This window comes from Barbus barbus (genome assembly GCF_936440315.1).
Source record: "Barbus barbus genome assembly, chromosome: 10".
In the NCBI taxonomy this organism is placed as follows: Eukaryota; Metazoa; Chordata; class Actinopteri; order Cypriniformes; family Cyprinidae; genus Barbus; species Barbus barbus.
Genome location: NC_136738.1, coordinates 24,584,950 through 24,870,094, shown reverse-complemented (window position 1 = coordinate 24,870,094; position 285,145 = coordinate 24,584,950). Strand labels below are relative to the sequence as shown.

General features: G+C 36.5%; 14 protein-coding genes across 25 annotated transcripts; 4 read left to right on the top strand and 10 right to left on the bottom strand.

Annotated features, from left to right (window-relative positions):
* Positions 1–522: 522 nt before the first annotated feature.
* On the bottom strand, positions 523–5,801 carry LOC306876356 (sterol 26-hydroxylase, mitochondrial-like). The gene is made up of 9 exons (XM_079427454.1): positions 5,547–5,801; positions 5,055–5,245; positions 4,658–4,857; positions 3,397–3,594; positions 3,139–3,302; positions 2,887–3,053; positions 1,330–1,411; positions 1,041–1,241; positions 523–952 (listed from the first exon to the last, which is right to left on the bottom strand). Exons 1-9 carry the CDS (start codon positions 5,784–5,786, stop codon positions 818–820), a joined length of 1,578 nt encoding a protein of 525 aa, XP_079283580.1. The 5' UTR covers positions 5,787–5,801; the 3' UTR covers positions 523–817.
* Positions 5,802–6,460: 659 nt separating this feature from the next.
* Positions 6,461–10,280, bottom strand: LOC306876358 (mitochondrial chaperone BCS1). 3 transcript variants are annotated; one of them, XM_079427457.1, is made up of 8 exons: positions 9,952–10,271; positions 9,417–9,801; positions 9,147–9,286; positions 8,824–9,018; positions 8,591–8,654; positions 7,661–7,833; positions 7,405–7,522; positions 6,463–7,033 (listed from the first exon to the last, which is right to left on the bottom strand). In XM_079427457.1, exons 2-8 carry the CDS (start codon positions 9,734–9,736, stop codon positions 6,784–6,786), a joined length of 1,260 nt encoding a protein of 419 aa, XP_079283583.1. In that variant the 5' UTR covers positions 9,737–9,801; positions 9,952–10,271; the 3' UTR covers positions 6,463–6,783. The 3 variants fall into 3 exon arrangements, with proteins under 3 accessions (XP_079283582.1, XP_079283583.1, XP_079283584.1); XM_079427458.1 differs by having other exon boundaries at positions 6,584–7,033; positions 10,048–10,239; XM_079427456.1 differs by having other exon boundaries at positions 6,461–7,033; positions 9,417–10,280.
* Positions 10,281–10,285: 5 nt separating this feature from the next.
* LOC306876341 (zinc finger protein 142-like) lies at positions 10,286–17,113 on the top strand. 2 transcript variants are annotated; one of them, XM_079427432.1, is made up of 9 exons: positions 10,286–10,348; positions 10,463–10,514; positions 10,948–11,069; positions 11,450–11,584; positions 11,659–12,486; positions 13,092–13,269; positions 13,354–16,234; positions 16,341–16,446; positions 16,527–17,113. In XM_079427432.1, exons 3-9 carry the CDS (start codon positions 10,973–10,975, stop codon positions 16,934–16,936), a joined length of 4,635 nt encoding a protein of 1,544 aa, XP_079283558.1. In that variant the 5' UTR covers positions 10,286–10,348; positions 10,463–10,514; positions 10,948–10,972; the 3' UTR covers positions 16,937–17,113. The 2 variants fall into 2 exon arrangements, with proteins under 2 accessions (XP_079283558.1, XP_079283557.1); XM_079427431.1 differs by having other exon boundaries at positions 10,298–10,514.
* LOC306876346 (1-phosphatidylinositol 4,5-bisphosphate phosphodiesterase delta-4-like) lies at positions 17,086–24,649 on the bottom strand. Its single transcript, XM_079427440.1, has 16 exons — positions 24,388–24,649; positions 23,495–23,536; positions 23,256–23,414; positions 22,528–22,756; positions 22,213–22,342; positions 21,896–22,127; positions 21,194–21,395; positions 20,575–20,719; positions 20,264–20,413; positions 19,615–19,758; positions 19,361–19,514; positions 19,014–19,130; positions 18,669–18,847; positions 18,452–18,584; positions 18,087–18,236; positions 17,086–17,802 (listed from the first exon to the last, which is right to left on the bottom strand). Exons 2-16 carry the CDS (start codon positions 23,514–23,516, stop codon positions 17,714–17,716), a joined length of 2,235 nt encoding a protein of 744 aa, XP_079283566.1. The 5' UTR covers positions 23,517–23,536; positions 24,388–24,649; the 3' UTR covers positions 17,086–17,713.
* A 1,372-nt stretch (positions 24,650–26,021) lies between these two features.
* LOC306876352 (coiled-coil domain-containing protein 93-like) lies at positions 26,022–34,627 on the top strand. Of its 2 annotated transcripts, XM_079427448.1 has the most exons (24): positions 26,022–26,135; positions 26,602–26,715; positions 26,809–26,903; positions 26,985–27,096; positions 27,681–27,779; positions 27,870–27,926; positions 28,159–28,259; positions 29,301–29,330; positions 29,581–29,617; positions 30,190–30,279; positions 30,401–30,451; positions 30,960–31,046; positions 31,176–31,289; positions 31,391–31,453; positions 31,528–31,601; positions 32,248–32,329; positions 32,423–32,497; positions 32,870–32,941; positions 33,033–33,141; positions 33,526–33,608; positions 33,698–33,735; positions 33,860–33,944; positions 34,115–34,228; positions 34,355–34,625. In XM_079427448.1, exons 1-24 carry the CDS (start codon positions 26,052–26,054, stop codon positions 34,409–34,411), a joined length of 1,923 nt encoding a protein of 640 aa, XP_079283574.1. In that variant the 5' UTR covers positions 26,022–26,051; the 3' UTR covers positions 34,412–34,625. The 2 variants fall into 2 exon arrangements, with proteins under 2 accessions (XP_079283574.1, XP_079283575.1); XM_079427449.1 differs by lacking the exon at positions 29,301–29,330 and having other exon boundaries at positions 34,355–34,627.
* Positions 34,565–40,054, bottom strand: LOC306876351 (ATP-dependent RNA helicase DDX18-like). The gene is made up of 14 exons (XM_079427447.1): positions 39,922–40,054; positions 39,454–39,594; positions 39,109–39,300; positions 38,311–38,446; positions 38,098–38,198; positions 37,802–38,001; positions 37,613–37,727; positions 37,387–37,526; positions 37,130–37,291; positions 36,888–37,040; positions 36,684–36,797; positions 36,306–36,362; positions 36,019–36,196; positions 34,565–35,565 (listed from the first exon to the last, which is right to left on the bottom strand). The coding sequence occupies exons 1-14, from the start codon at positions 40,031–40,033 to the stop codon at positions 35,420–35,422; spliced, it is 1,947 nt and encodes a 648-aa protein (XP_079283573.1). The 5' UTR covers positions 40,034–40,054; the 3' UTR covers positions 34,565–35,419.
* Positions 40,055–41,333: 1,279 nt separating this feature from the next.
* Positions 41,334–50,699, bottom strand: LOC306876359 (transcription factor CP2-like protein 1). Of its 4 annotated transcripts, none has more exons than XM_079427461.1 (15): positions 50,486–50,646; positions 47,812–47,885; positions 46,975–47,080; positions 46,779–46,885; positions 46,534–46,686; positions 46,107–46,217; positions 45,776–45,805; positions 45,375–45,472; positions 45,234–45,285; positions 45,033–45,126; positions 44,095–44,185; positions 43,925–44,007; positions 43,692–43,834; positions 42,366–42,417; positions 41,335–41,938 (listed from the first exon to the last, which is right to left on the bottom strand). In XM_079427461.1, exons 2-15 carry the CDS (start codon positions 47,863–47,865, stop codon positions 41,901–41,903), a joined length of 1,212 nt encoding a protein of 403 aa, XP_079283587.1. In that variant the 5' UTR covers positions 47,866–47,885; positions 50,486–50,646; the 3' UTR covers positions 41,335–41,900. The 4 variants fall into 4 exon arrangements, 3 of the variants coding, with proteins under 3 accessions (XP_079283586.1, XP_079283587.1, XP_079283585.1); XM_079427459.1 differs by having other exon boundaries at positions 50,382–50,556; XR_013784816.1 differs by having other exon boundaries at positions 41,856–41,938; positions 43,692–43,751; positions 50,486–50,617.
* An 813-nt stretch (positions 50,700–51,512) lies between these two features.
* LOC306876243 (CLIP-associating protein 1-A-like) lies at positions 51,513–123,434 on the bottom strand. Of its 3 annotated transcripts, XM_079427252.1 has the most exons (40): positions 123,326–123,434; positions 120,941–121,518; positions 100,242–100,320; positions 99,645–99,748; positions 99,190–99,281; positions 98,872–98,947; positions 97,045–97,142; positions 92,987–93,057; positions 85,483–85,626; positions 84,164–84,240; positions 83,973–84,065; positions 83,714–83,859; positions 83,047–83,182; positions 81,851–81,921; positions 81,675–81,734; positions 81,129–81,206; positions 80,819–80,986; positions 79,370–79,416; positions 79,101–79,271; positions 75,371–75,478; positions 73,319–73,474; positions 70,678–70,839; positions 68,630–68,733; positions 68,290–68,313; positions 66,404–66,633; positions 66,100–66,163; positions 64,601–64,764; positions 64,399–64,477; positions 64,159–64,302; positions 62,863–62,958; positions 61,759–61,905; positions 60,786–60,892; positions 59,750–59,897; positions 58,939–59,179; positions 58,180–58,236; positions 56,969–57,141; positions 56,693–56,821; positions 55,182–55,388; positions 54,658–54,774; positions 51,513–53,591 (listed from the first exon to the last, which is right to left on the bottom strand). In XM_079427252.1, exons 2-40 carry the CDS (start codon positions 121,133–121,135, stop codon positions 53,505–53,507), a joined length of 4,650 nt encoding a protein of 1,549 aa, XP_079283378.1. In that variant the 5' UTR covers positions 121,136–121,518; positions 123,326–123,434; the 3' UTR covers positions 51,513–53,504. The 3 variants fall into 3 exon arrangements, with proteins under 3 accessions (XP_079283378.1, XP_079283379.1, XP_079283380.1); XM_079427253.1 differs by lacking the exons at positions 70,678–70,839; positions 92,987–93,057; positions 97,045–97,142; ... (4 more) ...; positions 120,941–121,518; positions 123,326–123,434 and adding an exon at positions 90,419–90,467; XM_079427254.1 differs by lacking the exons at positions 62,863–62,958; positions 70,678–70,839; positions 92,987–93,057; ... (5 more) ...; positions 120,941–121,518; positions 123,326–123,434 and adding an exon at positions 90,419–90,467.
* A 27-nt stretch (positions 123,435–123,461) lies between these two features.
* On the bottom strand, positions 123,462–128,979 carry LOC306876245 (MKI67 FHA domain-interacting nucleolar phosphoprotein-like). 2 transcript variants are annotated; one of them, XM_079427257.1, is made up of 6 exons: positions 128,737–128,979; positions 128,359–128,487; positions 127,669–127,777; positions 127,372–127,583; positions 125,267–125,326; positions 123,462–124,999 (listed from the first exon to the last, which is right to left on the bottom strand). In XM_079427257.1, the coding sequence occupies exons 1-6, from the start codon at positions 128,848–128,850 to the stop codon at positions 124,808–124,810; spliced, it is 816 nt and encodes a 271-aa protein (XP_079283383.1). In that variant the 5' UTR covers positions 128,851–128,979; the 3' UTR covers positions 123,462–124,807. The 2 variants fall into 2 exon arrangements, with proteins under 2 accessions (XP_079283383.1, XP_079283384.1); XM_079427258.1 differs by having other exon boundaries at positions 123,954–124,999; positions 128,359–128,400.
* Positions 128,980–142,685: 13,706 nt separating this feature from the next.
* cacnb4a (calcium channel, voltage-dependent, beta 4a subunit) lies at positions 142,686–173,272 on the bottom strand (the record flags this gene model as incomplete). Of its 2 annotated transcripts, XM_079427203.1 has the most annotated exons (14): positions 142,686–148,522; positions 148,881–149,066; positions 149,815–149,910; positions 150,036–150,187; positions 150,305–150,414; positions 150,505–150,563; positions 151,963–152,043; positions 152,215–152,234; positions 152,624–152,700; positions 154,680–154,807; positions 154,903–155,025; positions 155,180–155,296; positions 171,453–171,536; positions 173,210–173,272. In XM_079427203.1, 14 exons carry the CDS (start codon positions 173,270–173,272, stop codon positions 148,259–148,261), a joined length of 1,560 nt encoding a protein of 519 aa, XP_079283329.1. In that variant the 3' UTR covers positions 142,686–148,258. The 2 variants fall into 2 exon arrangements, with proteins under 2 accessions (XP_079283329.1, XP_079283328.1); XM_079427202.1 differs by lacking the exons at positions 171,453–171,536; positions 173,210–173,272 and adding an exon at positions 165,562–165,881.
* Positions 173,273–174,542: 1,270 nt separating this feature from the next.
* Positions 174,543–186,043, bottom strand: stam2 (signal transducing adaptor molecule (SH3 domain and ITAM motif) 2). The gene is made up of 14 exons (XM_079427195.1): positions 185,693–186,043; positions 184,482–184,566; positions 184,161–184,236; positions 183,079–183,174; positions 182,803–182,949; positions 180,853–180,922; positions 180,477–180,669; positions 180,215–180,309; positions 180,044–180,126; positions 179,834–179,921; positions 179,146–179,200; positions 178,897–179,053; positions 178,628–178,767; positions 174,543–176,157 (listed from the first exon to the last, which is right to left on the bottom strand). Exons 1-14 carry the CDS (start codon positions 185,730–185,732, stop codon positions 175,956–175,958), a joined length of 1,527 nt encoding a protein of 508 aa, XP_079283321.1. The 5' UTR covers positions 185,733–186,043; the 3' UTR covers positions 174,543–175,955.
* Positions 186,044–186,253: 210 nt separating this feature from the next.
* LOC306876195 (very-long-chain (3R)-3-hydroxyacyl-CoA dehydratase 2-like) lies at positions 186,254–193,176 on the top strand. The gene is made up of 7 exons (XM_079427194.1): positions 186,254–186,467; positions 187,761–187,878; positions 188,860–188,878; positions 189,718–189,806; positions 191,084–191,205; positions 191,290–191,468; positions 191,640–193,176. Exons 1-7 carry the CDS (start codon positions 186,343–186,345, stop codon positions 191,720–191,722), a joined length of 735 nt encoding a protein of 244 aa, XP_079283320.1. The 5' UTR covers positions 186,254–186,342; the 3' UTR covers positions 191,723–193,176.
* Positions 193,177–196,221: 3,045 nt separating this feature from the next.
* LOC306876441 (adenylate cyclase type 5-like) lies at positions 196,222–271,057 on the top strand (the record flags this gene model as incomplete). The annotated part of the gene is made up of 21 exons (XM_079427607.1): positions 196,222–197,142; positions 241,839–241,988; positions 242,799–242,920; positions 249,198–249,309; positions 250,837–250,964; positions 253,045–253,203; positions 254,150–254,291; positions 254,648–254,785; positions 257,820–257,842; positions 258,396–258,555; positions 260,902–260,999; positions 261,287–261,374; positions 263,038–263,154; positions 263,500–263,664; positions 264,518–264,693; positions 265,549–265,569; positions 265,835–265,967; positions 266,561–266,824; positions 267,293–267,497; positions 267,728–267,852; positions 268,731–271,057. The coding sequence occupies 21 exons, from the start codon at positions 196,222–196,224 to the stop codon at positions 268,857–268,859; spliced, it is 3,576 nt and encodes a 1,191-aa protein (XP_079283733.1). The 3' UTR covers positions 268,860–271,057.
* Positions 271,058–273,657: 2,600 nt separating this feature from the next.
* LOC306875838 (vesicle-trafficking protein SEC22a-like) lies at positions 273,658–282,054 on the bottom strand. The gene is made up of 7 exons (XM_079426582.1): positions 281,849–282,054; positions 281,228–281,432; positions 278,435–278,598; positions 276,950–277,129; positions 276,647–276,765; positions 276,211–276,276; positions 273,658–275,515 (listed from the first exon to the last, which is right to left on the bottom strand). Exons 2-7 carry the CDS (start codon positions 281,407–281,409, stop codon positions 275,315–275,317), a joined length of 912 nt encoding a protein of 303 aa, XP_079282708.1. The 5' UTR covers positions 281,410–281,432; positions 281,849–282,054; the 3' UTR covers positions 273,658–275,314.
* Positions 282,055–285,145: the final 3,091 nt, after the last annotated feature.

The window sequence follows — 285,145 nt, the reverse complement described above, 5'->3', positions numbered from 1 at the left end:
TGATGCGCCAAATGTTTTCTATGGGTGAAAGATCTGGACTGCAGGCTGGCCATTTAAGTATGGCCAGGGGTGGCCCGAGGGGTGTCCAAACTCGGTCCTGGAGGGTCACTGTCCTGCAGAGTTTAGCTCCAACATGCCTCAACACACCTGCCTGGAAGTTTCTAATATATTTAGTAAGACCTTGATTAACTGATTCAGGTGTGTTTAATTGGGGTTCGAGCTAAACTCTGCAGGACAGTGGCCCTCCAGGAGCAGGATTAGACAACCTTGGGTTAGGGTAAAGGGATAGAATACAGTTTGTACAGTTTAAAAACCATTACATCTATGGAATGTCCACATAAAACATGTAAAACAATGTATGTGTGTGTGAGCATTTGTGAAATGTGATAAATTAGTCATTTAATATGCTTTATATTTCCATTTGTTTAATTTCTATTATATTTATCTGTTATAGTGATCAGTTATATTTACAATTCCCCTTCCAATAATACTGAACAATAACAAAAACAGAGACTCTGGATTAATTAAATTTTTTTATTGATTTTGAAGTTCATTTAATAAATTAATATATCAGCATAATGAAATACAATTCACAACAACAATTTAATGGCAAGAGATATACAAAACTGAGAGGGAAAAATATTTTTTCATAGTGTAATGCAGGGTCCTTTATACTGCATATCCCAAAGCACAATAGAAATATATCCAGACAGAGGTAAAATAGTTGACATTCACATGATTCACACTATCTGATAATTTTCATATACTGTATGTACACAGGGAGCTTATATCTTGCTGAAACGGTGGTATTCCTTAGCTATGGTTCAGAAGATGTCTCCTGTCGCTCCACAAAGTGGAAGTTCATCTGTCTGTCTGGCACAAGCACTCCACGAGTGAGTGCCCTAACCTCACCTACAGTTGGGTCCGGTCGGATTTCAAACAACTTGATTAGCTGGAATGAAAAGATACAATTAAAATACAATAAAAAGCAAAATTTACGATGTAATATAACTATCTGGAACAAGTTTAAAACCCCTTACCCTTGCCAAAGCCAGATGCATCTCAAGTTCAGCAATGCGACGGCCAACACAGCCTCTGACTCCAAAGCCAAATGGGATTGACCCAAATGGGTTGGGTCTCGTTCTGCCATCTCTGAGCCAACGATCAGGTTTGAACTTTCGTGGCTCTGGGAAGACTTTTTCATCATGGCTCATTGCATAGTGGCACATAGTGAATGTTGTCTGTTTTTAAAAAAAACAGCTGATTTAGTGACACCAATTTCTGAACTGGCAACCCTTTTTTCATTCTAACAATGTGGAGACAGTTTACCTTTTTAGGGAAAAAGTGTCCACCAATGACAACATCATTTTCTGCAATAAGACGAGAATTCATGGGCACCACAGGGTACATCCTGCACATGAAATTACAGAGATTATAATACGCAATTATACACTACCAGCCAAAAGTTTAGAATAATTACGATTTTTTTAAATGTTTTTGAAAAAAGTCTATATATATATATATATATATATATATATATATATATACACATACATACACACACAAATATATATTCAAATTCAAATATATTTTAAAATGTATTTTTAAGTTTAATTTTTAGCATTCATTTAACACTCCAGTCTCCATCCATCAGACATCATTCTAAATTGGTGTTTATTTATTATCCGTTAATGTCAACTAATAATAATGGGTCTTATTATCAAAAGTTTTTGCCTCTTAATATTTTTGTGGAAACAATAATATATTTTCTCAAGATTCTTTGCGTCATGAATTTAGCCTCCATGGTTTCTCCCACTCACCACCAGAGGGTTCCCTCACCTGAGTATTGACTTTTTTCCGTCCTGGACTTTTTTCCCATGATCCCTGTACCTGGCTGGAACTGATTGACAACCCCTATCCTGTTTGTATTTCTGCTGCTGCTTTTAATAAAGCCACAAATGGATTCCAACTCTGTTGTCCCTTCGTTACAGAAGACATCACCATCCGCGAATCCAGTGGCGCTTTTTCAGCTGACTAATGAAGTCTCTGCTCAAGCAAGCATATTAGCAGCACAACAACAGCAGCTCAATCAATTAACATCCCTAACAGAGGAGCTAATAAACATGCTACAACATCTTCACCTGCGCCAGTCCCGTCAGCACCACCAGTTAGCTCCGCAGGCAGCTAACCCTGCCCTCTCAAGCACAGTCCCCACCAATCCATGGCTGGCTGCTTTGAATTGGGCTACAGCAGTGTGGAACAATGAATGACCCATATTTCCATAATTGTTGTGAAGTGTTTGAATTCCCAGAAGATTGTCTTCAGAGAATTGTCTCTCCAGCTGTCTGCAACCAGTCAGGTTGCAGACAGCTCGATTGCCTCTTCACGTCAGGAGCTGCTTGAGCTCAATTTTAAATAAAAGTATTTATTCTTTTTTATCTTGCTCACCCCAAATTTTTAAGTGGTAGTGTTTTGCAGCCCCCCCCCCCCCCCCCCACTGCACAACTGTTTTTAATATTAAAAATAATTTTAAAAAAAGTTTCTTGAGCACCAAATCAGAAAATTATTATGATATTTGAAGGATCATGTGACACTGAAGACTGGAGTAATGGCTGCTGGAAATTCAGCTTTGCTATTAAACGAATAAATTACATTTTAAAATATATTCAACTAGAACACTTATTTTTAAATTGGAGTAATATTTCACAACATTATTGTTTTTACTGTATTAAAAAAGTCAAATAAATGCAGCCTTGGTGAGCATTAGACTTCTTTTAAAAGGCTTTTTACTTATTCCAAACATTTCACCAGTAGTGTATAGTATATGGCAAATTTATAGTATGTGTCAAATGTTATTTTGACTTCTTAAACATTTAATATATTAACCTTAATGCTTCCTTGATGACAGCTTTGAGATAAGGCATGCTGTTAACTTCCTGTGCTGTTGGGATTCTGTCACACTTCAAGACTCTGGTTACATCCTGATACAGAGCCTCTTGAGCTTCTGGATCTCTTGAGAGGAGATACAGCGCCCACAACATAGTGTTGGAGGTCTAGAACATGAAGAGAAACATATATAATTTAAAAACTTGTAAATATTTTGTTTAAACAGTCAAAGATACATTAAATGTCTCTTACTGTGTCCACTCCAGCCAACAGCAGCTCAGAAATACTTCCATAAACGTCTTTACTGCTCATCATTACATTGGAAAGCAGGTAGGTGAGATACTCCCCAGCAACCTCCTGATTAGCATCCACACGCTTCTGAATGGCCTCCATCTTCATGTCAATCATTTTTCTGGCTATAATCCATAAGTACAATACATCACCAAATGGCAAACATGCCTGTATCTCTTATAGTCTATCTGAAGAAGATGTGTTAACCAACAAGCTTACCAAATTTGAATATGCCTTCCCAGCCATTAATGTACCACTGCCAAAATGGCAAGTAATTGCGTGTCCAGTTTGGAAGGAACACCACAGGCATGCTGTAGGTGAACATTTGTGCAATAGAATTAATGAAATCTTGTGTCTCGGCAGGAATCTCTTTTTCCAGGCAGCCAATGCGTGTCTCAAACAGAATGGATGAGATCCCTGAATGAGAAAAATATTAGTCAAGAACTTCACAATTTTTGTGGGTGAATGGAAAATGTGTTAAAAATTGGTTGGCACATGTGATAAATTGGCATGCACATTAATTGTAATAATAATATAAAGACAATAATTTGTTTCATAAAATGGATGGATAGTCATGATTTTAGCCATGGTAAAATCTATGATTTTTGTTGTATGGCTGATCACTGTTTTTGATGCATTTTTCAGGGATCATATAGAATGATAAAAAGATGCCACTTAGTGAAGATTGTCAATGAAATAACTTAATAAAACTTTCAATACTCTAAAATATTTTATGTTTAAAAAAACCTCTATAATATATCCATAGTATTTTAATATGTATGCAAATGTTTAGTAAAAACAATAATCCCCACAAGGACAAGCTGTATTATGAATATTTATGGTCAGAAAGATTATGTTGAAACAAATTAATACTTCTATTCAGCAAGGATCCATTAAATTGATCAAAAGTGACACTAAAGACATTTAGGTAACACTTTAGTATAGGGACCAATTCTCACTATTAAGTAGTTGCTTATTAGCAGGCCTATTATAAACATATTGTATTATTTATTAGTACTTATTAAGCATATATTCTGCATGACCATATTCTACATCCCTAATCCTACCCAATACCTAAACTTAACAACTACCAACTAACGATTAATAATCAGCTAATTAGGGGTTTATTGAGGCAAATGTCGTATTTAATGGTTTGTTAATAGTGAGAACTGGACCTTAAAACAAAGTGTGACCGACATTTCTAATGTTACAAAGATTTGTAACATTATATTCCAAATAGATGCCATACCTTTGAACTTTATATTTATAAATGTTGATACAAACAGTGATACATGTTTTTTTATAAGCAATTAATTCATATAGTAGTGTCAGGCTGGCTTCTAATCATCCTCATGGGAACATGGCAACATCTATTTCGGGCATTGTGACAAATCAGTTCCACCCTTGTGAATCTGTAAGCAAGTTGTATGTTCTGTTGTCTGATTTGATATCATTTCAAGTGCTTATGGAAAGGTAATACCTTCAAGGGAAAAGCGATAAAGCTCATTGGTCAAGTTAGAGACCCGATCACCAGTGGGGCTCATCTCCCGCAGATAGTAAATGCGTTTGATGAAGTCTGTGACCACTGAATTGACCACATCTCCATACTGAACAGAGTCCTTTGGATGCAGCATGCGTTTGTTCAACACTTTCCGCAGTTTGTACCATTTTTCTCCTTCTCTGTTGAAGAATGTATGATCTTTTCAGAACGACAACAATAAACAGCACAACTTCATAAGTTTATATAACATCACACAACTACATAAACCAAATGCACTTTGGCCTTATCAAATCTCCAGACATGAATAGACTTACACAATGTGTTACAAAACAAACCTATGTTACAGATACAGAATAATTGTGTCAAATATTTTTACTCTGTGAAAGGGCCATAGCCGATGCCTTTCATGTCACGGTACTCTGTCCACAAAGTCATGTCTCCTCTGGAAGGAAACTTCTCATCTTTTCTAAGGAGTTCCTCCAGTAAGTCCACACTGTTTACTGAGATGGATTGGAAGTTTCCAGCATTCACTTTGTACAAAGGGCCATAAAGCTGTTTTTCATATAACTGTAGAGATGAAAAACAAGTGAAGAACAAAGACAATGTGCTAGTGAAGAAATATCTGGTTGATTTTGAGATAAATTGCATTGTATCTCTAAATAGTATCAGAGCAACAAATAAACATCAGACAGAGATCACAACTAATACACTGAATTACTTAAAAGTGTTCAATTATACAAGAGAGTTGTTTCCTTGCTATGCAATGTCCTTAAAGGTAACAACAGTGACAGTCTGAATACATAAAGAAAGACATAAATCATTTACAGTCACATGATAAACCAACTATAACTGTGGAATCTCTCTGTACCTGCAGCTCATGCATACGATTCCGGTACCGTTTAAAGACCAGTCTGTACATCATTGTAGAGGTATTGATCTCTGGGAGGTCAGCCACAGTCTTGAGCTTGCCGTGGCTGCCCTGGACAGTGACAGAAGCAGCAGCATTACCCACTGCCCCTCTCCTGACGTCTGTGGCCACTGTCACGGGCCTCAGAAAACTGAATGCGACCCTTCTTTCTGCAGAGCTCACTGCAAGACGAACAGCCATTATGGAAGCAGGGAGAAGAGTGAGGCAAAACACCGATACTGTTTCACATGGGAGGGAGAGGGAGGTGGGGCAAAGCCTCTCTAGTTAACCCTTCACTATCTGCTGTAATTTAATACTATGTGTGGATTTGTTTTTAAAGGTGAAACACCATTATCATACACATAATGATACTGTAAGATTATTGCCATCAACTGGAAAATTGTCTCCACTTTGAAAATGTCATAATTTACTCACCCTCATGTCATTCCAAACCTTTTTCTTTCCTCTGTGGAACACAAAAGCTGCTTTTTTTCAATGAAAGTGAATGTTGACCACAGCTATCCCTGTCCTCATACTGTTTTGGAAAACAATAGTGTGAACATTCTGCTAAATTTCTCCTTATGTGTTAAATCAAATAAATAAGGTCAAGCAGGTTTGGAATTACATTAAAGCTGGGGAAACAATGGCAATTTTCATTTTAGGCGAACTATCCCTTTAAATTTCACCTTTCTTCCAATTCCTACAGGGCATAGTGCAAACAAAAGGTTTTGAACCTTTTCAGAATCACACACCTGTGTTTACAATGGCTGTTTTCATTGAAATAAATTTGCTGTTTAGTACATGTTTTTCTTTCAATAACCTAAAAAGGTTAGATAATGTATACAATATTGATGTTATGAACAACAAAAAAATGTAAATGTTATTTCCCACTTTTACTGGATATGATTCAATATACACAAAGCAAATCTCAGGAGAACCATAATATACTGGTCATTTCTGCAAATGAAACATGACTGTAAACAATGAGAAAGACAATTAGTGCATAATAAATAGTGCATCTGTTGTTGCAATAACAGTAACAACAGAAGAATTTTATTTTATTAAGGATTTTATTACACCAGTGTGTAAAAAGCCTTCATCCAGGTACAAATTTCAAAGACTGATTCATTAATTCTGTTTATCACTCGCCTGTCGCTCAGTCTGCATCATACAAAAGTCTGTATTGTCTGTATAGGCTTCACTCCATCTCTGCAATGTTTTTGATGGAGCCAGCCGGGTCTGTCTTGTAGAGCATGAAGTGTCCTTGCACCTGAGCGGCGCTGAGTTCTGTGTGTGCTTTCAGTGCTTGCTCGGCGAACCGCTCAGCCTCAGCTGCAGACTCCTGAGGGTAAAACCTCCGGAACATCTGAGTCAGCTGCCAGTGAGAGCAGTAGCCCACATACTGCTTCAGATCAACACGGCCAGGTCGGATAAGAGCCGGATCAAGTCTTTAGCACACGGAGGAGAAAAAAAGAGAAAGGGGAGAAAAAAAAAAAAATACCATGTTATAATAAGGAAAACACAGGTGTTCATGACTATTGGGTACTTACTAAAATATATAAAATATACATATTTTATGTATTATATATAGATTATATTGATTTTATATGTTAAATATAAAAGATAATACACATTTCGATTCAATTATCTGCTAAAATCTGCTTATCGCCATCTTGAACTTTAAAACAAACGTTTATTACCACTAATCTTCGTTGTGTTAATTGAGGCAAAAGGGCAAGACGATAAGGATTTTACATTTCAACATACATCAAAACAAAAAAGTAATGCACAATGAACAAGCTGCAGTATTGCGCTTTACCTCTCAATGAAATTAGTTGTCATGAACACAATTCGGGCCTCTGAAGATGCCACTCCATCCAGAGCATTCAGAAGTCCACTGAAAGTGAGTCTTCCCATGCCCTGATAGGCCAGTGGATCTGTGAGAACACGTGGCTGTTAATGCCATGGCTAGAGACCAATCTATTATCATATTTATTAATCGCATGTGGTTGTATTTACATCATATTCCAAACAGACAGTGAGAATTCAGAAGCACAACAGTCTGTGACACATACTCTCTGTGGGCAGCATCTCCCGGCTGACGAAGGCTGCATCCACGTCCTCTAGCAGAATGATGCTTTGCTGTGGAGCGACACTCAGCAGGTGGTTGAGGCGATCATCAGACAGGCTGCGGTCACTGAGACTCATCAGACAGATGCTGTAACCCAGCTCGCCTGCTAACGCAGTTCTGAAATACAACCAGAAATGTAATAGTACTTGGCACTCCAAATTGTACATTTAACTGATTGCTTTCTTGAAGTCATTTTATACCATTAAAAAAAAAAAAGGTTCTTTCATGGCAGTATAAAATTAGCAACATATACTATTGCATTTTGTCTAGTAACAGATTATTAGAATCAATAAATACGCACATATATACATAATATTATAGATATATGTAGTACTGTTCATAACTTTGGGGTCTCTAAGATTTGTAATATTTTTAAAGAAGTCTCTTATGCTCACCAAGGCTTCACTTATTTGATCCAAAATAAAAACAGTAATAATAGTAATATGGTGAATTATTATTACAATTTAAAACAACTGTTTCCTATTGTAATTGTAAGTTATCTCTGTGATGGCAAAGCTGATTTTCAGCAGCCATTACTCCAGCCTTCAGTGTCACATGACACGACCCTTTAGAAATCATACTAATGTGATGATTTGGTCCTCAAGAAACATTTATTATTACTATCAATGTTGAAAACAGTTGTGCTGCTTAATTTTAATTTTTGTTTTTGTCAAAAGGATCCTTTGATGAATAGACATTTCAAAAGAATAGCATTTATTTGAAATAGAATATAAGAATATCATTCGATCCTCTGATATTTATATTCACATTGTTGCAACTTGTGACTTTGTCTGCACCAATCTACACTCTGTATACTTTATCAGACACTATTATTCATAGTAAAATCTACTATAAACAAAGCAACTGTGCTTACATGAAGCTGCTCTTTCCACAGCCTGGGGGTCCATACAGCAGATATCCCCTCCTATATGGAATGCCTGATTGCAACATATTTATCAACAACATTGGAACAAAGAAATTAATCTAAACATAAAACAAACAAAAAAAGCAACACTTTTATTTATTATTAAAATATTTCACATTACATTAGAGGTGCACAGGCATTTTTTTCCTAATATATGCAAGTATGAAAAATGCTTTTTTCACCTCTGTCAGTGTACCACGTAGGATTGCCAGTGAACTCCTTTACATCATCCACAATCCTCTCCGCCACACCATTCTCCAGCACTACTGAAGACAGAGGTCGTCTTCGCCTTGGAAACCCAAACGGCCTCCACTCTGCTCCAAGTGCAGTGTACATCACAGTTCGGCCCTCTTCCTGCTTTAAAGCAAGTTCACGAGCTGCTCGGACACAGAATCAATCATTAAGGCTGCGACATATTTTTGAAGAATTCAGCTGATGGGAAATTCACAGCAGGTGCTGACACAACACTGCCGAATGAGGGAAAAATGAATCTAGATGCTCATACCTTCTTGAAGTATGTTGAAGAATATTTGCCGGTCTCTGCCCAGAGCAGTGAAGGTGACGGACTCCCAGGGCGTTCCAGTGTGCAAGTCCACCATCTGCTTTTCTCTGGTCCTCTCCACTCTGATCCACTTCCTGCCATACCTGAAAACACAAAGCCTCAGTCAGAGACATGAATAACTATGTGCTGGATTGATCTCTGAGAGAAAGTCAAATCAGCAGCACATTGAATGTAAACTGCCCAAAGTAACATCACAATGTATTCTGATCGTACCAAATGATGTGGTTGCCTGGACTTGGATGGAAGTCAAACTGTGTATGGACTCGTCCGCTCTCATGCTGCATGTATGAGGTCTCAACACTCAGATGCTGGGTGTGTTTGGCATGTTTAGTGATCCAGCTTAAGAGCCAGTGATAACTTTTGTCTCTGCTTGGGACCTCCAGCGTGATCATGTAATTTCTTCTGAAGAAGATCATGCCGACCTGTGCCCCTTTTCTGGCAACTGCAAGTGCTGTGCCAATACCAACTAGTCCAAATCCTGCCCCAAAGTAAGGGTTGTCCTTTAGGGCTCCAATAAAATCTGACAGGGTCATGATGAAGGTGTTTTCAGGATCTCTTATTCAGTCAGGAAAAGCTTTTTTGTCCCTTCATTTGCAGCCTACATTCACAGCAGAGGAAGTGAAACCATTTTCATTTCAATTTTGATGAGAGCCTTGAGACTGATAAAACATTATAGCAAGCTGTCACTGATCAGGTGTCCTTTTATTTAAATAAATGCAGATTTAAAAACTCTCTATAAGTTACTTACGGCAGAGGAAATATCACACCGCATTTTACAAACAACATTCTTTCTGTTTGCTTAAAAAAAACACAAAATACGCGAATAAGATGCAATAAAGCAGACCCTTTCAACCCAGCGTTGTCTCTCATAGATGATTGAACAAATCGTTATTTTGGGTGAGTCGAATCTTCTCCATGACTCGGTTGAACCAATTCACAAATCAATCCTGCATTAAATTCGCTTTATTTTGAACCAGTTATTTCAGGCGAACTGTTCAAAAGAACCGATTCACTCAAATGAAATCACATGGCGACCTCAGTGTTGTTTCCGTTGTTCAGGAAAATAGTTCCGTGTGTGAGTTGTGTTTCACATTAATAGTTCCGTCGTGACTGTTTACGACGCAGACGCGTTATGACACTTTTAGGTAACTGTTATTCTTATAAATAACTCTCTGTAGATTTTGTGTATTTTAAAATAGATTATTCTCCAATATGTGTACTAAATTATGATGTCAGAATTCAATTTCCTCTTTGAACAGAAGAATTCTAGAAATGACGCCGCTTAGTTGGTTTCCATCCACAAAAGTGAAGGTAATTTCTTATAAAATTTAAGTCATAAATAATGTGTATAAACATAATGCATGCGTTATCACGTTTATTCGTCTCTTGATGAAGAATATATTCGCGTAGCTTGCTTTAATTGAACATATCTGCTGCTTCTTGAGGATGCGTTGTTTGTATGTTTAACAGAGCAAATGAAACACGAACGTCCGCGCAGGAGGTCCAAAATTTGTTTAATAAAAACACATTTTGTCCAACAAAACAAGTTCACATAACATTTAACGCACTGGATTAATTGCTTTATGTTAACAGACAAAACACTGATAAATCAGCTCTTTCAATCTCAAATCTGGTAATCCAGAAGTCAGTAAATCACATTTTGATCTCACTGGTGATGCAGAACAGTGGGAAACGGAGACATTTAATGGTCCTGATGCTGTAATAGAGTTTTACCCCTCTCTAGAGTTGATTTTATCCCTCACTGACTGATGAACGAGTTTGACCCAAGCATGGACCAACAAGAGCCTGGATGTGATGCAGAGCAACTCGAGCATGTGGAAAATAATATAGCAGGTAGACCAGAAGGTAAAGTACAACAATACTTATAAAATCACGTTTTATTAATTATATATTTCAGTAAGGCATAGGCCTTTGGCATGCATGGGTCTCTGGAATATTTGATTTCAATTGGTCAGTTGCTAGATTCACATATCTCATATCTGTGCCTCCTCCTTAAATAATTACAACTCAGATTAATGCTTTATGTTTGTTTATTTGTATATAAATATAATGCACAATCAGTCAGTCTTTACTGCAAAATAAACCAAGACAGGGTGATCTTTGAAAGAGTTTATTTTGTGATGTTGACAATATTATCCCACTTATATATTGCATGAATTTGTCTTGTTTTAGAGCTTTGACAGTTTACAGATAATAAAAAGTGTATTATTTTCTTTTTGTTATAGCTTTGTCTCAGTCGAAGGGGACGGATATGGCTGTGCAACCTAGAAGCAAGAAAAGTGTAACCAAAAAATTGAAAGCATCAACAAAAAAGGGGAAAAAATGTACTACCATTACCCAAGAAAAGCCTTTATCTAAAGGTAAATGTAATAAATGTCAAAATATGTAATATAATTGTAATCCCAGGTCTGACTTATGGCATCTTTCTGTTTAGTTGGACATGTTGCAGAGGGCTCCGAACACATGTTTCGCACCCACATCTGCTCTGAATGCAGACGCTGCTTCAAGACACGCTCCCATTTGATAGAACACATGCGCATTCACTTTCCCGACCCCAGTCTGCAATGTCCAACCTGCAAACACTACTTCACCAGCAAGAGTAAGCTACGCATCCACATGCTGAGAGAGACGGGACAGAAACTGCACCGCTGTCATCTATGCGAGTATGGAGCGGTGGAACGTAACTCTCTGCGACGACACCTTGACGCCGTGCATGGGCATCAAGAAGATGATGCTCTCAATGGAGAGCTGTTCAAGTGCCCAACTTGCCACAAGACTTTCAGTCAGAGTCAGGCATTAAAGAGCCATATGAAGTCCCACAATAAGACACAAAATGGACAGCCTTTGCTTTGCTTCCATAAAGACTGCTCATTTCAGTGTACAGAAAAGAAGCAGCTTCAAAAGCATGTGTTAGATGCTCACCAAGTTGAGGCCGTAGAGTGCCGTCATCACGCCTGTGGCGCCTTCTTCGGGAGCCTAGAAGACATGGAGAAACATTTCCGCACACATCAGGCTTATCACTGCCCCCATTGCGACTTCTCATGCTCCAATAAGAGCCTTTTTCAGCAGCACAAAAGACAAGGACATCCAGGGAATCAAGAACTGAACTGTAGCTTCTGCCCTTTCTCAACTCTCAACCCTGTAGAGTTCGATCAACATGTTGGTCACTTTCATGCCAGTGAGAAAACACACCACTGCTCACAGTGCAGCTTTGTAACAGCTCACAAAAGGGTCCTGAAAAGACACATACTGATGCATACTGGTAAGATATTCAGTTGTTCTACTTAGTTATTATAAGTGTTTATAGGTATTCACTCAAAAATGAACATTTGTCACTATTTTTTCAGTCTTGTTATTTCAGCCCTGTATTATTTCATGAAAAAATTCAAAATTGGATCATGATTGGTTTATAAGTCTCTTAAAATCTTCTCAAAAACAACAAAGTAGTCCATACAACATGTGTGGTATATTCCAAGTATTGTGAAATAATACAATAGCTTTGTGTGAGAAACCAAATAAAATTTAGGTACAGTATCTTCCCCTCTGCTGTAACTCTCAAATTTCATAGAGTTTGCACAAAGCTATAGTTTAGCTGTAGAAAACTTGAAATACTGTATAGGAATAAATCTACTGGGACTACTTTTATGATTACTTTTGTTTTTTGTCCTTAAGTATAAATCACCATCTGTTTTTATTCTTTGGAAAAGAGCAGGTTGGACATCTTTGTTTGCATTTCACAGAGTAAAGAAAATTATATAGGGATTTAAACAAGAGTAAATGATGAAAAAATTTTGGTTTTTGAATTAACTATTCCTTCAGAATTACTCATTGACCATTGATAGGTGGATACAAATTTTGTATTTACAGGTGAAAAGCCCCACAAATGTACACTATGTGACTTCAGATGTCGTGATGAGACATACCTTTCAAAGCACATGCTGACACACTCTAATGACAAACAGCACATGTGCTCCGAATGTGGATATGTTACTAAATGGAAACACTACCTTAGTGTCCACATGCGTAAACATGCAGGAGATCTAAGGTATGCACCTCGACTGAAATTGAAATAAATATGTTAATAAAAAGAAATATTTCCGTTTACTGATCTGCCTCTCTTCTTTCTCAGGTACAAATGTAATCAGTGTCCATATCGTTGCCATCGCATCGACCAGCTGAACAGCCATAAACTCCGTCACCAGGAAAAATCCTTGATCTGTGAGGTGTGTGCATACTCCTGCAAGAGAAAGACTGAACTGCGCAGCCATATGCAGCTCAAGCACTCCACAAATGCAGATCCACAACCTCCTGTTTACCAGTGCAAGTTTTGCCCTTACGCAACAAAGTACCGGCAAGCCCTGCATAGCCACGAGAACTGCAGGCACACTCGGACACGCGTGTTCCGCTGCGCACTCTGCCGCTACACCACATTTAGCAACACCAGCCTCTTCCTGCACAAAAAGAAATCCCATGGATATGTGCCTGGAGATGTGGGATGGCTTGAGAAATATGCAGAGAAAGAAAAAGAGCAAAACTCTGCGGATTTGACGCACAACTTTTTCTCCAAAACCACAGTACCTCAGACTTCAAATTCAGAATATAGGGAAGAAACAGTTAATACAAAGGAGTCTAATAGGACTATAGATGATTCAAAAGACTTGTCTGTAAATGAGAATGAAGCAATAGTAGCCACCATTGGAGGACCTGAGGAAATGACATTAGTACAACAGGCCAGTCTTGATATTGAGTCTGCGAGAGAAGAGGCAAGTAATCCAACTGATGAAGAACAGTGTGGCTCCCCACTTTTTGCTTCCCAAACCAGTCAGAGTAGTACACAAATGGTACTTGCTGAGACAGTAAATATACATGACACAGCATTTGATTTTGAATCTCACACATTGCATACAGTCCACCAGAACTTCCCACAACCATCTGCTGCTGCTGCTGATGATGATGATGATGACAATGAAGCTTACTGTGAAGATCAAAGTGACTCTGAAGACCTGCCACTGGTGACAGAAACTGAAAGGAGCACAGAGGGTCTCCATCAGGAGAAATGTGTAGAGGCCTCGGCTTCTGAGACTCGTTTGCAAGTCATGAGAAAACAGGATAAAGACCAGGCTGAAGCCCTTGTACTAGAGGGCAGGGTGCAGATGCTTGTCGTCCAGACACGGGGCAATATGTATCAGTGTAGCCGCTGCTTCTATGTGACCAAAAAGCAGGCAGCATTAATCCGCCACTGCAAGTCGTCCTGCCAGGTCATGAAGGCAGGACTACGCTGTCAGGACTGTGGCACGCAGTTTAAACAGCAACGTTCTTTGAACACCCACCTCCGGAAGTGCCGGTCATTGCAGAGGCACAGGAAGAAGTTTGATTTTGCTAGCACTGTAGGTACATCAGGGAGTTGTGTAGGTAGTTCAGGGAGTGATGCGTCTATACAGGAACAAAGTGCATCTCTTAAATCAGGATCACTCACAATGCATCCTGAACTTGTTGCTGTCACTGATTCTACAAATTCAAGAGTACAAGGTTCAGCTGAACCTGAAGGCTCACTGTCTCCTATCATAACTGCTGTAGTAAATGAGACTGATTCACTGACAAGCACAACTAAAGGAGGGCAGGCAACTGTCGAGAGTAGAAACAAGCTAGCAGAAGAGGAGTTGGTAAATGATGAGATCTCTGGGTATACTGAAGATGATGGCAGGTATACTTGCAGAAAATGTCCTTTCTCATCTGTTAGGAAAGTCACAATAGATCGCCATTGTGCAACATGCAGCGGAAGCACCCATAAGGTACATCTGGCTGAAACAGGAGAGCAGTTTGAGCAAGAGGATAATCCTAGTGACTCCGACCATGATCAGGAGGACGATGGGGCAAATGACTCAGAAAGAGATTCAGGAGAAGAAGAGAGATCTCAAGACCCTCGATTCTCATGTCCTAACTGTCCTTTTCTTTGCCACCAAAAGAGAGCTCTAACAAGTCATCAGATAAAGGGCTGTTTAAAACCAGGTGAAATACAGTGTCCTCAGTGTTCATTTGTTGCCAAATCGGAAAAATCTCTCAACCATCATATCCTAGGTCACAAGAAAGACAAGAAGGTTACTAGAGGTAAAATATCCGGAAACCTGCAGTGCAATCTTTGCTCCTTCACCTGCAAGCAAGAGCGTTGCCTGATACAGCATGTTGCTGTGAAGCACGAGGGAGTCCGTCCTCACCAATGCCGCTTCTGTTCATTTAGCACAATCCGTCGGTACCGCTTGGAGGCCCATGAATCCATGCACACAGGTGTTGGGAGGCATAGCTGTGAACTCTGTGGCCAAACTTTCGGCACCACGTCCAAACTACGACTGCACCATCAACGCATACATGACAAACAGGCAACACACTTCTGTTCACTTTGTGACTACAGAGCTTATAACCTCAATGACATCAACCGCCACAGCTTGAGTTGCCACACTGGTGATCTTAGTTACCATTGCAGCCAATGCAGTGCACGTTTCAGCTCCGAAGTTGCCCTGAGGCAGCACTCCAACCGAGCACATCCAGATGTGAACAGCTTGTCTTGCACCCAGTGTAACTTCACCTGCAGCTGCCAAGCTGCTCTCAAAGCGCATATGCAGCATGAACATTTGGAAATCAAGACGAAAGATCCTCAAAATGGTACAGAAAAACAAAGCAAGATATCCATCACCCATCAATGCTTGGTTTGTTCCTTCAACACCCATAAAAGACTCCTGCTGGTCCAACACATGTTAGATGAGCATGAAGATGGACCAGCAGAGGAGAAATCTCTGAAGTGTGATGTCTGTGGTTTCTCTTGCACCCACCAAGTGGTGTTTGACCAACATGTGCGGTCGCATGGAGGAACCTGCCTCTTTAAGTGCACTGAATGTGAGTTTTCCACCAGGAACAAACAGAAGATCACTTGGCACATTCGAATCCATACAGGAGAGAAACCTTACCGGTGTGAAAAGTGCAGTTATGCATGTGCTGATCCTTCAAGACTGAAGGTATGAAGAGCTATTATCCAAGATATTGATTGAAGGTTTGGGTATTTGGTTTTTGATGTCCAGTTCTGCTGGTGCTTCCAATTCAATTTATCTCTCTTTATTTTAGTATCATATGAGGATTCACATGGAGGAACGCAAGTATCTCTGCCCAGAATGTGGCTACAAATGCAAATGGGTCAACCAGCTGAAGTATCACATGACAAAACATACAGGTAGCTATGTATGTGCTATATAGTCTTGCGCTAAATGTAAAGTTCCTGCACACCTTGATGTTCATCCTTCTTTCCAACAGGCGCTAAACCGTACGCATGTGAGGACTGTGAGTACCGCACCAACCGTGCCGACGCACTGCGAATCCACCAGGAGACACGCCACAGAGACGTGCGTTCCTTTATATGTGAGAAATGCGGAAAGGCTTTCAAGACACGCTTCCTCCTCAAAACACACCAGAGAAAGCACAGCGAGGAGCGACCATATGTGTGCTCCATATGCCAAAGGGCGTTCCGCTGGCCTGCGGGTCTCCGCCATCATTACCTGTCCCACACCAATCAGCTGCCATTTTATTGCCTCCACTGTACATATCGAGCCAAACAGAAATTTCAGGTAGTGAAACACCTTCAGAGACATCACCAAGACTTGCCTGTCCAAGATGGTGTGGGTAAAGACCAAGAGGTTTCTAGTATGGGTACACAAAAGACCTGAATTAGGGAAGAGGAAGAAAGACAAGAAAATGGGGGGGGCATGTAACTGTGTTTCTGTATGCATTTCAATTGACATTTCTTCATCTGATGTAGTATTACATATAAAGTATTACATATAAACATAACCCTCATTCAAACCACAATGAATAAACATTTTTACAATATATTTATTCCTGTTATTCCTGTTTATTCATTTACATGGCATTTTCTAAAGATAAAAACAATATTTACTTGGGCGAGTACATACATAATGGGAATATAGTCATTTACTTCGAACACTTGCATTTGGGTTATTTATAAAAGGCACTTAACCATGCTCCATTACATTAAGATCATGTACAACCTTAAGGATGCATATTCTGCCATGACTGTATAACCTTCGAACAAACAAAAAAATGCATTAGATTTTTTTTTTTTGGTTAACAGTACACTTAGTATTGCATAGATAAGCAACTAAAAATAAAATTAGCTTTTACAGAAAAGGCTTTTCTGCACTGTACTTGGAGTTCTATTTCGACAACAAGGCACTACTACTAACACCATGCAACTACTATAGAGGTACTCTTAAAAAATAATGCTAGTTGCTATACTTTTTTGTTCTAATGCAAGAATTAGTGATTAATAGTTTTGATTTGTTCAAGTGATTGCCAGCATTTATTCAAGTATTTTTTTAAGCAAAGCACAAGATAAAATGTTTTCTTTACCTTTTCTTTACAGATTTTTCTAATAAATATTTAAATACTGTAAATAAAATGAGTAGCATTGTGAACACCTAGAATTACAGCTCTGCGATTTTGATATGAACATAGATGGAGGATGGATGGATACTCATTCCGTCTTTGGACAACAGATGCACATGACGATATCCTGTAAAAAGAAGCTTTTTGTTATTTACAAGAAAGCCAAATTCATTTTCAGTGATTTTAGAGAATAGACCTAAAAACACTGGGTCTCATTCACTAATAATAATACTAGTAATGTAATATGTTTCAACTGGTTCTAAATTTTTACTTAAATGAAAAAAAATTGAGAAAGTGCAGGCTTATTGATGAATGAGGATTTCTGTGTGGAAACATTCACACACAGGCTGTGTTTGCATGGTTATTGAATAAGACCCAGTTGTTTTTACTTATATATTATAATAGGCCTACCTGGTTGAATACAGGTAAAAGGTATAGTGTATTGCCCTATGAAGTCATTCCTTGATGCTTTATCATAGTCTTCAACTACAAAACGCACCAGTGCCAGCTCAGGGGTGTGGATTGTGAACTGTAAGGATTCATTCCAATGTGGGTTGAACCCTGTCCAGATGAAAAAAGTGGAAAAATCACTGCAAGCATCAGGACATGAATAGGATTCCTATGGTTTGTAAATTAGGGAAACTTGTCATCTTAACAGGTAATGTGTTTCCACATTATTAAAGTTACAAACACATACTGTATTATGCACAATTTCCATATGTCTCTCTTCCAGTAATTTGGCAACACTTCAGTCCATTTAATTTTCATTTCCTCACCATTGTTGTCAATGTATTTGGTCTCCTGTTTGGCTTGATCCAAAGGAACGCCATAAATTTCCACCCTTACCAGGGGGTCTACAATGGACCAGTCTTTTTGCTTTACTTTAGGGAGCTGTTGTCCACTAATAACCTAAAAAGAGATGAAAACAGAAAGAATCAACAAATAAAAATCTCAAAATAAACTTGCGGAGGGAACACAAATATTGTTCAATACCTTAACATAAAAATGTAGAGGGTGGTAATCATCATGTTCCTCAGGATTTTCAGGATCAAAGAGTCTCTCTCTTTTGCGAAGGATCTCAGGTTTTAGGATGTAGCCGCTGCAGCCATTCTGAGTAAACAATCCATCATTAAGATCCATTTCCTTCCCTGCTGTCTGGAAGTTTAATGCCACTATGAATCAGAAATACATTAAAGTAAATACACTGGCCACTTTACAACACATTAACTGTGTCCCTGTTCCTCTTTACATAGAGTAGTTTTATGTCTGCCATGCTCACATTCTTCCTCTTTGTACTACTGACCAAATGGTGTGTAATACGATATCTACCATACTAACCAATCTGGCATCCCATGTTCCACATGTCTACTGGACAGTAATTTGATGAATCCGTCCTCATTCCACTTGGATACACTCTTGTCAGCTGCCTGATGTTATGCAGCACAAATTCTGAACCTGACAGACAAAAAAATCTGAATTCCTAATACAAAAATTTTATTAAATTTTAAATTATTCTTACAAAATTGTATAATTTCTATTTCGATCATTTAAAAATATATATTTTGTATAGAAAGGAAAAAGCAAAAAGCTGCTTAAATCATTTTGTGTTCCACAGAAAAAAATTACAGCATACCGGTTTGGAATAATATGAGGTCCAAACGATCCTTTTTAAAATAATTTCTAACCTGCTTCCTTTGAATATTTATGGGCTTTAGACTCAGAGAACGATGACATCTCATAAGGCTTAGCAGAGGCGCGGGAATGCTCAAAGCTGTGGAAATGTACACTCTTACAGAACATTAGGTCTGAGAGCTCCTTACATAGATTTTGCTTCGATTTCTACAGGGGGCAAAAGCAAACGATCAAAAACAATGTTGAACAAAGGGGCGGAAAGCACAGAGAGGCCTTTTCCTCAGTTTCTCAATATTTCCACTTGTACCTTGCGATTTGTTGGCGGACTCTCCGTTACTGGACTGTCCTTATTCATTTCTGTTGCCTCGTCCTCATCGCTGACTTCACCTGTGGGGTTCTCTGACTCGTTGCCAATCTTCTTCCCTTTTAACAGGATTTTCCTCTTAAGTGCCTAAAAGAAATGACGCAACAAATAGACCTGCTTGGCATTCCTAATAATATATTATTATATAAGATGGAATTTTTAACAATTTACAAATAAAATATATAGACACTTAGGTCTGAAGTGAAAATGTTTCTATTTTACATTTTTGTTAATTTCTAAAAAAAAAAAAAAATTCAATAAAAATGATATTATCTGCATAACAATCAAAGTGAGAAGTTGCAAAATTTGCATTGTACAAACATTCTTTTAATTTCGACATTTAAATGTGAAAATACCAAACTCAATTTGGTCTCGGACTTTTGGATCCCTATTAACAGATATTTAAAAAATCTATATCCTATAATAGGTGATACGAACCTCATGTCTTCATATGTGACCATTAATAGTTAATGAAAGTATCATGACTATAAGACAATATAATATTTTAAGATCCATGGCAGTCATCCATGTTTTTCAAAAAGAAGTCATTAAGAGCAGATAAGTTAAGTGCATAAGGCACTGAATAGCTCACCTCTGGAGATGGCAGTTCGCTGGAGACTCCATCTACTGTATTTGTGAGTAGCATATCACCCAGAATGTCTTTGAAATATCGAGCCATGACTTCCTGTTGCTCTATGCTGCAGTGGTTTTCAATGGACAAAATGAGTGGATACTCAGATGCCTAAAAGTAGGAAAGATGGTAAGATTAATACATATGGAAATAGATTATTATGTATCTGTGCAAATAATTAATATTAATATACATTAATTTCATGCAAACAACAAAGTAAATCATTATGAATAGATATTGATATTAATATAGATTTTTTAAATATAGATCACCTTGAAAGCATAATTTGCAATAGTAGTAATCACGTCTTTGAGGAGAATCTTAGATGTCAGTGTGTGTCCATGATAAACTACCGGCTCCCCATTCGATCCATTCCAGCAGTCCACCTCTACACACCTGCAACCTCGTTTCAGTGCCCTTCAGAGGTTCAACCCAGCACAAATAAACAACCACAGTCACGAACACAAAGAACAAAGCGTAACACATTCAACTAGGCCAGAGATGCCCAAACCTGGACCCCCGGCCAAAGTTGGCCCGGCTGTGATGACCTTTGATTTGGCATGCTGTTCCACACCACAAGAGGAGGGAAAAAAATGAAACATTCAATCTTCATTTCGAATGTATGTTTTTGTTATTTAAATTTGTGTTTCATTATTTTGAAGTTTTACAAAAATAATTTTTATGAAACATAGTTGGACCTAATGCTCTATTTGGGCATCTCAGAGCTAGGCAGTTTTCATTTCTATTATTGAGCAGAAATATTATTATCACATGTATGAGAGATATTACCACATACATGCTCATACAATGCTTTTCCGCAAAAGATATCATTAAAGATCTGTGAAATCAAGTAGAGACATGGTTGTATTACCATGAACAGGCAGAACTCACTGGATGTAGGCCTCAACGCTGCTTGGTCCTTTTAGCTGGTCCTCCATCAGATAAGTGTTGTGTGATGAGGAGATGTAATAGTGGGCGAGAGGTTGGCTCATGTCCTGAAAAAGGTCCTGCCGCTCTGGATTGAAGAGGGATCCCTCAGGAGACGTCAGGTACATTTGGAACCCATCGACTGACATCGTGTGATTCATTCTGGCTGTACCATAAGACAAAATGAAACATCTTATCTGTTCAATTTTTAATCATTACTCATGAGTAAAGGACCACTTCACTGTTGCTCATGCAGCTATCTAGATTAAGTGCTCAACTACTCCATTATTAAAAGAACATCCAAACAGGCAAATAAAATAATTTTTCAATTAAATTTTTAACCCTCAACTCTTATATCTGAAGCAAGGGTCTTCAACAGGGAGTATATGATGCCTAAAGGGTCTACCATTTACTGCTCAGTCTAAAAAAGGTTATTTTTGAAAGAAAATATCATTTAAAAAAATTAATGAATTAAGCTATAAACACTATTAAACTAACTCCAAGCAGAGCAAAAGTTAAGAAGCTAAGGTTCAGCTAAATATTTCATTGAGCCTACCACATTAAAATGTATAAGTAAAATGTATCAGAATTAATTATATAATCATACATATATAACAAAAATGATAACTGAAGAGTGTAGTATAGTTGTTGATGGAGGATCATTACCTGTGTCTGAAGGCTCATAGCGATCGATCAGCTGAAGGGCATGTTCATAACTGCGCTCCCCCTCTAGCTGCTCCTCTCTCAGGAACTCCTCCAGATCACACTGGGATAGACTCTGTCCATCACTGGAATAATCCTGGAATAAATCCAGCACCTCTGTTCTCTCAGTAAGCATTTTATAAAACTTCACAAACTCCTGATCTTCCAGGGTTCCTGACTCAGACTTATCTGCCATCTGTGAGAAAACGTCAACAAATGGCAATGAGGTACAACATGGTGAAAATTTAGGATCCAAAATCACATAAGCCACTCATAATTACCATAAAAAGACAGCATGCATGTTCTTCATTCATGTCCATGTTCATCATTTTCAGTAATTTTTTTGCCTCCTTAAAATTAATTCTGCCATCTTTGTTTAGATCTGCTTTCAAAAACCAGTCTGAGATCCATCTGAGTGGAATGGTTTAAGTTGATAATTTAAGTTGTCCGTCCGTCCATCCTTCTATCCTTCCATGCATCTATCCATTCATCCATCCATCCAACATCCATTTAACTTTTTCTTAATATTTTAACATGTAGTTCTGAAAAGCTACTTCAAAAGCAGCAGAAATGAAGATTTTTTTTAACAAGGATACTGGTCAAGTTTGGTGCTCTCATCCATGTTCTCCATGTTCTCCATGAGGGATCTGATGCCCTGAATCCAGGCCTGAGCTTCCTTTGCTGAATCAGCAACCAGGTCCAGGTTTCCGCTACGGCCACGAAACACCAGAGTGAAACAGCGATCAGTGGGAAACTCATCTGCCACACTGAGGAGCGCCTCGGACTGATGTCCCTCACGAACAGCCTCCACATCACCGATGGAGACTGAAAAAAAATATAAGACAATATAACAAAGACAATATAAGCTTTTGTTTTTGTTTAGAGCACTTCTTCTTACAGTTTTCAAAAAATGTGAACTAGTGCTTGAAAAGGCAAGCTTCGTTATTATTAATTCTTCATGCTTCCTATTGTTCATAGGGAAGTAAACTACTGTCATGGCTGATCTATTTCCCTGACATACCCACTTATAGTACTTACCACACATATACCACTAATATACTCCTTTTGGATTTAATTCAAAATTACCTTGAAATACAGTCAATAATTGATGATACTTTAAGACCTTTATTTTCTATGCAATTGCTAATGGATTGATCACAAATAAGATGTTTTGTTTTGGCAGTCCATACATATTTTCGTAAATAAATCAGTAATTTTTAGCCCATCTTCGATCAGTTATACACACTTTTATAACTAGACCTGAACTACTGTAACATGATTACTGAAGCATTTAAACCAAAACATCAACTCAATAAGAGCTTACAGGAAGAATAAGAGTTTATTGCCCAGCTGGATTTATACGCTATAGTCTTGCAGTCCTCCTGAAGTTTGTAGTGCCGCTGACGCTTCCACATACGAGACTTCACTTTGCGCAGAAACATGCCTGCCTTCATGGCTTCAAGGTTTTGATGACCCTGTTCACCTGCCATAGAACGAGAAATAGCCTTCAGCAATATTCAGAAACACCAAACTTATTTTAAACACACACACAGGATGACTTACAGCATGTTTGAGGTGATTCCATTTTCTATTAGTTCACCTTTTCTGCAGACACAAATGAACATTAATGTATCACCATCTCATCAAAAAATCAAGTCTATCGATGCTAAAGACCTGGTGCTCATGTGTGGTTTGAGGTGGTGATAGTACTTTGGGAAGGGAAGTTTTGGATGATAGTGAATTGGTACTGTAGTATTGTATTATGTTATTGACAACTGGAGGTTGTCTTAGTTGTACATGCTAGAGAAGTCAGATTAGTTTTGTTGTAAGATTAGTAAGATATATTCATATTGAGAATTTCCACAACACTCCTTATGCACTATGATGAAACAAGAGCTCATAATCTTTTGTATCAGTGAAATCACAGACATTCTAAATAAAATCTAGAAATAGGCTGATTGTATAACCATTGTAGCCTATTTTACAATGGGGAGACAACTTTCTAGTTAATTTCCCCAAAGGAAAAACATGTTCATTTTGGCAGAAGTAAAGCGGTGCAGTCAGGCGAGTCATGAGTCATGGCTAAATATGTCTCTGAGATCCACACAATCCTCTGCTGGCATCATCATTATGTTCCGTTATATCCCAAGTGGATAAAGTAGAATCTAATTTTGCTCTTTCCTGCCATTATTTGGTATTAAATAAATGGATATTTTATAGCATTACCAGACTAAATGAGGCCATTAGCCAAAAAATGCATTTACACAATCCTAAAATACTGCAGTAGTTACAGTGCAAATGAAAACCATATTATGCTCTAATGTAAGCCCCTAGTAACAGTAAATGCTGAAGAAGTAATGTTATAAACACACAGCAAATAGAGACTGGAGAGGGCTGCAGACAGCTAAAGCAAATACTGAGGAGTGACACAGAAAAAGAGGATAAAGAGAACTCACCAGATTAAAGGACGTCTGATGAACTGACATCTGGTGGAGCTGAAAGAGCTGCTCGGGGAGGATGGGCTCTGCTGTGTCTTTGGCTGATGCATGCAAATGGCTGGGAAAACAGTGCCGCAGTCCCGGGCTACTTCCACTGTGATGCATAGCCAGCCTCCCTCTTACACTCCTTCCTCTGCCTCAGCCTCATTCCTCCCTAGACACTCCCACTTTTCCTTTTTTATCCTGCCTTATTTAGGTGCAATAGTCTGTTTTTTTGCTCCTGCAAAAAATATAGCAAAAATCATTTTCATAAAAACTAATTCTACATTAAATACAGAAAATTTTGAAACATCTATGTTATAAACAATTCATACATTTTAAACAATTTTACACCATATAAATATAAAAAGTCTACATATAACATTACACAAAACACAATTGTGTACATTGCAATAAATACATGAATTACAGAATTATAAATAGACAGAATTGTGCACAGCCTTCAGGGGCACTCCCTTGAGAGTTTATTTCCAGAATGTCAGTCCATACTTGAATTATAAACAGCATTTAAATATAATTTGAAAAATATAACAGCATTATAACATCATTTAGACAGCCAAGCATACAAAATCGGCAGGATATACAGAATGGGGAAGTCTTTACCAAGCACAACATACATTTACATTTATATTTACATAAAATCATTTGGCAGAAGTGACTTACAAATGAGGATAGATACAAATACAAGCAAAGCATGGAAATGCTGTCAAAACTTATACTAGCTGCAAAACATTCTGGTTTAAAAACACCAAGATCAACGTCTTGACTGTAAACAGCTTTAGAAGCAAAGCTGTTTGCTTTGTTGAGCAATATCGCCACAGCAATTCAAAACCATCAGGACGTATAAGCAGAAATATCATAATGCTGAGTGTACATATTTAAAGTTAGATTCTATTAGCTTTATTTTTGCCCAAATTAAACATAAATGTAGGCTTTAAATCAATAAATCAGCTTCTTGATTTGACTTTTGTTGAAGGTGATTCGTCCATCATATTAGTTTTAATTATATGACTATATTTCTTAAATTTCCACCTGATCTTCAAGAATTATTAAAATGCATGTAAGCAATATTGCACATATGTTCAGGAAACACACCTAAATGCAGATTTTGTGATTAGTTAATATGATAAATTGTAGGTGCTTCACTAAATGTAATCTGCACACATGGGTAATGTTAATCACTGTTTGGGTACTTTATAAATAGTTTAAATTATTTGCAGAATGGATTCAACAGCATGCACAGAAAACATCCTGACTGAACTCTTCAGGCCAAGGAGGTCAATTAAGGTCACTGTCACATCCTCTGTAACAAGAATACAATTCATTGTGGTCCATAGAAGATGGACAATGCCTACATGTTTATATCCTGCACTCAAAATATTTAATGTAATAAATTCATTTCATCACAAGTCTACAGAACAGCCACTTTGTCTTACCACTGTCATTAATCAGTGTCACATCTCTGAGCTCCAGCCATAAAAACAAACACCAGAATTGATAAAAAACCATTGATTATTAAATCAGTTTTTAATATTGCACTCATACTCTTTAATAGCAAGCTGTTTCGACTGTGACACTGTTTGCGTCACGTTATTCATCTCACGTGACACATCGTGATCATCATGGCGGCCACCTCTGTGTTTCAGAGAGTGAGAACGGGCTCGAAAATCAGAGCCCAATATGATCAGGAGGGCAATCTCATCAAGGTAATACTGAAAACAAAACACTTAAACCCTCACATGCGCAGATTTGCGTTTGCAGTCAGCTTTTATTGCTTTTAATGTTATGCATTTAACCAATCACTTTAACGTATCACCTACATAGAAGCGTATACATGTTGTTTTCTTCTTGTAAAGAGACATAAAGTAACTTACACTTATATAAATGACGATAAACGCGTTTGCTAAATCAATACAATTAGCCTAATGTGTCTTACTGGGTGAAGAAGTCCTGCGGTTTACTGTAACTGAAGTTTATCAGTAATATCAATTATTGTGCATTAAGAAAATAAATAACAGGTGTAATAATATGTGAAGTATCTGCAAAGGCAATTTAAAAGCTCATTGTACAATCAATTCTTTAGATATACTGCCTGAGTTGATTTTTATTTAAAAAGTGTTTTAATTGGATGAGACTGTATATATTGACTGGTGTATGTGCTGTGATTGACAGGTGGAGACACGTGAGGATGAGGAGCAGAGTGTCAAGCTTGCTGAGATTTTGGAGTTGTTGCTCGCTGCTGGTTATTTCAGAGCACGCATTAAGGGACTGTCACCCTTTGACAAGGTATGGAGGACTTTACACACCTGTAGCAATCAAATTACAGTGTGTTTTGCACACCATTAGTTTAATTATGAACAGTCTCTGATTGTACTTTAGGTGGTTGGAGGAATGACCTGGTGTATAACTACATGCAACTTTGACATAGACGTTGATCTGCTTTTCCAAGAAAATTCCACCATTGGTCAAAAAATGTGAGTTTGTTGAATAAACATATGAAGAATGAAAACTGAATTCTGGTTAATGTGATTGTCTGTATCTTTTCCATTTCCAAGTGCTCTGACAGAGAAGATTGTGTCAGTTCTGCCCAAAATGAAGTGTCCTCACCGATTAGAGCCTCATCAGATCCAAGGGTTGGATTTCATCCACATCTTCCCTGTTGTACAGGTATGTACACCTTCATATCTTTCGCAGCTAAAAGAGCTGAAGACCTACATTACAAAAAACTTAGCTGAGTGATCAGTATGATTTTTAAAAGAAGTTTATTTTTGCTCTTCAAGGCAGCATTTATTTGATAAAAAAGTGAAAATAGTAATATTGTGAAATGTTATTACAATTTAACATAACTGTTTTCTAATAATATATTTTTTTAAATGTAATTTATTCTTGTGATGGTAAAGCTAAATTTTTAGCAGCTATTACTCAGTGTCACAGAAATCATTTTAATATTCTGATTTGGTGCTCAAAAACATTATTGTTATCAATAAAAGCAACTTTATTATTATCAGTGCTGCTTAATATTTTTTGTGTAAACCATACTACATATTTTTCAGGATTTTTGATGAATAGAATTCTTTTGTTACATTATAAATATCTTTACTATCAGTTTTGATTAATGCATCAGTTTCTTAAAAAAGAAAACACTTACAGACCCCCAAAATTCCAGTATATATATATATTTTTTTTAAATAGTGACTTGCAAGAAAAAAAATGCAAGAATACTTACAATGCATCTTTTGGGGCATCTATAGTGGCTGGTAAAGAAGGCGATTGAAACCCGGGAGGAGATGGGAGATTATGTCAGGTCATATTCCATTTCTCAGTTCCAGAAAACACATGCGTGTCCTGAGGTGAGACAACAGGCCAAGACTGAAATACAATTACAGAGTATTAACACTGTGAACTAATCTTTGAAGTCTCAGTAAATGTGTATGTTTTAGGATGAGGAGTTTGAATTAAGGAAGGAGAGAGCCATCAGTACTGTGATGAATGTGTGTGTAAGTATCCGATAAGCTTTTATACATCAACAACACATAATGAGCTTTGAATTATGATGCTTGGCTGACTGGGTTTAAATACAGCTGTAATCCCCCAAATCCCCCCCCCCCCCCCCCCCCCCCCCAATGACAAACAGCAACAGTACTTGTGTGCCATTAGTTCCTTTTCCTTGTATTTAATAATAGTACATTGTGAGATGTTGAATATGTTGTAAATTGTGTTTGGGTGTAGGAGGTTTATGCTCCTCAGAGGCGTTATAAACGGCAGGTGGATGCTGGGGAGCTGCTGGATGAAGAGTCTCGGGTTCATTCTACCTTGCTGGAGTTCGGCAGGTACTCTATCTCTTCTTTTACAGGACCCGGGAATTTTGTACTCTCCTCATGTCCAACTGGAAGTGAACCAAGGATTGTTACTGTGTTGTGTACTTTAGGCTTTTAAAAGAGAGCAGTTCCTTGAGGAGTTGTTTATACACTAACTTTCAAATGTTTGGAGTCAGGAAGATTTTAACACTTTACAATAATGTTCATTAGTTAACATTAATTAACTACATTAGATAACATGAGCTAAGAACTGAATTTATACAGATTAATAAATAAAGTACTAATGCATTATTAAAATCACAAGTTGTGTTTGTTAACATTAGTTAATGCACTGTGAACTAACATGAACAAACAATGAACAACTGTATTAATTAACATTAACAAAGATTAATAAATAGTGTAATAAATGTATTATTCATGGTTCGTTCATGTTAATTAATACATTAACTAATGAACATTATTGTAAAGTGTTACCGGATTTTTTAAATGTTTCTGAAAGAAGTCTCTTACGGTCACCAAAGATGCAATTATTTGATAAAAAAATACAGTACAAATTGTTCAAATATAATGTAATATATTGGAAAATATGATTTATTACTGTGCTGAAATTCTTTGTCACATTATAAATGTCTTTACTGTCACTATTGATCAATTTAATGCATCCTTGATAAATAAAATTATTAATTTCTTTAATAAAACCTTAGTGACCCCAAACTTTTGAATGGTAGTGTATGACAACATGTAGCAGATACACATTCAAGAGTTTGAAGAAATGGCACTTTGATTAAAAACACTGTACCGAATTTGTAGTGTTTTTGTTTAGTATATAGTACATTTAGTACCAATTGGGGGGACCAGATTTATCCAGATTCTTTCATTCACCCTCTCTTTTGTTTCCTTCATCTTCACTGGTCTGTTTCCTGACACATTGTAACAGTATATCAGGGTCAAACTAAATCTCCATTAAAGGCATCTATTAATTCTGTAGTCCTATCATCTTGTTCATTCGCTTCTCATTTTCTTTCTGTCTGTCTCTTTTATTTCACTCATTAGTCCGTGCCTTCTCATATCACAATACATGCAGTGAGTATGACTGAAGCTTAGATTCTGGGAATGGAATTGGCTTTGCATCAACTGCATTAATGTCTTTATTTTTGCATCTGCCCAAGTGTTGTTTTTCACACATTGCATCTAAATGTTTTGTTCATGTGTAATTTCCTGTCATGTGGTGCGTTGTGCCTGTAGTGTGATGTGTTTTGAAACTGACTCTTGCAATGAGCCGCATGTTGTGTGTATTGTGAACATGAAGCATTTCAAATTCCTTCTTTTCTAGGCGCTATGGATTCAGCAAACAGTCTAAAGCAGGCACTGTGAGTATCAGATGACCAAATCATCACATAAAAAGTCCACTCAGAGAAGGTTACAGTTAAGCAACTGACTCCATGGATGTCCATGGATAAAATGGATCTGAAAAAGTAATGGAATTTTATATAGTGGATATTTGTTCTAGTTCAAGCTTTGCAGTTTGCTAGAATTGGCTAGACGTTGTTCTTTGTGAGTGCAGTCTGTTTAAATATATGTATCTAGTAATCTTAAAAAAGTGGAAAAGTAATGGGAATATGTTGGTAATACATTGATCCAAGAGGTGTGGCAGCTTCTGGTAAATTTAGTCATTAAACTAAATCATAATTCTGCTCTGTACTTCAAAAGTAATCTTGCAAGCAATACGTTTGATTCAAAATGTTGCATCTTTCAGTTCTACAGGCAACTCTGTACAATCAGCAAAAAAACTGTGTTGATTTTTTGTATGCACTGACCCTAGAACCACCACTGTGGTGTCCATCTGGGTATAATAGATCACAGATGGACAGTAGGGCTTGGCACTGACCTTTGTTGCTTTTGATTGGTTGTTAGTTTGATCATGTGTCGATGTTTCTAACAGGCAGTGGAGCAGAAGCAAGTGTTGGCTCAGGGTGTGCCTCCTGGAATGGCCCAGGTGTCTGAAGAAGAGGACCTGCAGGCAGCAGAGGAGGTCAGTTAGGATCATATGAAACTACACTTGGCCTATAAAAACTCTCACTTGTTCTTAATCACCCACTCTTTATCTGACCAAAGTTAATGTTCCATTAACCAATCGGATGGCTTTTTTACAGCTCAGAATCAAAGCCTTGATGACTGGAATGGCTGCCATGGCAACTGAAGAGGTACATTTCTAAACACTTAAAACGCAAAAGAATTTAAAGGGATAGTTCACCTAAAAGTTCAAATTCTTACCCTCGTGTCGTTCCAGACTGTTGTTACTTTTTTTTCTTCAGTGGAACATAAAATAGTATTTTGAGAAATGCCTCAGATATTTTTATCCAAATAATAAAAGTAATTGTTCTTCAGTGTTGTTTGGTTCCCAACGTGTCCAAAAATTTTGTTTCGCAAATTGGTAAAGAATTTGATAGAACGACATCAGGATGAGGAAACAGTCACAAAATTGACATCTGAGTAGACTGTCCCTTTAAAGGAATAATTTCCCAAAAATTTTTTTAAGTAAATGGTCAGAACGACATGCAGTTTCAATAACCATTTTCAACTCTGTGAAAACTTAGTTTAAAGGTTAATTATTTTCTTGTATGTCCACTCCTAATCAAGGCAGCCTTTAAGAAAAAAAATTGAAACCGTTAGCAGTCTCATTATTTTACACTATTTCTGTGTGTGTTTTAGGGGAAGTTGTCAGCCAGCACTGTGGGGCAGATTGTTGGACTACAGTCTGAGGAGATCAAGCAAATTGCCACTGAATATGCCGAGAAGGTGAACAGTGATAAAACTCCACTGAACCTCTTGAAAACAGTCCCTTTATTTTTACACCAAGAACAATGACTAAAATATTCTCATTCTCAAGTGTGTTCCAACCTTCTACATTTATGTGTGATTGGGCAGGCGGAGCGCTCTGTGGAGGATCGGCCGGAAAGATTTGGACCTGCGCAGCAACACAGACGTCAACTGGCATCACTCAACAAACAAATCACTCAAAAAACAAAAGAGCTTGAAGAGGTAATACACGTTCATACCTCACATTACAGCTTTGAGAATACTGATATCACAGTCATTGTTTCTTTTTTTTTGTTTATATCTTCGTTTCTTGATTTATTCAGCTGCAATCCAGACAGCAGGAGGCTAGAACGGCATGTGAGGATGCTAAAATCAAACTAGCCGAGGTGAGACAGTTAGGCACAGACATATACTGACAGATAACTGGTTGACTTGGACCATTAATGTTTGTGTTTTTTAGGCCTCAGCACAGACTGAAAAGCTGGAGAGAGAGCTGAACTCACTGGAGGATGTGGAGTCCCAGACGGATTCTGGGTAAGCAAACAGAACACTTGAAATTATCTAAACTGAAGGCACACCGAAATTTTTGCATGCTAAAAAAATAAATACAACCTCATATTGTGTCAATCATGTTTACACACTGCCTCCGAAACGTCCGTCATAAATTTATATCATTCATACCAAAATTTGTTTCGATTTTCTGCGCTTTCTCATCCATAGCAAGCATTCTGATAGGAAAGGGTGATGAATACGAAAAAACGCATACGAAAATTACGGAGTCAGTGTTCAAGGACCTTTAGGCTGCAAATCGCTTGCTCTCTGAGTAGAATCTTCTGTTGAATAAGCACTTCTGTTGCATATTCGAAGGCAGCCATGTTTTTCAGTTCAACTAAACCAATGCAAAATCTGAGCGAAAATCTTTCGCCCTCAAAAAAAATTCCTGACTGTGTGGATTCCTATTGAAGTTCACTGAAAAACAGTAAATGCGGGTTACATAGTTTAGTCTACTTATAAATGGATTATTTTGTTCTTTTGTATGCTTATTAGAGCTTGGCATCACGCTAACACCAAAATGTATTGAAATCTGATGAGAACAAGTAAAGCCAAACAGCATGATAATTCTTGGGAAGGATCAGTATCCCTGTGTTGCATTGAAGTATTGTTTGTTTTTATCTTTCAGGTTACTGGAGAAGCTTCGTGCTTTGGTGGCCATGAATGAAAACCTCAAACATCAAGAGCAAACGTTCCGCTCACACTGTCGCGTATGTTATCATGACAACCCTGTTGCTGCAATAATTTGGTTTGTCAGTAACGTTTAAGATATGAAAATATCATTAAACGTTATGTGTGTATAGGAGGAAATGACCCGTCTCCAGCAGAATATTGAAGAGTTGAAGCTGGAGTATGGAGAAGAAGGAGATGAGAAGAAGGTGCCTACATAGTCATCCTAACTGAAATGGAACCTCAAAAGTGACTGATTTGGAACGCTCTTCATAGGCAGCAACCCTTTCTGGTGTTAGGCTGCTGCTATGCTAATGGCATAATAGTACATATCATAGACAAATACTGGACAAAAACCCAAAAAGATTAATTAGATATAGCTTTTTCCTTCACTCTGTCACTTTGTCCACCTCTTTCAGTTGTCATATTTCTTGTGCCCAGTGCTGCCTTAGCAATTTGACCAAAATAAGATAGCTTTTGAAACAATCTTCCTAATGGGAATGTGCCAAAATTTTGGAACAGAGCTGATCTGTGTGATTCTTGTTGATTCTAAGACTTGCCCTCTGCATGTGTGTTTGTAGGAGATGAATATGTTGATTGATCAGCAGTATACTGTAGACCGAGAAAAGCTGCAGAAGATCCGTCTGCTTATGGTGGGTCAAGTTGAACTGATGGTTTTACTCAGCAGATTACTAAAGAGATTCTTCATTCTCACTTTACACTTTACTCTACTGCCTCCCACAGGCTCGGAGGAACCGCGAGATTGCCATCCTGCAGAGAAAGATTGATGAGGTTCCCAGCAGAGCCGAGCTGACCCAGTATCAGAAACGCTTCATTGAGCTGTACAGCCAAGGTGCGTGTGTTTAAAGTCGGGATCCATCTTTTAAAGACCATTTTTGACCCCATATTTTTAATTAAAATATAACTTGATCTTCTGGTGAAACAACAGACTTCTCCAGTCTTTCAGTCTGCTTAAACTCTGGCCCTTTTGTACAATTGACCTCAAACTCACAGTCAGATCTGCCTCCATCCAATCAACAATCTATAGTTTCAACTATATTGAACAAAGACCTGCATTACATTATTTTCTTTCTCAATAATCTGATTACTCAGATGTAGGTCACAATACAAAAGATCTCTCACTGCCTCTATAGATTTAAGATGTTGGTTATAAAATAGATCCAACTTAATGCGCTGAAATCAAAGCTGTGTCTTTAATTATTCATTTGTTTTTCAGTTTCTGCAACACACAAAGAGACTAAACAGTTCTTCACGCTCTACAACACACTGGATGACAAGAAGGTTTACCTGGAGAAAGAGGTATCAGCTTTATCCGTGCTATTGGGAATTAATTTAGTAGTGTTTCTAAAAGGTGTGCGGTGAAATTGAGACACTCTTTTCTTTCACAGGTCAATCTGCTGAACTCCATACATGATCATTTCCAGCAGTGAGTTTCAAATAAAACTCCTGGGTCCATGTAGAAATTTCCTAATATTACAGCAAGAGCCTCAGATTTTTGTAATGTCTATCCTGAAGGCAGAGTTGAATGTAAAGTGTATTTGTGTTTTTAGGGCAATGGCTTCGTCAGGAAGTAAAGAACAGTTTCTCAGACAAATGGAGCAAATTGTGGAAGGAATCAAACAGAGTCGCATAAAGGTACAAAACCAGACTACTATATCATATAACAGATTAAATCTTATAATATTATTTCCATTTTGCATATGAATTTGTTTAATTCCATTCTGGGGCTTTGTGGTTTTACCCCATCAGACAGGAACATGAATTCCATTAGTGTGTTTTTCTAATGTGTATTTGTGCACATAAAGATGGAGAAGAAAAGACAGGAGAATAAGATGCGCAGAGATCAGCTGAATGATGAGTACTTGGAGCTGCTGGATAAACAGAGGCTCTACTTTAAAACCGTCAAGGACTTCAAAGAGGTAAATACACAAGTTTATAGTTTTAAATTTATTTCTTCCCTCCTCTTTTACATAGGGTGTATAGACATTAATCTATTGATACTTGATATTCTGGACTGAGGAAACAAACGGTCTTGTCTGTTGCAGGAGTGTCGCAAGAATGAAATGCTGTTATCTAAACTGAGAGCAAAGGGAGCGTCGTAATAGCTGGATTTGCACCCCCCCCCCCAGATTCTTCTAGGCTCACATGTAACTTATGTACTGTTAAAATGGAAATGTTTTGTGCCTTGATGTCGCCTTATTTAAACCCATAATGTATATAACACAAATTCCCTTACTAATCACCTTTGTTTTTGTATCAGGATCATAAAAATCTGCTGCCATAAGACCAAAACACATTAAAGGAGAAATGAACTACCTTCTGATCTGACAGATTTATTTACTATAGTGGTTTCAGACCAGCGAGGAGTCACATATGATACACTGATGGTAAAAGCAACCTGGCAAATTGCCTTGACCTGTAAATAACATTACAACTGAAATGTGCAATTCTTGTGCATGTTTTAAAGATGGCAGCCTTATGGCTCCTAGGACTGTACAATATATAGGATAATATATATATAACATTTTACAAAATACTGAATATAAAATGAATCAACCTCATAACTATTATATTAATGTGCTGCTTTTTATTTGACCAGTATGTTTTCTTAAAAAAATTTTTTTAATAAGGATAAATGCTAATATATACACATTACAGTTAATTGGTTGTTAACTGGTATGTCAATTCCTTTTGCATCGCTCTCACACACAATATATATTTATGTGGCATTTTACAGGTTTTAAAATGTAAAAAAAAAAAAAAAAAGGCATTGAGAATCATATCATGCCATTTGAAAACAAATACAAATGAAAATCAAAAGGCTGATCTATCAAACCCTGGTTGCCACTACGTTTGTAGGTTCAATCTCATGTGGAGAGAGCAGACAGCATGAAGAATCATATACAATATAAGCTTCTATGTTTAATGAGTTGGGCCAGTAACAATAGAAATTCAGCATTATATAACGGCTTCTGAAAACAGTTTTCTGTGCAGGCATGGAATGCAGTCTGATCAGAGCTCTTCTCAAACGATTGAGAACAAATTAACAATTGTGTAGTCTGACAGTTACTCCATATAGAGGTGCATCACAAGGAAGACTGATCTTATTCTCAGCGTGAGAACTGTCTACCATCTCCTTTCCTTTTGTTAACGTGTTTGAAGATCTTGGCCTTGTGGACGTTCTTGGATTTCTGGTAGCCAAAGCCTCCGCCGCCACCTCGCTTCTGCATCTTCACCCCTTTACTGCTGTGAACGTCTGAGAGAGCGAACGGTTAAGGAGCAAACACACGAAGACTCAGAACTTATGAATACTTGGCCTTGTACTGCTAATAGATCTACAGTACCATTCAAATGTTTCCAAAAAATATTAACCAGCACAACTTTTCATCATTGCCCATAAAAAAAACAAAAAGTTTCTTGAGCACCAAATCAGCATATTAGAATGATTTCTGAAGGATCTTGTGACACTGAAGACTGGAGTACTGAAGCTGAAAACTCATCTAAATAAAAAAAGTTCATTCAAAAGTTTATTCAAATTGCAATATTTCACAATTTTACAGTTTTTACTGTATTTTTGGTCAAATAAATGCAGCCGAGCATATTACCGTCCCTGAGGGGTAATGCACATACAACCATTAATTAAACATCAAGAACTCAAACCATTAAGTAACAAGTTCCACATGCATGTAATAAAGTGCAAAAAGGATACTGAGGTCCACAAAAGGCGGCACTTTAAACCCAAAGGACATTGCCACTTTCGGGAGGTCGAGCGTCTCTACATTATAGATTTGTTTGAGGGAATGAGAGTCGTAAGCTCTGACGTAGGATTTGTAGGCCTCCTGAGCTGATTTGTGAAGGTAGTAGTTCTTCTCTATCAGCTTCTCCAACTGCAAAAGACCAAAGCAAATACCGATTTTAAACCGGTTAATTAGGATTCAAAGGGGTTATATTTGAAATAAGAGAATAAGTTCAATTTCACTGAATATGAAGTCTCACCTGAGATTGAATATCAGATATTTTAGCCCAGGAGAACTCAAACTCACTCAGAGGGACCTTTAGAGGAACACAAGAGATAAACAATGAGAATGAATTTCTTCATATTTTAGTATCACTGATATACTATTATACTTTGTTAATATATTTTAATTTTATTTTTATATTTTGTTTTCACTTTATTTTTAGTTAAAGATTGTCATTTTCTTGTGTTTTTGTCATTTTTATACTTTTAATATGTGCGTATAGTATTTATTCATTTTATATATAAGTTTAGTTAACGTGTAAAGTTATACTGAGTATTTAAACTCCTGTCATGATCATACAAAGCCGACACATACTGAAAGCCAATATAAAACCATAACTACAGTGACTTCATACTTTGGCCTGTTTGAGAAATCGTAAAAAGCCGAGCTCCTCTGGTCTTAGGATAAGGAGGGCATGTCCTCTACCATTAATACCACGAGCTGTTCGTCCCACACGGTGGATGTACTCCTAAATATCAACAGAAAAGTCACATAAAAATCCACATACAAGCACATATATCTATCAGCAAGGCTGGACTGGGGGGCGTGACTGCTGTACCTTTGGATCATCGGGTGGGTCATACTGAACAATCCAGTCCACCTCTGGGATATCGAGACCTCTGGCAGCCACGTCCGTACAGAGGAGAATGCCAGAGTCTGCGTTACAGAACTGGAAAAACGTTGTGGTTCTCTTCGTCTGTTTCTGCTTCCCCTGTAAGACCGTGAAAACAAAAGCATTCATCACACTGCTTCAACGGCACTTCCCATCTAGCTTTGTGTGCGTATGGCTCGGTGACTCACGTGAATGGCCATGACGGGCAGATCGATGTAATTGAGCAGCTCATAGTGGTACTTCACTGACATACAAGACGAGAAGAACACCATCAGCTTCTTCTTGCAGTTCTTCTTCAGAAACGTGAAGAGCAGCAGGAAACGTTTTTCCGAAGGACATACGACATATCCCTAAAAAAAACAAGGTCAAACTCAAATATGATTTCACACCCACAACACATGATCAACTGCTACTGATAAAGGAGTGAGACAGGTGAGCAGTTTACCTGTTCTAGTCCTTCCACGGTGGCCGTGTCTTTGTTGTCGTCCACCCCCACATACAGCGGCTCCTTCTTGAGAGAGATTCGCGCAAGATCCTCCACCTTACGTGTTTGTGTTGCAGAAAATAACATGGTCTGTCTTTTTTCTGGAAAGAAAGAGAAATATTTAAGGACGTGCAAGAACCCTGATTAAAGGAAGTGATTTCAGAGTGATCGGGTTAGTTGTTCTTACTAGGCAGTAGTTTGATGATCTGCTTCAGTTCTTCCTCAAAGCCCACCTCTAGAATCCTATCAGCCTCATCAATGATCAGACACTGAAGGTTCTTAAACATGAACCCGGGGGTGTTCTGTGGAAAGAATAAGACGTCAAGTACACGCCACAAACCCGTGTGGCAAAGCTGTTGATTGTAAAAGGCCTTACCTGCAGGTGATCAAGAAGTCTGCCAGGTGTAGCAACCATGATATTGACTCCATTGGCGAGTTTCTGGGCTTCAGCAGATCGGTTGCTGCCGCCCATGATGAGGCCGTATGTGTGCACATGATGAGTCATCAGCTCTTTTAGCACACCATACGTCTGCATGGCCAACTCACGAGTGGGAGACAATATGACCACTCCAGTCCCTGATACACACACCAGAGCCATGTCACACCTCTAAGGTCATAGTTAAATGTATGCTACGACTATAACAGTCAGAGAATGACAATATGTACACTCACCATTTCTGGGCATAAATTTGAGTTTGTAGATAAGCTCAATGGAGGGAATCAGGAAAGCCAGAGTTTTACCGCTTCCCGTTTTAGCTGCCGCCAACACGTCTCTGTTGTACAAGAATGAGCACATATCTCAAACATTTATACAACCAATAAACAAATGTGATGATTACTGTACTGTACTGAAACCCCACAAAGTCTGATGCACCACAAACTCACCTTCCTTCCAGCAGAGGTCGTATGGTCTTGTGCTGGATCTCAGTCATGGTTTCAAAGCCCATTTCCTTCACTCCCTTCAATGTATTTTCACTGACCACTTCAGCCAAAGACACAAATGACTTGTCCTCAAACGCACCTGAGAAAGTAACCAGTGAGGAAATCAAATCATAGTTACCTACTCATGTCTATGAGAAAAAATTAAAGTTTCTATAACAGTTTTTTTTTTTAGAAGAAAAAATGTTCAATGTAATTTTGTAAAATAAAAAAAAATAAAAAAACAACTGATTTGTTTGTTCTTCACCAGCTAATTGAATAAAAACAGCTTCAGTGAAATTAAGATTTAACTTATCTGTCCATTTATTTTAATAGTAATAAAACAACCCTCTATTTTTGTCACTCAATTACATATAAATGGTACTTTTTAAATTATACAAAAAATAAAATGTCTAATAAATTTGTTTATTTTTCAGCGAGAAAAATATTTCAAAAGGTTATTTTGTATTTCAAATAAAGCAAAAAAATACAGGTGTTCTTTATCAGTTAACTTAATAATAGGAGCTTCTGTATAAGTATCGTTTTTTATTAATAATAATAAATCATGCATCTTATATTTTGTCATTCAATAATATGCACAGTAAAAAAAAAAATGGAATTTTTTCCTAAAAATAGCCAAATTGATTGGACATCTCATTATTTTTCCCACTGAAGAGTGGATAACTAGACAAACTAAACCAGGCACACCATATATGACTCATAGCAGACTGTGTTTAACAGTGTCTCAGGTTATATCATGTTTACCTGTGAGACCAGTAGGAAGCTCTGGTCCATCTTCATCACTATCATCCTCTTCTGCTGAATCCTCTGTGTCGTCATTTCCATTCTCAGGCACCTTTCCAGGCTCTTCACATTCCTCCTCCCGTTTCTCATCTTCTCCATCTGATGCTTCTGTTGTCTCTTTAACATCATCCTGCTTTTTGACCTTTTTCACACCTACAGGACCAGATCCATTACTACACAGAATATACATCTCAAATGCTTTAATTAAATTGCATATTTAGCAGCTCTAGATACAAATATTGCCCACTGACAATCCCATAGTGATTAACCTCCAATTATAACATCACAGCAATATTAAATACTCACTAGATGCTGAGTCTCGTGCACCATCCAATTTTCTTTTCTTCTTGGTTTTCTGTGGGGTTTCGTTCATCTCAGTGGAGATGCTTTGCTGTTCTTCACAGACGTTTGGAGCAGAATCAGATTCGTCCAGCACAACTTTTACCTCTGTCAGATCAGAAACACATATAGTGCATTTCATCAACTCCGGTATAAAGAAAAGTGTACGCACACTCAACATGAGGAGTCGGTTAATGTGTAATGTTAAAGTTCTTCAATACAAATAACGTTACTATATAATACATAAACACCATTATAATTATGATTTTATTACACTTATATGTCATGTTGTTAGTTTAAACACAACTGACTACAATATAAAACCAAACTTTACGAATGCACCGAGCAATGTGATTATCACATGCTACATCCGAGATAACGTGTGAATTCATTAAACACCGCGTTCATCTTTACAATTAAAGAAAAAAAAATCACCTTCGCCGTTTTCCTCTTCTTCCTTCTGAGCTCTGAGCAATTTGCGTTGTTTATTTTTATCATTTCTCTTCTGAATTTTCTTGCGGAGAATCTTCATCTGCATGTCCGCCATGGCTGTAGACAAACACGTGTGCGCGCTGCGTGGGGTCCTTCGCTCAGCTGACTGACTCATATTATGCCTGACTAAAAATATTAAAGACTCTTTGGGTTCCGTCGTTGTCAACAGGGACACCGTGTGCGTTTTGACCATTTAATTTCCTATTTGAAAAAAATCACGTGAAAGGACTACTCGTCGTTTTAGGTTTAGTTTAACGAACAGAAAACTAGAATTTGGTTCAATTTCTCATTTTTCGCCAATATTCAATTCGCACATGTGGTTATAAAAGCTTGATTGGTCATCCCACAGTATCTTACTGAAATATTAAACAAGGGGGTTAAGTAAATAATACAAAGACTTGTTGCTTGTGTCCTGTGTGCGAATGGAGCTTAGTAATAGACCAGTAGCAATTAAATAAATATTAAATATTTCTTCCTTGTATGAGAAACATTGGCATACATATATTTCGGTTTGGCTGACTGCAAAATACACTTTGCTTGAATCATTGATGCTCTCTAGTGGTGGAATGGAGAAAATATTTGATCGATTTGGACCTTTATGAAATTTAACATGCTATTAAAAATGACAGAATTCTCCCAATATATGACTCATATATCACTAAAAGTGTTGTAAGGGTTTACTTGCATTGAAACACACTGAAAACTATTATACTACAAATGATTCAAATAACCTCGTTTTATGGTATGCATGTGTTGCTAAGCACATTTGTCTTTTGTCTGTGCCACTACAGGGGTTGGGAACTGCACTGAAATGGCAAAGAACACAGTGGGTTTAGTGCTGAGCATTGAAGTGTGCAGCTTTCCACATCATGGAGTAACAAAATCAGCCTTACTCAACTACACTGACCTCATGACTACACAGGAATTGGAGGAGAATCTGGGTAGAAACCAATTTCTTTTGTCAATAAACTCATAAGCACATTTCACAAGCTGAACCTAGACGACCTACTGATACACATTATCCCAGGGAAAAGACTTGTAGCATCAGTCATGCAAAAAAGAACTATGCTCACATTATATACAAAATACACAAACACACACACAACCTCTGTTAGTGTGGTACTTTGTAACACTCAAATATACACTAAATTTACTACTCAAATGTATATAACACTTATGGCATTTTTCCTGCTAAATATTTTTTAAAGCTTATCAAACTGAAGCGTTCATCAAGACAAGGCTACCAAACAAACAGGTGCTATCAAACAGTTAAAAAAAGCTTTGTGAAATATACATAATCATTAATCAGTTACAAAAATATGAATCTCAAAAGCATTGTGACAAAGCAAAGAAATAAGAGATCCTGAGCAATGACTTTATTTTGATGTCTTCAGTCTGTGATGAACAAAAGAACCAATTCTCTCCAACGTTATTGAGAAATTATTATCTGCTAGCAAGGGGAATATTTAGGGATCTGTAAAATCCATGTTTGTGCACAATAGTGACATTAATATTAACACCATTATAAACAAATATAAGAAATTGTGTGTGTGTGTGTGTGTTTTAAGGCCATCAGCATCATAAATCATGTATTTGGTATTTCATATCTAATAATAAAAAAGAAAAAAAAGTGTGATGATGGTTTGAAAAGAAGAATGCCACAATAACACTGTTATATAATAAAAATAATTACTTTTAAACAGAAATGTATAAACTGAACATGACTTACATAAAATACAAAATAATATTTTAATTAGTTTCAAGAAAACGTTTCACTTTAAAATACAGAACAGTCATCTACAGCATACAAAAATGATCCACATTCATTCAGTTCACATTCCACCAGGTGATATTTAACTAAGAAACAGGCCAGTATTGTGAAAATTTGCTAAAGGCACCAGTAATGCTCCAGTAGTCTCGGGTCACTTCAGTACAACATGGTAGCCATCACTACTTTCACCTGCCATCACAGGGAACAAAACACAGCCAATATTAAACACGCATGTTTCTGAAGTGTACATGCAATGGAGAATCAGAGACATACTTTGACTGTGATATTTGAAGTGATCATTTTTGCTTTATGTTTTAAATAGTAACTTGTTTTTTTACAAAGACATTTCATTCTAAAGGACTCTTTAACAGTTGCCTGTTCAGTGAGTCATGAAGGTCAGAAGTGTGACTCAACTAGATGCTACCTATGATTTCTATGCATTATATAGAATTCCTGCTTATCGAAGTGTTTGCATTTAATGTCAAGTCGGCAAATATTTAGCCTTCAGAACACACTTTTTTTGTGCAATGGCAATTTTCACCACATAACTCCAGCTTGATAAACATGCGGCCCAATCAGTATAGTTAAGATGAAAATAGCATGTCCATGAAGTTACCTTTCATAGTGCTGATTATGAAGCTGGTCTCTTCTGTAAAATTCTGTACCATCTAAAATAAAAAAATTCCAAATACATACAGAGTGACCTGAATGCATTGTAACACAATTTACTGATTTTTTTTTAAGTGTATGCTTGAGCTACTGTATTTCCTGGCACACTAATCTGTTTTAACAATCAGTAACTGGTTTCAGTTATGAATTTAAGGAAAAGAGTGTTGCTAAAGACCAAGCCTATCTTGCTTTTTGTCTATTTTTGGAGTGTGTGGAAAAGAGCAGCGTCAACATTCTATTAAATACCCTTTGTGTTTTACAAAGAACCAGTGTTAGAACATTTTATTTGTGGGTAAACTAATATTGAGTCCTACACATGACGTGGGCCATATGTCATGGCCACAAACTAAGAATTAGTTCCCACAACTTAATTTTCCCTCATTTTAATGAAATGGTAATATGTTGCATTGTTTTAATTAAATCAAACCAAGGTAACAAATTACTGGCCACAATTAATTAATTGAGGGAACATTAATAAGTCATGGGAACAAATTCTTAATTTTTGACTACAATAAAATATTAAATAAAACAAGGCAACGAATTAATAAAATGAGGGAAAGGGTTCTTTACTCGTCACAACAATAAATCAATTTTTGTCTGCATGTCATCTGTGAAGCTTGTAAACTAATCCTAAAAATAAATGTCAAAAAATAAACGTAAACTAAATTTATTCCGGATATACAAATGTAGTGTAGTGTACCTTCGGGGTCAGTCATTTTTTTTATATTTAGCAATCAAGCACTAAATTGGTCAAAAGTGACAGTGAAGTCATTTATGTTTCAATTTCAAATATATATATTTTTAAAACTTTCTATTCGTCAAATAATACAAATAAATAAATTAATTTTTTTCTTTTTTTTTTAAATCACAGTTTCCACAAATATATTAAGCAGCTCAACTGTTTTCAACATTAATATTAATAAAAATGTTTACTGAGCAGCAAATCAGCATATTAGAATGATTTCTGAAAGACCATGTGACACTGAAGACTGGAATAATGATGCTGAAAAATCTGATTTTCCATCTCAGGATTAAATTGCACTTTAAAAATATATAATAAAATAGTAAAAAAAACAGTAATATTGTGGAATAAAAAATTTTCTGTGTCAAATAAATGCAACCTGGTTTAACATTAGAGATTTCTTTCAACAGAACTAAAAACTCTTACCAAACCCAACTTTTGGATAAACTACTCCTTGGATAGGGTTATATAACCAACAGTTCCCAAAAGATCTGTAATCTCTGGAATGCTCTACACTTTCTGCCCTCTTACCTCATCTGAAACCATGACGTGGATCCCCGCCGGCCCCTGTCTGTATACACGACGGATTTGCTGTGAGGGAACATTATATAGATTGGCTATCTTCTCAGCGAGCTCAAGGACAGTTAGGTCCTCTAGGCAGAGAGCATGGTACACTAGACAAAAACAATTATACAATTAAGAATAAATGTAATGCTTGTTTTGCATGTCACAAATATCATAAAGGATGCTGTGATGTCTCCTACCATCATCACCCGCTGCTTTGGTGTGCAGTTGGTTCCTGTTCTGTAGCTGGGATACATAGACAGTGAGACGAGGTTGTATGCACCTGGGGAACATTGGCAGGCAGTGTTGGGTACATGTTTGGACACATGTTAGGATAAATCGCAAGGGTTTGAATAAGTATACAGCTCACCTTCCTTCGATTGCATTGAAAAGACGGATGCCATCAGCAGGACCACAGATCTGAATAAAGTCTTCTCTACTCATTTTCAGCAGATCAGAACCTGAAACATTAACAAAGCAGTTCAAATAGTAGTCTAATAATTAAAATTGTGTAATTTCTAGTAAAAACCTGAACACAATGAATTTGTTTCAAAATGTAGTGTATTGCGTATTATTGTGGATGAAGTGAGAGAAATGTTGATTATTAATAAACTACCATTCAAAAGTCTTACTTTGTAAATGTTTTTCAAATAAAAGTCTCTACTGCTCACCAAAGCTGCACTTAGTACATCAAGATACCGAAAAACTACTGTAACATTATATTTTTGTAACACAATATATATATATATATATAGGTGGTGTTTTAAAATGAAGAGGCCGTACGTGTGTGTGTTTGTATATATGTATATGTATACTATTTTTACCATTTAAAATTACAGTTTTTTTTTGGGTGTTCAAGAAGCATTTCTTATAATTATTTCTTATAATTAATGCTTAAAACAGTTATGCTTCTTAATATTTTACATTTTACTGTTTTTACTGTAACTTTCATTCTGTTTAAGGCATTTTGCTAAACAAAACTATTAATTTCTTTAATTTTTTTTTTTAAATATCTACTGAACCCAAACTTACTAACGGCAGTGTGTCATTTTAATTCATTCAATTCTTTAAATAATAGATAAAAACAGTTAAAAATCATTTACCGAATATTTGTGTGTTCAGTGTGTATTTAATGCTTATCTGAGTATCAAGTTGTTAGTTTAGCAACATGTTAACTCTAAACTATTACATTTAAATTAAACAAAATCGAAAAAACAAGTTTTAGTCGAAATAGTGCCTTCATAGGCAGTTCACTAGAATTTGTAACAGAGCCAGTAGCTGTAATTCTCACTGAATATTTCATCTCACCCGAGAAGCCAGAGAAGAGCCTGCAGAAAGAGGAGAACCTATTATGATGGAGCCACTGCTGCGTGTCCTGCATGGAGGACGATGGCAACAAGTGCTACATGGCAAAAAGAAGAAGAATAGCATCATCCATGTCCTCAAACACAAACCTATAAAGATAAGAGAGTATGGCATTAATGTTTTTAACCTGCCCGCTATACTTACATCAGAGCAGCTGGGCAAAAGTAGATCCCCCTGCTGGTCTGGAGAGCAGTTTCTATAAACGCAATAAAACAGGAAAGCAGTTGCTAGTTATGTTCATGTTTAAGAGTTCATGATGTGATTTCATTCTAAATAAGGACTCACTCCTCTGGGAAGCTGTAGGACGTGTGAGAGCTGTGATAACCAGGAGATGGAGTGTTGCTCGTTCTGCTGACTGATGGGGCTTCAGGCCAAGGGGAGCACTGAAAGAAAAAGAAATAGTTTACCTATGTTTGGTGACTGTTTCGGACCCACCTCTTGACCTTATTCTCAATATGGGTTGCTTTGGTCCAACAAGCCATCATGTGAATTCCAGTCAAATCTTGCTTGTGCGAGAGAGCTTAATATTTCACTATGACCAGTCAAAGTAAAGAGGCACTCACAGGAGACATGGAAAATACAGTGGTTATAAATGTTTGATGTAGACCGCTAGCTTGAAAGATTGCAATCATTAACATATAGACAGATAATTCAACCAAAAGTGAAAACTGTCATCGTTTACTTACTGTTCTGATACTGTATTGTTTTCTGTCTTCCTTGAAATACAAAATTACATATTAGGGAGAATGTCAAAGCTGCTCTTTCAACAATGGTGATTAATGCTGTCAAGCTCCAAAATGGAAAAAACACCATTAAAGTGTCATAAAATTAGTCCATATGACCCGACGTATTGAAACGGAATTGCTAAAAGGTAAATGGAACTGGTTCTAAAATATCATGACCAACTTTGTGAAGCCCTGTTTCTGTTTTATGGAAGGTAACAATACAGCTCTGAAATGATATCAAGATGTCTAATGACACAACCAAGCTCAAATGCCACCAAGACAGATGTCTCACCTCAGTTAGCACAGTCGTTTTATAGGATGGTTGATATTTTTCTCTATCCTGAGGACTCTTTTTCTCAATCTTCTCTCTGTCAGTCTTGAGTTTCCGATCTGCACCTTTTGGCTTAAGGAGAGAGAAAAAACATTAAAGGGATAGTTCGCCCAAAAATGACAGCTCTGTAGTTATTTACTCACCCTCATTTTGTTCTTCTTTTTTCTGTGGAACATAAAAGAAGGTATTTTGAGAAATGTCAGTATTATTTGTTGTCCAAAAATGGAAGTCAATGGGGCCAGTGTCCCAGCATTCTTTAAAATATCTTCTTTTGTGTTCCACAGAAGAAGAAAATGCATGCAGGTCATGACATGAGGTTCACAATATAACATCTCCGCAAAGCATACTGTGTATCACTTATCTTTTAAGAGTCCATAAGATGCTCTACCTTGAAGACTTTGACCTGGCAGCTGGCGGAGCAGATGTGTTCAGTGTATTCTCCATGCTTGCCGGCTGCGAAGTTGTCTATCTGAATGCGGAAGGGGACGCCTTTCTCTCCTCCATGCTTTCTAGGAGTGAACTCAGTGCTAATGCAGTTTACCTGGATATAAGGAAACAGAAAATTTACCACTGGTGTTACTCGCATAAAAAAAACTAGCATATAGGGAGGTCAGGGAGAGAGAAAACATGTACCTGAATGAACACGGAGGCACTTTTGTCAGGATCCCAGAGAAACTCTATGGTGTTGAGCTGCAGTGGATGGGCCCGCGGCTCCATTATGCCCACTGACAACGGGATATCTGACCATAACACATTGAACATAGTAAATCATGACAAAACGCTAAAACATTAGATTAGAAATGTGTTTTATTAGGAAAGCAGGTCCCACCTATATCCAAGATTCTGTCTCCTGGTCGGTTCCACCTCCATCCCTCCAGCTGCTGATGCTCTGTGTACTGCAGCCGTCGGTCATGGAAAACAACACGCACAATGCTCTGAAAACAGCATAGGATAGATTGGTCTCAAAAAAGCACCACACGTTGCCATGATTAAAACCAAGTATTATTTTCTTGCATTGTCTTTAGTATTTCATAAAGCTCACATTTAAGACTTCAATATTTACTTCAATGTTGCCACAAATGTTTACAATTAGGTTACTACAAGCTACAAAATAGAAGTGTATTGACTGCATTACATTTTTAATTTGGTATGTTGCATATTGTTTTTTTGCTTTGGCTATGGCGCATTTGTTACCATGTTGTCATTTAATATTTTTTATATGTATATTTTTAATAATAATGTCTTTGTGTCACATGCCTTAAGACTGTGGATGTAAATTAGCAATATTGCTATAATCCAGCATATTTACATTTTGCATTTTTATACTCATGTTCATTAACAATCATTGTCGCTATTGAACAAATAAACCTTGAATAGGCCTCCTGTTGGACAGCACTTAACTAAAAACTTAAAAAAAATTACCATTACTTTTTGAAAATGATTTGAGAATATTTCAAAGAACATCTTACACTTCACTATAAGAACATCTGACCATCTCTACAAAAGTTCACATCATTATAAATGTATAAATACCACAATGTTTGACATTTCTCAAAACAATTGTTTATTTTAGGTTTAACATAAAAAACTAAAGTAATTAATAAAAACTAAATGCTATGAATGTGGAGGGGAAGATTTAGCAGTACTCTAGTTTGTAAACACCTACCTTTACATATTTACTGCTTATATCTGCATACTCCACTAGTTTCCTGTCAAGCATACGGATTTCGTAGGACAGACCTATAGTGCATTAAAACAAGACAGATTAAAATGAAAAGGCAATTAAAGGCCGTAACCAGGGTTTGAAAATTAGTGAGGTCCGAAGTAAGGTGTTAAGAATTGTGCTATAATAACACCCACAAATGTACTACATATAGCCTAAACTTCAAAATAGACAGACATGTAGATGATTGTGAAATATTTTTTATTCAATATAATGTTTTACATGTTACAAACTATTTACAGGCTATTTGCTATAGTGTTTCTCTGTGTGTGTGTGTGTGCGCGTGTTTGTGTGTGTGTGTGTCTTTCAATTTAGGCTTTTTTTTAAGAAATACATCTAATGTATTTTGCCGGAACCTTTTTGCCATTCTACACTCTCTCTGTTCTGTCTGTTTTGGAGGATAAATATTGTTAAATTAGACCTTCTTTATTGCATCACAATGGGCTATGTAACAATACTGATTACTGTAATAGATTTCCATAATAAACATTGCTATATGGATAAGTAATAATAACTTTGGCTGTGCTCTAATGCAGTGGTTGTCAACTGGTTAGGCCATTGAACCCACATTTTACCATGGACATTAAGCTGCGACCCTTTTTTTTTTGGAAATTGACATACATATATATATACATATATATATATATATATATATATATATATATGCCGTCTGAAAATTTCTTCTAGAATGATAATTTTTATCAAGCTCGTATATTTAAGTTCAGTAATTTCACTTAAATGACAATTAAAATGACCTATTAATTGTCATTTAAGTGAAATTACTGAACTTAAATATACGAGCTTGATAAAAATGACCATTCTAGAAGAAATTTTCAGATGGCACTTAGAGGCTTTTGCATATATATATATATATATACACACACACACACACATACACACTGTATATAAGAAAATGCACATACTGATGAGAATGAGGTATAAGGTGACAGGTAAAGGTAAGGTAGCAATTCCAAAACAGTTTTTGTTAATAAGTTGGTATGTGATGAGACCACAGTCATTTAGAAATACATTACAAAAAAACACAGTGAAAATAAAGTGGCATTTTGAGGGTTAAGGTCTGTTACCATGGTAAATTTGCAGTGTAATTGAAGAGTGCGCGCAACCAGCACAGTATGACTGACAGGACTGGAAAGTTTTTTTTTTTTAGGTGAGGGAATTTTTATTTTATAACAAGTTATAAAAATAACGTTAGAATAATGACACCGACATAAAACTTGACAACATCTCATTTGACCGTAGATACTGAATGAGGAAAAAGCGTTTTTCTCAGGTAGGCCTACTGATAGAAGAGTCAACCGCTTTCACGCACGTCTTTCAAAATAATAGTCTAGCGTCAGAAAAAACAGAATTACGTTTGTTGTTTCTTTGACTGCACACTCCGCGACCCACTCAAAACGTTTTTGCGACCCACCAGTTGAGAAACACTGCTTTAATTAATGTTTTTTGATGACTTAAGGTTAACTAAAGAGCATGAGACGTCTGCTGGCCAGTAACGTTAACGTTATTTGGCATAGTAAGTTAGCCTATTTCATTCTGTAACAAACAGATTTGTATTATGCTATTGTTTTTGATAGTGTTATACATTTCTTTTAGATATTAACGATGATCACTGCGTTTGTCTTACCGATTGTGGTATCTTCCTGTCAGCAATTAAGTTACAGATTGTCTATAAGCTTTTTTTATGAATGTACAATGTTGCCAGATATTGCTACGAAAAACAAGCAATTACAAAAAGAAAGAAAAAGATATCCGAAATAAGTTCAAAGCTTGTGTTTTGTAAATAAGAATATATCACTAACACTAACGTTGAACTTTCCACTTTATAAACGTCCCAAAGTGTCACAATAAATTGGAAAAACGAGTCAAAAACACGTATAATAGGTGGATCTGGCAACAAACGGAGACTGCACCCGCGCTCTCACTCAACGCGCTCTCAAGCGCCGTTCACTGCGCTAGCTTCTCGCAGCAACATGAATTGCAAACACTCATGTGATATGAGGTGGTTTAAACGGCTAAATAATCATTCAGAGAGCTTGAGATTTTATTTTTGAATACAAAAAAAAATGACCGAGGTCCGGACCTCGGTGACCTCATAGCTGGCTACGGCCGTGGGCACTCTTTGTTACATCGGAGAACACTTTACGCGCAATCATGCAAGAATATGATCATATTTCAGAACGTGCTTTGGTATATATCCAAGTGCCACGGTAGCCTATATTTCAATAAATTCCCAAAAAGCAGAAAAGTCAGGAGATGTAGCCTGCCATACCTCACGATGAACAAATGAATCCAGAATGATACATTATTGTAGATAATTGACGTGGCTCTTCAGAAAACAAATGTTACTAGCTGCTTACTTACTAAGCTGTCTAAACGTTTTCTTTATCTATATAACGTTACAGTACTTTCTTAAGTAGACTTTTCAAGTATACTAATATTTTTAAAGATATAGTGAAATATTTGTTAATGATTTAAAATTGTATTTATTTAACTTTTTTAAGTAGTAAAATTTTAAATAACATTTTACAACTTTAAAAAGTTAAATAAATGTATTAATAAAATATCTAGTCTACTAAGCTCGCGTGACTGAACTGACCTTGTATAATTAGTTTGCGCGTGTTGTTGATAGGTTTCAGGATGGCTGTGCCAAAACAGCATACTCTCTCCAGTTCGGTGACGCTCTTATCCAAAAATATGAGTGGTCTAACTCGTGGTCGCCGGTGAGGGGACAGTGAGGGCCGCAAAGGCTTTTCTGAACCCAACGCGTCCGCTGTCTTTTATGGTCGCGTGACGGCCGTCAGGTGACCCGTGAGTGTCCCTCTCTCTGCACCGACGCTCTTCGGGACCACTCGTTTAATAACAAACACAGCTGGTAAAACTGATAATGTGCTTTATTAACTAGATTATGCAATATAATGTTTGAGTGCGCGCAGGTGTTTCTGTAGCCTACTACATTTTTACATCTGTATTGTTGAAAAGCCTTGATGTCAACTAATGGCAATACAAAAAATTGGATATTTAAATGAATCTCAAAAACACGGTCAAGAATGTCCTGGTTGTATTTCACCGAAACTTAAAATAAAAGGCATATACATATAAACAAGTCCAAATCTATTTTGCTTAAATAAAAACCTACTTTTTTAAACCATAGGTCTACTATCAATACACCATGACAGTATTTTTATGTAGTTTTTGATAGTGGTTGATCTTGATCAGATTAAAAAAATCTGTCCGGACAGCATGATTCATTATTGCTTTACAGAGAATTGTACTTTTTTTTTTTTTTTTAGAAAAATGTAATTTAACATCATTTGTTGTCATAAAAAAATAACTTCACAATGCAAAATAAAATAAATTATTTAAAAATAGCTTCAGATTCTTAATGGAAAAAGTAAATTGATGTTTTGACATGTAACCTGGTCATTTCTTTTGCACTGGACTCACTAGGGCTGCGTTTACACTGGCAGAAAAAAATCAGATCTTTTGCCCACATCTGCCACAGATCCGAATTTGATGCACGCGTGTAAACACAAAAATCCGCACGAGATCCGATTTTTTTCGTAGGGTGACTCGAGGGTGCTCATAATGGCATTAAGAGTTTGAAATAATCATCACAATAAATTCATGTTTCTGGTTGTTTTAATTCTAGGCCAAACTTAGGGTGGTGTAAATCTATCACAAGCCTTTGAAAAAAAGAAAAAAAAAGAAAAACAAAACAAAAACAAAAACTGTACATTTGGACAGGACAGGAAATGAAATAACAAATTTATAAATACAAGAGTGTATCTGTGTCCAAAGACAAAAAGTATAATATGCGTAGTGAATTATTTGATGGAATACCATTAGAGGTCAACATTTGAGGAAAACCAAGGGGCCACGTTTAACTTAATACTTGCATCGTTGATCCTCACAGTTGGCTTTGTTCTTTCATTAACAGATTATTTTTACAAATAGCCCCAGTCTAAACCAAAATGTTGGTTCATGGTCTGAGCCGGTTAAAAACCATTAGAAAGAAATGCTGCAACAAACAAGGGTGCGCACACTTAGCATACCAATAAAAGCCACATGCCCCAGTATATAATACTTAAGGAAAGTAGGGTGCTTTCAAATGTCTGTCCTTAATTTCTAATATGGTCTGGTTCACAGTCTGAGACAAAGACATTTTGGTCAACACTGTGAGACCCATTTGAGCTTTGCACTTGTCTACTTCCCCACACAGGCAACATATTAATAACAATAATAATAATACTGTATTTACAGACCGACCAGGTCGCTGACGTGGCACAAACAGCCAAACCTAGGTCAGTCGCGGCAGCACAGGATGGTTATGTCGTCAAAACATGCAGGCTATTTGTTAACGTGCAAAAGAGTGCAACATCATTTTTAGCTTAATTTTCCCATTTATCCAATGGGAAAAATCTCCAGATGAACAAGGAAAAAGAAAGAGTTCAGAGCTTTCAGAGAACTTAACATTACCTCTAGTTCTTGAGCCAGATTAGAGGGTTTTCATTAGTGTCATGGACACGTGCTGCGCAAACTTGCAGCGCCATGCTTTAGTGAAGTATTAAGAATGCCTGTGGACACGTATATCTTAACAGTCTGAGTTTTGAAAACAGTAAAAGGAACGTAAGGCATAGTAGTTTGGAAATTTCCATCACAATCCTCTTGCTCCAAGAACAAAGCGGTAATCACTTTCATTCATTGTTTCTTGTCTGAAGATGCTCCTCGTCATGTTTCTGACTCCATTGAGTGTTTGTCAACTTTTAAATGTCCAAGTGCGTTGTGGCTTGCACGTTTACTCACAAAACCTTTCGCTTTTTTTTTCCAAAGATGAAAAGAAAAGCTCTACATTCAGAAGTTTGTCCTTGGATTCTGTAGTGAGCCCCACATTTTGAACACATAATCCATCCTATAATAAAATCAACACAATTGCTTTACATTAGCCTTTTTAAAGACCTGGAAACAAAGAATTTCCTACACTTTCAGCATTACGGGATGTGGTATTGCGGTCCCATGAAATAAAATGAATATAAGAATGTTTTAATCCTACATTTTTTTGGTTGTCATTGTAGCCAAACCTACAAATTACTAACATTTTTCTCTTTTCTTTACATTTATCACTCGGCCAGCCAAATGATCCTCTAGCATTAACTGAGATTCAAGTGATGTATTAGTTAACCCAACTGTGCCCGTTTAAAATATCCAAATAACTCAATTAAACCTTTAACACCACTTGCAAACACGAATAAGTTATTACTAATAAATGTAGTTAACGAATCATCTCTTCAGAAGCTGAAGACAGCTTGTTTGCTCCAATTAAGGAAGCTATGCCAATCATGGAAGATCTGTTCCCTATCAAAAAGCCGGCATGCATTTTGCTTGATCCGAACCCCTTTACATTCAATGTTCCACAGATGGAAAGATGCATGAGACATTAACTAAGATGCTTTCAGGAGTTGGACAAAAAGAAAAGTCTGATTGCAGTGAGCAACGCATCTCTCTGGGAAAATCCAGCAAGACTGATGAAGCAATAAAAAAAAAAAAAAACGATGTCTGGAGGAGGCACAACTATGTTCCCAAATGCACGTGTAGGGCACTGATTAGAGTACATCCGGCTAGCTGTGCGACGACACGTCTGAAGAACTGCTGCTGTTGCTGTTGGTGGTCTGGGCCCTCTTAATATACAGATTTAACAACTTCATCTGTGGAAATAAAAGCCAGAGGGAGAATTTCAATACAACATGCTCTAATACTCATACAGACCTCTGACTTGTTTCGCAGATAAGAGCATGTATTTACACTTTCTAGTTATGTTATCTTAGAAGGTCAGGGTTAATGTGTACTTTTGCATTGTGTCTAAAAATGTGAACATTTTCTCTTAAGGGCAACGTAGGGGATTTCACAAAATATTATGCAACAAATTGACCATTTCACAGAAACAATACTCAGTACAACACTATCAATATCAGTATTTTGAATGTGATGAGTGGACACTTTATGAAATTTAAGGCAATTAAGCCTTAAAAAAGTAAAATTAAAAAAGGATTCTTCAGTACTGTAATGTGAAATGATTTACTAATGATTTATTTAAATTATTATAGTGTTTACACACTATGATATCTTCGATTGTACTCAGTTTATGTCATTAATTTCATTGTATTACAGTTATGAGAGAAGTAAAATTTTTGCTTAACTCTTGACAAATATATTACAATGCAAGAATTCATATTATATATTTTTTTTCTACTGAAAATTAGATTTTGGGGTGAAATGACCTCAAAGAGTTCAGATGTAATTCACCCTTTAGTTTTTGGTAACACTTTACAATAAGGTCTCATTTGTTAATGCATTAACTAACATGAATTAACAATCAATATTTTTTTACAGTGTTATTAACTTTTGTAAAATGTTAATGTTACTGTTAGTTTTCAGTCCATTAACTAATGTAACAGATACAACTTTCGATTTTAAAAACGTATTAGTAAATTTTGAACTTAACCAAGTATAACTAAGTACTGTGCATGTTGACTAACGTAGTTAACTAATGTTAACAAACGAAACCTAAATGAAACCATTCTATAAAAGTGTTACCATTTTTTTTTGGGCTGTGCTGTGAAGCCCAAGTGCAATGAAAGTAGACCAAATATAAAAACTTTGACCAGCTAAAACCAGAGGAGGGCACAAATAAAAAAAGAGGACAGAGTGATAAGCAGGTTGAACAGAGTGAACTTTTTGGTGGCCTTTGAGTTGGCGTGCATGTGAACTTACCTTGCTACCCGTGAGCTGGGCCAAGTGTGGCTTCAGCTCCTCACCAATCACAGAGTAGATGGCCACCAGACAGAACACACTGGCCTTGCGAACACTACTCTCTGTGTTATCATAGCCCTGCAGACAGATAGATGGTTTCAGCATTAACATCTTCACACACACACACACACACACACACACACACCATCAAGAGTGCAAAAGTACAAAGTGTTGCATGTTGACTATGCTCCCAAAGTTCCCAATGCAGACTATGCTAAAATACTTAATACTGACCCAATTTTGTCCAGTGGGGTTAACAAAAGGGCTATAAAACGTAGTCACTGAAAAGCTCTCATCTCGATTCTCATTCTCCATTCTGGTACATTGAGTTTGGGTATACTGTATATGCAATGTATGCAACTACTTGCCCAGACATTCAAAGATATCTCCGTGAACCTGATATCAAGTTGGAAGTAGTTCCAAAGTGACAGAAGCAAAGAGATGAACTTTTTAATCATAAAATGCAGCCAATGTGCAATACTTACTTGTAGGAGGCCAGGGATGATGTCTGGCAGGAGCTGATGCAGCGACTCCCTGGCAATGCGCTCAACCACTTTGGTCTGCATCTTAATAGCAGCCAGGTTGATGGGATAGTCTGCAGTCTGTACGATGGGACACAGCACTTTGATGCATTGCTCTGGGTGAATGGAGCCAGCTAACGTAGAGGCAGCCTCTTCAGCTGCCCTAACCACCTGCATATATACCATCAAGAAGGCACTTGATTGAGTTTGTGACGTTTAACAACCTGAGATCTAACATCAAATTGGATGGAAAAAATAGCTTCATTGGATTAGGTGGCAGTAATACAGATGGCTATTTTCAGCACAGTCTTCAATCCGCATGTCAAGGGAATACATATGAGTACATTTCAGAAAGGAACTGCCAGTAGGCTTTTTCTTCACATGCCTGCACTTCATTAATTTACTCATCTAGGTGTTGTGTTTGTTGACTTAGGTCACTGCATATTAGATGTAACCAAGGTGCTCAGTGTCTGCAGGTGCAGGTGTTGGATTTAAAAAGGGATTAAAGAGACCAATCAGCTTTACTCCCAATGAGACGGTTACAAAGAAAAAGTCACCTGGCCAGCCTGATTTCTCAGAAACAATGTGGTCACATGCTAGAGGTATTATGGAGTTTAATTTAAAAGAATATATTCCCATACTAAAATATATTCATGCACTATAAAACCAGGTTTAATCTGATTGCATTACTATACATAAAATATCACAAACTGCCACTCAAAAGTCTGGGTTCAGCAAGATTTTTTTTTTTTTTTTTTTAAGAAATTAATTTTATTTAGCAAGGATTAAATTGTTCAAAAGTGATAGTTTTAATTTTATATGTATTTTTATATTTCAAAAGTGATAGTTTTAATAAATGCCGTTCCTTTGAACTTTCTATTCATCAAAGAATGGTGAAAAAAATGTATAACGGGTTCCACAAAACATTAAGCAGCACAACTGTTTTCAAATGATTTCTGAAGGCTTGTGCGATATTGAAGACTAGAGTAATGATTTCTGAAATTTCAGCTTTGCCATCACAGGAATAAATTACATTTTATAATACACTAAAATAGAAAAGGAATTATTTCAAATTGCAATAATATTTCACAATATTACTTTTAGTTGTGTATTGTTGGGGAAATAAATATATACATAAAGACTTTCACAAACATTAAAATACATTATTTTATAATTATAGTATAATAATTTATGGATTTTTTTCTTCCCCTTCAAACAACATCATATTATTATTAAGAAAAGTCTAGCTTTCAATATAATAAAAATATTTGTGAAAACTCCTAAGAATTGAAATGACAGAATACCCGATACATTTTACCCCTGCTATAATGAACAAACAACTCAAAGCAGCAATGAGATACTTTATTCACAAATTTTTGTAGTATGATTTTTCAGTATGATCATCATGATGTTGTACTGCTTAAATATCAACTGGAGGCTAAAACAAATATTAGTTGATAAAGGTGGATTCTAACCTCTTTATGAGAGTCCTTATGAGCTTCTAGTGTTTTCATGATTGTGAGTTCTGCATAGTTCTTGAAGCGTGCTGGCTGGTTCCTCAGAATCTCCTTCAGAACCCGTATAGCCAGCGCTCGGATAGTGTGCTGAATAAACAGACAGAATGCATAATAACTTTCATTATTAACCACTTCAAATACACACACACAAAAGCAACTGGATATATAAAAAAATATTAGGTTTAAATAGAATGTGTCAATTAAGGATGCAAGTTATATGATGCTCTGACTCACATCCTTGTCCCCGAGTGTCTCCAATAGCAGCAATAGGATTGTTTTGAAGTGTTCGTCCCACACAGCCAGACTGTCCTCACGAGCAATCTTCAACAGCTCGATCAAAGCCCCCTTCCTCTCCTCCACTCGCTCATTGTGATTAGACAGCTCTTTCAGTAGGTCTGCCACCAGATCTGTACGATTCAAAATGATTCAAGTCAGAGCTGAAGATGAGCTGTTGAAAACAAGCTATTGTTCTACTTTGATTCTACTGGAGCACTTTTTTTTTGCTCATCTGTTTTAAATATATGGTATTGTATATTACTGAATCTTATGAAACCTGTCAAGAACATGTATGGGTCATATTTCACCTCAAAAGATGAAAAAATTATAGTATGCTTAAACTATAATAAATAATAAAATGAAAAAAAATATATATATATTAAATATAAATAATAAGATACATCATATATTAAATATAAATAAAATAACTTTAAACTATTAAATTAAGTATCTATACATTATGGCAGTACTTCAAATTCAGTATTATTTAGGACCCTGTAGGTGCATATTTTAATTAGCCTTTAATTTATACTGATTTAAATTTAAAAACAGTTATTGTAATACACTAAAAAATACTACATTACAAGAATGACAATTACCAATAAAAAAAAAAAAAAAAAAAAAAAACCTTGGTCCTAAAAATAGGATTTATGTTCTTTATACAAAATATAATTTATTTTTCTCAATTTGATTTTGGGGTGAACATGTTTTTATAAGATTTCACCCTTCTATATCATTGTTAGCCAGCAATGTGCAAAGTAAAAGTGTTTAGATGTTAGTTTTAGTTAGTAGTAAGAACGGTTTAAGTGTTCACTTAGCTTAATCACTCAGGTTAATCATATTTGCTTCCAAGTTATAACAATGTGTTACAACAATGTGTTTGCAAACAGTGAAGCTCTGTTAGTTGTACACCAAAACACATGTGAATCAACACTATCGTTCTATTTAATTAGAACATGCAGTCATCTATATGACCGTATTGCCTTATATTAGTGAAGGTGGCCTGTAGCAGTTATCACAATGACCCTGTTAGCAAAGCAATAGTGTCATATAAGATAGGTTGACATCACATCGAGACACTGAGATAGATGACACTGAAAGAGAGGAGGAGGAAGGGGAAGAAAATGAAGAAAAGTGCAACAGTCTTGTTCAACTGTGCAGGTCTTTACCAGCAGTAAAGCCCTTGGGCAGTACCATCTTGTTCTCACCACAGTCTTGCCGACGGCCTGTAGAAGGGGAGGGACAGCAGGGGAAGTGATGACACACAAACTCCACTATCCTACGTGCTATACCTGCAACGCTGGCACTTACGATTACAGGGGGTTAATCACTTATTTATGTTTTGTTATGGTCTCTGGTCATCATGTTGCTCAGACTGCTGAAAAACGTTAGAGTTGAGTTGAAAAGTGTCATTTCTGTGTCTGCGCACTTTTTCAGCGATCTTAGTCAAGAAAAAACATCTGTTTCTATGTAATTTTTCAAGAAGATATTTTTTTCTCCTTAAAATATATACATTGAGAGTACAGGGATGATTAAAGAAAGACTCGATTATGCTTACAGAAACATAAGCTCAAGAAACAAACTAAAAACCTGGGGTCTATTGTCTGACATCTGTATTGAGGATCATAAGATACAGTACTCTATTTGAGGCCTAGTCGTCATAAGATGCTGAAACATGTAATAAATAAATTTAATCACATTTTCATTCATTTCATTTTCATTTAATCACATTTTTTTTTATATGCAACCATATGCCTGGATAATTTTTAGTGTTTATACTCAGATCATGAAGATTTGGAATTTCTTGCTATTTTTGTCTTTCTTCAACTTAAAATGATTCTTTAAACAATCACAGACAATGGGAGCAGTATGGAGTACAGATGATTGTGAAAGTGAAGGTATGAGCTTTGAGTGGCGTATTGACTCACAGTCTCGGATCTGCTCCACGTCATCATCAAAAACAGCCTCCTTCAGGGCGCTTTTGTCATAGGCCGAGATCGTGTCTCCATAGCCATAGGGTGCGAACTCTCTTGACCGCGGCACAGCAAATGACCGTGGGGACGGTGTGTTAAGTAAAGACGTCTTATTATCCAAAGCAGTTCGACCCCCTTCCATTACGTCCAATCCCAGTCTTGCATCAGACCCCGGAGATGCCCCTTCTTTCCCAGCCTAAAACAGGAAGAGAGAAAGAGTGTTAAATATGTGACAATTAGAGCTGCACAATTTGTCCAAAAAAATCAAATGTGGGTCAGCAAATCAGCAAAAGTGAGTGAAAAAGAATCTAAAAGAACCTAAATTACATGAGGCTCTGACCAAAACCTAAGAGTTATTTTTGGAAATCTAAATAAATAACTAAATAATAATAACAATAATGTATTTTTTTTCTTTTTTTTAAGTATTAAGTATTTTATTACATTTGTGGGTTTTTGCTATTATTATTACTGTTATTATCTTTATTATTATTAATTATTAATAACAATTTTATTTGTTTTTTTAAAGACCCTGTTTCATGTCCCCTATTTGTGTTTTTTGTCATTATTAATATAATTTATTTATTTTATTTAATAATAGAAAAAAAAAAAAGTGTATTTACTATTATTATTATTATTATTAACAATAATGTACTTCTTATTTTATTTAATAATAGCAAAAAACAAAACAAAACAAAAAAAACAAATTGGGGTTATGAAATTCCCCATCTGCACACTTGTTCCTGTTTCCCAAAATTAAAGCACTCACAGCATCATCCTTTTTTCCATCGCGTCTGATTGGCTCATTCAGGTCCTCTTGGCTGCGGTAACTGAAGCTTTGGATGGCTTCTGTGACACCGCGCAGCGAGCTAAAGATCTCATCAGAATTCATGTTCTCTGTGTCATACTCCAGCATACTGAAAACAGAAATAGAGGGAAAAGAGGGAAAAACATTGACGTTGGATGGACTGCAAACAACTCACTTAAACAAGAAAGCTAAAGTATACAAAATATCTAAAAAAAATTTAGTGGACAACTCCAACATGCACCTACAGGTGAATAAATGGATGCTGCAAACATAGTGAGTCAGTTCATTCCTGTGCAAAATCTATTTTACATACATTCCTCCACATTATATTGTTAATATTTGTGCATACAAGCGCCTGTTTGGCTGGGAGTGGGTAGGAATCTAAGCACCCATCCCGCCCCTCCTCATCGTGTTAGGCTAGCTGGTGAGTTACCTTGGTGAGAGTGCGCAGCGGAAGGCCCTGAGGGAGGGGCCAGCAGGAATAGAGGAGTGAGACGGAGGAGTAGGAGGAGGAGGAGAGGGAGAAGGGTGCTTTAAGTGCCCATCGACACTCCAACCCCATAACCGACTGTGCCCACAGAACGGCCAGAGAGGGAGAGAACAGGGCAGAAGAGGAAGAGAGATAAAAAAAAGAGTGGTCCAGTCCGAGTGTTGTGGTTAGCAGCATGAGCTAATAAGTTTAAAAGGACCAGAAACCCCTAAATCGTCATCTAGATTGTTCTGCAGACCTCTTCAAAATAATTTTAGACCCTTCATAAGAGGGAATGACTAAGTGATATGGCTCCCACCCCAGAAATGCAGAAATTAATTTTTAAGGGTTTCAGGTTATAAAGGGAAATTTTGAAGAAAACAACACAGCAAGTCCCAGTCAGACATTTAGTACATGTTAGAGTCATAAAACAGGACGACAGGCTCTTGGAACTGCTGTAGAAGGTCTTCGTGCCCAGAGTGAGATCATGCATTAGTGTGGTCAGCATATGGGAAGAGGATGTGTTACCTGGGTGACAGACCCCCATGGGAACAATTTGTGGGTGAGGTGAGAGGACTGGTCCTGCTGGTGGGGTGCCGGGGTGGTGTGCGGCCCATTGTATTGCTTGGTGAACTCTGTGAAGGAGATAAAGATAAAATTGTAAGCTTAGGGTAAACAACAGATCAGCTACAAAACAATATTACTGGCAGATATTTACCACTGTCTTTAAAGATAAACTAAAAATACTCAATTTGCTCGAACAGACTGACATGTCAATTTCTGTCTCAGAGAATAGTGTGAATTACTTGATTTACTTTAATGAAGATTTTCAAAACTGTTTGGCAAGATAATGTTTATTTCACATCAACTATAAAATCTGAAAATGGCATCATAAATTCAGCTTCTTTAGCTGAATTCATCTAAAAAAAAATCCAATTAATATGTTAATATGGGATTGGGAAAGGTCCGTGAGCCGGGACTCAAAGTTGAACTGTTGTTGCTCTGCCCACGAGGCTATCGGCACCAGTATATTGTTTTTACAACAAAATATAACTGACAAATGTATAGCATTCAAAAGTATTTTGTGCAAGAAATTAGTATTTTCATTCAGTAAAGATGCTTTATAGTGACAAATATTCAGATATATAGTACATACATTCACTTAAAATTACAATGCTGTTCTTTTAAAAACTTTTATTCGCTGCACCAGTTTCCACAAAAATATTAAGCAGCATTTCAACATTTCTGAAGGATCATGTGACATTGAAGACTAGCTTTGCCATCACAGGAATAAATTATTTTAAAATATATTCAATTTGGAAAACGGTTCTCTGAAAACGCAATAATATTTCACAATATTACTGTTATTACAGTATTTGTTGATCAACTAAGTGCAGCCTTGGTGAACAACAGAACAGAACATAATACACAAAAAATCTTTTGAGTAGATATTCAATCTTTTAATATAAAATCTAATAAGAGATGAAACGGGAGATCTTACCACACTGCTGGTGTTGCTTGAGTTCTTCAGATGGTTATGCAGGAGCTTGGTGGCTCCATCCTGGAATGTTTTAGGCAGAGCTCCAAGCAGCATGGTGAACTCAGGAGTGTTCAGCTCAAAGAGTGAGATCAGCACCACCTGGGCGGCCTGCACAACACAGCATGTACCTCATGAGACACAGTACAACCACTAACACTGCAATGAACCGGAGCGCACTTATACATGCCGAGAAATGCCGGCGGTGATAACTCAGATCAGAAAGAGAGACTGTATAAGGAACTGTGACTGCAGTGCAGAAGACAACTGGACCTGTTATGGCACCAACACATTAGAATTTATACTGACATTTATGAGAGCAGGTCCAGCTTGATTTCACAAACAAATTTCTATTTGTCAAAAGCTCTATCAGAGCTTTCTCTAGTGTGTAGGTGCCTTCAACTTCGGGGATGGGAATCAAAAGAGACAATTCTGGTTCCAATTTTTCTCCTTCTCATTTCGTAGCGATTACATTAAAAATGATTTAGTCAGGAAGAAAGAAAACAGCAATTCTTATTGCGTTTACAGCATATTGTCAGGTGTAATAATTTCAGATTTCAACAACTTGAATAAACCATCATTTAAAATTGTATAAAATTGCATTATATAATTCTTGGTTAATTCTGCTTGGATAAATGAACAAAAAGACGTCAAACAAAATATCACTTTTGTCGTAATGACAACAGTAGTTTAACACAGGCGAGATTCCCAACCCTGGTTAATGTGGCTCATATTTCACTCAGTTTACAATTCTGTTTAATGTTAAACACATGCAAGAAAATTAATTCACTCTGTTATTCTGTGAAAAGAAACTAAAATATCTTAAGCAGTGGAGAATTGCAGCAATTAAGATATGAAAGGAAACTTTAAAACACACTCAATTATTAATTTAGCATTTAAAAAAGATTGCTGCTCTCTTTAGACTTCTGGAGAATTGCATGTTAAGAGATTGTATTCAGCAGTCACTTCACAAGGCAACGAGACAGATTAGAGTGAGGCGAGGGCACACGGTTAGGTGCATCGGTGGTTACGTGCTGGTTGTTGGTTAGGCCGTTGGATTGGCACTACCTGCTTGCACCTCTCTTCCAGGTGACCCTCTCCAGGAAGTAGAGCTGTAGTGCTGGGCCTGCCTGACAACTCCTCAAATGCCCAGCTATGAAGAGTCTGGGCCATCGTGTCAGGGCAAGTGGGTAACAGACAATAAAAGAGAAACTGATGACCAGTGGTTGTCTATAGACAGCAACTGATATTGGGAAGAAATGTCCTGCATCTGTTCATTGTGATTAACTGATGTTCAACCTACATTTTAAAACTAACAACCCAGTAACTGAGATAAAAAAAAAGCTACACTACATATACAAAAACAAAGCCTGTCCGAGGATGATTCATAAAGGGATGGTTTTCTGTCATCATTTACTCACCCTCATGTCCAAACCTGCATTATCTCTTTCTTAAATCAAACACAAAAGGATACTTTTTAAAATCAAATATGGCACAAGCCAAAAGACATGTGAGAACCAATGATATTTAATGTTATTGAAGTCGAACCCAACGCATCAGGTTTTACAAGCGATAACTTAACTATAAAGCCTAATGTATCATATTTGATACACAAGTTCTCTCTAAATTATCAACATGTTCAAAACCAGTTGTACAGAATCTGCTACATGTCGTTTGTCATTGGTAGTTCATCATTTTTTTAACAGGAAGGCCTTTAATTTTAAAAACATCCCTCTTCAGGCTGTTTGTCATTTTTATGTGAAATCTTAACTGAATTGTAGTTAACATGATCAAGTAAACATATAAAGTATAGCAATACATTATATTGTTAGTAATATTTCATGATGAAACACCTACTGAACTAAAGCAACTTGCTTTTTTCCTCTTCAAGCATAAACACATTTTTTCCTATATCATATCACTTGAGCCATTAAAAAGCCTGATGCATCAAATACAATACAACAACAAAAAACATATATGCAAATATAATGCACATATTATTATTATTATTAAGATTTGACTAAAGGTTCAATAAGCTGCTCAATTAAAAAAAATCTGGCTATTACTGCATTTCTTATGTTAGGCTTTGCAGGGTTAAATTTAGGTTTGTTTCTTACATAAAGCATTGTATGGCTTCTGAAAACTTGCTAAGATATTTGAAATGTAAAAAATCAAAGCTATTTGGAATGACGTGAGAATGCCCAATAGTAAATGATGACAGAATTCACACAGAGAAATCTGTCAAAATCAAACTAGAAAAAACTTTTTAAATAAACAAACAACTCAAATGTCATCTTATATTTTGAGCACCATTACAGCACTGATTTGTGCACTGCCTGTAAGCACAACTCCAAAGAAACTCACTTTTCTAACATCAGAGCTCTTGGGTTCTGTGGTCCAGGTGATAATACGAGACACAGCTAATCTTGTCTCACTTGAGTTCACAAAGTCTGCAGGGTCCATCTGCCGTGCCAGGGACTCAATGTATTTCAGGATGGCCACCTTCACCTGCATTATGACACCAAGATAATAAGAATTAACATACTCGGTACAATGAATTTGCAGCTGGGGTTTCAAAGGCAATCATGGTAGGCAACATCTTACCTTCAGATTGGGGGTTTGAGTCTGATCAACAATGAATCTCATTAGGATGTTAAACTGCTGGTCAAAGGGGAAAGACTCCCTAAGAGAAAGGGGAAAAAAAAAGAGAAACAAGACATCAACCTGGTGGCACAAAAAGCTCTAAGCTTTGTGCCACCAGGTTGGAACAAAAAGAACAAAGCTAGGACTATCACTTAAGACCAACCTTGTGATGTCCAGAGCCTTTTGGACCTTAGCTTGGACTGAGCCCAAGAGGTCAGCTCCCATTTTCTTCAACAGCTGAGTGAGCAGTACAAAAAGCCAGTCCTGGAGATCCTCTCTGTGCACGGTGATGAAATCCACTAGAGTCTCTAAGAACATGCTAAACACCTGGAAACAGAACATCATACATCATGCCAATGCTGTGCTGCAGATCTTTTTATAAATGTACCAATGGCTTTATATGCCTGTCTCACAAAAAAAATAAAAAAATAAAAATAATACTGATGCCACAATGGATGTTTGGCAAGGTTTTAAGTGTGTTGCTGGATAACAGGTGCTAATACGCTGCTAATAGGTTCTAATACATTGCTGTAATGACAAACTACTGTCTTCAAAACGTTTATGTAGAGATAAGTAATAACAGTAACACTTTAGAATAGGGAACACTTATTAACTATTAACTACGACTTTTCCCTCAATAAACTCCTAATTTGCTGCTTATTAATAGTACGTAAGGTAGTTGTTAAGTTTAGCTATTGGGTAGGATTAGGGATGTAGAATAAGGCATTAATATGTGCTTAATTACTACTAATAAATGGCTAATATTCTATTAATATGCATGCTAATTAGCAACTAGTTAAGAGACCCTAAAATAAAGCGTTACCGTAATAACTAACTAAATCAATTCTAAATAAAATTAAAATAATTAGATTTCACGATTCTGAATGTTTTAATACTTTCAAACAAATCCATTGTTGACAGGCAAATAAAATAAGAAATATCTGGATTTGTAGTTATTTTCGAGTTTGTTTTGTCTTATTTTAAATTGATGTAAAGTCATCTTGACGCATCCTTGAAAATTTGAGGAGGCCCCTAGTGGTCCCCGGACCCCTGATTGAGAACCACTCTTCTAATTCAAGGAGTTCTTTGTTCATTGTACATCTAATGAGGTGTCTTTTTTTTGCCAGTTTCTTCTGGCCACAAATCTGATCACTTATAATAATATAATAAAATGATAGCACATGTCTCCTTAACAGACAGCATGGTTTAATACACTGTTGCTGGTTTTAATGTGATGTATATTAAGAATAAACCCATTTATGTAAGAATAGAACACAATTAATCCATTTATATAACAAAATGGTTCAGGTATTTGTAATATCCACTTACTCTCTATGGTTAAAATCCACATCAAGGCAGACCATGCAAACAACAGGAAAAAACACATTCCATTAGTGCAATCTCATTCCATTTTCGAGTTCAACACAAACACACTGTTTGCCAGACAAACATGCTGAATTTAACAGAATCCATAGTGATGAAAGCTACTTATTTAGTTTATTATAATATGATTAATTTAGGATAATTTCACATGATGCAACGCATTTTAAAGTAATCCTTCAATCTTCTATTTGGAACGCTACCATTAATCCAGCCATCGTAAATAGATTAAGTGTGATCAAAGCAGCAATGTGGAAAGGATGCATTCCTCACACAGGTTACCTTGCTGTGAGGATCAGCAAACATCCTGGTGAAGATCTCACATAGCCTCTTGAGCTCCACACGGCTGAAACACACACAAATATGATTAAAGGACTGTTCGCAATAAGAATAAGACCGTAAAAAGCAATTGCAAGCCAACTGGGACTTTGCATATGCATCATTTTAGAACAGCCAATGAAAAAATACACTAAATGAGCATCAAAAGAAAACTTGCCAGATACTGACTGACTACTTTCCACTTGCTGACTTGGAAAAAAATAACCAAACAACCAAAAACCATTTGTGCCGCTCTGAAGGCCCCCACCTGAGAATGCGCTGGCTCTTCAGCAGGTTCTGCAAACCCAGCAGGCCCTCCTTCCTCTCGGACCAGTTGGAACTGGCGCAGTGGTTTAGCACCTCAGCGACGTCCTCTGTCTGACGCAGGTAGTGAGGAATGCCTCCGTTACGGGAACTATAGGAACGCTCTGAGCAGGCGCTGGACGCGTCACTGTTGGCATCATCATCAGACTCGTACCTCCTTCTCAAAGGCTTGCGCTGAGGAGAGCATGGAGCAGATTAGCAGGTTCACGGGAAGTTGAACAGAAGACCAACAAAGGGAGTTCATTCAACAATTTACCGTGCATTACTCAAACATATAGCAAGTACGCTGTTGATATGGAAAAGCCATGCAGCATTAAAAAAATAACAAGGGTTTAGGTTCGTTTAACACTAACTTTGGGAACTTTCGGCCAAGTACACACTGCAAAGTTTTAAGAGTGAGAACCACGTATAAAGGTGGGAATGAATCCTCTAAAATATTGATTTCTGTGTGTACAGAATAATGCAAGGGTCACTCCTAACTTGTGATGATCTTAACAATAGTTTGGCTCATTGAAGCCAACATGAAAGCAACAGTTTAACCTGATCACTACGGTTTAAAAGTTTGGGATCAGTAAGACTTAAAAAAAAAGAGAAAATAAATTAATACTTTTATTCACTATAATGCATTAAATTGATCAAACAATACTGAAAAGACATTTGTAATGTTACAAAAAAAATGCTGTTCTTTTGAACTCTATTCATCAAAGAATACTTAAAAAAGGATCATGATTTCCATAAAAATATGAAAGAGCTCAACAGTTTTCAACTGTGGTAATAAGAATAAATGTCTCATGAGCAGCAAATCAGCATATTAGAATGATTTCTGAAGAATCATGGATAAAATAAAAACTATTATTTTTATTTGAAATAATATTTCACACCACTAATCTTCTATTAATGTATTAATGATCAAATAAATGCAGCCTTGGTGAACATAAGAGACATATGTTCAAAATCTTACTAACCCCAACTATTGACAAAACAATCTATCGATGAGAGATGTATTAAAGCACCTTTTTAGTAAACTACCATTGACTACGGCAGAGAGGGATATAAGAGAGTTACAATTTGTTAATGCATCAAAATATTAACAACTAGTTGTCATTTTAATTTCGAACACACTTTAATGATTTGGTTGCACTTGCTGGATTTTTCGGCAGTGAACCTGGTTGTAAAATTCAGTTATCATTCCCATAAATAATTGAACTCTGTAAATGGAATTAAGCAACTTTAGCTTCCAGTGTATGTGACCTTTGAGCTCTTCAGCTGCCACAGCACTGGAGCGTGAAGGAACAATTCAGATATTTGCTGCGGCAGTCATGAATAATTCAAATCGGACACAGACAATTTCCAGCAGTTGGCAATGCATTAACAAACACTTGAGTCCCTGTCATTAGTACAGTGTGCGCAGATGACGTCAGTGAAGAGCATGGTACGCAGGGTAATTACATCTACTTATGCAGCAAAGGGAATGTGTCATGCTGATGCATAACATCTGCCCTTCTTACAACTTAATCCTGCTGTGTTGTCACATGTGAATTAATGATGATATACATTTTCCAAAGCAATAACACTGGATGACATAAACATAATAAAATGAAGAGATTAATGTCAAATTGATAGCAAAATTAATTAAATGCATCTTGTGGTGCTTGTGCAAGAAATGATGGGACTGTGGAGAGGAGATGGTCATTGACCAAATTAATGAAAGAAGCGCAAATGTTTGTGGTGCACAAAATGCTCAATGTTTTCTTGACAGTCCACAATGGAAGTCATTCTGATTAGTGAATAAAAATGGAAATACAAGCAGTATATAAACAGAGGCACTACCTTATTCCTGGAGTCTCCTAACAGCTGAAGACAACCAAGAAAGGAAGAGCAAAGAGACGCAGAGATTTCAAAGGGAGCAGAGTTGTTGCAGAAAAGACATAATCTGAAAATTGCACCCTCATAATACAGCTAGGCAGTTGACATCCAAGGATAAAAAGGGTTTTTCCCACACAATGAACACTTCCATTTCCTAAAATATTTTTCTGTGGGTGTTTTTAGGGCCACATGTGACAAATAGTTGAGCCATAGAGAAGAATCACTATCCTAGATCAGATAATAAGAATGAGGAATATTTCAGTTCATCCTATTCATGTCTGTGAGAGGAGACCAGACTTCTTACCAAAGCATCAGCCACAGCAGCCTCCACTTCTGTGCCAGTGTTCAGCACCCTCATAGCATTGACAGATGCAGAAATGCGAGCCTGATGGATCAGGCCAAAGCGATCTGTAGGGTTTGAACACAGAATGAGACAGTGAGAATGGAAAACGATGAATTACTAAATACTTACCTTCTACGATATAACTTCAAAGTCATGTCATAAACATTTTTTCAACTAATTAGGCAAGAGAGACAAAAAAAATAATAATTGAGGTTGACATGTAGAGATTGAGAGAATCAAGACAGTCTAATACAACCCAACACATAACATGAGACAAGTTCAGAAAGGACAGAAAAAGAATTATGGTTGCTTAAAAACTCAAAGAAGGTGAAAGTGTGTAATTTCAGAATTTTAAACACCCATCCGCCATTAGTTTACCAATCCGATAGGCCTCTCCCAAACTGATGCTATTAGTTGAGCCAATGTCATAATATTTGCCCAGTTCAGCAGACTGAAATTTTGTTTAGTGGCACTAGTGGCCCAGAAATGACACATTTCACCTTTAAAGCTACAATGATCAAAAGTAAGAAGATAATTTAATAAATAAGTAAATAAATGAACCATACTGCTTTAATAAAGAAGTTTCTTGGAAAATCAAGTGCCAAATATATGTGAATTATGGGTCCCACAAAACAATGATTAAATTCAAACATTCCAAAAAATTAAATGCTCACAGCACAAAAAGCCAAATAAAATAATCTTTACCAGCAACAACAGCAAACCAAAGGTTTTTTTTTTTTTTTTAAATAACTGGATATGGCAAGAATACAAAACTTCATATGATGCAGATAAACGCAAATGCAAATAAATCAACCTCAAATAGGATGGATGCTGATGTTTATGGTGAGAAAAGAGAGCAAAGACACTGGAAATATAATTTCACAAACGAACATAATTCGCATCTACATCTAACAATGACATGAAATGTGAAGGTTGTATCTTGATCTGGCAAAAAGATAAAATATGAAGGCATGCTTGTTATTGGCCCTGTCTGGGGGGGCCAGGGGAGGGTTCATGCTGGTCACCTGACTGACCCACGGGTTCGGCCGTGGACAACGCGCTGGTGGAGCGAGAATGACGTCGGGAGGCTGCAAGGGGACAGGAAGAGGGGTGACACCCCAGGGACGGTTAGTGCTACACTAAAACACAGATCACCATCCGTGGCAGCAACACGAAACATCCAATATGCGAAACATAACTAGTCACTACACGAGTGTGAAACAGACCGTAGACTTATCCATCTCCCAAAGACCACATTCACATATGCTGGTAGCAGATTAGCAATGAATACACAATGCAATGTGCATTACAATCAGTGTTATTTTAGCATTATTAGTATATATTAATATTAAAATGAGCATTTATTTTATATTTTAAATTTTTCATTTGAATTTTTGTTTGTTTTAGTTTTATTTTATATTTCTATTTTAGCTTTAATTTATTTTATTTCCATTTTTGTTTTAGTAATTTCAGTAATTCATCTTAAACTTATTTTATTTCAGTTAGTTGTGAAGGCAACATTTCTGATTCAATGTTTTTTAATATTTACTTTTATCGATTTTATTTTACATTCCACATTCATTTCAATTAACACTAAGTACTTTTAATATTTTAAGATGACAATAACAACAACACTGATTGCAATACTTTGCTGTGATTGTTCCTCCCTGAAAATTATTTAATCAGTTAAGATCAGACCAGCTGTTTTTATTCACAATTTAATACAAAATGCCATATAAATCCATTTTTACGATCAAACCATCCAAACCTTTACTAGATGTATTTACAACCTCAAAGACACAGCGGCACAGATTATTAAAGCACCTCAAGAACATATTAGCACATGCATAGAGGCAAGCAAACAACAGTTCATATGCCACATACTAGGAATAATGACCATAAATTGAGGCCAAACAGAATCAGAGGGAGAAGGTTTGTGATAGCGATTTGGAAAGTATTGGCTGTTTTTGTTGTTTTGACTCCATCAGCCACTTTTGTGCTTTACTCACCAAGAGGAGTGAAGCCCCGAGCGGGGCTTGTGTCGCGGCTGCTCTCGCGACTGGTGTCACGGCTGCACCCCTGACTCATGCTGGGGCGGGGGATGCGACTGCTCCGGGCTAGCGTGCGATAGGAAGAAGTGGCAGGAAGAAGAGCTTTACCACACAGCCTGGCTGTTAGAACACAGGTTAGGGCATTAGTGAGGCCGTAGAGTCAGAGAAAGAGGGGGGAGGGTGGGGTTGGGTTGGCCATTCCTGGGGTCCTTCTGCTTTAGAAAGGTTAACCATTTTAGACTGACAACATTTAAGGAGTTTCTGAACATGCAGTGTTAAAGGTGCACCAAGTAATTTAGCATATCTCTAGATTTATATGTTTTCTCAAACACGACCAAACAACCAAAGCCTTACACTTTATACTGACACTTGTAAACAATATTAAAATGATTACATGTGACACTGAAGAAATGGCTGCTATATATATATATATATATATATATATATATATATATATATATATATATATATATATATATATATATATATATATATATATATATATATATATATATATATATATATATATATATATATATATATATATATATATATATATATATATATATATATATATATATATATATATATATATATATATATATATTCACCTTTGCTAATACAGGAATAAATTACATTTTGAAATATATTAAAATAGAAAAGAGATATATTAAATTGTAATATTTTACAATATTACTGCATTTTTTTATCAATTTTTTTGCAGCCTTGGTGAGCATAAGAGACTTTCAAAAACATTTTAAAAAATCTTACCAACCCTTAACTTTTGAATGATAATGTATTATAAGTAAAAATAAGTTTTCTTGCTGCTATAAATTTAAATTTGAAAGTTGGTATATAAATTGTAGCAGTCCATAATGAATCATGTCATGTACAAGACAAATGATTATCAATTCATGAATCAAACTCTCATGAATCAACACTGACCATTTCTGACACAGGTTTCCATGCATCACTTTTGAAAAATTATATACCTGCATACAGTTTCTGACAGGTGATGGGTGTGCTGGGACACCTTCATTCCGATTGGTAGCTGTTGTATCGCATCACTGGTCTTTCGCATAAAGTTACATTTTATGTTGTCATGTGATTAAATATATTGATAACCGTCACCGCCACTCATGTCGCCACAAATCATTGAAAACAAATGAATTCTGGCCACTTTGTCACTGCTAATCGTTGTCAGTGTGAACGCCACTTCAAGAATCTTTTTTTAGGCCATGAAAAAGTCTGGAATCTTCATCTCAACATGTATAAATAAAATATTAAAAAAGTGAAACACTATTTAGGTGTAAAAAAATTGCTTGGTGCCTCTTTAAATAAAAACATACACACAAAAGACTGCATTAAGCATTAAAGGTGCAAAAGGTGATTGTCTTCAGAAACATTTTGTGTTATGCTGGTTGAAAGTCTCTTCACATCCCGATAGCAATCATTAAGTTAAGTGGTCTAAATGTATTTATATATTCTGTGGAAGGCGTAGGACCAAGAAATGTTCGTCCAATCAAAACGCTGATTGGCTTTCCTACATGCCTGTCAACATATGTATTTGTATACTTCTGTGCACCCGGTTCGCGCAGACAGAATACGTCATCAACGTGATCACGTGCGCCGTGCAGACAGAGCAAGAATGGCAGGCAAACATCAACAACCTGCCCTTCTTTCCTGGTATTGTAGTACTTTTACTAACTGTACTATATAGTATTCTCACCAGTGAATGACACATGATGTATTATAGTAATGGTCGTTTGATCTGGTCATGTTCGTGTGTTCAGGGGGCGTGGCGTTGGACGTGATTTGTAGGGAGGGAGGGACGTTCACTTTCAGTGCTATCAAGCTAAAGTTAACATTTTCCAAGATCTCCTACTGCACCTTTAATAAACTTGTGGGCATTACAAAAATTAAATATCCTCAGTTTTGTAAAAACAAATGGTTTTGTGCTTCTTGTTTTACAGATAACTTGCTGTCAATTTAATAATTGTTAAATAATTGTCTGAAGATTTATTGGTCAGATCTTTAAAAGGACATACACAAACATTTCTCAGAAAAGTCTGACAAACACAATGACCTCAAAACAAACCCATAAAAGCTGATGAAGAATGAAAGCCGTTAGTCAGCCGTGTCATCATTCAACAACAGGTAAATAAATCACATACAAAAGACAGCAATGAGTAACCAGTGAGCCTGTTTTGGAATAAACACTTGCATCAACCATTTAAATGAATGCTGAGCTTCTTTCACACACTGAAAATACATTCTGTCTATCTGCACTGGTCCAATTTAATGGGATTTGCAGCGAACAATGATTCAGCAAATGAAATTTAAGAAAGTTTTCTTTCTTTGGCAAATAAGCTCTGAGAATTCCTGCCATCCATGCTTACCACGAGGTCCTACCATTTCCATCAAAATGTAGCAAACAATCTCTATGTTGTAATGCATATTCTTAAGGAATTCCTCAAGGAACTGGTTTAGGTCCACTTGAGTTTTGTAATTAAGTTGTTTTATGTATGCCGATGAAGTGTCTACTGTATGTGGACATCCGTTTTGTTAAACAGGAGATGTAAAAATGTGTTGCCCCTACCTATGCCCAATCTGCTGGGGCTGGTTTCACGGCTGCATCCCTGGCTTCTTGGGATCCTTGAGTACTTGTCTGAGGGAGTTGTTGGGGCAGTGGCTCTAGGAACTCTGCCATATGCGTGTCCCAAGAGCTTCCCTGGAGAACTGGATCGGCTGCCGGCTGCAAAGGGAAATAATATCAGGACTACTATAAGGAACATGGTGACTGATTATTTAGCAATTGCCATTGGGTCCCCTCTGCTTAGTATAAAATTTACATTAAAAATAAATAAAATAAGGCAAATTTATTTTGTTTGTTTACATTATTTGATGATTTAATGTTACCATGATTGCAAGAAAATGTATACTATCATTCAAATGTATGGGTTACGTATATTTTTTTTGGGGGTGAACATTTATTCAGCAATGATGGGTTAAACTGATCAAAAGTAAGAATAAAACATATATAACGTTACACATTGTTTTCTCATAAAAATTCTGAATTATGTTAAATAGTATTTGCCCAACAATGGTTTGAAAACTAAATCTGAGCATTTATTTTAATGCTGTCTATAAGCCTTCCTTTATTCACATGGCTCGGCTGACAAGAAAAATCTCAGATTTAGGTGAACAAAATCTTCACAAAGAAAAATGAGATGTGTATCCAAATATATGAAGACGAGACCTCAGCTCTGATGAAATACATACAAACAAAGAGACAGACAAACAGAGTGAGCTTGGATCCAAGGTCTATTCGAGCTGCAGGGAAAACAGTAATCTCTACAGGCATGGTGACGTGACATAATACAAGCTACAGACACATTTGCAAACACATACAGACAGACATCAAAGCAAAAACAAATACCCAACTATCATAATGTCTGACCTCTATTTGAACAGAAATAAAAAGATTAAGCTAAAGCAGGACATGCAACATTATGGTAGACGTGTAATTCATGCAGGGTTCATATTGAGGGTATTAACGCAGCTTTATTCTGATGAACGGGGGGCTTACCACTAGTGGGGTTAGCTGATCTGGATCCTTGTGTATGGGAGCGAGGCAACGGACAGGTGAAAAGTAGCCAGTTACAAAAGACACTTGATGTGACGCATGGTTACCCAGCATGCATCAGGCAAGATGTTGTTTATTCGTGCTCTAGAAACTTCAGTCTACACAGTTAATGCCAAATAGTGGCTTTAACTGTAATTGTGGAATAAACTCCACATTCAGCAGGATGCCAAACTGGGATGTGAAAACATTAAATACAAAACTGACAGAGACAAAAAGGAAGATGATAGTGGTGGCTGACCAATAGTTATTTATCTGTATCTGTAACAGTAAGGTTGAAGCTTCAATCTGTTTACGCTAGGAAGGTGAGTTTCATGAAAACATGTCTAGGTACTATTTCAACCCCCACAAAACAAACAAACAAAAAAAAAAGAATAAGAATTGGCGGCCTGTATTTAGGAACATGATGATTATTGTGTTCCCTGTCAAAAAATAAAAAAATATTCTCACTGATGATAATAATAATAATAATAAAAGACGAAAAAAAATTATAATAAACAAATTATATTTTATATATACATTTTTTTTTTCTTCTTTTATTATTATTATCATCAGTGAGAATATTTTTTTATTTTTTGACAGGGAACACAATAATCATCATGTTCCTAAATACAGGCCGCCAATTCTTATTTTGATTTGGCTAGAGATTATTTTATTGTGTCAAAAGAAAGAAATTGAAATTGTGGAGTGATATGAAACATGAAATTAGCATAGCTGTAGTGATATGAAACACGAAATTAACATAGCTGTATATAGCAACTTAAATATACAGTTTTTGTGGCAATTATAAAGAAATATATGTGCCAGCTGAATGTAGTGACAGCATAATGACTAATCAGAATAAAGAGAGCCATGTAATGGTGTTTGTTAATTTCACTAACAAACATTAACATTGCAACATATACACAATATAACACTAAAGCTTTTAGTAGTAAAGCCATGGTAGATCATAAATAATATCATGCTATGGTTCTTTAAAAAAAAAAATCCATCCACACAGACACTTACGTTGGGACTGAGAGACCACTTTAGCTCTGCTTCGACCACGGCTGTCTGTAACAGTGCTGTTGGCGCTGACCGCACTCCCTGAGCTCTGCCTTCTCGTCCGCACACGACCTGTAGGGATAAAAAACAGAGCATGAGAAGAGGTGTTAAAATGCCTGAGAGGAAGGAAGAGATGTAGAGTGACTGACACAAAGAGAGACAGACTGAAAGGTTTAAACAACAAGGGATACTGAGGACAAACAAAGATTTCCCTGATGAAAACAATCAAAATATACTGACTAAAAAGAATTACATGACATGCTCTACTGAGAAGACCGATGACTGGTGGAACACAGAATATTATTAGCTTCTGAGCAAACCTATCTATCAAAAATTTCAAAAGTTTGGGGTCAATAAAATTTCATTTTTGGAAAGAATTTAATACTATTTTTCCTCAAGGAAGCATTAAATTGACCAAAAGTGACAGAAAAGATATCTATAACATTGCAAAAGATTCAAATAAATGCTGCTTTTGAAAACTGTTCATCAGACTCATAAAAATGCATCATGGTTTCCACAAATATATTAAGCAGCACAACGGTTATCAAAACTGATAAAAAATAAGATGTTTCTAGAACACCAAATTAATATATTAGATTTATTTCTGAGGGATCATGTGACACTGAAGACTAAAGTAATGGCTGCAATAAAAACGGATATTTTAAAATGCAGTAATATTTCACAATCTTACTTTGTACTGTATTTTTGATCAACCAACCTCAAACTTCTGAACAGTAGCGTATCTACTGTGTTCTTGTAAACCAAAAAAAATGAGTTGATTTTTCACACAAATTTCCTGTATGAAATTTCATATGCTCTATGCTAACCTCAGAAGAACTCAAACTAAACCAAACACACCTGTATACATGGTTCCCACACTTTTGACCAATTAATTTCAACAACCAAATGGCACAACAGATAATATGAAGTACAAGGGACCATTTTCATCTCAAATTACCCCCGTCTGTTATTTATCGTCAAGAAGGGGGGGGGGTACAGTGCCCTCCATAAGTATTGGAACAGTAAAGACAAAATTGCTCTGTTGGCTGTGAAATAAGCCAACAGAAGACATTTGAAAATATGATTAAAAAATGAATATATGAGACAAAACTACAGAATGTCACATTTTATTATTAACTGTTTCAACACATACGTGTTTTACCAAATAAAAAGAACAGCACTTTTAGAGTTCATCCCACTCATTGATGTGAGCATAAGTATTGGGACAGTTGAACATAAGGCAGATGTAAAAGATTAAAAGCTATTATTTAGTTGCAGATCCCTTGCGTACAATCACAGCAGTGAGTCTGTGACCCATAGACATCACCAGACTCTTGGTCTCATCCTTTGAAATACTTTTCCCAGCCTTTAATGCAGCCAATTCCAATTACTGTTTGTTTTGGGGAGTTTCTGCCTTTACTCTCCTCTTCAGCTGGTGAAATTCATGTTCAATCAGATTTAAATCTGGAGATTGACTTGGGCAATCTAAGACTTTCCATTTCTTTGCCCTTATAAATTCCTTGACTGAACTGGCAGGGTGTTTTGGGTCATTGTCCTGATGCAATATGAAGCACTTCTCAATGAATCTGGTGACATTTTCTTGAATATTGGTAGGCAAGATGGATTTGTGCCCTTCTAAATTCATTCTGCTACTGTCATCATACATTAAGTCATCAGTAAAGTTGAGAGGGCCTGTTCCAGAGGCAGCCATGCATGCCCATGCCATGATACCACCTCCACCATGCTTTACAGATAAGGCTGTATGCTTAGGATAATTTGCAGTTCCCTTTTTTTCTCCACATTTTTGCTTTCCCATCACTTAGATAAAGGTTCATCTTTGTCTCACCGGTCCATAAACATAGCTCCAAAACTCTTCTGGCTCACCTTTGTGCTTTTTTGCAAACTCTAATCTTGCCTTTCTATTTTTGGTGCTGGTTAGAGGTTTACATCTTGCTGTGTAGCATCTGTAATTCTGTGTCAAAGTCTCCTGAGGACAGTAGATTGTCAGAGCATCAGCCCAGCTTGAAAAGTGATTTTACAGACACGTCTTTTAGGGTTCATCTTCACAGCTTTTATGATTTGTCTGTCATCAACTACTGTTGTTTTCTCAAACTCTTGATTTCTCCATGCCCTTTGTTTTTGCTATAGCTCTAATTGACTTCCTGTTTTCTTTTAGCATCCAAATTGCTTGCTTTTCTCTCAGAGTCAGCTCCTTCATCTTCATCCTGGTTTGTGTGTGTCATCATCGAATGCAAGATTCAGAATACAGAAGTAATGGATATAACTGATACAACACATTCCCTGCTTTTAATATCTGAAGAATTAATGCAACAGGACACAGCTGATCACTTAGAAAGACCTGTGAGGCAACTGTTCCAATACTTATGCTCACATCAGATAGAGGGATGAAACTCTAAAACTTCTTAGCTGGAAAAACATCTGTGTTGAATAACTCAATAAAATGTGACATTCTGTAGTTTTGTCTCATATTAATCTTTTAATCATATTTGTATATGTCTTGACTCCAAAGTCAACAGAGCAGTTTTGTCTTTACTGTTCCAATACTGTATATCATGCAAACAGGTCATGCAAACCACTAGCATAGTCAGATCACCAGGTGTACAGTTGTTTATTGACAAATGGGACAAAAACACTGCTCAAATCCCTCCGACAGCACAGAGAGTGGACATTCACACTCACACACAAACATATACACATACTTCTTACCATCTATTTTACCAGGTGCACCGTCTTTGGGGCAAAAACACAAAAACAAAAGCAGGGGAGTGCAGGGTGGAGGAGAGGAGAGGCATAAGAGGCAGAGGTTAGAGTCAGTTAAGCCCATGGAAGCGTGGAAGACAGGGATCTGCTCAGAAATGGACCTTGCATGGAAGCACAAGGGAGCTAGTGAGTGTGACTGCAGGTAAGGAAATAAAATCTCTTTGATCATTTTTAAGGAATCATGGGATTAGAAAACTGTACAGAGAAAAGATTTAACAGACAAAAGTAACAAGCAAGTTAGTGGTCAAACATTAAGTGGTGAGTTCTGGGACGAATACTGAACATTTCTCACGAAGACCGTTGCATTATTAAGCTTCAACCTTCCCTTGTGCACTGAGAAAGTAATAAGCCACAAAAGTACAAAAGTAAAAAAAAATTACACTTTAGTGCAAAAGGTTTGGTTTGTTGCTTTCATAAAATGCCAGAAAGCAATATGATGAAGGAAAATGTAGCTAAAAAAAAAATAATATAAAAAAAAGAAAAGAAAATGTAAGCAATACTTAGCCAAGAAATTATGTTGAATAAATAATTGTATTATCATTAATAATACTACTATTCCAGGAAGTAATTTCTAAGTTACTTCAAACACATAGTCTTACCCAATCAGAATTTGTCAATAGAATTTGTCAACAAGTCAGAGCAATCATTTTATAAAAATATTATTCTCATCCTTAAAATAACTAAACTAAACTTTCTTTAAAAAAAAAAACCCTCAATGGATAATAAATCTGTGGCATACACTCGTCGTTTGTTCCTCATCACAGAGCAGCTTAATAGCATCTATGCTGTCCATCAGTTTTATTAATGGGCTGCTGCAGCCATAAAAGCCACTGATTTTTATGGCTATTTTATTAAAATTCCTAATTAAGGATGAAAGAGGAGAAAAGATGGATCGAGTGTGATGGGGTCTCACCCAGGGAGGCGTAGGAGCCTGGAGGCAGAGCTGCAGCGGAGCTGAAGGGAGACTGGGAGGTTGCGGTGGACATGCGAGATTTGGCACTGGAGGCGGCGTTCACGTCTACATCACTGCGGGAACGCTGGAGGGCACCAGGGGTTGAGGACACCCGTGAGCTGATCACTTTACCTGAGGAAATGTTACACAGGCAAGAGTTACTGAGATTGCAATATGGCATGTTTGTATATATGTGCTAAGCAGCTGCAAAAAAGTGTTACTTTACTTACTTCTTGTAACAGGTCCTCCAATGACACCTTTCACTGTCAGCGGGCGACTGCAGGAAATGCAGATAAAAAGATTTTAGCAACAGCAGTATGATTAGAATAAAATTAAATTAATCAGTAATTTCAAAAATATATATTTGAATATCTTTCAGCCTTTTGACAAGTTTCAATATATTTTACCAATATTTGTGTCAAATAGATTTTCACCTAAAACAGTAAAAATCTAGGTAAAAAAAAAAGTTATTTTTGAAATCTAAACGCAGCCATACTCACTTATTGCAAGACAAAGAGGGAAAGTGAATCTACTATGTTCTTTTAGGAATTTAATAGCAAAAAAATTAAATAAAAAATAACATTAAAAACTATACTCAGAATATTCAAACTTGTTAATTTACTATAGCAAGCAAGTGTGAATATTGATTGAATCTACAAATCATAAATAATCAAATTACAACATTCATTTGCTTGTAACTCCTTCTTGTCATGCTTTTTCTTTCCATTATTGTGATTATGACACAGCAGTGTTTGCTCTTTTTTGATGGCAGATTGTGATCATTAGAGCTGTCGCTCATCACACTGGTGCTAATGCAAGATGAACTCACTGCCTCTGAACAACAAGGAGACAGTGTAACAGATAATGCAGTCTAATATTGAAGATGAGATCACTGCTTTATATCCAGAGGAGACTCAACATGCTAGAAAACACAGTTATCAATCTGTGCACGTGGTCCGTCAGCCAACTGGCAAATATTTCGCAGATTCCAACAGGGACAGCCATTACTCACAGTTTTTGTTAGCATGGGATAGCAGACACCACAGAGACAACATTAATGTATAAAACAACTTAATTAAATGGTTATATACAACTATTCAAATGTTTGGGTTTGGCAAAATATTTTTGAAAGAAGTCTCTTCTGCTGACCAAGGCTGCAATTATTTAATCTAAAAATTTAAAATGTAATATCCGTTTTCTATTTTAATATATTTTAGCATCATTACTCCAGTCTTAAGTGTCACATGGTCCTTCAGAAATCTTTTTAATAGTGTTTTTATTTTGGTGCTCAAGAAACATTTATTATTATCAATGTTGAAATTAGTTGTGCTACTTAATATTTATTTTTGGGCAAAATGTGATAACTTTTTTTCAGGATTCATTGATGAGCAGAAGGTTCAAAAGAACAGTTTTTATTTAAAATAGAAATACTTAGTAACATTATAAATGTCTTAACTGTCACTTTTAATCATTTTAATGCATCACTGATAAATACAAAAAAATGTATTTCTTAAAAAAAAAAAAATCTTAACCCAAACATTTGAACGGCAGTGTACAGTATATGCAGCTATTTGTGAAAATGTAGTCAAAACAGCAATGCAGATACAATGTTTGCTATTGTATTAAATATTCTGTACCAATTCATGTATGGTGGTAAGTGAAATGTGTGCATGTCTTACTTGAGGCTCTCCTGTGAGCTTGATGAGGAGCGGTCAGACTGTGGTAGAGACACTATACTGTCAGAACTCTTCAGGTGAGACTGGAGGGCCTTCTGATAGGTAGACTCCAATGCCTGAAACAGGTGCTCTGCCTCTCGACTGTAATGGCCATGGAATCCCCAGTAACACCTATAAACCAAACAGACATTTTAATGATCAAGACTGATATAAACGTTAAATGCATTATCAAATCAAGCAATGTACTGCTCACTCTCAAAGTACTGCTTACGCTACATCTAACCAAACAACACAAAAAGGCAAACAGACTTACTTTCTGGCCACAGATCTGGCCTCTGAGTCAGCGTCATGGATCCCCTTCTTGATGGTCTCAGTGAGAACTGCCACATGTCTGGGGTAGTAGGGAAACATGATGAATACTGTTTCTTACAGTCTGCAGAACCAACAGTGAATTCACTTTGTCTCCTTTGAAACTTTCTGGACCAGACGCCAGACCTTTTTCTCAGTTCTCCAAAGGCGGCACAGTGGGAAAGAGAGGATAAGGGGAGTCCAGACCTCCTTTTAAAAGAGCTCTTGGCTATATTGCCATGGAAACGGCTGGGACGCATGGTTGCCACACATCCCTGGCTCATCAATTCAACCCGCGAAAAGAATCATCAGTTGCCCGTTCAGCCGAGCTTTGATAAGTAACACATGTTTTCACCAGTTAAATGTCACAAAAACAGGAAAGGGAGGGTGTGACAGTTTTGTCCGCAGAAGGAATAAACACAAACACAGACTCATACACATACTAAATTCTATGAGCAAAAAGCACTTCACAAAAACTCACTCAATACAACATCAATCATTTTCCACTCACCTCTCCAGAGTGTGTGTCTGCCATTCTTGCAATAACAGGTCTAAAAACTCATAACACCGTCTGATGGGGTGAAAGTGAACAAGCATTTGTATAAGAAGACAATGGCTTTCTAGTTTATGCTCTGCAAAAAAAAAAAATAGATTTGCAAACAGTTCTCTCAAGAAGTGCTAATTTACCTTCGAACAGCCACAGATTTAGAAGTGCAGTTGCTGGTGATGATCGGGATAAGGCGTGGAAAGTGTGTTTGCTGAGAAAGACAAAAGTGTAATTACAAACCTTGGTGCAAGAATATTAAACTAATAAATAAAATGTATAATAGAATATACACATGTCCAAAAGTTTGGGGTTGGTAAGACTGTTGTGAAGTCTCTTATGCTCACCAAGGTTGCATATATTTGATCAAAAATACAGTAAAAACAGCATTATTATTAAGTATTATTACAATTTTAACTGTTTTCTATTTGAATATATTTTAAAATGTTATTTATTTTTGTGATGGCAAAGCTGACTTTTCTGCAGTCATTACTCCAGTCTAACATGATCATTCAGAAATCATTCTAATATCCTGATTTGGTGTTTAAGTAACACCTCTTCATATTATTATTATCAATGTTGACAACAGCTGTGCTGAATTTTTGTGTAAACCAAGATACTTTTTTTCCAGAATTTTTTTGATGAGTACAATTTTCAAAAGAGCAGCATTTATTTAAAATGGGAAAATCTTTTGGTTATACTCTGTATGTGACATATAATTGTGTATGTGACAAATAAAAACTCTTGAATCTTTTGTAACATTATAAATGTCTTTACTGACACATTTGATCAAATGTGTCCTTTGCCCCCCAAATTTAAAATCACAAAAATGCTATGTTGAAGCCTTTGAAAGGGTCATTAAATACATAGTGAGGTACATGTGCTGCAATCCTAGTGAGCTGCCAACCTAGCCAGCATTTAAGGCTTTATATCTCTAATGTAGAGTCTGCTCCAAAAGGGTCCTAATTTTTGGTCAAATACTAAGGCAGCTTTCAATGGACTATTAATGATTTTTGTTGTTTTCTTAACAATGTGCTAATATCAAAACTGAGTTACTTCATATAAGGAGCATTATGTGTGAAGTTACTGCCTATGTAGAGCATCCCAATTCAGTCATTTATGAGGTTCCAAATAAGGTAGGTGCTACCTTAGAAGGTAACTGCCTGTGTAGACAGCAAACAGCGAGGCACTTTTTGGAACAGAGTTATTGTGTCATTCTTTTTATTTATTTATACATTTATTCATTTATTTATTATAGTGGCTACTTAAAGCACTAAATACATGAGAAAATGAGAGAGAAAAGTAAAATGTATCGAATTGTCTTTTCATTAGAACTCACTCGCAAGATTAGGCGGATGACTGCCACTCCAGATGTGGCCATAACTTTGGCGCTGTTGGGCACCAAGTTGAGCAGTGTAGGCATAATGCTTTCAGCCCCATGATCAAATTTATTCCCCAGCATTGAAGATAGATGCCTGAGAGACAGCAAAACACATCAATCAACAAAACATGAATACATGTATACGTTAACTTCGGGTCTAGATGGAAATTAATCAAATTTGTTTGACATTAAGGCATGGGACTTGTTTAAATATCCATCAAGTGGCTGCACTTTAGCAGAAGAGCTGTCCTGCACGCTCCAGTCAGCTCGGTTCCACTTCATTAGAAACACATTAAGACCCAGAACAATTAAAGACCCACACTGAGCCATGCTCAATCACAGAGACCCGCACAACAGCTTCATTTACTCCTTTAAACAGCACTTTCTAAAGCTGTATCCCGATGATATTTGAGATAAAACTTGAAGCGGAATATGATGAAATACCTGAACGACTGGATTTGTGATAAATTGGCCTGCTGTTGAAGTGTGAATCAATGAATATCTAAATGTGGCATCCTACTAGCTGACTGTAAACAACTCAATTTTGGTTGTTGATGTCAGACTTGAACACTACATTAAATGAATATCCTAGAAGAAAAAGTGGTAGGAAAGAATGGCTTCATACCCTAACGTGATACAGGCTTCTCGAACCACTTGAGACCGAAGATCTTTAGCCGACATCTTGAAGGCACCTTCTAAAAGCCGTAGATGTTGAAGGAACCCCTCGTGTTCGGTTGCACCAGCCAGAAGCAGCGACCGTACTTTCTTCAGCTAAATACATGATATAAGAGTTTCTTTAGTGCCTTGCTGAAGACACATTCTTCAAGTTGGGGTGTGCATAATGTCGACAAAAGTAGCAGTGAAACAGATCAGGAATAACTTACAGCAGTGACACGGTGTTCCCAATCTTGCTTATCATCTGACAGAACTTCACGGATCTTATTTAAGGAGTCCTCCAAATCCTTACTGGAATATATCTGAAAACGAACAGCATATTTATTTCTTGCACTGTGTATTTAAATGCAAGGAGTCCAAGAAAAATAGCATGATCTTTTTATTTTTCACGATGCATTACCTGAACTGCAGGTACATCTTCAAAAGCCTTGATAAAATCCTCTTCATCCACAGCTCCTGCACTGACACCATCCTTTCCTGAGGAACCACAATCACAAAATTTCAAAAAAGATTTAGTAGTCAGTGCCAATACTCGTGAAACTGTACAATTCTCGATTCTGATACTAAATAATTAGTTTTTAACAAATCTATTGAAAAATGTAACAGATCATTTAAATAATCTTATATTAATATTAGCGCTGATTAAATCGCAACCAAAATAAAAGTGTGTTTACACATGTGTGTATACTGTGTATATTTATTATGTATATATAAATACACACATGTGCATGTATATATTTAAGAAAAATGTGTTATGGTTATATATTAAATATATAATATAAAATATAAGAATATGAATATATAAATGTTCAAATGTAATATTTTAAAAAATATATACTGTGTGTGTGTATTTATATATACATAAATATACACAGTATTATACATATATTATCTAAAACTTTTATTTTGGATGCGATTAATCACGATTAATCTTTTGACAGCACTAATTAATATTAGTACTTATTATTATAAATATTAACTAAGTAAATCAAACAATGGCATGTATTCTTTTAGTATTTCTCAGTTAAATATTGATTGAAGCTTTTAATGTAATTGTGTATAAATAAGAGGCTGGATTTATTTGATCAAAATACATAGCAAAATATTAGTACAATTTAAAATAACTATTTCATATGTTTTAAAATGTATTTTATTCCTGTGATGGCAGTCATCACATGACCATTCAGAAATCATTCTAATATGCTGATTTCATACTCAAGAAACAGTTTAATGAATAAAAACGTGAAAATAACAGATTTATTTCAAACGTATTTATTTAAAAGTTAAAATAAATATTTTGTAACCTAAATGTCATTGTCATTTTGATAAATTTAATGCATCCTTGCTGAAATATACATATATATATATATATATATGTGTGTGTGTGTGTGTGGATGGGTGTGTCTGCTATTTAAATCCATCACAAAAACCACAAGAAAATTAGTTTAAATCATCAAAGACTGTTATATAATGTAGAAATATGCAATATGCCTCTTACTCAGCCAACAGAATCCTTATTTATCCCCACTAATTTCTCAATGTTTTTTTAAGATACAAGCTTTTCAATAGATAATCTCTCTGTGAACAATTACATTTCTCCTTGTTCAACATGTTTATGTGCAGTGTTTATGAATGTCTACAGTGTTTACTGTGATGAGTAATCTTACTTTAGTTTTTCAATGGTATCCTGGGGTTGAGCTGTAGCAGCTGTGGTCTTACCTGGAGCCCTGGATCCAGAGGCAGAACTGGGTCGTCTCATTGAGCCCATGCTGCCCCCTCTCCTGCTGTTGGAGAAGCCCTTAGAAGAGGAAGAGGAGGAGGACCTGCCCCCATCTACAGAGTCCTCGTCATCAAAGTTCTTATCTGTAGGGGACACAAGCAACATTGATCAGTGGTTCAAATATTTTCTCTCTACTCTCAGTCTTGTAGGTTGTCTGAATAACTAGTTTGACTTAAGAAATCACTGTCTCCCCAATCGGATGTTTCGTAGGCCATGTTGAGAGATGGTGACACAAATGTATCAGATGGTAACACAATTGTCAAGCTGATTTATCTTATCTGGAAGAGCAAACAAGGAACACCGCAGGAAACACTCTCTTCCCGTGAACACGAGAAAAGGCTCACATGTACTTTTCCCAATATCTACCTGGGTTTCCAACACCAATTACCACTAATTTGTCACAAAGACGATCATAACATCATGCCAACCTGCATGTTTTGATTATAACACTGTCTAATGAAGAACTTCATACTACAACTCCAAACCAAAGACCTTCTTTTGGCGTTCAAACATGGCAGCAACCGTTCCGGAGTGATGTCTAAAGCAAGTTACAGTTCAGAATACGTCTATGAGGAAATTCATAGATTAATGTGAGGGATTCTGGAAGTAAGGTGAAATCAAAAATGAGCGGACGTTCACACATTCCAGCAGTTTGAGAGGAAGGGGGTGGCACACCAATCTTTCTGAACAGGAAGGAGCAACAGGATGAATCTATTCTGCTGCCTCATTCTTACAGAGCACCAGTGCTGTCCATACAATTTTGTCTGATGATTAAATGTTATGCAGATTATTGTCAATAACAATCCAATGTCAAGTTTACACACATTTTTTAAAATAATATTTTTGGCCATTTCATGCATTTATTGGATATGACAGTATAGAGATCAGACAGGAAAGCACGGGGCGGAGAGAGGGGAAAGGGATCGGCAAAGGACCTCGAGTCGGGAGTAGAACTGCGACTAGTCTACGCTATATGTTGACACCTATGAGGCCATCAACTCTGACAGCTTATACACATGATTAAAAAGTCATTTATTCACAATGAACTTGGAAACATCAATAAATTGCTTGATATAATCCTAGACATTTTTGTACACAAATGAAAAAGTACTCTAAATGATATAAATATATGCAGCACATATAATTATGTAATTCTAATGCTAATTTGAAAGAAAAATAAAATGTATATGTCATGACATTTCAAGTGTTCACTTACTTGACTGGTAATATGTGATTGGAGTTCATGTGCACAACGATTAAATCAAATAATCATGATGAGGCGATTACGTAATAATCCTGACAAGTCTACAGAGCACACCACAAACAAACTAGTCAAAGCAAATCAAGGCAGTCAGAGCTAGAGAAAAAAATATTTCAATTGATATTTTTGTTCCAAGTACACTAGTCTCCAGACTTTAATAAACACACACAAGACGACAAAATACGCAAAACATCACACACAGTACTACAAATGTACTGCACTGTGGCTCTCTATGGAGAGACAAACAGTTTAAAATAAAAATTGTGTTTAAAAAGCAAAGACGTAAAAAGCAAAAAAAAATCCTCTTTTATATGCCTTCCCCGGCAATCCAAAATATGTTGATTATTTAAAAATACGTTTCAAATTCAACCTTTTGGTTGATGGCTAAGTGTGCAACAGATGTGTCAAATCAATGCACATGCATACAAAAACTAAATAAATGAGTTGGAGGTCATTTCTCAGCATTTAGCTGAGATATGTCATTCAGAGGGAGCCAATGTAGGCGGAGGAATGCATACGCAGTCCGTTCTAGTTAAACCAGCTGAGAGGTATGCTGAGTGCTGAAAAATACAGCCCAATATCATTGGTGGGTGGTAGGGACAACAGAACATTTGTATGCGTCTAAAACATCAGTAGACAGCGGCAATATGCCCACAAAAGACATCTTTCATAAGACAGTATGTGGGCAGGCAGCTATTGACAGTCAAAAAACGGCACAAAGGCATCATTCACGATCCTCTGATATTAAACTATCAGTTTTAGCTGGCGCTCAAGCAGCGAGTTCAATGTTTCATATCACTTAATGATAACAATTTTCTTTGATTTGAGAGCCTATAGAAGCAGGCCGCCACTGGCTCAACAACATGCTCTGTAACTCACTTAATTGGCCTAGAAAATCAAATGGTTCATCATGAAACTGCTGCGCAAATCAATCTAACAACAAGCTCTTACTCAATTTAATAGGAACGTCTCCCTTGAAGCAGAAATGGTTAATCTGAACTGGACATTTTTTCTGTTTTATACTGCCTGAAGATTATGAAAGGCACTTGAAGATCAAAGTGGCAACCTGTCAAATTAAATAATAGGAAAGACCTAGTCATACCTTACCAGCACTGGTACACACACATACACACACACACACACACACACTCTTGCTGCATAAAATTGAAATTCACCTTTTTCCTTACACAAAGATTCTATTGATCTTACTGTGAAAGATTAATCCAAGGTGTTGTATTTTCAATAAAAAAAAAAATTGAGCTTGTAATGTTTAATCAAAATGTCTTAATCTGAATTTCCAGTGAAGCATCAGACTTCTCTCTGGTGACATATGCAAACATTTAGTTCGCTTAGCGTTCTACTAAACCTCTAGGATAAATTAAAGTGATAGTTCACCCAAAAATGAAAATTCTGTAATTAATTAATTACTCACCTTCATGTCATTCCAAACCTGTAAAACCTTTGTTCATCGTCGGAACACAAATTAAGATATTTTTGATGAAATCTGAGAGCTCTCTGACTCTCCATATACAGCAATGCAACTACCACGTTCAAGGCCTAGAAAGGTAGTAAGGACATTGTTAAAATAGTCCATGTGACATCAGTGGTTCTACCTTAATATTGTGAAACTACAAGAATACATTTTGTGTGCAAAGAAAATAACGACTTTATTTAATAATTTCTTCTCTTCCGTGTCAGTCTTCGACACGTGTTCGAGAGTACCACGACATGGTTTAGAGCGACATGAGGGTGAGTAAAGGGATATCTCACCCAAAATGAAACTTCTGTCAAAATTAAAGTGTCATACAGGATTATAACAACTTCAGGGTGAACAAACAACAGAAATAAAATTGTGGTGGACTATATCTAGCCATAGTCACCATCTGTACAATTGTACAGCCTCTTGTTAATCAGCCTCTTTCAATAACAATTCTTCACAGAGCTAAAACTGACCACAAAATATGGATTTATACAGAAGGGCTGTGTGGAGATGGTGATATTTATTTACTCCTGCTGCTCTCAGAAGTGAGTAATGGAACGGGCCATTAATCTCCTCGCCACTGAAGTTTTGAGTTTGAGAGATGTGTCATTTCAACCGGGGAGGGGATATAATCTTTTCTGCATGACCTGCCAACTTTGAACAATGTGCTTCCCCGGCTCCTAAATCAGATTTTTCACATGCGACTGAAGGCGAACTATGTTTTAATCCAGAAACCATGTTTACCAAAGGAACCGTTTTGTTTACCAAAGGAACAAGGGATGCTTACAGACCTGTGAAAACACCTGTCAAAAATCAGTGCTCACCTTCACGGCCACAGTACCTGCCACTGTGCCAAGTGACAACTTTCTTTAGCTGCTGATTGGACTGAGACGATGACACAGCACAACATGTCAGAGAGACTTTGAACATGTCAGCACAAAAAAAGCTTAGAACCCAAGTGACGTTTACATAACAGTGCTGCAGGACATGAACTCACACACACAAACGCCCCGATCCATTAATCTCACTCTCAAACTGTGCTGCCGGATACAATATTAAGTGTGCACTGTTTATAAAAAAGATGAACTGGTAGTGTAAAATTTCCATCCCTTGATCACCTCTAACTTTCGGAACACCTGCTGCAGTGTGTCCTGAGATAAACACAGGGTGTCCTAGACCGCACTTCTACACTAATGCACGTGACTCAAAACCTGTATTATGTTGACAGTATGTGCATAGTGTGCAAAGGTGACAACAAACGTTCAGAGCAGGGTACTTTGCTGAAGGTGAATGAAGGATTATGCTCTGAACAGAACACAAGTCCTAGTTCTGTTGCATCACTAAGGATTCAGAATGGAAAGGAAACATGCCTTCATTTGGTATTAAAGCAAGCCAAGGAAGTGTTATTGGTGAATTAATTTTATTTAAAGTAAACATGAAATCAGTTATAGATTCCTGTTCTTATTCCAAAGACAAAAATAAAAATTTCTTCAATGTAATTACTTCATCTACAATGGCTTTATTTTTGGCTAGCATCACAAAGGCAAGGAAAAATATTGTTAACCACCATTAAATTGTTATTTGAGCATTGTTTTAGGCTAATGTTGTACGAAAAAAAATGTGATGCTCATGCTGTGAGACGATTGGATCAATATGCTAATGTTAAAAAGTACAAAATAGCATAAAGTCACACCTAAAATGCTTTAGATGAGCAAAATAAGCAAATTCACACCCATAATGCAGTTATATTTACTGAATGCATTGCAACAACATGACAAATTTTAACAGACTGAAGAAACAAATGTGCAATTCAGGTGTTCAATACATGTTACAAATCTAGTTTATACACATTTATACACAGATTAGAGGTTTTATTTTTCCAAAACGACAACATCTATAAACGCATACACTGCCTTTCCATGTCAAAATGCTTTGAAAACCAGCTAAAGAGACAGGCGAAGCAAAAACACGAATTTTAAAATCTCAGAAGCATTATCATCTGCAAACACAAAAACACACAAAAAAAAAGTTGTCCCCTTGGCATAACAGCAGCTGGAGGTTTAAGGCTGTTAGTGCCCAGCACTGCTTTTATTCGTCCCTGACATTAAAGCCGCCATTCCATTCCAATCCTTACCTTCTCCGGTTGTCATAGAGCAAGTGTCTCTTCAATTCACACAAAGACTGCAAATACAACAAAGCTCCAGCTTTTTTACAGTCTCTCTCTCGGGTCTCCGCCTCTCCCTCCCTTTCCCTTCCTGCTGCTGTGGTCTTATGACTTCACCAAAGACAAGAGCCACCCAACTCTTTTAAATAAAGGACGTAGACAGCATTTCCCCTGTAAAAACTGAATGTGATGTACAAACAGTTGATCTGGGGCCATTTGCTTGTCATTTACTTTGCTGTTCTTTAATCTTTATGCAAACATCTTCCTTATACCAACTAAAGTCTTGACAGGAAAGAGACTCCGGATACTGTGGCCCTCACACAAAAGATTTACACAAAATATTAGCAGTGCAAATGAAAGACATTTCCTATTATATAATGCTATTAATATTTGTGCAGAGACAGCACTTATTAAAAAAAGGAGCTGGGCTGCAAGTGCTGCATCTACACGAAAGAGTCATTTATATATAATGAATAATTATTTCTCTATAATTGTGACCCTGGATCACAAAACCAGTCTTAAGTCGCTGGGGTATATTTGGAGCAATAGCCAAAAATACATTGTATGGGTCAAAATTATCGATTTTTCTTTTATGCCAAAAATCATTAGGATATTAAGTAAAGATCATGTTCCATGAAGATATTTTGTAAATTTCTTACCATAAATATATCAAAACTTCATTTCTGATTAGTAATATGCATTGCTAAGAACTTAATTTGGACAACTTTAAGGCGATTTTCTCAATATTTTTCAAATTCCAGATTTTCAAATAGTTGTATCTTGGCCAAATATTGTCCTACCCTAACAAACCATAAATCAATGGAAAGCTTATTTATTCAGCTTTCGGAGCTCTAGTCTGAGGTAGGAAAAAGGAAAAAGAACCTCCAAAATACCTTAAAAAAAATCTTCCGGTAATTGAAGTGAAGTGACATACTGCCAAGTATAGTGACCCATACTCGGAATTTGTGCTCTGCATTTAACCCATCCAACGTGCACACACACAGCAGTGAACACACACACACCGTGAACATACACCCGGAGCAGTGGGCAGCCATTTATGCTGCGGCGCCCGGGGAGCAGTTGGGGGTTCGGTGCCTTGCTCAAGGGCACCTCAGTCGTGGTATTGAGGGTGAAGAGAGCGCTGGACATTCACTCCCCCCACCTACAATCCCTGCCGGCCCGAGACTCGAACCCGCAACCTTTGGATTACGAGTCCGACTCTCTAACCATTAGGCCACAACTTCCCAGATAGTAACCAATAATCAGATAGTAACCAACATTACTTGGAAATCTCTGATTAAGGCTTCTCATTACAGTGCATCTAAATCAGTGTCTGCCAAAAGCACACTCAGACCATTGGTTATAATTTGTAAAACTCTCACAGTTCCAATACGGCAACAAGATTCATGACAAATTACTTTATATGGCGCAACCAAAGATCACATCAAAGCTTTTCAATTTCAAAATCAGCATGACATTATTCTATTAAATAAATCAAAATTCAGAAAAAGAAGACAAAGTAAGTCCCTTTGAATCTAAAGTCAGAGAAACATACAAAGTGAAGGCACTGCAGCATAAAACGAAGAGTATCATTCTCTCTCTCGCACTCTCGCTCTATTTTCCTCTCTTTCATGTGTAATTCTAGAGCTGACCTTCACCTTAAAAATGATGATAGATTCATGTTTTCTCTCAATACATTAATTCTGCCTGATTTCACGGACGGTTCAAACAGATTTACAAAGAAAACTAAAAGTCGAAGAGGCGATCGCCCAAATAAACAGACATTTCATTTTCGGTGAAATGACAAAAAATCCTTATGCCACAGATGCTGCTTTCAACAAACCACTGAAATGTAAAATGAGTCCAAATCCTGCAATATAATGTGCACAGGGCCGCAGGGGAGAACAGGAGGAGGAGGTGGAGGAGAGGGGGACTCAGACCTCGCTAATTCTGTATTTCAAACAAACATGTTTCATAGCCTCTATTACTTATAGATCTGCAACTGTTGTGATTCAACTAAAGGCTTCATCTGACAAAAAAAATTAAAATCCCTGCCCTAACACATCATAAAATTCAAATAGAAAACAGTTTCAAAACCTAGAGAGCTGCCTACGAAGACAACATATATTTATATTTATATAATTACAGACATGCTTCTGACACGAAATGTAGTTAGATATCTTAGTTTGGACTAAAGTAGCATCACATGTATCCTTCACAGAAAAGGCAATCCCATAATGCACCGTGATAAGCTCAGTGAATAAAATCCATCCAAGATGGTGGATGAAGCAATAGAAATGTTAATTATAAATATAATTCATCAATCCCCAAAAGTATAGATTAAAATAGCAGTTCAATCTAATTTAAAACTCCACAACATGGTGTCTATGTAGACTGTTACAAATGGGTCACTTATGAGGTTAGGATAATGTAGGCAGTAAGTTTTGGAACACAGCCAGGGTAAACATCCAAGCTATGATGTTTAAAAGCCTGTTTGGACACATGAATTATTGGAATTTCTAAATATATAAATCCTACCTGAACCTGAGGAGTGGATCATGTTCCCAGATCTTTGGACTTCATCAAATCTGCTGAAAATTACATTCAACCTGTATAAAAAAAATAAAATAAAAAAAATTTAAAGTTAAAGATTGCTCAGTTACAGAAAAAAATAACTAGACCTTTAGAACAGTAACTCCTGGAAATGTGACTCGGTGCACACAAAACAATCCTCAGACACAGGTGTTGCAAATCTAACAAAAAATGCTCTCACCAAGCAGGGTCAATGTCTGTGGAATGGAAATACCTTTCATTCGGTCACTCCCTTTGTCCTGAGATACCACCTGACTACACTGACTGCACTACTATTTAACAAACGCTTAGACTATTAGCTATGGACATAATGACATGATGACCTAACTCATAAACTATGGACACAACATGTCGGTTACATGTTCGGTCTAAATGTGCGGTTCAAGGCCAGAAAAAGCTGCAATGAGGACTAGACTTTTTGCCGTTAGCCATAAGTCTGGCTGAGCAAGACTAGTTGTGATGTAACGGTTGATGTGTCAAATTTCAGCATGGATGGTTTTGTGATCCTGTCAGTGTAAGGCAAGCTTTGCACCAACTATATTTGACCCCAAAGCAAACCTGAAAGTCCAGAAGTAAGTGTAATATATGTGCGCAGAGGTTAGCCAATCATAACAGAGGTCATTTAAAGGTCTTAAAGGTATAGACACGAAATTATATATAATATCCTATTATGCTCTTTTACAAAGTCTTGATTTTGTTTTGGGGGTGTACTAGAACATGCTCTCATGCTTGGTGGTTCGAAAAACGCATTACTTTTCACATAATTTACATTGCAATACCTTTCTCCTGAGCCTGGCACAAACGGCTCGATTAATTCCGGGTTTGATGAAGACCCGCCTTCCGAAAAACGAAATGTGGTTAGCTGTCCCAGTGCGTTGTGATTGGTGAAAAGCTTAGACGTGTTTCAGTACTGCCCCGCCCCTTGCCAAAGCAGAAAGTTTGTCAATATTGCCATATCAGTTTGAGCCATATTCAGACCCTGAGAATATTGTGAGAGGATTGTGCAGAACCTTTGCACGCACGGATATTGCAAGACATAGAGTGGTAACGTTATTGTTTTTTTTTTTGGCTAAATCACGTTTTAGATAGGATACCAACAACCACTTAAAAATAACTACATTTACTATGTACAGATAAGTGCAATGGTAATATGTATTATGTTTATTGTTCTTTAGTTCTAACATTATAACATGAATTGCAGTGAAACTGTTATACAGCTGAATTTATGCAAATTCATTCTCTGCCAGCGGGAGCTGGAGCTGGAGCCCCCCCCCCCAGAAACGCTGCGCACAAAGCAGAGCTCCTCTCACAAACGCTGCTTTATCAGACATTACATGCAAGATGAAACGAAAATGACATCCAAAATTTTCTGAAGACAGTCGGGTTCCTTCAGAAATACAGTGATATAAAAACACTGGGTTTTGATTTTGAAACGTGCAGTGCTCATGTTTATTCAACGAAGTCAAAGTCAGATGGGGTATCTATACATATCTATGGTTCTAACCACGAGCTCGTCCCACCCCTCCCAACCATTCGAATTTCTGTGGGTGGGATTTATTTGAATGATATTCTAATGGGCCGCTTTGTGATATCACAAACACCAGAAAACAACGCTGTAGTTCAAACGAGCCGTTCGTTGTAGTTCTTGAAAAGGGATTTTTTTAAAGACAAAATATCTCCCTTTGGAGTGGACTTTGAGATTTGTAACTTTGTACATCTTTTTATGCCCAAACATACACACTGACTAAAATTCAAAAAGTGAAAAAACATAATAGGACCCCTTTAAAGGTCAAAGAGATAGTTACGTACAACAATACTATAATTCAATGAAAGTAACATTGTAAGTGGATCAAAAGAAAAAAAAGAATGATTTTAATTATAGTATGGCCTGTTTAATGAAGCAACAATTTGGGAAACATTTAAGCATCCTCAAATGACAGCAAACCATGTGAAACTGAACCACGAAGCACCGCTCTCTAAAACTCCTCCCACTGCGTATTCACAAAGCTGCGGATGTTTTCATCCTGTAAAACCCTCTGAGAATCCTTCATCCTTTACATCCCTCTCAGAAGATTGTCTGTGCGAGTCAGATGCAGATCCCCCGAGCCCTGCTCATTAAAGCAGATTCATCGTCATGTTCTCAGCTCCCTGTGAGGGGATTCGGCCATGCTGAATTTGGACGGGCTGCCACATTTCTCTGCCTTGCAATGTGGCAAAGAATCATTTTAGGTTATAAATAGGGCTGAGTGATAAAATGAATACTCAAAACATGCATTTATGATATTGATTAAAAAGCAACATTGTGAATAGTGTGATGATGTAAACGTTCAAAGCTCTAACTGCCAAAGTCATTAAATTCTAACTAGGACAAGTAAGTAAAAGCCTTGTAATATTAATGTTTAAGAGGATTTTGTTTCCAACAATCTTGCTGTTAGGATTTTTAAATAAGGGCATCCCTGCTGACAACCACTGACAAATGCAAACATTTAATCCTACAAGTCCATCATTTCTGCTTTACAAAGTGTCCCACAACAGAATTCTGAATTGCAAATGAGATGGGATGCCTTTTCTGCAGTTAAAAAAAAAAAAAAAGAAATGCTGCTTGCTAAACCCTTATGCACTACAGTGTTCAAAAAGAGATTTCTTCCTCTATTCACTTCATCAATGCAGACTGACTGCGTGCCTCTAAATTAAGCTGAGAAGATTTGAATTTTGCAGATACATCCATGGCAGTCTGTGAAAAACAACAGCGCTGAAAAACTGTCAGGCTGTCAATGCGCTTAAGACTCAAAATAGATTTTGAACATTTGGAAAATTAAAACTTTGTTGTGCACGCTTTATTTATGCTAAATGTGGGCTTTAGTGAGAAAGCAACAAGAGTTTGATTCTTTCATAGATCCCTCCAAGGGCCATTTTAATTGTGTGATTATAATTTTTAGTAACAGGATTTGGTCTAGTCCCAAAGAATTTGGGCACAGATGTGCATCCAGCCAACTGAGAAGGCAGCACGGAAATGTTATTAATCTAATAAATCAAATATAATGAGTGCAGCTCTCGGAAATGGAAATGAATTAGCATTAGCTTAAAATATTTTTGTATGACCCAAATGATTGTATTAATAAGATCTGGTGAATTTACTCAAAAATACCAGAGTTGCAGTACATATGCTTGAGCCTCGATGCTCACAAACGAGTTGCCGGTTTGACGTTGTGTCCGAAGTCACAGTAAACTGTTTTCCCCAGGCATGTTCCAATTGAGCCTGCCCTCAAAAGTCTTAAAACTATTACCACTGAGAAGATCAGAGAAACAGATGCCTGCATGGTCCCTGGAGACATGCACAGATTTTAAGTGGGAGGGGCATCTAACAGATGTTACAACCAAATTCAGACCACAAGCAAATGCTGGCATGCCTTCCTCCACTCCATGCACTTCAGTCAACTCTTGCTGTGCAGTACCATGGCTGGATGCTTTCTTTTGCAGGCTCAAAGAGCAAAACATCTGAGAGTGGCACTATGAATGCCATACTTTTCTAAATGCTAAATCACGAATTCAGTACATAATTCTGTAAGCATATAATGTTAGCCACTAAAAGTATATTAGTCTCAAGTTACAGGGCAGAGCCTGATTCTGGGTCTGGAGGGAAATCAAGACCTAATGACCTGTATGAATAGCCACTTTAGCCCTTTAAGTGAAAACGAATCATTACAGCACTAATAGAGACTGAATCATGAATGTTTTCACTCTGTTTAGAAACACTTACTAGTGGGGGAAAATATCTGTCTAAATGTATCAATGCCTGATAAAAGCAAATGAACAGATGCAGTGTATATCTAGAGGGGAAAAAAAACCTTCAAAACAAAAACACGAGTCCAAAATTAGACAGAAATCCATCTAAATTAGAAAAGACCCTGGGAGTGACCTGAAGACTAACTACTATTGTAGAAGTAATGCTGATGCATTGTCTGTGAACTGGCAGAGAGTTAATAAAAAAAGGAAGAGCTTACCTTGATTGCGGCAGTCCTTTTTTGCTAAGGTCAATCCTAACCTTTTCTCCAACATGTCTGTATATTTCCACAAGGCAGTTCATGGCCGCATCCCGAACCTGGACAGATAATTGGACTAGGGCTGGGTATCGTTCAAAAATGTTCGATACCGATACCGATACCTTGAGTTCGATACCGGTTCCTGAACGATACTTTTTTCGATACCAGTTTTATGAAATCAGTTTTAATATTATCTCAAAAAAATATTTTTTAACGTTGATATTTATACAGACTCAAAGCCTCATCTCCTGAGCCACTGCACAAAGGAAAAAAATATATCCAACACAATAAATAAATAATTTTAATAAAGTTCAAATTGTTTTCAGTTTACACATCTGTTAGGCTACGTTTACATTAGTGCGTGTTCATTTTAAAACACATCATCATTTCTAGGTTGTTAAAGACTTCAAGAAATTTAAAATCTTCATCCACTTTCATAAGTGGGTGTTTTATTTTCTTTCACCATATATTTTATTGTTATTAAATTCTAGTGTAGTATGTCTAATTATTTGAATGCATAAGAACTACTTAGTTTATTTAAATTTATTCTTAAAATAGCCTTATGAAATGTTTTCTTTTTCCTCAGAAATTCTGTGTTCTGTATCTGGTTTTCAAATGAAGGCATAAAACATTAATTTCATTTCTTTAAATTATTGAAAATCAAAGTTTATTTATTTTGGCAAACAAAGGGGGTTTACTATTAAAATGAAAAAATGGAATAACTGTTGTGTGATCATTACTAAAAAAATAATAATAATAAAGTTTTAATAATTTTAATAGTAGCCTAGTAGTAGCAGTATGTACTGTCCGCTGAACAATATTAATATATTTCTCCCGCAGTGTCTTCCAAGTGAAACCGAACTTTTATTTTGACGGGTTGCCTGGAATACCTTTACAGTTCTGTGTGGATGATATGACGGAAGTTTTACTCGAATCAAACTGTAAAATGCTCATTAATTGACTCTCAGAGCAGTTCTGGAGCTGTTGTTCATGCGTTTATGTCCTCCTCATTTAGTTAGGCGGCAGACGCTGAAATCACCGCGAGCGTCACGCGAGCTTCAGTCTGTGTGTAGTAAACAAACTGCGCGATATAGAGAGCGGACTGCTCCGTGCGCTTTTCGAAACGCTCTCGCGGATATCAAACACTGATCTATCAGCGCCGCGCCGCTTCTAGTCAAACACACCTAGTGCTGCAGGATTATTGGCTCACTGACGGTGATGAGATTAACCCCTTAGGTATCGAAATTTGGTACCGAGCGACTAGACGTTTTTCGATACTCGGTTGTATCGAAGCAATTCGGTCGGTACTTAAAAAGTATCGAACTCGATACCCAGCCCTAAATTGGACAACTTCATATTTTCACTAAATTCACTCATTTTAAACAAGCCTCTAAACTGTGCACTCGTAAAAGTAGAAGCTTATATATTATGATATATAAGCTTATATTTAATATATATTATCAGTGATAAGAACAATACGTAAATGTTTTAGGAGGAGTCTTAAATGTAAAGCAATTACATTGCTATTTTAATGTTTATTTTGCTATACGAAATGCTTTCCACTGCATCGGTTAACAATATTCATTCATATTGTAAAATCTATATTCACTTAATAAAAACAAATGTACATTTGTTATATTTCCACCAACTCCACATCCAAAGCCACCACCAGAGGTCACTATAGCTTTGTGTAATATTGCTGCCTTCATCCATTGTTCTGTAAAAAAACCATGTCATGCAAATCAGAGTTTAATCTTGAATGTCTTAGATCACGACAAATGCACATACCTGACTTGTGGGGTCTCCGAGTAGATTACATATATGTGGTACAATTTTGCTCAGGGTTAAGCCTTGGGCACCGTATCTGAAACACAGAAGTGATCGCGACAGGGAGGGCAGCATTAGTGCATCATGCGGGCTTGTGGTATCTTTGCCAAGTTCAGCTTTAATGGGTCTTCCTAGAAGAATGTGCTGCTTTATTCTTATTTTACTAACTTAATATATCTATTCAGCAGAAAAATTCAACTATAAGTGGGAATTTTAAACATAAAAGTTAATGTTGAATGAAAGCTACAATATCCAGACTGAGAGGACAATGGGGCTTACGTGTTCAGAGTTGAGATGAGACAGAGACACACTCCCTCTCTGGTCCGGTTGTTTTTGTGTTTGAACCCCCCCAACATTCGGTCCCATATGTACTGTGAAGACAATCCAAATGTAATACTTTCAATCTAATACAATTAAATGGCAGCTAATCTCATTATGAGACCTCCCATCAGCCTTTTGATGGAGTGTAGAGTTCAATTCATTAACTATGAAATCCCGTTTAAAATGCCACAAAGGCGTCTCGCAAGGGTACTACTGAATGGAGCAGGTAGTTCAGATCTTACATTATAAATATTGTTTAGGCTGTCATGTTAATTTAACACAAAGACAAAATACAGAGATGCATGTTTGCCAGTATAATGCACCGTGTACACACAACAGGACAGCAGTGTTAGCTTTAGAATGAACTGAACATCCTGGAATTAATATTTAGGCTAAATAAAGACAAGTACTACCTGAGGAGAAGCTGCCTGCTCCATGATCTTCAGCAGCAGGGTTTGATCTTGGTCTCTGACTTGATCTTTGGCATCGCCTAACCGATCTATCAAGCTGGGTAAAACTGGAGATGGAGAGAACAAAGATTAGATACTAAGAATGTGCAAAGTTCTTTTCAGTCAACTAGTTGGAAACTTCAAATAATGAGACCTTCAGTTTACGTAATAACAGGTATATTTCTCACAGCAGACAATCTGAAGAGTGACAGTGATTGCCTTGAAATTCATTGATGAATGCAGTGAATTTGTAAAAGCAGTGTTTGATGACTGCAGCAGCGACGCATTTAAAGCGGATGAATTTTAAGAAGCAACTTCTCAGAGGGTTTCAGTGTATGCTGACAGTTTCAGCACTTAAACTACAACACTCTGTCTGCAAACTCAAACTTTGTGCAGGAAGCTGTCTCTTCATTTAAGCACCGCTGCTTAAAGTAATAATAAAAAACAAATCTTTAGATAAACTATAATAAAAATTAAATTGTCATACAACAATTCTTATTTTTTGAGGAAATAAAATCTGACAGAGGAATTTTTACACATTTAAGATATTAATATTCCTACCTGTACCAACTTGGGGCCGAAATCGGTCCTGTAATCTCGTCACGAAGGCAGATAGAAGGTCCATTCCCAACAAAGCCAACTAAACATGAAAAAAAGCATAAAATTAAACAGAGACAAAAACTATATGTGCATTTTTATTCATACAATATACAACAATCTTTAATTAGCTTTAAAAATCTTTAAGCAACATTATAATGTTATTGTCAATTCAAAGCATCACAAAGAACAAAGGAAATAAAAAGGTACAATTAATGAAATGGCTGCCCATCCCCCCCAAACCGAATGAGTAGAGCAGAGGATTATGGGTAACAAATAAGACATCTGAGTCTTAATGAGCAATACAATGGACTATGGATAACAGACAAATTTCAGATGAATCCAAAATAGCATATTACAAATATGAATACTAGTATTAGAAATACAGCACATTCGCATACTACCTTAAGATTAGTATGATAAACTTAGACTGAATGAGTAGTGCAAAGGATTATGGGTAACCATCTAGAAATCCCAGTCTGACTGGTGCAAAGGATTATGGGTAAATCCCTAACATCTCATTTATTTTCTCCTTTCTCAGCCTTTTTTGACATTACAGCCACAGTGTTGCTTTCCAGTAAAGTTCATTAGACATATTTTAAACATATTTCACGCCAATGGTCTACAATTTGGTCTCTCTTTTATTCCAACCATCACAGAGAAGATTGGCACAAAACAAACACACTGCAAAAGCTCCACACAAGTACTTAACTTTCTTTGTCATGGGGTTGAGGACTGTTCAATGAGCGTTTAATGAGAGCAGGCCTGCTAACACCATATCAACACAAATGCATCACCTGACTTCTTGAAAGTCAGATAATGGTGCAATTTTTGGAAACCTTAAGTAAATTAAATGATAATGTAAATGTGAAAAACTATAATTCATTATCCATTCACCACACTCACTTATTTTATTTTTATTGTATCATTTCTAATTTGCACATACTTGACCTGTACATACATAGTTGTCTATATTATATATTGTGTTTTGGATATTTGAATATTATTCTTTTAGTATATGTGTCCTGTCCTGTTGCACTGTGGACCTTCTGTCACTACAACAAATTCCTTGTATGTGTAAACATACTTGGCCAATAAAGCTTCTGATTCTGATTCTAAATCTTCACAAACAAACTGATTTTCAATGAAGACTGGGACTACCCGTTTGCTCCACCAGTGGAAAAAGGGGAGTGTCTGGGAAACCAATTTGAACAGTCATTAATTTAGCAATTTCCTTTAGTGTGTAATTTCACGTTTAAAGTTTATCTCCTGTCATTCGTTTAGTACTGCCTTCATGATTTATTTTACGTATGTATTTAAGCAGCTGGGTTTGACTCTAATATATCTACTATAACACATATCTACTATAAGTCTTGATCCTTTGTTCTCACCTATACAGAAAATGACTGTAATTATGCTGGTGACACCCAGGACTGAGACACAGATAAACCACATCAGCTGAGAAGAGTATTAAATGCCTTAGAGGTGGTGTAAAAAAGGCAAGTCGTATCATGAGGCACTGGGTAGCACACAGCTGATTTCTTTGTTGTCCTCCTCCTTAACGCACACATCCTCAAATTGATCAAAAGTGACTGTAAAAGCACTTTTAAAATGACAAAATTTTGAACTTTCAAATTTGAATTATTTAAAAATGTTCTTAATATTTTACAGTATTATAGCAGCAACTGTTTTCAGCTTTTTATAATAATAATAATAATAATAATAATAATAATAATAAAAACAATTCTTGAGAAAATCATATCTATGGAAGCCCGTTTCTACCACTGAAAAAAATTGCGAGTTATAAAGTCAGAATTGCGTGATATAAACTTGCAATTGCAAGTTAAAGTCCAGTTTTGAGGAGGGGGGGGGGCGGCTGATATGTACTCAGAATTGCGAGTTTATCTCTCATAATTCTGACTTTATAACTTGCAAATGCAACTCGCAAATGAAGATCTGACCACACCCACTATTTACCCAAGGACCTCCCACTCCTCCACAAAACTGTAAGCCCGCTTCCTCCCAATGTGCAATCCAAACCATCTTGGGCTGCCAAATTTAAACATAACCTATCCCGCTATTTATATCTTTCCTATCCACCACAATAAAAGAAAGGAGCCAAGTGCTATTGTTCTCCTTGCTGAGCTTTTGTTTCATCTCTCTGTGCTTTCTTTTGCTTCATTCCTTCCTCTGTTTTCTCGTTAGCGGCTGATAGGAAATACACAGGAGTGTGATCGATCATTTCAGCTTCTGCTCCAGGCACAAATCAATACCACAAGAAACAATTACATAAGTCTACGCAGACTCCGTCACACCTGGCCAGGCAAACGGTGAATAGCAGGAGAGAGGAGGCATACATCTGTCAGAACACACTAACAAGAAGAGATAACGAGATATGTTTCACGGATATGTGCTCATTCCCCTGATCTCTTCATCTTCAATTCATACTACTTTGCTAATCAGTCCAACAGCGCCTGTACATCCCTCCCATCCCGCTAAGACAGGGTGTTCAACCTTTTTTGGTGCACGCCCCATTTTAAAAGGGTCATGTCATGAGGAATCAGATTTTCCTTGATAGTTCTTTGCAGTAATAATAATAAAATTTTCCAAAATGGAGATTCTCATTCAGAGGGTCAAACACAGGTTGAAAAATGGTCAAGTATTATTAAACTGACTGTTTCTTCTTTTTACGTATGTGTGTTTGTGTCACTCCCTTCCTCGTTAAATAATTAAGCTATAACACAGGATGTTCCAGATGACAAATTACATTTTAATTTTACCAGTCAATTTTTATTACTATTGACTTTTCTTTTTAGCATTTTGCACCCTGAAAGCCCATTATGAAAGCAAAAACTCATTCTGCATGAATGTCTAACTTGGATCAATATTTGTTTCCTATGAAAACAAAGGTTCTGAATCATCAAGTTCACCTTTGCATATTTGTTATAGCCTACATTTCTTGCAATATTTTAAGCCCAAGACAAACTGCATTTTTTTTTTATCTACCACTGTTCAAATGTTTGGTGCCGGATTAATTTTTTTTTTTTGTTTGTTTTTGTTTTTCAAAGTAGCATTTTAAGGCTGCATTTATTTGATCAAATATACAGTAACAACAGTAATATTGTGAAATATTGCAACTTAAGATAATTGAGAACAAAAAAAAGAACACAGAAACCAAAACTATAAAAATGCTAGAAATAAGGGGGAAAATATCTATAAATAAGATACAACTCTATGAAAACCTCTGCTCTATGATTTCTTTGGTGGTGTGTTACCAGGATCATTCCAGATTGATGTAACTGGTAAAATAAGCTCGTCCTAGATCCTCACAGGAACAGCGTCCTCATTAGGCCTGTCCAAATGGGAAGACTTTATCCAGGCCAGTGAGACCGCAGGACTAAATGATCTGCAGGGCACAGGGTGAACACTGTCTGTTGAGGTAATCAATGTTCAAACTGAAATACTACTGAAGACAATGGTGAAAGACTGTGTGTAAAAATAAAATAAATAATGCAGTATTAGTCTAACAAAAGTCTTACCAGTCAGGATGCATTGCTAAAGCTATCAGGTCTCTTATTTGCATAAAACTGAACTCTTGTTAACTTTGCTTCATTGCCAACAACCACTATTGATCATTATGTCAAATGAAACAGGAATCTAGTTTTGCTTCTAGGTTTGCTCGTTGGTGCCAGCTTTGTGAGCATTCTCTTTGACTTTCCATGAGTCAAAGAACAACAGCTGGGATGAAGTCAACAGGCCCAGACACGGATGCAAGAAATCAACATATGTCCGCTCTCCATGTGCTGGGCCATTATTATTATTATTATCATACCTGCCACCTGCCCACCACCAAGATTAAGTAATGGCTATGCACTCTACATTAGCCTTTTATTTGGGAGGATTTTGAGTTCAAAGGCCTTTATTAGATAAGCTGGTCTCAGGTCAGTGCTTGAGGGAGATTCGAGGCCAGCTGTAATATAAGACTAATGTTGCACCACAGCAGTTCACAAGTACTAGAGTGACTCCCTGAGTCACCGGTAAAAAGGGCCCGAGGGACGTCAGGAGCAGCTAAGTGGAGTCTAAACAGTGAAAACACCTACGATACTGCAGGATAAATAGAAATTCACACCACACCAGCACAGCAAAAGAAGCACGTATAGTGAACAACACGTGTATCACAAGACGCTTTCCCTGCTTTAACTTCTTTTGAGAAACACCTGAAATGAGAAGTCTTCTCATCCTACGCAATATAAATGCCTCCCACTATACTTTTGACTGGCTCGTCCATTACTGTACAGTCATGTTTTCTGAAATGATTGCATGTTTCGCTGCTCATAAGAGCCCTTATGATCATTGTGAAACTCCAAAAAGGACCCAAAAACAATAAAATAAGCAAATAAGCATTAAAAATAAGCATGTTAATCTAGAAAAATGTGCGCTATTGAAGTGTCTATGTGGATTGTGGAAGCTGAACAGTAGCGCACTCACTGCATGACAAATGGAGGCGCGGGTGCGCTCACTTGCTCTTAAAATACTCCCTCATTTTTGGTCATACAGATAAAAGTAATACATCTTTTGAGTCTGTAAAGAACATTTATTTGCATGGACAAAACGCTGTGCTTTTGTAAAATAATTAAAGCAAACTGGATGCGCTTTCTGCTGTCCCGGTCTCTGTGAACTTGAGCGCGAAACTCCAAAACTCTGTGTATGCTTGCCTTACAGACATAAAAAAATATCTATAAAGAGCAAAACGTCTACTTTCAAATAAACCACTTCAAATGGAAAACAAATATTCTACAAATATCCGTATGAAACATGCATACAGGCACATCCACTACTGTGGAGATGACAAGTCCGTGTCGCCGATCTCTTAAACCGAAAACAAAGCTATGAAAAACTATGCTTGTGCATGCGCAAAGAACGAATTGAGTTCTGTTTCGTTTCTTGTTGTGGTTTTAAATAGACATTATAGTATAGACATTATGTAGCACACCCCTTTTCAGCACTGCGCTGATTGTCTTCTCTCTTCTGGTTTATATTTCCACAGCATGAAGGTAAGGTCTTACAGATTATGAATGAACCAATCATTTTAAAATCTCCCCAGTTTACTGACATTTATGTTCATGATAATGTTAGTTAACTCTGCAATAAGTAAACCCCCTTCACCAGCAACTTACTCTTTGATAGCAATATCACAGAATATTTCAAAAAAAGTTGGGGAATTCCTGGGCTCCATGCGAGTTGTAGCATCTAGCATCTCTAATAGATGGTATTGGCTAGGTAAAGGAGTGCAATTATTCATAATACAAAGGTGGACTAAAACACATCAGGGGAGCTGTTAAGATCTTCAGAGAGCTCATGAGACCGATTACTGCAGGCATGAGCGCTATCAAAACAACATGCACAAGCCACGAGGAAATAAATCTAGCCTACATCAAAACAAAAATCACTGCAACTAATGGGACTTTTTTGACTATTTGAAACCAGGACTGAAAAGTTATACAAGAAATACACAACCAACAATAATATCAAGCTAATTAAAATTTCTAATTAAGAGTGAGGCATTGTTCAAAGTACCAAAAAAAACATTACTATCCTTTCTGTGACCTGTGTGACCACTATTAACCGCATCCATATTTAAACATGCATTAATTTGAGAGAGCTTATCAGCGCTGCCCTGATCCCGACCCCATCACCTTCCTTTTTATGTAAGAAGGAGAACACAAAGAACACCATCCACACACACTTCTCACAGAGATCACTGTGGTCCACTGGGCTGCAGAACTGTCTACAGGCTATTTAAAACATTCAGCCAGCTCTCATATATGCACTGAACACACTATCTTCTGTGAAACGAAAAGACAAAAACAATCTCATTACTTGTTAGTACAATAAATGTTGCTGTTACTCTAAAGCTCTTCAAATTAACCAGCCCTGCAGCACACTAAACAGCTTGTGGATCTTGATAATGGCATCACTAAGAAATTGCCCTGATAAAACAGCATATTTTCAGAGAAAACAAAAACAACTTCTGAAGAAACACCCAGAGGTAAAGAAGAAACTTCATTTTCTGAACATTAACCCTTTACAAAAAAGTAATATGGCAGTACCATGGGACAGTAACTGTATCAGATGATATACTAATAGCTTGGTACTAAATACTTATATTCATTTTACATAGGGATGTAACGATATTATCAATACCGTGATATCACGATAGCAAAACTGTCTCGATATTATCCTGGTCATATGACGATATGAAACAATATTTCTTCTGGGCAAAAAGTGTAGTTTTTTAAATATATTTAAACTTCTTATTCACATAAAAGGTCTTGAAAGTTGTGTTTTGGGCCATTATGTTTTGGCAAACTAAAACCGCAGGCACATTATGGCTTAATCCCTTTATCAAGTCTATTTGCGCTGCGTGTTTCAAAGTGAAGAGCACAAATTGTTGAGGCGATCAGCTCGTTGTCCGGTGTTTTCCGTGCCTCAGAACAGCTCCGTTCACAGTGAATGAATGAAGTGAACTTGTTTATTGCACATGCTGTGAGTTTAGCGCACATTTGGGAATGCAACAGCCACCACCAGGGTTTATTTTCGTGGCTAGATTTGTAGTGAGACACGTTTTTGTAATCCCGTTTTCATTGAAGCTGGAGTTTTCCTTCAAAATAAAAGCTCTACTGCCGTTTCCGTCAAAATAAAAGCTTAAAAGTGCAGTATGAACCGCTGACATCTAGCGGTTTAAATGCAGTCCAAATTCAAAATATCTCTTTTATGTGTAGAAATTAGGAAAGAAGTATTGTAATTTCCCTACTGTAGTGCAAAGCAAAAATAATACCTATGAAATATTCATTTTCATTTATTGTACAATGCACTTGTTTTACAATATATGGCCATTACTGTCATTGTTGTTATTATTATTCAATTCTAATTTGTTTGGCTTCTAAAACACCAGTGTGAATGTAATTTAGACTGAGACAGTATATCACAAATAAAAAGAGGGTTGAGTCTTTTTATAGGGACTTCATAGCGCGATATTATCATATTGTTACATCCCTAGTATTTACACATTACTCCAAAGTATTTCTAAAAAAATACCATGGTAAAACCTGGTTTGTTAATTTATGGACAGGCATTCAGTAATAATCACAAATCAAAAAAATGCATTATAAATGTTGTGTCAAATTCATTTTTGTTGCATTCAAAATTATTGATTTTGTGTGGGGTTTTTTCATTAACTTTGAAAAAATAGTGCAGAATGTTATGCATTCTGTACTGCAGAATATCAGCATAACATTAAAATAATTATCAGTTTATTGGTATTGGGTAGAACTGCAATATCAGCACAGCCATATGAATCACTCAATATTGTTGTGCAAGTAGACTGACAAAAAGCCACTGAAAATCAAGCAGCATCAACTGGGTCCGACTATGACAACCCGAGCATTTCCTTTTTCCTCACAATAACATGGCACACAAGCCTACACTTAGAGGTCAGAGGAAAGATTCCAACTACTTAGAATATACACTCAAGAATGTCCTCAGGGCGAAGCGGGGGCTGTCTTGACACAGCGAGAAAGGAATGTGGACAATCCTTGCCAACAAAACAGAAACCTGACGCAGGCAGAACAACTTCAGCTGATATCCAGCAAAGAACATTTCCTCTTATCAAACACACACATGCCGCTTTCACGACAGCAGGTGCTGACCAGCACAGGAAATCTGAAGTCAGCTGAGTGTGCATGAGTGTAGTGTGTGTGTGTGTGTGTGTCAAAGGCAACTTTCTCTAATCCATCAAGTTGCTGGGGTGTCCAAAGCAAGTGTGTGGTCCGTACAAATATTGGTAAAAAAGGCACGGCATGATGTAAGCATGGCTCCATTTTTAATTGCCTCTCTAAATAACACAACTTTGAATACTTCAGCAGTGAGAGCGATGGTGGGTCAGCAAAAGACTGTAACATCGTAGACAAGTCACATAAGTAAATGACAAAACATCGTAGACGTAGCATATAATGACAAATACATAAACATCTGTCTAAACACTCTCACAATTGCAAGAAAGGAGTGACACTAGACTAACAACATAAAGGCCAAACTAAAAGCTAGCCTATATTCTGAGCACTGTATTATCTTATAATGCAGGGTGTGTGTGCGCATTATATATGCACAATATATAATGGGGGGGGGGGGGGGGGGGGGAATTTTCCTATTCATGTTTAGTTTTTCCTTTTTTTGAAAAGAAATTGATGTATTAAATTGTTCAAAATGATAGTAACGACTTTTATACTATGCTAAAAAAATGTTAAATAAATTTCTATTTTCCATTCATCAAAGAATCCTGAGAAATATGTATTAAGCTTTACTCAAAAATATTATGCAGCAGAGTTGTTTTCAACAGTGTTAATTAGGACTGGCTCTATATGACTTTTTCAGAACCGATACCGAAAAAGTATCTGCCGATACCGATACCAGCACAGTTTTTTTTAAATCAGTGTAGAATTTCTAAACCTCAGTGTGTGTTGACCTGCTCATCACTCTTTTGTGTTTTACACACAATCTACTAAATATGGACAACAACAAAACAACAGAAAAACAACAAATTAATGAATATGTAATTATAATCTATGACAAAAATACTTTGATAAACGAGGTTAGTGGATAATTCAGTAGCAAAGGTTACTCTTTCATTGCGCAATCATATTATAAGTTGCGATTTTCTAGGCTGATATGGCTAGGAACTATACTCTCGTTCTGGCGTAATAAATCAAGGAAATTTGCTGCCGTAGCATGAGTTCAGCAGGCGCAGTGATATTATGCAGCGCCTGAAAGTAGTCCCCAGCTATATCATAACTAGTTTTTGAGCACCAAATCAACACATCGCAATGATTTCTGAAGGATCATGTGACACTGAAGACTGGAGTAATGGCTGCTAAAAATTCAGCTTTGCTGCCACAGGAATAATTTTTAAAGTGTCTTTTAAATTGTAATAATATTTTCAAATGACTGTTTTTACTGTATTTCTGATTCAATAAATGCAGCCTGGTGAGCATAAGAAACATAAAACATTAAAGGATCTTGTAATTTCCTGCCACTAAAAAGACGCTGTTTGTGCATTTCAATTAAGGGCAGATCCATGGCCTGGATCACTGTATGCTGTCCAAGTCAACCATGGAAAACACAATCAGGTTCTATCAGGACAAACACACTAATGCACAAGCTGTACTCTAAAACAAAGACCCTAATGGACAGTAGCAGACAGCTTAACAAACAGGTGACCTTGGCATAAACCAAGATCCTGTAGCTACCAAAGAAAAGAATTACTAATAACAATAAGACAGAGCTGAGGAGACTGTGGTTGTCACTATGTGGCAGTGGAAGTGTTTTGGTCATTTGTGCTGTTGAAGTACAGCTGAATTAACAGCTCTTGACACTCCCTCCTCTCACATCCACATCAGCACCTCTGCCACATCCATTCCATCTCACTGCTCGAGGAAGACTGACAAAGAGATGTCTGCACCAACAACAAAGACGTGCATTAAGCTCAGCGATCAGATCAGCCGAACGGAGGGCTGAACTCTATATGGGCGTGAAGTTCAGCTCTATTTCTTTCATAAGACTGGATGAGCTGATAACACACTGGTTGTCCTGCTGTGATGGGGGTTGTTTGAGATACACCATACTGTGATCCAAACTACCTCTATCTCTAGCACTGACAAAGTGCGGTTTCAAATAAATTAAAAAAGCAACTAAAGTAAGATCTAAAAATGTAAAACTTATTTTAAACTTTATCAACAACAGTAGTGATACCAATACAAGTAAAATAAAAATATTACATGAATAAAATTAGTTTATTAATAATTTTGAGCATAATTTAACTAATTATCATTTTCATATATTGACTTTGAATTAAAAAAAAAAAAATAACACACTTGGTAGTCAATGGGCACAAAACTGTTTGTCTTCCAACATTCTTCAAAATAGCTTCTGTTTCTCACAGAAGAAACAAAGACATATACAGGTTTGGAACAGCATTAGTAAATGATGACAGAGCTGTCATTTCCGGTGGACTATTCTTTTCAACACAAACAGTCTATTGTTTGTCAGTAGTGTGCACAAACTGAAACATTTACAGAATTTGAGAGGCTGGTGTTCTTGGCACAGACTTCAAATTTTTGTATAATACCTACTATGAAATATAGTTTCTTTGGTCTGATCAAGCACAAGTAAACTGAATGAAATGCTAACTACACAAACAAATGGATGCTTTAATGGTCTATTTGCCAAGTAGGCCTTGATGGTTCCACATCATTTTCTGACTCTGAAAGCAAACCATTGAAGGTCTACTACAAGTAGGTTTAGTGTGGCTGTTCAGCACCAACACACTTCATTAGATGCCTCTTCATAAAGGGAAGCATTGATAGAGCACAATGGCAGAAAGAAGACAGAGAGAGTAGAGCAGAGCGATACAGAATAAGAGATACAAAGAAAAAGGCCAGAATTAGGAAGAAATCCAGCTCAAACAAGCCAGTAGAATTTCAAAAGGCCAAACAATGTTTTTAAACATAATTTGCTATATCAAGGATAACACTTGATATGACTAAACACGGAGATCAATATAAAGCCCAGGATCAATGCTTGAGATCCTTATAGCCCTGATTCTGCAATTAAATACATGCACACAATAATAAAGGAATTATCTTGTGTGTGTGTATATGTATGTTTATACAAATAAGGAGTCATAATAGAGGATATGACTCTAACCCTATGCTAATATAACAACATGAAAAACGTGAGGATTTCCACAATTATGCACAATGAACTCAGATTAAAACTAGGTGATTATACATCTGTGGGAGGAAAATGATTTTGAATCCCATTCACTCATCGTGAGCAACGATGATCATGTCTTAACATGATCTGAAGCTCATACATATCTTTTCTAAGTCTCCAACACAAAAACAAACAATGGCACATGATAAGCTATTATTATGTCATACAAGCACATAGGTCTATTCAGAGGACAGAAACCACTCATTTAGTAAGACTGACAAAAGCACAAGGCCAAAGAGATGGGTTACATAAAAAGACAGTGCTCTTTCCCCCACTATTTAGTTACAATACAGCCGTACAAAAAACCACAGGCTGCTATGTTCATGCTCAAGCAGCGGAACAGCACATCTTATGCAGTGGCATTGGAAAAAATCAAGCAGAGGAAAAATGGGCAAATTCAGCGCCTTTGTGAGATGTTACGTATGCAATAATAATAATTAAAAAAATAATAAAAATAAAATCCAACTATAAATAATTTAGGCAATTTTTAAACAACAAAAGGGTGAATTCAGAACATCTTTGCAGGATGTTGTTCATTTGTCTATGTAAAGTATGCAATAAAAACAAAAAAAAAGACACATTTTTTAAATACATGCAATCTTCAATAAACAAAAATGGGTTAGTTCACAGCACCTTTGTGAAGCATGCAGCAAAAATCAGAAAAAATGCAATAAAATATAAATAAAAAAAAAATAGATATATTAAAGTGCCCCTATTATGCTATTTTTAAGGTTGTTAATATTGTTTTAGGAGTCTCCTAAAACAAGTTTACATGCATCCAAGGTCAAAAAAGGCATAGGGCATTTTAAAATATATGCAACTGGAACAAACCAGAAAAATTCCTGCATACGGTCATAGGTTGCAAATGTTATTCAATATCAATGTTTAAATGGTTAATGTCTGAAGAAGGCCTTTGAATGAAATGTTTAATAAAAACAATGCAAAATACAGTTTCATGGATGTTAAGAAATATTTATAGTCAGAAAATTGGATTAACTGATAAGACCTGATCCAGTTTAATCAATTCAAAACTACTGACAATTATGGAACTTCAAGAAGTTATGGAAGTTAATTGTGGGCCTTAACTGCAACGCATGTGGTAGAAGATAAAAGGCAACCCAGATGTGTACGAAACTCTCTGATGATTTTAGCAATAAATATTTGAGAGGTTAAAAGCTGAGGAGAGAGGAGAAGGGAGGGCAACAGCTGGGCAGAGAGACAGAGGTGGAACGTTGCCAACTAAATCAGAGTCTCGTCTTCCGGAAGCTTTAGTAGCTTAAGAGAGACAGACCACAGCAGCCGCTCTCTGCATGTAATCATTCTCCCACTGTACTCTGGTATCCCATCACCCCCTGCGTCAACAACATCATGGCGCTCTCCTGCCGCCAGCCTGGCTCCGTGTACATCACACGCCGTTCAGCGACAGGCAAGTGGGCCGCACATGCTAAATAATCTCACTGCAGTGAGGGAGGGGGAAAATCAGCCGCAGCTGAGGACTGAAGAGTCGGCAGTGCTGTGGTGTTCATAAACGGAGGATGGAGTGATAGAGTAAGGTGAGGAGACAGAGAGACAGAGACTAAAGGAGCTTGAATAATGCAAACTGACAGGACAGAAAAGCATGAAAAAAAGAGAAGAAATACAGAACAGACGAAAGAGACAGTGAAGAGATGATTAGTTGTTGGATATACTGCTATTTAATTAAACTGAATGTATAAAAGGATTGCTGATCTTCACTTCTAACTATCCATTAAAATCTAACATTATATTTATATTATATACAGTGTTCAAGCAATGTTCTTTTTTTTATTTAGAGCAAGGGTGCTGTTAGTCAATATAAAGTAAATAATACCAATTTAATACAGGTTTAGTTCACACAAAAATGACATGAAGATGAGTAAATTATGATAGAATTCACCAAAGCTGCATTTATTTGATCAAAAACACATTAATTTAAAATAACTGTTTTCTATTTTAATATATTTTAAAATGCAATTAATTCCAGTGATAGCAAAGCTGAAATTTTAGCATCATTACTGCAGTCTTCAGTGTCACACGATCCATCAAAAATCATAATATGCTGATTTGGTGTTCAAAAAACGTTTTATTATTATCAATGTTAAAATAGCTGTGGAAATAAATTTTTGTAACAATGTTAGAGTCTTTACTGTCATTTTTAATCAATTTAATGCATCCTTGCTGACCAAAAGTATTAATTTCTTAAAATCTTACTGACTGTAGCGGATCTTACACAATTCATTATTAGAGATTATAGATTTTTGGCTTTTTTTTTTTTATTAATCGGCATCGGCTGATTGTGCTGCAAATTTGGCCGATTAATATACAGACGCGTCTGCAAGAAACACGTGATGCTGCCTCGTGCGGCAAGCAGATTGCCATTCCACTGGCACAACGGATAACCCTGTGATGTCCCCTCCGCCTGCTAACTTTTTAAAGAGAGAACTACCTGGTAGAGCTGTGCGATTAATCGAAATCGAATCGCTATCACGATTTGAGACGTTGCGATTTGCTAAATCGCAAAGCCTGCGATGTGGACGCCTGCAATTTATTTTTATTAAATAAATTCAATGCACACAGACTGAAGTAGTTTAAGTCTTTGGTTCTTTTAATTGTGATGATTTAGGCTCACATTTAACAAAAACCCACCAATTCACTCAACAAAATCTCAACAAATTAGAATACTTCATAAAAAAACATTTTTAGTGAATTGTTGGCCTTCTGGGAAGTATGTTCATTTACTGTATATGTACTCAATACTTGGTAGGGGCTCCTTTTGATTAATTACTGCCTCAATTCGGCGTGGCATGGAGGTGATCAGTTTGTGGCACTGCTCAGGTGGTATGGAAGCTCAGGTTGCTTTGATAGCAGCCTTCAGGTCATCTGCATTGTTGGGTCTGGTGTCTCTCATATTCCTCTTGGCAATACCCCATAGATTCTCTATGGGGTTCAGGTCAGGCAATGAATCTAAAATATATTATAAGAAATGTTTATTATAATGTTTGTAAACATTTCACGTCGGCATTAGGCCTATTTCTAAATGAAATAAAATGCGACTTATACGTGACTTTTCTCTCTCTCTCTCTCTAAAAAACGCAATTTTTTTTATACGCACAGCATATTTGAACCATGCAGCAAACCTTTTTAAATATTCTGATAAATTACTGAAAAAAAATGAACATCCCTGAGATGAAGGGGGGGGGGAAGAGAATATCGGCCAAACATATCGGCCAAAACAATTGGCATCATATATCGGCCATCGGCTGCCCTGATTTCTAAATATCAGCATCAGCATCGGGCAGACAAAAACCCATATCGGTCGATCTCTATTCATTATCAATGCTGATAATTCCAAAATGGTCAAATATCATTAGCCTTGCACATATCAATCAAATAATATTCAGGAGCCACAAAAATGTTACTAAAAATGTCAACCGTTCAAGCAGAAATGTGAGAAATATCGAATTAAAATAATCCCATAGAAAATAATTTTAACACCATTCGATTCTCTATTTTTCCTGTATTCATTCTTGCACAAGCTGAATAGCATGATGACATAACGTGCAGGGTCCACATGTACCACCTCCCAAATATAGGATGACCTCACCAACTCAACATTCCAGCACGCACTAAACAAACATTACAAGAGGTTGTGCGACCTACTAAACTTTGAGTCTTGCTCAAATGACGACAACAACATTCTCCACTAAAGTGGTTGAAAACAAGACATGATGCTGATAAATGTTTAACTAACATGGACATATTAACACATGGCAATGCTAGTTAAATGGTTTCCTGTCGGTTTATTATGTTTCTCTTATTTCTGTATATTATTAGAGAGAGTTACAAGAAAGCCAGTTACAGGAAAACTTCACAAAAAGTGTCAAAACATCACGTCGCTTTCAAAAGCATTCGTTTTTTTCCAGTTTTGCTAAAGGCACAGTTACTTACAACCCATTTCAATTCTATAATGTGACCTGTCACAATGAAAGAGATACTGAATGAGTAAGAATTCAGGGTGGGACTTTTTAATCTGCTGGGAATTGATTTAATCGGGAAAAGTGGTTTCTATAGTTTTCCTGTGCAATAATGTGCACAGATGAATCGTTCACAATAAGTGAGGCTGCATTTCCCAGAAGTATCATAAGCCTTGCTCATAGAAACCATATATGCCAATGTTCTCTAGTGATCAACTAAAGCTCACAATGCTTCTGGGAAATGTAGGCATGTGTATGAAGTAAATGTGGTAAATGTCCTAGGGATTTTAAGGTCTAGGCTAATTTTCTACCACAAAACAGCCTAATAAGTAACGGTCTACAAAGCATCTGAAAGTGAATTTAATCAGGCTGGCAATAGCCAACCATTATGCCAAAAAGCTTGTACCCAATGCCATATGGCTTTTGTTTAAAAAATATGGAAAACAGTAAAAAGACAGAGAAATCGAAAATGTTTTTGTTCAACTTCGAAAGCAAAACATAACGCTTAACAATAAAGGGAGGTGCCATACACAACAGTTGCTTTCTATGAAAGTCACATCTACCCCCCACTATTACGAAGTCAAGGGTGGTACAAAGGACACAATGCTTACATCAGCTCATGAACAAACAAAAAAGAAAAAAAAAATTAGGAACACCTTCTGATCAATAATCAAAAATTCTGATCAAAAATTAGCCTTCCTAACACGAGGTGATATTTGACTCAAAGTGATTTACAGGGGCATTTTCTTTTTACCTTTGTAATGGCATTTTTCTAATTTTATTAAAAGTATGTCATTATGTCAAATTCAAAAATTTATATTTATAAGCTTTATGGAATTTTCTGATTTATATTAAGAAGTAAAATAAGACAAATAAGTTAGCTTTCATATAAAATTAGTATTAATAAAACATTTATTTGTACTACAGATGTAGTCTCGCGTAGCCAGACTACAAGGCCCGCCCATGAGACCGTTTGACTGACATGTCAAACAACCAATCATAGTTCGTTTCGTTTAGCGTCACGTTTTAGTCGCCTCAATAACAAACCGGTGTGTGAAACTCTTGGATGTATTTTTAAAGATTATATGCCACGAACATTAAATAATTCACATACTTTTGAAAATCCAGCGTTTAGTTGACCCTGATAAGCGTTCGTCGTCACATTTGTAAACACGACAGCGTTTGGCACCACGGCATCATTGTTTCCCGGCGGACCGAATATAATCGCGACACTCACGTCTCTCAGAAATCCGGTTTAATTGAACCAGTCAGATGACGACTTCGACATTCCTGAAGTGTTTCCAGAAAAGTGTGCCATATGCAGCAGACGTTTAGCCAACGTTCCGTGGGCGTGACGTCTGAGGCTGAGACTACGACAGATGTGGCACAGAAGAACACAAAAGTGGTTTGTAGGTACGTTTAATGAGGCTCAGGGGTGGCATGAGTGCAATTAAATTCATAAATTCATGTTGAGATTAATGTTTTAAATATAAAATGTTGCATATAGAAATATTAAATTTAAATAACTGAAATTCTACTTTAAAAATGAAACTAACAACGCCAGCAGGAGGCGGCATATCAATGATTTTATCACTGAATCATTTATTCAATCGATTCGTTCGAACGGCTGATTCATTCAGGAATGAAGCAAGTAACTGTGTTTATGAATGGGTAGTCATGAATCACTGACTCACTAGATTCGTTTAAACACACAGGTCATTCATGAATGAAACACCGCTGTTTTCGCTTTTAGAAATGCGCAGCGGCTGAGCTGTGACTTTATTTTGAACTATTTTCCTGGATAAAATGGCACAAAATCAGGCAGTAGTGTTATATTCAGGCAACATAAGTCACTTAATATGAACTTCTTGTTTATTGAACTGTTGTATTAAATCAATATCGCATTTGCACACTCCCTTAATAATCTTGAAAAGCTGTCACTCTAGTTTATCGCGATCTGTGGGCTCAATTCAAGTCCTGCTTTGTGTTCTCTGCTAATAACCCGACTGTGAATTATGCGAGTGGCGTCACTGTGATGTTACTGAGAAGATGCAGCCGTGGCGGGGATGATTTTTGGTGTGGCGACCCGCCACGGCTGAATGAATGTAGCCGAAACACTGGAGGTAAATGCAGATGCAGAAAATACAGAACTGTAATTCAAATTTAAGCAGAATTAAAATGGAAAGAAATTCAAAGAAATGTATATAATAGTTGTAAGTGTAGTTTACCACAACAAATATAAATTTTCAGTATGATTTACCCATAAACATGTTATCATATACACAATATATGGCATACGTCCAGGCACAACTGTTATTCATTTTCACTTATTTTTTATAAACGTTGCCAATAATTCTAGCATTGCTTTATATCTCACTAGTCAGCATAGAAAAACCAACCATCAGAATTAATGAAATATGGAGCCTTTTGATACACAAATTTGCTATTAGTACACTTGTAGCTCAATATCTCCCATAATGAACATTACATTTTTATTTCTATAAAGTAATCTGAAAGCATTTTTGTGTTATGGCAAAATCAAAATCTCTTTTGATAATTGCACAGGTATAAAATAATATATTCCACATATTTGGGAATAAATATGTGTAAGTCGTCAACATTAATGATTAAACTTGTTCTGGACTAGTTAAAATAAAGAAGTTAAATTCAAATTGCTAAATCCCTCTTTGAATTGCAATACAATAAATAATTTTTCCTGTCATTCCAATTCAAATTCCAAAGTATCGTCCAGTGGGGTGTGGCCAATTCAATACAAATTCATCATGAACTGAGAGAGAATTTTTTAAATTCTGAATTTTGCCCAACCCTGGTCCCCTGGTTAAGAGTGCCATTCATTACACCTCAGTAAATAATTGACTCACTAATTTTAAAAACGGGCAGGATGCTTGGGTTAAGATGAATAGTCAATTGATTTATAGGCAACACCTAGAGGCTTAGTGCTACATGTACTTGCCAAAACAAATTCATCTAGATCCTGCATGAAAGAGGATTGACAGCATTTTGTCCTTCACTGGCTAAACAGGTCCTTTGGATTGAAAGTCTAGACAGCATTAATGATCACAGACAGCACTGTGGAGCAAACATGTCAGTACATGATTTACTCTTTGATGGGGCACAAATGCCTTTATTAATCAGCTTTAAGCTCTACAACACCACCATTAGAATAGAGATAACCGCAAATGCTTTTAATTCAGGTTAACCTATCACTTATCAGAAATGTGAAGGAATAACCACAACCAACAGGACAAAAGTTTTATCTTGTGTACAAACCAAAAAGTGGTGAACTAAAAAGAATACGCAATTTCTGGAAGAGTCAGATAATCAATTCTGTTTTACTACAACCAACACCATGGTGAAGCCTGGGCTGTCAAAGCTTGTAGAGTAACCGAGTCAGCATTACTTCAAAGACTAAACTGTTTTCTGATACGGACACACATCACACGTGAAGAGACAACCTCACCCAATCCCTGCCCGAATACTTTCCACATTACTCCCAACATCAATTGCTGTCTACTGTCAAGGCTGGTGCTTGTGAATAAAATGCGGCGTGAGCGAATTCATTTGTTCTCAGGCAGTTGCAAGCAAGTACTTACTGACATCCAGCAAAACCTGACGTTAAAAAACACTTTCCTGAAATAACCCTCCTAGCATTACTAACAAAACTATTAGGGTTGGGCAATATATATCAAACAATCATAATATATTCACAATGATTTTGCTGCTAACATTAAATGAAGAAACGTTGTGAATTTTGCAATGATTTATTTTCATGTGCTTTTTATTTGGCCATTAACTTGCTATAACACAATTTGTGCAATCCTTCCTTGTCTCATGACTTGAAAGAATAAGACAAATGTTTAATAATCATCTCTGAAATAAACCTAACTGCATTATTAATCAGTTCAAACTAGGTCTGCAAAACGATTAATCGCAATTAATCCCATTCAAAATAAAAGTTTGTTTACATACTATATGTGTGTATATTGTGCATATTTATTATGTATATATAAATACACACACATGTATATATTAAAAAAAACTTGTAAGCGCATATATATATATATATATATATATATATAATAATATAAATATTTTATAATTTTATATAAATATAAATCTGTTTTATATTAATAACATATTTTTTCTTAATATATACACATGTATGTGTGTATTTATATATACATAATAAATATACACAGTACACGCACATATAGTATGTAAACAAACTTTTATTTTGAATGGGATTAATTGCGATTACTCGTTTTGCAGCCCTAGTTCAAAATGTGATTTGAATCATTTCAATCTACTTTGTTATAGTGTCTGTTTGGTTGAAATGAAAGAGTGGGGAAAAATAATTAAGAAAATACAGATAAATATTAAACTACATCAGTAGATAAATATCGAATTACATCAAAAGGCTGATAAACAGAGACATTTCAGATTTCACCCAGTCTTAATGGCAGTAATAAAATATTATCCATTCATGGAATCACACAGCAACTGGCTGAAACATGAGACTTTATGAAAGAATCATCCTGCAGATGGGTTCAAATGAGGTCATTCATGAAAAATGTGATCCTCGTTCAATCTAAGATTCAAATCATGTGACTGCAAAACCTTGTGCTGACTTGCAACCTTCAGCATTAGGCTTCTTCTAACAAGAATAATTCACACTACATTCATGATGTTACAGCATTAAAATGTACACAAAACACAGCAGAGCTAAGCTTCATGACGCTAACCGCTTGACATAACTGCTACTCTATGTTTACAAGATGCTTGAGGAAGTGACATCTTCAGACAGGGTCTGAACACTGTCAAAATAATATACCACAATCAAAAAAACCAACGCAGAAAAAAAAAAAAAAAAAAAAAAAAAACAGTCAGGCGGCTCTGACTCAGCACTGCAAAGCTATTAGGTCAAGGAGAAATATTTGAAATACAAATCTCACATGGATGATTCTTAAGAGGATTTTTGGCATGATTCCCACTAAACACTTTATCTCCATTAATTGCCAGTGTTAGCGTTTGATTCTAGGACATGAAACCAGTAATTGAGTATAAGCCATCTTATTTCTCCCTACAGCCTTCTTAAATGTCTACTGTAGACGGCTTTCAATATAAGACGCCTATTGCATAAATAATCATGTATAAAAATAATAATAAGATTATGGTTAGTCATGTAATTTAATCTTTGCCTGAATTCTTCGAGCACAAGACCAGAACAAAAATGAATATCAACAATCAGCCTATCATCTACACCTTTAAAGGCCCAGTTCACCAAATAAATAAGTTTTTTCTGACCTTCACTTCAATTCAAAAGGACGTCCTTTCTTCCATGAGGAACTATGAAAACCTTTTTGCATTAGATGTAACTACACAGAAAACAACTGCATAGACATTTAACTAAACTATCATTTTGTGTTCAACAGAAGTAAGTCATACAGGTTTGGAACAACATAAGGGTGAATAAATGATGACCAAATTTCCATTTATGGGTGAATGAATGCTTTAATCATCATCTAAAGACGTGGACACAAAGTGAAGTCTCTCATTGTGTCTGATCTTGAAATATGTCAACATGAAGGGCTGTAAATGTTCCAGTGACCTCAAAAGCCAGCTCTGTTTCGCTCAGGGGATCAATTTAGGCCCTCAATTCTATGCCAGACAACTGCCTGAAGGTGAATTCCAAAAGAAAAGCCCTTGCTTTATAACCCATAATACCAAATCCAATTGAAACACCACCCTGCACACTATACAGCCATCAAACTTGCAGAAAATTACGTTTAAGCATCTAGATGTTATAAAATAGTCTCTTACCTTGAAGTTGCTGGAGTTGACCCAAGAGGTGGCGATACCGTCCACCATTTTATCCAGCGCAGTCTGGTCACTCTCCAGGTCGTGACACTTGTCAGCATCTGTGATGTAGTTGATGAGCTCTGGACCCATCTGCAACCTGCGGGCCACATCTTTCTGTAGAACTTGGGTCAGACAGTACTCCATATTGGGCTCCATGGCCTATGATGTCCTGCCACCACCCGTGTGGCAGTGGAGAGGAAAAACTAAATAAAAAAATAGGCCTTTAGCGTGTACAATCCAGGCAAAGTAAGAGCACACGCCTATTAATATCCTGTGTTGATGAACACTATGAGTGCCACAGGCTGACAAGAAGCTGAGCAGTACGGATGTCAACTCAGGAATGCCAACGATGCACCATATGTGACTAGACAACAGCTGATGAGGACTGCTAATTCTCCTTTTTGTCCCTTTAAGAAGCAGCCAAACCACTAGCAGTGGCAGAAGAGCTCTTGGTTGTGGTGGAGCAGCAGGAGTTGTGGTAACTAGAGCAGGAGAGAGAGGGTCCGGAGGAGCATTGCTTCATAATTCAGAGGTCCTCCCTGCTCAGGATGAGAAAAGAGAGCTGTTAGCCGTGTACCACCTCTGGATATCAAATGCCAGTGTGGCTGGACCTGCATTTTTGTCAGCTCAGATCAGCATCCACTTACGAGAAAAGCAGAAAAGCCCTTTGATGGTGACATAACTCAAAGTCCGGCTTGCATTCCCTTAACTATTTATTTGCTGACCACACATCAGCTGCACGGCTTTGTGGGATACAGCAAGAGAGGAATTCCACTCATATTAAAGTCAAGGGGTAGTTCACCCTAAAATGAAATTAACTCGTCTTTGTCATTTTAAACCCATTTAATGTTAAACAAAAAGGAAAAAAACACCATAAAAGCACCACAACAGCACTCTATACAACTACTAAAGGTCCTGACTGTTTTACACAGGAGTAATGCCATCACTATGATACTTGCCTCCCAACTACATTGAGACAAAAATCTGCTAAGGCATCATGGGAATAATCTAGCTGCAATCACAGTTGGTCACTGCAAAGTGCATTACTCTGATAAGCAGATTACTTGATGACTACAATTTTTCTGAAAGACTTCATGAAATGAGCAAAAGATACATTCTCCATTGATCAAAGCAGAACATTGAAAATGATGAATGTACTGGTTACTGAAGTACATTATGCGTGCGTGTGTGTGTGTGTGTGTGTGTACAGTGGAGTACAAGATGAAAGTCTGAGACTTAAAATACCAGTTTCAAGATCCCCAAATAAATGTAAAATAAATACAATAATGCTAATAATAAATACACTTAAAAGGAAGAACATTTTCAAAGTAAAATAAATAAGAAATATTTAAGATAAAATGTCAAATAAAATGGATCATTAGGTTTTACACAAACTAACTCATGCAGAACCAGTTCATCTAAACAAATATAAACAAATCTCACTTTTAAATTAAACTTTTTCCATGCAAATTTTTATGCAGATAATATTATCAAATTTAGAAAAATGCAAACTAGAAGAAAGATTTACTGGTGATCTCAGACATTTGGTCCTCACTGTGTTTGTGTTTTTCTGTCTTCAAGGTTTTGTTTTTGCTTAGTTTACACATTACAAGTCTGTGCTTGTACTTCATGTATCTAAGCTACACAATGCTGAGAGGAGACCTTGACTAATCTCCTTATTCTCCATAGATCAGAATCACAGGAGTTCATCATTTATGAACCGTGATGTCACCTTAATGTAAAACACACACATTACATGCTAATTCAATGATGTCAAGCATGATTTACCTGTTCCTCCCACAAACCACAAATCACAGGCCTCCGATTACAGATGAATTCATCTCTTTAGTGTTTAAGCATTAACACGTCAGTCGATTTTAAAACTAGATAACTAGTAAAGAAAGTAACCCTGCTGTACACAAGCTAAAACGATAATGCAATAACCTAAATACTAACCAGTGGAAATATGGGTCGAAATAGTGGAAATATGGGTCGAAATCTGATTTCAAGTGAATGACAGGTCCGACATGTGCATCATTATAAACATATTTACATTGACGCTCACGTAGTATCTGTCATTCACCAGGTTTTAAAATACCTTATCGTCTTTTATATATGTTAACAATTCAAATATCAAGCCCCTTATGATTAAATAAATTTCAGTATTTAATTATCAACTGTTTTCAGATCATATCTGGATGAATTTGTTTCTTTTTCATTGATCATCTAGCCGGTTATGCTAGCTCTCACTAGCCGACCGAATAAAGTGTAAAAACTCCGGCGATACACACCAAACCGGTACATGTAAACGACAAGCTTGGTTGAAATAAAAGGTTATATACTCACTCAGCCGAATCTAGCGGTGGTTTCTGTGTGAAATGACACGGGTTGGGTTATTAAAGGTAAACGAGGTTCGTCTCTCTAGTGCTGCTCCTGTAGACACAATGATGGAGCTGGAATGCGCATGCGCTAAACACCTCTGCTCTATTACTGATTTAATGTAAAATCCGCTATTTTGATACAAACGTTGCACCATTACAAACATGTTTCACTTTATGTCATTATGACTGCTAGCCATAACGGCTAGCTTGTACCGCTTTATGTATGTACAGTATGCGAGTCATTTCTCCATCTATAAGCACCTTTACCTTTGTAATTACCAATATTTGCTCTTATATATTGCAGGTTTTTCCACACAGTAGCCAACAGATATTTAGTTTACACCCGCATAATAGAAATCCTCTGGTTTCCTTCTGTCTCGCTGCCACATGGTCATTTTTCCTTGTGTAGCTAAAACAATGAACCTTTATGGCATGCTATTTTAACATTGCTTCCTAAAAACATCTATTATTCTATTTTAATTGCCTGCAAGTAATCTAACAACCAACAGCATCTCTTTTTCCCAACTAGCTAACAGACACTAGTTACTAGAAAATTTTAAATTGTACCTGGTAAACATTTTTTTTTTCATCTTCTTTCAACTATAATTTTAACTATGCAGAAATCAATCATTACAAATAACAAAGCAATCGAAACTAATGATATATATCATTTTCAATTTGCCATTACTAATAGAACAGCTGGGATAGTGACTAGTAGCAAAATAATACAAAATATTTCAGACCAAAGAAATGCAAATCACCGTTTAAACGACTGAGAATATAAGTAATGAAACTGAATAATATATTATTATATTGGTTCATTTATAGCAATTGAAATATGTGCTCATAACACAAACAGATATTAAATATTAAGGAACAAATGTTAAAGTGGCTTGCCATATCATTAAACTCACGGCGAGGGAAAACGACTCCTGGCTCCATCTAGTGGTCATTCTGATATAAGCATTTCCATTGATCTTCATTTTTTCCATAATACCCCTCAACTTACATGTAAGCATCTTTATAGTGACAATTTACACAAAAAAATGTTTACCCAAAATAGCTTTAAAAAGCAATAAAGAAATGTATTTGATCCCTTTTGTGGGTTAAGCACATGTTTTACCAATATGTCTGAATATATAGTACTGGACAGAATAGATAACACCAAAATAATGTGTCAGAAATACATCCTCCCTACCATTTAATTTTTAAATGAAGAATATATATTGTGTATTACACAGTCCTCTAAGGTTGCTAAAGGTAATCGTCACATCTGCATAAAACACACCTCAAAACAGATGCCTGATAATCAGGATAATGTTTGTGATCCTCTTCTCCAGCCACAGGGGAGGACTGATCTAATCACATACAAATGGCTCAAACAGTGAGTCCAGTGTCCCATCTAAAACAGGGACTGAAGTCTTTTATTCGTCATTAAATTCTCCTTTTAAGTCGTATGCTCCTCTTTAACCTCCTCCTCTTCATCTTCATCAAGCTCTTCCTCGCTATCTTCCACATCCTCGCTGTTTTCTGGAACGGATTTGGCTTTGATGACTATTTCGTCATCAACATCATCGTCTTCAACTCTGATCGACTTCCTCCTCTCCAAAACTGATGGGGTGCACACTGGAGTGACATCCTAAATGCAAATAAATTGTCTATTAGACACTAGTAGCATAATACTACATATCCTAGTCATTTTCTACAGTAATTGTTGGCACATGGGTTTCATTGTGAGTCACAGTGACTGACAATAAGCTTAAAATGTACCAGTTTTTGTCGGCACAGTTATCTTACTTCAGTCAATGGGTACAACTGAGGTAATTTTCAGTCTGTGCCAAGCATATGCCCACAAAATCAGTGGAAAAAATGTATTAAAAAAATGAATTGAAATACTTAATCTTACCTCACTGCATACTGAATCATCGGCTTTGGATTGGGCTTTCTTAGCAGGAATCCGAGCTGCCTGAAAAAAGGGAAGAAAAGACAACATGGTAAAACTGAAATACAACAAGCATCATCTTAAAGGAATAGTTCACCTAAAAATAAACATTTGCTGAATTTATTCACACCACCCAAGATACGAGTTTGTTTGCCCTTTGGAACGGATTCAGAGAAATTTAGCATTACAGCCCGTGTTCACCAATGGAACAAGGATTGTTTCACTGGAGGAAGTGTTATTAGAGACTCATATTTTTACCAGAAGTGAGTGATGGTCAAAATATCAGATAAAACTAGTGATAAAACTAGCCCGGTAACCCATATGCAGAACCGATATTTACTTACTGTTATAAAGTCTATAAATGACTGAGTGAAGTAAGAACATACTTCACTTGGGGTTTTCCTCTTTTCAGTCTTAAGTGTTGAAAATTTGCAGTCTTTCATGTTAAATTTAATCTTCATATCACAACAATAAAAACATTTATAAAAAGCATCAGCAGCAACAGCACTAATATTAACAAAAAGCTAAATAAATGTAGAATGTCTTCTGTTTTCAGATGGAGAAAATAAAGGACAGGAGTCATGACTTCATTTTAAACTACAGTTTTAGTAGGTTTATAAGCCGTTTAATAGGCCTATAGAGTCAAGAATAATTCACTGGATAATGTTAATTCACTGAATAATATTCTCTGGAATATTGGAACAAACTTTTTTTTAATAAATATATCGTTTCTATTGCATTTCTCAACTGGAATGTTATATCAGAATTATTAATGTTTTTGTCCTTCTAGATTATGAACTGCCTGCTGACAGCGCGGTTTATCTATGCATTTACAAAGAACTATACTCAAACTGCGATCGCTCGCGGAGATAAATAATTTCCATTGAGTTGTATTTATTTAGATGTTTATTAGTGAAATAATGGTTATAGAGTAAATGTTGCTACAATTTAAGGTGTTTTAAACAAGTGATTCTTATTAAAAGTTACATGCGGAGGCCGTGCTGGAGTATTTCCTGAGCATCAACCCGCTGAGCAAACAGCAATATGAAGCAGCTTCACGAGACCAATGATGAGCAAATATACAAGAGAGAGAGAATTTAATTCAGCGCTTTTAATTCCAACATGCGCTCATTCATGGCTGTATTTTTGAACTCATGCAAAGTTACGTCCTTATTGGGAGAGGACTGGACGGTTTTAAGTGTGTCGAGCTCGTCCGTCCGCACTCATCTGCGGCGAGTATACTTTGAAAGCTGTGCAGACTCGGCTTTGCACGAGATGGGACGGAACGCGGAAAATGAAACGTACCCGGGCCGTTAGCCTATGTGACTCCGACTTCATGAGACTAATGATGAGCATAGACAACAGAGAGAGAATTCAATTAAGTGCTTTTATTTACAACATGTGCTCATTCAGGGCTGCATATTATTTAATTCAGGCAAAGTTATTTCTTTATTGGGACAGGACATGAAGGATTATTTTATATGACTCCATGAGTTGCTCTCTATTTCTTAGAGCCAAGCTGCATAAACTACATAACAGGCATCTACGTAATGCATATAATTTGTGCATTAATGGCTGTTATGTTAAATAAAGTTTACTAACTACAGCAAATCAAGTACCCGCAGGCCGTGGTTGTTGTCTCTCATGGTGATCATGCGCACAATTCTCAAAACACCCACAAGATGGCAGCATTTATCAGTGAATCCGATATTACAAAACCGATATCCGATTATGGTAAAATGCTTCAATATCAGAAAAAATATCAGTAAATTGATATAATCGAAGGTGATTCGTCTGCGATTACGACCGCGATATTGCCTATCTTGTCGGTGAACTACGGCTCTGTGTAGTAATTCCGGCTCCATTTGAAAGCAGGTGATGGTGATTTACTGATGAGATGCTCATGATAATCGAATTCGATTTAATTGCACAGCCCTAATTCTACATTTCTCCAAATCATTTCCGATGAAGCCTTGGATAGCCTAAAGGTTAGTACATTTTCAGCAAAAGTTCATATTTGGCTCAACTACTCCTTTAAATGTTTTGATTAAAAAAAACACAGTACTTACAAATCCTGGGAAATCATAGTCAATGCCCTTTGCCGCCAGTCTCTTGCGTAGCTTAGACTCGTTGCTTAAAAGCTTTGAACCAAGTTTCTTCAGACCTTCTTCCGCATGCTTTTTGTTATAACGATTAACTGCAGGCTGCGTCGGCTTCTTGAAGAGCAACCTGGAACCTGCAAATATCTTTTCATGGACCTTCTCAGGTGGCATCACATGACCTATACAGGACAAAACACAGTAATGTTTAGACAACATATTACGTAAGAAAATATACATGCAAAATCCTTTACGCTCTCAACTCACACTTTATGAGCCGTTCTCCGATAAGGTAGTTGTTCATGGTCTCAGCCACAATCTTAGCCACCTCATCACACTCAAACTCAACAAATCCATAGCCTTTGCTCTTTCCAGTCTGTGAAAGATGAGTTTAATAATACTTGCATTAAAATCTTTAAAGCAAGGTATTATCCACTAGTATGACGCTTGTGCGTTTGCAGTGTTGGCACATTGGTTTTATTGCACAACAAAATAGTTGGAAATAAGCAAAACGTACCTTATTGCTGTCTGCACAATTATCTTATCCAAGGCAACAAATGCCAAAGATAATTTTCAGATTGTGCCATTATGTTAAACAGATCAATTAACGTTATATGTACATACAAGCAAACATCCCAAATTCTAAAGTCATTTCTATTTTAAAATATTTGGAAGCCATCCCAATGGGATCAAACATGTTTTCTTTAAGAATCCTCTAAAAATCAAATAGGGCCTTATTGAGTTAACCGAATCCAAGAGGATCTTATGCGTTTCTTTATGGAATTCCTATTAGAACTCTCAAATTAGCTTCAAACAACTATAGAAATTCCATCAGAATTCCTTTAGGATTTGTATTCAGCCACTTCATTAATACTTTTAATATATAATTTATGAATCGATTGTATTATAGATACAGTGCTCTAACCCAACTGATTGTATACTACAAGAAAGTCATACCTTTTTACTCCTGGAAACTCTTATTCGTGTGATTTTGCCAAACTGTTGAAAGTAAGATTTTAACTGAGGTTCAAACAATCCTCGAGGCAGATGACCAACATAAAGCACTCCCGGAGAAAGCGACTGAAACTGAGGGAATAATTAATATTATATTCAGTTCAAAATAATAAAATACGCAAGTCAACTAAGTTAACGTTAAACAGAAATACGTAGTACAAAATTGAAAAACGTGCAGGCTTTGTAGAACAAATAGGTTTCTTCAATTCAAATAACCTCATATTGGCTATTAAAGATAACTAAATTTAACTTAAATCATTTTTCAACGCGAAGATAAATGATGGTTGGGCTAAACTCGAGCCACATGGTCAGCCGCCATACCGTTTTAGGACGATTCTTTACTCGCTGAACCTTCTTCTGAAACTCTGCTTCCTCCTTTGGATTCAGAGCCAGTAGATTCTTCACCGGCTTCTCTGATGATTTGCCTTCTGTCATGATTAAATATAAGATTGATATAATAAATATATCTATACGTTTCGGACCTGGTGTCGTGCTATCTCTCCTAAAACCACGTTGTGCTTCGTTCAGGAAGCTGCTAAGGTTCAAGAAGACAATTCATAATAAAAGTCCAATACAAAATAAACGTTTTACCTTTTTTAAAAAATAAAATAAAATCTTTTTTTTCTTTGCTCTATTGTTCTTATGATATATGTTGATAACATATGTTGCTATTTTACAGTTATGGGTTAATTAATATTTTTCATCTACTTAAATTAAAATATTAATACTAATAAAACTTTATTGTTTCGTTAAGTTTTGCCTGACTGGCAGTGGGGTTTTATTTTTATTTTATTTTATTTATTTATTTAGTCATTTAGCAGACGCTTTTATCCAAAGCGACTTACAAATGAGGACATAAGAAGCAATCAAAACCAACAAAAGAGCGACCACGTGCAAGTGCTATTACAAGTCTTAGTTAGCCTAACGCAGTACAGATAAATATTATTATTATTAATTTTTATTTATTTATTTATTTTTTAATAAAAAGACATAGATAAAATAAAATTAGAATAGAGAGTGCTAGTGTTAGAGGGTCAAGTAAAGATGGAACAGATGAGTTTTTAGCCGTTTCTTGAAGATGGGTAAGGATTCGGCTACACGGGTTGAATTGGGCAGGTCATTCCACCAGATGGGAACAGTTAATGAAAAAGTCAGTGAAAGTGTTTTTGTGTGTCTTTGGGATGGTACAATAATGCGTCGTTCACTTGAAGAACGCAAGCTTCTAGAGGGCATATAAATCTGAATTAATGAATTTAGGTAAAGGGGTGCAGAGCCAGTGGTGGTTCTGTAGGCAAACATTAATGCCTTGAATTTAATGCGAGCAGTTTTTGGTAGCCAGTGCAAATTGATGAACAGAGGCGTGACGTGCGTTCTTTTCGGCTCATTAAAGATTAATCTTGCAGCGGCATTTTGGATTAATTGTAGAGGTTTAATAGAATTAGCTGGAAGACCTGCCAAGAGAGCACTGCAATAGTCAAGTCTGGACAGAACAAGAGCCTGAACAAGGAGTTGTGTTGCATGTTCTGAGAGAAAAGGCCTGATCTTCTTAATTGTATAATGCAAATCTGCAGGACCGGGCAGTTTTAGCAATGTGGTCTGAGACATTTAGCTTATCATCAATCACAACTCCAAGGTTTCTGGCTGTTTTTGAAGGAGTTATGGTAACTTAGATGAGCCTAACAGGAAGGTGAGATTGTGATGAAGCGATGGGTTAGCTGAAAATACAAGCAGTTCTGTCTTAGCTACCACACAAATGGTTTATATCTTTCATACTGACTCATTGTGCATGGGTGAATTTGTAGTCACAGATTGTGAGTCAGAAACAAATAAACAATCATACTTCAGTTAGACAGCTTGGTGCTGACAGTCAGTCAGTCTTCAAGTGCCAAGCAGTGTCCTAAAGGAAACATATGGCATGTTCAGCATTAATCACTCATTAAAGTTCATTAATTGCATGACTTGTGGAAGTTTCCATGTACCTCAGTTATGAAGATGAGAAATGTGATGATAAAGTATATCTGCAACATTAACGTTAATGATTAATATGTGTGTGTGTTTGAATCACAGACCTTTTCCGAGGTGCAGCTGAGGCTGGACCTCATGACATCTTAAAACTCTATAATACTAAAGGCAATATCATTAATATTTCCCCACAACTGGCCCCAAATAGTCCGCACTCCTGCTATAAACTGGAAGTGGTCCCTGCATACTGTAACAGTGAGCTGTTAGGTATTCTCCACCTTAGAACTAGAGAGTTTGAACTACTGTATTCATAAACTTATGAATGAACATAATGTGATAGATGCCACACATAACCTATGTTAAACTCTATCCAGATTCCGATCTGGCGGTTGCTCTGGGATTTGACCTCTCTTCTATGGAAAAAAGGTAAGGTTGGGACATATTTGAAATTAGTTGTTTTAAATCTGCATTTTAGAATGATTTCTGAAGGATCATGTGACACTGAAGACTGCAGTAATGGTGCTAAAATTTTAGCTTTGCCATCACATGAATATATGACATTTTAAAATATGTTAAAATAGAAAGTAGTCCTTTTACATCTGAATGATATTTTGCAATTTTACTGCTTTTACTGCATTTTTGTTCAAATAAATGCAGCCTTGGTGAGCAAATAACTTCTTAAAAAAAAAAATCTTAATCATTCCAAACTTTTGGTTGGCGGTGTTTATAGGTAATATTTATTTTGTGTGTTCTGTATTTATTTTTTTTCTCTTTTATTTAGTTATTTATTTATTTATTTTTAAATTAAGGACCTTACTATCTCTAGACCTGCGCAAGACCCGCGAAGAATGTGAGCATGTCAGGGAAAAGTTCCTCCAAATGAGGTGACATTCCCAAAATTAATTTTATTCTAAAATTGCATCTGATTTATTTTCTCTAGTTCTCTTGAGGTTTCTGAAGAGGTGAGACAGTATCTTAAAACACCAACCTTTGATAACTGGTAAGTTTTTAACAAAACAAAGCATGCTAACAGAAATGCACATACATTTTTGTTTCCTTATGTTCACCATACAGACTAGTTTTGGCAATTCCATATAATTATTTAACCCGGACATGACTCGTTTTTGTAAATAACTGGAAAAAGAGGAGTCTTCACAGTAGCTGCAGCCACATCAAAGTCCTGCACCTGTCATACATGAATAGGAAATTGTTAGTGAAGCAAAGCACAACACTTCTAAATTAAGCATAAAGAACATGGTGGCGATCAGGCCTTTCATCTGCCCGAAGGGCTTCATATTAATTTCAATGGTCCTGCTTGAGGTTTATAAATCAAAAGCACTTCTTGTGAGCAAAGGGCTGGAGCTCCATGTTCATTAATGCAATAGTCTTCCAAGTGGACTTGTTGAAAGCAGGTTTCAGCTTCAGATTAATACAACAAGATATGATTCCGTCTAAGGGGTTAACAGGAAAATAAAGACTTTGTGCTGTTTTAGGCAGTGGGAGGATGCTGAGATCATGGTGCTGCTCCAAGCGATGTACACAGATCTGGACTTCATCTCCACCTTCAACATTGAGCTGGATGTGCTGCAGCAGTTTCTTTATGAAGTGTACCGACGCTCCATCTGCTTGATTAATAAATGTCATGCCCCAGACATCATTTCACTCACATCACTGTTGCCAAAAAGTTTATTGTAATTTTACTGGAATCAGTTGTCTGTTTTCCTTAATTGTCCCATCTCTATCCACAGGGTCATTGTTGTAGTTTACCAAAGCCATAAAAAGAGAAAATTGTAGTGAATGTGTTCATGTTTTTGAAGGTCAGTGAAGGTTGGAGGTCAGTCATCTGTCCATCCAACCTTAGTCGCTGGGGTATATTTGTAGCAATAGCCAAAAATAAATTGTATGGGTCAAAATGATCCATTTTATGCCAAAAATCATTAGGATATTAAGTAAAGACCATGTTCCATGAAAATATTTAGTGAATTTCCCACCATAAATATATCAAAACTTAATTTTTGATCAGTAATATGCATTGCTAAGAACTTAATTTAGACAACTTTAAAGACGATTTTCTCAGTATTTAGATTTTTTTACACCCTCATATTCCAGATTTTCAAATAGTTGTATCTCGGCCAAATATCAAGTATTGTCCTACAAACCATACATCAATGGAAAGCTTATTTATTCAGCTTTCAGATGATGTAGAAATCTCAATCTCGAAAAATTTACGCTTATGTTTTATGGTCCAGGGTCACTGTAAAAAAGCCCATGTTCAGTTTATGTTCATTTATTATAAGGGCTGTGCCGCTATTATGTTGGTCATTGATTTGAATGTGGAGGCGTGGCTTACCTCAGCGCGCGCGCGAGAGCGGATCGTTTTTTCGGTTTGGATCCTGAGGGAAGTTCAAGTCCTGCAATCTTCCCTGAAAGGCAGTAATATAAGACCAATTAAAATCTCTTTCTGCAGCGCCTTCACTTTGTGAACTGCAGGAAAGAATCTTTGTGGTCTTCATTGGCAACGGATGGTATTAAACTTCGTGCTGAAGTTTCCTTGGTGACGATTCTTGAATGTGCGTCATTGAAGATTGTGAGTTACATTTGAGTATTCATTATATTATTATTGTCACGTATTCACTGTTCAGCTTGATGTATGGCTGCTACATTATAATTTATGTTATGCGAGAGTGTGGTTACCTGATTGTGTGTATGTTAATAATGGCATACGTAATCAACCATTATAGAGTTGTAACATCTCAGCGGGTCTGCCGTGTTAATGGCATATCTATACAATTTTCTGTTACTGATTACCTTATTTGTTTATTGTAGAACCACATTTGAGAGTCATACATCGAGTGATACACATCCTAGGTCTACTTGCATTTATTGTCACAGAGGATTCATCATTCATCTGAGGGTCTGAGACGACAGCTTCACATCACTGATAGGTTGCATTTCGAAGAGACTAACACGGACTCTTGTAATAATTATTTTCACTGACGAATCACAGACCAGCTGTATCCTTGAAATTCAACTCTGTTGAAATAATTCATTGTGTATTTGTTTATTATTTTGCGTAGGCCTACGCTCTTCATATGTACATTTTATTTACATTTGTGTGATCCTTTGACTGTACATATGTACACATTGTATTTGATTTGTTATTCAACCTTATTAAAGTAAAATAGTACAACATAGTAAGTCTACCTGCTCTTCATTACTCTCGTAGTCATTGGACATCAAGATGTGGTAATCGACCCTCTGAAACGGTTGGCATCGTATTAGTAATTAGTGCAATACAGTTCCCTTTCTACATTTAATGGTCCTTCGAGCCGGATGCTTTAACCGTCTCAGCGATGATGTCCAGACTCAGAGAGGGAATGATAGAGGATGAGGTGGTAAGGCCACGCAGAATTACTCGTCAGCCGTTGTATCTTCAGGACTATGAGGTTAGTTATCCTCAGAGGCAACTCACATTTGCAGATGAGCAGGTCAATACGGTAATGAATGCCGATATTCTCTCATGTATTCGTGAAATGAGAGAGGAGAGTAAGCAGCTGCGGCAAGATGTGAAACGTATTTCAGATATAATCGCTAGTTCTCCTGTGTCAGCTCCACTACAGGTTTCATCACCCTCACGGCAATCACCTAGTGCGGGAAATGAGGTATCTTCTACACCAATGGATACAAGTATGTTGGCCTCACATCAGGATGATCGAAATCCAGGTCAATCTGAGTATGTGCCGTTGGCGCCTCCTAGGGATGATTCTTTGCATGCACGTCGTGATGGTTATCAAGATCTTATTGAAGATCTTACTAATCGTCTAAAAAGAGTAGGTGGACTGAGTGGTAGCCAATTACATTCAGGTCAGTCAACACCTCAGTATACTGAACCTCCTCATTGGGTGAATGACTCACCGCCACACGTTCCTGGCCGAACTGCTAAAGTTCGTGGGTTGCAGCAGAGTCAGTTGAATCCTCCTTATTGGCAGTATGATGATGACATGTTGTTGCAGTCCCATCCGTCATCTTACCCCCCTCGTGTTTTTGGTCGTGCTCCTGCAGATGCACATACTTGTCATTCGCATTCAGAGTATCGGCCCATTAGAAATCTTCATGATACATACTATGGGGACCAAGTGCACACCTTGCAAGGAACTGCCTTAGCTGACCGTTCTAGTCCTCCATTTCAACGTGATCTTAAAACTGAGAACTATCCTGGCAACGAACGGCTATATCCGTTTGATCGTTCATATCCAGTTTCGGATCAAGATCTTAACCGTTCTTTGCACACGCTGCCAGTGCAATATCGTGGGCCTACACCAACAATCCCAAATTTCATTCATGATGACCCACGAGAGTTCGCCAGACTTAAGCTCGCTTTAGGCAACGTACTGCCTGACGACGCTTCTGAATCTTTTAAGTTTCAAATATTAATGGATCATTTGAAATTGGAAGATGCTTTACTTGTTGCAGATTCTTACAGTCACAGTCGTTTTCCCTTTAGTGACACTATGCGAGCTCTTACCGACATGTATGGGCAACCGCATCAGCTGGCATTGCAGCGGATCACCAGTTTGATGGATGGACCCACAATTAAGAGTGGAGATGTAAAGGCATTCAAGGGATTCGCTCTTCGTGTGCGGGCATTAGTGGGAATGTTGAATCAGTTGGGTAGCCCAGGTTGGACTGAGTTGAAGTGCGGTTCTCATGTATCTCGCCTCTTAGCTAAGTTACCTTATGACCTAAGAGCCAACTTTAAGAGATTTGTTAACCCTCTTCAGACTCCGATTCCTACTTTGCTTGACTTGGCAGATTGGCTTGAATATGAGGTTCGCGTGCAGGTGGAGGGAACCCAGTACAGCTCATACCCTGATTATGAGAAACATGCCCCCCGCAAAGACAAGAAGTATGGTTTCCCACCTCGAAAACTGACTACCGTTCTGCATGGAGGCGAGCATAAGGGAGAGTCAGTAGAGAACTCAAAGACAGTGTCAGTGTCCTCAGATAGGATGCAGGAGAAGCCCAAAAGATATTGTCCGTTCTGCGATACCATCCAGCATTACATGAATCAGTGTTCAAATTTTAAGCTTTTGAACAAGGAGCAGGTTGAGGATTGGATCAAAATGAGCCGTAGATGCTGGAGATGCGGCCGAAGTCATCAGACCTCAAAGTGTACATTGAAAGCAAAGTGCAAGAAATGCGATAGAAAACATCTTGAAGTTCTTCATGATGTTAATGCCAGCACAGATTCAAGTGGGAAAGGCAACATCAAAGAGTCAGAGGGCATAGGTCCCGTGAGTTCCACTTCTCAGACCTTGTATCTTGACCGTTCTACAAGCGGAAAGCAGGTGTTACTTAAATTGAGTCGAGTTGTGATTCAGAATGGAGACAAGTCGCTAGAGACCTACGCTGTACTGGACGACGGTTCAGAGCGAACGATTCTGCTGCATGAGGCCGCTCAGCGTTTGGGCCTTCAAGGTACAGTTGAAGATCTAGCTCTTCGTACTGTGAGGCATGAGGTTCACACCATACGGGGAAGTTCGGTGTCCTTTTCTATAGCTCCAGCTTCGCAACCTGACAGATCATTTCAAATTCATGGAGCCTTTACAGCCAAGGACCTAGGTCTTGTCCAGCATACTTATCCCATCACTGACCTGCAGCAAAAGTATCGCTATCTTAGAGACCTTCCCTTGGACGATATCAATCAAGCTCAACCATTAGTGCTTATCGGTTCAGACTACCCACATTTGATCACGCCGGTGGAGCCAGTGATATTGGGGCCCAAAGGTGGACCAGCAGCTGTGCATACGAGACTTGGGTGGACATTGCAAGGTCCATCAAGGTTTCTTCGCCCTTGTCTTCAGCCACAGGAATGTCTCTTTGTTTCTTGTGTGACACCAGATTCTGACCTCTTTAACCAGGTTGAAAAGCTGTGGAAACTGGACGTTTTGCCTTATCGATCAGATAAGGTGGTCACACGCTCGCGTCAAGATTCAGAAGCCATCCGCATTCTGGAAGAAAAGACCATCAGAGTTAGTGTGGATGGAGTCAATCGATACGCTACCCCATTACTCTGGAAAGAGTCACTTCCCCCGTTGAATGCACCAAAGGAAGCTGTCCTGGCTCTCCTATGTAGCACGGAGAGACGGTTATCCAGAGAACCACAAAGGGCCGCCACTTATAATGCTGAAATTCAGAAGTTGCTGCAGGCAGGCTACGTCTCCCCACTATCATCCAAGGAGTGTGAATTGAGTCCTCATTCGTGGTACATACCACACCATATGGTCCATCATAATGGTAAGGACCGTATTGTATTCAATTGCTCCTTTGAGTTCCAAGGCCAGTCTCTGAATGAGTAACTCTTACCTGGGCCTACTCTCGGGGCAAGCTTGTTGGGAGTTCTCCTCCGCTTCAGGGAGCACCCTGTAGCTGTTTGTAGCGATGTGCGAGGCATGTTTCATCAAGTCCGTCTCCTTGATGAGGACAAGCCTTTCCTCCGATTTCTGTGGCGTAATGGCAATACTGCTGAGCCTCCAACAATCTATCAGTGGGAAGTTTTGCCCTTTGGAACCACCTGTAGCCCCTGTTGTGCTACATTTGCCCTTCAGTTGCAAGTAGGGAATTACCTTGAACCAACAGATGAGGTGCGTCAAACTGTTGAACACAGTTTTTATGTAGACAACTGTCTAAAAAGTGTACCAAACGAAGAACAGGCCGAGAAACTAGTACACAGATTACAGCACCAACTAATGGAGGGTGGATTTGAGTTGCGACAATGGGCCAGTAATGTTCCTACAGTCATTAACCACTTCCCGTCTGAGCTAAAATCAAAGAGCAGTGAGATCTGGATTAACCAAGAGACAGCCAATCCTCAAGAGCGTACCCTCGGACTGATATGGCACTGCAAATCTGATACTTTGTGCTACAAACCATACCAGAAAGAGGAAGGTGAAACCACTATGCGTAAGATTTACCGCACACTCGCAAAGCAATACGATCCCCTTGGGTATCTGATTCCTTTCACTACAAGGGCTAAGATCATTGTGCAATTGCTCTGGGGCAAAAAACGAGGCTGGGATGACCCTTGCCTTCCTGCTGAGTTACTGACTGCTTGGCAACAATGGGAGAATGAGCTCCCTCAGCTATCAGAGATCTCTCAACCCAGATGTTACAGCTCCAGCATACAGAATGCAGTCAAGAGCCGCAGTATTCATGTATTCTGCGATGCTTCTGAGAAAGCTTATGGCTCTGTTGCGTACTTAAGTACCGAGGACGATCAGAACAATATCGAGGTAGCCTTTTTGGCCGCAAGATCCAGAGTCGCGCCAAAGAAGCAGCTCTCCATCGCACGCTTAGAACTTTGTGCTGCAATGACAGGAGCACAGTTGGGTGCTGTATTGAAGAAAGAGCTGACCTTAGACATCCACAACGTTATGTATTGGTCCGATTCTACCACAGTCCTCACGTGGCTGCAATCTGATTCTTGCAGGTACAAAGTATTTGTTGGAGTCAGAGTCTGTGAAATACAAGAGTTGTCTGATCCAAAATCCTGGCGCTACGTTGATTCGTCAACTAATCCCGCTGATGACATCACACGAGGTTTGGCATTGACTCAACTGGCTCAAGACACTCGCTGGAGGAAGGGTCCAGCCTTCTTGATGCAATCCAGCTGCAATTGGCCAAAGGCACCTGAAGGTCAAACCCTCGATGATAGTCAGGAGCTTAAGAGACCTGTATTCAGTGGATTGATTAGCGAGACTGCAACACCTGCCCTTCCAGACTACCATCAATTCAATAGCTATCAAGAGCTATTAGAAGCCACAGTGCAGTCCCTGCATGGGGCGGCTGGTAGTAGAGAACCACCCGATGCAGATGAATTCCATGATGCAGAATTGACTCTTCTGAAGCATTGTCAAATGCAAGACTTCCCTGAAGAATTTGCCTTGCTCAAGGAAGGAAAGGCACTCCCAACCAGCAGTCGGCTGATAGGACTTGCACCTGAGTATGACAAAGATTCCAACCTGATCAGAGTTGGTGGCAGACTTAGAAGATGTGACAGCTTGGCCAAAGATGTTCTACATCCTGTGGTTTTATCTCCGACTCATCCAGTGGTGAAACTCCTCATTAAGCACTATGACACTCAACTACTTCACCCTGGTCCTGGTCGGGTGTTCGGCGAACTACGACGGAAGTTCTGGATTTTACGAGGGAGAGAGGCAGTTAAGAAACATCAGCGTTACTGCCCTGAGTGCCAAAAGTGGAGGGCTCAACCAGAAATTCCAAGGATGGCAGACATTCCACCTTCCAGCCTTAGGTTATTCAAACCTCCCTTTTATTCCACTGGGGTTGATTGTTTTGGTCCCTTTACAATAAAGGTGGGTCGTCGTACAGAAAAAAGATGGGGTATTCTCTATAAATGTCTCACCACTCGAGCGGTTCACCTTGATCTACTTACTCATATGGACACTGATTCATTCTTGTTGTCCCTCAGACGCTTTATTTCACGTAGGGGAAAGCCCTATGAGCTTTTATCTGACCAGGGAACCAATTTCAAAGGTGGGAGTCGTGAATTGGAAGAAGCTTTCAGTCAGATACAACCCACTATCAGAGAACAACTAGCCAAAGAACAGATCAGGTTTCGCTTTAATCCCCCCAGTGCTCCTCACTTTGGGGGCTCCTGGGAAAGAGAAGTGAGGTCTGTGAAAACAGCCCTACGGACCACCCTGGGTGCTCAGATTGTCACTGAAGAGGTTTTGAGGACAGTATTAGTAGAGGTTGAAGGCATCTTAAATTCAAGACCTTTGGGGTATGTCTCCAGTGATGTGGCTGATCCAGATCCTGTGACTCCGAATTCATTGCTGATGGGGCGGCCTGACTCCTCATTACCTCAGGTGGTCTATCCTGAGTCTGATCTGCTCAGCCGGAAGAGATGGAGACACAGCCAGATTCTCAGTGATCACTTCTGGAAGCATTTCGTGCATGACTTTCTGCCTACCCTACAGTCACGTCAGAAATGGAATCGAGAGAGAGAGAACCTTACAGTTGGAACTGTAGTCCTTATAGCTGACGAGCAGTCACCGAGAGCGCTCTGGGTGACTGCTCGTCAGCTATAAGGACTACAGTTCCAACTGTAAGGTTCTCTCTCTCTCGATTCCATTTCTGACGTGACTGTAGGGTAGGCAGAAAGTCATGCACGAAATGCTTCCAGAAGTGATCACTGAGAATCTGGCTGTGTCTCCATCTCTTCCGGCTGAGCAGATCAGACTCAGGATAGACCACCTGAGGTAATGAGGAGTCAGGCCGCCCCATCAGCAATGAATTCGGAGTCACAGGATCTGGATCAGCCACATCACTGGAGACATACCCCAAAGGTCTTGAATTTAAGATGCCTTCAACCTCTACTAATACTGTCCTCAAAACCTCTTCAGTGACAATCTGAGCACCCAGGGTGGTCCGTAGGGCTGTTTTCACAGACCTCACTTCTCTTTCCCAGGAGCCCCCAAAGTGAGGAGCACTGGGGGGATTAAAGCGAAACCTGATCTGTTCTTTGGCTAGTTGTTCTCTGATAGTGGGTTGTATCTGACTGAAAGCTTCTTCCAATTCACGACTCCCACCTTTGAAATTGGTTCCCTGGTCAGATAAAAGCTCATAGGGCTTTCCCCTACGTGAAATAAAGCGTCTGAGGGACAACAAGAATGAATCAGTGTCCATATGAGTAAGTAGATCAAGGTGAACCGCTCGAGTGGTGAGACATTTATAGAGAATACCCCATCTTTTTTCTGTACGACGACCCACCTTTATTGTAAAGGGACCAAAACAATCAACCCCAGTGGAATAAAAGGGAGGTTTGAATAACCTAAGGCTGGAAGGTGGAATGTCTGCCATCCTTGGAATTTCTGGTTGAGCCCTCCACTTTTGGCACTCAGGGCAGTAACGCTGATGTTTCTTAACTGCCTCTCTCCCTCGTAAAATCCAGAACTTCCGTCGTAGTTCGCCGAACACCCGACCAGGACCAGGGTGAAGTAGTTGAGAGTCATACATCGAGTGATACACATCCTAGGTCTACTTGCATTTATTGTCACAGAGGATTCATCATTCATCTGAGGGTCTGAGACGACAGCTTCACATCACTGATAGGTTGCATTTCGAAGAGACTAACACGGACTCTTGTAATAATTATTTTCACTGACGAATCACAGACCAGCTGTATCCTTGAAATTCAACTCTGTTGAAATAATTCATTGTGTATTTGTTTATTATTTTGCGTAGGCCTACGCTCTTCATATGTACATTTTATTTACATTTGTGTGATCCTTTGACTGTACATATGTACACATTGTATTTGATTTGTTATTCAACCTTATTAAAGTAAAATAGTACAACATAGTAAGTCTACCTGCTCTTCATTACTCTCGTAGTCATTGGACATCAAGATGTGGTAATCGACCCTCTGAAACGGTTGGCATCGTATTAGTAATTAGTGCAATACAGTTCCCTTTCTACAGTCACATATATATATATATATATACATAGTGTATATCAATTTTAGGGTTTAATCGACTGGCCCAACAGGAAAGGTCCTGGCCACTAATATCTGGCTCCATCTATTTGTCAGATGTATGGACTAATATGGCTAACAGATCTCAGAAGCAAGATCGACAGTATTGATCTCCTCATCATGCTAACCTCAGCTGTCTGTCACGGTCTAGATCACACCGGCTACAACAATGCATACCAGGTGAGATAGCTGTCTCAAGATCTGCTGCTTTTCAGTACACTGTATAAACCGATGGAAGTATCTCCTGTTTCAGATTAATGCACGCACTGAGCTCGCCTTGAGGTACAATGACATCTCCCCACTGGAAAATCACCACTGCGCTGTAGCTTTTGAAATCCTGGAAAAGTAAAAAAAATTGGTTCTAGATAAGTCACAATGGTAGGCCTAAACTTTATATTTTGAATGTTTAAGCTTAGACTTCGAAAATCTCCTTGACGTACCATGATATAGAATGTTCAGAATTTATGTGACTTTCATTTTTTAATGTAAAAATGCATTATATATGTAACTTACAATAATTTGCATGCTGAATTGTAATTGTTTTTTTCTTTCTTTAAAATATTTAACCATTAATAGTCATCTTCAAACTGCACATTGGAATAGTTATACTAGCATATTACTCATACCACTTGTGTACTTTGCTCTGCAGTATGTATGTATAGTATGACTATGCACATTTTCTATATGCATGAAAAACCAACTTTAATTATTTTTCAGAGTGAAAGCAACATTTTCCGAAGCTTGCCGACAGAGCAATACAAAAGAATAAGAGAGGGCATAATTAAGTATATTATTTACTCTTCTATAATCTCCAAAATCAAATCTATATCAAACCAAACACTAGGTGAAATCTTATCTATTCTTGCTATTGATATGACCAGACACACTGAGATCCTCAACAAGTTCAAAGCCATTCTCCCTGTGTTCGACTTCAGCAACAAAGATCACAGAGATGTTGTAAGAATGATATTCATATAGGTCTTTCAGTGATCAAACCCAGAAGACAAATCTATATTAGCAACATTAAACGTTCAGCTTTTAGGGCTGGTCTTGGTGACAATCCACTTAAAGGCACATCCTGTCTTCTTTAACAGTTGATGATGATCATGATTAAAGTAAGTGACATCTCCAATGAAGCGAGACCCATGGATGTGGCTGGACTGTCTGCTGCAGGAGTTCTTTAATCAGGTAAATATTGCAAAATTTTTATAATAAAAAAAAATATCTCCCAGTGTCATGATGGGAGCAGTACCGTACAATTTTCATTTTAAACAACAGTATTTTGTGTTTTTATGTTATCTAATGTAAAACGAAGAGTTTTGACATCTTTATCTAGAGTGACATGGAGAAGTTGGAGGGTCTTCCTGTCACTCCATTCATGGATCGAGACAAAGTGACCAAACCGTCTTCTCAGACTGGATTCATCCGCTTTGTTCTCTTTCCTCTCTTAATGTAAATGCATTTTATGCTACTTTTACCATCTAAATATACTGTGTATATATATTCAAAAGAGGGTTAAATAGTTTCACTAAATATATACAGTGGAGGCCACAAAGTAATAATACTTGTATTTAGTCTTTTTCTAATTTTTTATAACAACTTTCATTACAGATTCAGCATAAGCTGAATGAAAAATTCAGTTGAAAAATTTAACATGAATATCAGAATATGTGATATGTCTCGTGTTTGCTTTAATGACAGGGTGTGGAATAAACCTACTTAATGAAAGTAATAAAATCACAGTGTCTGCTGAAATTTTTATTGAATTGTTTTAAAATAAAAATTCATCATTTTTTATCATGAATGTAGTGAACATGCACAGTTAGTCCAGCAGAGGGCGGTACTAGAAGCTACAATTTCATAGGCATGAGAGAGGAGGCTATAAAGGCAACTGTACCATTAAATTATGAAAGTGATTGTCACTGCTATGTACATCATAGAAATTGTTATAAATATTGACTGAAGTAGGCCTGACGTCACTGATTCTACTGTGCATCTGAAAATATGCTGTTAAAGAGTTGAGGGCCAAAAACAGAAATCATCACAGCACTCTTTTTACATTCAAATTTATTTAACAAAAGAAAACTTACTTCATTTTACACATCTATTTCCCAAAAACCATATAGTGTCTCTTTAATCTGACGATGCAAATTGAATATTATGCATGCAGTTTTGTATTTCTCTCAAATACCGTCCTGCACAAGTAATACCCACAATTCCATTTGAACTCCATTTGAAGCCATTAAGTTACAGAGGCAGGTAAAGCATTAGCATGCAGCACTGTACACATTTGCATAGTAAATGGCTATCGCTTATTTTGGATTAATTTCTCATCGTCCTTTACCAACATATGCCATTGCATGAAACAGAACTTTGACTGAGGAAAAAAAAATCTATTATTCTCAGGAAGGAAGGGAAAAATTGTTTTATCGGGGCAGTGGATATAGGAAGTACATCATTTTTTTTTGTACAAAATTAATTAATTCTGATCAGTTGTTGACAATTTACCACACAAAGAATGACATTTAATACTAAATATAGGATGGAAATTCTTAACACACTTTTTAATAAATTAAATCCACAGAGCTCTCAAAAACCTTGTTTGCAAAAGTTGGAAAAAAAAAAAAGTACATGTACCTTATTATAAAGTTAAGGCATAAAGTTACTGGAAGGGAATGTATTGACTGAAACTGAAATTATTAATAATAATAATAACAGCAATGGTGGTCCTGAGTGTTGGCTACAATACTGACACCAAAAGTGACCGAAGGACCTTAAGGTTATGGAACATACACCAAAATATGTAATTATTTACAAATCAAGTTATCTACATATAGGGGGGAAATCAATATTTATATGAACTATCAGATAATCTGAGGATGTCTACAAATAGAAGGAGGTTTCATAAAGAGACTAAATAATGTCTAGATTAACTAAGTGTTATTTTAGGCATATGATCTAATAGTCAATAGAAATAATGATATAATATGGATAAAAGCGTCTGCTAAATGCATAAATGTAAATATGAATACTATTTCAGAACAATACTGTCGACTGGTTCCAAATTAGCTCTTTATACATGTACACTCACCTAAAGGATTATTAGGAACACCTGTTCAATTTCTCATTAATGCAATTATCTAATCAACCAATCACATGGCAGTTGCTTCAATGCATTTAGGGGTGTGGTCCTGGTCAAGACAATCTCCTGAACTCCAAACTGAATGTCAGAATGGGAAAGAAAGGTGATTTAAGCAATTTTGAGTGTGGCATGGTTGTTGGTGCCAGACGGGCCGGTCTGAGTATTTCACAATCTGCTCAGTTACTGGGATTTTCACGCACAACCATTTCTAGGGTTTACAAAGAATGGTGTGAAAAGGGAAAAAACATCCAGTATGCGGCAGTCCTGTGGGCGAAAATGCCTTGTTGATACTAGAGGTCAGAGGAGAATGGGCCGACTGATTCAAGCTGATAGAAGAGCAACTTTGACTTAAATAACCACTCGTTACAACCGAGGTATGCTGCAAAGCATTTGTGAAGCCACAACACGCACAACCTTGAGGCGGATGGGCTACAACAGCAGAAGACCCCACCGGGTACCACTCATCTCCACTACAAATAGGAAAAAGAGGCTACAATTTGCACGATCTCACCAAAATTGGACCGTTGAAGACTGGAAAAATGTTGCCTGGTCTGATGAGTCTCGATTTCTGTTGAGACATTCAGATGGTAGAGTCAGAATTTGGCGTAAACAGAATGAGAACATGGATCCATCATGCCTTGTTACTACTGTGCAGGCTGGTTGTGGTGGTGTAATGGTGTGGGGGATTTTTTTTGGCACACTTTAGGCCCCTTAGTGCCAATTGGGCATCATTTAAATGCCACGGCCTACCTGAGCATTGTTTCTGACCATGTCCATCCCTTTATGACCACCATGTACCCATCCTCTGATGGCTACTTCCAGCAGGATAGTGCACCATGTCACAAAGTTTGAATCATTTCAAATTGGTTTCTTGAACATGACAATGAGTTCACTGTACTAAAATGGCCCCCACAGTCACCAGATCTCAACCCAATAGAGCATCTTTGGGATGTGGTGGCACTGGAGCTTCGTGCCCTGGATGTGCATCCCACAAATCTCCATCAACTGCAAGATGCTATCCTATCAATATGGGCCAACATTTCTAAAGAATGCTTTCAGCACCTTGTTGAATCAATGCCACGTAGAATTAAGGCAGTTCTGAAGGCGAAAGGGGGTCAAACACAGTATTAGTATGGTGTTCCTAATAATCCTTTAGGTGAGTGTATAATGTAAACCCTCACATTCTATATGATTCAGAGAATGTTACTGGTATAAACAAGACAAGTGAATATTATGTTCAAAGTAGTTTACAGTTTATGAAATATTGCACACAGACAATAGAGTGGACAGGAGAAGTGGGGGTGGCAGTGATCAGAGAATAAGGACACTTTACCCAAACTACATTAACTTCTACTGGCCCCTCAACTGCAGCAAGAAACGTTTACTGAATGCTTTCTAATGCTACGTACCGTATATACTGAAAATAGCCTACGGACAGACAGAGTTTCTTTCCTACTGGTTCTGTACGCGGAAAATCCAAAAGTTTATTACTATCAAAGCTACCTCTTCAGAACTGCTCACAGGTAGAACTTACAGCAGAATGGAGACTGGATAAATCAAATCATTTCCACACCAAACGTATAGTATTAACACTCAGATGTGATTAAACCTCAATTATACGACGCCACTGAAGGATATGGACCAAATGCTTTTTGCAACACAGTAACTATAAAACTGAATCAACACTGCTTTTGTTCTCTCTCTCTGAGCATTACGAACACACAACAGTGATCTCTGAGAGGAAACACTGTACAACACAACACAATTAAGATAATCGAATCAGGTTGCGGAATTGTCTTGATTTGTAGTATTAAGAAATGAGTCGAGAAAAATAGAAACGTCAAGATCCAGACAAGATTTAAATAACTGTGCTAACATCAATTCAAGCATTGTCTGGACTGTTCATCAAACATCATTTAGCATTTTTCAGTGAATAAATGACAGTGGAGTTGGAGAAATATCTAATACAATAGACAAAATCTGATGGTTTTTGTCATAATCATGTAAGCCAGCAACACAACCAAGTAGTTTTGCACATGCAAAGGCAGGAATGACACCTGATTTGTTCATCTGAGCACTTCAGTGTGTGTGAACAGCTTTTGCAAACAGGCCTGATGAAAATATTTTTTTTTACAGATAAAGCAGCTTTTATGTTGTATCTTAGTCTAAAGTCTCATTTTAATTGCAATACTTAGTGTACCTGCTACGGCAACCAGTAACTATGCTATAGTTATAGTTCAAGACTAGTAGTAGTCATAATAATCAACGACTTGTTTTATAAAGCTTACTAGAACAGAGGAACTTTATGGTGATCCACAGACCTGACTAGGGTAGGTTTACACGACAACAGTGTACTAAAAACAGAAAAGTTTTGCGTTTTTGAAGTTGTGTGTACACTGTACAGACAACAACGTTGTCAAAACGATCCCCGTTCACACAGATTCGGTAAAACAACTAAAAATGCTGTATTATGCATGCCAGGCCAGTAATTGGCAATGTCACTTTGTAAAGAAACAATATACGCAAACACGTAATACACTTGCGCATCATAATTATTACAAATTCACGTTTTTATAGTTTACACAGAGGCGATAATGATATCGTTTTTTTTTTTTAAACTTGCACTTTGATTTAAAAAGTTTGCATTTTCAGGCCCCCAAAAGGCCGTTTTCGTGTAAATGAAGGGCCAAAATATTTAAAATGTCCATTTTTAGTTGAAAATTGTGTCGTGTAAACACTCCCTCAGTGACAGAATGCATTTCCACTGAGCTGCCATATATTTCAATGACACAGGCTACTGTGCCGTTTCAATCAGAGTGTCTTATGAGCTCAACAAAACCCCTGGGAATCTCATAAAACATGCTCAGGTCACATTTCACCAAAATACAAAAAGAATAAATAAATAAAATACATATAGCATAAAGAAAATATAGTTGAATGTTTAATTTGTATTATAATATTATGTTAATGATAATTAAGCACAATATTTACCCTTTAAATTCTTATTAATTTCCATAATATGTATAGGGTTTTTTAACCCATTATTCTGAATAACACTATTTAATGCAATTATTGAAATTTAACAAATACTATCATGATGCATAATTCTTTACAATGTAAACAAACAAACCAAAAATCTAATTTTGCAGTAATTAAAATAGAGGAGGGGATGCTTAATTTTCATGAAAATAATGTCACAATTTGAGTCTTAATGGTCCTAGAACAGGCTTCATTGTATTGATATTGTCTATATTTATTTTTATATTTATATGATTTTTTTCTTCAGATTTTTGGGTGAAATATAATCTGTAAATCTTATGGTTTCATGAGATTCATTCATTTACCATTACTACCAAGTAATGGAGTAATGTAAAATGATCAAATCTACCTGATACTGGTACTCTGGCGCAATTTTTTGCAACAACATTGTAGGCCTGGGAAAAGCGCTGAGTGAACTATAGGCATTATGGTGTACGTAAAAAACGATAATACGTTGCTATCTTTTGTATTTTGCTCAGAAAAAAAGTGTTTGTTGACACTGTCTGCAGAGATCATTATGAAAATAGACTGTGGGAAAAGAAACCTCTTAGATTTTGGCACCTATGAAGCATTCCTGCTTCGTACCTGAGGCTGTTTGGGCAAAATAAGAGACCATCTAACATAAATACTAAGACAGGAAGAAACAGAACGGTGAACACATGACACTTCCATTGGCTACTGAAATCGTGCAAAAAGGCTCTATGCTGATTGGGTCTTGGCACTGTTGAGAATTTCTGCATGGCGGCACTAGTTCAGGGTGAAAATTAGCATGCTACCACAAAATGTCCTGCAAATATAGACAGTGCAGGGCTTTGGTTAGCAATTAAACGCAGGGCTTAGGCCTCTACTAGGAGAAACTGGATGGACCGGATGGTACTATAGTTGTCACTCCTCCAGAAGAGCAACTTATCTGAACCATTGCAGATAAAATCAGCACCTCCAACTGCCTAACAAGAGATGAGCAAGGGCTGCAAACAACTGCCTTACATAGACGGACCGGGTGCTCGGATTTAGCTTTTAGTTAAGATGGCCCATATATGGGGACCTGTGTTGGAGTGAACGCAATGCACTGCATTTTCAGAAAGGGTTTACGCAATTACATGAGATTTATGTCATAGCTCTGGCTGTAGTGGTTTGGATGTTCAGAGTCTGTGCCGCGAGTCGTTACTGTAGCCCCCGGGGGAGCCCCGGTTGCGGTGAGGTTTGTACGCGTCTTGATAGGGATCATGGTAGTCCTCCTCTACCAGAGGGTAATGGTCTCGACTTTGCTGGGAGCTGGAGGACAGGCGGTTATGACTCTTCTTTTGCCGCTCGTTGTTGTGGTAGTTCTCATCGGACGTCATCAAGCTGCGCCGGTCCATTGGAGAGTTGTCGCTGATGTGATTGCTGTTTTTATTTCTTTGGCTCTGTTGAAAGTTAATGGATATTAGCAGCGGAACAAATATATTACAATTCAAAATAAATACAAAATAACCCTTTCAGAGGACCGTATTAAGCAATTACTTTCAACACAGCAAGTTAATTCTTAATTCCCACAAACATAAACATAATATTTCAATATACTTTATTTTTACCATTCTGAGCATTTTTTGTTTCTGAAATTTCATGCAAATCTCCAGAAATCTCCAGTTCATTCCTATGGTACATTCTATAAAGCTTTCAAGGCAACATTAACCAAGGGGGGGGAGCTTATCAAGGACTTTCGACACATTCTAATCAGCATATGTCGGAATATTTAAAACGGAGTCCCATGTCTCCACTCACCTGTAGTCCAGAGATGGCTGTGGGGTACGGTGAGAGAGCAGTGGAGCCCAGGTTGCGGCCCAGCAGAGGGTTCAGAGGAGTGCTGAGGGAAGTGTGAGTTGCACGCCAATAGGCCTCCAGATACTCGGACAGATGTTCACATGCATCCTCGAGCTGGTTCTCATCCAAAATTATGTCAAACATTTCCTGGAACAGGGCAGGAACAGCAATGTAGTCAGTGTTTTATATGTCACATCTTTTATTTTCAATGTATTCCATTCAACCACCTCCCTCTATTTTGACGCATAAAGCCAACTTTTCACAACCCAATCCAATCTCAATAAATACAAATCTAATTTTGTCTTACTGAATATCCTGTGTTACTGTGATACACTACTGTTCAAATGTCTGGAGTCTTTTTGTTTGTTTTTGAATCAATACATTTATTCAGCAAGGACGCATTAAATTGATCATAAGCGACAAAAAAGACCTTTATAATGTTACAAAAGATTTCAATTTCAAATAAATACTTTCTATTCATCAAAGAATCCTGACAAAATGACATTTTCAAAAAAAGTACTAAGCAACACAAATGTTTTCAACTTCTATAATAAGAAAAGTTTCATTATCAGCAAATCAGCACATTAGAATGATTTCTGTAATATCATGTGACACTGAAGACTGAAGTATTGACTGCTAAAAATTCAGCTTTGCCATCACACAAATAAATTACATTTTAGAAAACAGTTTTTAAATTGTAATAATATTTCAGAATATTACTGTTTTACAGTATTTTTAATCAAATAAATGCAGCCTTGGTGAACATAAGAGACTTCTTTCAAAAACATCTTACTGACCCCAAACTGTTGAGCGGTAGTGCATGTCACAAATTTGAAAGTAAAATGGACTTTATAAGAGAAGAATCGGATTATGTTATGTCATTCTGGATACTCACTGGAGGACACTGAGCTAGTTTGTCTGCTGCCACCAGCTGTACATTTAAATGCTTGCTTTGAGACTTCCCCCGTGATTTGATCAGCCGTTGCAATACCTGTAAGCACACAAATGCAATATCTATTGTAGTCATAAGTTACATAACATAATTCAACTAACAGATATTGTTAATACTTGTTAAATTTCTTTAAAGTCTTTAAGTAAGAAATGCAACCATTTTACCTTGGGAGAAGACACTTTGACATGGACAATAATGGGAGCTAAAGAAGTCTTGATGAGCTGGGCTGGATGGTTGATCGTGTCGGCATCCAGCACAACCAGCTGTAGGGATCTGGCCAATTCAAAAATTCGCTCGATCTCACTCTGAACCTCCGCTGCCAGAAAGAGAAAACATTCAGCACAATGTCAACATGCTGACTTAGAAGCAGTAAACATGTCTAACATTAATGAATTAACTTGCATTCAGTTAGAAATGCTCTATGCTGACATACCCAGGTTGGATCTGGTGTTGGATCTCTCAATAATGGCTCTCTTACTAGGGTTATTCAGCACAGATCTCTTGGCCAAAGAGATGTCTGCGGTTACTCTTGTGATTGATATCCTGAAATTAGGAAATAAATGTACTGAAATCATGAACACATGGACAGGAAAGGTATTCAAAATCAAAAACACATTAAAAGCAGTCCCTCACCTGCCTTCAAACCTGTGTTTCAGGAAGTCAAAGAGCGCTTTCTGCATCATATCTGTCACCTGTGTTCAAACCCATGAGGACAGGAGAGCAAACACAATTATAAGCAAAAAGAGATTTTTATTTGAAAGATTCATTGGAAAAACTGAGGAAAATATCTAATTTACTTCAACAGCGTCTAGCCAGGAAATGCCAAAAAGTCTGTCTTAGAGTCACCCGAAAATTTGCTGAAAATGTTCTCATTCCATATCACCCAAGATGCAGATGAGTTTGTTTCCTCATCAGAACAGATTTGGAAAAAAAATTGCATTACATCACTTGCTTATCAATGGATCCTCTGCAGTGAATGGGTGCCGTCAGAATGAGAGTCCAAAGAGCTGATAAAAGCATCACAATAACATCACAAGTAATCCACACGATTCCAGTCCAGTCTTGTGAACCGAAAACCTGCATTCAAGAAGGCGCACAAAATATGAGTCCATAATGCTTCCTCCTGTTGTCCTCTCCTGACTCAGACAAGGCTACTTTTCACAGGAGAAAGCAATTCATTCAGATTGTCACTTTATGAGACATTAATGGATGGACTGGAGTTGTGTGGTTTACTTGTGGATTATTGTGATGCTTTTAGCAGCTGTTTTTACTCTAATTCTGAGGGCACCCATTCACTGCAGAGGATCCACTGGTAAACAAGTGATGTAATGCTGAATTTCTCTTAAGTCCGATGATGAAACAAACTCACTTGGGTGAATTATTCTTTTAGATAATGTTTGTAAAGGAGCAGATGACATATATTCTTAAATAATGAGCTTAAATGATCAAACACAGCTGTTAATCTTTCACAGATCAATCACGATATATGCTCCAAGAAATATAGTCTAATATTCATATGATGCATACTAACACACTTGTCACACTGATTTCAGGGATGGTGGTTATGTTTTATTCCCCTGTTTCTAATTTCAAATCATGCTCCATTTTTGAGACTGGCATGTTGTACCCCGAAGGTTGTTGCCTTGGCAACTCTGCTTGGAGATGATGACTGCTATTCAGTGACAAACCGACATCCCCTCTCGCTCGCTGCTTAAGAAGTGATGCCCTGGTTACCATGTCTAAATATATACACACACACACACATGTTGGTTTTTGTGGTTTATGGGGACTCTCCATAGGCGTAATGGTTTTTATACTGAACAAACTGTGTGTGCTATTGCCCTACACCAACCCTACACCTAAACTTAGCCCTCACAGGAGACTTTGTGCATTTTTAGATTTTCAAAAAAAACACCATTTAGTATGTTTTTTAAGCCTTTTGAATTACGGGGACATAGGCAGTGTCCTCATAAACCACCTTCATATTGTAATACCTCTGTCATACCCATGTCATTATACAAATTTGTGTCCTCATAAACCACATAAACATGCACACACACACACACACAGTAGGGATTGGGGGAGGCCTACCTCATATCCCTTAAGTGATGGGCCAACTAAGACCACCGGCCTCATGGAAGGGACCACATCGTATGGAGGAATGTGCTCGGCCTGCAAAATATCAGCAATTTGATGTGAAACAATATGCCGTTTATTTGCACTACAATAACCCCATGCTGACTACTGCATGAACACTGCAATAGCTTGAAACAGATGTTTGTTACAACAGTATAGTATTTTATAGAATTAATAGGATTGACAAATGAAATAAAGCTCACTCACCACTTTCTGTTTCTGTTTACCTGTGATGATTGAAAAGAGGAATTTTAAAAAGTAGATTAAAAGAAAATCTGATGAATCTATTCTCTACTTAAAATTCAAAATAAAATAAAATAAAATAAATTGTATTTAACATTTTCAATGCCTAGCATTCTTCCTGTATGGTTTTAGTTACACTAAATTTCACTGGGCAACACAGCCTCTCTACAGGTTGTGTTTCTCAGCCATATTTATTTTGTGTCAAGGGGCATTAACAAGATATGAAGCGTCAATTTAAAAAAGCATTTAAAAAAACAGACATGTTTTCCCCTGGTAGCTATTGGAAAACATCAATTTATTCTGTAATTTCTGGACATTTTATAAAACCAGCCTGTAAATCTGAAGTGAACTGGAACCCTTCACTAAAGCTGACCTGCAGAAGCAGGGTTGGGCTTGAAGGTGCCTGACACCATTTCACCCAGACTGGAAGAAGAGTTCCCACTGGACTTCCTATAGGGGCAGAATACAAAATAGGGAATGGAGGTAATTAAGGACTGATAATTAAATAGTTAACAAAAGGGCTCACCCCATTGCATGTCTAATTGGAATCCAGTTATATTCTAAGAAATAAATAATTAGTACTTCTTATTTTTAAATTAACTTTGCATGAAATATTGTGGCAGTCAGATCAAGTTTGGCATTTTTAAAGGGGTCATAGGATGCGAAATGCACTTTTACATGTTGTTTGAACATAGAAGTGTGTTGGCAGTGTGTGTACACAACCACCCTATAATGATAAAAATCCACCCAGTGTTTTTTTTATCTACTAAAATCATTACCCCTTTCTCAAATCAAGCCGTTCTCAGCTTCTTGTCTGTGTGACGTCACACAGACCCAGGCCCTCTCACGATAGTTGATTGATAGTAGCGTTTCAGCACAGACTGGACTGGTGTCTTACGTTAGACCCGCCCTGAGTGAGCTGTCATCAGTCCGCCATTGTTTCGACGCCGGAGCAGATGTAGACAAGAACGACTCCTAAGCGATTGAAGTGTTTTATTGTTGGATGTAATAATGAACATAGCAGTCGTCATTTACTCCCAACATCTGAGCTGCTGAAGACGCAGTGGATTACGTTTGTTTCTGAAGAGAATGCTCCCCCGATCTACCTAACTGTGTCTATGTTCGCGCGAATCATTCGTGATCCAGCTTCACCAACAGAAGAAGTGAGTATACGTTTTTTTTTAATGAATCTTTGCAAATCACCTTTCCTTATAACGCGCTAGTTAGTAAGTTTCACGATGAATGCTGCTAAAGTTTACCGCCTCTCAGAGACCGGCTCGGAAAAGAGGGACAGGGTGAGCAGAACTCATTTACATTTACAACGGCTTGCTCTGAAAAGAGCTGTTTTTGACAGGGTAAAAAGGGTGCTGTTTTACACTACCATTGAGAAATTTGAACCAAAGTATGTTATAGACTTTTCATTAAGACCTTAAAGAATCATATCAACTTGTGGAAAATGGGCATCCCATGACCCCTTTAATGTAATTTTGTGTAAGCTAGAATGTAATTTTGTTAGAAGCTAGAATATGCTATAAAGTCAAATTTTATTCTTTATATTGTGTTTAAGGTAACCCCAGTAAAAAGTAATATATTTAGAGTATATTTATTTCATACTAAGTATCGTTCAAATATACAATATTTACTGATTATCACTTGAGACTTGTATCACTTGAAACTTTATTTGGAGTACTATTTGTGCACAATGCACATTTCTTAATATTAAGACTAAAATGTGTTTTAATGTCACTTTTAATGAGGATTGTATGATCTTTGAATAATATTGGTCTTTAAATGCAAGATATTTAAAGTGTACCTGATGCAATAGTTCCACTTTAGCACAATCAAATATACTTCAGAATATCTTTAGTTGGACTTCAGCACTACTTCCGCACAATTGAAGTGCATTGCATACAACATTTGTTGTTCCAATTTAGCAGACTTAATCAGTTTAGTATACTAAAAGTACAGTTGCAAGGTATTTTTATTACATATGTAAATATGTAAATGTACTTAGCATGAAATAAATGTATTTCAAATACATTTTAGTATATTTCTTTTTCACTTCTTTCAATAAACACCTACAACTATGACCGATCATGCTCAGTATATGAAAGGACACTGCGCCAAAATGAGTTGTCCCATGAATAATCACCCGTCCTGTGTTCTAAATAGAACAATGCTGCAATGAACAACGAGGTACAAAGGCATTTATAATCATCCTGAAATTTGGCTTTTGAAATTTGCACAGTGGAAACCTACTCAGTATATTCTTCTTTGATGATAATGCTACTAATTTTTTAAATAATTTACCACAAATGGCTTGTCAGCAAGACAGATTTGCATCTTTGTGTATTTAGCCTTCAAAACTGTTTAAGGTTCAGCATAACACTCATTACTCATACATATATTATCCTGTAAGTCAGTCTTACCCATGGAAGCGGCCCCTTTTTTGGTCCTGCTGTAAGCGAATGCTCTCTAGCTTTAAGGGACTGGGGATGAAACCGATATCACAACCTTCCTTCACCAGTCGCCCAATCCACCAGTCATTGTTGTACTTCTGTGGAAATACACAGAGGACAAAGGAATTTGTTTAAAGTCCATTATAAATGGATTAAGCTAGACAGGCTCTCATTAAATAAATGCCCTCTTCACCTCCTTGATGTGAAGGAAGTCTTTAGCATCAAAGGAAATGGCAGTGCCAGCGACAGGAACGTCTTCATCCAGGGCACCACAGTAGCTGACGTTTGTCCTCACGGCAAAGGCCACAGCTTTGGCCTGAGACAGATTTAAATCACATATTGATGAATAGTATATCAGTGTGCTTGAGCAACCTGATAATAGAAATTAATAGAACTAGTTTCTACAATTTGCTATTTTAAAATAAAGAAAATGGCACAGGTACAGGTAGCTCTGGTTAAGACAGTCTGACCTTTGCCCTCTCCAGCTGAACGGTGGCCTGCTGTTCTTTCTCCTGCCGGCCACCCTGCTCCTCATCCAGAGAGACATCTGAGTCGGATGGTCTGCTAGTGTAGGAATCGGCGGAACCCTGCACACACATTGTGAATACCTATCAATTTATTGCCATTTACACAAAGGCACTTTATGTAAAACAACCTCAAGAATCCTAAAATGTATCTAGATGATTTAGAGTGGATGTGTGCTACACCAAACAAAGGATATGTGGGAGGAATAGCCTTTACTTTGCTCTTGCTTGTCCATAATGACACACATTTGTATTACACACATAGTAATTATTGTTTTATCTGAATGGGTTTAGACTGCATTAAAAGGTTTTGTTTTAAATAACTATTCATTACAGTGCATCAAGCAGAAGATGCTAGTTTGAATAATCTTTCATGTTAAAGGGTTGGAATTTTTTTTATTATGTAAACCTTAAGAGCATAGAAAACCTTAAAATAGAAGCAGCAGTAATAGTGAAATTACACTTTATCAAGGAGAATGTGGTAAGCATGAATGGGTTTATGGGCTTGGGACTTTAAATGAAGGGTACATTAAAAGGATATTTAGTTATGTATCACTGCTATATTTCTTCCATCACTGAATAAAAACAGACAATTTCAGATTCTTAAATTTATTGCTATAATTATTATCCACTACTCTTCAAAAGTTTGGGGCAGTTTTTTTTTTTTATTAATACTTTTATTCAGAAAGGGCATACTCAATTGATCAAAAGTGACAGCAGAAGAGATTTAGAATGTCACAAGAGATTTAGATCCTAAATAAATGTTATTCTTTTGAACTTTCCATTCATCTTAGTATGCTGAAATGTTCACAGTTTCCGCAAAATTATACAGCAACACAACTCAATAATAAGAAATGTTGCTTGAACAGCAAATCTGCATATTAGAATGATTTCTGAATGATCATGTGACATTCAGCTTTGCCACTACAGGTAAGAATTACATAAAAAATATATTAAAATAGAAATTATGATTTTCAATTGTTGTATTATTTCAGTATTACTGTTTTTACTCTATTTTTATTCAAACAACGCTATATATAAAACAATAAATGACAGGTAAAATACAAGAAATTCCACCATAACATAAATGTTAAGGCATCGAAGAAGCACACATCCCAGCTTGCATTCTGAGGAACCTGAAATTATGAATACAGAGTTAAATTCCTTTTAGTCACTTCATGCGTAACACTTCATGTAAGAGTGCAGTAAACAGGTCTAATGCTGACTTCACTGTGTTTGCAAAGCTGAGAAATGGATGTGCAGATGTTGATGCACAGGCTGATGGAAGCATTGAAGGAAAGAGGACCAGATCAGTTAGAAAATGACTGAAGCCGACAGCCTCAGAGTCAGATGGATGTCTTGTTCAAATGTATTACAGATAATGAAAAGGAGAGAGGATCAAAAGTCCCATAGGAAAGAAACCCCAAAGAGATCTTTTTAAAATATCTATTTCTTCACATAGACAGCGATGAGATTAATTGGAGAGCATTTTGAGACCTTAAGCATATGCTTCTCAGATGTTTCTCATTTATTGAGAGCAAGAGATGCAATGAATGCAAGATCAACATGTGCTTTGATCTACTAATCAAAAGATTGTGCTCAAAGCTAATAGACGCCTTGAAGGTTCATTAACCCTGTAGTTGTGTCCCATAAGAACATACCAACTAATATTATAATCCACTAATATTCTCTTTATCAGTGCAATATCCACTGATAGAAGCACTGTCATGTTAGAATAGAAAAGGGTCCTGTCCAAACTGCTGCAATAAAATTAGAAGCACACAATTCCGTTGAATATCATTATATACTTAAAAATTAAGACTTGTACTCATGGAAATTACTAAAGCAGTCAAGCCTGTTCATTAGAAGGAGGTGACCCAATACTTTTGGCAATATTGTGTATCTCAAAAAATTATTTGGATACGTTTCTCAGCAATAATAGGCACTTACAAATTCACTGAGGTAAGGACAACTTCATCTCAGATCCCTCAAAAATAAGTGATTAACTGTCTTCACCCTTAAAATCTTTCTGTGATCTAGCTTCACATTTGCTTAAAACATATAAATAAGTTAAGATATCTGATTTTACTCAGAAACCTTTTAAAAAAATTTAAGTTTGGTGCATTACGGTTTATTGCATCCTTTGTACAATCCATGTATCATGTACACATGGTATTTCATGTTTCAGTCAAATATTTTAACTAATTTACTTAAAACCCTTATAAATTACTATAATAATGAAGGTAGTATAATTTAATGTGCCATATTATATTACAATATATTACAAAAAAATGTCTTCCAGCTGTCAGGAAAAATATCATCAATGTATCCCGTTACGCAGTTTGACGGATGATGCCCATGTGTGTTTTTTCTGTGCTGGGTTTGGCCAAAGCAGTCTGATCTTGTTATCATCACATAAGCTGTAAAACACACACTATTTCTCAACCACCTATCTGCAGAGAGATTTTACTGCATTAAATCTAATCGAAAGCAAAAAAAAAGAAGATGGACAAACAGAAAACTGTACAAGTATCTGACAGGCACAGAGCTTTATAGTACAGTCAAGAGCAACTATGACAGAATCAGAAACAATGACACAGAGTCAACAAGGCACAATAAAAGAGGAAAATGATGGTCACTATAGGGATTTAGTTGCTTTGACATGATGAAAAACCACAATCTTTAATACTCTGTTAAAATTACATTTCATTAATATATGTCAAATAAATCATGCATTTGCACCTTTGAAAAGTTGGGGGTCAGTAGGATTTTTTTTTTTTTTTATTTAAAATAAATAAATGCATTTATTTGATTACAAATACTGTAAAATCACATTATACAATTTAAATATGTGACCCTGGACCACAAAACCAGTCATAAGTGTCAGTTTTTTTAAATTGAGATTTATACATCACCTGAAAGCTGAATTAATAAGCTTTCCATTGATGTATGGTGGGATATTAGGATGGGATAATATTTGGCCGAGATACAACTATTTGAAAATCTGAGGGTGCAAAAAAATCTAAATACAGAGAAAATCGCCTTTAAAGTTGTCCAAATAAAGTCCTTAGCAATGCATATTACTAATCAAAAATTATGTTATGATATATTTACGTTAGGAAATTTACAAAATATCTTCATGGAACATGATTTTTTGCATAAAAGAAAAATCAATCATTTTAACCCATGTAATGTATTTTTGGCTATTGCTACAAATGTACCTTAGCGACTTAAGACTTAAGGTTATGTGGTCCAGGGTCACATATTACAAATTAAAATATTTTTTTCTATTTTAATATATTTTAAAAATTGAATGCAAAGCTGAATTTTTAGCATTCTTCAGTGTCACATTATCCATTAAAAATCATTCTTATAGACTGATTTGGTACTTAATATTGAAAACAGTTGCGCTACTTAATATTTAAATAATAAACAGTGATAGATTTTTTTTTTTCAGAATCCTTTGATAAATGGAAAGTTCAAAATGAAAAACATTTATTTGAAATATATATCATGTATATTTAAGGATGCTGCAGCTAAATTAGTCTCTCACAAAAGGATTTCTTTTTACAAAAAAGAGAAAGAAAATTCTTACATCCACCATATGAAGGTGTTTATTTTTTAGAATGGTCTGCCCCCTCTTCCTTATACCATCTCTGATCTTGTCCCGTCTGGCTGTAGACAGGTTGAACAGACTGCAATTCCAAACCTCTGAACAGATTCCAATTCTATTTTGTGCTGCTAGCACAATAAATATGCACTTAAGCACACAAAACTCAGAACTTTAAGAAGTGTGTGTTAAAGATGCTTGATGATTCTTTAAAAAGCAATCTGGTATATTGGCACAAATTGAAAGAACCTTGAACAAGGGACCCAAACAAAGATAAAGGGCTGAAGAAAGAACAAAGACTAGAGATACAGCAGTTTGATGAATCTCAGATGCCAGCACACACGCATCCCAGTAGAGATGCCTCATCAAAGAGAATCTGATTCTATTCCTGGTATCTCCTCAAAGGTACACTGAAACATTCATTATGTCTAACTGTATGATATCATCACTTCCGCAAGTTCATGATTACTCACTTTTGCCAAGACAGATGTCTAGCACTGTGGGAGATGAAGGAAGTAGATGAAAGGTGCACACAATGTGTCATTCTTTTGTCTAAAGTAACTTGGCAACTCAAGATGAAGCAACTACTGTGAATGGAGGCTGGCAACCCTGCTAAAAAGACCCACTTTGACCAGCTCAGAATTGGTTCTGGTCTACCCGGTGGACCATCAGTATCTCTAGATCTCCATCTCTGTTCACTTAATGACTAGACACGACAAGATACTTCAGTTTTTTAAGCTCACTACCCTAGCCAGCACAATGCCCACACTACTGGTCATCACACTAGATCATGGACCTCCATGGCCAGGATAGTCATGTGACCAGTGTTACAGAAGGCGATGTGCACTGAGGCGAGTCAAGAGACAGGAGCTGCATCTGCTCTTGATGACATCAAAGCCCCTGTGATTCATCCTCGCCGCAACTCTTTCCATCTTCTCATTCCAGCACGCATTAGGACCACTGAACCATCAAACTATTCGCTTTAATACTGCAACACAAACAGTTTGAATCTTTAAACTGAGCTTATGCACAATGACTTTTACGAGTCAATAAACACTGATATATTAAGGCCCATCATTACATTTGTATATTATCAAGTTCAGCTGGTGGTTCACGGGTCACAAGGTCTGATCTAAATAAAAACAATGCTAATTGCAAATATGATGCAACTTATAAACATGCAGTTGATATAGCAAAAAGGCTTTTAAAAAGAAAATCATGTCACTATTTACTCTCCCTCATGTCGTTCTAAACCTGTATGGCTTTGCTTCTTTTGTGGAACAATGCTGGTATCAAATGGTTTTGGGCGTTTACAGAATCTGCAGTCAGGCAATCACTTCACTGTAGAAAACATTACACCCCATGGCCAGCTGGTTTGCTTCTTCTATGCTGCCGACTCAGCGATAGCGATGGTTGGATGGAGAGAGATGGCAGGGTGCAGGACGAGAACATTTCCCCAGCAGATGATAGCACAGTTCCTCTTTCTCAGGCTGCCAGCACACTTCAACCTGAGGTCAAATATTTAATTTTCAAGCAATGGTTTAAATGGTTTAATTGTTAAACAGTTATCATCTTTTTACATACAGTCATGTATAAATAACTAATTTTGAAAATATAAAATATTTCAATACTTTTTTATAAAACTAATTAAATTTTGAAATCAATCAAAATGAACATTGGCCATTCAATGTTTGGCATGACACATTGATTAGAGGGTCATAAATACATTTAAATACAGAAGGCATGATTCATCTGCTGCACTGTCCAAGTCAATCCCATAAGACAGCTTCTCAGAAACGACTTGGACTAGGTAAATTTTACGAATTGCAAGCTACTGAGGTATTCAAATTAAAATAGTTCATTTAAAAGTTACATTTTAGTTAAAACATTTTTGTACTTGTCTGATTTTTTAGGAAGTTCAACTAACAGAAGTCAAAGTTATGCAAAGTTATTCTGTGCCTCGGCTATCACAACCTACTTAGCAGCAAGACCCAGTATAAATGACCCAGTTGATGTTTATTTATTACCACACACTAAAATCTATTAACCAGTGCTTCCAACTTCAGTATGAGCCATGATTAGTATGTAAAAACAGCCCACAAATAAAAAGAAAAAAAAGTGATTATTTAAATTAAAAAATTTAATTAAAAAAATCTAAATATTAATATTTTCCCAATTAGATTTTTTTTTTCTTCCCCTGAGAATATCTGACCACCATTTTTCCCCACTATTTTTACATCTTGGTTTTAATAGATTGTCTCTTCGGACTGTGGAGAGTTTTGAGCTCTGCAAGTTCTGCAAATGTTTACTTAGTAATCTCTTATTATAACAAAACACAAAAATAAAATTTTTCATGTTATGACTCCTTGCTGTATATGCATACACACACACACACACACGCACACACACACACACAATACAAATATTCTTATACATGTTCAGCATCTATTAAAATAGATTTTAGTTACTGTGTTTAAGAATCCTTTTTAAGGATTTCCTTAAGAATTTCCTTTTTTCAGGACAATTTAAGTTAATGTCTGGGGACAGCTTTGTCCCTAAATGACAGTATAGACAAGTAAACCCACACACAATGGCTGAACCACATGCAGCTTTCATGTACTCTGCCTCAGTGCGTACTCCATTATCTAACCATGTCAAGTGTGTGGGCTTGGGTTTGTCAAGCCACACGTTCTGCTTATCTTCAGAGATTGTACGCCGTGAACATTTTTCTGTGATGCCAGTGAGTCTGAGAGCATTTGGGGCACTCAAAGTCCACTACGCTGGTAGATCCTTGCCCTGTATTTCTTTGAAAACAAAAGCAGTTAAATCGGTCAGTGAAAAAGCATCCTCCAGTGAGCAGATATACAGATGAATCATGAGGGCTGAGGACCAATGCAGGCAAGAGCAGTGGGTAATTACAGATAAATCTCTCCACTACACAGCATGAGATCACTACCATTTAGGGCCACATCTGATTAAAGCAAATACTTAACCATAAAAAGAGATGATGATGAAAGCTTTGTGTCACATAGTAAGCCATGAAAGGTACAGTACTTCTAATATCTGACTAAACTGATCTTTAAATCAGCTGCAACCCAAAATTGGAATTGCGTCCTTGAACTGTTCCCTTGCTCAGTCTGAATTGTGAACTGGTTGCGAACCTCAAAGCAGCACTTGAAGAAGCAGACATTACTAGTTGTAGATTTATAGAGCCAGATTTTAAGATTGGTTAGATATTGAGAGAGTTATTACAGTTTACCCAAAAAATTAAAACTCACTTATTATTTACTCATGTCATTGCAATATATGCAATTCCTTCTTCTATGTAACACAAAAGAAGATCAGGAAAAAAAATCTGAATAAAAGTCATACAGGTTTGGAACAACATGAGGGTTAGCAAATTAATTTTCATTTTGGGGTGAACTATTGCTTTAACTGCTCTAATTCTGTCCAATTTAGTTAACAATTCAATGAAAATAATTAGTTTAAAAGAACAGTCGCTATCATCCATTTTTATCAAAACATTTACCTTAAAACTATACTGAAAACACACTTCCGCTTTAAATGCAGTATGAGATAATGTTTGAACCGGTAGTTTGAAACTTAAGCAGTTGCTTTTATTAGAAAGCAATTCCAAATATAACAGTGCAGATATAGTTCGCACAATTAGACTAACAATATGGAACACCATCAGTGTCATAAATATAAAAAAACAGGATACACGAAACAATTACACGCAACGAATAGTACCTGCTTGAACCCTCCATTACCTTTAATATTCAAAAGCTGTAAGGGAAGAGGAGAAAAGAGAGGCAGACACAATTAGACCACAAGGCTATATTAAGATCATCAGAGGCCACCAGATCTGAGCTACTTTGTCATTATTTCATTCTTACGACATAATTTCCATGATATTTCTGCACCATATAATTCCAGAGAAAATACTTGCTGCAGGGTATTAAATTGTCCTCCACATAAATTAAACAGCCTCTCAGCATTTCACAGTAGAGAACAGATGCTTTGCTAGACAGACAGACAGACAGACAGATAATCTTGTCTGAAGAATCTGGATTTCTAAACAATTTATTGCTTATGGAAAGCAGACAAAATTCAATGTACCCTCCTGATTGAATCCCCCCACTGGTACATGGTGTGAACTCCTGCTGCCTAATTGACAGAGCTAAACTGGGTAATTCACCGCTGGCAAGATGGGCATTTAATAAAAACGAACTTGCGAACTTGTCCTTTAACTACGTTAGAGTGCTTTATCAGTTAGGTGAACGGAGATAAATTATGATGATTTCCTTCCAAGAGCCACTGATCAATGAAAGCCTAACAAAATGCATTTGGTATTTAGAATGGAATGTTATGTTAACATATATGATGGTATGTGACAAATTCAGATTTTCTGATCAATTGTTTTGTGAGGCTGTTAGACAGTCAGTGACACACCTACAGTAAATAGTAAATGCACAACATATTCATCACAAAAAAATCATATTTTAAGTGTAACAAAGTATTTAAAATAAAAAATTGAACTTTTCTGTTGCATTCAATTATGACAAATGTCATAACGATGAACAATCAATGTCACTTCGAGTGTATACACTTAATGTCAGTGTCATTATTCTATCGTTATTTCTTTAAGTTGTTACGAAATAAAAAGTCTCTGACCTCAGAAAAACAAACTATCCTGTCCTACCAGATGTTATATCGTGTTCTGCACAGCGCTGCTTCAAGTCGAACACACCTATTAACAGTTCATGTTAGTATTGTATATTCACCATGGCAACTGTTGTTTGCATAACCCAAAAATACTGTTATTTTCACTTTGTGTTATTTTGTATATGTTTATATGAATGTGGTGGCTCAAACCAACTTAACTGTATTAACAAAAACTAGTTTGGGACTGCTATTTAATAGCCTTACGTTTATAGTCTGTTTATTCAGTATTAATCATATTCTTAGCTTAATTTTTGTGAAATAAATTTGCTTTGTTTTTGTTTTTTAAAAATATATATATATAATATGGGAAATGGGTCAAGGCTTATATATTTTATTTAACACAGTCCAGTATTTAAAAGAATGCTATTAAAGAAAGCTTTCACGGACTCTTCATTTTATTTTATTTTATTAATGGAACTAGTTTGATGGGCACTTTATTTCAAAAAGTATTTTTCTATTGGACTTTTTGTGGCTGTTTATGTTTACTGAAAACTGAAATAAAACAGGAAAAAGTACCGCTAAGATGTGTTTTTTTTTTTTTTTGTATTGTGACAGTCTGTATATTAAGTGTATCATTCAACTTTTTCCCATGGTCTAGAGTTAAAAACAAAAAATAAAAAAAATCGCAACAGCAATATCAAATCGCAATACTTGTAGAATCAAAATTCTTAAAAAAATTAAAAAATAAAATAATAATTCGCAATACATATCATATGGGCACCCAAGTATCGTGATTGTATCACATCGGGAGGTAAGTGTATCGTCCCATCCCTATTGAATACACACAATTGATTTATTGATAAGGTTTATGGAAAAAAAAACTTCCTTTTCTCAAACCATCTTAGTTCTAACTAATAACACCAACATTCATTGAAAATAAAAGGCCTTCTTTCAGAACAACGCACAAGTCTGAGCTGCCAACTTCCTATTATGAAAAGTGCAAATGTGGAAGAGAGATGTTCACGCGAAAATTCGTTTTTCCTGTTCATGTTCTTCCAAAAACTCTGTTCTTCTGTGAAACATAAAATATATTTTGAAAATTGTCTCAGTGGAAGTCAGTAGCCTCCAATGTCATTTGATTCCCAGCAATCTTTAAAATATTATCTCTTGTGTTCCGCAAAAGAAAGAAATTCATATGGGTTCGGAACAATACAAGTGTGCGTAAATGAAAACAGTCTTTTCAATTATGGGTGGATCTTCTGAGGAACATAAAATATATTTTGAGATTTGTCTCAGGGAAAGTGTTGTTTGGTTCTCAGCATTCTTTAAAATATTGTTTGTGTTAAGCAAAGCCATATGGCCAAAAATTGATAACATCATATCAATTAAATTTCCAGCTCTGACTTTTGCCAATGGTAACACTGAGTGGAATGTGGATAGTTTGTGATTAAAGTTAAAAAATAAGGCTGCAAAGTGTTGAAACTTGTGTCTGGCTGACTTAGGAGACTGGCTTTGTTTTGGCTGTAACCAGTACAGACATCAATGCTGAACATTATTGCTACTTTCATGGGATTTGTTTATATCTGATCAAATGAGGCTGATTAAATGATCCATCCATTACAAGCAGAAACAAAGTGGCACTTTAAGCAAGCATTCCTTCTCAGAGTAGCTGAGGCCACACTGAAAATCTAACAAAAACAACAATGCATGCAAGCTAAGAGGAACTAAACCAGTAAGCAGTGTGGCATTATTAGCGACAGCTCAATGATACGGAATAACAGGCTACCACAACGACTGATGCTCTCCCCCGACTGCTTCTTCCACGATGCATCTGAGAGGCAGAGCGAGGTTTGGAGAAAGAGTGGAGGTGACAGCGAAACAAAACCTATACACATGCACACACACATACAGATCCTCTCCCCTCCCCCAAAACACTCACTGGGACCAGTAGCACCATCCACAAGCTGAATTCCTCCAGCCATCCTCAGAGCATCTGTGTGAGCATAGAGTCATAGAAAACACTGTGAAGATGCACACATAGACCCTTACTCACCACCTCCGAGTCTTCAAATCCATGCAGGTACAAATTGTCGTACATGGAGGTCTGATATTCCCAAGGGATCACCTTAACGATCAAATGCAAATGTGGGATAAGGAAGCTCCAGCGAGAGTACGTCTAACAGGGCTCTCTTACAATCCCCTTGCCCACAATAAGACCACAGAAGGAGGAACGTCAAGCAGATGGCAATCGCCCCTTTCGCTCCTGAAGCCAGCGTATTGTATTAATGAGGATGAAGTGTGATCGATCACATCATAGAGAAGTGGGGCTCTCCCCAGAGACGGCAGAGACCTGGCATTTTATCAAGCTTCCACAAACAGAGCAGGAAAACAGAGCCTTCCTCAATCAGAAGCTGATGACAAAGCAGCGAGGCTGTCTTCTGATTGGCTGAGAGGAGCTCCAGTAAGAAAGGACAAGTGCTCTCTTCTGTTGAATGTTAAAGGAGGAGGAGAAGGGGTCTGCAGGGTGCTGACAGCATTCCACTCCTTGACCAATTTTTCCTCTCCGTTTCTATTTTTGACCATCTTGGATCTCACCCCATCTCTTTCTTTCATCCATGTTCACATATAGACTCCACTATTCATTTCACAATTCATGCATTACTTCACATACACTGTAAAAATTTGGTGTTTGCAAAATTAAACTGGCAACAGCTTGCATGGCTTTTAAAAAATGCCTTAATTTAATTCATTTACTTGAGTGAATAAATTTTTTTTTAAGAAAAGGAAAAAAATATTAATTATATTGTAAATAAATTATTATTATTATTATTACTCACTATTATAGTAAAATAAAAAAAACCTCAAACACCTTGAATAAAGTCTTAAGTCGCTTTAGATTAAGGTGTCTGCTCAATAAATGTAAATTTATATTATTATTATGCGTTTCATCTGTGTGAAAGTGCTTGCTGTCTTAAACTACTGACAACATTTGAGACAAAACCATACCTTAAAATGCCAAACGTAAACCTCCACAATTGAAACAAATGAAACATCAACTAACTGATCATTTTGAGTTGAAGAACAAATGCATCCTGACAACACAACACAATACTAAATATGATTCCCAACTCAAAGGTGCGAACAACTGCAACCACATTAATTATTCATGTTCTAGAGCAAATGATAAATGGAGCTAAACCACAAACCATTTTCTAATGTAGGGCTATGGCCTATTTGAGTTAAAAAGCTAAATTAGGAAGCATGACTGCTGTTCCTGAACTTTAAAATTGAAAAACTACAATAAAGTGAATTTTTACAAAGCAGTAACATTTTTCAGCATTATTAACAAGTAAAAAGATCTAAACAATTTACCAGTATTATGCAATGCAAATACATGCCACAATGGCATAACACAAAAAAGCAAACAACAAAAACCCATCCATATAAATGTCCCAGGTTCCTAAATATCTGTAACCACCAGTTTACATTTACATTTATTCATTTAGCTGACGCTTTTATCCAAAGCGACTTACAATTGCTATATATGTCAGAGGTCGCACGCCTCTGGAGCAACTAGGGGTTAAGTGTCTTGCTCAGGGACACATTGGTGTCTCACAGTGGATTCGAACCTGGGTCTCTCACACCAAAGGCATGTGTCTTATCCACTGCGCCATCACCACCCAGTTTATGGCAGATATGAATGATGAAACATAAAATGAGAGCTTGACATGACCATATTGAACCAGACTGTTCTTTAGTGGGTGTATCAATACCTCTGCTTTGTGTAATTACATTCTCATGAATGTGGAGAAGCAACATCAACCCCATCTTGGGGTCACTGATAAGAGCATATAAATTGCAGCTATAACAAATGTACAGCTCTTTTTTGTTTTACCCCAAACCTGAACCTGTGCTTCTTTTAAATATTACTGTTCAAAATTAAATCATCATTGCTCCAATAAAATACATGATGCCCCTGGACAAACACAATTAGCCCAATACGAGACATATTTCCATAGAGATTTATGTATCATTAAACATGCAATTTTTTAAGGTTGCGTTGCATTTCTAATTCTGTTATTGGTTCATATTTCCCTTGATATCCCTCCAGCTACTGAAATAATAAGAAAACCATGACCAATCAGGTCTTGTCAAGTAATTACATGGAAATGAACTGACGGTGTTGCTGTTAATTAACCACGGCTCTCTCTCGAGTATAACTCTGGCACACATCGCCCCCTGTAGTCTGCTTTTCTACTGGAACAAATTATATGACTAAAACACACTCGCCTCTTTAATCTACTCTTAATCAAATAAACTCATGAAGAGTCCAGACATCAAAAGAGAACAAGAGCAATTAATACATTTCTCTGTTTCAACTGGATCCACCGAGAAGCATATGATGAGATAATAATGCAGAATGTAATCTATTATTAAAAATAAATATATATGTTGAGATCCACCAATAAAAGAATCTTACTATTATAGATTATGTTTCGTAAAATGTACATGCATACTGAAATTATTTAACAATGCATACTTAGTTAAATGAAATAGCCTATCCTTCAGATCACTACTGATATTTTCACATTTAATTTAACAAGCATCTTTTAGTTACTGTGGATCAGTTATCAGAATGAAAGAGCAGATAAAACAAAACAAATTTCTGTTACTAAATAAAGTGCATCTTAATATCCTACCCCTGTAATAATTTTTGTTTCCTTTTAATGCTTAACTGTCATTTGAATAGCTGTAATAATTCTGTGATTGTTTATTATGCGCCTTGTTTCCTGATTCCACTATTTAATTTAGTCAGGAAAATCTCTAAAATCTGATATGTCGACATCTGATCATCAAATCAACAATCATGCTAATCTTGGCACAGCAGGGAAGCAAAGAAATAAATGAATTACTAAAGAGTTTAGGCATGTGACCTATACCAGCAAGATTAATAATTTATACAAGCTCCCAATGATCAGGAATTTTAAATGCGTCATTATGGATAACTATAAAAACAGTAACTTCCAACAGCTTGGGTTAATAAATCATTTTAAGTCTCTCTACATCAAAATAGGATTGTTTCAGCCATAAATTCAAGGCAAGTTCAAGTAAGTTTTTATATACATGACTATCTGCAGTCTTGTCTTTAACCTTGATCTCAGCAGGTTTTTACCACCCCTGGATTTTCTCGCCTCATTTGAGCAGATCTCGAAGACACAGACAGGTTTAGAAGCAAGATGTTTCCTCTCAGCAGCACCCTATATGCTCTATAATAATATTTCATATACATCTGGAGATGCATAGATTCATTTTCCAGAGGACATGGGAGCATGCATTAACCTCAAACCTTAAAAATGCAAACTGTACAGAAAGTTTACCATCTAAATCTGAGGTTCTCATAAATGATTGGGAGGCCTAGAGTGAGGAAGAATTTAACCTAAACCTATGATCATATCTAAAAATATATACATATGCAAACTTTATAATGTAGGGTGTCCTCAATGAAGGGTCTTGGCTGTGAAACCACTTCTATGGCCAGAAATAGAGTGTCCTGGAAGTCAGTCAAAAAGCTGAATTCCCAAGGTTCTTTGGGGACCTAGATTCTAGAATAATTAGCAAATAGACTGCAGCATGAGCTGCGTGAAGGTGACGGAACATACCAATAAGTTAAAGCTATTTTCTCATTACAGCACTAATGAAACTGCAACTATAATAGTTCATTAAATAAAAATTTGTAAAAATATAAGAAATTCTAAAAACGATTCCGTAAAATAGATACATTTTAAGACATGTAAATTCACTGCAAAATTGTTAAAACAAACAATTGTAACAAAGCAATACAAATATTTTATGGTTATATATTGTTAAAATGATAGAATGCATATAAATTTTCACTTAATTAAAGTAATCCGTCTGGAAAGAGGCATTAGCTGTGCGAATCATATTTATTTCAATTACCTTAATAATATAACAAATCTAAAATATCAAATAGTCAGTGCTTGGAACATCACTGTTTTTACAGTGAAATTTAGAAAAGAATTACAGCAAATGATGTTTGGTTACGGTATAGGAACGCAGGCTTATTCCTGTCCACATTATGATTTAATACACAAAGCATTGCCTTACAGCTGCACAAATACTGCAGGGAATACTGCACAGTCCTCAAACACATGAACAAGGGTAGATTCAGGGACAGCTAGAAAATGCCACATTGCAGGCATCAAGGTCATTGGTTTCCCCTGGGATACTTTCTTCTTCTCTGCAAACTCATATATCTAGATGCATCTGACAACAGGGATTACATCATATTTCCATATTAGGAAAATGGACTCTATGATTTCATATTGCATGTGCTGAAAGAATATTTACAGGCTTGATTTCAACTCCAAAATCTCTTTTTTTTTTTTTAGATGTTATGAAGATCCAAGCCAGCTCTATTCAGCTAAATGTCGAACAAGTTCAGTTGGAAAGGTAGCCATGAGCAATTCATATTCATCTGATGACAGCAAGGACTCGTCTGTTGCTTGGAAACCAAATAACCTGTTCAAAAAGCTACACAAGAGTATAATTCTTTGAAAAATCACACAGAATATATATATATATATATATATATATATATATATATATATACACACACACACACACACACACACACATATATATATATATATATATATATAGAGAGAGAGAGAGAGCTAGAGAGAGAGAGAGAGAGAGAGAGAATGTTTGCTTTTGAGATGTATTTGTGATATTTTGAATGCAGTGCTTCATTTTGCAAGAAATGTGATGCATTTTGCATTTTGTGTGTGCAATTCTTGGATTTGCGTGTAAAGTTTTTTAAAAAAGAGGCAAAGTTTTGAAAATGTTTAAGCAGTTGAAAAAAAACTCTCAAAATTCTGACTTTTTTCCTTGCAGTTATGAGTTTATATCGCACAATTCTGACTTTTTTTCTCACAATTCTGACTTTTTTTTCTGAAAAAAGAACTGATGTTAACTCACAATTCTCAGAAGACCGAATTATGAGATATAAACTTGCATTTGTGAGAAAACAGTCAGAATTGTGAGATAAACAGTTAGAATTCTGATTTCATATCTTGTGATTCAGATTTTATTTCTCAGAATTGCGAGTTTGTTTCTTGCACTTTTGTGCTTATAGAGAAAAAGAGTCAGAACTGCGAAAAACAAAGTCCACATTGTGAGATAAAAAGTCAGAATTACCTTTTTTAAATTTTATTTTTATTCAGTTGCAGAAACAGGGTTCCATAGCATAGGAGCATATTAGTTGAAGTCAACTAATGCGATTGAACATATGACACGTTTTGAACATATGAATTATTATGCAAAAATTCTAATGAGTCATTTACACTGAGTAACAACCCCTCCAAGTGGGAGCATGTTGTCATCATTGGCAGATTTGAAAGAAATATGTGTATTATGGATAAATGCGAACCCGTTGGCTTCTATAAAAAGTATTGCGTAACCCAGTTTTACACATTAGGCACATGGAAAAGAACTGATGTTAACTCACAATTCTCAGAAGACCGAATTATGAGATATAAACTTGCATTTGTGAGAAAACAGTCAGAATTGTGAGATAAACAGTTAGAATTCTGATTTCATATCTTGTGATTCAGATTTTATTTCTCAGAATTGCGAGTTTGTTTCTTGCACTTTTGTGCTTATAGAGAAAAAGAGTCAGAACTGCGAAAAACAAAGTCCACATATTAAAGTGCATACTCAATTATCCACTGAGAATATTAGTCACTGTTCAAAACTCTTCAAAATGTTCTACGCAGAGGTAGCTACCCTTAAAACGAAGTCTCGAACAAAAGAGTTCAATTCATTGCAAAACAAAAGCAAGTGTGAGAGTGCTTCAGAGAGTCATATCACAAAGCATTTAAATGGAGACATTATATTTCCATAATCTACATCATCCCCTCTCACCTGGCGGAGGATGAAGCTGGTCGATGTCGTACTGCCGTCGGATCTCTTAAGTCGACTGCGCCGTGAGTAGGTTCCTCTGTTCACCTGCGGCAAAAGAACAAGCCATTAATCTATTCCTTTTCTACCGGCAGAACAGGGACACATTCATACAAACACATACACCCACTTATCCCTCCACAACACTGTCAGAGGGGTCTCAATGGGGTCTGTTAGCTGTTACTGTCAGAATCAAATGAACTGGCAAAGCATTTCAACGATTAATCACTTGCATTAATCATCGCTGTTTTATATGTCAGTATGAAACCTACAGCTAAACACAGCAGACATAAGGCTCTTTGACCTATCCTGGGTGTTACGTGACTAAAAGCTTGACGGATAAGGAGGGTCTATTGATATAGATGTCAAAGCACATCACCACAAGGAAGCTGAACTCTGCAGAGCCACATAGACATCAATGCAATGTGTTGAACAGGCGAAACTGCCCTTCAGTATGGGTGGCCGCAATGCAGTCCTACATCGAACCACTTCTGAGCAGATCATGCGGTTAAAATATATAGCGGTTTGAGCTGAACGGATGTTTCCAGTAGTTTGTTGTGCAAGAAACATAAATGTTATGGCCATCTGCTGCATAGGAAGCACTGATGCTTAAAAACTGGGTCAGGCCATGCGTCCTTTACAGGGAAATCAATGAGAACATTAATTATTTAGCAGCATAATTAAAGACCAATAGATCAAACTGGCATGCATTAATCTTTAGCACATTCGGGATTTGGTTTTAATGATCCTTTAAATTGTATAATCAGCCCGTGTAGAGTAAAATAAGAGTTCACCCCAAAATGAAATTTTTCTCGACATTTACCCACCAATATGACTTTCTTGCTTCGGTAGAATACAAAAGAAGGTGACAGAATGACAGACTCAGTCACCATTTACTTACACTGTATGGTACAAAATGCAATGAAAGTAAATGGTGACTGAGGCTGTCAGTCCCCAACATAAAAAAAAAAAAAGTAATTTGAGTTTGGAACATCATGAAGGCGAGCAAATGATGGCCATTTTTTATTTTCAGATGTACTGACCTTTTAAGCTATTATTCCACATAATACATAAGTTTAAAACACAAAACATAGGAATTTTACTGTGACACTACCATGGTTTCTTGACTATTTATCATGTTTTTTTTTGGGGACATGTATCATGTCGTTCCTTCATGAACATCCAATTACAATTGCATTTGTACCAACAATAAATGTAACAACATCAAGCTGTCCATCAGAAGTTAATGGAAATATATAAGGACATTCAGAGGTTTCTATTACAAGTGGAAAAACACAAATATAACATAACAACAATGCAAGTGTTTGATGCAGATATGCTATATATATGTATGCATATATATATATATATATATTTATAATTACACTCACACATACACCTGCACAACTTGTATAAAGTACATCTATGCAGTGTACAGAATTCAAAGATAATGTTTGCAATGCAGTGTTACAGATCATCTCTGCTTCAACATATGATACGTTTTAAGCATATGAATTATGAATATTCAAATATTCAAATTAGTAATTTCCTGTGAGTAAAAATCCTTTAAGTGGGGTCATGTTGTCATTGTTGGCAGATTGGAAAGAAATATGTGTATCACGGATCAATTTAAAGACGTTGGATCCTATAAAGACAAACAGAACTATGTGTGTTTGGTGCACCAGTCACCATCGCATTGTCACCTTCTCCCGCGTCCCTACCTGAAAAATCGGCTTCTGGACCCCGTCGCCTATCCCGTGTCGGGTGTAGATGTGCCGGGACATTTCTGCGAGTTCATCGGTCCATGGAGGTGGCTGCCTCTCGGTCCCGGTCCAGTGGCTCGGCGGAGGAGGATACTGAACTGTTTGCTCCAGTTTCGCTGCGGTGTCCGCGGTCCGAAGAGAGGCTTGTGCGCGCTGAGCTCTCGGTGACTGATGCGGTGTGCAGCTGTAGTGAAGCTCGGTCACCACTAGAGCAGCAGCACGAGCTACTGTAGTGTATCTAGCTGCTCGACAGAGGTCATCAGATATTATGCAGATATTAATCAGTGTCGTTGGCAAGATTCCCAAATGTCAGTCTTTTTATCTGCTGAACTATAATTCCCTGGTGGACAATCAATTTGCAGCCACTTACATTTTCATATCAAACTGTTTTGTGTTAAAAAAAAAAACTATGCTGCTTTCCGAATCTCAGTCATTATTATTATTATTTTGTTTTAATATGATTAAACGTGTTTGGTATTTATCACTCACTTTTGTGCCACTCCCTTTTATTCACCAATAAAATAATAATAATTAATAAAGTTTTTATTTTTGTAAGTGAACAAGCCCCTATTCTTTAAATAAGACACTCTATGAGGTGCTAGGGAGAAAATATTGCTAGCAATTGCCAGCTATGTCATTTAAAACAAATTTCTCAAATTAGTTGACTCTAGCCATGAAACATGTTGATAACTATAAGAGCAAAAGGTGAAGGTGATATAAACACACACACACAATGATTATAAATTCTGTCTACTATTGTTGGCTGTTATCTATCATTTGCAAAAGGCTGTGGGAAGATAATACAGCCAAATTCATACTTTAGTACTTATTCTCATGTTCTGGTAGTAAATACTTAAAAGATTATACTGTAAAGATAAATGAATGCTAATGTAATGCGTGACCCATTTTAATAATGACAATAATAATGTATCTCAGTGGCCTCCCAGGTATAGATTCATCAGAACATCAGATGAAAAATGAGAATTACTGTAGGGCATGTCTTTTTTAATGGTGCATGCTGTATCTACAAAGAGCTGATAAGGAAATAGTAAATTGCAGGGGGATTTATATCATACACAGCTGTAGCTGCTTTTCCTACAGACTCTATGAGGATTCACCCATGAGGTTGATAATTAGTAGCATATCAGCTGTGCAAGAAGATTTGAACAAAACATAACCAGATATGATGCACATATTATGCAAAATAAAACTGAATAATTAACATTCAGCATCTCCAAATCAGTTTGGGAGGACGCTGGTAAAGTATATCCACAACAGAAAAGCAGATTTTGAAACACAGGTAGTTTTTATTTTCTGAAGACTATAAGAGTTCACTGTGTTACAAAAGGAATCTGAAAAATGAGCAGGCAGGATACAAAGAAATCTTGATGTTACAAAACATTGAGTCCATGAGTACAATACAGACTTCGCTCTAAATCTCTTAAAACATACAGGTTTACAAATATACAGCAGCTTTTGAAAAGGTTTTTTGAATTGGTTTCTATGTTTATTCCGTCTCGTGAAAGAACAAGGCATCTGGTGGTAAATAAATGTTTATAAAGTTAAGGTGCAATACAGACAAAGCAGATATTTAACATCTAATGTACAATATTTTTTCGAGCAGTTTATGAAAAAAAGAAGAAGACAATTTTCATTTATATTTTACTACATTAATCCCATTTTAATGAGAATGAAAGCTGTCTATATGTTAAAGGAATTATACATTTCCCCATTTCAGTTCAGAAGAAATGGGTGGGTATATCAGAAAAGCACATTTCTTCACGTACATAAGAAGCAAAAAACAACAATTAATTCATCATTTCCAGCTGAAGAGTCATAGATCAGAAGAAAATTACACTGTATGCAGTTTTACATGCCTTAAATTAAGTCAAACAACAGCAAACACCCACAATGCAAACACAAGCAGTACTTGCATATTATAAATATCATTATACAGTGAAACATGGATTGACCATAAAGGGATTGCATTTGTGACCACTGTCAGTTCTAAAGCACAGTTTGCAAAGGAATTTATGAATATTACATGTAGCCTGTAGTAAACCGTGGCCCTACTAAATCGGTCCCATAATTTTGGAATCACTAACAGCAGAATGAAGCTAAAACTGTCATTTTGATCGTAAGAGTTTATAGAAGTGCTCGGAGTATTGGCACATAAATTCATTCCAGATTTGGTGATCTATGTATAATCTTCTTCATACAATCATCCTCTCTTACAATGCATAAAAAAACCCACATTTGCTGTGAAAGGCAAGAAATTAAAGTCTAGGATCAGTTAATCCAGAAATAAATGAAAATGGCAACAATTAATCATAAGAATTGTGGAACAAATGAGGAAAAGTATGCATGTATGTGCATTTTACCATTTTATCTTATATTCTCAATCAGCAAAAAGAAGAATATGCTGGTGATTATCAAAGATGACAAAAAAATATGTTTATGGTTAGTGTGACTCATTCCATCAACTCTGAACACCTGCCATAAACTGCTTCATGGGTTAGTAAGTGGGGGAGAAAATGACGTGCTTGCTTCCTTTCAAGTGGATTACATCTTTGTCCTGTGAAGATAAATGTCAGCGAATCTTTGCATACCCCCTGTCATCAATAGAGACGTGAGAGAAAAATACTCTCGACCTCAAATCACCATTTGGAATTTGCATTGAATATTAATGGCTGTGGAGTTAGCCTTACAGAAGGGGTTGCTGGTAGAAGGCTGCTTGTTGCTGTTGAGGTGCAGGATGGGCCGGAGCTGACATCGGATAGGAGGTTGGAGGCAGACCATGATTAGCGTTCTGATAGGCAGACATGTCCATAGCCATGCTCATCTGTGGTGGGTAAGGGGCGGGGGCTCCAGGAGCTTGGTTTACATATGCTGCATTCATGGGGCCACTGCAGGAAATAAGAAATTTGCAGAAATTTAAGGCGAGTTTTCCCAACACCACTATCATGCTGATACATTTTAAACAAAGATATCTAAAAAATGTTGACAAGTACACTGCCCGGGATCATGTGCTGATTCCAAAAATAGTATCTGTTTTGCTCTAGCTCATTGCATTTTCTGAGAAAATCTGATGTGCATTTTGTCTCATTTTTGCTTTTACAACCATTTGTAAGGTGAGGAAGTCTTGTATTATACCTTAAATCACCAGAAAAACTGCCACTAAGACATAATCTTCCTTTGAGCCAGGTTTAAACTATTTGTACAATTCTCATCTGAAGACATTATTTTATGCCTATTCCTGATTTCAAGGTTAGAACAAGCAAACATGACCCCTATGTTCACACGATTCCAGTACATCAATTGACATCTCATGAAGCAAAACGCTTTGTGTTTGTCCATCAAGACATATTTAACTTCAAACAATTAGTCCTCTATTCATAATATTGCTTTCTCCAGAGAAAACGTCATCTTGTCTGAATCAGGAGAGAAAACAAGCACCGTGTACAAGTGATGACAGTCTAAAACAGTTCTAAACAAATATATATGTGGATTTCGATGTGAGAAGACAGTGGATAGACTGTCATTTTTTCAGATTACAGACTCAAATTTTGACCAAAAGTGACGGTTTATAGTTTAAACACCTTAATGATTGATTTGTTTATTATAAAACGCAGCTTTTCACATCACAAGATGTTAATTGATGGACCGGATTACTTGGGAATTATTCTGGTGCTTTTAACATCCACTTGAACTGTCATTCTGACGGCACCCATTCAACTGCAGAAAATCCATTTGTAAGTAAAGTAATGCTACATTTCTTCAAATCTGTTGTGATGAAGAATCAAACACATCTACATCTTGGATGGCCTGAGGGTGAGACAGCTGTCAGCAAACGTTTGTTTTTGGGTGAACTATTACTTTAAACAAAGATAGTAAACTAGTGAAGATGGAGAATGGGAGCTTCTGTGCGTTTCCGCTCAGGTGCTGGTTTTCTCATCGTTGTCAAAATAGGAGTCCCACTACTGAAAACTGCATTTATAGAAATAAAAGACAAGGTCAAAGTTGCTTCAAAATTAGAGGTAGACTAGTCTCAGCCTCAGATGTCACACCCATGGAACGTTGGCTTTTTAAGACCTTTGTTAAGACCTGCACAAATAAAATGAATACCATATAAGTGGGGTAGGACAATGTCTATACTACTTTTATTAGAAATTAATATTTTCCAATAATTTTTATGGGCATTTTTACCTTTAAGCCATTTTTTTCTTAAAAGTGTGCATCATCGTTTGAGTCAAATTCTGGCATTTGGGCTATTACCAAGAAAATTAAATCAGTATCAACAAAATGTATCTTTGCAATGCATCTGAAGTGGCATTTAAATGTATTTACACACACTTTAATGCAGCTCAGAGGGACATAGATTGCTAACCCGCAGTTTCAAATGCATAAATAATGTTTTGATATTTGAAACCTAAAACATTGAAAACTGATGTTTGAAATTATTTTAAAAAATGAAGATAGTTTAAATGTGAAATTAAAACCGCCAGCAGGTAGCAGCGAGCCAATGCTAGTAAGTGAGTCATTGTGATTGAACTGAATCATTTAGAAGGTTGATTCATTCAGGAACGAATCACCGTCATGTTGCTCAGAGATGCAAAACAGTGCTGTGGCTGTGTTTGGAATTATTTTTGTTGGAGAAATAGAGCAAAAGCAGGAAATATGGGGTCTAAAACAAGTCTCTTAATATTAACTTGTTTATTGAACTGTTGCATAAAATCAAAATCCCATTTGTAATCATGCTGACTTTTGGAGAAAAGAATGGCACTCTTCGTGTGATATTAACTATATGAAATGATATACCGTAAATATAGGCTATACATTTTCTGCCCCCATATCTTAAATTATGTGATCTTTCTAAATGTATTTTAATAGATTGAATCGTGTAGTGAAACTCGTACGCGCACACATTCAGCCATATCGCAATTCTGGACTTACCCAAATTTAAGACCTCTTGATCATAATTAAGACTTTCTTGTACAATTTAAGAGTTTTTAAGACCCAGCGGAAACCCTGTTAACGTTCTGCCTAGAAACAAGGATGCCGTGGCGCCAAACTCCCTAACGAAAGAAGAAAGCCGTCGTGTTTACAACTGTGACGACAAATTTTTGCTTATCAGGATCTATTTACAGAAATATTTAAAGTTCGCGGCATAGAATCTTTAGATACGTCCGAGAGTTTTACATATCGGTCTGTTATTGTGGCGCCCCGAAACGTGACGCTGAACGAAACAAACTGATTGGTTGTTTGACAAGTCGATCAAACGGCCGTCGATCAATCGGCCTTGGCCAATAAATCCTGCCATAGATTCCAGAACTTCAGCCGTTAGTCTGAAGGTCTGGCTACACGAGACTAGATTACCTGATGTAAGGAGGTTGTGCTGGCTGGCTGGTGGGCACTGAATTAACTTGAGGAAGGGAGCAAAGAGGGCCAGCTTGGTCCGTAAGACTATATCCCTGTGGAACACCAGAGGACATGTAGGCTCCAGATGGCTGATAACCCTGAAATAGACAAGAAATAAGAAATTAAGAAATCAGAATAACGACATAGACTTAAATTTTTTTTGTTTGTGTCACAAAATATAATAGACTGAATTGGCACTAATACATTATTTAAATGGCAAAGCAAACCTGCATAGCGAGATGAGTAGGGGCTCCTGGGTAAGTGCCTTGGAGATTCTGCATTTTGGCGTATGCATTGTAAAGAGGAGCCTCATTCATTAGCTGGTTATAGAGTTCCAGAGCCTCCAGCACTTTCACATTCAGCTCGGACAACTCTGAGTGCTTCCTGCAGGGATGAGAGAGAGAAGTTTTCCCTCATAAGCAAAAGACTGAAAAAACAGCCAGCCTATTCTGGGGTAAGTTTTGATTTCAACAAACCTGTCGATTTCCTGTAGTTTCTCATCAATCATTGGGTTCATCTTTTCACAAGCATCTAGAAGAACAGAACAAAAGATTAACACTCTGGAATTGGGTCGAATATCATTTACTCAGTGGAACTCTCAGGTTCAATGATCTTGTGTACAATGTAACATTTGACAGTAGAATTGTGTAACTGTGATAAAATACCATGATAATGCATTATTAACATCGCAAATCTTTTAAAAAATATTTTCATAAAAAAAAAAAAAAAAAAAATTACATTTACGTCACCTAGGAAGTAAAAACTAGTTCATGCTGCTGTGTAGGGGTTTCTAACACAACAGAGGAAGTGACAAGAAATTTGACATTTTTCTCTTTTCTGACCAATGTAATCAATCTCTCAATATTTTTTCTTCTTTTGGGAATTCATAGAAATGCTATTGTGTTTTTTTTTCTTTTGCTTTTGAAGCAAATGGGAATGCAAAACTATATTTGACCACTGTAGAAGTTTATCCAACTATCATAAATTCTGTTTCTAAGAAGCCTCGAAAAATAAAAACGGTCCATAAGAACATCATATTCTGGTGAGCCATGTAATGATGTGACCTAAAATTAATTACAATGTCATATTTCGTTTGTATGCCTCATCCCTACACATAAAAGTAATCAACGTTAAACAAGAGCTCAAGAAGGGTCTTCCTGGTACCTTCTAATGTGATCAGCTCTGGGCCGTCAGGTGAGGCATCTGCAGGGTCTGTGTTCTGGAGCAGGTAGAGAGTTTTGTCCATTTTCTCCTGTAGGTAACAGAGTCAACGATTAACACAAGACAAGAAAATCTCACTAAGAGCCTGTTGACCATATCAATTACACTTCTCCAGATAAGTGGAGACGTGGCCGAAGATCATTCGGTACTCACCTCATCTATATACACAGGCTCAGGCTCAGCTTTGACTTCAACGATGGGCTCCTCTGGTTCTACTGTCTTCTCTACATACATGACTACAGGAAAGAGAATCCAGGAGATATGCATGTGTAATTAAAAAATGCATTATGCCTGTACAAAAAACAAGGTTATAAAGTGTATTACCAGGGTCTGGTTCGGCATTCAGGTTGGTGGTGACAAAGTTTGATGGGAAGAGGCCTACTCCTCGATGATTCTCTCCTTTCCACCAGTTTGGATCACTGTTGGATAACAGAGACATTACTTTTCAATGGACAAAAGGTTATGGGAAATTCACTTTTAAATTAAATTATTTATTTTTCTCTCTTTTTTTGAGACACACAAAACTTATAAAACACAATATTTATTCAAAATTGATTCAAATAACATCCTTGAACGATCAGTTTACCTGTCATCAAGGATGATCACAAGCTCTCCAGCCTTAAAAGTGAGCTCATTGTCTTCAGCTGCTTCAAAATCATAGAGGGCACGCACTTTACGGGACTCTTTCCCTCCGTTGGTGTTGTAGGGTGGATCAGCTATCATGGTAAGGGGTCGTGTCTCAGTTTGCGGTTTCTGTTCCTGTAGAGACAGCTCAATGGCTGCATCGAGGAAAATACATACACTCATTATCTAGCTACAGAGGACTATAGTTTGACTCCACTGTTATGATGCCAAAGATTTTTTTTTATGCTTTGGCAAGGCCAAAAATCATTAGACAGACAAGACTAAATAAAGCATAACTATAAAAATGATATGAAAGTAGCATTAAGAGCCTTCCTCACCTTTGGCCAGATCATCATCATCAGGTGCTCTGCTGGTGGCAGGAGTGCTGTTGGGCTTTGTGCTGGAGCTCTGCAAGTAGAGATCACATTATAACTGATTTGTAAAAACAACATGATATATATTCTTATCTATTATATGTACATACACACTATCGTTCACAAGTTTGGAATAGGTGCAGTTTAAAAAAAAAAAGGTTGCTCACCAACGCTGCATTTGTTTTAATCAAAAATACAGTAAAAACAACAGTATTGTGAAATATTTGTACAATTTAAAAGAACTGTTTCTATTTGAATATATTTTGATTTTTTTTATTGTGTTGGTCCCACTTTTGCTGCCAAAACATCCTTGACATCCTTTTGTAACATTATAAATGTCTTTGTCATCCCTTTAGATCAATTTAAAGCATCCTTGCTAAATAAAAAAAAAATGTTTCTATAACTATAATTTCTTAGCTTTGATTACAGGAATAAATTTTGCACAACATCTGTTGTATGAACAGAACTATAATGCCATCTATAGGTGTACTAGAGCAAAAAAAAACTGATACTAACCACACCATTTACATAAGTAGGTTTTTGAGATAACATTTATGTGATGACCTTTGAATGACACAAAGTCTTGTGAGTGAACTAGTTCATGTAGTTGGTACTCATTAACAGTTATGGAAATGTTTACATGCACTTGTCCTTGTCAAACAAAATGGTCTAACAATAAATGAAGGAAAAGGATAATAAAGATGAATTGACATCTCGTGGACCATGAGGGCAGTGTGGCAAATGTGACAGGAAACTCCATTCTGTTTGCTTGATTCTCTTGTCTCAAGTTTACACACATGCTGCAGCATTCCAGACGCACCTAAATAGCTAAAGTGTTAGCAGACATGTCATGTGAGAAACAGTGGTCATGTTTAGTCACATGATTCATTTACGATCCATCTCTCATACAGAGGAGGGTAACTATTGGTATACTTTTAATGTATCTTTAAAAACAACATGACCTTTTGCAAAGATTGACCAAACAAACCAGTAAAAACAAAGAAATATCATCCCAATAATAAAGTAAAAATAAAAAGCATGTGATTGCTTACACACTATCATTCAAAGGTTCAAGAGTTCAATCGATCGAGAGAGTTTTATGTTATTAACAGTAATATTGTTAAATATTACTACAGTTTAAAAGAACTGTTTCTATTTGACTATATTTGAAAATTGATTTTTTTTTTCCAGAGATGGCAAAGCTGATTAGCTGGAGCATTATTCCAGTTTTTAGTCTCACATGATCCTACAGAAATCGTTCTAATATGCTGATTTCTTGATATGTACTCATTGATATGTGAATCTTTTTTTTTTTTTCAGGATTCTTTGATGAATAGAAAGTTCAAAAGAACAGCATTTATTTCAAATAGAAATCTTTTGTGATTTTATAAATGCCATTTTTAATTAATGTCCTTGCTGAATAAAAGTATTACTGTATAAAAAAAAAATTAAAAATAGAATCTTACTCACCCCAAACTTGAATGGTAGTGAATGCTATACAGTTATTATATATTAATTCATAAATGAAACCAACTACAACTTACATAGACTTACAAATATATTTTCCTCCATTTTAAAATGCAAACATTTGACAATATCAGTCCCAGAAACTTTGAAAGCACATTGCAATGACCTACACTGCAGACACAGCATGACAACAAGGTGACACAGATACATCTGTCACAGATTTCTGTGACCTACCAGTACAGGAAATACAAAGAATAACTAATGAACTACGCAAAATTAGGATGGAAAAAACGCTATGAAAGTAAACCCAGCCAAATTCTAGGGTCATACATCTAGGCCAAAAATCAGCAGCTTCTGTCTGTTTCATCAGCGTTTGTGTTAATTGGCCAGCTGAAATCACACAGTGAGTTCCAACAGCATCAAGTTGTTCGCTGATAGTAGGAATACCTGGGTGTTTGCGGTGGGAAAGGACACTCCGTCTTCTTTGAGGGACTTGATGGTGGCACTGATGAGACTCAGTTGTGGGTCTTTCTGGAAACCTTCGGCCCACTCCACCATCAGGGCCTTGAGTTTCTCAGCAACCTTTGGGTGAACCTGAGGAGAAGAGAATGAGGATGGTAGACATTATCAACAGACAAGCAAGTTCATTATACTTTGAAACAAGGATTTGTCTTTTTGTATGTAATTACACTTTAATTTTTGCGGTGAGCTAAAGTTCCTTACCTTGCTCAACACACCACGAACTTCACTGGCAAACTCCCGTGAGCAGATTTCTAGGTGAAAGATTTTTCCACTGTTTGAAACACAGGCACCCAGCAACTAAACAGAGAAAATACAGCAATATTTGAGCAACCATTATTTGCATAAAAACATTTTAATCAATTAATTTCTTGTTATTTGAACATACCATGTATTTATGATTCAGACTAATTTGCCAATTTGTGAACAGTTAAATTCAAAATTATATTCACTAAAGATATTTCCATGACTTTTCCAAGCCTGGAAAATGTCATTAAAAAATTGACTGATACTTCTAGGATTTCTATGACCATAAAAACAATTTTCTATGCAAGCAGTGATTGCACACCTGTTACATTTCTATAAATGTTTGTGCTTCAAATGCGCATAAATTAAATGTGATATCATAATTAAGATTAATAATAATAATAATAATTCTGACAACTATATAACAGTTTATTCTTAAAATATGTGTAAATAAAATGTAAACACAAACTAAAGATTTATAATACGATATTAATAATTATTATTGTTATAGTTATTGCACACTTCTATAACAGTTAATACTTTTAATTTGTGTAAACTAAATGTGACATCATGACAAATACTAATACTAATAGATTTTATTTTTACTAACATTATCATCATTATTTTAAAAATTACAAATATTATTATCATATTCAGCAACTCAAAAGATAAAAATAAAGAGCACAGCAACAAACTTTATTCCTTTGTAATACCGAAGTAATACATTTTTGTAAAGATGCAGCAAGATGAGAAAGAATTAGAAGATATCTAAAAATAGATTGAGACATCTTTGCAGGCTGAGTCAGAGTGGGAGCCCACAGAGATGCCTGTCACCTCCAGATGCTACAGCGCTCTGGAGTTTTTAAAGCTTATACAGCTTTAGTTTCTTCTGTAGTAGTTTAGTGTGCAGTGACTATATGCTAGCCATACATAGGTTAACTGTCATCAAGAACAGAAACGCTGTGACAACTCGTATCGTTTACTAAACTGTGGGTGCAACTCTGTTTGGCTATGATGGGAACTGAAGATGAAGAGCTCACCGTTAATGCTTGCATGCCTACATGAGGGACCTTGTGGTTCACACGCTTCATGATTGACCTGAGACAATCCTTTGCACTACGACAGAAAAAAAAGAGAAAACAACAAAGAGGGGCACGACAATATTTATATTAGGGAAAGACACACCTTTTTTACATAAAAAAAAATTCAATAATAAAATAAAATACACATTGAACAAAAAGTTATCTATACAAGAAAAATAATACATACAAGCAACATTAATGTTATTAATAGTTACTAAATTAACCATTAAAAACATATAGTTATTTAAATCTTGTTTGTATCCTGCTATTTCAGCTCACCCATTGGGAGTTGTCCCGACCCGGTCACAGATATCCATAATGAGGCCCCAGTCCTCTGATGTGCTAGTTTCACTAGTTGCTTTCTCTGAATATACAAATGAATAAGCATTCAAACAAACAAATCCAAAAGAAACTCTCAAAGCAATTTCCCCTTATTACAGAGCCATATCATAACTTAACATTTTAAATTAAGTCAAAGTTTACACCAGCATGCTCAAAACCTTCATATATGAAGTATAATAACAATACTATTAAAAGTAATAATATTAATAATAATAAAACAAGTGTGAATATTATCAATTTACATCCTAGCTATTGAAGAACAAGTTTTTAATACACATTAAGCAAGAGGCTTATATTCATATTCATCCCGTTAAACAGACAAAGTAGCCTGTTTTGCCTGTTATTTTGCATATCCAGCTTGTCTCAACAGGCACAACAACCATTTCTATGATAATACACGACTGTACATTATTTTACTCCTCCTTCAAGAAACAACTGGGTGCATTTGAATGACTAATGACGACAGGGAAATTTGCATTGCGACATCCAGCAAAGTACAGCTTTAAATAAAATGAACAAGTGCTTCAAACCCCTCCAAAGAGGAACATACAGTTCATACACATTAATCTCTCAAAGGACAAAACTATGAAAAGAAAAACACTGTACATCCTATTGTGTGTTACAAATTATCTCCTATTACTCTTTCAGTTTTTCATGTCTACTGGAAATGGGTTAAAAATGTATTTTTTAAAGCAGAACGGTTTGATTACATAATATTTTATTAGGAAGGTACTATACTACATCCTGTTAGATGTATGCTTTATATGTAAATACCAAGGGATTGCCTATATAGGAAATATTTTTAAGTTAAAAAACGTTATTTATTGTGATAATACACATTTCAGCATTTTACATTTTTCAGCAAGAAAAACTTTGTAATTAATCCCCAAACAACTCAAACTTTTTGACAGTATTTAACCTAAATATCGAAAATGTTCTTCTGAAAAGTTACAGAAATTCAGAACAATATTGTAAGGACGGTGTCAATTCTGCTAACTAATTACGTTTGACAGCTTTAATAGTTAAATCCCGATATTTAAGGGATCAGATAAATAGAGGAAATAAACAAAACAAAACGCAAAGATCTTCTTGAGGATATGATCGGCCCTGTTAACTGACTTCGACAAAAACAACACTGTCAAACTCACCCACATCCTGATCGAACGGGTTTTGACCAAACAAAGGCATTTTGCGACCTTTTCCTATCTGTTAAAGATTCAATTCGAGCGTATTATCTACGTATATCGAAGATTTATCGTTCTCTCATCCATTAAAATGCGTCCACTTCCACCAGTTGCTCTTCCGTAAACTTAGTACGCTAGCGCAATGCCTGTCAGACACCGCATACGTGTCACAACATTTAAATAATTCTAGATTTAAAGTTATATTTAGTATTTCTATTAAGACTACAAAAATAACTAATGGAAATATACGTTTTTATAAATCTATATTTCCGACAGGCATGTATGCAGAGTCCTTTTAAAGCCCGGTGTGCGTTCTGAGCTGAGCAGGAGACCCGCGCTGCCATCTAGCGACTGGAATAGATGTCTCTGAAATTCCTGTAACCACACGAATATTATAATTTAATAATATTATATTTATTACTAATAATACATATTTTTTTGTTATTGTTAAACATGAATAAGCGACACAGCAACACACAAAACATCATTTACACCCTGTCCTCGCCAGGGGGCGCTCCATTAAGCACCTTCTATACATGTCAGCAAGGCCACACGCCTTTATTCACACACCGGGACCATTTGGATGATCCAGTCTTTCTAATGATAGATCAGTCATGTCGGCACCTGCTATGGGGACCAGCAAATCAGCGCACAGTGATTCCAGCAGCAAGAAGAAAAGGGGACCCGGAACGCTGGCCACCGCGTATTTGGTCATTTACAACGTGGTTATGACAGCGGGGTATGATAAAAAAAAATCAAATTCGCTTCCGACAGTAAAAATGACAGATTCGCGGTTACCTCCCCTTTAAATTTAAATTGCATGATTTAGCACAATATGACAATAAATGGACATTATTCTGAATATTCTGGTAATGCATTGCAACGTAAATCCTATTAACGCCTATTTAGCACGCCATAGGGCTGCTTGTTGACGGTCATTGGTTGCATGCGTGAATGCATTGTCCTTATCTTTCAGCGGCGGGTCTCTTTGTGCAGTTACATGACATTAATGGACGTACAAGTGAATTTATTGTATTCGTTAGTTTAAATGTAGCAATATACAGTAGCTGATGAGGTTAAACAGTGAATAGAAGTGCACTTTACCCCCACTGTAACCCCGAAACTGTTGCACAATTATGTCTGTTTCGGAAGCGAATCGATTCAGTTGAACCTATTCATTTCTTAATCACTCTAGGTTTTGAGATGGGATGTAGGAACAATAAACACAACATTTGGAAACAATAGATTAGTTTAGTGATAAATAGCTATATTTGAGTACAATATAATATTCAAGTAAAATTTGTTTGTTTTTTTTGCTTTCTGTTTCTCTTCTAAAAACACTTTGTTTTCAAATCACTCGAATGTAAGCGAAGAATCGGTTTTCGAACTTTTCGAACCAACTGATTCGTTCAAATGAATTGAACTCCTTCCTCAATGCGGTTGCAGCAGCAGTAACCAAACCTGGTTTGCTACATTTTCGCAACGTCTGTTGGCCAGAATGCAATCAGGAATAGCTTGATGATGCAATTTAGTTAGAGACCATTTCATGATATGTCACAGAGACCTTAAACGTTGTCCAGTAATGTACTTATGTGCATTGTTTTGAATTTAAAATCACAAGACAGTCCTGTTTGCCATGCTTAACTGATTTTATAATACTTGAGCTGTTTATGTTTCTGGTGATATTTAGATAAAGATGATTGTGCTTCTGCTAGCAACATGGCTTTGATGCTCCTCTATGTCCTTCATGTTACACCAAGACTTGCACATATATGGCTATGACAGATAAAGGAAGTTAAAATATAAAAACGCATCTTTTTGAGAAATTGGAGTGTGTATTCACGCGCTCTTGTGTATATTTTTCATCAGTACATGTGTATGACAACAAATGTGCTGTATGTATTTGAATGAGACTGTTACATTGCTGTTAACTGCTGTGCTGTAAGAGATTTGCATGCATTGTGGAAATGCCCTCTCTCTCAAAGCAAGGACGAGTAGCACTACAGATTTACTCTGAATCTTTTTTATCTAGATGGCTGGTCATTGCTGTTGGTCTGGTTCGAGCATACCTTGCCAGGGGAAGTTACCATGGTCTTTATTACTCGATAGAGAAGCCCCTAAAATTCTTTCAGACTGGTGCCCTCCTTGAGGTGAGTGTTATGGGAGCTATATTCATTTAAATTAATTCATAATTCTGAACTAGGCCTAAGCTCTATATATTTTTCTGCAAAAAATGTAGTAAGTACACAGTACACAATTAATATACAGAAATAGAGTCAGCTTTATTCGCCAAGTGTGCGCAAACGTAAGGATTTTTTTTTTTTAAGGAGCTCTTGGTATATACATACATGCATAAATACATATATGAAATGAGAACAGAAAGAACATTTAAATAAATAAGACTAAAGAAAAAAACAAACAAACAGTTATTAATAATAATAATAATGTTATATGAATCCGGAACATAAGATTTACTTGCAGATTTTTTAAAATTGCTATAGATTATTTAATCTAATGTATAAATAAAAATAATTATAATAATATTGTGAATTCGTCTAAGTCACTTTGGATAAGTCCTCTGCTAAATGCATAAGTATACATATATGTTTGTACACACACTACTGTTCAAAAGTATGGGGGTAATTTCTTCTTTTTTTTAAGAAATTAATAATTTCCAGCGAGGAGACTTTAAATAGAGTTACAGTAAAACAATTACATACTACGACAATGAATACTGGAGTAATGGCTGCTGAAAATCCAGCCTTGCCATCAGATTGTTAAAATAGATTACATTTTAGATGGATTAAAATAGAAAACAGCTACTTTAAATTGTAAAATTTATCTCAAATATTACAGTTTTTACTGTTGTTTTTTTAAACATTAAAAATATTTTTTTAAAATCTTATTGACCCCAGGCTTTTGAATGGTAGTGTACTTAAAAAAACAAAAAACAAAAAAAAAGAATATATGTATTATATTTTTTTTTCTTCTTTTTTTGGGACATTTCCTTTACCTGATTTATATGTTATTTTGTCACCCTACAAAGTTTAATTTGATTATTTTTATGCTAAAATTATCATTCCTTGAGGCTGAGTGCACCTTATAATATTTGTTCTTTGCTCTCTTCACAGATATTGCATTGTGCCGTGGGTAAGTGCACCCTGCTGCTAATAACAGTCTCTTATTAATTTCTACTATAAATATGCACTAGGTGAAGTATATAGACCAGATTGGCTATACAAGGAAAGCTTTTTTTAACCCAGCAGTGCCGTTGTCAGCGAGGGTGCTGCTTTCTCTGCCAATCTGACAGTCATAATGTGATAAAGACTCTCACTGCACCCGTGGAGCATAGAGTTCACAGTCCACACCTCATTATCTGGGACTTAAAGCTTAATGTGACCTTTCCCAGTGCAAACAACCAGCCCTGTAGCAATCTCTGTTATATCATAACCATCCTTACTCTCCTAAAGTATTTTATTCGAATGATTTAAATTCTGTTTTACGTCTCTCTCATAATGTTTAGTGTAATGGATTAAGATTATTTGGTAAAACTTTACAATAAGGTTCATTAGTTAACATTAGTTAACAACATTAGTAAACATGAATTAAGAGTGAACAATACTTCTACAGCATTTATTAATCTTAGTTAATGCTAATTTCAGCATTTACTGATGCATTATTCATTATTAAAATCACAAGTTGTGTTTGTTAACAGTTAGTTAATGCACTGTGATCTAACATGAATAAACAATAAACAACTGCATTTTCGTTAACTAACATTAACAAAGATTAATAAATCGTGTAATAAATGCATTGTTTGTTCATGTTAGTTAATGCATTAACTAATGTTAACAAATGACACCTTATTGTGAAGTGACCGATTACTTTTTATACTTACTTTATCTTATCCATAGTTTACTCTGATTAAACACACATTGCAAAAATGCAAACGATTAATCTCTTTACTCAATATTTAAAATTTTGTGAAGGAATTGTTCCCTCCTCTGTGGTCCTGACTGGGTTCCAAGTGATGTCACGAGTATTCCTTACCTGGGCAGTGACGCACAGCGTTAGAGAAGTAAGTTTATGTTTAAAGGGATAGTTTACGCAAAAATGAAAATTCTGTCATCATTCCCTCACCCTCAAATTGTTCCAAAACTTTATGAGTTTCTTTCTTCTGTTGAACACAAAAGAAGATGTTGGTAACCATTGGCTTCCATAGTATGGAAAAAAATATTATAGAAGTTAATAGCTACCAGCAACTATTTGGTGCAACATTAGGGCGAGAAATTGATGATAAAATTCTATGCTTTTAACTCTGCATTATTTTAGAATTATTTATAGAGTATTATCATTTTTTTTATAATATTTTAAATTTGCTGTAATTTTTTAAAAATTTTATTTTAAAATATTGAATTATTTACATTGCGTTGTCTTTTTTTTTTTTTTTTTTTTATTATTTCAAAGTTTCTAATTATCTTTATTTTTAGGTTTTATTCATTTTAATACTTCAACTTAAAATCATTTTATTTCACTTAGTTTTCATGTACTTTTTTTTAAGTGGAAAACACTTTGTAAAACTAATATTTATATTTTATTTTATTTCAGCTTTATTTAAATTAGCGGATCCAATTTTTAATAGTTTTAATTCGGTTTTAGTTTACAATAACACTGATACTTGTTCCTTAATACCTACAGTATTAATGGTGTATTATGATTATTTTTAAAAAATGATTATGTTAGGTATTCGCATGGTTAAAAAAACTGGATATGAAAATCCTAATCAATATCTCATTACTTTCAAGCAATCTACATAATGAGCAACATTTCTATGTTTGTCTCACTGGTCTACTGCCATCTAGTGGATTTCAATAGCTGGTTTAATATTTCAATGCTCATCAAAAATCCTGCATTAATAGAATTTAAGTGTAGAGAAAACAATGTGTTTATTTTAAGTTCTTTGAAACTAAGAATCAAGATCTGATTGTCCATCCCAGAGAAAGACGTCTGAGCTGAAGTGTGTATTTCTGTAAGTTATTCCTACGAGAATCCTGCTTGAACCAAAACTGGGGAGTAATACTAATATTTAACATGTCCATGTGAGCCTGTGAATGTTGCTGAAATAACCTCCTTTCAAGCTTGTATGTGTGTAGAATCAAAGTTGGAGCCTTTGAATGCTTTTTGAAGTGCTTCCGTTTCCGATGTTCTCAGTAGTCCAACTTTGTGTGTCGAGTGGCTTCAGTGAATTGCGATGGGACAGTAGCAGACATAACTGCATGGTTCTCGACTAAATTTTCCTGCTTGCTGAGCAGTTCTGTCTCTTCCCTGTGTGCCTTACAGTTCCTCTCGTTTTAGGTCCAAAGTGAAGACAGCGTTCTCCTCTTTGTGGTGGCCTGGACAGTCACGGAGATCATCCGTTACTCTTTCTACACCTTCAGCCTGCTCAACCATCTGCCTTACCTCATCAAATGGGCAAGGTGAAGGATCTCAGAGTTTATAGCCTGGCCTTTTTTGGTAGATAACTACATATTTTACATATTTTGTTCTTTAAATATATACAGGTACACGTTTTTTTTCATGCTGTACCCCATGGGAGTAGCAGGGGAACTTTTGACCATCTATGCTGCGTTGCCATACGTGCAGAAAACAGGGCTCTACTCCATCACCTTGCCTAACAAGTACAACTTCTCCTTCGACTACCACGCCTTCCTCATCCTCGTCATGGTCTCCTACATCCCCTGTACGTTTTAATCAAAGAGATTTATGCATCATGTTTTGATATCTTCCATCTGTAAATAATCTGATTCCTCGGTTGATCTTGTGTATCTTTGAAATCTCTAGAAGCTCATTCTTGGCTTGTGAATGAACTGCTCTGTTCTTGTTAATGACCATCTTTGTCTGTGTTTCTCAGTATTCCCTCAGCTCTACTTCCACATGATGCGCCAGAGGAAGAAAGTTCTGGGTCACGTGGAGGAGTACAGCAAAGTGGAATAACTCGCTCCGCAGTTGCCACACACAGCAGACTGATCGTACCGAAAACGGAAACAAGCGGATAACCTTTAAAAGCCACGCTACAGATTTTTTTTTTTTTAAAGAAGACAAGGCGTTCTTGTCTATTAAATAGGCCAGATATGAATGATTATTAAGATACAAGTTTGGTCAAGAACTGTTGCAGTTGGTGATTTTAGGGATCCTGTAACTATACTAATGGCTTTTCCTCAGTTTAGAGGGAGAGGAATGACGTTTCCATACTAATACATCAGCTTCTGTATAAAAACATTTTTTATTTTTTATTCTAAATGTAGAATTACTGACCAAATATTGTAGCAAATATCACTCAGACAAAGGGCAGAAATACAGTTAGCTGCATCTGGTGGCTTTAACCAGAAAATATATCTCATAATTTTCCTGTGTGTTGTGTTTTGTACACTGCATTTCCGACATTTGAATCGAATTGACTTAAATCTTTTTTCTCACTCAACGCATTCCTTTTCCTTATATTTGAGTATGATTCATAACTCAAACCATACTTGACTTTCACACTACTTTCTTGTCTACTGATTCCCATCATGATTACTGTTAGTATTTTCTTTTTGTTTTGTGCTGTGTTTCTTAAAGGATCTGTGTTAATCGGTTGTTTTAATCAGTATTGGATATGTATTGTTGGTTTGTGGCCGTTTGCAGAAAAAAGAGGTGTATCACCCAATGAAATTGGCTGAGTTGCTGGGTCAGACCTCATAGTCAATACTACTAATGTACTAAATGCGCATTTCTGTCGTAGAAGGAGATTGCAGATGACATTTTTGGAGGTTTTACGGCTGGCGATGTGGAAGTGTTTGGCTGAGAGAGACTCGCACGCCGAGCAGAAGAGAGCACAGGCCTTGGCTGACGGGGGCCAATTGGATTTGAGTGCCTCCAGTCATGCTTTTCCAATGAGTCAAATCTAATAATGTGGAGGGAAAGCTGGGAGTCAAGACTAACTTAAATGCTTCATTGCCCGTCTGCCTAATTGTGAACAGTCAACTTCAGCCGTCCCAATGCAAATGAATGTCTCTTGTATTGAAGTGTGAGTTACACTATTGCACACTTTGCAAACAAAGTGGTAAGCCTGTTCTCATTATCAAGCCTATTCATGAAAAGATTAACATGGGATGAATGGAGTGCAACTTTGAATAACACTGCATGTACAAGTGGTGCGGCTAAACCTTGGTTAGTAGAAGCATGACCCTTAACTCAAATAAAAATGCCAACATTGTCAAGCTTTTGATATTCAAGTTCTGCATGGGACCAGCAAACTTTGTATGAATAGTAATATGATGATATATATATTTACAATAAACCATAACATGGGAAGCAAAGCCCATTTGTTTTTATTCTGTAAGCTGAAGTGCTTTATCTTCCTCTCGTTCTAGTATTTAACTGCAGTGTAATTAAAAGCTTTGTGTCTTATGTCAGTTATGTTTTATAGGCTTTTATAGTATCTTATTAAAGGGGACTACAGCATATTCATCCGATCTTCACATGAGGGCAGTAGAGATCTATCTTTGACTCCAGCATAAGGTCTGATATATTTTAACTGCACATGTTCAATGTTTGCTTCCTTGGGTTTGAATTTAGCCATTTAAAAACCATGCATCACCCTTTCATGCTAAAGCCACTCAAATATGTCTCATGCCAAAATACATGCTTATTTCACTAAAGTAAGCTTTTCTTTTTGAATAATTACAATAATTTGCTTGACTTAGAATAAGAATTAAGAAATATATCTGGTGTTTAAAGGGTTATTAATTATGAGCCAATTTTTGCTTTCACATTTTGAATTTCATCCTAAGCCACACTCATTTTTGAGTTTTTAAATTGGTATTTAGAAAGTTTGTAAAGCTGAATGGAAACAATTAGGCTATATAATAAAACAGCTTCATTTTACACTCCTTTTTAAAAAGTTTTTGATTTTCGATTATATTTGAGTTTTCTTAAAGCATGAAGAAGCAGTCTGTGGTGTTCACAATTAAAGCGGGACAAAATAGCTTTAAAGCAAATTTCCTTAGGGGTTGTATCTCAGCATCTCATCTGTTTAAAGGACGGGAGTCATGAGACCAATGAAAAAACAAAAGCGAGGAAGCATGACTCTGTTGACTGCAAACAACAAGATCTTTTGTCTTCTCAGTCTGACACAAAAAAAGTTGAATTCTCCTCACACAGCTATTGCCAGCTGAAAGAATCCTGCATTCTGAAATGGAAAAAGTGTCAACACACTGGGATGATTAACAACTGACCCCACATCAGGACGAAAACGATGTAATGTCTGTTGAATGATGAAAAAGTGATTGATTTCATTTTTAAAAAGTAAAAAAGAACAGTATATACATGAGAAAAATAAACATTCCCATGCACATTATTAATATTTACATAAAATATCCAGTAAAAGGTTTAATATTCAGAATAGCTGCAAAAAGTGGTTTAACAAAAAAAAATATCTCCCATATTTATTTAACCCCCACCCCCACTTTATTAGCATAACAAACAAACAAAAACAATTTTCCCCACTCTGCCTTGCGTCCAGCTGTGCTGATAGTCCCGCCTACTTATCCAAATCACGGTGCACTGACACACAGGTTGACCAATAGAAAAACGTATTGGCAACTTGTGCAACGTTCTATCCAATAGAATCACAGATAAGGCGGGGCCTAAAGATCATACTTGGTTGAATGGCAATACAAAGACAAGAAGCACCAAAACGTAGGATAACGCTTAATCAATTCTGTGTGTGTCGGTCTTGAGAATCCGCAGGGAAAGGACGCGCAGCTCGTCCGGCAGAGTCAATACGCAGCTCCTCCGCGCGAGTAGAGCGGATTCAACGCTCCTGTGGCGTGACAATTCATCTTCTCATCTCACGCCAGCGCTGGTGATGTTGCTGCTACTGCACCAGGAGCATTGGCGATACCTATCTGCACAGCACGGATGAAGACTCCTTCACCAAAGGACACTTGTGAGGTCATCTTGGGGTGACCATGCAAGGAAAGCTCAGGTTTTCTCAGCAATTGTGATCATATAATCATCTAGTGGGCTGCGACCTCTTATTCACAGGTGTACATCTTGTGTGGATCAATGCGTACGCACCATGGAGTCGTGCTCTGCACTTCTAGCTCAGACCAAACCACACTTTTGCGGACATTATTTGCTCCTGTCATGAAAACGTGATGGACGTAGGGTCCGTTCTCATTAATCTGGACTAAATAACGCAGTTTTAAGGAGTGTGCGAATTATACAGTGACTTTAATGGTGGGCAGACTAACTCTATAATGAAGTGATAGCTTACTTTATTTCTATCGAAACTAACCGCAATGGAAAGCTGGCTAGCGGCTTACTGTTGTTATGGTTACGCGACTTTTATTTGTTAGCTTCTGTTTATCGACAGACTCTTACTTGTATAACTTTTAACAGAGCTGAAACGTTTCAAACCTATATACAGGTCTACTTGCGTACTGTATACTTGTGTGGTTTTTATACTTTCACAAGCTTTGTTTTTATTTACGCCGATGCTTCAAGGCGGTCGAATCCCCTAAATGCCCCCCTAGTAATTTGCACCCAGAGGTGCATTAGTATCTATGAATTAAAATGGGGGCGCACAATTACTCCCTCTGCTATTTACCTCCTCTAATGCTCTAGCCACCTGAGGATGTGTCCCAAACGACTAGTATATTTAATTATTTAAAGTCCTCTGTGTTTATAATGATGTAAAAACGAGCGGATTGACTTGCAAAATGTGTTTCTCTCTCTCTGAGAGTTTGATTACAATAACCGTGCTCACTTTACATTGGTCCTAATTAATAAAGGCAATATGCAAAATGCTGCTGCTTTTATAAATTACAAAATGGACCACTTCTACTAGTTCAGTTTTCAATGAGATGCACGTGGATATCTCAAACACATAGTTTTTAAATCGCCAGTTAACTGCATCGTTGTGTTTTAAATTGGCAAAATGACTATAATATAGCCCCCCCCCCCCCCCCCCCCCCCAAGTAATGACTGAAACACCCCCTCTTTAGTGTAAAAACTATTTATTTTGGATCATGTACACATGACTGACAAGTTTAACATTTATATTTATACAGTGTGCGATTAATTTAAATCCGTCACCACCAATCGGTTTCGGCTCCAATTTTGGTGTCTTTTGCACAAAAACAAAACGCTAACGGCTTTATTATATATTTGTGGCGTTGCACCTATAGTAACTTGATAAATAATAACAGTAGTTATGTATCGTTCAATACAAACAGCTGTTATGCAGCTGTTGCTATGGTTTCCTCCTCAAGCAAAGAGTGTAGGCTGTGCATTTAGCGCACTCTGAGTAACTTGCGCGGCTACTGAAACGTTATTTGACAACAAAACAAACTCGTAAGACCTCCAACTTTTTTCTTTGAGTTAATTAGGGAGTCAAACCCCCATAAATCGCACCCTTAAGTCATTTATTGCATGTAGTAAGCGAGATCATGTCCAGATCTAACAGCGTGAGCCCACCCGGCGCTGGCGCGCCTGGACTGAGGGGAGGGACGGAGCACAGATCCGCTTGGGGCGAGTCTGAGTCCGTGGCGAACGGATGTCCATACTCGGCCAGATCCTCCTGCAAAAAGCTCATACGGTCCAACAGTCGGTGGAGAGAGGACGATGACTTCGAGCGACAACCGGGCCGAGCCACGACCACCGTCAGCCGGGTTAGTTTCAGATCCAAGTCTGCCTGGCAAGAACACGGGGAGGAGAGCCGCAACAATAACAGATCTTCCCCGAGGTACCGAGATGGAGAAGTGAGACCCAAGTCCGTGGAGCTGGGTTTGGAGGACAGGACAACCAAGTCCAAACCAGAGGAGGAGCTCATGCCTGAAGTGAACTTTTCCATGAGCGCGTGCTGCAACGGCGTGATGCAGATTTTCAAATCCAAGAAGTTCCAGTCGGAGAAGTTGGAGAGGCTTTACCAGCGCTACTTCTTCCGACTCAACCAGAGCAGCTTGACGATGCTCATGGCCGTCTTGGTGCTGGTGTGCGCGGTGATGCTGGGGTTCCACTGCAGAGGAGTGTATTGGCTCGCTTACGCGCTGGTTTTCTCCACGGCAATCTTGCTCATCCTCACGCTGATTGTCGTGTGCAACAGGAACGGCTTCCATCAGGATCACATGTGGATAGTTTGCTATGTGCTCATTTTGGTGGTGCTGACTGTACAGGTGATCGGTGTGCTGTTCGTGAAGCCGCGCAGCGCTTCTGAAGGCATCTGGTGGACCGTGTTTTTCATCTATGTCATTTACACACTTCTGCCGGTGAGGATGAGAGCAGCGGTCATCACTGGAATAATACTGTCTGCCATACATGTGCTGGTCTCATGGAAGTTAAACGAATTGGACAACTTTTTGTGGAAACAGGTTAGTGCAGTGCATATTTATATGCTTTCATTGTTTGAATCTATCTATCTATCTATCTATCTATCTATCTATCTATCTATCTATCTATCTATCTATCTATCTATCTATCTATCTATCTATCTATCTATCTATCTATCTATCTATCTATCTATCTATCTATCTATCTGGTCATTTGATTGGCACGTAACTCTATTTGGTTATGTGCACACTTCCAGGAGATGAAGTTTTTTTTGCAACAGTTGTGTAAACAAGAAGTTAATAATGAGAAAATGTTTAGTAGCTACACTAAAAAAACTTTAATTTTTTAGTTATCTTTTTGCTTTGACTCAGTTAAGTTTTATTTACTTAATCTTCTAAGTACTTTCAACTTAAAAAAGTTTAGTTGACATAATAAAATAGTTGACCCTACTACTTATTTCAAGTAACCTGGAATTGAAAAGTTAAGTTGAAATGCATTACATTATACGTTATCTGTACTACAATTTAAGTTCATTGAACTTAATGTGGCATATTTTCTAAACTTGCAATAGCACATTTAACCAAATAAATAACACATTTTGATCCATATAAATTACTTTATTGTCCCTTGCAAATGAACAAATGTTAAGGACAAACTCTTAAAACATGTTAAAAATCACAGAGATTCCAGAAATCTGTCTAAATGACATTTCAGTTACCTAGTGTTTAAAACTATTAACACATTGAAAGTGGATTACCATTAAAAAAGTCATGCCACTGATGCATGAAAACTGTAAAAACATGCAGAAACAACTTTTTAACTGTAAAATACACAACAGCTTGCACATTTCTTATTCAAAATGCACAACAATTTATTATTGTAAATACAAACTAAGAAACAAATTATATAGAAATTTTAGAAAGAATTACAGAAAAATAATTTCTCAAATAAATAAAATTAAAAAAAACAAAAACATCATAAATTACATAGCAATTGCATAATGTTTAAAGGTGAACATTTACTTGAAACAAATGCACAGAAAGTAATTTTTTGCCAGTATATTATTTTTTTGAGTCTCAAAGTGACGTAGCCACTGACTTAAAGGGATATTTTACCCAAAAATGAAAATTGTGTTATTAATTACTCATCCTCATGTCGTTCCAAACCCGTAAGACCTTCATTCATCTTCGGAACACAAATTAAGGTATTTTTGTTGAAATCTGAGCTTTCTGATCCTCCATAGAAAGCAATGCAACTGAAATGTTCCCAGGCCCAGAAACATAGTAAGGCCATTTGACCGACATGTCAAACAACCAATCACAGTTTGTTTCATTCAGCACGTTTCAGGGCGTGGAAATGTTGCCACAATAACAGACTGGAGTTTAAAACTCGCAGATGTATTTTTAAAGATTCTATGCCCCGAACTTTAAATATTTCACATACTTTGAAAATCCAGCGTTTAGTTGATCCTGATAAGCGCTCGTCTTCACAGTTGTTTCCAGGTGGAACGTTAAAAAATGCGACACACACGTCTCGGAAATCCTGTATAATCTAACCGATCCGATGACGACTTCGAAACTCCTGAAGTGTTTCAACTTTTGTGAGCCATATGCTTCAGCCAGCAGTCCGTAGGTGTGAAGTCTTGAGGCTGAGACTAGATGAATTCCTTTTCAGAACCTGTGTGCTTTAATAAAAACAAAGGGAAGCGTTAAAATGTGCCTTACAGTCTTAAAGGGTTCTACTCCCCAAAATGAAAATTTTGTCATTAATCACTTACCCCCATGTCGTTCCAAACCCGTAAAAGCTTTGTTCGTCTTCGGAACACGAAGATATTTCTTAAGAAAAAAAAGTATTCTCGTCGCTTCATAAGTGAGATTGAACCACTGATGGCAGATGGACTATTTTGACGATGCTTTTCATACTTCTCTGGGCCTTGACAGGGTCTATTACTTGGCAGTCAGTGGGACAGTCACAAGCCTCCCGGTTTTCATACAAAATATCTTAAATTGTGTTCTGAAGATGAACGAAGCTTTTACGGGTTTGGAACGACATGGGGGTAAGTGATTAATGACAAAATTTTAATTTTGGGGTGGAGTAACCCTTTAAAGCTTACAGACTCCAATATGTGCACTTATAAAGTAAATACATTTACTTACAACTTTGTCCAAGCTCTACAATGTGAAAGTCATTTTCATTTTGTCTGCATAGTTCTTTGATGAATACAACTGCATAAGGACTTGCTGCGATCCATCCACAAGATTGTTGAATTGTGCGCTGATCTTCAGTCATTCCAGAATATCATAAACATGAAAAACACAGAAACATGTTTAACAACACTGTAAAATAAAAAACAAATACATAAAATTGTCAGAGAAAGTCAAATGTCGTGACAAGTTTTATGCTTCAATTACCTTATTGCAGAACTGTTTATACAAGTTTAGCTATTATTACTGTTATTCAAAAGCCTAGTTTTGAACGTACACTACCAGTCAAAGATTTTTGAACAGTCAAAATTTGTTTTCTAAAGAATTATCTTCTGCTCACCAAGCCTGCGTTAATTTGATCCAAAATACAGCAAAAGCAGTAATGTTTTTACTGAAAAATATTTTTATTATTTAAAAGAACTGCTTTGAATATATTTTTAAATGTAATTTATTCCTGTCATTTCAAAGCTGAATTTTTAGCATCATTACTCCAGTCTTCAGTGTCACATTATCTTTCAGAAATCATTCTAATATTTAATATTCTGATTTGCTACTCAAAAAAAAAAGGTTGAAAACCGCCGAGTACAATTTTCTTCAGGTTTCTTTGATGAATAGAAAGTTTAGAAGAACCTCATTTATCTGAAATAGACATCTTTTGTGACATTTTAAATGTTTTTTCATAATTTTTGATCAATTTAAAATAAACTTGCTGAATAAAAGTAGCCTATTAATTTCTATAATTTATTTCCCTATATATATATATATATATATCTCTAACGCAGCACTGGGCTCAAATAATACATATCAAACTATATTTTTATATTTTTTATCGTTCAGCTCAGTACCACATGGGAGAATATGTATTATAATATTTATGTGGAAAATACAGAGGAACTGCCTATATTTTGAGGATTCATAGTACCGCAAAAATAAAACTGGCATACATATAACTAGCAAATACGGCGCTTTTAACCACACTTGTGCTTTAGACAACATACGTAATTGTACACATATTAGACCAATAAATACAAATATTTACTTACCAAATTTGTTGATCGAGAAAGTTTCCTGACTTTGTGGAGAAGCTCATCAAGATGGCTGACGAACGTCTTCTGTCTGCAGCAGTCTTCACGAGATCTCGCGATAAGTGACGTTGAGAACGTGACATCGTTATTGAATTGATTCAACACATTTTTTTTAAGTTGCGGGGGCAAATACTCTAGTTCAGTCAAACTAGTTTGACAGTGAAAACGTAATGTTAAGTTGAATGAACAAATTCAGAAGCTGCAAGTTGTCAACTTAAAAAAATCATTCAAACAACTAAAATGCGAGATCATTTTTTACAGTGTAGCCTACATTTTCCTCTGCCAACTAAAATTCCAAAGGAAGCCAGAGCATCAAACTTTATAATCGACGCTGGGACCCACAGTCTGGACGTGTGAGTGGATCGGAGCGACAGCTGGACATTTACAAGTGCTCTGTAATCACTCCGCTCCAACTCCACTCCGTGTTTTCCATTTACCTTTCCCGGCTTAGCTACTAGCGCGTAGTAGAGGATAATTTGTGCAATGACCAAAAAGTTAACATTGTTTTGAAAAGTGTTTTAATTATAAACTTGTGCATTGGCACAAGTGCTATTGGTCACATGAAGTTTACTGCCGGCTACTGAGTTGCTGTAATTTTTGTTAGTTCTGAGAAGTGAGAATTTCAGCAGATCTTTAGAAGAACTGTCAATCCGTTGTTACCTGAGCCTCCAACCTTTCAGCAGAAGTTTAAGAGTGTTTATGCATGAAAAGAAGACTTTGTGTGTCTTTATCAGTCAGTTCTATAGGTCTTAGATGTTCTTACAGTTATGAAAGCGACAAAAGTTGATGATGATTCACCCTTTTTTCTCAGCAAAGCCTTGAATTTAGTTGAACAAACACTTTTAAAGTATTTTATTAAATGGCTGTGTATCGATTTATCACACTTTTGTTTATAGTGAAAATGCTTCCGTTTTTGTTCCTTTTTGGGTGACTTGGTACCTTTTATTGCTGCTTTACAGCTTTAAATGTGTGCAAATAAGGTGCAATCTTGAGTCTGGATTATTTTTAACGATTACTGTTATAAATATTAAATATTTCTGAAATAAGTATTAAGACTACATCATTTTTATTACAAAAAAACCATCTCTAAAAACCTTTTTTTTTTTTTTTTTTACATTTTAATCAGTCATTAAATATATACACTGTATATTTCTTATATACTTATCTACTTGTCAGTAGATTTCATAACCTTAAAAACAGATCTCAGTTGAATTTCACAATCTTTTGACTCCAAGTAATATAACATTTTATAGTAGGCTAAATGCGTTTTAAAATCCTTCATCTTCAGACATAATTATGTTTTCATTAAAAACACAGACTCTTTGAATGGTGTGTGTGGGAACGGCCTGTTGTGTTTGTTGCTCTTTCCACACAATGCTGTTGTCTTTAGCATATCAGATCTCTCTCTGTTTACATGGGACCTAGCAGGACTCTCCAATAGTTCACTGTTGTTTTATAAAGATCATGGGATGAAGGATGTATTAGGAGTGCTCTCATAGATGACTAGCTTTCATCAGGCTGTGATGATTGGTGCTGCTTTTTATGAAAGGGTTTTGGGCTAGAGCAATGACCTAAGGTGAAATCAGGTCGCTGTTAGTGTTTCGATGAGATTTAAAGAACCGTTCTGGGTTCAATACCAGGTTAGCTATCTTATTTTCTACATTTTTAAACATAAAACATAAAGATCCACTTCCATATCCAGTTCCAATTCTTGAGGTTCTAGATCTGACTTGTTTTGCCACAAATTAAGTCCTAATGAGTACAGCTAATCATTTGTAACTTTCTGTTGCAATTTCATTAGCAGTAATGATGTTTTGCAATTATTTCTTAGGTACCATAAATACCACAGGTTGTCTTGCATACCATTCTTTCATTACAGCAAGACCAGGCTACAAGAAAAACAGCGTGCACTTAAGGATAAGAACAAACCAAAGGTGCTTTTCAGGATTGTCTTACAGATCATAGACGGTTCACAATCTCTAGCTCCATTTCCCCTGTGTGCTTCATTAAAGCCGGAGGTGGGACCCAGTTAGAGGAGCCTAGCATAGACGGGGGGGAAAACAGAGGAGGACAGAGTCCTGCCTGGCACATCTCCAGCTCTAACATGGTTTGTGGCTGATTTAATTGAATTGCCCCACTCTGTAACATGCAGACCCACTGGAATTCAAAACAGATGTCCTTCTTGAAAGATCTGCTATTAATTTGCCTTTTGAGAGTGAACCCCTATGGAAGCATTAACCTTTCCCCAGGCCAGGCTGACTACGTGCTCTGCAGAGCGGCACGCTGAAGAAAGCACCACCTCTTGGGACTAATGTGCAGCTCACACACAGATGATCTTTTGATGCTCTGTCAACTTTTGCTCAACTTGTGCAGACATTTACGTTGTCTGAGTAATCAGTTTACATTTTATCACGTTTCAGTTGTAGACTAAGACCAGTGAAATTTAGCAGAAGAAACTAATGTGCTACTGAACATGTCTTTTCAGGGTCACACTTACTAATAAATAATAATAATAGTGATGATAATATTAACAATATATTATAGTAGTAGTAGTAATATTATTATTATTAATAATTAATTAATAATAATAATAATAATAATAATATTATTATTATTATTAATATAATATTAATATAATTTGTTTATTATTATTATTTGTATGATAAATTAACTATAGCAATAACAAAAATAATAATTATTACAATAATAATAATTATATTACAACAGGAATAATAATTATTTTTAGAATAACAATAATAATATTAATAATTAGGGCTGGGACGATACTCTAATCTGCTGATTCAATACTACCCCGATACTTGTGTGCCGATTCAATATAGGGATAATTGAGTATTGCGATTATATAACTATTGCGATTTGATATTACAATTTATTGTGATTTTTGTTTGCTTATTAAAGACTAGACAATGGAAAATACTTGATAATATCCTTAAAAGAGACTCTATATGATGAGTCATATTAACAAAAGCAATGCATCACATCTTTCTAAACTTTATTTCAGGAGCATGCACATACACAGTGTATATTTAAAGTACCTTCACTGTAAAACAAAAACCTGTAGTATTTATAAAATAATTTTGGCAGCTGTGGTTGCCAGATTAATTTAGTAAAAAACACAGAAAAACTGTACATTTACAGAACAAAACTACAATTTACAGTATAAAACTGTAATTTACAAACAAGGGAATTTGAATGTAAACCACTAAATTCAACAAAATCTGTTTTGTGTTAAAACTATATTTTTGTATTGCTATTAAAATCTGTTTTGTACGTTTAACATACTGACAACCACCATGATAATGCAGGTGGTAAAAGAGAAAGCCACATGAAGAATCAAAACTCATCACAAGTAGCTTTGCAGAAGTATATACTAATATATAGAAGGTGCACGGAGTCATTCATGCGAACACAAAACACCATCATGGTAAGACACACGATACTTAAATAATGCAATAAACTTTCATTAAACAACAGAAGATGTAACATAAAGCCCAAATTTACATAACTGATAAGAAAAACTATTCAAAACATGATTATTTAAACAAAATTCATTCAAATGTGGAGCGTCACGCATGGAATTCTGGGAATAACAGCTTACAGTTTTTGACTATAAATGATACATTGATTTGTTATTTATTACTTCTAAAAACTGTACAATTAACAGCATTTTACTGTAAAATTACGTTTTTACAAAATTTTAGTTAAAATTGCACTTATTTTTTACAGTGTTGGCTTGACCCATGAAACTTTCAAGTATCAAAACTCTGAACTTGCACATGAATATAATAGTCAAATGTTCAACAAAATGAGTGGAAAAAAAACTTTCTGAAATAAAAAATAAAGTGTTATGTTACTTTGCATTTGGTCATGTTTTCCCGGCAGTCTGTTAAATCCAAAGTGTTTCCACACTTGAGATTCAAAACGTGAAGGTGCAGAAAAAATTCTGGAAGAGGTTTGATCCTCCTCTTCCTCTGTCATGGTTTTGCTTTCTCGCGCCGTATTGAAATGTATATGAAGTCATCTAATGCAGTGGCACTGCGCACACAGAATATCAAAGCACCGCGAGAGCTACAGAGAGCAGATGCCTCCGCATGCCCTATAATAATAATTTTAAATCCAAACATTTGTGTATATTTTATTCATTTCTCAAGTTATCCTATTATGAGGTTTTGTATTGAAACATGTCAGTGTGTTAATAGAAAATCTAAATAATAATAATAATAATAAAACTAAACATTAATAATTTTTTTGTTTGTGTGTGCTGAAGAAGGGCCTGTTTGGGTTGACGTGTTGATGTTTTAAATATGTAACCCCTCTAATAAAGGCTTTTTTGAAATATGTGAGTACTTGGACGTGGAAATCTATCTATTTAACAAGGAAACATTCATAGGCCTATAGATTTATATATCTGTGTGTATTGTGAGGTAGTAGGCAATTGGCCTTATTGTAGATTTTGTTTGGTTACTTGAAGACTTTACAAGTTTCAAATGGGCACCCATATGTGTAATCCCTGGGAAGGTTGAAGGTTTTTTCCCCCATAAAACAGCTGTAGGAGTGAGTTTGTGTTACCTTTTAAAATCCGACTCTGACATGTCTCTTATGAGTGCAGACCCTCAATTGTGCTGCTTGTATCTTAGCAACCAAGGCCTGTTCTCACAAACACCATCCAGAAGCACTCAGGGCTTCCCTGTGAGAGGACCCCTGTTTTTCATGCTTTAACCACCTCCAGTGAATGTGCGAGCTTACCATTAGAGGTTCAATTTGAGATAATTAAGGCACAACTGCCCCTGCTGCTGGGAGTCTTTACTCTCTCTTTTCTTCAATCCCCCCTTGCATTGTTTTTCCTGTTGTCAAGGTAGACCTGAGGGTAATCAAGCTCTGATGTGTGTGGGTGTCTTCCCGCACCTCTCTTAAACAATTGCTGCGGTCCACGGCTTGTATTAGTTGTCTTGTTAGGAACCACATCTTGAGGTACTTCATTTCACTGTTCAACTATAAGCTGTGATGGTTTATTTATCATGTTGTGTAACCATTTTTTTTTTCTATTGCATTAAAGGAGTAGTTCACCCAAAAAGGAAAATTTGCTGAAAATGTACTCTCCCTCAGGCCATCCAAGAAGTAAATTAGAAGTACAGTAGAGTTTGTTTCATCTTTGAAACAGATTTGGAACAAATTTAGCATCACTTGATCCTCTGTAGTGAATGGGTGCCGTCAGATTGAGAGTTCAAACAGCTAATAAAAGCATCACAATAATCCACAAGTAATCAACATGACTCCAGTTCCTCAGTTAACATCTTGTGAACACAGGGACCATATTACAAAGACATATTGCACAAAACGTCCCTGCCAAAGCCACAGGTTCTGCTCCACGAACGCTGCACCAAATTACCACTCATAAAACACTGTGTTTGTAATAAACAAATCCCTGTTTTTAACTTCAAACTGTTGCTTCTGTCTAAAATACGTCTATCCATAATATTGCTTTATTTCCAGTGAATGTCTGAATTAGGATATAAATATGCACAGATTAAGCACCGTTTACAAGCGGAAACATTTGTAAACAAATATGTTGGTGGATCTTGATTTGAGAAGACAACCGGGGAGGATCTTTAATTTTTTTAGTAAAAAAACAAAAATTTTTAACACTTACTGGGGAAGCGTTATTGTGGGTGATGGACTTGTATTTTGGACAGAAGTGATGGTTTAAAGTCAAAATGCCATAATGATTATAATATTTATTTTTTTTACAAATATGCAGCTTTTTATTTTTTCTTAAGACATTAATTGATTAATTGGGTCATGCAGATTTCTTGTTATTTTTAATTTTTTTCAAGAAACAAACTGTAGAATATATGGCAGTAAAGACACTTACATTCTTGGCACCAAATTAGCATATTACAATGACACGTGACACTGTATGAACAATAGTGTATTGTATATTATGCCATTAGTAGACTGACTGGTTGGAGCATTTAAAAACAACAACAACTTTTAAACAATTTTTGCAATTGCATTTCGTACTTTTAGTACTTATGAAATTATACCCTAAATAAGAGCAGAAAGCATGTTCGATTTCTACTGTTCTCATGAAGCTTTCAGATGATCCCATGTTGTTGGATTTTATTGGCATTTCATGTATACATCAGATGGTTAAAAGGCAGGAGTGTGTCTTGGAGTAAACCATCTCTGTTGACCCACTTAGTTGAGTGATTTTATGATCGTCTTCAAAATATTTTCCATGTTTTCTTTTGAATTTCACTCGATTATGATGACACCTCTACGTGCACATTTTCCGTTCCCAAAACTCTTCCATCGTTTAATTACATGAAGTTAACACAGGATTTGGGTCACTTTATTGGCACACAGTGGAACTTTTCATTGTTAATGAATATAGCAACAACTATCATCTTCTGTATTGCTCTCACACAAGATAAATACAAGATGTTTTGCACATGGAGCCGATTATTTCTGTAGAGACTCTGGAATGCATCCTGATTCAAACCAAACTCAGCATGTTATTTTTTATTTCAGAACCACCCTCTGTTTCTCCTTCATTTGTCACCCATCTCTTTCTACTTTGCCTTCACAAATGGGCCTTGCTGCCGCCTACAAACTGTGTGTTTGTTTTTCCCACATAGTGTCAAATCATGTACACGCTAATTTTATAATTGTACATGGCAGGCTGGAAAATGGAATAGTCAACATGTATTTCATATAATTTTAGTGTCAACCTGCTGTGTGAGTGGCCCACTAAAGCTAGCATGCAATTCTAAAGCCATTCCCACGAATATAGTGTCCCTCTTAAATGCTTTCTTTTCAAACGTTTTTAAAAAGCACACAAGGGTACAGCGAGAAATTTCTAGCTTTTCAATATCCTAATTTTTAACAGCTGCATATAAACGTGCATTATGCAGAATGACAGCAAGTAATTACCAGATGTTTTCAGTTCTCAAAATGACACACAACTGTGACTTTAATTTTTGTTTTATTATTATTTTACAAAAATAAACAGATGTATCATATTAAAGTATTTTCAAAACTGTGTATGAATATCTTTACATTAAATGGAAAAATATCAAAGCTAGTATATTACAAAAATATGTATTTTTTAAATGTTTAAAATTCAAACGTATTACTTTCTTCGTGAAAATAATTGACAAACCTAATTTTAGGGAAACTGACTTCAAACATGTCTTTTTGATATATTTTCGCAATCACTTTTGACTAAATGATCTAAAGGTGAAGTCAAAAAAGGCATAGCAAATGCCATGTATGTGTATTTCTCTAATTGTAAAAATACTGGGCTTCTAAGTTGGTAATTGTTAAGTAGGGATAAGAAGTACTATTCCATATTTGGATCTTCAAAATCTTTCTTGTTGACAAAAGATGATGAACTTGAACAGTTTAGTATATTGTTATAGTAAGTCATTTAGTGTGATCAGAAGCAGATGCCCTTTTCTCTCTAAAAATAAATCATAGGTCTCAAAGCCAGTTCCAATGTTTGCATCATTGCTCATTTCTACCGACAGGTTCCTGAACAGTCTTCAACAGTTGTCCAAGCCCTTTCCATAGGGCTGTCACTGTTAAAAGGATACTGGAGGGAAGCCAACTGGCCGTTTTCATGTTCATTTTTGCATTGAAATCAGGAATAAACCATTTCTCACAATGTTTTACACAGAGGGTGTGGGGAACATTCAAACTTTTTGTAGTCAAAATATATCCCATGAGTTATTAGTAAAATTGTTATAGAAAGAATTTAGCTCTTTTGCACAGCTCAAAGAGCTCCGACAGGCAAAGATCCAGGAAATGACACGGAGTCAAAAGGAACATATGGAACATACTTCACTAATGCAGAACAAAAGAGAAGTGCGATTCAAGTTATTCCAGATCATTAGGCTTTACAAGAGAAATTTAGGCTACATTTACTTGCAAAATGTTTTAGGAGTATGAACTGTACTGACATTTTCATTCCTCAAAGATCAGAAGCAACAGTTCATGTTCTCTCTCTCTCTCCACTTTCCAGGAAGAGAAACTCAATATGCTTCTATAAGTGGCAGGCAAATGATCTATTCTGCCTACATTCAAATCCTTTTGATATCAAATCAACTGTTATTTGCTTATCATTGTCGCTGTGTCCTTTTCTGTGTGAGGCGATTTTATGTTGTCTGGAAAGATCAAATCAAATTTGTATTTGCTCTCTTCTTTCAGGGTTAGAAATGTAAATAAATATTCAGTGGACCAGATCTAATACATTTTCAGGTAAACTATGGGTGGGAAAACCTCATGGCTGCCTTATTCAGTCTTAGGAGATGCTATAAAATGGGCCTTTGCACAAAAATAATAAGCTCGCCCACATAACAGATGCCATTGTTTTATAAATAACCAGGTTTTAGTGACTAAGGAACAGATTTCAAGTTTTATGTCACAAACATTTCAGGGATTTGCTTCTCACTCTAGCAGTTGCTTGCTGTTGGAGTGAGATGTGACGCATTTCTTGACATACTTTTACTAGAAAACGAGTAATATTATTTTAATAATGGCTATAGAAGTATCATTTTAGTGTAGTGTTTTACTCTGAATGTGTTTGGTTTTTGTACCCTGTGCACTTTCTACTGTATACAGTATATACTGTATATACAAGTATCGGCAATGTTTTATGGACAGGTCACTTACGTTTAATTACGATTCATCAAGAGGGGTTCTGTTGGGTCACCATAGTACTATGGTGGTTGTCGTGAATTTTAAAGTAAAAAGCAGATTTTGGTAATTCAAGTAGCTTGGTACATGTATGTTAACATTATTGAAAAATGTGGTTATAACTTCTAAACTGTACATGCGCCAATATGCATCCCATTATACTGGGATTGTCACAGAATTTATTTTTTTTACAATGAATTTGTACTGGCACAGCTGTCAGATTTTCACAGTAAATGTAAGAACTCTTTTGCAGTGCAGATAAAGTATGCAATCCCGAGTCAAAAATGTGGTTGTGGACATATAATTTTTCATGTTGTTAAAACTAATTTAATTAAATTTAAAAACATTTTAAGTAAATACCTTGCTAATGATTTTATAACATTGTTTTTCATACTTTTACATGTGGACATGGTTTGCAATGTTGTTGAATGACCCACTCCCTCAGTAGGAGAGAAGAAAGGCCAAATTCTTTCTCATCTCAAACTGCTGTGATGAAAATTTCATGTGAGCTTCTGCCACCCTTTGCCTTGATTGTATGTTTTCTCCCTCCTCTTTTTATCATCCAACTGGATTAATATTTATAGAAAATAGAAGAGATTGTGCAATGAAGGCTCTTAAAAAACTGATTTGCATGCCATGAATTCCATCGCTCTGCTAAAAAGGAAATTTAGTTGGATGCACCTCGCAACACCTGCTTGTTGCAGATGAACATTTATTATTTTTAAGGTTGACAATTATATTTTGTTGTGTTGCTGGCAAAGTCAATTCATTGTAATACCACAAGGGTGGGTAACCACATGACTAGTCATGGGTACTAGTCAACTGTTCAGTCATATAAGAAAACCTTTTATAATTGGCCTTGTTTATAAAGGTCCAGAGTCTGCACTAATAGAAGCTTATGGATGCTTTTTAGACATGTCTACAGCATCACTGATTTTGAACCTTGATGTGCCATTGTAATCTTGAAAATGTTACATTGTATAAGGTCCTTGCCCACCTTGCTGAAATCAACCCACGCAGCAGCAAGAAGATGTGAAGTAAATAGAAATATATATATATATATATATAAAAAAAAAAAAAGTCTCTATATTTTCTCTATATTGTTTTATACTTTATTTTTATAAATTATAATTATATATATTAGAAATTGAATTATAAAAACAATTAGACAAAAATACCCAAGGTTTCCAATACTCAAAGATTTTTTTCCCCCTCTGAAAACAGCTTATTGCCGTCGCTTTTTAAAATATATATAAAACTGTCATCCGGCTATAGCATAAAGATTAATAGCACACCAATATGTTCATGTCTGCGGCAATGTTGGCCCAGCAGAGGGTTGTTAGTGATTCAGCTCTCCTCACAACATAGTGAAAGGCTGCTTAGCCGCTAATCAGACAGAGTTTTAAAAAAATTAAAATAATTTTATTTCTTACTTTCTAACTAACTTTTTAAAAAGTCACTTGTCATTTAAAAAATCTCACCAGAGCCAAAGCACATTAAAATAAACTGGCATGGTTACCAGAAAACTGATCTCAAAATGGGCAAATATTGATGAATTTATTGACTTGGCTGTTACTAATAATAATATCAGATCTGGTTCTTGTTTAGCTGGATACTGGTTTGATGAGAAGAGGTGTGAATGTGAGCTGTGGGGTGGTTGTGATAATTACAGTGATGTACAGGGCCGTGTCAGTGAGCCAAAAGGCAGCTGGTCTTGTGTCGACCTATTAACTGGACAATGTCATCAGCAACATGGGGGGTTCATTCTTCATTTCTCTTGCTCCCAAAATGGGCTTGAGAAAGTATGTGTGGGCTGGAGACTTTGTGTGTAAGATTGGAAATTTTTATAATGTTAAAGATTTGCAGTAATACAACATTTCTTGTAGATTTGTAAAGATTAATCTCATTTATGAGATTTGTAAAAACTTGTCACTTTTCTTTGCTTTCTTCTTCTTTTTTTAAACAAAGTCAAAGCCTCACATGTGAATCTCCATGTTTTCAGAGACTGAAATTTGCTCTCCCATAGTTTTTAGACTCCCACACTCAGTTTTGGTGTCTCTAGAGAACCTGAAACCATTTTTAACAAATCACGTGTCTAGATGGTTGTAAAAATATTCTGTAATCTCAGCCCAGTAAATCCCAATGGGGAAGTTTAGGCCAAAACACTGTTGGTCAGTTCCCTTTTTTCCCACTCTTATACACTACCAGTCAAAATTTTGGACACACCTACAGTATTTATTTATTTATTTGAACCATTTTTAAAGAATAGGAAAGTCATCAACATTTTAAGGGTGAGCACAGCAATAAGAAGTTAGCAAATTAATTGAAGTGAATTTTCTTAATTTATTTATGCCACAAAGCTTACACTTAAAAAATTTAAAGTAAGCAGTATGTTTCCTTGGTAGTATGAGCATTTGGAAAATCAGTAAATGTAAATTGGGACTTTGGTGCTTCATGACGAAAAACATGTACAGTGTATCTGATTGATCTACTTGGTGCATTTTAGTGTTATAGCAAATAAAGCTAAGTTTAAGAGCTTGATAACTAGTCTGTTAGTAGATCAATTTAATTGTGCCATATTCATATCTTTCTTAATTAAAAACATGGCCAAAAATAAGTTTTCTTTTTTTCAGGCTTCTTTTCTGATGGTATTTCTTAGTTTAATTAGAATTTATTATCTCTAAAGTGTTTTGTGATTCTTGTGTTTGTGATGAGTACTGTGGCTTATAGTCTTGTCTTCCATACAAGATCTTCTCTTGTAGTACCTCTACAAACTGATCAGCAAACTTTAATCGATTTTGACTGAAGTATTTGAAATGAGAATCCACATGTCTCTGTTATCAATGCGTACAACTTTGTTGGGTTTAGTTCTACTCTCTTAATATCGGATGGATAAAATAAGAGCCCCATTTGGAGCAGATGGATCAGCCCTATAGGTCCTCAAGTGTGCTATAGGCCTCCGGGGACACAGACGTTCAATGTGACTGTGGCAGGCAGGCATGATGAAATTCTCCAGCTCTTAGTCGACATACTGAGAGAGACATGGAATAACTCATAACTATAATTTCATGGCAAGCCCCAGCTGACAGCCCCAGGACCCCCATCATGACAGCATTTAGTCCTGGAGCGCTTGAGGAATGCAGCAAAGATGATTTAAAGGGATAGTTCACCCAAAAATGAGCATTTTGTCATCATTCTCACCCTCTTGTCATGTCAAACCTGTATCTGAAGACTATTTTCATGTTTTTTGTACAATTTCTAAGGGGCACTGAAGTTTACGAGCTTCAAAAAGGAAACAAATGTACTAGTCCATAGGAATTTTGCACTATATTAGTTAACCAGATTTCATGAACAGAAATCATTAATCTTTTTGAACCAATTAATTTTTTCCCCCAAGACTTTCAAGAAAGTCATACAGATTTGGAATGACATGAGGGTTAGTAAATTATAATAGAAATGTCAAGGGTGAACTATCCTTTCAAGTTGTTATGCCTATTTGAGATGAGCTGTTTCTAATCAAGATAAGCTGATAAAGGCTCATTTTCCTCCTATTGCTTCTGTAATACTTTACATGGATGTGATAAAGCTTACTCATTATGTTACCAAATATAGCCTAGACATATGCAGTGTTGTGGATTTCTGCTATCACACTGTACTATAAATGACTAGGCCTGCAAAAAATCTGCATGCAGAAATCCACAGAAAGCTGTGTATGTCCACACAATTCTTTTTTTGTATTTGTTTGCTAAATATTTTGCTTGTTTGATAACATTTGCAGTTTAACATGTGCATGCCATATTTAAACCATTCCACAGAATTATGAAGATTTTAACACCATTATTAACAAAAATGTGAGAAAAAGTGTGCAGAATTTGTGTAATGCTATGATTCACACATACACTACTGTAGCACTCAGCATGCCTCAAATGGGTTTCTTACCAGTCCATTTAAAGTCATGGAAAAAAAAAAAACTACCTCGGATACATTAAAACAAAGTGGAAAATTGATGACCTCATCATGTCACTCCTCTGGGATGTGTTTAAAGAGTGTTAGCCTGTGACGTATGTTCTCCTCTTGCACCTATTTGCCTCTGCTTGTAGCTTTTTTTTTTCCAGTTTGCCTTAAGTGATTAGGCTGGACAAAACAGAGGTTCACGGGTCTCTCATATGTATCAGTAACAGCTGTTATTTGGATCCAAGCACTGAGCTTTGTGAATTCCATGAATACAACAGCGAGCATTTGTGGCACATGGAAAGACCAGAGCAGCTCAATCCAGGGAAACAATATCCTAGCTGTGGCTTCACTCTGTGAGCCCATATGCTTGTTAATATAACACAATATTTGTGCTAAGCACAGGGTGGCCAGCAAATCCAGGTGACTGAAACAAGGCCACGGGTGCTCAGACCTGATATACAAATATATTATGGTCTAAATTAAATCTCACATGGGAACATAGATTGGTTTAGTTTGTGCCAAGGAACAGTTACTGTGCCAGGAAACGGTGTTGAATTCATTATGGTTAGACACATAGCATGGCAAAAATGCTTCAAGTACTTTCAAAGCATTTACTGATCAATCTTGCATATTTCAAAATAGCAATTACCAAATTGTGCAGCCCTGCAAAAAAGCACATCAGAACTGGAGCTTTATTGCATTCTAAATCGCAATCAAATTTTTATTAAAAGAATGTAATTCGATTTTTTTCTCAAATAATGCAGCCCTATGTTAGCAGTCTTAATGTGTCGAGTTAAAGGTGCATGTTGTTCCAATTAAAAAAGAAAAAAGCTATCTTTTGAACACCCCAAATCCTTTCCTCCAATTAACTTTTTGTTAAATTTTAAAATTTAAATCCAGTCAATTCCTGTCTGCATTTTCTTCCTGATTTACTCTTTATTATTTTATTTTAAGTACAAGGGGTTGCAAATTGTAATGCTTCATCATTTTACAACAAGAAAGTTTTTTTTTTTTTTTTGTTAGATATGACTGACAGTCATAAAACTTGAGCAATTAATAGGTTGGAGAGCAACACTGACACAGCATTCTGCCACTTATGAGAAGGTTGAAATAGTGGATGGAATAGTGAAATTAATTATGGGTGACAATTTTAAGCTGATGAATAGACATAATTTTAGTGCCATTATGGTAATTATTGAGTAATTATTGAAAAAGGAATTATGTTACTTCACTTCCCTCTCCTTGCATTTTAAGGCCCTTGTGCAGAATAATGAGTGAGAGAGAGAGATTTTCACATCAGTTCAGTTTTACTCAATGAAGAATAGTAGCATTTGGAACCTAGTTGTGTCTCAATAAATCCACTGCACCTGATTTATCTTCCGACATTAGAGTAGATCTGACATCGTTTAACACCAAAGCTGAGTCACACACAGGAAACTTCATGTTCTCCTTGTCTAAATGCCATACCATTTCAGGAAATGTTCTTGTTTTAATGCTTCACTCTTCCGGATTTTCTGTCTAGTTTGTTTTCATCCATTTAAGCAACAGGAAAGAATTAAATTGCTTATTCACATCAGATGGGCTGAACTGCAAATGTGATTTAATCGCTCACTCATATGAGGGTTAAATTTCTTTACAAAGAAATCATCTCATTTGATTGTTTTCTCTCTTTTTATTTGGAATCAATTGATTCAACATTTGATTTCTTGATCTTTTTCCCTCTTCCACTTTTATTTTTATTTCATTTTTTTCGCATTCCACCATGTTTCTTGGCTGTTCTGAGATGTAACATTTGAACTTAGAAGGCTTTTGTGCTGTATTCCAAAATGAAGAGCATATGTGTGTGTACATCAGCCTCAGAGGATGAACCTGAGTGTATTCAAGAAGCGATTGCCAAGGCAACTAAATGACACTTTGGCGGCCTTGGTAGCAAGAGCATCTGCAAATAGTCAAGACTCTAGTGGGAGGGAAAACTGGAATTTTAGGCCTTTTAGGTGGGAGTTACGTCAAAACTATCAAGCTGACGTGTTCATTTAGTACAATTATTAAAAACAGAAAGCAAAAATGAAAGCAACTTATCATGTTTTATGACCTCTAAATACCTTACACTCTAAAGGATGCTCAAAACTTAAATTTTCAATTAAATTTAAAATTTATATTGAGATATGCAATTAATTCAGCATATTCCATTACTTTGCCAAAAATTTTAATTGACTGACAGTGAAATGAGTTTTATGGATAGGCAGGTATAGGGCTGGGTGATATGGCCTAAAAAAAATCCCAGGTTTTTCACACAAAATCCGATTTACGATTTAAATTGTTTTTTTCCCCCTACTTAAAATCAATCTGCAGATGACAAAGAAATTGTTCAAAACAAGTTCTAACTTTACGGAGTATCTATTTACACTAAGTGCAAATAGCCCGTCTTGTTGGCAAAGGCTATTTACACTAACTCTGCCCACCAACGTGTGATTGAGTTAGTCAACAATAAAAAAATTTTTTAATTTTGTTTTGATTTTCCCTTCTGGGATTTGATCTGGATTTCCCGCCTTGGGGTTAAAGTGCAATCAGAAACAACAAGCCAAAAAGACAGTGAAAATGTAACATAAAATAACGTAACATAACATAAAATGTAACGTAGGCCTAACATAAGACATCAAATTATGTGACGCCCTTTGGCCTGACTCGTGAATCAGTATTCAGAAAGACATGGAAAACAAATAACGATTGGTAACGGTTGCCTGTTACATTACCAGTGTTTCCCATAGACTTGGACTTTATTTGTGGCTGCATATATGCAAATTAATTCTCTGCCAGCAGGAGGCGCTTTTAGAGCAGGAGAAATAGCGCTTTCACAAATTAGCGCTCTGCTCACAAACGCTGCTTTATCAGACATTATGCAAGATGAAATGAAAATGACATCCAAAATTGTTTGTTTCCTGCAGAAATACAGTGATATAAAGACACCCGCACCGTGTTTCGATTATGAAACGTGCAGCGCTTGCTTAATCAACGAAGTCAAAGCTTTTTGAAAAAAAATCTATTTGTGGCGGTCAGTTTTGATATTGTGGCAGGCCGCCACAAATAAATCAATGTATGGGAAACACTGCATTATAGAACATACATTTCACTTAGCCTACCACATAGAGTAAGGAGAGGTGACTGAGGACGATGACGAATTATTTGCAGATCCTGAGCACCATGACAAACATCTAATCTTGTAAAATGTGTGGTAAGTAGGCTACTGCCGCTCCATAGTAAAAACAGAGTACATGAGATCGACAATCTTGAAAGTGAAACTAAAAAGCAATCGTGCATTCACAAGCAGTTTCAATGCCATGCATAATAGCAGCGCCCTGATGCCTGCAATTTTATATACAGTATGATTACCTAATGATATAACTGTGAGAGAAAGTATTGATATTTATCTCCCATCTCGTATTTATTGGAGTTCTGTAGTACACATCTTTTCTTTTTTTTTTGAAAAACCGATTTTCATTCAAACAAGTCGACGTAAACTACACATTCGAGTTAATCGATAAAATCGATTTATCACCCAGCCCTAGTAGGTATAGGATAGGTATTTTGCTTAAGGCTACATTATCAAAAAAGATTTTGCTATTTTATATTCATGCACTTGAGTTTGTGTTGCTCTTCGTTTCTCATTACAGATTTTTCTTTTGGCAAGAGATATCCTTAAATATGCAATATACTGTGGTTATCATTAGGCTGTGTTAAAAGCATCCCACTCTGATGTTTTGCCAGCAGTGAACTCCTAAAGATACACAAAGAGTCGAATGAAATCATACTTTAGTGAAGAGAGAAATCCTCAACCCTGCCATTTATGGAGCTCATGTAGCAATTGGATTTGGGTGTAAACTTTAGAGCAGGGTTATTCTAATTCCAAGAGATCCAGCCTGGATGTCCAAACTATTATAACTTGTAGTAATGTAATATTTTTAATAAATATAATTCTATATTTATTAAGTGACTGTTTGTACATCTCTGAGCAATAACAGATTCAGAATAGCATAATCGATTCCGTGAATGATTCACTTCTTAATTACTCACATAATCTGTCTTTGAGTCATTGAATCGTTCATTCAACCAATCAATTCAAAGACAGTCACTTGTTCCCACCTACTAGGTGCAGATCTGTTGGCAAACCCTAAGAAGGTATGATCATTTAGTCATCTCAATTAAATGGATTGAGTCACCTGACTTGCTAGAATGAAACTCCCTTCCTTCTCCATTAAATAGGAGCACTTGTACTCGTTCAGTTAGGCATTACGTCCAGCCGACTGTACAGTTGCCTGGTTACATGTGAACTGGTAGAAAGGATGGTGCCAGGACTTGAACATATGAAGGAAACATCGGCTCAGTGGGTCCAATCTGGCAGTCAGCCCCCTCCTGCCCTCTGCTCCCCCTGTTCGCCTGGCCCTCCGGGCTGCTCTTTCCATTGTCTCAAAGCCAACAATTTGCATTTTTGAGAAATCTTGTAAATAGGAAGGCAGTGCGAGAGCTTTAGGGTTGCATTTAATATTTATTTGTGTTATGTTAGGACAACATTAGATACTTTAAGGCAAAAGTAAACAAATCGTGTTCAAGATGCTGGCCAATGCAATGTGGAAAATGTGTTTTAAGTGTGTTGTGGTAAATGTCCAGCCTAGTTAATAGTTAGTAAGTTTGAATATTTATAGGTGTGAAATTAGCAGTGGTATTCTGTCAGAAACTGATCTGTGCTAAAGTTTCAGTTGTAAAGTGTTTCAATATTAAATTGTTTCTCTTATCTAAGTTTAAAATCCAAACACTGTGGCTTTATGGTGCTTTTAAAGGATTGCTCACTTTGATTAGTCTGATATCTTTTAAATCAACCAGCTAGATAATGTTTGATTATTTTTTTTATTTTTGGTGTCAAATACCTTATATTTAATTGTTTCTTTATTTCTTCTTTTTGACGCAGTTCTGACTTCATGGTCATTTTTTAATGATCATTTTATCCAAATTGAGCATTTATTACCTGTGAATACTATTATTGGATGCTATTTGAGACCCACCAAATGGTTTTATCTAGAGATGCACTGATTGCAATTTTCTTGGCCATTTAGTGTGACCTGCCAATACCGATCTTTGCCGATTCCGATTGTCTAAGTACTATAATTGACAGCATATACAAACAAAAATCAATGCCAAAAATTTACATAATAAAATAAATTATTAATTAACAATTCCTCCAGTATGGACTAAGTTACAGATGTTCTCATTTAAACAACTCTCAAAATAAAGTGCTCTGTGACTGAAAAGAGGAAGAAATATAACATTTACTGAACATTAACTGAAAATGAGTTGCTGTACTAATACAGATGTCAATTCCTACTATGTTGATAAATGGTCTTTTTTTTTCAATAACCTTATTAATATGTCATCTTTCACATCAAATTCTTACATCGTTTCACTTAATTCAGAATAATAAGACACTAGAGTTGTTACCCTTCAAATTAAACCAGTATCGACAAACTCCATCTTTCCACTGCCGAGGACATCTGCATCTGAAGTGGCATTAGATGTATTTACACATCTGATTCATGAGGTTCTATATACACCGCAAAATTTAAAATGCATAAATAATTTTATAAGATTAATATTTTAAATATTTTTGAACATACAAATAAGAAATGTTGCGAAAAATGCAACGAAACCACATGACTGAATGGGCTACTGAATCATTGACTCACTCGATTCGTTCAAAAACGTGGATTCGTTCAGTAACAAAACACTGCTGTGTGTTGCTATTTTCGTCAGAGAAATTGAGCAAAAACAGTCAATATTCTGTCTAAAATGTAAGTCGCTTAATTTTAACCTCTTTTTTATTGAACTACTATTGTATAAACTTCCATGCCGATAACATATTTACATGTGCATATAAGCATAAGTGTGACATAAAAATGGACCGGCTGGGAATCGGCAGATTGACCGATCATGTGGAGAATCGGCTAATTCCGATCTCCGAGCGGTGCATCTCTAGTTTTATTTCATATATAACCAAAAATTTGAATATCTGTTAAAATACCAGTCAAAGCGATTCCATCTCTAGACACTATAGCCTGCTAAGTTTTGCATCTGGATTTTACACTTCTGGCTTCACTGAGATCCATTTTTCTGAGTGTTGACATTGCATCTAAAATAAATTAATATGTGATTATAAAATTACGGACTTAAGTTCTGAGATATTTTGATCTTTTTTTAATGTTTGCCAAACAGTTTGTACTCTTAAAAGCGTTGAGTCTAAACTCCAAAGTTAAGGAATGTCATTAGTGTGTCAACAGCATGGTTTGTAGACTGACTGTGTACTCTGTAAGACCCTATGTGAGGTTGAAATTCTCATGCCCGGGCATTGCGCTGTGTCTGGTTAGCTGTGCTCCACATTAGCAGCTTTGCCTGAGCTCAGTAATGGGGGCTCAGTGGACCTTGAACAATACTGCCCACTGTCCAAACTGCAACTGTAATCCATATGCACTCAAAAGGTGAAACGTGAATTAAGCCGAAGACATTATGCATTTAATGAGACTAAAAATAGAGGATGTATTTCCAACATCAACTGCAGCGGCTGCTATGAACACAGCAATTCAAACACATGTCCTTCAGTTGTGTGATTGTTCACTGGATTTATTGCTGTAGTGGGAAAATGTAGTATATTATTTGAAATATAACTAATTGGCATGACAGAATTTGACATTCTGTAGTTTTGTCTTTTAATCATATTTGTACATACACATACACATATACATACACATACATATATACAGTGCCCTCCAAAAGTATTGGAACAGTAAAGGCAAAATTGCTCTGTTGGTTGTGGAGTCAGGACATTAACAATTATGATTCAAAGATGAATATGAGACAAAACTACAGAATGTCACATTTTATTATTGGGTGATTCAACACATAGACGTTTTACTAACTAAGAAGTTCAGCACTTTTAGAGTTTCATCTGATGTGAGCATAAGTATTGGAACAGTTGCCTCACAGGTCTTTCTAAGTGATCAGCTGTGTCCTGTTGCATTAATTCTTCAGATATTAAAAGCAGGGAATGTCAAGTCAAGTCAAGTCAAGTTGAGCTTTATTGTCATTCCGCTACATGTGGGGACATACAGTGGAATGAAATGTCGTGCCTCGCAAGACCACGGTCCTACATAAATACAGGCATACAACAACGAAGTAAAAAAACACTATAAACCTATACACAACTAACCTACTGACAGATTTTAACTATAAGTATACTATATATAAATATTTACCCTATACAAACTAAAAAAATAAAAGATAAAAAATACAAACTATACGAATGCGTCACATAAATATTTACCCTATACAAACTAAAAAAATAAAAGATAAAAAATACAAACTATACGAATGCTTCACATAAATACTGTACATGTGCAAAGAGAAACATTTTGAGTCAAGCAGCTGGTTGGGGAACAGTGCAGGATGATTTGTAGTGCATGAGCATGTAAACATACATATATTGCTGAGTCTTTTGTGGGATTGTGTACACGCAGCATTGTGTGTAAAGTGTCTAGTGCACATAGAGGAGAGTGTGTTACTACAGGTTGTTTGTACAGGCCCACTCACCTGTGTGTAGCACACTTCGAATTGCACAAAAAAGTTCCATACAGTTTTTTCTTTGGTGTGGTAAGGTTTGGGGTGGGGGGTGGTCCATGTCTCAGGAGGTAGGGGTTTGCATGGGGTTTCAGAGGGGGGCGGGGTAGTTTGAGTTCAGGGCTCTCACAGCCTGGGGGAAAAAGCTGTTGAGCAGTCTGGCGGAGCGGGCTCTGATGCTCTGGTACCGTCTTCCTGATGGTAGGAGCTGGAAGAGACTGTGGGAGGGATGGGTGGAGTCCTTCACGATGCTGTTGGTTTTGCTGGAGCATCGTGTAAGGAAAATGTCCAGGATGGAGGGGAGAGGGGCACAGATGATCTTTGCTGCTGTGTTCACTGTCCGCTGGAGGGTCTTGCAGTCAGCAGCACTGCAGTTCCCATACCAGACAGTGATGCAGCTGGTCAGCACACTCTCAATGGTGCCCCTGTAGAATGTGGTGAGGATGGGTGGAGGGAGACTTGCACTTTTCAGCCGGCGGAGAAAGTGTAGGCGCTGTTGTGCCTTTTTGGAGAGTGACATGGTGTTGGTGGTCCAGGTGAGATCCTCTGTGATGTGCACCCCCAAGAATTTAGTGCTGCTGACTCTCTCCACAGTCGAGCTGCCGATGGTCAGTGGGGGGTGGTCAATGGAGTTTCTCCTGAAGTCCATCACAACCTCCTTTGTCTTCCCCACATTGAGGGACAGATTGTTAGTGCCACACCATTAAGCCAGCTGTGCCACTTCCTCTCTGTAGTGCGTTTCATCATTGTTGCTGATGAGACCTACCACTGTTGTGTCATCAGCAAACTTGATGATGGGGTTGGAGCTGAACTTGGCAATGCAGTCGTGGGTCAGCAGTGTGAAGAGCAGCGGGCTGAGCACACAGCCTTGTGGGGCACCTGTGCTCAGTGTGGTAGTACTCGAGGTGTTGTGGCCGACACGGACTGACTGAGGTCTTCCGGTTAGAAAGTCCAGGATCCAATTACAAAGGGAATTGTTAAGGCCCAGCATGTTTAGTTTATTTATGAGCTGTTGTGGGATTATTGTATTGAATGCCGAGCTGAAGTCAATGAACAGCATTCTAACATAGGAGTCTTTATTTTCTAGGTGGGTAAGAGCCAGGTGGAGGGTGGAGGAAATTGCATCGTCCGTAGAGCGGTTTGGACGGTATGCAAACTGGAGCGGGTCGAGTGTGTTGGGTAGGCTGGTTTTGATGTTGTGCATGACTAACCTCTCAAAGCACTTCATCATGTTTGGAGTCAGTGCTATGGGACGGTAGTAATTTAGACAGGACACAGGTGATTTCTTTGGTACCGGAATGATTGTTGTGGATTTGAGACATGTGGGGATGACTGCCTGGCTGAGCGAGGTGTTGAAGATATCTGTTAGGACATCTGTCAGCTGTGCAGCACAGCCCATCGATAAAGCAGCACTCTTTATTAATCCTTGATAGGGTCTTCCTTACGTCGGCTGGAGACAGACAGAGTGCCCGGTCGTTGGGAGGTGTGGGCAGTTTTTGTGCAGGTGTGTCATTCTGCATTTCAAACCGTGAATAAAAGTGGTTGAGTGCATCGGGGAGGGATGTGTCATCATCACAGGCCTGTGGCGTATCAGTTATATCCATTACTTCTGCATTCAGACGAGGGAGCTGACTTTGAGAGAAAAGCAAGCAATTTGGATGGTAAAAGAAAAGAGGAAGTCAGCTAGAGCTCTAGCAAAAACAAAGGGCATGGAGAAATCAAGAGTTTGGAAACCACCAGCGACACCAACAACGACCTTATCGGCTGAGAAAACAACAGTAGTTGATGACAGACAAATCATAAAAGCTGTGAAAATGAATCCTAAAAGACTGGGGTGATGCTCTGACAATCTACTGTCCTCAGGAGACTTTGACACAGAATTACAGATGCTACACAGCAAGATGCAAACCTCTGACCAGCACCAAAAATAGAAAGGCAAGATTAGAGTTTGCAAAAAAGCACAAAGGTGAGCCAGAAGAGTTTTGGAGCTGTGTTTATGAACCGATGAGACAAAGATGAACCTTTATCTAAGTGATGGGAAAGCAAAAATGTGGAGAAAAAAGGGAACTGCAATGATCCTAAGCATACAGCCTCATCTGTAAAGCATGGTGGAGGTGGTGTCATGGCATGGGCATGCATGGCTGCCTCTGGAACAGGCCCTCTCAACTTTACTGATGACAGTAGCAGAATGAATTTGGAAGGGTACAAAACCATCTTGCCTACCAATATTCAAGAAAATGTACTTGGGAAGTGCTTCATATTGCATCAGGACAATGAACCAAAACACCCTGCCAGTTCAGTCAAAGAATTTATAAGGGCAAAGAAATGGAAAGTCTTAGATTGCCCAAGTCAATCTTCAGATTTAAATCCGATTGCACATGAATTTCACCAGCGGAAGAGGAGAGTAAAAGGCAGAAACTCCCCATAACAAACAACAATTGGAATTGGCTGCATTAAAGGCTGGGAAAATATTTCAGAGGATGAGACCAAGAGTCTGGTGATGTCTATGGGTCACAGACTCACTGCTGTGATTGTACGCAAGGGATCTGCAACTAAATAATAGCTTTTAATCTTTTACATCTGCCTTATGTTCAACTGTTCCAATACTTATGCTCACATTAATGAGTGGGATGAACTCTAAAAGTGCTGTTCTTTTTATTTGGTAAAACATGTATGTGTTGAAACAGCTAATAAGAAAATGTGACATTCTGTAGTTTTGTCTCATATTCATCTTATAATCATATTAGCAAATGTCTTGACTCCACAGCCAACAGAGCAATTTTGTCTTTACTGTTCCAATATTTATGGAGAGGACTGTGTATGTATATATATATATATATTATTATGTAATTTTACGTAAGAATTGAGAGACCATAAATAAAATGTCTTTATCTGTTTTTCATGAAGCTGATAATGGTAAAAATGTCATGCCCTTTGATTTCCAGCATTAATTCTTACTATTTTTCGCATAAGAAGTTTGATTGATTTCCATTTGGCTATTTTTGGCACTATTCATATTGGTGTTAAAGAACTTGATTGAAGTGTGTCCTCTTAGACCAGGCTTTTTGAGACACTGACTGCAGACGTCATGAGTTGTTCACCAATATTTCAGCGTGTGAGAACAATACAAGGATTCGAAGTAGAAACCGCTGTTGAATGACAGACCTTGTTTGACATTTGACATATTGGTCCTGATTGGTTGAAACTCTGTATTCATTGTAAGATTGGCAGACAGCCTTGTCGATGTCTGCTAGAGAATGGCAGTATTAGAATTCATTACTTCTCATTCACAGATTTTTCTCTTTGACATTCCCACACTCCAGAATTGATGCCATATGCACTTGCGGCCAAGGGAAAAAAAATCCATCTGCTGTGTTTTAGATTTGGAGAACGCATTTAATTAACACCAACTTGCTTTTTTTCACATAAGCAACCTTTTCTCTGGTCCTCTATTTTGTTACAGCGTCTTTCTAAGAACCCCAAACAATGATGATTGCAGAGAGCATGTAGGTGGAGTGGGATTGAGTCTCCAGTGCAGTTGAAGAGAGAGAGAGATACACAGTTTAATTTTGTCCATTCCTCCTTTCCCTGGGCGATATCTTTTCAAAATAGAAGACATGAACATTCAAATTTTCCCATAAGCCTCCCTGACACAAGGTCTAAGATGTCTGTAGTTGGTTATCTCCAATGTTAGGATTCATGTAACAGTAATGAATTTAGTTTTTTGAAGGATGCAAAGTGACTTCAAAGACTTCTAGATTGTTACAAAAAAAAATCTATTTAGAATAAATGCTGTTCTTTTGGCCTTTCTATTAATCAAAGAACCCTTAAAATAGAAGAATGTTTTCCACAAAAATATCAAGCATCAACTTGATCAACATTGATAATAATAAAAAAATATATTAAAAATAGTTAAATAATATTTTAATATAAAAAAAGAACAGCAAATCAGCATATTAGAATGATTTCTGTAGGATCATGTGACACTGAAGACTGGAGTAATGATGCTGAAAATTCAGCTTTGCCATCACAGGGAAATGATAATATGAAAAAAAGGGTGCAGTTTTTCATGTATTTCTAATAAAATAAATGAGCATAAGAGACTTTCAAAAATATTAAAACTCTTACAGATTTTGTAATCAAAATTTCTCTTCATTTCTAATCAGCCGTCTTGGATGGTTGTATTTATTGTAAATTTTATGTTCTATTTAATGGCTTCCTGAATTAAATCTTTGTTGTATTTATTTATTTAAATATTGTGCTTATTAAAAATATATGAATTGACCATTAGATACTTAAAAATGATCTATATAGTTCCCTTATGGTTCCCAGTGCCACAGTTCTTGTCAGTCTTATTCCCAGTTCTATCTTAACAACAGCACTGAGGGCTCAATAGAACACAATTTACACACTGGATCATGTTTTGATGAACACGGTCTCATTTTGACTGTTCTGCACATTACCGGTCCTTTGATCTCCAGGAAACAGACAAAAGTTCTGCCTGCTGTGGCTAACTTCTGTCAGAATCCTGAGAGGCCAAGCACATCAGCTTGACCCGTCACACTGGGAAGGTCATTAGTGTGCTTTAGTGTGGACATCATCAAAGTCCTGATGGTTTTTGTGATTGGCTGCTGGTGTTCAACACATTCCCAAGCAGTCAAGATGCATATGCATAGTAATTTTAACTCTTATTTTAGAATGAATATCTGCATTTGTAAAACAAAACCATTAGAGATCATGGTTTTATTTGGGAATTTCCAGTCCTTTCATTCTGACTCACTTCATATGTAGGAGGGGATGTATTTGGCAAAAACCATCTTGGCCAAATTAAGTTTTAAGGACGTGTTGGCTGTTAAATTTTGGCATAATTTACTCACCCTCTGTCAGTCCTGTGTCTTGTTTCCCCCTCCTCTCGTGTCTCTGTTTGACCTTCCCCGTTTCCCTGTAATTATCAGTTCATTCGTTCCAGGTGTTTGTGTTAATTATCTAGTTTAGTCTGCCCTTTATAAGCCCTGTGGTTCCCTGCTTTTGTGTCGGTCCTTGAATTGTCTTCCTGTCAGTTATGTGTGATCTTCTGGACATTAAAGACCTGTGTGTGAATTCCTCGTCTCCTGGCTTCCGTGTTTCTCGTGAACCATGACACCCTCATGTTGTCAAAAACCTGTATGACTTACTTTCTTCTGCAGAACATTAAAAGAAGATATATTTGTGTTTTTTGTCCACACAATGGAAAACAATGGTCCCTGTTTTGTATTTTTCAAAATATCTTCTTTTGTGTTCCACAGAAGAAAGTCAGTCATACAGTTTAGAGCAATAAGAGTTTGGTGTAAATGACAATGTTTATTTTTTGGTGAACCAACCTTTTAAAAATGTACTTTTTACCCTGTCTATTGTAGCCATTGCTAATGCTATGTTTGACCTAAAATAATATTTAGTGTGTTTTTATTCAACACTGTTTCTTTTGTTAATAAATGTATCTTTTATACACGTCATTATGTATATATTTTGTGCCACACTTTGTAGCTCTCTTAAGAAATGCCTCTGGCATAACATGAAGCACCACCGTGTGCTTGAAGCCCTTGTGTTATTTTCACAGTGTGTCTGTTGTTTCAGAATTCATTTCATAATTTTTCTCTGTGGCACAAAGTCACAGTGAAGTGCAAATGTGCTGTCAGAAGTCCATTAACTCAAGGACTTTGGACTACTATAGGTACAAGGTCTTTCAAAAGCAGGTTTATGAAAATCCTCTTGTATATAATTGATATTTTTAAGGTTGATCTATGGCATATTTACTTGGCTCATCATGCAGTCTCACAAAAGATTTTGTAAAAATAACTAGGAATCTTTCATTTGCTTTAGAGAAGAACAGCAAATTGGCCAAACAAGGAAGACTATATTTTCTGCTTTTTCTGCAATATCTGCTCATGTATATTTATATTTTTATATTATCTATTTGTTTGTGTATTTATTATTTATTAATTTTTATTGAAAATAGAGTTCATGCTGTTTTTTTTTTTTTTTTTTTTTACAAATATTGTCTCAAACATATATATAAAAAAACAATCTCTTTCATACTTGGGTCTAGGCTCAGAGAGAGTATGATTTTTCTGTGCTTTTTTTCAAATATTCCAAAATAATTAATACATAAACACACAAGGGGATTTAGAACTTTAGTGGTGTTTTTTTTTTTTTTTTTGGAAAAGTGATCTCGTTCTGGAAGTGATTCTAATGATATTGTTTCTCTGTGCCTTTATCGTTATAGTGGTGTGGACTCTGCTATTCTTTAATACTGAGAATGATTTTTAGAACTATATCTTTATCGTAATCTTTCGTTATTGTGCTTGGTGTGAATGGGCCTTAAGAGCACAAAGTCTTAAATTCATGAAGTCGTGGCATTAAATGTTGCATGGATTGCAAAATATCAGTAGAAATATCTAAACATCTTTTAATCAAGATTTAAATAACATTTACTTGCAAATGTAAAATGATATATTGAAAAAATAGAACAGAATTAAGTGAGTTGATGCTTAAAACAGGAAGATCTGTCATAGGGTAAAAGACTTGTTTTCACTTTGAATGAAGTTGATTTTTCTAAACCCATTGGCAGATATTTGTTCTTGTTTTAATCATGAACTCACTTCGTTTTGATCAGTTTCACAGAAAACGAGACTCTTTTTTTTAATCTTATGTATTTTGCTTCTCAAGTAAGTGTATCTTGCTTTAAGAATCTTAAGATATTTGCACTGGAGATGATACAACAATAAACGATACAGGAAGTGTGATCAGAAGGTACAGAAAAAACATTATTTCCATATTCTTGTGGTTGAAAGAAGTATTCAAGCCCCAAGCTATTTTTTCTTTATTTTATTCCACATTTTTTTCTACTTGGTCTTGAAAAGTCCTAAATCTCTATAAAACCTGCAGAACGCCTGCATCAGACAGTGGTCTAATAGGTTTAACTGCTTTAAAGTGAACCTCCGTTTGCAAGCGTTCAGATGCCACTGAAGAAAACCGAATGGAAAAACAAGTTTCATGTGACCGGCCTGAAGACATGTCACTCGGTTAAAATACACAGAGTCGTTGTTGTCGTTGTTGGTCGCAGCCCTTCTATCACTCTCACTGTCTTTACACACCTACTTGTTTTCTCTGCTATGTTCTCCGGCAAAGTCTATCTGATGCCTTTGAAAGTCTGTTCTCTGCATTCGCTTTCATGTGTTATTCTGCAGACCTTCTTTGCAGTCAGCTGCAAACAATAAGACCAATCTAGAAGCATGACCTACTTAAATGTTTCATGCTAACAGGCTACTGTTGTTTCCATGATTGATCTCACAGCATTCCTATAATGTTGTAAATACTTTGCCCTTGCAGGCAGAGCATACTGGAGGACCATCTTGCATCCCTTTGGATGTGCATCTGTGGTCTATGTTGCCATTTGGCTGGCTGTTAGAAAGCATGAGTCCAACTCCAAGGTTCTGTTCCGAAACCTAGTGTGCAGCCTACGCAGGCAGTATTTTAAGGTATTATAGACTTACTCCAGACACAAAGCCTATTCTAAACAGTACGCAGCATAATGATGCTATTTATGTAATGCATAATTATGTTAAAACAGACATTATTTCTTTTTATATATATATACTACCATTCAAAAGTTTGGGGTCAGTAAGATTTTCTTTTTATGTTTTTGAATGAATTCTGTTATGTTCACAAAGGCTGCATTTAAGTTAAAAATAAAAGTTTTCTTTTAAAATATATTTTAAAATGCTTTCATTACTCCAGTCTTCAGTGTCACATGGGTCTACAGAGAAATCATTCCAATATTCTGATTTGGTGTTCAAGAAACATTTCTTCTTCTTATCAATGTTGAAAACACTTGTGCTGCTTAATAATTTTGTGGAAATTTGTGGTCTGTAGTTTGTGTGCAAATTCAAAAAATGCTGCCAGAAGAAGCCTTACATCAACTTTGGTTGTAAATTGGCTCTTGTATGTCCGTGAACGATTGCGTCATGCTATGGGACGGGAGCGGGATCATTTTCAGCAGTTTAAAACCTTGTTTTACACTCTTCTTCGCATAAAGACATCGTATGGCTTCAGAAGGCTTGAAATGCAATAATGCTTTTTTACTGCTTGTTTATGGTCAGTTTTTGCAATAAATACCAGAGACTGCTTGTTACGTGTTTTCTATTGTTCAGCAGTGGGTAGGTTTAGGGTAGGGGTGGGGTTAGGTGCTCCAATGAAAGTATAAATTTATATAAAATTATTTCAATTTTTTACAAATGCATGCAAACCATTAAATTAAGACAAACAATTGAAAACAACGGAGGACCTGCACGTCGAAAAATTACGCTAAAGGGGTGCCTTGAGCATCAAAAAGCTACACCAAGTGGTCCTGACCAAGCATCAATATGTGATGAGTTGGGAGTGAGAACGTTGGAAAATGAGCTGATGAACAAGCTGGTAGCATTACTCACCTCCAGCCCAATCTGTAACATGTAAAGTCCATGTTCATGAAGTCTTCACAACTTCATCCAAACATTTTTTTTCTATTTCCACAACTTTTCTGTAAAAATATTTAGAGATACAAACACTATAGTTGCAGGGGCACTATAGGAGCAGTAGTGGTCTAATTGTTAGAGAGACGGACTTGTAACCTGAAGGTTGCGGGTTCGAGTTTCAGGTCCGGCAGGTATTGTAGGTGGGGGGAGTGAATGTCCAGCGCTCTCTCCACCCTCAATACCATGACTGAGGTGAGACCCTTGAGCAAGGCATCGAACCCCCAACTACTCCCCGGGCACCGCAGCATTGGCTGCCCACTGCTCCAGGTGTGTGTGAAAGGCTCACAGTGTGTGTGTTTGTTCACTTCTCACTGCTGTGTGTGCACACTTGGATGCAGAGCACAAATTCCAGTATGGGACACCATACTTGGCTACACGTCACATCCTTTCCTTTATTATTTACAGTTACAAACACTATTATCGCTATTTCTTCTTGCTTGTCATCCTCCAGTTGTTTACTCTAAAGTCATGTTTGACCGCGGGATATTTTGTGAGATTTCCTGTGTTCACAGTCGGGACTCTAGTTGTTTGTGAATGGAATCGATTAGTGTGTGGTGTGCTGTCTTGGTCACGTCACAGCACTTCACACGCTATAGGAACAAAACTGTTAAATCTATATGATTTTTTTTATTGTTATGTGTGGTCTCTCACCTTTTGAAAATCTGATTTTAAAAATATTTTAGCGAGGGCCAACCTTTATCTGTCACTTCATTTTAGTTCATGGATGTCTCTGCTAATAAACTGATGGCCTGAATCGGGTGTCTTAAATAATGGAAATGTATAAATTGTGCAGTGCTATTGATCTACATGACCAGGACTGAAAAAGATCTCGACAGAGAAATCAGAAATTTCAGTATGAACCCATGAATTTTATAGATCTGTTCTCAGTGATTTCATTTATCTAAATGGATTTAAGAAGAAACATGTGAGACAGAGTTGATACTTTATTGCAACGTGGCAAAACATTGTCTCTTGAGCTATGAAAGAGCAACCTATGAACGATTGTTTTCCTCTGGGTATCATCTTTCACTGCTCGCTATATGTACCACTAAACTCTTAAGCTGCTAACAACACTTGGAGTGAAAAAGGAGCTCTAAAACGAGGAAAATAATACAGCAAAATTTCATAGCAGTTCCTCACTTGTTTTGTTGGGCTGATGGTATAATGCACCTGACAACAGTCAGATCTGTGTGTTCTTTGCCTGAGGAGTCATTAGTGTGAAAACACTGTTATATTTTGAGGACATTGCTTGATTGGTTTGTGACATTTAGAACCCGTAAATGGCTTTTTACTTAGACGAACCTCAAATGACCTGCACTGGGAAGGCTGTTGGAAGCATCATGTGTTGTAGCCACAAAAAAGCTATTCAACCCATTTTTAAGGTGGTTTAAAAATGCCTCACGAATGCATGTAACCAGGCACTTGTTAAATAACTTCATAGACTGTGATTATAAAAATCCACCCTTAGCATAATGAGCAGTACAGTTATTTGAATAAGGCTAATCATTATGAGGGCGATGACATTTTCTGAAGTTTAATAGTGTGATCGTGGTTGCCGTCTCCTAGCAACAATTAGTTCAAGTTGACACAGAGAATTGACCTATCGGTAAGCCCCTCCCCTCGAACGCAGGCTAGCCAATGGCAGTCGAGTATCAGTTGCACGGGGAGTGGACATCTCGGACTCGGACATCTTTAGGTTTTAGCACCATAGAGAAACATTAGAAGATCCGAAGCTTGCATCGGTTTTATGGGGTTTATGCTTCAAAAATGGAAAAATTATGTGCCTGGGGTACTTGTAATACTGATTCCAGGTATCCTGTGAGGATGGGCAATATAATTTATTTTATTACATTTCCTGAATCCAAACAAAACAGAGCAAAATGTCTCTAAGTATTCAACCCCAATACAAATGAAGACAAAAACGTTCATTTTCTGGTTGTCATACACTCACTAAGTTACAATTTTCATCTTCTCAAACATAACGTTCGTGTTATATTGTGCTTTAGCAAGGTATCTCTGGCTAAAACTAGCTAATGTTAAAGTTAGTGAGTCCATGCCTAATGTACAAACCTAAATAACGGACTGTTCTCGTGTCTTGTACAGTGTAGGTCAAAAACACATAAACGAAGGACTACATTTCAGTGCCTCTCAAACTCAAACTGGTTAAATGTACATTAATTTAATCATACCCTGCGGTACATGAACAGTGTTGATCCTGCATGTCATCCTTGATTGTGATGACCGACCGTAATATGAGACTTCTCCTGCTTGCATTGTGATCTATAAACCCTTGCTTCGAGTTACCCACCGTATTTATTCTTCAATATTTTATAAATCCCTCCGTGGAATATTTAATTCCCATTTGGTGGCCTTCTGTGTGCAAAAACATGGTGGGACAAGGTTTTCACACTGCAGCCGTCATTGTAAAACAGTGAGCAACTCCGTTTATTTGTCCGAGGGAGCAACAGTAACTAAGGGGGGTTATCGATAGGTCAATTGTATTCCCTAGTGCAAGACCATTATCATTGGGGTAATCCTGGATTTTCCAACTGAAAACAGAAGAAAAAATCATTGGCAAATGACAGGAAAGGTACTAAAGGCCGGACTGATGGGTCTTAAAGGAATAGTTCACATAAAAAATGAAAATTTGTTGAAAATGTACTCACCCTCAGGGCATCTAAGATATAGATGAGTTCAGAACAGACGTAGCATTGCGTCACTCAACAGTGAATGGGTGCCGTCATAATGAGAGTTCATACCACACACCATTTCAGTCCATCAATTAATATCAAGTGAAGTTAAGAGCTGCGTGTTTGTAATAAATCCATCATCAAGATGTTTTGAGCTTTATACTGGCTAATATACAAGTCCTCTATCCATAATAAAGTTGTCTAGGCTGAATCAGGAGAAAAATGTGCATGAATAAAACACCCTTTACAAGCGAAAACAGTCCAAAACAGTTTTAAACAAATATGTCAACCATTGGTATTAGTCAGAATTTTAATATTGGTTCATCCCTTTGCTACATTTGTAGTGCTTTTTGTGGTGCACTTTATTTTGCTTCAATATCTTGACCACTATTCACTGCCATGATAAGGACTTTTAAAAAAAAAATATATCATCTTATTTATGCTCAGTTGCAAAAAGTAGGCCAGCTAATAGAATCTGGCCAGTTACCTATGAGCAGCTATGCTTAAAACTCCTTTGACCCATGCATAAAATTACATTTCTGAATGGTGACCCATAGCTAAGTTTTGCTTTTGTTATGACTGTGTAGCATCAATTAATAATCCCTGTTGACGTATGGAGTACAGTATCAGGAAACAATGACTTCATCCACTAGAGAGAAGCATCCTTTCCATTGTCATCACCTTTGCTTCTCTGTTAAGATGAGGTTCCCTAGAGCTGCTATGCTCTGTTTTGCAAGATATGTGTCCTTGGAAAGCCTCTGGTTTCTTTCTCCCAGTGGATGTATGACTTCCCTGTTGAAGTTTTCTGTATGCAAGATTCATAAGAATTTAATAAGCAACTACTGTATGCTTGATCAAGGTTATATTTTAGAAGTGGTCTTAAGCGGATTGGCTGCCTTCAGATGTAGTATCTCTTACAAATTGCTTACTTGGTGTTTATATTCTCTGTATTTTAAATTTGTAATCATTTGAACGGTATTGTAATCTGACTTGATAGATGCATTTTTATGAACTTTATACAATTCCAATGTGCCACTTAATTTTACATCTATTCACTATAGCATTGATTGGGTGATAGACCTTCTTTAATATATTAAAGTTTGTCTGAATGATGTGGAGGGAAATTGGATTTAAGAGCCTTATTAGTGACATCAAAGGACTGCCAAAGCCTAGAGCCACTTGTTGCTGGTGTTTGCTGTGGCTATATCTGGAGTATGTGTATGCTTTATTTGTTTTGATGTGGAGGATGAAAAATTGAAAATGCTTTCTATTCTTTTTTTTTTTTTTTTTTTTTTTTCTACCAGCAGTCCTAGTGGTTCTCTTCAAAGGTGTGACTCAGAATGTGACATTTAGGACCCTTTCAAAATCAGGCCTGTCGTGGATCACACCAGTGTTACTGTGAGAGCACTCTGAAGGTCTCTGTGCTGAAGTGTGCTTCAAAAAGACATCACAAAAGACATGGGCGATTCTCAAGTGTATTATCATCTTTATCAATGTTTTATCGAAACCTTTTACGTGATCAGTATAAAGCCCTGTGGGCAGATAATTGTATTTTAGAGCTGACTCTGGGGAGTTCTGCTAGCTACTGTCATGACCTTCCTATCGCGAGGGGTCACATGAGCTTCCTGCCATGGAGAAAGAGAACACAAGACTGAGTTCAAAAGACATTTCCTGGAAGAGAGAGAAATGGTGATATAAAGGGTGACAAAGATTCTTTGTTCTTTTCAATGACAAAGGTTTATTCTTCTTAGTAGAGTCACAGATTTATTTATTTTTTTATACATTCCTCACAATGACTTTGAAACTGAAAAAGATAATCATTATTTAAATTTTCTAGCAAAACGTCAGTTTGTGCTTTATGTTAAGGATCATATTTATCTGAAAAAGCACATTAAATGTAGTAAGTGCAACTAATAAAACTAGACTATATAGTAATGTGCAGAAAACATCAAGTGTTTATTTTACTACAAAATAAATAGTGAATCATTTATTTGGTCAGTGATTCATCAACTTACACTACTGTTCAAAGTTTTGGGTTGTTATTATTATTTTTTTTATGTGTAAAATATGCTCACCAAGACTGAATTTATTTTATTAAAAATGCAGTAAAACCAGTAATATTCGGAAATATATATTTTTTAAGTAACTGTTTTCTATTGTAATATTTTTTTTTAAATGTAATTCATTCCTTTGATGGCAAAGCTGCATTTTTATCAGCCGTTAAAACAGTATTCAGTGTCAGAAGATCATTGTCAATATTGAAAACTGTTTTTGCTGCCTAATTATTATTATTAATATTATTATTATTTTTTTTTTTGGAAATGGTGAAACGTTTTTTTGTCAGAATTTTTTAATGAATAGAAAAGTGTCAAAAGAACAGCGTTTATTTAGGGTGCAAATATTTTCCAATATAGTAAATAGTTTTAATGTCACTTTTGTTCAATTTTTAATGCATCCTTCCTGATTAAAATGATAAAAAATTAAATCTTACCAAACCCAAACTTTTGATCGGTAGTAGTCTGAAAAGCTGAGCTAGCAGCACTACTATTTTTAATCCCCAACACTTCTGATAAAATAATTTACCTATGCATTGCCTTAAATGGCTGAAATCTATTAGTCAGATGAGATGTAGCCTTTCTTTTGAACCCATACAGATAGCAGAACTATCAGAAAGCAGAGGGGAAAATGGGGAGAGGGGAAAATGGGGGACTCATGTTCGGACAAATATTGACGTTTGGCACATTTTGCTTGGTGGGATTTTTATGGTGTCACCAGCAATCATTAATCTCTCTGAAATAATGTTTTGCTGTGCCTGTTCCCTAGTTACAGTTCATGCCGTCTGAGGCAGTACGCTTCTGTGAACACAGTCAGACAGCTCAGCCAGCCATGCCTCTCCACGGCCCTGTGGAACAGGAATGACAGCTCTGCTTTGGCTCCCACATGATTGACGACTATATTGCATAGAAAATGAGTTGTTGACTGTGTTTTATTGTTCAGGTTGCACTCTTTATAAACACACTGCGCCCGTTGTCTGTTATTAAATCCATATTCATCAAAGATGCATAAGGACCTTCTCCTGGCACAGCAGTATGTTGATTATAATATTAGACTTTAGAAAACATGTTGTATTTGAGGCCAGAATTCTCATATTTCTTTGTAAGGCTAGAAACATAGGTTGACAGTGAACAAGTATGCAAACATAGAGGCAAATCCTTGGTCAACCATTGCATGTTTGCATTCTATAGAGTTACTGTGGCGGTAACAAATGCTGATACTCAGGGAATGGAAAAGTTAGCTAGAAATGTTTGCGCCACTGAACTGGATGTGTTTTTTTATAAATTTAATGGACAAAATAACAAAAAATTTGAATATTCAAATATTTAATATTTTAACTCTTTTGCTGCAACAAAAATACAGGACATCATTTTATGCGATTTATGCAGTATGCAAGTGCTCCAACCAGCCATCTCTTGTTCATTATCACTTGTTGTATTTTTCTTCTTTAATAGCAGAGAGTTTGTCTAGCTCAGAGCTGTCAGAGCTATCCATTAGGTGTGTTGGACCTCAAGGTTCAGCTTGAACCTCATACTTCACCATTACTGTTCACCTTGCTTGCATAATGCATACCAGTATCATCCATTACACAGACTGTGTTCTTATGAGGGTGCATTTCTCCTGAGGATCAATGTGCATGAGATGCTGTGAGTAAATAGGGATGCTATTTTGATGAGTAATTCAAATACTTGACATGTATTTTTTGCTTATGCTACAGATCCATACTGAACTTGCATTTCAGCTATCTTTTGTTTTGGCATGTGCTTTTATGTGTTCTTGTTTTTAGCTTTATGTATGACAGATGATCCCCCGCCGTAATGTAAAGCGCTTCGAGTACCCAGAAATGCACTATATAAATGTAACAAATTCTAACAGCTGGCATGCAGGTGGATTGCTAACAAGTAAATAAGGTTTATGGAAAAATTATGTATTATTGTGTAAAATAAAGCTGTTTAGGTTACAATATTTTTTTATATTAGGCTATTTATATATTTATTTATATTATTACATTTACATTTATTCATTTAGCTGACGCTTTGCGACTTACAATTGCTATATATGTCAGAGGTCGCACGCCTCTGGAGCAACTAGGGGTTAAGTGTCTTGCTCAGGGACACATTGGTGTCTCACAGTGGATTCGAACCCGGGTCTCTCACACCAAAGGCATGTGTCTTATCCACTGCACCATCACCACCCCTTGAATATTATAATGTATTTTGTAATTTGTTATTCATTGAAAATGTTATTCATTCACGTTTATTGATGTACCAGTATAATAGCATATACCAGTGCTTCTCAAAGTCCGGACTCCGGTCCGGATCCGGATCCGGATCCGGACCCGGAGGGAATTCAATCCGGACCCGCTTCTATTTCATATTTCAAGAACACTAATTATATTTCCTACTTTGATAAACGCACGTTAAACTTGTAAATCATTTGTTTATTTATTCTTATTTTTTTATGTCTTTTGGAGAAGGTCCGAAATTGCAGGCGAGATATTGAAACGTTTCCTTCATGACGTTGTCATCATGACATCCAGTGAGCGTATGACGTTTGACGTAATCGGGCGACATTTCACCGCTAATATTTTTATTTTTTTGTTTTGTTTTGCTATCACTTATATTATGGCAATTTGTCTTATAGCAGTGCCCAGTGTATACATTTATTTGTGGCGGCTTGTCACAATATCAAAACTGACCGCTACAAATAGATTTTCCAAAAGGCTTATACTTCGTTGAATAAACTGCGCGTTTCAAAAATAAAATGCTGCGCGGGTGTTTTCTTCAGAAAAGCTTTGATGTCAATTTTCATTTGGTCTTTCCTGTAATGGCTGATAAAGTAGCGCTTATTTGATTACAGTCGTTACCGGGGAAACAGCTATATATCACGCTCCAACAGCGCCTCCTGCTGGCAGAGAATCAACTTGCATTTGCTAGTCTGCGGGAAACACTGGTGTTTGTCAGCAAACATAAACAAAAAAGCATGCTTCAGAACTGTTTTGAGAAGGTGCTTAAGTTTTGAGCCATGTATTATTACTATGAATTAGGCTACTACTACTACTATTACTATCTTGTGCCCTGCAATAACCATTTACGCAAACTCTCTTTTGATATAAAGGGAAAAAAAGAGAAAATCGGCCCAAAAAATCAGCATCATATATCGGCCATAGGCTGCCCTGATTTCTAAATATCGGCATTGGCCAGAGAAAAAACATTATAGGTCGACTTCTACTGCTGACACTTAAATTAATTGTTTTGCCACTTTTGCACTTGTTATTAAAGTATTTTGAATGCAAAGGGAACCTTTTTTTTTTTTTTTAATTAGTGTTTATTTGTTATATGTTATGTATGTTTATTAAAAACACGTTTTGTAATAACCAATTGTTCCGGACCTTTGACACTGATGAAAATTCAGATTTGGACCTTTGAATGTAGACTTTGAGAACCCCTGGCATATACTTACCTTTTTGTTTTACTTAAAACATAGCAAAACAAGCAAAATGTGATTGCCTTTGATTTTTACTATGAAGTGCAGAGATAGACTATGTGATAAAACTATACGACTATATGACTTAAACCTGTTCTTTTATAGATTGTATTTTTTTAGAATGTCAAGGCAACAATTTTTTTTTCTCTTTTTATGCACACTCTAAAAACTCAAAAGTTGGGAGAAGTCAAAACTATATAGCAGCTAGCTTCAAGACGTTGAGTTTAATCAAATTATAGAAAAATTAGTTGAATTAACTTTCAGGTTCATAATTTTCAGTAATCGTAATTTATACTTGTACATCAAGTTCAATAAACTATCATTTTGCTATCAATTTAAAATGAGTAATAATATTGCACTTTATTATTATAAAACACTGGTTAAATCTTATTTTGGCAGACCTTTTGACCTTCAGACAGTTTGTTGGATTTCTTACAGTTCATCTTCCACTAACTGGGAATGGGATGTTCTTTTTTTTTTTATTATTTTAACCAGTCCACAGAGGTCTGTTAAAACTGAGTTCCTACGCATTTGCCAGGTTAGTGACATAAACTCATTGAAAGAAACTCTGACTGTGGTTGATCACTTTACTTAAAGCTCGAGACACACTGCACGATTCAGAAATCACCACGGTTGCTTCACGATGCCAGTCTTTCGTCTGGGACAGCCGAAATCGTGCAGTGTGTCTCGGCTTAACAGTCAGGTGGTTTTCTCTTCTCTGAGCAGGTGTGGACTTTAAGCCAAAAGTCCAAATTGAGACCAAGTAAAACATAAGAAAAAAAAAACGGATATCATATCATCACCCAAGTATTTTGAGCCTTTGCTTATCTTGTTTACACTGCTCTGCAGGACCACCATTTCAGAATTCTGGCTGTAAGACAGCAGCCAGCTGTTCCAATTCGTAGGGTTTGCATCTGGCATCTATGGGTTTGCTGCACTGGCTGGTCTTGACAGTGAGTGAGTGATTGGCTTCCCTGAGGACCCAGGCCTGACCCATCCTCTCCTCTCCGACTCATTTTGAATTTCTCCATCAAATGCAGAATATAGCTACATATGTCAAGGTGGCGGGTTGAATTAGCAGTCATCGTGAAAAACACATGAGATGAAGCATGATGATTTGAGTAGCGTGATGCATATATTAATCTCTTAAAAACAAACGAGTGCATACAATTTTTTTCCGCCCACTGCTCTGATAGCAGTCGGATCCCCCGCATTCCTCCGGCCGAGAAGAAGCACTATTATGTATCCCCTCCTACTCGGTGACAGAGGTATTCCACCAACTTCCTAATAAGGGTATTTTGGAATGTAAAAGGGGAGTGTATTAATAGAGAGGATTATTGCTTAGGAATATTTGCATTGTAGCGCTTGTGTGTGTTTCCATGGCACTGATTGAGTTAATGCATAACTGGCCCAAAGCTCATGTGCTCGATGCAGCAGACACCCAACACTGCAGCTGCTGCTCCCAGATAATGTTGTAGCCTGATATTACATATTCAATCAGCAGAACTTAAGTGAGTTGAAATGAAATGACTTTCAGGGCCAGTCTCAGCTCTTCGTGATAGACTCCTGAATGCTGCAATCGCTGAGGGATTGCTTGAAGAAATGGAGGTCTAGATGTGTTTGTTTGGATGTGTGACACAACCAACATGTCCTTTCTCACTCTTTGCTTTTGGTCTCTATTCACTCCTGTCTTTTTCATAAGTTCTCTTGTGATTCCTGCATTTCATTTCTGCATTATTAGCCATAAATAGACAGATTTAAAATCATGCCACTTAACTCACCACAATGTTGTTCCAATTCTGTATGATGTTGTAGTTCCGAACCTGAATTCTGAAATTTAATGAGGTTCTTTTCAGTGCATACAGTGTATATCCTGAAATAAATTATTTTTATTTTATTTTATTTTATTTTTGTTAGGTATGTAATTATGCATGTTGATTTTAATTTAAGTTTTTTAGTTATTGCTATAACACAAAAAAAATAAACAAATCTCCTTTCTGCATATTCTAGTTTAATAAAGTAAAAGATGGCGTGATGGCTATATTTAAACATGAGCCCCAGTGGAGGGGAAAATTCTTCAGTAGTGACTTAAATTTGGTCTGATTTCACAAAAAGTGATTTTATTGAGTTTTTAAATGAACGTTTTTTTCTATGTGATGCTTCCTTTAATGTGGTGCCAAGTCCAGGTGGTTCGTTTTTTCCGCATGCAGACTGTAATCATTATTGATTGCCCTTCTCCACTCTTGAGTAACCAAAGATTTTTTTTTCCATTTTCTGTGACGTTAGGCACAAAAGCACATTTGATGAAAGTTGACTGTATTCGTTTCTCTTTAGATGTCACTAGTGTTTTCATAAAGACAGAAAAGCAGACGCGTATTAAAGCTTGCTGCTGGATTTGATCCTTCGTGTTTTTTGGTTTGTTTTTTAGCTGTACACCGTTTAAAAAAAAACGCTCTTTCTTTTTTTTTCTTAAATTTGGCTATGATTGGTCCTTCCTAATCACTAAATAAAGCAAACTTTCTTACTAACCATTTAAGCAAAGACACAGCATGAAGATCAAAAATAGAGTTTGTAATTTAGAGCACCGGTTATAGACAAAATAAAGGAAAATAAAATATGTTAGCACAATCCATATTAGGGTGAGGTGTCTGGTGCGGCTGTGTTTTGGACCCTGAGGTCATGGCAGAGATATGTCCACTGAAGTTCAATCCAGCTCAAGCAAAGATCTTATGGGAATGCGTCTCGCTGCCCCTGATACCAATGTTTAGGAGTCAAGACGCCCTGTTCCTGACCCCTCTTGTGGAAGAGAGGAAGGAGGGCCTTTTTAACCCAGATAAATTGAACTGCATTGACACTGAACAGCTTCAGGCTGGTTGGCTAGTCTTTATCATACATACTATTTTAAGTTTGCAGACTTCCTGGATCTGCTTTCTCTTATTGGAACCGCAAACTCATCTTGGACATGACATTGTGAAAATCAAAGGCGTGTTTGTGTCTGTGTGTCTATGTGTTCCCAATTAATTCAATGGTTGCAAAGATACAACCAGATATTCAGGATTGGGGCAACTAAATGTAATAATAAAAAAAAAAAACATAAAAATTGGGCCCCCTCAATGTCTATTGTGGTTCTGGGGTCTGCTTTTGTACTTAAAGGAACAGTACACCCCAAAAATGAAAATGTACTCACCCTCGGACCATCCAAGGTGTAGGAGTTTTTTCTTCATCTGGACAGATTTGGAGAAATTTAGCATTACATCACTTGTTCACCAATGGATCCTCTGTAGTGAATGGGTGAATGAGTCCAAACAGCTGATAAAAACATCACAATATGTGGATACATGACTCCAGTCCATCAGTGTCTTGTGGACTGAAAACTTGTTTGTTTCTAACAGTTTTTGACTGTTTTCACTTGTTAAATTGTGGTTGATCTGTATGTATTTCTCTCCTGATTCAGACAAGATGAATTTTTCACTGGAGAAAGCAATATTCTGGATAGAGGACTTGGATTTGTTTCTTACAGACATGCAGCTTCTCACTTCACAAGACATTAATTGGTTACTTGTGGAGTATTGTAACAGTTTTTTTTCAGCTATTTGGACTGACGGCACCCATTCACTTGCAGACGATCCAAATCTTTTCCAATAAATAAACAAACTCATCTACATCTGGAATGGCCTGAGAGTGATACAATTTTAGCAAATTGTCATTTTTGGGCACACTCCTTTAACCCCAATGATTCACTCACTTGTTTAAAACAATTGCATGATGGGTGTTTCACTAAATAAGAGTTAAAATTATATAAAACATCAGCTTACATTCTGAAATGTATCATAAAAATAGTTTGGCAGAAATTTATTAGAGTTTGAAACTCCCAGAATGCCAGGGTTGCACAACAGACTCCTTTGAGTAAATCATAGATGAACCATTACAAAAGATTGTCAGCGTAATCTAATGAAACTTTATTGGAGTGCCCTGAGATTGAACATACTGAAAATAACATAAATCATGAATTTTACAACAAGTGCAAATCACATGTAGAGAGAGAGTTCACCCATAAATTAAAATTGGTTTACTCATCCTTATGTTACTTTAAACCTGTATGACTGCTGTGAAACACAAAAGAAGACATTTTGAGAGAGATCTTTCTTTTTTTTTTTTTTGTCCATACAATGAAAGGTTATTAGGGTCCAGTGTTATCTAGATTTAGTAGATTTTGGAATTTTATGTGAACTGTTGTTTTAAGGGAGCAACACGTTTATCATCAATATCAATGTTTGGGTCTCTAAAGGTGAAGTTTCATATTCTTTAATGGTGTGTTGTTCTTTCTTTTACAGCTTGTGTCCAATGTCCTGATTTTCTCCTGCACTAATATAGTTGGTGTGTGCACACACTACCCAGCAGAAGGCTCACAGAGACAAGCCTTCCAGGAGACCAGAGAATGTATTCAAGCCCGTCTGCACTCTCAGAGAGAAAACCAGCAACAGGTGAGAGTCCACCAGATATCATAAGAGCACATTTTAAATTCTAGTGTCATTCTATGAGATTCAATGTCCAGTATGAAGATTCTCCAGGCACAGATATCGTTTAAAATTCACGAGTCAGTCAGATTATTATTGGTCAAATAAATGCAGCCTTGAGCATAATTAACATCTTTGAAAAACATTTCAAAAATCTTACATTTGTAAGTACCATAATCAGGTTCTCAAAGTACCATGATTAATACTATGCTATTTATTTTAGCACCTGGTAGAACCATATAAAAACTGAAGTATATTAGCATGCAACATTCTGTGCAAATGTTTTTCTTTCATTCAGACTCAAATAGGCTCAGATTGCTTGGAATAGAGCTAAATGAATGAAAAGTCCTTCAGCTGGAGTCCATTCACATGTCCATTGATTTTCAGGATAGATTTGAAGCTGTGAGAAAACTAGTGCACAGAGACACGCAGTGCCGATTAATTTGTAAGATTAGAACCACATCCTAAAACAGTACCGAGATTCATAGTGGCACCAAAGGAAATGTCAGTTTCTGCAAACACAGAAGCCCACTGAGGCCATTCATCATTTATTTTCTGCAGAAATATATATATTTTTTCATATCAAGTGTTTTGAAAATAACAATATGACCTCAGTCGTTAAAATAACTATTATCCTGTCACAGTCAGTGTAGTATTTGTAATATATAGAATAATCTTTTAGAATGAATGTAATTTCCTTCCGTTTTCTCTATTCCTGAGAGCTCTTGTCTTTGTTTCTACCTGTCTTTTCCTTACTATGACTGTCATCATTTGCAGGAACGCCTCCTCCTCTCTGTGCTTCCTCGACATGTCGCCATGGAGATGAAAGCCGACATAAATGCCAAACAAGAAGATATGATGTTCCACAAGATCTATATTCAAAAGCATGACAATGTGAGGTAAGAGTGACTCCTCAAATAGCCTGAAAGACGGTAGTAAGTGTTTGCATCTCAAAGCACTTTTAAAGTCTTTTCAGCCCTCAGTATTTAAATTAGTTTTACATATAATTATATTAGTACTTAGTTAGGTTCCGAGATCAGTACTTTTCGAGTAAGCTGCCCGTATACACAGTTACCCTGTTGATAACTGAAAATGAAACCTCACAGGCAAATACAAAATCAACATCCATTAGCGTGTTGCTAAACTAACAACATGATACTGTTACATTATTAGATGTAACATTTTTGTATTGCATGAAATATTAGCAGGCTATATTTACATTTGTCAGCATTTCTCTCTAGCCATCTACCATCTCAGATGTTATTTATATATATATATATATATATTTTATATTCATATCGTATTACTTATTTTTGTAATGTTTTATAATATATTATAATTTAAAAAAAAAATTATAATTTAATTTTTTGTATTATTTTTGGGTATGCTTTCTCCGTAAATTATATATACAAGTATATACTGCCTCAGACTTAAGTGATTTCCTGATAACTGCTTACTAGGTTTTGGAACAGAGCTCATAAGTGTTTTATAAATCTGATAAGCGTTAGATATTGCACCCTCTTGTGGTTTAAGAGAAGAAAACACTGGCTCATCTCTTTCTCCAACTGATCATCCATGTGTCAAGGCAGCTCTTCTGAGCATCTACAGACACTTTACCACTAACTACGTGCCGATTTTCACACCACCAGACTAGTTGGACACTCACAATGACAAGAGGCCCTATTAAGTATTGCCTGTTGTTTTACCTCATGTCGGTTTTTAAACACAGCTGTAATCTTATGAAGACTTGAGTTTAAAAGCATGTGGGTCTCAGGTTGATGACATAAGACAAATCGGGAATCCATGTGATGAATTATGATTCTCCACGGTTATAAATTCTAAATCCCCCCCCAAAAAAACTAATAATTAGAAGCATCATCTTATATATTCAGGTAAATTCTTTTAGTAAATTGTCAAAAAAGTGACCAAAGTGCTATAAATGCATATTCTGGTTTAATGTCTACTTAGCATTTGCGAATTCACAGTTAAATGGGTGTTTGTACTGACTGTATTTTGTAGTGATCAGAAATAATTTATTTTCAATGAGAGTACACACAATTTCCAGCAATGTGAATGCTGTTGATGGAACAAAGTTGAGCAGAGCTTTATGCAAACTTTAGTTTTTAACTTTAGTTGAAGTACAGACAGTGATCCGCCACCTGATACTGTTCAATACAGCAGCAGCACCTACTATAAAACGCTCTTTGACCTCCATTGTTTAAATGGCTTGATACTCTCTGCCAGCCCTTTTCTATGATCGAATAGTGGGTGGACTACAGCAAAAAAGGGCAACTTGGGCTTTGTGAACTAGTGGGCAGTGCGACTCCTGGACTTCTGGGTTGTTGTCTGCTATCGAGGTTCTGTCTCTTTTTCAGTAAAGCCCCCACCAAACAGGCTCCATGGTCAGAGGAATTATGTAAGTGTGCAGCCAAGCGGTATCTCGCTAAGTGGAATATTGATAGGTCTGTTACTAGAGGACCCAGTGGTTTAATTGCTGAGGACAGTTATATAACAATGTCTGTGTTTGAATCTATGCTCCCCCCCAAAGGGAATATGAATAACTCTGAGATCCAATTCCTATAGGCAGCACAATTCTACTGTGTTCTAAATGTGTGGCTTAAACTAAGAAAAGTCTGTAAAAATGTGGTGCAATGTACCATGTTAATATGAAGGAATTTTCTATATTGATTTTTCATAGCTTTTTTACCCATATTTTGAATTATGCATTTAATTCTGTGTTTTAGGGTTGAAAGAAATATCTGCAAATTTTCAGGAAAGGTACTGGTAATTTTCAGTAGATTTGCTCACATGCTGCACATTTGAAATTAATTTTATATACTATATATAGTTTTATGCAACAAGGAAACACTATAGTTGTGAGTAAAATATTTTACTTTTTTATTTATTTCAAATATTTGTTTAATTTGCAATTTTCTACAAATAACTGGTGTGGAGTGAGGCAGTTTTGACAGGCTTTTATACAACAGCTTTATATCCAATATCATAATTAAGCAATTGTAGAATCAGTTTGAGCTCCAGGGGCGATGGATCAGGAGGCCAGACCTCTCAAGCAGTGACCCTTGATGGATTTAGGAGGCCATGTTGTATAAGCAGGAAGTGTGACTTTGTGCAACATTCCATCCAGGGGCTTTTCTTTTTTGGCTGAAGTGGTTTTCATGCTGATGTCCCTAAACAGACTGTTGCTGACCAACTACACACTCCATTTATTAAACTTCCTGCCATTTTGTTATGTAATTTACCTGTCAACACTTTGCTATTCTAACTTCCAATATAATTTATTATGTTCAGAGTGCTACTACATTTGACCTTAGTGCTGCTGTCACCACAAATCCATTAACATTGCCACTTGCAAGAGCTGTTGTTTTGTTCCCATCTACACAATATATATATCTCACCAACTTCTATGAGAATAATCAGCATACAGCGTGCATAATCATTATGCTTAGTATAATTGTAAAATAATAATTATTTATACACTACCTATTAAAAGTTTGGGGTTGGTATGCTTTTTATTTATTTATTTTGAAAGAAATGAATATTTATCAAGAATGCATTTAATAGATCAGAAGTGACACTAAAACATTTAGAATGTTACAAAAGATTTCTAATTCAAATAAATGCTGCTCTTTTGAATTTTCTATTCATCAAAATAAATAAATAAATCCTGAAATCTAATAAATGTATCACGGTTTCTACAAAAATATTAAGCAGGATAACTGTTTGACAAAACAGGACAAGGACAAATGTTTTCAACATTGATAAAAATAAGCAATGTTTAAATGAAGATTACATGATGATATTAAATGAAGATTACACGTTAAAATATATTAAAATAGAAAGCAGACATTTTAAATGGTAATAATATTTTACAGTATTACCGTTTTTACTGTATTTTTCATCAAATCAATGCAGACTTGAGCATGAGAGACCTTCAGAAACATTTTTTTTTTTTATTAAGTTTTGATCTCTAGTGTATATTATTATTTTTAAATAAAAATATTAATAAATTAGTGATTTATAGAACATGTGTATATATATATATTTTTTTTTCCTAAACATTTTTTAATTTTTAAAAAAAAACTATTTAAATGTGAATTTGAGGATGATTTTTCTTGTTAACCCATGGGATAAATTTAACCACAGCTATTTTCCTCCATGATTGGTATTACTGGTTTCCAGAAAGCTGTGTGTAGGAGTCTTTTCTTCTGATGTTTACACACTAAAAGCCCCAGATTACCAGCACCTAATAAAGAACCTAGGGTGTGTTCATAATAGCCAGCAGAAATACTCTAGAGGTCGTAATGTGTTTGGATTCTTTTTAAAGAGCTGTCCTGCCATTGTGCCACACTGCAGCGACATTTTTGGTCCAGACTGCAGGGAGCTGATGAGTCACCTCTGTGTTAACGAATAAATGAGGTTTAAAGATCCGCCTGAGATGCTCGCAGCAGCCTAGATGCTATCCTTCAGAGAGCACTGCACTCTGTCTACTTTCAGAGTCAACTAACCTTAATCCACCCATCCAGGGGAGGCCTTTTATTTGAGCTTTTATATATAGCAACTCTAATAGATCCGTCAGCTATATAAAAACCTTTGATCTATGACTAATGTAAGGGTTTCCGGATGCTATATTGTATAAGGGAGGGTTTATATTTAGACTTGGTGGTGTTTTGTGTGCTTTTAGTTATCTGTGGATTTTTAAAGGGATAGTTCACCCAAAATTCTGTTGCAAACCTGCTGGTTTACATAATAAAATATCAAATAATAATTTTCATTCTTTGGGTGGATTTTTTTAAAGTGATAGTACATTCAAAAATGAATATTCTGTATTTGCTCATCATTTGCTCACCCTGCTGTTACAAACCGGTTGGTTAACAAACTCTTTTCTTATGATTGATTGATGCAGTCAAAGTGCTTGTTTTAGTTTGATTGACTTAGTTTTATTGTTAAGACGGCACCTAAGAGACTCATGTGTAGCACAGTCATATGAAGCTTTTGTTTCGGTTGTTTTTGATCAGGGCTTTAATAAGATAAAAGTGATTCCTGATTTTCATCTTTGCTAGCTTTCAGACATGGTCTCATGATGCTCTTTGTTCACTTGATTTACTATGAAAAGGTGGCATCATTAATTCATTATGGCGTATTGACTGTAGAATAGGAAGTCGGCTAAATGCAGCAAGAGGATCTGTTGTCTTTTGTGCATTGAATTGTATCATATAACCGACAGAGACCCAAATCAATTCCAGTAATTCAAATAATCTAATTTGAATAATTAAATTTGGCAAAAAAATCTATTCTAAAATTTGTAACGCTAGAAAGCGAGAGGGCTAAAATCGAATGAAATGCTCATACAATTTGACCAAACTTGTCCTAGGATCCTAGAAACTTGTCAGGAACTTGAACATTTGTGAATAGCTTCAGATTTTATTTACTAGAATTAAAAAAATAAAGTCAATATTTAACAGCTGGTTTAGGATAGTTTAGCCAGCCCGATCTCACGGCAATTCGTACATATTTTACGAGTTGTCTAATTCGTATGAATTTATAAGAATGACCTACACCTAACCCCGCCCCATCACTGGGGTTTAGACAAATCGTACCAAATTTGTACGAATTAGCCACCTTGTAAAATACGTATGAATTAGTCATGAGATAGCATTGGTTTAGCTGCAACAGCACTCTGAATTTGAAATGCTGAAAAATTGAAGCATTTAATTGAGGTTTGAAGGGTATTTTTGCAAATATGCAGATGTCTGTAATGTTACAGTTCACACAAAGATTAATTGATTGAAAGCCGTTAAGCAGTCAGGCTTTTTTCCAGGGATCCAAGCACCATGTATGCTTTAAAAAAAGGCAATGGCAAACATCACATGAGATTTAGTGTGTTGATCGAGAACAGCCTGCCTTCTGAGCCCCTTTTAAACATTTCTGGAAATCGTCTTTGATATTGAGTCTGAACTGAGAGGTCACGCTCACCCGGATCTTGGGCTTCAGTCAAACCTGACTGTCTTTCTACTGTCACGCTAGCTTGAATGTCAGACCAGCCTTGAGCTGTTAGAAATAAAGCTAGATCAATGTCAGCATTGGTAAAAGCTCTGCAGATGAATATTGAATAGGAAAAGTCATTACAGCCCACAAGGTTTTGTTTTGTATTTCATTCAAGGTGCGCAAAGAAGAACCATATCTGTTACCGGCTCCCACAGGGGAATATCATGCTTTATTCACTTTCTCGTCTCTGTAGGCCCAACATTCTCTTAATGTGAATGTCATCTGTTGCTAAAGAGAGCACACACTCCTATCCGAACCTGTCTGCTATGCCATTGGCATGGAAATGGAGCTGTGACGCTGGGATCACATTAGTTAGCTCATATTGTATCTATGTAAAGTCTGCTTCACAAATGGTCAATTGAAATGAATAGCTGTGGGCGAGGGTTTCAATTGTCAGCCAGGTAACCGTGGCAACCATGTAGTATAGGTGAATGTGCACTACACTGATGTGTGGGGATGAGAGTCTGGGATGATTAACAAGAATGACCTGATTCTTGATTTTCATTGGGTTTATTATTCATGTGGCAAATGCTTTTATCAACAATGACAGTGTATACATTTTATAATGTATGTTCCCTGTGAATCAAACCTGTGACTTCATTATGATCTATCTATCTATCTATCTATCTATCTATCTATCTATCTATCTATCTATCTATCTATCTATCTATCTATCTATCTATCTATCTATCTATCTATCTATCTATCTATCTCTAATATTTTCTATCTATCTCTAATATTTTATAATAGTATTTTTTTATGTTTATTGCATTATTTGACTAAATTAGATTTTGAGATTACAAGAAATATTTAAATATTTTATTTTTAAGATTTAAGTATTAATTAGCCAAATTAAGAAGGATTTTCATGATTTAGTATTTAAGGACATGTACAAGAGTAAAACAATAAGAGCTGTACATAAAATACATTTGAAAATTAGCAAAAATAAATGATGGTGATAGCGTGGTAAATTTTTTTTTAGAAATGTTTCAAGACAGTTCTGTTGAGACCTTCATATAACAATAAGAAAAACATTGAGATCTGTTAATAAAATCTGAAGTGCCCATAACTGATGAAACCTCCAACTGATATTTCTCTCTCTCTCCGCAGTATCCTCTTTGCAGACATCGAGGGCTTCACCAGTCTGGCTTCCCAGTGCACGGCCCAGGAGTTAGTGATGACCCTCAACGAGCTCTTCGCACGATTCGACAAACTAGCTGCCGTAAGTGTCCACACAACAGCCCACGCCTTCAGCCGAACAGCTTTTTTAGTCGAAAGCAATGGCAAACTGAAATGTAATCATATTAATTCCACTTGCATCCTACTCACACAGCTGACTGGGATAGACAAGCCCTCCCTCCTGTTAGATGAGTGTTTGCGATCATGCTTCTCACACTGAGCTTCCCGCTGTTTTCCAGCTCAACTCTCTCCTCGTTATCTCCACCAGTGGTGGTGACTCATCGCAGCCGAGTTGCCATGCATTCGTGCATGTACTCTGCTGCTGCAGAGAGATGCCGCTCAAAGGGGAAACCATCTGTTGACTGTTCAGATGTTTGCACACTTCACAAAACCTTCGAGCAAAAACACAAAAAAGCATGCACGCGCACTTGGCCCTGATGATCAACAATAGAGGTTGTTGTATGGGCTGCGGGTTAAATGAAGGCATGCGCTGGGGTGACATTCAGGTGGCTGTCATAAGACCCGGTCCTGCTGCCGTGAGTCCTGTGCCCAGCCTGAGGCTTCCTCTCCACTGGTTTCTTCTGTCCTGTTTTGATGACTAACAAATAGATACCTATAGTGCTTCAGCTTCAAAAAAAGAATGCAAAAACAACATAAAATTGTCATATATACTATATTAGGCTATAGTGGAAGTCTTCGGAAGTCATACGATAAGTAAATGATGACACTCTTCATTTTTGGTTTGAACTATTCTTTTACAAACTAAGATGAAAAACGCTTAGGAGATTTCAATTAAAAAAAATGTCTCACTTTATAAATAAATTAATATGAACACAATAAGTACATTTTACTTATTTTTGAATGAAAGTGCATAGTAGTTATAGCCACCTAATGTAAAGTTGGACCATAAAATGACAATTATGTCATTATTTTTCACCCTTATATCATTTCAAACCAGTAAGACTTTCTTTTTTCCTATCAAATTTTGGAGAATGAGTTGGTTGTTCTTTTCCATTAAGTTCGAATGAATGCAGACTGGAGGTCAATTTTTATTTTTGGTTGAACAATTTTACAGTATTATCTGTTATCTATATTGCCTTTTTCAAAATCCATTTCCAAGAGCATTTTGTTTAGACTACTCATGTTTTCCAAGCAAAATATCAGGACAAGTTTTGGCTGGAGTTTTGAATTCATGAAAGTGGGATGCCAAATCTACTACATAGAAAAATACACTAGTAGACAGATTAAAATCTAACATTTCTAAGCCATTTGGGAACAGCTACGTTTTGAGTTTGTTTTCTCTTCATAAATCATATAAATCCCTATGAAAATCCACACCCTTACAAGGAAAAACCATTTGCGGTATGTGAAATGGGAGAAAGGCTATATATGTAACACATCCCTGAATGGGATATCCAGTGTCACCCCCTAATGGCTGTGAAATGACATGTGACACATTATTTCACTTTTGAGTGAAAGGTTTTATATAAAAAAAATGCCAACTTATTGAACTACAGCAACTCAAACAGCTGTAATTTGATTATTGGGCTCATTGTTTATCCCGTTGCAGGAGAATCACTGTCTGCGGATTAAGATCCTGGGCGACTGCTACTACTGCGTGTCCGGGCTGCCCGAGGCCCGTGCCGACCATGCACACTGCTGCGTGGAGATGGGTGTAGACATGATCGAAGCAATCTCGTGAGTATTATAGTGTTGATTCTGTTCATCAGACAGGAACAGCAAGGCTTTTGTGTCTTGTTTTAAATGCCTCACTGAAAATGTACTTCAGCCAGGAGATACAAAACAGATTCTATGGTGAATCACGACCTGGCAGCTTCCATGAAATATTAATGTTAGTAATTAAAAATATTCTTATAACACTGAATATGATATAGAATAAAGTACATATTATGTACAAATGTATCTACATATACCTACACCTGTATATAAACACACACACACACACGTATGTATGTGTTTGTATATGTGTGTGTGTGGTCCTGGTAAACTCTACATTATGGGGACAAAATGTCCCAACAAAGATAGCAATATCCGAAATCCTTGTCCTTGAAATTTTTTTGGTTCCCATGAGGAAACAATCTTATAAATCATACAGAATGATTTTTTTTTGAAAATCTAAAGATGCACAGTGTTTCCTGTGAGTGGTAGGTTTAGGTGTAGGGCAATAGAAAGTACAGTTTGTACAGTATAAAAACCATTATGCCTATGGAATGTCCCCATAAAACATGGAAACCCAAAGTGTATGTGTGTGTGTGTGTGTGTGTGTGTGTTTGTATGAACAAATGTGTGTTCAGTTCAGTCTAATAATTTTAATTAAGCATATTATTTTTACTATTTAATTAAAATATTTTGAATTAAACTTTCTTTTAAAACAATAAGACTAAATGTTAACAATTTTAGCTTTTTTTACTATTTGTTTTTTTAATTGTATAATTTTATATTTGTTATATCCCTATGCATTTTTTTTCTTTCATGTGGTTGTTTATTCCTGGAAAATGTCTTACATTATATATTGAACGCCTTTGCCTCAATAAAGAATGAACCTCTTAGAAAAATAATAAAACAGTTTCACATTATATTTAGTTTGAACTCTCTTGAAATGTCCATTGATCAATATTTTTTGAAGGTTAAGCACACCTTTTGACTGACCAACTCTTGAAAAGACAAAAAAACAAAAAACAAAAACAGGAGTTTCATGCCCTGTTTTGTACCCTGTTCGTGGAACATGCTGTACAGCAGCACTGGACTTAATGAAAGTTCACAGAAGGGTTGAGTTGAGACAGAACACTTAATCTTATTTACCTGCTTTTACTAATTGTTATAAGCATTATGTTCTTACTAGAAACTTTGAATTGCTCTCTATGAGTTTGAATTGGTCAGGTCAGTCATCCCTTAATTGAGTTGTTTCCAAGTTACTTGTCTCGCATGCATGTGGACGTGTCCACAGGCCTGACTTCTCTAATGTTCAGTGTCTCTAAGCAGTTGTTTGTTAAGGCAGGAATGGTGGTGACTGGGTTTCTGCACCAATGAGCAGGTGTCTGTGTTTCTCTGAGCTGCAGCCAACCGGCCCAGCGCCCCATCACAGGAAGAGACCATTTTTCCGCAGACTTGCCTGTCGTCCTCAATGTTCAAAAGAGTTTGATGGCTTGTTTGCCGTTTGACGTGGGGATCAGAATGTGCTGTGTTAACTTTGTTGATGTGCCCAGTGGAAAGGTGCATTTCAGGGTGCGCTAATCCACCTTGAGACTTTTTATATGGGTAAAAGTGGGATGAGATGTGTCAGTGGGTAAGATTATGAATGATATCATATATTAAAATGTAGGAAATACTGTTACATTGGTCACACTGAAAAAGAGAAATACAACTGAAAATGATCATATCCCCACATATTAAAAGCTACTTCGGCATCAATTGTGAATGAAACAGAAAGTAAACAGTAGAAAACATTTTTATTTGAAATGTAAATCATTAACAGATACACCTGGACATGTTACTGCTTATTAACATTAGGAAAGTGCCACTTTCTTTAGCGATATTATTTCTATGAAGACACTCTTCTCATTTCAGGTGATAACAGACACCATGAATTCTAATAAGGTTTAGTAGCTTTCACAGTTCTGACTAGTAACTGGAAGTTTAATATCAACTTTAGAGTATATTGCCAGTATATTGTTCATTTGATATATCAAAATATATGATGAACTGAATTAACATCGCGTATGTCTGTGCTTTTTGTTTTTTTGTCTCTATGCTCCAGGTTGGTGAGGGAAGTCACCGGCGTCAATGTTAACATGCGTGTGGGTATACACAGCGGGCGAGTCCACTGTGGGGTGCTGGGATTAAGGAAGTGGCAGTTTGATGTCTGGTCCAACGATGTCACATTGGCCAATCACATGGAAGCTGGGGGCGAAGCAGGGTGGGTTCATGAACTCTGGATATTTTTTTACCCATGTTTTCTCACCTGAACTCCCTGTGTCTGTTCACTTTTAAAATCTGAAAATGTGTTTTTTTTCCATTAACACAAGACAAGTTCAGACAAGTCTTTTAAGTCTCTTGCCAGTTATCTTTCTTTACAATAGCTTTGTTCGGAATAGCATACTAGGATAGTGCTTTCAGTAGTATGTACACTGTGCAAAGTGTTCCTGACTGATTTACTACTACTATTATCAAATGTCTAAATATGGTTAATCATATAGTAAATTGTAATAATTTTGCAATTGTCTAAAAATAAACATCAACATGAAGTAGAGAAATTAATATATATACAAGTATATATTGTCGTTAACTCAAACTTAATATATATATATTTTTTAATTATATAAGCATTAACTATATTATACGCATTTTATACGCAAGATACCTAGACAACATTTCTAATTTTTGATTAGTTTTAGTTATAGACATTAAAAAAAGACCAATACACAAAAAAATACTAAAATTAAAAATTAAATCAAAATTCTAAATATTAACGAAATCTCGAATAGTATATCAATAACAATAAATTAACACTGACTTGATCTTTCATTTCATCACACTGGAAATAGAAGTAATATAATCACAGCTTTTCTTAAACTTTGGCAGTCCAAACAAACAGACCAAAAAATTAAGGCATTTTTATCTGAATTTGGATGCAAAACAAGGGTTTTATTTCCCAAAGTAGTAAATGAAGGCCACTTGCTGACAATAATTCAAACGTTTATTGCTTCATTATGTTTCACAGTCTATAAAAAAAATTGTAAGCAGCACATACTCAATATTGAATACAATGTGTTTCATTCCAAATATGGCGTTGCCATTCCAGGGCAACTTCCTGTCTTCATTTATGCCTCATGAAAGTTTTTATTTTTTTAAAATCATCTCAGGCGTATTCATATCACCAAGGCCACCCTGAACTATCTGAATGGTGATTATGATGTAGAACCTGGATTTGGTGGAGAAAGAAACGTCTATCTCAAGAAGCACAACATTGAAACCTACCTCATTGTGGGCTGCAGTCAGAAGCGGGTGAGACCTTTTTTTTATCCTCATCAACAAATGGTATCAGTTCATTCTTATAAATTCAGGTAAAATAAAACATTTTAGAGTCTCCTTTCTCTTGTGTATTTCGAATTACTTTGTAACCTGAGACAGTTGAGGTCGACATGCTATGATTTTCCATTAATATTCACATCCTTTTCAAGCAGAAACACCTAGCGCTCAGGAATAGCATGACTCACATGATGCTGGGCAGCAGATGAATGCCAATAAGCTATGTGGATAAATTCAGGGAAATGTAATGTCGGAAGAATAGCTAGTTAATGACTATGACATTAAAAAGCATGGACCGTAATACTGCTCCTGTATTGTATTTCCCTTCACAGAAAGAAGAAAAGGCCATGATTGCTAAGATGAACCGGCAACGCACCAACTCGGTCACGCATAATAGCACTCACTGGACAGACCGGCCCTTCTACAATCACCTGGGTGGCAATCAGGTTTCCAAGGAGATGAAGAGGATGGTGAGGAAGCTACACTTTTGAAAGGGCCGCATTAGCCACCCTTGTAGGATGAGAACATTATCTGAGTGCTGAAAACCAGTTGGTTTGCATTTACTCTAATTGCTGTGTCTAAAACCCATTACCACCTCTGTTGGAGGATAAGGTCTTTGACAGGGGAGGCTTTTTGTACCATGTGTTAACTAAGCCAAAACAATCCCAAGGACATTGCTTTAGGGCCACATGTAAAAGGCCCTCATGCCCTTTTTGTAGTCCCTGTTCTTTCATTCAGTTCTCAGCTCTTCCCCGGCTCTGGAACCCAAAGGGAACGGCCCTCTAATTAAATAAAGCTGGATTGCCTCACATACCGCCCTGAGGGATTTAATCAAGCAAAGTGGAACCAGCAATTAGTTCCTGTGAGCTCCATGGGAATACCCTTTATCTTTTCTTTTTTGTCTGAATCACCTGTTCCTTCTCATCTTGGTTAACATAGTAAGAAGGAACACAGAAATCCAGCATAACTTGTCCTCGCTACAACTGATATGCTTCAGACTCAGTTCTCAAACAAAACTTGACTGGAATATTGATGATTATAACAAGACATGTCTACCGTTTAAATTTACAGTAATATGTAATTTATTTCTATGTTAAAAACCTCTTCCAATCCCTGGCTTAATATACAACTGGAATTGGGCTGTTAAAGCTATCCATTCCTATTTGTTACATTTTAAAATTAAAGTGAGAAACAGAAAATAGATAAAAAAAAATCTCAATTCAAAGTATTACCAAAAACTATATTTCTATATTAGAAAACCTTTTCCAGTCCCAGTTTAATGTACAGTTGGAATTAACCTTTCATAGGTTGATCATTACAATTTTTATTCATTAAATTTAGAAGTAAAAATATTAAAAACAGAAAGCATAAAAATTGCAATTGCTTGATGACACAGAATCTTGCAGAATTTTGTGATTTTAAGTATTCCAACATAAATGTGCCACATTAGTTTTCAGCCAATTATTAGGGCTCTAGAAAACATCTAAGATTCTATAATTAAATCCAATTTGAAAGCTCGTGGTCAGTAAGGTTTTTTTCACCAAGGGTGCATTGATCAAAAGTGAGAAAGACATAATGTTTCCAAAACATTCTATTTCAAATAAATGCAGTTTTTTAAACATGTTTTCCACAAAAATATTAAGCAGCACAACTGTTTTCAACACTGATGATAATAAGAACTGTTTCTCAGCATATTAGTATGATTTCTGGATCATCTGACACTTGAACTCTAGTGTAATCAACTTTGCCATCACTGGAATAAATTGCATTTTAAAACATTAAAATAAACTATTTTAAATTGTAATACTATTTTAACATTAATAGAAAAAAATGCAGCCTCTGTGAGCATAAGAGACTTCTTTACAGACCTCAAACTTTTTGAACGACAAAACAGAGAGAGAGCAGTATGTTTTGAATGTTTAGAAAGCTGTTTTTTGAAAATAAATGGTGTAGTTACATAATCCACCAGTTGGTAAATATTGTATTTTGCAGTTGGAATGTGTTTGTCCAACCAACAGCAGATAGTGGGAACCTGTTTGGGTGCAGTTCCGTTTGATAGTGGCACAGATAAATCCCGCTCGATATATCCTGCTGGAGCTCAGACTGGCATGTAATTGCCAGATATCTGTCCATGCCTACACAAACACCGAGCATTGATGAAGGCAGATAAACATGCGGTATATTCTGACGAATAGATTATCTGTTTCATAATAACAACAGCACCTGTTTTTGTCTGTTGTATTGTCTAGAAAAGGTGATGTGACCAAAAGGTGTTGCTCAGTCGAAGGAGAGAAACAAATGGAGTAACACATCCACATACTGACCGGGTCATAGTCTCTGTCGAGTGAATACATGCAGGCCTGTATGTGGGAGTGCATTTGAGTCTCCTGAGACTATACATTTAGCGACTGTTATTATGCATCTAGCAACTTGTCTCATGGATGCTTTTTACTCCCATAATTTAATGTTTAGTGGTTAGAAATTACCATTAAAATGGGAACATTCAGTCTGTTCCTGGACCCGTATATCTGCTATTTTTGATATATTAAGTATGTTTGGCAGTTGCTTTTATCCAAAGTACTTATTGTAGAGAATGGGGTTCTCATATTACCGTTTTTCAGAAGTCAATACCAATACAAGTCCTTTTAAAAAGTAATAAAAAACTACATTTCTATACCAACACAGCAAAAACTAAAATGTTTGTGGTATGTTCTGGACACTTTAATTTTATTTTTTAAAATTTGTATGGTCTTTACACCTAAAAGCGTGTTTTTTTTTTTTACAATAATGCAAGTTATTTTACCCAACATTTGTATGTGCTATGTATCAAACTTGTGCTGCCTGTGTAAACCGACCAGATCTCTTTGTAGGCAGTATCTATTTTTTGTGTAAAATCATACTTTGAAGAAAAGACAAAACACTAACCGCTAAAGCACATGAGAAACATGAGCCTATTTGGTTTCCTCTCCATGTCCTCCTACCATGATGATATCAATGCCTCATCATTAATTCCTCCACAAAAGCTTGTGTTCATGAATCAAGCCACCTCAATCAGCTCTCAGCTTGTTTATACTCAATGTATTCAGTTATATATCAGTGCAGTAATAATACATTCTCAGTCTCTGTTTTCAACATGCAAAGTCTTTCCATGAATGATTGTCTTTATTCTTGAATATTTCTTATATTCCCCAACCCCTCCTTTCTCTCTGTGTTTGTCTTCATTTGTCACAGTTCTGTTATTTGCAGTTTGACAGTATATGAAATTAATAGAGATTTATGCTTGTTTTGGAATAGGGTGTTGGGTAAATCAGTTTTTTTTTTATTACTCCAACAAGAAAATAAGTTTGTGAAGGTTTTCCAGTTTTTCCAGGGAACATTTTATTACTTTATTTGGGGTCCTCCAGAAGGGGTCACTGTTGTGCTGATTGTACAAATGCAGACCTTCTCAATCTCATCCATTCTGAATTGATGTATAATGCATTTTCTCTTCCAATTTTGTTGCAGGGATTTGAGGATCCCAAAGACAAGTGAGTATATGCAACACATATTCATGCCTCCACCCTGCATGCCAATTCTTTTATTAATAGTTGATTACAGAATTTTGTGGTGGTAAACTTTGTGAAAGATGTGCATTTGTTTTTGTCAGAAAATTTTGTGCATTTGTTTTTTCTATGCAGACCTACTTAAGACACTAAAATATATTAAAATGTGATTGAACTGCCAGCTACGAATGAACTAATCAACACGTGCATGTAGTTTGAGCATATCCATCACTTTTCCAGAGGTGTTGAAAAGTATCAGAACCTAGAATCCTGGGTCTCTTGATACTTATGCATGTATCACTGTACTTATGCATGTATTAACTGGTCAGCATTTACCTAAATGTGTGAATACAGATTTGCAAGCCAGTTTGCCTCTTTAGGCAATTCATCATCAAACCTTATACTGAGAGACTACAAACCTATTATATGTCCATTTTGACACTTCTCTGTATTTGAGTTCAAATGCAGAACCTAGTTTTGCTGATGTAAAGAAGGGAGGAAAAAGATTAGAAAAACTGTGTCTCGTCTTGTTATCTAGACATTTCATTTTCAGAAACACGCAAGAAAACCTAAACCCTGAGGATGAGGTGGACGAGTTTCTTGGCCGTGCCATTGACGCTCGAAGCATCGACCGATTACGGTCCGAACACGTCAAGAAATTTCTGCTGACCTTCCGAGAACCTGACCTGGAGAAGAAGGTATGACTTTCATGACTAGCTTCAATGCTAAGGTAAACCTTAACACAACAACTTGATCTAGCTAATGCAAATCCACACAATATTTTTTTCTTCTGTGAACCACAAAAAAGGAGAAATTTAGAAAAATGTTCACACTGCTCTTTTCCATTCATTGAAAAAAATCTGTTGAAATAATTTATGAAATAAAATAAAATAGCAACTTACTGAAATAAGATGGTGTACTAAAGTTATTAGAACTAAAACTGAAATAAAAATAAAGCTAGATAGAGATAAAAACGTCTAACAAAATGACAAAAGCATGTAACAAAATTAATAAAACCTTAAAATTTTAACTCAAATTATAAAATTAAAATATATTAATAAATACTAAAATAGTATTTAATAAATGCTAAAATAACAGCTGTCAAGACCACAGGTGTCAAGCTCCAAAAATGGCACACAAAAAAAAAATCCACTATAAAAGTAGTCTATGCAAGTTATGCACTATATGAAAGCTTCTTGTAAAGAATAGGCCAAAATGATATTTTTCGCATTGTTGTCCACTGAAAATCAGTTGATCATTTAAGTGTTTTTATGCCTTTCAAAATAATATAGTTATAAGCATATGATTTATAAAAAAAGGTATAGTTGCCAGTTCTTCTGATTTAAATGCGTCATCAAGCTGACATTATCTAGCCTTCTAGCGATTTTGTTGTAAATTGCATGACTTGTGAGCAGGAACTAACAATTTAACAGATCATGAGTTGATGTAACTGGTAAATTGTTCCTTCAGTCGCATAGCAAAAAATAGGGCAAAGAGCCAATCAGAAGTCCATTATAGTACTGTTGTACGGGAAAAAAATATTCAGCATAGCTCAAAGATGTGGCACGCTGCTAAGATGAATAGAGGCAATGAAATTCAAGGTCCAGGTTCGGAATGAGTCAGAGACTGACGTCTTTATGCTGCACTGTGATTTAAGTCATTTTATGGTGTTACCTTCAAAGTATTTGTCACCACTGACCTCCCCCACCTCAGAGAGATGCCAAACTTTCCCAGAAAAGATGGAGATTTTGTCACACGTAGGAGACTAGGTTTCTTTGTAAAGATAGTGATGAAAGGGTAATGGGGAACGAATGTTTCTCTGGGTTTCCTCTGCATTTTGCGTTCTCATCCTCCATCTGCAGTCACATCCACTTTTAGCCTGTTGTGCGCCGGTCTTCATACGTCTGGCACTGATCACACGGTGCTTTCAGAGACTTGCTTCCAGTTTGTAGATAATTATTGCTGTTGTTGCTTCCATTGTCTGTGTCCAGAACGTCTATTTTAGGCTCATGAATGAAGCAATTATCCTCCATGGTCTTTGTTGAAGAGTTATCTTTCATAGTCTTTAAAGAAATATACTTGATATTATTTTTTAGATATTTACTTTGCTGTTCAAATGTTTGGGGTCAGAAAGATTTTTGTTTTTGAAAGAAATTGTTTTATTTAGAAACAGCATATTACAGTACATTGATCAAAGCTGACAAAGACATTTACGAGGTTTCCAAAGATATATATTTCAAATGGTTTTCTTTTTCACTTTCTATTCATCAAAGAATTCTGAAAAAACATATCATGTTTTTTTCCCCACAAAATTATTAAGCAGCCCAACTGTTTTCAACATTATTAAGAAATTCTGAGAACCTAATCAGCATATAAGGATGATTTCTGATGGATCATGTGACACTAAAGACTGGAGTTTAGTTTATTTTGATTTATTTATTTAATTTTTAACAAACCAAGCACAAAAGTTACACAAACAGTTTTTATAGCCTATATCTAATATTTTTCAGGGTTTCTATCACAGTGGAAAACCTGGAAATATTAGGAAATTTTACAGTTTTGATTTCCAGGCAAAAACTTAGAATATATATATGTTTTGTAATTATACTCAGATAAAATATTTAAAGGGATAGTTCACACCAAAAATGAAAATTCTGTCATTAATTACTTTCAATCAATATTGCTGACTGTGGTGGTTCAAAAAGTTCTCAGATTTCATCAAAAACATCTATTATCTATTACAGTGTTGGAACGACTTGAGGGTGAGTAATTAATGACAATTTTCATTTTTGGGTGAACTATCCCTTTAATGGGCTTAAAATAACTTTTTGTGTGTGCAATATCTGTAAAATCCCAAAGAACTGTCAAAGTTAAAGAAAAACATTTGACTGGGAACCCTGGTTTTTCAGTACAAACTCAAATAAAGGATGAATATTAACACATCCACTCCCCTCAGTCGGTAAAACACTACTTGCTTTCACATGCTATTTGAACTGTATTTGTAACCCCACTCTTTTCTCTCTTCTTTCCTCACCTTCTCTCAGTACTCCAAACAGGTAGACGCCAGGTTCGGAGCATACGTAGCCTGCGCCTCCCTCGTCTTTTTATTCATCTGCTTCATTCAGATCATCATTGTGCCACAGTAAGTACACTTCAGTTAAATACCTGATCCTAGCAAATATTTTCTGGTTCATTCAAACAAGGCAAAGGCTGAGAGAAGGTTTTGTTTGATTTTGAATGGGAATGTCACATAGCCTTCATACACAGAAGCTTTGATTCATTTCAACTTTGTAAAAGTGAAGACAGTTAGTACCTGAGCAGCCAAAACAGGTCTTTCCTCTCCCTTAGGCCCTATGTTAATTATGTTTAAAATGACAGTTATTTTTTATTCACCTGGATTCCTCTCTACACCTGTTTGTTTCTCTGCAGCTCTGGGTTGATGGTTGGCTTCTATATGTTGTGCCTCATCCTCCTGATGGCCGTCATGTTCATCTCAGCCATTTACTCCTGTTTTGGGGTGAGTGAAATGTTGGTATTTTATGAAATTTAGCTTATATAATTTTAGTGCAATATTATGAAATTCTGAATAATAGTAATTATTTGTATAGAATAAAGAGAACAAACCTGGAGCAACATGGCATCTACAACAATGCAGGAAAACACAAAAACCCCTTCCTCAGCCCTAGAAAACAATACATCTTAACACGTCCTTCACAGACCATTTCCTAATACTCTTACAGACACATCATCGCTAAATCCAAGTGTTTATCAACCTTCAAATTCTCTATTAAAATAACCTGAGCGGGTTTGATTGATATTGGGCTTTCAGCTGCATAACTTTGAGCAGGTCCCCAGAGACAATGAGTCACACAGAGCAAAGCCAGAGACACAATAAAGTGCTGGCAGCTCATTTGTGCACACTGAGGTGGAACTGTCATTGGCTCCATGGGCGGCAAGGGGCGTTGCAGGTCTTTCCTTAGAGATGCTGTGGAATTAGATTCTGAACTTCCTGACCCGTTAAAAAGGCTTTCATTAAAGCCTGTTCTACAAAATCTCTGCAAACCCACAAGATCCATAAAGTCTTTTATCTTGTTTTATAGATACTATATATATATATATATATATATATATATATATATATATATATTAGGGCTGCCCTCGACTAAGGATTTTTCTGGTCGACTATTACTTGTTCATTTTAAGCATTAGTTGACCTAATCGCACATTTATTAATAAACCATTTAAATCATTATAATGAGCCTTTAAATGCCTACATAGCCTATAAGCTCTCAAGTACATGCCTAAAGCTTGTCACAGCGCACCAACAGAAGTAATGATTATGAACGTGTCAGGGAAAAACAGTAAGGGAGACTGCATTAACATTTTAATAATTTGATAAACTAGTAGTAGTAGTAGTTCCTTTGTTTTCTTAAGAGATGAAGTCGGCGACACTGACTCGTCTTCTCCGCGGTAGGCTAGTGTGTATGTTCCATACGGATTACTTAATCTGAGAACATTTGTCTTCCATTTGAATTGGTTTATTTGTAAGTAGACATTTCACTCTCTATAGATATATTTTTAATGTCTGTAAGGCAAAGATATACACAGAGTTTTGTGCGCAAGTTCACAGAGACCGAGACGGCAGAAAGCGCATATATATATATATATATATATATATATATATAAAAGATTAACTCCAATGTCACCAAGACTGCATTTATTTATTCAGAAATACAGTAAAAACAGTAATATTGTAAAATATTATTGCAATATAAAATAAATGTTTTCTATTTGAAAATATTTTCAAAGTGTAATTTATTCCTGTGATGGCAAACCTGAATTTTCAGCAGCCATTGCTCCAGTCTTCAGTGTCACGTGATCCTTCAGAAATCATTCTAATTCTGATTTATTGCTGTAGAAACATTTTGTATTATTATCAATGTTAATAACATTTCAAAGTATTTTTGTGGGAATATTGATACTTTTTCAGGATTTTTGAGCAGAAAGTTCAGAAGAAAACATTTTAAGTTTACTTTTAATATGCTTTTATTTAAAAAAAAAAAAAGAAATCAAGAGAAATTTGATTTTCATCATGTGACAGCATTAAATCGTTCTCAGATACTGTTGAGTTGTGTAAAGTAATATTGTAAAACTTAATTCATGTTTCTCTCTATTGACAGTTTTTCCCTGTGCCTCTGCAAACTCTGTCCAAAAGCATTGTTCAGTCCAGACTCAACAGCACCCTGGTGGGGGTTTTTACAATCGTCCTGGTCTTCCTCTCCGCTTTCATTAACATTGTGAGTCTCACAAGTCTTAATCTCAGGATTCTGTGCCTTAATGCCTCTGATATTTAGTTATTTCATGCATTAGTGATACATTTAGTGATACATAAACTATGTAGCCATATAGCCACGCAACTAACACTTAATGTCTCACAATATTTAACAAATTACAGGAGTAAAGACAGAATTACAAAAATAGAAAATGTTTAGTTTTGCAATCATGTTGCTGATGACACTGAAATAATATGCTTCTGAGTAATTGACTTTTGACATTGAAATGCTTCACAGATCTGTAGTGGTTGATTAAATGAAATACTGTCACTTATCTTCATCTGAGAAATGTTTTCATCTGTCCTTTAGTTCACCTGCAGTACGGATGACCTGAAGACATGTTTAGGGCAGGAGTTTAACATCAGCCCCAGTGATGTGAATGCTTTCCATGTCCGCAACTCTTCCTTCAAATACACTCTCTGGTCTCAGGACAGCCTCTGCAACAGCTCGTCCCCCGCCTGCAATTTCCCAGAGGTGTGGCACTGTTCTCAGACCAGTTCAGTTTTGTAGTTTTGTGAGAATTTGCTGAAACTTTATTCACCCTCAGACCATCCAAGATGAGTTTGTTACTTCATCAACAGATTTGGAGAAATTTAGCTTTACATCACTTGTAGAGAATGGGTGCCGTCAGAATGAGAGTCCAAACAGCAGATCAAAACATCACAATAATCCACATGACTCCAGTAGCATGTTTGTAATAAATCCATATTCAAGATTGTTTTTAACTTCGATCCATTGTTTCCAGCTGAAATTCAAATCCATAATATTGCTTTCTCCAGTGAGAAAGTCGTCTTGTCTGAATAAGGAGAGAAATATCCATAGATCAAGCACTGTTTACAAGCAAAAACCATTCTAAACAAATATGTTTTGGATTTTGATGTGAGAGGACAATAGGGGATGGACTTTTTCACTGGAGGAAGAGTTATTATGAATTAAGTTAAAATGTCTTAATGATGGATTTGTTTATTACAAATGCACGGCTTTTCACTTCACAAATTTTGATGAATAAACAAACTCATCATATTGATGAATAAACAAACTCATTATATTTTGCTGAAAATATACTCAACCCCCTGAGGGTTGAGTATATTTTCAGCAAATATTCATTTTTGGGTGAACTATTCCTTAAACTCGTTTGGGCCAGCTTGAACCAGTTAATAGCACCATGTTCCAAGTCAATATTGTTCAGCAGTGATAGGCCTTTCCATTAATGTTTCATAACTGTAAGTTTAGGCACTGCTCTGAAATGCTTGTCTTTTGATGAATCATGGAGTAAGATAAGGGGAGAGCAAAAGACTAATGTCTGAATGTTTTTCTCTTTCTGCAGTATTTCTCTTCATGTGTGCTGCTCAGTTTACTGGCCTGCTCAGTGTTCCTACAGATCAGCAGTATTGGTAAACTCTTCCTCATGCTCTTCATTGAGATCCTGTATGTGCTTATCATGGAGGTGCCTGAGGTCAGCCTTTTTGACAACGTGGATCTACTGGTTATGGCCAATGCCATGTGAGTATCTAGATTTTAGTCAAGTAGCAGTGTCTTGGATCAGCATCGTCCTCATCATCATCCTTCATATTATATATTCTGTAGCAAATATACATTTCTTTATGTCTTGTGATATGTTTTTTTTTTTCTTTCTTTTTTATTATGGATGGTTGGAACATATCCCTACCAAATGCTAAATATTCCCTAGCATTTTTTCTAGATCACAGTTGTGACTGAATGTACTGAAATATACACTACCATTCAAAAGTTTGGGGTCGGTTTAATTTTTACAAAAAACTGTTTTTGAAAGAAGTCACCAAAGCTGCATTTGTTTGATCAAAAACAGTAAAATGGTAATATTGTAAATTTTTAAAGTAATTTCTATTTTATATTTTAAAATGTAATTTATTCCTGTGATGGCAAGGCTCAGTTTTTAAACTTAATTACACTTGGTCTTCAGTGTCACGTGATCCTAAAGAAATAATTCTAATATGCAGATTTTGTGCTCAAGAAACATTTATTTTCAGTGTTGAAGGCATTTGTTCTGCTTAATATTTTTGTGAAAACCCTGACCAAAAGCATTTATTGGAATGTAATGTATCCTTCCTTAATAAGTTTGAATTTCTTAAACAAAAAATCTTACTGACGCCAGACTTTTGAACAGTAGTTTAAGTAAGCACATTATCAGTTTTCTACATTAATACAATTACTGTTATTCAGTCAACTTTAACTTACCACTATATATACCCTCGCTAATGAATCCTGCTGAGTGTTTACTTGCTGATTTGTCCTATCAATTCTACTTAGTCTGTCTTAAAGAAAAAGTCAGCTGTGCTCTATCCCTCTGATACATTTGCTTTTTCTTTGTCTCCACAGAGAGTATATTAATGGAACAAGGTAAGATAAAATCAATGAAATCGAGACGCTGATCTCAAAGAAATGCCAGTGAGCATGTTGTTTTCATTGCATGACCATGAAGATTGCTGTCACCACAGGAATAAATCAAATGTGTGACTGATGTAGCCTGATGTAGTGTTGTGATATGATATTAATCACATTAAGAGATTAACATGTACTTAATTTGATTTGAACGCTTCAGATCATCATGCTGTTTGCCTTAAGGTGTGAAAATTGTTGACACTCGGTGCTCTGTATGTTGCAGCAGTGTGATAGACACCCGGGTTCCTCTAAAGATCATGACTCCAGTTGTCATCACAGTTTTTGTGCTGGCTCTCTACCTTCATGCACAGCAGGTGGAGTCTACAGCCAGACTAGACTTTCTCTGGAAGTTACAGGTGTGTTTATCTGTGCATGTCTTTGTAAATATGTACTGTATTGCTGTCCATCAAATCAGTTTGTCAGATATATTTCCCCACTCTTGCTTCTTAAACATTTTGTTGTAGCTTACACCACTTTTCAAAAGTTTGGGGTCAGTAAGAATGAATTTATTTTATTTATTTATTCATTTATTTTTGAAAAGGTGACATTAAAGATTTATACATGGGTAGAAATCAGCATAACTGTGCAAAGCAGCACTAAATCAGCATATTAGAATGATTTATGAAGTATCATCCGACAAGGAATAATGGAGTAGTGACTGCTGAAAATTCAGCTTTGAAATATAATTAATATCTATATTCAAATATATATATAGTGAGCAAAAGAGACTTCATTAAAGGCATTTAAAAACAATCTTACCAAACCCAAACCTTTCAATGGTAGTATATAATAGTGAATTTATGTAATGTTTACATATATTGCTGTCATTAAAGCTGCATATTAATCCAGTTTGGCTTTCAGTGTTGCAACAATGCAGCATTTATTCAGTTATTTTCTCTACCTTTCTGTTATTTGTAGCATCATCCTCTATCTTTTTTTATATTCACAGGCCACAGAGGAGAAGGAGGAGATGGAAGAACTTCAGGCCTACAACCGTCGGCTTCTCCACAACATCTTGCCCAAAGATGTGGCCGCACACTTTCTGGCGCGCGAGCGGCGGAATGACGAGCTGTATTATCAGTCGTGCGAATGTGTGGCTGTCATGTTTGCCTCTATCAGCAATTTCTCTGAGTTCTATGTGGAACTGGAGGCCAATAATGAAGGTGTGGAGTGCCTAAGACTACTCAACGAGATCATCGCTGACTTTGATGAGGTACAGCGATTTCTGACAAACCTTAGAACTGTTGCGATGCTTTTAAGCTACTTTTAAGTGAGATACAGTACAACTGGCTAACTTTCTAGCATTTCATTTTTTAAACTTTATTTATAAAAGCTGCAGTTGGTGATGAAAATACTATCAGTCAAGTAAATAATAATAAAACTAAAAATAATAAAAACAATCCATTTAAAGTAATCTATAAATAAATGTCTTATTCATAAAATATGCATGTATGTGTTTATTAATGTGTTTTTATTTATTACTATCTATTAATAAATAAAGGAAAACAGACCCTTTTTTAAAACTAGATTTATACTATATTTTAGTTCTTGCATTAAAGATTTGTGTGTGAAACCTAGATCTTCACATCTTTCTAAGCTGACTGTATTCTTACAAATGTATAATTTTATTACCTTCTCATTTCTAGATGAAAGTCATAACCTCATTTCACTTCTCTTGCAGATCATTAGTGAGGATCAGTTTCGTCAACTAGAAAAGATCAAAACCATTGGCAGCACCTACATGGCCGCGTCTGGGCTTAATGACTCCACTTATGATAAAGCAGGAAGGTCACACATTCGCGCTCTAGCCGACTACGCGATGCGACTCATGGACCAGATGAAGTACATCAATGAACACTCTTTCAATAACTTCAAAATGAAGATCGGTAAGGATTTGGCTTAGCCACTCTTAAATTTACACCAGTCAGCTGCCTTATCTATATCATTTTCATTTGGTTAATTCTATGAAATAGTCCCTTTTCCCTTGCAAAAAGGCTTTCTGGAGAAATTTAACATTCTGTCAGACAAAGACTTTCATAGAATTACCCATGTATTTTACTTTTGTTAAACGACAAGTATGTTGTCATGAGAGCTCATAGATTACCTTGTACTGTAGGTCTCAATATAGGTCCCGTCGTGGCTGGTGTCATAGGGGCTCGTAAACCGCAATATGACATATGGGGGAATACTGTAAATGTAGCCAGCCGTATGGACAGCACTGGGGTACCTGAGCGAATACAGGTGAGAGGCATTCTAGGTCTCTGTGATTGTCCAGATATCCTGTATGTACTGTAGGGTCTAAAGGATTGAGTCCACATTGAAAATCTGCTATTGAGTGCTGTTATTTTATGTGGTTTATTTATTTTTTCACTTAAATAGTTAATTATTATAATCTTGAAAAAAAATATTGCTTATTTGCAATAAATGCATAATATTACACAATTTGATTATATCGAGTTCAAAAATATAATAATAAAATAATAAAATGAATTAAAATAAATAAAATATTTCAAAAAAGCTTTCCATCATGCAATTTTTTCACAAACTTAAAATGAGGATTTTTCAAATCAAAAGTCAAAGATTTAGATTTTTAATGTCAAAAAGTTATGCGCTTCTACATACAAAATGTGTTATTTAACTTAAAATCTGCAAAGTAGTGGAAAAGTGGAAATCAGCCACTTTTCACATTTATGAATGATGGTCTAAGAATTGAACACATAATCTGGCTCAGAGGAAGATAGAAATCATGTCTTTTGGCACTTTTTCTGGTGGTTTAAAGGTTAATACAAGGCTTCTTCAGCTTGCAAATGGTTGTCAGAAGCAAATGAAATTAAATGCACATAGTTTGTGAAAAAGTGTGATGCGCTTTTGAAATCAGCACCTCAAAATGAGTAATAAACAAGTATTGGAAAATATGATCCCGAGCGGTGTAATATAATTTAATTTAAAAAATGTAGCTAACTTGTAAAGTATTTATCATTTTAATATTTAAAAAATTTAAAACAAAAGCATTTTCACTAGTGGTCTCAGGTTTAGATCAGTAAATCTGTCAGTTCTTTTTTACAAAGTCTTCGGTCCTTTATAAATACTCATGTGCTCTTAATTTCTCTCTGTATCAGGTCACAACTGACCTCTACCAGGTTCTCAGCTCCTATAACTATACACTGGAGTGCAGAGGCGTTGTGAAAGTCAAGGGCAAAGGAGAAATGACAACCTACTTCCTAAATGGAGGACCCAACAGCAGTTAACACTCAGCGTCTGATATTCAGAACATTTTTGAGATGATATGTGGACGAGACGCTGTGGGCCAGCCTGCCAGGCTGTTGAAGGGCATCCTCTTGGACCAATCACAATAGGATTTGTTCGGAAACAGTCCTCAGCCAGTCTAAGAGTGGCCCCTTTGCACACTGAGACTTCCTATAGGATTAACAGAGGGCTTTGTCCCCGTTATTTAAGGCATGGAACAGCTCAGAAAGACGGCTCATCCTCAGAGACCAAAGAAACAAAGGAATCTCAAGGCATACAAAGCAGTTCTCCCGGTCTTATATTTCTTATATTGCCAAGAGAGGACAGATGAACTGCATTCACTGCACCTGGCTTTGGCGCTCTCAGGTGTAGCTGGACTGCGATCTTACTCCACTGACTGGTATCGGTGACTCCAAGACAAAACTGCATGAAAACACTGAAGCCAATATACCTGTAAGACACGTTTTATGTGTATATGATTCATCAGTGTATGTAAAGAGTTCTGTTCATATGGTGTTGTTGCGTTCAACACTGTCTAGGTGATATCACAGTAGATAGAGATATTACAATGAGCTAATATAGCTAATATAGAAGGTCATAGTGAGCACAGCAGCTCTACAAACCCTTTATGGTTTCCCGAACTTTGCTGCAGCGACTGTGGTTGTTACTGGTAAAGGAGCTAGCATTGAAAGTGTTACCTCTGAACGATCTAGAGTTGAGAATAAAGCCCCGTTCATGCCGCTGATGACTTGGAATAACCCAAAGTCATTCATTTTCAGTGTTGGGATTTGCTCAGGTCCAATTTAGACCAACCTGATGGAGCATGTCAATCTGTCTTCAGTCAGAAACTTTATTCGAGAATCATTTTGACTAAATTTTGTCCTTGCAGTCAGCCATTTATGTCTCTAATCGTGTGCAGGGTCAGTATTTAAAAACGATGCATATGACAATTAAATGCATGTGGACCCAAATAGGCCAGCATTTATGCTTTTGGCAAAGATAAATGGCTGTCCGCATTGACAAAGAGCACATACTGATTCTCGTTCATCTTTAACATGATGCATAATGCACTGTTACAACTTAAATACAAAAATATATTTTTCTTCCAGAATGTTAATTTTAGCAGTGTAAACTAGTTTGTTGTCAATAAGAAATGAGACTGAGCAAGCGAGCAACCAGTGCGGCGGATGGTGACATGCAAGTCGCTGGTGGCATGAACAGGGCACGACACTGTCTGTTCCAAACAAAAATTTAAAGTGAAGACACTTTTAAGGACAACGGTCAAATATGGCTGTTTTTGTATTTTTAACATTTTATATTTTGACTCCAAATGCCAAACTGTCAATGCTATTTTAGATTATATATTTTATATATTAATATATTAGAATGCTGTCTATAAATACACACACACACACACACACACACACACATATATATATAATGGGACACTACAATCCTGCACATTTGAACAGGAGGGAGAGGTTTTTAAGTGTAAATTATCAGTCACCCTTTTCTGTCGCTGCATCCATTCAGATAAAATCAGTAGCTAGCCTTGTAACCAAGTAAGCAGAATATGTTTGGCCTTTCTCCAAAAAGGGTTTCTGTATCCTGTCAAGTAAACTACAATGTAATTATGAGTAGAAAATGGATTTGCAGGAGGCGAAATGGCAATTGAGTGTTTCAGAACAGCCACAGTCGTTTAAAGCTTGGCAAACACATCTGCAAATATTGATTTTAGCCTTGCGTTTATAGTGCGTGGAACAACGAATTGGGATCGTCTTGGGATGATTCCGTTATGCCACAAATCTTTTTTGCACTGCAGCTTGACCAGCATTTCCTTCTCTCTCTCTCTCTCTCTCTCTCAGTTCAGTCTGATGGTACGACCCAATGAATGTTAATTTTCTCCAATGAGGCCTTTGTATGTAAGAATTGGAGTGTGTACACAAATTGGGTGCAAGTGTTTTTTTTTGTTTGTTTGTTTTTTGCTTTACCCATTTCAGATACAGTCAAGTATGATTATGATATAATGTGTTGGGAAGAAAAATCTGCATTTTCTCAAACATGTTATGAAACCGTAAACTATATTTGATCCTGTTCTAGATTCTCAAAACTTGGACCCAGCTGGGCTTCCAGAGTCATTAGGTCTGAAGAAAATGAGCGATTTCTAAAATAAAACTCCTGGTTGAATGTTTTAGTGTCATCATGGCACGTGTATGGTCTTTTAATGCTAGACGACGCAGTTGCCAGATTAATTCCTAAATTAAAAGTGAAGTGTGTATTTTCTGCGGCACCAAATGGGATTGGACACATTCCCTTTACGCCATTGGTCAGACGATAATCTAGCCCCGCCCTAAATTCACGCCATTGGTTGAGCCAGTGTCGGGATTCTCAAACAGCGAAGTTTTGACGGCGCCACTGAGACTTTTACTTTCATTTATGAATGGCTTAGAAGTAGGTATATCTGCATATTTAACTGTGAGGAGAAAGTATTTAAACATTCAAATTACACACTTCAGCTTTAATTCACTTCCTTGTGTTTGTTATCCAAACGAAAGCACTGAGGGAAGAGATGCCAAGTAAATAGCACATATGTCCTGCTGAGTAACTGGCATTTACTCCAGTGGAGCTTCATCTTGGGTTGTCTTTGCTTATCTGCCATGTCACAACTCAATGCTGTTTTATACATCCAAATAAACTATTATAATATTAAACTCATTCTGAAATCATGTAGTTATGGTTATTACAGTGCTTGCAAAGCAGCGCTTTTTGTTCTCTTCTCCACAATATTTGACATTTTATTTGGTTTTGTAGATGCTTTTGGTAATATACCTGAAGAAGTTCTCTCAAAAATTGCAATGCTGTCATTTAGTCGCCCTCATGTCATTCTCAGTCTGTTTATTTGCTTATTTTCTCTGTGGAAAATGTGAAAACGGACGTGGACTGAGGCTGTCTAGCTCAAAAAGTACAAACAGAGCAGCATAAAATAGGCTTGTGTGTAAATTGAAGGTGACATTAATGCAGGACAGAATGGTCATTTTTGAGTTAAGAATCTTAACTATTAAAAATGTAAACTACAGTGGCGTCGTTATAATAATATTTGCACACCGAATTGTGATTAGCCTTTTCCGTATTTAAATTTCAGATGATTGTGGATATCTGGACATCAAGACGATTATGCCAAAGGTAAAGTGCTGGCTTTCAGGAAATGCACATCTATTTTATGGCATTTTGACTTGACAAAAAAAGGAATGTTGTATTAAATATCCAGAAGGTGGCAGCAGTGCGCTTTCATTTTGCGCCCACAATAATCCTTATAATCCATGTTACCATGTTTCTGTACAAAAACTTTCACTGCTCTCCTTGTACGGATAGGTTATTAATTATTGTACACCAGTTTAAACATTTGTCTCTTCAGATTTTTTGTTTGATTATTCAAACTTTTAAATTGAGCTGTTTTCAGGGTTGTCATAAACAAAATGTGTCCAGAAATAGAGTTTAGAACAGAAACCCCACAGAGCGGCTGTTTGGTCACTCAAGCATGTTATAATTCACATAATTTCAGTGCACTTCCCCCACTGGCAAACCTGACCTTTTTTATCTTAATATGTGCCTCTGAAATACCCTCGTTTGATTGCACTTGAATTTAGTCTCTGCGTGTATCCGATCCGGTCAGTTTGACTGAGCAAAGCTGTTTTATGAAGCATTAAAGAAAGGCCATTGTGCTGGGTGTGAGAATGGCATTTCATTGACATTAAAAACAGTCTAATGGCCAAGTGGTTTGGGTTTGATCCAGCAGTCAAAAGGTTAGAAAGACCTGAGGCAAAAGCACAATGTCATAAAAATGAAAGAAATAAAAACTCAAATCATTTCTCACCCCGATAATGCAGTTCTGGAAGCCTTGAACCACAAAAGAGGAAAATTACATGGTGATTTTATTTGATTTTTTACTTTTAAATTTTTTTTACTTTTTTTCTCCATGTTCTTCAATTTATAAGATTTCTCTCTATTTTTTTTTCTTTGCCTCACTATGCCTCAAATAACACAAAAACAATATGGAGAAAAATCTGAAAAAATACAGAAAAAAAACCCTAATTGACTCAAATGTACTTTTAACTTATCCCCCCCCTCCCCTCCCCCCCTTCATTTCCCCCCTACTTTGTGGTTCAAGGCTTCCATTCACTGTAGTGTGCTATGCAACTATAAAATTAGATAAGCAGTGAACATAAGCTGGAAAAAATAACATCAATTTCACAGACGTCAGAAATGTACAGACGTTTCCCCCTCACTAAGTACAAATAAGCCTAAATGGGCTGCAATTTTCGCATACACAAAAGCATTCACTGCATCACCTGGAACATTACTTTAATTAGTCACGCTTCTATAAGCCAAATGACTTCTAATAACCACAATCACCATCATCATCATAACTGCAGCTCTAAGGATTTGAGAATAGCAACAAGTTTAAAAACTGGGTGAGCCTCTTAACACATATGACTTCAGTGACTTGGAAGCACATATTCAAACATTAATAATGTGCATGACAGAAACTAGTGTCAGCTACACTTTAAAACATTGGTGTTGAAAGAAATTTAACTTTGAAAATGCATGGAAATTTCAGAATTAATTACAAAGAAACAAGTAACACATTGAATTAAACATTACATTTTTAAGTAGTAAGACTAAAGTATTTTCTTGTAAAACTCCAATAATATGTATTTATAACTTTGTGTGTATCCCTACTTAGGTAGCTAAAATTTCATAAATGTGTAAAGTGCAAAAAAGAAAAAAGCACACAATCATACAAATCAAGGTTTTTACTGATGATTTCAAGACAGGGCCTTTCATCGGAGTACAAACAAACTGGCAAGGCAATGCACTTCTGCTGGAGAGAGAGCATTGAGGTACACTGCAATACAAAGACGCAGGTGCAATTTTTGATCACTGACACTTGGGGAAAAAAGAAATGCACACACATCTTTTAAAACCCCTTGACCCCTTAATCTGTCAATCATCCATTCAACCTGTCCTTTGCACAATGAAAGCAAACCACCTTGAATAGAAACAAAATAAATCATAACTCATTCATACCACTCAACATGGTCACTGAACAGACCCGTTGACAAAAGGCAGCAAACACAGAGGGGGAAAAAACAGTCTGTCTATTAGTGCGATTCCATTTCTCTCTTAGCCAACCACATTCATTTGCAGGAAGCACACCTGCAGGCAGCATAGACACTATTGATAAATAACACATCTGATTATGCTTTCAGGGCAGAGACGTCTGACTAATGACCACAAACACAGTGACACTCAAATTAGGCATCTATGAAAGCATATGACAAAACAAAAGTATGCTTTTGCATGAGTGAAATGTTACATTACTATTTTTTTTATAGGCAGCTATAAAAAGCCTTGCATACGAGTTGGCTTTAACAATCAAAATAGAGAAACCGTCATACAATGTGTCAACCAATTCTAAAATGACATCTTAAAGAAAAAGTTCACCCAAAAATGAAAAGTTTTAGTAATTTCTTTATTCAGTGGAACACGAAAGGAAACGTTTAGATGAATGTATAAGCTGTGATTTACCACAATAAAATGTGAATAATTACAACTGTCAAGCAAGAGTTTGTTAATGAACTACTAAACTAGTGAATAATAACTTACATTTTGGCCTGCCCAACTCTTCCAATAGTATTTTTCAATTAATTTAATTGATTTTTGGCATATGGATTTAAAAAACAACAACCATAATTTAAGAGTTATATGCTATTAACCAAACCAATCAGTGAATTTAATCATTAAAAACTTTAATTTGAAGCAAAAAACTATTTGAAAATCAGACAAAAAGACAATATAAAGCACTGCAAATTACAATAAAAAAAAGTTGATTTAGTATTGAGAAAGTTTTGCTGCAAAATATTCATCTGTATGTAAATACTTAATTTTTTTTTTATATTTTAAGTAGATGCTTTTGTCTGAATTTAATTCTTTTTAAAAAATCTTCTACAGAACCTGTTCACCATGGATGTTGACTGAATGAAGGAAAGCCATGTGAACATTGCTCAAGAAATGTAAGAATTGTAATTTCTGGGTGAGCTGTCTCTTTAAGCCCTGATGTCAATTAGAACAAAAAAATAACTACAACTCCTCCCTATTGGAAAATATATTAACTGTGCACATCTGATTCATCTGCTAATGCTTCCTTCAATATTTCATGCACAAATCTAATACTGTGCGCTTATGAAGTCTCTGTTATGAACCTTTTGCATCAACAAGAACACCAGTTTCTCATCTGTAACCTCAACTGGATGTGAAACAGCAGGAAGTGTACAATATCAAAATATTTAGTAAAACCTGCTTCACAATCCATAGTTCTTTTGTCTTTAGATGGGTGGGAACTGGTTGGGGTTGCCATGTTGGGCTACATTACGCAGTCTTAAAAGAGTTCAAGGGGTCAAACGTTGTAGTCAGGTGATTTGCCCTGCGGTTGTCTCAGATGGATCTGCAGAGTGATGAACGCTCCCACCGTCACGTGAAAGAGGATCTGCCACATGTTACGGAGTTCATACAGATACATGTTACATAGGCAGATCATAGCAAAGGCCAGGAATGACTTGATGTTCCTCCAAACTGAGAAGTAGGCGAACAAGTAACACTATATATAGAAACAGAGACAAGAGGAAAACATTTTTAAGCAGGAAGAAGAAAATTCAGTACAAGTTTTGTTTTAAGAATAGATCTAAAAGAATGCAGTAAGGTATTTGCCCTACCATTCAAAAGTTTGGGGTTGGCCTGAAATGTTTTTTTTAAATAAATCTCTTACGCACACCAAGGCTGCATTTATATGGTGAAAAATACATTATAAACTGTGAAATATTATTACAATTTAATGTATGTGTTTTCTATTTGAACACATTTTAAAGTGTAATTTATTCGTGTGATGCAAAGCTGTTTTTTCGGCAGCCATTAGTCTAGTCGCCACACTTTTGAACAGTAGTGACTATTCTGAAAACAAATCTTAATATATTAATATCAATTTTGCTTCTCAAAGTAAATATGATAAGGTTGTTTAAATATTTTCACTGGGAAGCAAGACAAAAATACTGATTATGAAAATTATTTTTTGTGTGCAGAATAAGGGTTTTGAAAACCCACCGCTAATACTCTACAATACTAGCTGTTTTTTGTTTGATGCTAGTAATGTTTCTCCAAATTTCCAGATTCCGCTTTTACACAACAGTGAGGAAAAGCCTGATATATTAGCATTGGTTGGTCAGACAGAGACAGAGAGCAGAGGAAATGAAGCATGGCAGGCCAGCAGATCCTCACGGTCTGACTGCCATCACTTACCTGATACAAACAGGCTGCGGTTCCGAGGAAAAAAGCAATTACGTAATTAAAGTCTTCATCCTCGTTCTGCAGATGAAGCAGAAAAAGAGGAAAGACAGGGTGCTGTGTTAAAGAGTGAACAAATTACAACAGGAAGCCATGTGCTAAAACAGAGGATGAATTACTAGAGCCAGGACTCGAGTGCTCACTTATCAGTGCAATATACAAAGCCAAGCAAAACTGTTGTGTTTATGGAAGAGGAAAATCCCATTACACCAAAGTGCAAAGTCTGACAAATTATTCAAGAGCACTGGTACTATCCATTAGTTATGATTTATTATATTACAATAGTACTTACACATTTAAAAGAAATGTTTAGTCCAACGTTTTAATCAGTAAAAGAAACAAAGCCTAAAATAAAGTGCCAGCATTACTATTAGTGCACGATTTAAATTACCTGCAATACGCTTTCTATTGCATGGACTCCCCGCAGCAAATTAAGAGCGCCGCACAGGACACTTAGGACGCAGGCGACGATACCCGACAGGGTGACGGCCTCCAACATTTGATTAGGAGCTGCAGGAATAAATCAAGCACAAAATCTGTGTCAGAATAACTAGATTTTAAAATTTGCAGATAGAAACCTGCGGTGCAAAACTCTCTGGCTGTTCTGAGTACGTATGTGCTCGGGGTCTTTCAAAATGTTCTGCTTCTTGAGAACTAAAGGCAAGTATACATGTGTTCACAGTGTGTTCCCTACCTATGCCTTTATATTTAGACTGCTTGTGTTGTGAGAAGCCGTTGATTGATCCAATGTCCTCCGCTGACAACTGATAAGGAGGCCGGAGCTTGATCTCAGTCTGCATGTCGGCCAGATTAATCTTGGTGGAGAGAGAACGTGGGCTGTTGTAACGTTGCTTGGTTTTCCGAATGAAGTTATCTGTCAAAACCATAGAAACAGCACAGTATGAATGCTTCAAGCACATCGTGGTCTATATGTTACAAATGGCTTCAGTGCATTTCAAATACCATTAAATAGAAGGTCTTTAGGCTGCATTTATTTTTTATTTAGATGAATCCCAAAGATTCCTAGCCAAAATGGAGCCTCATAAGTAACTAAATTAAATGTTCCACATAAGATGCAACTCCATTAATGTTCTCCATGCGAATAATGCTCTTCAAAGATTCAACTAATGGCGAAACTGCCCATGTAAAACTAATTTAAGCAGTATTATTATAAATATTTTTCAGTGCTAAATAAAATGACCTGAATTGAATGAATTGTCCTTATTCTTACTGGCAGATTCCTAATCATTCACTGAACTGCAAGTTATTACTACTTTCAGTGATGTCCATCTCTAAATGAATCAAGTTGTTCATAAGGCAATATGTAGTTGAAGATTATGTTAGAGTTGAAATTGAGTAATAAACGATATTTCGATAAAAAATTAAACCCGTATAGAAATATAGTATACACTATTGTTCAAAAGGTTGGGGTCAGCAAGTTTTTTTTTTAAAGAAATTAATATAATAAATATAATTTTAAATAAATATAATTACAAAAGTGATAGTAAAGACATTTATTAAATTAATATTAAATGCTGTTCTTATGGACTTTCTATTCAAAGTATCCTAACAAAATGTATCACCGTTTCTACAAAAATATTAAGCAGCACAACTGTTAGTAAAATTGACAATAATAAGAAATATCTTTTGAGCACCAAATCATCACATTAGAATGACTTCTGAAGGATCATGTGACACTGAAGTAATGGCTGCTGAAAATGCCATTGCAGGAATAAACTGTTTAAAATATAAAACTGTTATTTTAAATTGTAATAATATTTCACAATATTACTAAGACTGTTCTTTCAACAACATTAAAGGGGTGGTTGATTTCACTTTTTTAAAGTTAGTTAGTGTGTAATGTTGCCGTTTGAGAATAAACAATATCTGCAAAGTTATATCTGCAAAAAATAATGCCTTTTTTTTTTAAACTAAGCATTAACACGTTAGACTGCACCCCATAAACACAATCGAGCCTAGAAGAAAATAACAATCAACCACCCTTTTAATACATCCTACTGACCCCAAACTTTTGAATGGAGGTGTAAATAATAAAAAAATAATTTTAGAATTAAATTGTATTAAAAACATATTTTAAAATATAGATAAAAAATATAGTCCCCTTGTGCACTGAGAGATTTCTGTCAGAAACCTGTCCTAATGCCCTCTAGAAACTCACCAAACTCAATGAAAGAGAAAGGCCTCAAAGCGCTGTTGATCCGCTTGGTGTCATATGTGACAATGAACTCTCTCTGAAGCTCATCCAGGAAGCTGAAGGCCAGGACATTGGGATAGCTTTCTGTGCAAACCATCAAGTACCCGACTCCAAGAGAGCTTGTGAAACTATGGAAAACAAGACGTGTAATAGCTTACATCATACTTGCAGAGTCAATTTCATTTAAATAATATTTACAGGACATCTGCCACAAATAGGGTGGGAAATGTGAAATGCGTTTGGTCTCGTACTGTATCGCGTATCTTGTCAGTGTGTGCACTTGCTTGGCCATTTTTAGTTGATAAACAGGAAAGTGGGTCCAGCTGAATTGAAATGGTGATTTGTTGGATTGGTATAAAAAAGGTTATTATACCGCGGCAGGCGTTGTGTGAAGCCCTCTTAGTGTGAAGACCGAAGAGTGTAAAGACCATCAACTCTACCGTACGACTCCACCGGGCAGGGTCACCGGCAAGGGATAGAAGTATCGCTCTTTATTTTAGTTTATTCATTTATATATTTATTATTGAAATGTGGTTATATGCATGTGTCAATTTTATTTAATTTATTTATTTTCTTAAATATGTGGGTATATAGTATTTATAGAGTTGTAACTTTTAGTTTTAGTTACTTTTTCTTATTTGTAAGTCGCTTTGGACAAAAGCGTCTGCTAAATGACAAAAGTAAAGTTAAGTAAGTAAAGTAAAATGTCTTTCAATGAACATGTAAGGTCAATTCAAAGACCTGAGAACCACACAACCATTGCGTTTAAAATCAGCCTTTACACCTGTTCCGGATCTGTATGTTCACAGAGTTCTCTTTGAACACTCTTTGTTTCCCCTTTGAGAACAGTTTAGTGGCTCGCCTCAGGAAAGAAACTTTGTCAGTGTGTCTCTTCATGTTAACGTCTGTTGGAGAGATGAAACAATCCATTGAGTCACTCCAGAGCCTGCTTGTGAAGTTAGCAGTGATGAATAGCAGCCAGGCTATGAAATGGTCACCCCTGGGTCCCTCAGTGTAATGCATCTGAATTAGACCTTGATGAAGGGGAACTTTAAATTTTACATCAGAACTGTTGGCAGTCTGAGCGGTCCACCCTACTGTGTCATTTGTTTTTGCTGGGATTTTTTAATTAAAGGAATGGTCACCCAAAAATTAAAAATCTGTCATCATTTAGTCATTCTAAAATCATTCCAATTCTGTTTCACAGAACACAAAATGAGATATTCTGAAGAATGTTACAGCCATGGCTGTAGCCAGGCTTTGAAAATTAGTGAGGTCCGGGGTATGGGGGTGTTAAAAATTGTGCTATAAAAACTCCTACAAATAAAACTGATTATATACACTATAAACACTTTAAAAGAGACATGCATGTAGATGTTTGTGAAAGATATTGTCTCTGTTTTGGAGGGATGAAAATTTTTAAATCATATTTATTGCATTACAATTTATTAGTACTTTACTGTGAGGTGGATAATTTTATCAGCTGCTTATTATTCATGCAACAATACATATTACTGTTATAGTTTTCATTAATAATAATTGCTGTATAGATGATAACTTTGTCTAGTGCTCTTATAAATGTTTTTAGCACGACTTTGTGAAAATTTAACTACTATACTGAATGACATAACAGACATCTCTTCATGGCTAGTGTTTCATGGCTATTTCATTTCATTCTGTAACCTACTTCTACAGATCTGTGAACTTAAATACTACTGTTTTTGACAGTGTTGATAACGTTTCTGACAGATAATATCATGATATTTGTTTGCGTTTCCCTTACCATTATCCTGTCAGCAATAACCTGTACATGGGCTTTTTTGATTGGTGTCAGTTTAAGTGCCAGCAATGCAGTGTTGCCAGATATTGCTATTAAAACAAACAAAATCCGAAAAATAAATAAAAATAAACCACAATTATTTCAAATGTTTTGCAAATAAGATAAAGATATCGCTGACCCTAAACTGCAACTTCCCACTTTATTAACTTTCTAAAGCAGGGGTAGGCAACGTCGGTCCTGGAGTGCCGATGTCCTGCAGAGTTTAGCTCCAACCATGGAAAAAAAACCTCTCCTGCCTGTAGGGCTGGGTATCGTTCAAAAATTTTCGATACCGGTTCCTGAACGATACTTTTTTTCGATACCAATTTACCAATTAAATTATTTTTGGAGCTTGACAGCCCACAGTCATCATACTGAATGCTTTCAATGCATGAAAAAATAAGCATGAGGGTGAGAAATTATGACAGAATGTACATTTTTCAGTACACTGTTTCTTTAAGTGCAAATTTATCAATATATTTTCACACCAAATTGAATTGTATTCATGCACGCTCGCTTCCCTATTTAACATATAATTAGTTCTGATTGACAGTTATTAGAGATATAACAAAGTGTTTGCTACAATCATAGTTTTCTAAGGTGAAAAAACTATACTGGAAGCTTGAGATTTTAGCCAGAAATACATGGGTGTGTCTGAGAGTTAGCTAATCAATTAAAATAAGTTCATAAGGGGGTTGCAAAAAACATGATTCAAATTCAAAATGTATTATTTGGCTGATTAGCTCAGTAATTGATTCAAATAAAAATTATATTTTTTTGCAAGGAACATCATGCATACAGCAATGTCATCAAGTATAAATGCATTTCCAGTGTAATACACTGCAAACACAGTTTGTTTAACACTGAACCATGTAATATAATGTAAAAAAGCACTCAGTTTTACACACATCTGCATTAATATTGCAATGATAACTCACTTGATGTTATAAAGGCCAGATCTGAGTGAGGAGCGATCAGGAAACTGGCTGAGTTTTTTGGACAGACCCTTGAGATGTTTCTTAGTCTCCTGAAATCCTTTATCCTGTTCATAGTCTGTGGAGGCTGAGAGTGGTAAACCGTCCCTCACTCTCACCACAGACGCAAACAGCACCATAGACATCTTACAGGCAGCTCAATGGACACCTGGTACAAAGAGAGAAAACCAGTGCAGATAATACACACACTCAAGGTTTTCTGCTAACAAATTAGAATATGATATACAAAAGTAGGAAACAAGCACAATAGATAAAATCAATTATTTTCATGCAGACTCATGAAATCTGGAGCAGTCTGCTAGGCTAATAATAACATTAGCATGTTCGCTGGATAGCTTGTCAACAGATCACATCTGCTGATTGTTATATGCAATGCAAAGGCATATATCTGATTATACAGCCTTATAAGACTTTAACTGAAAGCAAATCATTAAAAATACACATTGCAATTATACACAGTGATGTGGAGTAGATATCACTGTTAACGTTACCACAGCTAGACTGTTAGCAGTATGATATTAAACGACTCTTATTGTATGCATTGTCACTGTTCGCTGTACATACCTACTGACATAAATATATTGAGACATTATAATCCTTTTTGAGATATTATGCTAATATAGTATCGTGATCGCCGAGTTCTTCCTGCGAGTCTCATAGCAGACGCTTCTGCTCACGTTCGATACAGCTTCGGGCAATTTCGTCCATCTTCGTCGTAGTTCGGCTTTGTTCGGCACAAACTCGGCTGTGTGTGCGTCTGTGTGACGTGGCTGGAGGAAAAGCATTATGGGTCACTTTAAAGTGAACATCAGCCAACCAGTCACTGGAAACCATTTATTTGTCTTGGGAAATTGGACGTGACACTAAGATCTTATAAAATACTTCTTGAAATACACAGCCTGCATTATCTTAATTACTAAATGTGCTAATTTAAGATGTGATTTATAGCCTATGTGTGCAGGTCTGTCACAAATCTTTTAGATTGTCCCCTGATTTCAACCAAACATTATTTGTTTTATCAGAACATAGGCTAGGCTACATGTTAAGAATGTAGCATACTGTGTGTGTGTCATGTATATTGGAAAGAAAAAAACACAGGCTATGAAATAGTGATGCAGAGGTGCAAAATAGAATAGTTTCTTAAATAGATCTATAATGCAGTTATGATGACGACTGTGAATTCATATTTAAGCTACTACTGAGGGGGTTTTTACTTTACAAAATAAAATAACAATAATAAAAAACACTTCTCCAATCTATATCATATGCTCATGAATACCCTGTTAAAAAAAAGCTTTGTGATGTTTAATGTAATATAAATACATAATTTCATTCAGTCACAAAAAAATAGATGAACTAACATCAGAACATGATGGAATAAATCATCACAAATGCTGATGTTTAGATGACACAACATTAAAAGATAAAAGTTCAACCTCTGCTTTGAGTTTAAATATGCATTCTTGTTTTTCAAGCTCACAAACCACAAAATCTGATTTTTTTGTAGTGTTTTGTAGTTCTGTCAGTGTCAAACCCATGATGTTCGATGACTAGCTGGTAGTCTAAAGCTATGTATTTAGTGCAAGAGTGTCAGGGTGACAAATGAAGATGTTGTCATTCATACTGACGGGATGTGGAGTGGTAGAGTGGGTTGAAAATACTGCAGCAACATATGGAAAAGTAAAAGATCAACCTCAGTGGGTTGGGTACACCGGATATAGACATCACTTTAGGAAACGCTGCCTCCTGCCAAATGCTCATTCATCCCTAAAGCACCCCTGTAATGACTGATCCGTTAGAAATATACATTTTATGCATGATTAAAAACAACAGCAGGATTATTATGCATTTCGAGGGATGCTAACTCACAGCCTTTGGGTGTCTTTTTTCATAAAACCCAATTAAAGCTCAAAAGTGTCATTTTCTTATTCTGCTGAGAAAACATATGCTTTTTTTTGCTTTTAAAGCCACATCTGTGAAACAAGGAGAGAATGCGTTTGTATGGATTTCTTGGCAAAGTGGTGCACATCATTTTGATTATTGCTTTCAGAGCGAAGGTGGAGAAAAATCTTTATTCCTCCAGTAAAGATAATGGGGGTGTATTTATGCCATTGACTTCTGTTACCGAGAGATTTGTCCCAGTGACTTGTATTATTGAATATTTCCACAGGCTATTCATTTTCTCGCCAAGCTGAAAGGGCTGTGTTGAATTAACTGATAGAATGTGAAACAATACTCTCTATAACAGAAATGTAACTGGAGACACAATTTACATTGTTGAATATGAACAAAATAATATATCAGCTTTATAGTCACAGTCACCCAGGAGAAAAACAAGTACACTTCCATAATGCACTTAAAGTGCTCTATTTTCGCGCACTAATTTTGTACTTAATATACTAAAAATTATCCTTTAGTACTTCTTAAGATAAACTTAAGATCATCTAAGTGTACTCAACTGTGCTATTTTGAGACACCATGAATATGAACTAAAATGCACTTTTAACATACTATCTTTGTATTTAAAAAATGTATTTAGCTACCACTTGTAGTACACTTGAGTGTACTAGTGTATGAAAGATGGGTTCAAGTGTACTACAAGTGGTAGCTAAATACACACTCATCCAAAATAAAAAAGTGTTTACATAATATACAGTATGTGTTTGTACTGTGTATATTTATTATGTATATATAAAGACACACACATACAGCATATATTTTGAAAATATTTACATGCATTTACATGTATATATTTATATTCATATAAATTATATCATATATAAAAATATTTAATATATAAACGTAACATTTTTCTTAAATATATACATGCATGTGTGTGCATTTATATATACATAGTAAATATACACAGTACACACACATACAGTGCCCTCCAAAAGTATTGGAACAGTAAAGACAAAATTGCTCTGTTGACTGTGGAGTCAAGACATATACAAATATGATTAAAAGATTAATATGAGACAAAACTACAAAATGTCACATTTTGTTATTGAGTAATTCAACACAGATGTTTTACCAGCTAAGTTGTTCAGCATTTTTAGAGTTTCATCCCTCTATCTGATGTGAGCATAAGTATTGGAACAGTTGCCTCACAGGTCTTTCTAAGTGATCAGCTGTGTCCTGTTGCATTAATTCTTCAGATATTAAAAGCAGGGAATGTGTCGTATCAGTTATATCCATTACTTCTGTATTAAATCTTGCATTCGATGATGACACACACAAACCAGGATGAAGATGAGGGAGCTGACTTTGAGAGAAAAGCAAGCAATTTGGATGCTAAAAGAAAAGAGGAAGTCAATTAGAGCTATAACAAAAACAAAGGGCATGGAGAAATCAAGAGTTTGGAAACCACCAGCGACACCAGCAACCAACAACTACCTGATCGGCTGAGAAAACAACAGTAGTTGATGAAAGACGAATCATAAAAGCTGTGAAAATTAACCCTAAAAGACGTGTCTGTAAAATCACTAACAACTTCCAGAAAGCTGGAATGATGCTCTGACAATCTACTGTCCTCAGGAGACTTTGACACAGAATTACAGATGCTACACAGCAAGATGTAAACCTCTGACCAGCACCAAAAATATAAAGGCAAGATTAGAGTTTGCAAAAAAGCACAAATGTGAGCAAGAAGAGTTTTGGAACTGTGTTTATGGACCGATGAGACAAAGATGAACCTTTATCTAAGTGATGGGAAAGCAAAAATGTGGAGAAAAAAAGGAACTGCAATGATCCTAAGCATACAGCCTCATCTGTAAAGCATGGTGGAGGTGGTGTCATGGCATGGGCATGCATGGCTGCCTCTGGAACAGGCCTTCTCAACTTTACTGATGACAGTAGCAG

Bases quoted from the DNA above. Each gene is read 5' to 3' on its own strand.
- LOC306876346 (XM_079427440.1), bottom strand. From the start codon at position 23,516: ATGGAATCACCTCAAACATGCT. The intron at 19,759-20,263 runs GTGAGCTATTCA...CATTTCTTTTAG, and splicing joins GCGAACTGCCATCTCCAGAG to GCACTTAAGAGGAAAATCCT. The intron at 18,237-18,451 runs GTGAGGAAATGA...TCATCTGGACAG, and splicing joins CAAATACATTGACAACAATG to GGTTCAACCCACATTGGAAT.
- LOC306875838 (XM_079426582.1), bottom strand. From the start codon at position 281,409: ATGTCTATGGTGCTGTTTGCGTCTGTGGTGAGAGTGAGGGACGGTTTA. The intron at 276,766-276,949 runs GTAGGGAACACA...TTATTCCTGCAG, and splicing joins GTCTAAATATAAAGGCATAG to CTCCTAATCAAATGTTGGAG. The intron at 276,277-276,646 runs GTAATTTAAATC...CTTCATCTGCAG, and splicing joins CAATAGAAAGCGTATTGCAG to AACGAGGATGAAGACTTTAA.
- LOC306876358 (XM_079427456.1), bottom strand. From the start codon at position 9,736: ATGACCCTGTCAGATTTTATTGGAGCCCTAAAGGACAACCCTTACTTT. The intron at 9,019-9,146 runs GTATGAGCATCT...GTGTCCGAGCAG, and splicing joins CTTCAACATACTTCAAGAAG to CTCGTGAACTTGCTTTAAAG. The intron at 7,523-7,660 runs GTATGTGTCACA...GTGTTCTCACAG, and splicing joins GGAGATGCTGCCCACAGAGA to ATCCACTGGCCTATCAGGGC.
- LOC306876243 (XM_079427252.1), bottom strand. From the start codon at position 121,135: ATGGAGCCCAATATGGAGTACTGTCTGACCCAAGTTCTACAGAAAGAT. The intron at 84,241-85,482 runs GTAAGACCACAG...GTGGTTCCTCAG, and splicing joins CTCTGGATCCAGGGCTCCAG to GAAAGGATGGTGTCAGTGCA. The intron at 66,634-68,289 runs GTAGTGCCTCTG...TGCTCTCCTCAG, and splicing joins TAGGAGACTCCAGGAATAAG to CGCAAGCCTTTGAGAAGGAG.
- LOC306876341 (XM_079427432.1), top strand. From the start codon at position 10,973: ATGAACGAGTTTGACCCAAGCATGGACCAACAAGAGCCTGGATGTGAT. The intron at 11,585-11,658 runs GTAAATGTAATA...CTTTCTGTTTAG, and splicing joins AGAAAAGCCTTTATCTAAAG to TTGGACATGTTGCAGAGGGC. The intron at 16,235-16,340 runs GTATGAAGAGCT...TCTTTATTTTAG, and splicing joins CTGATCCTTCAAGACTGAAG to TATCATATGAGGATTCACAT.
- LOC306876245 (XM_079427257.1), bottom strand. From the start codon at position 128,850: ATGACAGAAGGCAAATCATCAGAGAAGCCGGTGAAGAATCTACTGGCT. The intron at 128,488-128,736 runs GTATGGCGGCTG...TTATTCCCTCAG, and splicing joins TAAAGAATCGTCCTAAAACG to TTTCAGTCGCTTTCTCCGGG. The intron at 125,000-125,266 runs GTAAGATTAAGT...ATTTGCATTTAG, and splicing joins ATGATTCAGTATGCAGTGAG to GATGTCACTCCAGTGTGCAC.
- LOC306876352 (XM_079427448.1), top strand. From the start codon at position 26,052: ATGGCGGCCACCTCTGTGTTTCAGAGAGTGAGAACGGGCTCGAAAATC. The intron at 26,716-26,808 runs GTATGGAGGACT...ATTGTACTTTAG, and splicing joins GACTGTCACCCTTTGACAAG to GTGGTTGGAGGAATGACCTG. The intron at 27,927-28,158 runs GTAAGTATCCGA...GTTTGGGTGTAG, and splicing joins GTACTGTGATGAATGTGTGT to GAGGTTTATGCTCCTCAGAG.
- LOC306876356 (XM_079427454.1), bottom strand. From the start codon at position 5,786: ATGGCTGTTCGTCTTGCAGTGAGCTCTGCAGAAAGAAGGGTCGCATTC. The intron at 4,858-5,054 runs GTAAAAATATTT...ATTCTTCAACAG, and splicing joins GGCTATGGCCCTTTCACAGA to AGAAGGAGAAAAATGGTACA. The intron at 3,303-3,396 runs GTAAGCTTGTTG...TATGGATTATAG, and splicing joins GGAAGGCATATTCAAATTTG to CCAGAAAAATGATTGACATG.
- LOC306876351 (XM_079427447.1), bottom strand. From the start codon at position 40,033: ATGGCGGACATGCAGATGAAGATTCTCCGCAAGAAAATTCAGAAGAGA. The intron at 38,002-38,097 runs GTGAGTGTACAT...TGTGTGTATCAG, and splicing joins CAAATTTATGCCCAGAAATG to GGACTGGAGTGGTCATATTG. The intron at 37,041-37,129 runs GTGAGTCACCGA...ACGGTCTTACAG, and splicing joins TGCCCGTCATGGCCATTCAC to GGGAAGCAGAAACAGACGAA.
- LOC306876195 (XM_079427194.1), top strand. From the start codon at position 186,343: ATGTCGGCACCTGCTATGGGGACCAGCAAATCAGCGCACAGTGATTCC. The intron at 186,468-187,760 runs GTATGATAAAAA...TTTTTTATCTAG, and splicing joins AACGTGGTTATGACAGCGGG to ATGGCTGGTCATTGCTGTTG. The intron at 191,469-191,639 runs GTACGTTTTAAT...TGTGTTTCTCAG, and splicing joins CATGGTCTCCTACATCCCCT to TATTCCCTCAGCTCTACTTC.
- stam2 (XM_079427195.1), bottom strand. From the start codon at position 185,732: ATGCCTTTGTTTGGTCAAAACCCGTTCGATCAGGATGTGG. The intron at 184,237-184,481 runs GTGAGCTGAAAT...TTTCTGTCGTAG, and splicing joins GTCGGGACAACTCCCAATGG to TGCAAAGGATTGTCTCAGGT. The intron at 178,768-178,896 runs GTTTGCTTTGCC...TGTCTATTTCAG, and splicing joins CTACTCATCTCGCTATGCAG to GGTTATCAGCCATCTGGAGC.
- LOC306876359 (XM_079427461.1), bottom strand. From the start codon at position 47,865: ATGCTTGACAGGAAACTAGTGGAGTATGCAGATATAAGCAGTAAATAT. The intron at 46,218-46,533 runs GTAGAGCATCTT...TCTCTCCTTAAG, and splicing joins GCCAGGTCAAAGTCTTCAAG to CCAAAAGGTGCAGATCGGAA. The intron at 42,418-43,691 runs GTAAGAGGGCAG...TTTTTATTTTAG, and splicing joins ACGTCATGGTTTCAGATGAG to ATGGTACAGAATTTTACAGA.